The sequence below is a fragment of the Meles meles genome, chromosome 7, assembly GCF_922984935.1.
Source record: "Meles meles chromosome 7, mMelMel3.1 paternal haplotype, whole genome shotgun sequence".
Taxonomy (NCBI): domain Eukaryota; kingdom Metazoa; phylum Chordata; class Mammalia; order Carnivora; family Mustelidae; genus Meles; species Meles meles.
Genome location: NC_060072.1, coordinates 103,544,774 through 103,833,131, shown reverse-complemented (window position 1 = coordinate 103,833,131; position 288,358 = coordinate 103,544,774). Strand labels below are relative to the sequence as shown.

General features: G+C 41.5%; 3 protein-coding genes, 1 long non-coding RNA gene and 2 pseudogenes across 7 annotated transcripts in view; 3 read left to right on the top strand and 3 right to left on the bottom strand.

Moving 5' to 3' along the window:
• The first annotated feature begins 52,343 nt into the window (after positions 1 to 52,343).
• C7H12orf56 (chromosome 7 C12orf56 homolog) lies at positions 52,344 to 148,170 on the top strand. The gene is made up of 13 exons (XM_046013227.1): positions 52,344 to 52,900; positions 86,189 to 86,351; positions 97,041 to 97,113; positions 109,692 to 110,097; positions 114,626 to 114,699; positions 120,861 to 121,005; positions 128,399 to 128,505; positions 130,133 to 130,222; positions 138,618 to 138,741; positions 141,130 to 141,204; positions 141,756 to 141,830; positions 145,665 to 145,843; positions 148,044 to 148,170. The coding sequence occupies exons 1-13, from the start codon at positions 52,649 to 52,651 to the stop codon at positions 148,168 to 148,170; spliced, it is 1,890 nt and encodes a 629-aa protein (XP_045869183.1). The 5' UTR covers positions 52,344 to 52,648.
• LOC123947186 lies at positions 58,054 to 178,108 on the bottom strand. 2 transcript variants are annotated; one of them, XR_006819716.1, is made up of 5 exons: positions 177,986 to 178,108; positions 153,249 to 153,309; positions 120,782 to 120,862; positions 100,716 to 100,867; positions 58,054 to 60,077 (listed from the first exon to the last, which is right to left on the bottom strand). It is a non-coding gene; the product is annotated as an uncharacterized LOC123947186 (long non-coding RNA). The 2 variants fall into 2 exon arrangements; XR_006819717.1 differs by lacking the exon at positions 58,054 to 60,077 and adding an exon at positions 94,489 to 94,544.
• A 155-nt stretch (positions 178,109 to 178,263) lies between these two features.
• Positions 178,264 to 199,306, top strand: KICS2 (KICSTOR subunit 2). Its single transcript, XM_046013228.1, has 3 exons — positions 178,264 to 178,530; positions 184,248 to 184,533; positions 196,559 to 199,306. Exons 1-3 carry the CDS (start codon positions 178,296 to 178,298, stop codon positions 197,373 to 197,375), a joined length of 1,338 nt encoding a protein of 445 aa, XP_045869184.1. The 5' UTR covers positions 178,264 to 178,295; the 3' UTR covers positions 197,376 to 199,306.
• A 35,695-nt stretch (positions 199,307 to 235,001) lies between these two features.
• SRGAP1 (SLIT-ROBO Rho GTPase activating protein 1) overlaps positions 235,002 to 288,358 on the bottom strand; it is a 275,341-nt gene continuing 221,984 nt past the window's right edge. Inside the window, exons 11-22 of one of the 3 annotated variants that reach the window (XM_046012397.1) lie at positions 281,644 to 281,671; positions 277,024 to 277,126; positions 273,271 to 273,331; positions 272,898 to 272,975; positions 270,943 to 271,077; positions 258,245 to 258,350; positions 254,262 to 254,486; positions 251,545 to 251,624; positions 241,126 to 241,306; positions 239,915 to 240,049; positions 239,438 to 239,777; positions 235,002 to 235,557 (exon numbers count right to left, since the gene is read on the bottom strand). In XM_046012397.1, the coding sequence (XP_045868353.1) occupies positions 235,180 to 235,557; positions 239,438 to 239,777; positions 239,915 to 240,049; positions 241,126 to 241,306; positions 251,545 to 251,624; positions 254,262 to 254,486; positions 258,245 to 258,350; positions 270,943 to 271,077; positions 272,898 to 272,975; positions 273,271 to 273,331; positions 277,024 to 277,126; positions 281,644 to 281,671 (1,850 nt within the window). In that variant the 3' untranslated portion in view covers positions 235,002 to 235,179. Of the gene's footprint in view, positions 235,558 to 239,437; positions 239,778 to 239,914; positions 240,050 to 241,125; positions 241,307 to 251,544; positions 251,625 to 254,261; positions 254,487 to 258,244; positions 258,351 to 270,942; positions 271,078 to 272,897; positions 272,976 to 273,270; positions 273,332 to 276,472; positions 276,507 to 277,023; positions 277,127 to 281,643; positions 281,672 to 288,358 lie in introns of those variants that run through there. The other 2 variants (XM_046012398.1, XR_006819647.1) reach the window with 2 other exon arrangements.
• LOC123945904 lies at positions 243,819 to 245,353 on the bottom strand (annotated as a pseudogene).
• Positions 248,029 to 248,652, top strand: LOC123945902 (annotated as a pseudogene).

Below are 288,358 nucleotides of genomic sequence, written 5' to 3'. Positions count from 1 at the left end.
GGTAGGAACGCAAAGTGGTGCAGCCACTGTGGAAAACAGTATGATATTTCCTTACAAAGTTAAAGACAGAACTACCTTATGATCCAGCAATCACACTATTGGGTATTTACCCCAAAATACAAAAACACTAATTCAAAGGGATATGTGCGCTCCTATGTTTACTGTAGCATTATTTACAATAGCCAAGTTACGGAAGCAGCCAGTGTCCATAGATAGATGAATGGATAAAGATGTGTATGTGTGTGTGTGTGTGTGTGTCTCCACATATTACACACAATGGATTATTACTCAGCCACAAAAAGATGGAAATCTTGCCATGTGCACAGCATGGATGGAGCTAGAGAGTATAATGCTAAGTGAAAGAAGCTGGAGAAAGATAAATACCATAGAACTCCCAATGGGTAGAATTTATTATTTTAATTATTTTTTAGAGATTTTATTTATTTGTCAGGGAGAGAGAGAGAGAGAGAGTACGTGCACAAGCAAGGGTGGGGAGGCAGCAGGCAGAGGGAAAAGCAGGCTCTCTGCTGAGCAAGGAGCCTGATACAGGACTCCATCCCAGGACCCAGGCAACACGAGCCGAGCCAAAGGCAGATGCTTAACTCACTGAGCCACCCAGATGTCCCCCAGGTAGAATTTAAAAAACAAAATGAACAAGGGGGAAAAAAGAGAGAGACAAACCAAGAAACAAACTATACAGAGCCAACTGGTGGTCACCAGAGTGGAGGTGGGTGGGGGAAAAGGGGGGAAGAGGCAATGGAATTAAAGAGTGCACTTACCACTATGAGCACTGAGTGATGTATGGAATTGTTGAACTGCTCACTGTATTGTACACCTGAAACTGATTTAACACCCTGTGCTAACTATGCTGGAAAAAAAAAACTTAAAAAAAAATAAGTGGTGCATAAACAATGAATCTTGGAACACTGAAAAAAAAAAAAGTAACGGAAAGTCTGAAAAGACTACAATGACTTAGCTTACAAACCTAAAAAAGAAAATATATTAAAAAGTTAGACACCAGGGAAACTGGCAAAGAGATGGGTAATATAACGATTAGAATTTCTGCAAGTTAAAATTCAGCTCTTGTAAGTTGAAAGTTCAGAATACTGGGGTGCCTCTGTGGCTCAGTGGGTTAAAGCCTCTGCCTTCGGCTCAGGTCATGATCTCAGAGTCCTGGGATCGAGCCCTGAATCAGGCTCTCTGCTAAGCGGTGAGCCTGCCTCCTCCTAGCTCTCTGCCTGCCTCTCTGCCTACTTGTGATCTCTGTCAAATAAATAAACAAAATCTTAAAAAAAAATTCAGAACACTTAGAAAAATGGGCAAAACTGAAGAATATCTTGATAACCTCTGGAAAGTAAATAAATAACACTGGATCAACAGACCTCAGCACAGCCCACAGGGATTCCCCCAGAGTCATTTACATTTATCCAATATACAACATTGCACAAGTTTAAGGTGTATATATATTGATTTTATCCATTTATATATTGCAACGCAGTTACCAATGTATTAGTTGGTGGTTCCATCATATCTAATAACTATCATTTCTAAAAGAATATAAAAAATAGGAAAAAAGGGATAAGAGACACCAAAATAGAATGGAAAATCACAGTATAAATTCAACAAAATGAAATAAGAACTTTTCGAGAGACAGTATTAAAACAAATAATTAGGGGCGCCTGGGCGGCTCAGTGGGTTAAGCCTCTGCCTTCAGCTCAGGTCATGGTCTCGGGGTCCTGGGATCAAGCCCCCCATTAGGCTATCTGCTCGTCGGGAAGCCTGCTTCCCCTTTTCTCTCTGCCTGCCTCTCTGCCTGCTTAGGTCTCTCTGTCAAATAAATAAATAAATAAAATCTTTAAAAAATATATCTAATTGAAAGCTACTGTGCTATTTCTAAATAAGCAGTTGCTTCAAAATAATAAAGTTCATCAAAAAGTGGAAATTGAAAATTCCAAAAAGGAATGGATAAAATAGGAACAACGATAACTGTTGAAGAGGAATCTGAGCACATGTATCGACATGTATCCATCTTTAGACCCACTTAAAAATGAGGGTCATTAAGCATACTTGTCACAGCCAAGAAATCTGGGGATGTATGAGTGAGCTGGGGATGGGGAGCACAGTGGGTAACAGAATTAAATCTATTTATGGGAGAATTAGAGATGGTGGACACTTCTTTACTGATGAAGCACAGGAGGAAGTTGCCAGGCAGGTCATCTGGAAAGGCTCCTGAATCCGGCTCTGGAAAAAAGCAAGACAGGCAGAAATCTTGGGGGCAGGGGGGAGCAGGGATTGAGACTGGTTTTTAGGAAGTTCATATATGGAACAAGTGGAATTGGTAACACCTCTCTTCTTGTTCCTGTATCCTGTGTCTGGCCATGTTAGATTCCACAGAGGACAGAGATGACCCAGAGGACAGACTTTACTCATCTCAGTGGAGAACTACATGCTTCAGCAGAAATTTATCACAATTCCTGAAAGAATGAGAGATCCTATGGTAGATGCTGCTTCCAGAATCCAAATTATCTTCCTATTGCTACATGCGTGATGCGAATCAGCAGCAGAGTAAGGAAAGACCAAGAAGAACCAATAGCGTGAAAGCAATGAAAACAATTAGAATTGCAGACTTCAAGAGAAAATTTAAACATTTCAAATTCCCATTTTCAGAATGACTCAAGAATGTATTGGTTAGGGGCACCTGGGTGACTCAGTAGGTTAAAGCCTCTGCCTTCAGCTCAGGTCATGATCTCAGGGTCCTGGGATTGAGCCCCGCATTGGGCTCTCTGCTCGTGGGGAGCCTGCTTCCTCCTCTCTCTCTGTCTACCTCTCTGCCTGCTTGTGATCTCTGTCAAATAAATAAATACAATCTTAAAAAAAAAAAAAAGAATGTATTGGTTACATAACACCTTAATATTATACAAAATGAACTACAAAAAAAGTAGGATGGGGTGGGAAAGAGAGTTTTAAAATTGTATACTCATTATGTAAATTAAAAAGTTTAAAACATTAAAAAAATGCCTGTCAAAAAGGAAATGGTATTCAGAGTTTAAAAAAAAAACTAGGAGAGATTGATTTTGAGAGAAATGCAGCCTAATGCAGCATTCCAATAGTGTCTATATACAAATGGCATGAATTTGAGCTGTGGAGTGTTAGGGCCAATTTAATGTTAACACAGTTTAACTATTAGGGCCTGCTTAGCCAGAGCAACTCCATATTGCCTAGGTAGCCATATTGTTATTTACATCCACGGACTTTATTCCGGGAATAAACGCCCCCATAGTTCCTAGTATGGTTCTGGATATCGATTCTGGGAGTAAACGCCTTAACAATAGAAGTCATGTACCTTGGGTCTGCGGTTATGCCCTATAAAACCAGCTTGTGAGATCGGGAGGGGGTCACTCTCTTTGGAGGCAGCCCTGGTTGGTGAGTCTGACTTCTAATGCTTGGCATAGAATAAAGCTCTACATAACTTGTCTCAGTCTTGTTCCTCTGGCTGGTCAGTCTAACTTTTAATGCTTGGCATAGAATAAGGCTTTGCATAACTTTCACTTTGTCTCAGTCTCGTTCATTTGATAACGGACCCCAACATTCTGGGGGCTCGTCCGTGATTAAAGGACAAGAACTGAGTCAGTATCAGAATTTCTGGGAAAAGCCTCCGGAGGTAAGATCCCGAGATTTTATCCTGCAGGATCTGGTCTGTCTGGTTGCAAAGCTCCAGGGTATAGGCCACTGAGGAGAAGCTGGATGCAGCATTGTTCCCCAGGGCTGGAGTGGATGCGGGGATGCCCCATCCCTCCACTGGGAGATTGCCAGGGGGTTCAAGCCCCCCAGGCAGACGGGGGACATGCCAGGGTGTTCGCGTCCCCCTAGGCGGTCAGAGGATCGAAAAAAAAAAAAAATCCCCACCACCGGCAGGTTATGTTTTTGAGTTGGGATTTTATTTTGCACACCCTAAGACTTGATATCTGGTTGAGGAAGGGCTGCTGGGTCTGGTCTGTGGTTGTCTTTGTCTTGTCTTTTGTTATCTGTTGTGTTGTGTTGTTTGTTGTGTTTGAAGAAATGGGGCAAGCAGAGAGTAAGGGACCTATGACACCCCTAAATCTTGTTCTCCAGCATTTCAAGGATTTTTAAGGTAAAACCACCCAGTTGGGTGACAAGGTTTACCCAGGAAAACTCTCTAAAACTGGGAATCCTTTCTCTGCCTTCTGGCAGCACTCCCCCTTCTGTTTCTGCACCAACTTGGGTGCGGCCTGCTTAACTGGCCTCTAGACTGTCCTTGGTGCTTCCTGCACCAGGGCTCCTTCCCTCTTCACTATCAAGGAGAAAGAAGAACAGCCCCTGGACCTAACACCCCCGACTCCAGATCTTCCCACCCGTGTCTCAGGTAAACATTAAAAGTGGAGTGGGTCCAGGTGAAATGTAAATCAGTATTTGAACTAAGTTAAGTTTGTTGGTTTAATTAAGATAGACATGTCTTTAAAGTTACAGCAATAAATGTGAAACTTCAATTAAAGTTCACTGAAGGTCAAATAAGCTCATGCTATTTGTTAAAATCTGTTAGCAAAGAAATAACTGAACTGATGGTTAATTGTCTGTCTCAAAGTTTTAACGGGTAATTGTTAAAGTAACTTTCAAAGTCTTTGGTAACCTGAAACTTTAAAGTTTTGGTTGGATGACAAATGGAATTAAATTATGGACATCTAGGTCTTAACCAAATGGGATAAAATGCTAAAGCATTGGTTGCTGGAACTAGGTTTGTGCTTTTGGAATCTGTTGGTAAACATGTTTTGTGCTTAACTGATTCATAAATTTGCCTTCTAAGAATTCTGTTGTAACTATTCACAATTGGTTAATACTTAACTATCACTAGAAACTGAAATGTTTCTAAGAATAGAAAATTCTGCTAACTGTAACTAAAACTGATGAAAGTAAGGGAAATAACCCTATATGGAAAAAAGCAGGAGATACATAAGAAAGATAAGGAATGGGAATACATTTTGTTAAAGAAAAAGGTAATTTTGTCCTAAATGAGATGGTTGTTTAAAAGAAAATGGCTTGGGACAAAACCTGGATACAAAAGAAAATTGTAAAAGGTTTGTAAAGGGAAATTTTCAGAAAGTTTAGGTATGGTCAGGACGGACTACCAAAAGAAAAACGCCATAAGGTTTTTATTAAAAGTTTTAATGTTGTCTGAAAAACCACAGGAAAGGCAGTTGACTGATAGTAAGTTTAAAAAAACTGTACACACAAAAAAGAGGGCTTAAGAGAGTAAATAGTTTTGTCTTAAAGTAAAAATATCTGGTTGCACCAGAACATGAAAGGAGATAATAAAACTAAACTTGAGGATAAATAGTAAGTCGTAGAAGTCTTGGGGAAAGTGACCTATTTGCCTTGGTTTATAGGTTTGAAAGGAAACAATGAAATATGTTAAAAATTTGACCATATTAGATCAGTTTTGATGGGTTTATTCACAAGAAGGGAAAAAAAGACCAATAAATCTTTTCCTGTAAAATGTTTCTGTTCAAACGAGGCATAGTATTTAAGGAGGGAAGACTAAAGCCCTGTGTCAGGGCAAATCTGTATTGGTGATCCATTCAAGTAAATGTTAAAATCAGAGGGCAGTAAATCTTGCCTTTGCCAGTCAGTCAGCCCCAGATATAAGGAAGAAACTTCAGAAAATTGAAGGATTTGAAGGGAAGAATCTGACTGAGTTAGTGGGAATAGCAGAAAAGGTGTTTAACAACAGGGATACACAAGAAGATGAAACTTTTCACTTTGTCTCAGTCTCGTTCATTTGATAACAGACCCCAACACAGAGTAGAGAGGGGAAAAAATGGAGAAGGAGAAGTACCTACAGCATGAAGAGAAGGCATTTAGAAAAGCTGCGGGGGGAAAAAACCCACAAATTTCACAATAAAAGGGACTGCTCAGTGCCCTTGAGAATAGGTGGAAAATATAACTAAATAAATCTTCCCCTTGACACATAACTTTGAAATGCAGAGCATTACGTTTCTAGAGAGAAAGTACAGGAGAACTGCATCAGATTTTCATCAGAGTGGAATCTACAAATACAATTATGGTGTATCTTAAACATTTTGATTGTAAAATACGATTTGGAACCCAAAATTCTCTGTCTACCAAGACCACCAGACAGAAATTTTACCTCCTATGTTTTCTGTCCTCCTGTGTCTTCCACACTCTGTGTATCTTCCTGCCTGCCTCTTTCCCTATCCTTATTTCTTTCTAAGGATGTAGTCTGACCATATTAATAAGAGAAATATAAGTGAAAAGTAAAATAAAGGAAGGCCGTACCCACAACAGTGAAGTTCACCTAGAGTTCCAGCAAAATGGAAATGGTAACTTGGTATGTGCACTAAGAGACCTTGAAATACAACATTAAAATAAGAACACAAGTTGAGGGGCGCCTGGGTGGCTCAGTGGATTACGCCCTGCCTTCGGCTCAGGTCATGATCTCAGGGTCCTGGGATCGAGCCCCACATCGGGCTCTCTGCTCCGCAGGGAGCCTGCTTCCTCCTCTCTCTCTGCCTGCCTCTCTGCCTACTTGTGATCTCTCTCTCTGTGTCAAATAAATAAATAATAAATTTAAAAAAAAAAAAAAAAGAACACAAGTTGAGTGACATCTAAAGGAAAAGTTGTCTTGAAGAAAAGGAACTGATTAGATACCAAAAAATATGTATGGAATAAACTGTCCATGCTAAAGAAGGCTCACTTGACTTCAATCGATGAGGACAGCATAAAGATGAAATAGAAATTCTGGAAAAAGACAAACAAGACAAACCTTATTCAAATATAAAACAACTGTAACAAATCACACTTTTGAGACCTTGATGACGAGTAAGAAGACAGTCCATTTCAACAAGATGTGAGTTCCATTCTTGAGCAGCTCAGAGCTAGGACTCTGACCCACACAGAAACAAGTTTGCCATCAGTCTACTACTGCTGTGCAAGTAGCATGGTTCTAAGTCATAGAATTTTAACATTTATTGTTTTTCATCTTGTCAGGAAACTTCAATATTCAGCAGGGTAAATTTTAATCAACCTAGACAACATGCAAGCAAAGATTGTAACCGCCAGAAAAGGATGGGAAGGAGAAAGAACTGTAGACAGAGAACTTTCTTCATCTGAGAGGCAAGTCAAGAGGCAGCATGTAAACCAGTTAGGACAAAAAATAGAAGTTACAATGTATGTTTTAAATATCCCAGAAGCAAAAAATTTTAAATGATACTAGTAGTGACAGGATGGTGCATTTGATCTGCACTCTTAGCCATCACAGCAATAAGTCATGAGAAAATTTCTAAAGACAAATAAAGAACACAGACTGTGTTACTGTGATACGGAGGTGACAGTCAGATCGGTGAGAAGTAGCACTGGACTGGGCTAGGACTCTGGCTTTCAATTATGATCCCTCATTTTTTTTTTTGTGCCATGCATATACCCGTTGTATATTAAATATGAAAAAACAAATCAATGCACTGTATACATGTGTGTTTTTGAAGTTTTAATTATGAAATTAATAATTTATTACAGATATACTTCAAATATAGGCAAAATTTATTTTTATGGGCCGTAAAGGGATAATTTTCTTATGTTAATTTAAAATAAATCTATCATTTTCAGTAGTGACCTTTACTCACTCTCAATTTACTCACATGTTCTGCCTGTACTCAAATTTAACAGTTTGCATATAAATATTATGGTGTGCATTTCTTTATTACATATAATTGGTCTCAATTTGTCAGTGGGTACATAACAAAACTTAGTCCACATTGCAGTGGTCTTAGATAAAATACTGTCTTAAGTGCAATAGACAAGGGCTAAATGATTTTATCTAAATAAATCAATTACAGAGCAACTGACATCAATTCAACTAGGAAGATCATCATTAGCTTTACTTCAGCCAGTTTTTATAATGAATTAACCAAGGATAATTATTGAATATATCTGCCAACCAATAAACTCACCAAATAGATTATAACATTATTCTTCTTTCACATCAAAAATTAAGAACATGTTTGTGTTTTTAATCAATATTCATCTACTTTCTAATAAGAGCTAGTGTGGTTGTAAAATGGAAGAAGGCAAAGAATTGACAAGCCATTTTACCATCAGAAACAATGACATGGAAAATACCTAAGTAGGATGTTTCATAGGTATGTGACTTAGAAGCTGAGGAGAACCTCTCACTCGGTTTCATGCTCTGCAGTGGTTGTCTTGTATGTGTTAGACATTTAACACAAGGCCCCACATTTTCATTTTCTATCGGGTCCTGCAAATTATGCAGTTGGGCCTTCAACAAGTGGTGTGCTTAGAGAAAGAACACAAACATGCTTTTCTGGAAGAAAAATCTGAATTACTCTATTTTTATTCTCCTGAAGTCTTGACTTTTTCCTCTTAAATTTTTTTCCTATAGTTTTTAATTTCTTGGGTCCCTAGAGACCAAGAGCAAAATTAATACGAATAATGACTGAGTTTAATATTTAAAATACATAGTTTAGAAAATGGAAGGTTATATAGGGGTGAATTTTTTTCTAGAGTTTTAAATATTTTTTCTATTTTAATAAGTCATTATTCAACATTTTCTTTAGCCCAGATATGGGTGTGAGGTCTAGAAGATATACACATAATAGTTTCCTCTGATGCTAAAAATGGAGACATTTTTTTGTGTCTGTCATGTTTTAGCTCCATTAAAAAGGCTTTTGAAAACCAATTTAAAGGGGTGCTTGGGTGACTCAGTGGGTTAAGCCTCTGCCTTCACCTCAGGTAATGATCTTCAGGGTCCTGGGATCGAGACCCACATTGGGCTTTCTGCTCAGCAGGGAGCCTGCTTCCTCCTCTCTCTCTACCCGTCTCTCTGCCTACTTGTGATCTCTCTCTCTCTCTCTCTGACAAATAAATAAATAAAATCTTTTTTAAAATTTTAAAATTTAAACATAGATTATCTCATACCTCTGGCCATGTAGGCTTTAGAAATAATATATTAAAATTAATTTGCTTTATTATTCCTTTGCTCTTAGGAAACAAGAATCTTAGCTTTATCTAGATTATAATTATTTTTCTAAACTAATTTAGTTCTAGTGTTCCAAGATCAAAGGCCAAGTATGTACATGAGGTAATTTGCTATCTCCCACAATGGGTAGGAGAGAGAAAATTATCCACCTGTGGCCTCAGTCTTTCAAGAAAGCTGGTAAAAGGGGCACCTGGGTGGTTCAGTGGGTTGAGCCTCTGCCTTCGGCTCAGGTCATGGTCTCAGGGTCCTGGGATTGGGCCCCGCATCGGTCTCTCTGCTCAGTGGGGAGCCTGCTTCCTCCTCTCTGCCTTCCTCTCTGTCTACTTGTGATCTCTCTTTCTGTGTCAAACAAATAAAGAAATCTTAAAAAAAAGAATGCTGGTAAAAACATAAAGAAGCAGATTAGTTCATCTAAAGTAGTTGATTAGTTGATCATGATATCCACTGAAAAATTACCAATACCAAAGCTTATGTTTTAATTATATTCAATAATTAGAATCTGAGGACTTTAAGGTTATCTCACCTAAGTTTCTCTGAAGATCAGAACTCTGATTACTACTGAAACACATACAGGGAACATAAGTTTCAAATATGGTGTGCTATATATGGGCTATCTTATTTTACCTAAGAGTAAGAATTTTTTCCCTTAAATTGGACAGCTACAAATAGAAGAAGGAAACGTGACCATTCTCTTACACCATATACAAAGATAAATTTGAAATAGATAAAAGACCTCAACCTGAGGCAGGAATCTATAAAAATCCTAGAGGAGAACATAGGCAGTAACCTCTTTGACATTGGCCATGGCAACTTCTTTCAAGATATGTCCCCAAAGGCAAAGGAAACAAAAGTGAAAATTAACTTTTGGGACTTCATCAAGATCAAAAGCTTCTGCACAAAAAAAAAAAAAAAAAAAAAAAAAGCTTCCGCACAGCAGAGGAAACAGTCAACAAAACAAACATTCCCAAAGAATGTGAGAAGATATTTGCAAATGACACTACAGACAAAGAGCTGATATCCAAGATCTGTAAAGAACTCCTCAAACTCAACACTCAAAAAACAGATAATCACATCAAAAAATCGGCAGAGGACATGAGCAGACACTTCTCCAAAGAAGACATACAAATGACTATCAGACACATGAAAAAATGTTCATCATCATTAGCCATCAGGGAGATTTAGATCAAAACCCCAATGAGATACCACCTTACACCAGTCAGAATGGCCAAAATCAACAAGACAGTAAACAACAAGTGCTGGAGAGGATGTGGAGAAAGGCGAACAACCCTCTTACACTGTTGGTGGGAATGCAAATTGGTGCAGCCACTTTGGAAAACTGTGGAGATTCCTTAAAAAATTAAAAACAGAGCTACCCTATGACCTTGCAATTGCACTACTGGGTATTTACCCCAAAGATACTGATGTAGTGAAAAGAAGGGCCGTGTGTACGCCAATGTTCACAGCAGCAATGGCCACAGTAGCTAAACTGTGGAAAGAGCCAAGATGCCCTTCAATGGACAAATGGATAAAGATGTGGTCCATATATACTATGGAGTATTATGTCTCCATCAGAAAGTGGTTTTATTTTTTATGTTGACATTTAGTGACCATAAAATTATTTGAGTTCAGATGTTAAGAGACTAGATGTATATATTGATAAATACGTACAAAAGTATATCCCCTATTGAATTTAACTGGCGTATATGTTATTCATTTGTATAGAATTTTAGATGATTTTAAGAAATCAAAAGTATGTGTACACACACATAAGTACATGCGTGAACACAGACATGCACATGTGTGTGTAGTTCAGGCAGAAGGTATACCCTAGTGTGTTCATCCTGTTTCTCAAAACAAAGCTTGGGTATAAATCTCAGCTCCTGACAGACACTTCTTTGCAATCCTATTTTCTTTTTTTTTTTTAATTTTTTAATTTATTTATTTTTTTATAAACATATAATGTATTTTTATTCCCAGGGGTACAGGTCTGTGAATTGCCAGGTTTACACACTTCACAGCACTCACCATAGCACATACCCTCCCCAGTGTCCATAACCCCCCTCCCCCTCTCCCAACCCTCCCTCCCCCCAGAAACCCTCAGTTTCTTTTGTGAGATTAAGAGTCACTTATGGTTTGTCTCCCTCCCAATCCCATCTTGTTTCATTTATTCTTCTCCTATCCCCCAACCCCCCATGTTGCATCTCCACATGATATCAGGGAGATCATATGATAGTTGTCTTTCTCCGACAATCCTTTTTTTCTTATCAATACAGCATTTGTTCTGTCACTATGACCTTGGCACATTTATCAGATACTGTTTCTTATAGTTACCATTCACTCAAGCACGTACTAAATAAAACTAGATTAAAATATATTAATAAATAATGAAAATTACCATGGATTAATGTATCACTATGTTGGGGGAGGCTGGGTAACAGAGTAAATTGGTTTTGGTGAAAGTTTTGGAAAATGCACTTTAACCCAAATGAAAAATATTTTACTGCTGAAATTTCAAATCTGTGGCCTGTCGCTCAACAAGTATTTTAAATATAGGAGCCTTCTCCTTTTTTTATCTCCCAGTAAAGTTAACCATAATATTTAGGTATCATGCATATTGTGTAAAAATAATTTTACATACATATTATGTAATAGCAGGTATTTTTGTATTATTTTAATTTGCATCACACACACATTGCACACACATGAAGTAACAGCACTAAAAATGTAAGAACTAGCTTTCAGGTTTTCCTCACCTGAGATTTATATCCTTGCATTTTTAGGGATCATGAGACTGCCTCAGAGAAGGTATTGGCTTGTGTGTGTGTGTGTGTGTGTGTGTGTGTGTGTGTTTAAGATTTATTTATGCATTTGAGAGACAGAGAGCAAGCAAGCAAGCACACAGAGGGAGAGGGGAAGGAGAAGCACTGAGCAGGGAGCCCGATGCTGGGCTGGATCCCAGGATCTGGAGATCATGACCTGAGTGGAAGGCAGTTGCTTTACCGACTGATCTTGAGTTCAACCAGATTTGTGTTTACAAGTAAAAGTCTAAACGCCGCTACAAGCAGATAATAATTCAAATAAACCTAACAACAGTAATTTTTTTAAGTGTCATGATCATTGGGCCAAACAGACTAAAGTGTAGGTTTCGAGGAATATTTCTACCAAAAATATAATGCTACAAAGATGGGTAGAAAATATTTAATAGAATTGCTCTGAGTAATACTTTATGAAAAAAACACATGAAGGTCACTTCTCTAGTACCACATTATTTCACTAATTTAGAGAAAATACTGTGTGCCCTGCTACATTTTAAACAAAATTTTAGATGGTGCGTATACTCAGAAAATAGCCCAAATCATTCTTTGTTTGACAGAGGAAAGTTTTAAGTTACTACCTACTATTGAACTAGGTTTTAATTTAAAACACCAGTACATTACTTCTTTCTCCATGAGCACCCTATGAGACTTATCATACATGTGTATGTCTTATATAGGTTAAATACTTCTTTCCAAATTCAGCTATAAACAATATTGAAATTGATGCTTATAATTCTCATTCAAGTGGTTTATACTTTTCCATGTTTCTTCATTAAAATATCTAAACAGTGAATTCTGGAACACTGAAAAGAAATTAAAAAAAAATAAAATTAAAAAAATCTATTGTTCTGTGCACGCTCCAAATCTTTATTAACAGAACTTGATACTTTCCCACCTGGGTCTTTTCATTCACTCTCTTACTGTAGAGACGCACAAAGAAAGATACATGTTGGTGTTGACTGTATTCTAGTAAATTCATCAATTCAGCCACCTCAGATGAAATAAATCCACACTGAGATAAATTACATATGAAACCATTCCAGTACTTCTTGCAGCAAATTTCCATCATTGAGAGACAATGTGCTGAGAAAAGAGCTGAAATGATCACCACTTCATTTTACCTCCTGCTTTGATTCACACTTCAATAAGAAACATTTCTTACCACTACCAGTATGGCTATTTTTTTTTATTTTTTTTTAAAGATTTTATTTATTTATTTGACACAGAGAGAGATCACAAGTAGGCAGAGAGGCAGGCAGAGAGAGGAGGAAGCAGGCTCCCTGCAGAGCAGAGAGCCCGATGCGGGGCTCGATCCCAGGACCCTGAGATCTTGACCTGAGCCGAAGGCAGCGGCTTAATCCACTGAGCCACCCAGGCGCCCCCCAGTATGGCTATTTTTGTTTAAGCAGAATTAAGATATGAATCCTCGGGACGCCTAGGTGGCTCAGTGGGTTAAAGCTTCTGCCTTTGGCTCAGGTCATGATCCCAGAATCCTGGGATCGAGCCCAGCATCGGGCTCCCACTCAGCGGGAAGCCTGCTCCCCCCACCCCACCCCCGCCTACCTCTCTGTCTACTTGTGATCTCTCTCTGTCAAAATAAATAAATTTTAAAAAAACTCTTAAAAAAAGATATGAATCCTCTAACTATAAAATGTACATCGGTAAATCAAGGATTTAATATGTCTACTGGCCGCAGATTGCAATGCCGTTCGTAGTGCACCTGTGAGAGAGGCCGTTCGTAGTGCACCTGTGAGAGATGCACACTGTGTTGGATCATAACGCTGTGATTCACATCAGATTAACTCAGGCACTATGTTATCATCGATGTTTTACACATTGTGTGGTTTGGGAGCTTAAGAATCATTTTTTAGCATAAAGAATATTTAGTATAACATTTTAGGAATGCTACACAGATCATTTCACTGAGAGAGCAGTAAAACAGGTCTGTGCTTGATGAAGCTGTGTATGCCATATTTTATGGAGAATCATAGAAGGATTCTTTCTTGGAACTGTTAATCATTATTCTAAAATGAACTACATTCTAATGTATTTTCAAATAGGGCATTTTACCATATTCTTCTACATCTTTCTAAGATAGGTAAGGTGAATATTGTTATCCAAAAAAATGAGTTTTCTTTTTTTTAATTTTTAAAGATTTTTTAGTTATTTATTTAACAGAGAGATAGGTCACAAGCAGGCAGAGAGGCAGGCAGAGAGAGAGAGGAGAAGCAGGCTCCCCGTTGAGCAGAGAGTGCAATGTGGGGCTCGGTCCCAGGATGCTGAGATCATGATCTGAGCCACCCGGGCACCCCAAAAGTGAGTTTTCTTATGACACCAAATAGGCTAAATAGAAAGTAAACCATTTTTCAAAGAAATAAACTGAAAGAAAGCAAGAGAAAGAAAGTAAAGAAAAGAAACTTTTTCAAAAGATTATTTATTTGACACACAGAGAGAGATCACAAGTAGGCAGAGAGGCAAGCAGAGAGAGAGGAGGAAGCAGCCTCCCAGCCAAGCAGAGAGCCCAATGCAGGGCTCGATCCCAGGACCTTAAGATCATGACCTGAGCTGAAGGCAGAGGCTTAACTCACTGAGCCACCCAGGTGCCCCTTAATTACCTTTTCTAAAGTATGGCCTGGCTCCCTCTTCTCAGATTGACAGGTCTTTTTACTGGTCAAGCAGATACACCCCAATGTCCTTTATATGTTTGTTGCTGTTTTTTGGTGATTGTCCCTTTTTCTTGATTTGCATAGTATATAATCAGAGTAATTTGATTAATACATATTTGGCAAGATATAGGAATTGTCCACTCGATGACCTCCTATAAGATGACTCGTTCTCATTTTTACTCTAATAGCAGGAATGAATGTTTATATGGAGTGGCCCCAAACTTATCAACTCTATTTTTTTCAGTGTCTATTAGACTCTGTTGGGAAGCCTTATTCCTTAGAAAACATAAGCCTGTATTTCCCAGTATACATGTTACACAGTCTTTCCTTTTTCTTCTTTCATTCCCAACAGTTTGTTCAAGGAAACTATATTTTGGGGGATGCAGTTAGGAGTGACTAAAATACCCACAGTGGGTATTTTAGCACAAGTACTGATATACTGATTTTCACAGTAGTTTCAAGTACAACTAATTTAAGACCAGATCTCCAAGTGCCATTTTAAAATAGTACCAGGCTAGTAAAGAATCACTAAAGAATGCCACTTAAGACCCAGTAATTATTATTTCAAGACAAATAATACTTAAAGTCATAGTTATTTTACACCATTAGAAAATAGACATGGGAATATGAACCCTGTGAATACAGAAAAGTAACAGTCCCCTGCTAGATGAGACCCATGGTGGATTTAACCTCTAACAGAGAAGTGAGAGGAGGAAGAAACTTCCCTAAATGCTGTTAAGAGGAAAAGAGCTGAAATTTAAACATGGGAAATGACTGTCCCTGGAGTTGAGGCAGGAGAAGTAAGGGTCACTTGTTGTCAAGGGACAGCAAGGGGGCCTGGTAGAGTAAGGAAGTATGCAGAGGAACAGGAGAAAATTAACAGGTGTGAAATTTACACAATGCAACAGGCACTCTACCCTTCAATCCCAGATGAGTAACTTGGCAGCTGAAAAAGTCCCTTTTTTTTTTTTTAAGATTTTATTTATTTATTTGACAGACAGAGATTACAAGTGGGCAGAGAGGCAGGCAGGGAGAGAGGAGGAAGCAGGCTCCCTTGCTGAGCGGCTCGATCCCAGGACCCTAAGATCATGACCTGAGCTGAAGGTAGAGGCTTAACCCACTGAGGCATCCAGGTGCCCCAAAATAGTCTCATTCTTATGGGAAATAATTTTTATCAGTTTTTTTATACAAAGCCCCCTCACATGTAATGAAATATTAAGAAATGTGAAAACATATTACTATCATAATAATGCTATCCAACCCAGAAATGTCCAGATGTTGGAATTATCAGAAATGTATTAAGGTAATTACAATTAACATGTTAAATAATTTAGAGAAGTAAGTAACATGAGGGAATAAATAATGTTTTTCAATAAAGAGATGGAAATTTCAAAAACACTAAATGGAAATGCTATGATAAAAAAAATCACGTGAGGCATTAAGATTTATTTTTTGGGGATTTCAAGAGAACTGTAAATAGCAGATAAAGATCAATGAATACATACATTTCAGGCAAAATGTGGAAGAATTTATCTCCAGCAGACCTGTTAAATAAAGTCTGTTAAAAGAATTTCTTTAGACTGAAAAGAAAAGATGCCATATAGAAAAAGAGTTCTGAATAGGTAGCAATACCTATTCTGCTGAATAGGTAGCAATGCCTGGTAGAATAAATACATGGTAAATACAACAATCTCAAAAAAAAAAAAACCACAAAACTAAAAAACCTCCTCAAAAATTAGTAGTTGGCCTGATTAATATCCTTCCACCAGTCTTTAATTAGGCAAAGGAAGTCAGTAAATATATAGCAGATTGGAAGAGCTGTACCATTTTGACTCAACTGATGTTATATAACATCACACTGAATACTGGTAAAATACACATTTCTCTCAAATGTACTGGAAATACTCAGTGATAAAAAGCCATATGCTAAGCCACAAAACAGTCACATTTTGTTAGAAGAGAATTTGTACGCATTTGTTCTGTACTACAGTAGTATCCAATTCTAAGCCACTAAGTAGTATAAATCTAGAAAATCTCCATACGCTTGAAGATTATACAACCTATTTCTAATGGATCATGGGTCTGAAAATAAAAAACCTCAAAAATAATTGAGGAAAACACAAATTATTAAAAGTTGTCTCATAAGGGGCGCCTAGGTGGCTCAGTGAGTTAAACCTCTGCTTTCAGCTCAGGTCATGGTCTCAGGGTCCTGGGATCAAGCCCTGCATTGGGCTCTCTGCTCAGCGGGGAGCCTGCTTCCTCCTCTCTCTGCCTACTTGTGATCTCTGTCAAATAAATAAATAAAATCTTAAAAAAAAAAAAAGTTGTGTCATAAGCTAATTAGTGCTTAGCACTAAATGCAATAAAGAAAAAGGAAAAAAAAAGAGTCCAATCTAGGATATAAACTTCCACTTAGTGGAGGGATGCCTAGCTGGCTCAGTGGGTAGATCATGTGACTCATGATTTGAGTTCAAACCTCATATTGGGTATTTGAGACTATTTAGCAAAAAAAAAAAAAAAAAAAAAATCTTAAAGAAGCTAGTTGAACAAAATAATCCCAGAGTAAGTCAAAGTTGTCCACATAAAAAAAACTTCTACATATTTAATTTATTCCATTAAATTTAAAAGAGAAATATTATGCTAATTGCAAAACATGTGGCAAATGCACTTGAGAAAATGCAGCATACATTCATGATAAAATTGCTCAGTAATTAAGAATACTAGTAAATTTTCTCTGCCTCCTAAATTAAATCTCAAAACCAAAATTGAAACCAAAAGCTATGGCTGACACTCTAATGCTGAAATACAGACCATCTTACCCATGATCAGAAACAGAACAACATATTTCAGTCTTACCAGGGATATGAAACAGTGTATCCAAGACCATATAGCTAGTTCAGTAAGTCAATAGTCCTAAAGTCAAATAATACCAAAAAATAATATTTTAATAGCTAAGAAAATAAGAACCAGAATGGCATTTTGAAAATAAGGTATTATGAAGACCAAACAACAAGCACCACAATAAACCATATAAGAAATAATCGACTAAGGCTCTCATTCTCATGTTTTCCATATATATAGATAAACACACACACACACACACACACACACACGTATCTCCAACTCTTGTCAATATCAATTATCTGAGGTTTTCCAAAATTAAATGCAGCAGCTGAGCTGTTTTCAGTGTGATGTCTCTACTGTCAGGAAACTATGTCACATGTGTGGGGTTTCTAATTCATCTGTAATGCCTTCTCAGAACTTTCAGAGTCGCTGAAGAGAGGTGACTTCACAGTCTTGGCTTCAAGGAGGACCACAAAAATAGCTCTTGACCCATTTATCAAAGTATGTGGTGCTCTTAGGAGTCAGTTAAGAAATTAAGTGATATATTTCAAGCTGTAGTACTTGGAGAAAAATAAGGAAACAATTAACTCCTAATGAAATTAAGTTTGGGAATATATAGATTTATAGATTATGGCTTTATATAAGATAATCAGACGGTTATTAGTAGCACATAAACATGACACCTTTCTTATGTAGAGTAGTAGCAATGTCATCTTTTAGTCACATAAAGCAAATATTTTCCTGTTACATCTCTAACTTATAATAATTATTTGTTTCCATGCCTCCTTTCATATTCTTTTGTCCACTCCCAAGGGAAACTCATAGGGCACTGTTATCCTACTTGGCCTCAGACTGAACACAGTTCCTAACTCAATATAGTAGTTTTGAATTTAATTTAATTGGATTTTAAGGATAAAGCAGACATCCCTAAATTCTAGAGAGAGAATAAGACTCGTAGGATCAAAGGTAAAAGCATGGACCAACTAGAAAAGCCAACACACAAGGAGGATTTGGACATGATAGTATTTAGAAAAAAATCTGAAAAACATTGTAGTAGCCAATTACAGAAAAGAAAAAACAAAACAAAAACAATTTGTTCAGCACAATGGAATATTTTGATAGTTGAAACATAAGGTTAACCTTTCATGGGACAACTATTTATAGACCCATAAGTCCATTATGCATTCTGAAGAAAAATTTGGGGAAAAAACGGACTTGAGTATCTATATAGATGTCTCCTTCTGCTGTTGAAAGCATGATCATTTTGAGATTGCATGGAGTAAACCCTCAGGGGTCCCTCAACAATCTTCAGGTGAACAGCTACATTTTGGATTATAGGGAATAGGGACAAATTACCTCCTCTTAGAATGGAGCAATGGGATAGTCACTTGGAAATGGATTTAAGTAGCAGTGGTGCACCACTGAAGACTTACATAAAAGTTTCAAGTATGGGTCAATGTTTTTTTTTTTAAATATTTTATTTATTTATTTGAGAGACAGAGATCACAAGTAGGCAGGGAGGCAGGCAGCGAGAGGGAGAAACAGGCTCCTCACCGAGCAGAGAGCCCAATGCGGGGCTCGATCCCAGGACCCCGAGACCATGACCTGAGCCGAAGGCAGAGGCCCAAACCACTGAGCCACCCAGGCGTCCCTGGGTCAACGTTTTTTGAAACTAAAAGGTAATACATTGCCTCCTAAATTCTACCAAGTCTTACTTTTGTTATTCTTAACCAGAAAAGTCAGTAGTCAAAGCATAGACTGTACATTTCCAAAATTTGACATTAATTAGGCTGAAGACATTTTTTCACTGACAGGTTTGACCTTTTCAGATAATCATGAAATTAAATTTCATGAATATAAAGCAGAATGAAATTATTTCCTTTTTGGAAAATTAATTTTATCAAATTCCTTTAAAAGTTTTTATTAATAATACCAACTATCCACATACCCACTTTTTACTAAAATCATTCTATAATGTAAGAACTCTGAGGTCAGAACTGTGTTTTTGTTTTTATCTGATAGATACATATTACAGTAATAGGTAATCTCCAAAAAAGTCAATATAGAACACAAGAAGGGCTATTCATTTAGTACTCCTTAATCAGAAGCAAAATTCTCATGCATAGAAATAAATACAATTTAAGTTTAGGCTCTGCATATACTACTACCATTTTAACAAAACTAAACACAAATTTTGGTAGGAAAAGTGTAAGTTACATTTATATGGTCACTTAAGGAATTAAAAATTTTACATATCTACCATTTGTTCTTAAAGTCATGGTGAATGTGTTGAAAGAAAAAAAAAAGTTTTGTCCTCTAAAAGGTTTTAATCTATATAGACATCAGAGGATATGTAAATCTTGGAGATGAAAACAAATGAAAATAAAGTCAAGTGTCACAATGTGTGGTGCAGAGCAGAAGGAAACGCTAGTATTTCCTTTGTATCTTAAATGTCATTTACAACACAGATCAGGAAACCAGATGCAGTGATATTTTCTAAAAATCAAGGTGATCTATGTGCTTTTTATGACCACACATAGTCTGGTTTCTTAATGATTTAAGGTCTTCTCAAACCAATGAAGAAGTTAATAACAGGGTTTCTTTGAAGAAGTTTTTCATTTCTTGTATTGCTATCTGAGTGACTAATATAAGTATAAACCAGGTAAAATTACATAGTTAGTGCACAGCACATTTCAAAAAAGTTAGTGTAATTAAAAATACTAACTGTATTATCAAAAGACCTAGGTCTTTCCTCATCTTTCCTAGGAGCTAGAAAATTACCTCTGTTAAGTTTTCTAGACTCAAAAATTTTGAGTCTAGAAATGTGGTCTGATTCACAACATGATGAAGATCACATGTGCCTGTGATAGCATTTTTTAATGACAAAAAATGCACAGTATACCTAAAATATTGGGAAAGTTAGAATTTCTGTAAAGAAATAATAGTTTTAATGGTTCTTTGTCCCTTATCCTGAACTACACAACTTCTTTTCTGTTGCAGAAATCAACCAAATTCTCCATGAATTACAAAAATAACATTTATTTTTAACCCATGTTATGTGAAGTCTGCTGGAAGGCTGTAGCTCAGATAGTTGGTTCAATTTTTCTAGGCTCTGTCAATTTGACCAGTTTATACGAAATCTGAAATGGGATGTCCAAATGAAAATACTCCTTAAGAACTAAATTAATGCACATAATGTTAGGAATGAATTTTATAAACATGCTTCCTTTTATGTTCTCTTTGCCTAAGACTGCACTGTTAAGTAGCAAAATGTTATTCATTGCCCTTCTCAAACTGATCTGATATGATTTTATAAGAAACAGTCCCAAATTTCCATGCTGATTCTTCTAGAAAATCTGTTTTTTTTTTCAAGATTTTATTTATTTATTTATTTATTTATTTGACAGACAGAGATCACAAGTAGGCAGAGAAGCAGGGCAGAGAGAGGAGGAAGCGGGCTCCCTGCCTCCCAGGCGGGGCTCAATCCCATCACCCTGGGATCATGACCTGAGCCGAAGGCAGAGGCTTTAACCCAGTGACCCACCCAGGTGCCCCATGTGTTTTATTTCTTTCAGTGAGTCCCGGATTGCCAACAGCTAGACTCCTTTTTGAATTCAACTTCTTAGAGTCATTAGTAAAATGAAATTAGTAACATCTCGCTTGCACTATTAACATTCTGTCTCAAACTTGTTCTCCTAAAGCAGCTTCACTAGGTATATTTTCTGCCTCCTGCTTTAGCCAGTCTAACACTTGTAACTTCACCAAAACAAACGATGGTCCACTACTTTTTCAGTTTTCTTTAACAGTAAACTTTATAAGCCCCTAGTCAGGTTACCAAAGAAAAAAATTACAAAAGAGACAAATTACAAATACCAGAATTTGGAAAGGGTCCATCACTACTGATGCCATGAACATTGCAACATTAGTAAATGAGTATTACTAACAACTCTATGCCCACCAATTTGATAACTTGATGAAACAGAACATTCCCTCAAAGTCATCATCTAAAGAAACTCCCACAAGAAGATGTATAATCTGGGGGCGCCTGGGTGGCTCAGTGGGTTAAGCCGCTGCCTTCAGCTCAGGTCATGATCTCGGGGTCCTGGGATCGAGTCCCACATCGGGCTCTCTGCTCAGCGGAGAGCCTGCTTCCCTTCCTCTCTCTCTGCCTGCCTCTCTTGTGAGTTCTCTCTGTCAAATAAATAAATCTTTAAAAAAAAAAAAAAGAAGATGTATAATCTGAACAGATCTCTATTAAAACAACCAATTCAGTGATTAACAACCTTCCTAAAGGAAATTACCTGCGGCAGGTGGTTTCACTAGTGAATTCTGACAAACATTTCAATAATAATACCAGTTCTCTACAATCTACCCCAAAAATAGCTAGCAAACACTTTCTAAGTCATTCTGTGAGGTCAGTATTACTCCAACAGCAAAACTGGAAGGCAACATGAAAAAAAGAAAAAAAGAAAAACTACAAGCCAAGATGTTTCATGAAAACAGCTATAAAAACCTACAACAAAACATGAGTAAATAAAATTCATGAAAACAGCTATGCACCACGAACAAGTGGAATGGATTCCAGGTATATAAGGATGTATCAACATTTCAAAATTAATTATTATAATCCATCACAACATGTTAGACACCAAAAATTGTATCGATACAGAATTATTTGAAAAAAATGCAATACCATTAATTATTGATAAAAGAAATAACTTCCAACTAGACATAGCGGGGAAAGTAATCAAGTTGATTTAAATGAAAACTACTGTCCTATTTAGTGGCGAGAAACCAGATACTTTCCCCCTAAGATCACCAACAAGGCAAGGCGATCTCCTTTCACTGCCCTTACTAAGCGCTCTACTGGAAGTCCTTGCTAACATAGTAAGAAAAAAAAAGTACATAAAAGGGACGCAAGTTCAGAAGAGAAAATAAAGGGCAAATGAAAGCACAAGAGAAGTTGCTCAATATCTTAGGGCATCAGGGAACTGCAAATTAAAACAAGATACCACTGCGCATCTAGAATGATTAAAACCCAAAATACTGACAACACCAAAATACTGATGAGAATGTGGAGTGACAGAAACTCTCAGTCATTGTTTGCACGAAAGAGAAATGGTCTGACCGCTTACATGTAGAACACAGTTTGGAAGTCTTTTTTACGACGTTCGTCACAGTCTTATCACAATATCCATCAGTTACTCTTCTAAATACCCACATGAGTTGAAAACTTATGTTCACACAAAAAGCTGCACATAAAGGTTCTATCACTTCCTTCCTAATTGTAAAATACGGAAAACAATCAAATGTCATATAATAGGTGAACAGATAAATTGGTACATCCTAACAACGGAAAATTATCCAGCAATAAAAAGAAACAAACTATCAAGTTTTGGAAAAAAAAAAAAAAAAAACAACCCAGGGCGAAACCCTGAAAGTTTATTACGGAAAAGCCTGTCCACAAAGATTACATACAGTATCCTTCCAACTAAATAACATTCTGAAAAGACATATATATGGAGATAGTAAAAAATAAGTGGTTGCTGGGGATTAGGGGTAAGAGTGAAAGGTAAGTAGAGCACAGGAAAATACAGGGCGGTGAAGATATTCTGTAGCACATTGTAATGAAATATATACAAGATACTGTACATTTACCAAAACTTCCAGAATATACAACACGAAGAGTGAACTCATAAACTAGGTACCTTAGGAAATGATAGCATATCAGTAATGATTTAATTTTAACAAAGGTATCACACGAATGCAGGAAATTACTAACATGGGAAACTCTATGTGGAGGAAAAGGATACATACCAAACTTGCGGTTTCTGCTTCATTTTTCTATAACCCCAGACTAGTCTAAATTATAATCTATTAATGTAAAAAAAAAAAACAAACCCAAACACCCTCATTTCCAGTCCCAGCTCCGCAAGTAAAGAACTTGGAATTTCTTGCTAAGTTACAACAAATGAAAACACTAAACAGATTGAAAAATCAGTAACTCTTCAAGGCTCTCTAACAGAAGGCAGGACACAGGCAAGCAAATCACTGCCCCCAGCACTGGAGAGAGGAACACAGGAAGACACGGGGGTTACGACTCACCGCAGTAGAGACTCCAGCATAAACCACCACTGAAGGAGAACCAGGGTAGGAAAACCCGAGGTGCAGTTGCTGAGTTCCCAGAGGCTGAACACAAACAACTCTGAGAGCTGAAAACTCCCGCGGAGAAGAGTCATAAAATGGCCACCAACAGATAGACCTCCAGGAGCTTGACCAGGTTTCCTCAATAAGTAATGGAGAAAACTTCCCCCACTTGTGTTTTGGGCAGGGGCTGGGCGAAATTTGAAGTTGGTAAATGTATATAATTATTGGGGATGAAATGCTCAGTATTTTGGAAGTCATTATACTATTCCTTTTACTTTAGTGAATGTTTGAAATCTTCCACAGCAATAAAAACAATGATAGCCCCCCCCCAAAAAAAAAATTGAAAAGGAAAAGAACTAACCAGAGAAAACTGCTTTCCCCTTAACAAAGTCTGCCCTCAAGGGAAACTATTTAACCAGAGTCGAACCTTCTGGGGTGTTGGGAGACCCAGCTCACCTGCTGAAGGAAAAATAACCAAGTCCAGCCAGTCTAATTTTCCACAGGAAAGAAGGGAAATAGCCAAGTATAGACCATCTAGCCATCCTGTACCACCTAAAGGAAAGGAAAAAAGCAAAGCAAACAAAGTAAAACTGAGAAATGCTTATTAAGTTCATAGTTCAGAAAAGACATCCATTAACTAAAAGACTCACTAAAATATCATGAGCCTTAATCATGGGACTATAGAAGGCTTCCTCTTTCCTCATACCTCATACTGCAACACCAAAGGTCTATTTATTTTTTTAAAGATTTTATTTATTTAGTTGACACACACACACACACACACACAGAGAATACAAGCAGGTAGAGCAGCAAGCAGAAAGAGAGGGAGAAGCGGGTTCCTCACGGAGCTGGGAGCCCCATGTGGGGCTCGATCCCAGCACCCTGGCATCATGACCTGAGCCGAAGGAAGCTGCTTAACCAACTGAGCCACTCAGGCGCCCTGCAAAAATCAATTTACAGACACTCAAATTTGGCCTCTTTTTTTTTTTTAAAAGATTTTATTTATTTATTTGATAGAGAGATAGAGAGCACAAGTAGGCAGAGTGGCAGGCAGAGGTAGAGGGAAAAGAAGGCTCTCTTGCTGAGCAGTGAGCCCGATGTGGAACTCGATCCCAGGACCCTGGGATCATGACCTGAGCTGAAGGCAGCCGCTTAACTGACTCAGCCACCCAGGCACCCGGCCGCTTTTGTTTTTAAGCCCTTATATGGGAGTAAATAAATGACTGAGAGTTTTCCTGATTTTAAGTTAGAGCAGAAGCAATCAGGCCACGGCTACCAGCATCTAGTATTTAAGGGAAGGATTCGACTCCAGCATTATGTTCTTTCACTTTCCTATCACCTAGCATAGATTTGGCTGCAAGTGGCTGCAGCAATGTGCATGTGACCCAATCTGAAATACGCCTGTCAAGCAACGTTGACTTCCTCAGCACTCTTGTGTTCCCAATGACCCGATGATAATGCTTTCCAACATGTTAGTGGTCTCACATATTAACAAAATCCCTCATCTAATTCCAATACATGTTTACCATCTTTTTGAGGTTACAATCTCATTTTCCAAATAAAAGGAAGTAAATTACAGTTTGAAATGTATCTCTCAAGATGAAATTCTGCCAAGATAGAATGTTCCGTAATTCATATGATCAGTATGCTTTTGCCATTTCTTTTCTGTGTGGCTCATTTTACAGATGATAGCGTGAGGCCCAGGCCAGCTAATTGATCTCAGGGCACAGAGATTATGTAGCATCCTGTCCTACCAGGAAAAGGCAGCATGACCAAAAAATGCCATGGGACATGAGGTCTCCTAAATAACCCCACTGTAATTTTTCAAATTGCTGCCAAATGCCTTCTTCAGAACAGCAGCAAATGTCAATGAGGACTCAGGTGTCTGTTCAGGGTAGAATCACTGTTGGTCAAACAGCAAGAGAAAACCAGGCCAGATCCTTTCTGCTTCTAAAGAGAGGAAGAAAGAAGGGCCACTGACTCTACCTATTATTTTGTAGACTATATATCTCTTCTCTGAATTAGAAGATCAGTGTGGCATTGGCTTTGCCTAAACTAGGCTATTAGTGTGATGACCGAATTTAACATTATGTGAGATTCTTAACTATTACCATAAAAGTGGCAGCGAATACTACCTTGCTACCATCTGAGCAAAACAGCCTGTACCATCAGACTTCACTGGCAGTGACAGCCTCTTTACCCTGGCAATGTTTAAATGCTTCACAGAATTCAAAATAGGAGACTAGAGCTTGGACGTCTCGTTGACTTATCTGCATGCTTGTCTAGACATCATCGCATAGAAATAGTAAAACCCATGTGTTTGGAGAAAACTTTGATTTTATGGTAGGTGCTCTGACATAAGGATCAAAATGAAGTTTAGATCATTTCTGTTTTTATCATCTTTATCATTTGTATAAAAAAGTTCAAGATAGTGATGCCAGGGTTGGGGTTAATATATAAGCAGCAGACTCAGGGCCGGTCCAAAAAAAAGAATTAGGTTCTTTTCTCTGATCTCTTCAAATGTTTCCTGGACCCAAAAAGGATGGAAGCTTATGTTTCACCATGAATGAAAATCACAAATACTACTATCCCTTAGTAATCTTTTTCAACCTACGCAAACTGAGATGAAAACTGTTCCTTTTAAAACCACGGTTTAACAGAGAGGAGAGGAGAATACAATAAAACCACACCTCCCCGCCAGCTCCTGCCACCTCGTCCCACTAACATCACTTGAGTTTTTCCAGAGCAGCAATCACTGCCCGGTACTTCACGTGATTGTTTCTCTACTGTCTCTCTCTCTCTTTCCAAGAATGGAAGTGCCAAATGGGCACAAATTTTGTTTTGTTCACTTTTGTGTCTCCAGTAAAACTAGCATGTGATATACCCTCAGTGAACATCAGCTGAGTGAACGAATAAAGGCAGAAAAGGTTATTGAGTGCCAAGAAATGGTGGAGAGAAACGCCAAACAATGAAGGTAGAATTTATAAAGAGAAAAATGGACGCTGGTGATTTTGTTTTACCCCTTAGACTTTTCTCAGTTTGGTGGAGGATACTGATATGGCTGTGTATATAAGATATATACATATCTGTCAAATATAATCTTGGAAAGGTTTATATTGTGAGAATAAATATACCTCGAAGGAGAGGAAAAGGAAGATACACAAATACAAGACAAGTGATATGAAAAGAAAAGAAAAAGCTATCTGCATTCAAATCCATTTTCTGCCCAACTCTTTTGCTTTCCAAGACGCTCTGTTTTACTAACCATCTCCTTAACTTTCTGGGGGTGGAGACCCTGGCTTATCTTTCTGATATGCAGGTCACTATAGTAATTGTGGTCCCTTGGCTTCTAGAAGTTATAAACTCCCACCTCTTCACTGTTGCTTTGGTATTCCATCTTTTCTATTGCTCTCAAGGCAAACTCTATGATTGTCTTTCTTACCATCAGCCCTGGCCTACAGAAGAAACTCTCCACAGTACGAAATGGTACCAGTGCCCCTTTCACCAGTGGTGTTCCTGATGCCTTTGGTAAATGGATGTGCCTCTGGGCATTCTTACAGAATATAATCCTCCACTGAGTGGTCTGGTCTCACAGAATATATCCCCTCCTGCAAAGTCACTTTTCTGAGCCATTTTGACCCCTTCTAGAACTGTATCCCAGGGAAACTCAGGCATTCCCATCCCACTTTGTGTGGTGTGGACAATCATTCTCTCCAGGCTTTTAAGGGTCACTCTAGCAGTGAACTTGTCCTATTTTCTGGGCCTTCAGGTTGCTAAACTCTATATTGGGAATGTGCCCCCGAGTCTATGAACTCTTGTTTACGCAGCCTCAAGTTCTGTCCCTCTCTGCCCTGACAGACACCCTTAAGCAAGCACCGTCGTACTCCGGCTGGTAATATTAGCTCATTCCTGCACCTCCTTTGGAATGCTCATGACCAGTTACTGAGGTTCTTGATGAGTTTCAAAACGTGCTTATTCTTGTTCATGCCATCCTTGTCTCCCACTTATCTGTACACTGTTTCTACTTCTGATCTGGTCTGACTCTAAAAGCATGGTAAAGTAGAACAGCGAGGTGGAAGAAAATCATGCTCTATTTTTAATAACCAGTTGACAAAGAAGACTCACTGAGACGTTTTCAGACTTACAAAGAGAAACATAACACATGCATTAATAATAGGGAGATAGCTTGCTTAAAATGGATAGAGTTACTATTTGTTTTATTTTAAAAGGGAAGCTTCATCAAGTGAAAAGATAGAAAGCTGATGTAGTTTTTTTTTTTTTAAGATTTTATTTATTTATTTGACAGAGAGCGATCACAAGTAGGCAGAGAGCGATCACAAGTAGGCAGAGAGGCAGAGAGAGTGAGAGGGGGAAGCAGGCTTGCCGCTGAGCAGAGAGCCCAGTGTGGCGCTTGATCCCAGGACTCTGGGATCACGACCTGAGCCGAAGGCAGAGGCTTTAACCCTCTGAGCCACCCAGGTGCCCCTCTTTAAATATATTCACTTTAATTACATTCATTTATCAGGGAGGAAAATCCTTACCCTTTTAGATAGAAGGTGAAATGAAATATCATCTTTAGGAGGAAATACAATGTTTAGAGGTAACATAGCTATGAACTAGAGGAGTCTAACAAATGGAGATTTTCTATTGATAGTATTTCAACAAAAATACTACTGAATGTTGACCTTTAACTTTTCTCTTCAGTATTGCTTTGAATTTGAGTTGCTAGCACTCTTTACTTGCAATATTAATAGAAATGTACATAAATTTTGGAAAGTTAAAAGAGAACCTTGACCATGATGAAACACTCATGCTTTGCTTTCTCACTTGGAAACAGTAAATTGCAAAACGCATTTAGGCAGCTAGTTTCCTGCTTGAAAATACTAAATCGCTTCTTCTGATTTCCTCTTTGTGCTTTGCTAAGAGGGAACTTTTATCTTGTGCCCTAGTAATGACAAGGTGGATACTTTCTGCATTTCTGTTAGGTGCTCGCATTAACACCATTTATAACCTTATATAACAAAGACCATCACCCACAAGACAAAGCAGATTGGAAACATGAAAAACAACATGAGATTTACAAAATACACACATGCATACATACAAAAACTTATTGTCAGGCAGCCCCGAGTGATGGTACCAATTACCCAATGCAAACTGCATACATTCATGCTTAGTTTTTAGAGCAATCTTGTCAAAATTCTGTTATTGTTTCATAAAAAAATCTTTTTTTTTTCCTATGTGTGCTACTTGTTTTATGCAGCCTACGGGTTTTATATAATCAGGTTTAAGTACCAAAAATATTTAATATTAATATTAAATATTTTTGGTCTATATATAAATACTTGAATATATTGATGAGCAAATTCCTCCCCCCCCCCGGTTGCATTGTTTTTTTTGTTTGTTTGTTTGTTTTTTATTTTTTTAATTTATTTTCAGCATAACAGTGTTCATTGTTTTGGCATCACACCCAGTGCTCCATGCAGTACGTGCCCTCCCTATTACCCACCACCTGGTTCCTCAACCTCCCACCCCCCTGCCCCTTCAAAACCATCTGGTTGTTTTTCAGAGTCCACAGTCTCTCATGGTTCATCTCCCCTTCCAGTTTCCCTCAACTCCCTCTCCTCTCCACTCCCCGTGTCCTCCATGTTATTTGTTATGCTCCACAAGTAAGTGAAACCATATGATACTTGACTCTCTCTGCTTGACTTATTTCGCTCAGCATAATCTCTTCCAGTCCCGTCCATGTTGCTACAGAAGTTGGGTATTCGTCCTTTCTGATGGAGGCATAATACTCCATCGTGTATATGGACCACATCTTCCTTATCCATTGATGAGCAAATTTTAAAAAGATATAATTTATTCCAGTCGCCATGTTCTATGAATGAGAGATTTATTTTATTATTTAATTCTTGCCCCATAAGATAGAGGATAAGATGGAGAGGGGAGGGGTTGATAAGGTTGTTCAGTTGATATAACAATAGATTTATGGCAGCTATAATCCATTTAAATAATGTCATAATTTCTCCTTACCAAAAGGCATCTGAGGTTTTCAATGTCATGTCTCTAATTAAGGGTCCTAGAGTTGGGAGTTTTGGGGAATAATGATGGTGAACTTAAAAATATTTTAAATGAGGGCCGCCTGGGTGGCTCAGTGGGTTAAGTCTCTGCCTTCAGCTCAGGTCATGATCCCAGGGTCCTGGGATGGAGGCCCACACTGGGCTCTCTGCTCAGCGGGGAGCCTGCTTCCCGCCCCCCTCTGCCTGCTTCCCTGCCTACTTGTGATCTCTGTCAAATAAATAAATAATAAAAAATATTTTAAATGAATGCAATGTATTTTTCTCAAGCTGGAAGCTCAATCTGTTCTTTTAGCTTTAGGTATCTTTCATAGCTCATCAATATGAGATAAGATTGAAAACCACAGTGGACAAACTGAAATGCATCGCTAAATAAAAAACAGGAAGTAAGTCAATGATTACCTTCCCTGTCGTATAAATATGTGAAGAAACATATTGAGCACACATCAGTTCCATCAACAATATCATTGAGTAATCTCTACCTGTATGTTTACCCCAAATAGTTTTTATATTTAACTTATCATACCTTGATTTAATTTGAAATACAACGTCTGACTCACCCCCAAAGAATAAAAGAGAGTCTGTGATAACCTTAAATTCAACAAGTCAAGTCCTGTTTATTGATAACCTTGAAATGTTAGCTTATGTTCTAATAGCACAAATGCATTATTTATAAGATGAATTTGTAATGAATTTCCCAAAAAGGAAAATTTGAGAATAAAAGAATAAAAGAGGCACTATTAATTGTAATAAAAGAAGAGAGGGATAACCCAGGACGATCCTGGCCATAATGACTTCAATTATTAAACATTGTTGACATTAACCAATATACCCATTTCTAAATCCCACAATCCAATTTGCCTTCTTTTTGCATTCATGATCCCTACTGTAGAGTCTAATTTAGAGAAAAAGAATGAAGAGGAACAGCAAAGAGTCTGTACCCAGACGGCATTGGTTCAAACCTCAGTCCTTCCACTTACTATTTGTGATGTCTTGGGAAATTTACCTAAACTCTCAATTACATATTTCCTTTATCTTTAAGTGGGACTGAAGAGTTTGGTAAATATTTCATGTATTTGTGAGGATTGATTAGGATATAAGATATTTAAAACTGTGCTTAGCACATAGTAAATGATTAATAAATACAAATTATTATTATTGGCTGAAATATACTACAGTCAGTTCAATATATAAAAATCAGAGGGGAGGAAGGCCAAATTGTATTTTCTTATTATATTGTCTTACTTTTTCATAAACAGAAGAATTAATGGTAAATTAAGTCTATACAATGAAGAATGAAGTTTTGGTGACTAGATATGAGGAAGAATCTCAATTTTGCTCCAGCTTACGTCCCTACAGATTGGTGTGTGCACATTGTAAGAGAAGTTTATTTATTTCCAAAGATTTTTTATTCCTTTAAAAAAAATTAACATATAATGTATTATTTGTCCCAGGGAAATCAGTCTGTGAATCGCCAGGTTTACACATTTCACAGCACTCACCATAGCACATACTCTCCCCAATGTCCATAACCCAACCACACTATTCCTACCCACCCCCACCCCCCAGCAACCCTCAGTTTGTTTTGTGAGATTAGGAGTCTTATGGTTTGTCTTCCTCCTGATCCCATCTTGTTTCATTTTTTCCTCCCTAAACCCCATGACTCCCTGCCCTGCCTCCCAAATTCCTCATATCAGAGAGGTCATATGATAATTGTCTTTCTCTGACTGACTTTTTTCGCTTAGCATAATACCCTCTAGTTCCATCCACATCTTTACAAATGGCAAGATTTCAGGGGTTTTGATGGTTGCATAGTATTCCATTATATATATATATATATATATATATATATATATATATATATATATATACACCACCTCTTCTTTATCCATTCGTTTATGGACATCAAGGCTCTTCCATAGTTTGGCTATTGTGGGCATTGCTACTATAGACATTGGGGGTGCAGGTGACCCTTCAGATCACTCCATTTGTATCTTTGGGGTAAATACCCAGCAGTGCAATTGCAGGGTCGTAGGGTAGCTCTATTTTCACTTTCTTGAGGAAACTCCACACTGTTTTCCAGAGTGGCTTCACCAGCTTGCATTCCCACCAACAGTATGAAAGGGTTCCCCTTTCTCCACATCCTTGCCAACATCTGTCATTTCTTGACTTGTTCATTTTAGCCATTCTGACTGGTGTAAGGTGGTATCTCATTATGGATTTGATTTGTATTTTCCTAATATTGAGGGATGTTGAGCACTTTTTAAAGTGTCTGTTGGCCATTTGGATGTCTTCTTCAGAGAAATGTCTGTTCATTTCTTTGGTCTATCTCTTGATTGGATTATTTGTTCTGTGGGTATTGAGTTTGGTAAGTTCTTTCTAGATTTTGGATATGAGCCCTTTATCTGATATGTCATTTGAAAATATCTTCTCTTGTTGTTTTTTGTCTTTTGGTTTTGTTGACTGTTTCCTTTGTTGTGTAAAAGCTTGCTATCTTGATGAAATCCCAACAGTTCATTTTTGTTTTTGTTTCCCTCACCTTCAGAGACCTGTGTAGCGAGAAGTTGCTATGGCTGAGGTCAAAGAGGTTGCTGCCTCTGTTCTCCTCAAGGATTTGGATGAATTCCTGTCTCACATTGAGGTCTTTCATCCACTTGGGGTCTATTTTTTGTGTATAATATAAGGAAATGGTCCAATTTCATTATTCTGCATATGGCTATCCAGTGTTCCTAGCACCATTTATTGAAGACACTTTTTCCCCTGCATTGGATATTCTTTCCTGCTGTGAGGAAGATAAGTTGACCCTAGAGTTGAGGGTCCATTTCTGGTTTCCCTATTCTGTTCCACTGATCTATGTGTCTGTTTTTGTGCCAGAACCTTACTGTCTTGATATTACAGCTTTGTAATAGAGCTTAAAGTCTGCAATTGCATTGCCATCAGCATTGGTTTTCTTTTTCAACATCCCTTTGGCTATTTGGGGTCTTTTCTGCTTCCACATAAATTTGGGGATGATTCATTCCAGCTCTGTGAAAAATGTGGATGGTATTTTGATAGGGATTGCATTGAATCTGTGGATTGTTCTGGGTAGCATAGACATTTTCACAATATTTGTTCTTCCAATCCATGACTATGGAACATTTTTCCATTTGTGTCTTCCTCCATTTCATTCATGACTATGGTATGGTTTTCTGAGTACAGATCCTTTGCTTTTTTGGTTAGATGGAGTCCTAAGTATCTAATGGTTTGGGGTGTGATTACACATGGGACGGACTCCTTAATTTCTTTTTCTTCTGTCACATTGTTGCTGCAGGCAAATGCAAGTGATTTCTGTGTATTGATTTTATATCCTGCCACTCTACGGAATTCCTGGATGATTTATAGCAATTTTGGGGTGGAGTCTTTTGCGTTTTCCACAGAAAGTATCCTATTGTCTGCAATGGGTGAGAGATTGACTTCCTCTTTGCTGATTCAGACACCTTTTATTTCTTTTTGTTGTCTGATGGCTGAGGCGAAGAATTCTAATACTATGTTGAACAATAGTGATGAGAATGGGCATCCCTGTCGTGTTCCTGGCCTGAAGGGAAAAGCTCTCAGTTTTTCCCCACTGGGAATTCTCTGTGCACTTCCCATAGATGTCCTTTATGATGTGGAGGTATCCACCCTCTATCCCTCCACAGTGAAGAGAATGCATCAAGAAGGGATGCATTAATTTGTCGAATGCTTTTTCTGCATCTTTTGAGAGCATCCTATGGTTCTTGTTCTTTCTTCTATTAAGGTAGTGAATTCCATTGATAGATTTGTGGTTGTCGAACCACCCTTGCAGCCCAGGAATAAATGTGATTTGGTTGTGGTGAATCATCCTTTTAATGGGCTGTTGGATCCTATTGGCTAGTATGTTGGTGAGAACTTTTGCATCCATATTCATCAGGGATAGTGTGGTCCGTAATCCTCCTTTTGGGTGGGGTCTTTGTCTGGTTTTGGGATCAAGGTAATTCTGGCCTTATCAAAAGGGTTTGGAAGTCTTCCTTCCAGTTCTGTTTTTTTGGAAAAGTTTCGGAAGAAGAGATACTAAATCTTTAAATGTTTGGTAGATGGGGTGCCTGGGTTGCTCAGTGGGTTAAATAAAGCCTCTGCCTTCAGCTCAGGTCATGATCCCAGGGTCCTGGGTTCAAGCCCCGCATCAGGCTCTCTGCTCAGCAGACAGCCTGCTTCCTCCTCTCTCTCTGCCTGCCTCTCTGCCTACTTGTGATCTCTGTCTGTCAAATAAATAAATAAATAAATCTTTAAAAAAAAAGTTTTGTAGAATTCCCCCGGGAAGCCCTCTGTTGTTGCACTCTTGTTTCCTGGAGGATTTTTGACGACTGCTTCAATTTTGTTGCTGATTATGAGTCTCTTCAGGTTTCCTTTTGTTCCTGGTTCAGTTTTGTTCATTTCTATGTTTCTGGGAATGCTTCCATTTTTTCAAGACTGTCTGATTGGTTGACATAGATTTGACATTCTATGTTCTTATACTTGTTTGTATTTCCTTGGTGTTGGGTGTGATCTCCTTCTTGATTCATGATTTTATTTATTTGGATCCTTTCTGTGTTCTTTTCGAGAAACCTGACCTACGGTGTATCAATCCTATTAATTCTTTCTAAGAAGCATCTCCTAGATTCCTTGAATTGTTCTATTCTTTTGGTTTCTACTTCATTGATTTCTGCTCTAACTTTATTATTTCTCTTCTCCTTCTGGGTTTAGGCTTTCTGTGCTCCTCTTTCTCCAGCTCCTTTAGGTTAGGGTTATGTTGTGTATTTGAGACCTTTCTTGGTTCTTGAGAAATGCTTGTAGTACTATATACTTCCCTCCTAGAACCGCCTTCATTGCATCCCAAAGATACTGAGCGGTTGTGTTTTCATTCTCCTGTGTTTCGATGAATTTTTAAAATTCATCTTGAATTGACTGGTTAACCCATACATTCATTAGTAGGATGCTCCCTAGCTTCCATGCATTTGAATTCTTTCCACCTTTCCTCTTGTGATTGAGATTCATTTTCAAAGCATTGTGGTTTGAAAATATGCAAGGAATGACCCCAATCTTTTGGGATGAGAATGAACATGACCATCTCCCTATCTCTGTCCCCGGAGCTGAGAGCTCAGGCCCCACTCCTCAGTGAGCCCTCACAGAAAAGCAGTCAATCTTTCGTGTCTCCCTGGTGTCTGTCTGCACTCTGCTCACTGGACCTGTGACCAAGCATTTCTGTCTCTGGCACATGACCCAGTTTGGAGTCTCCAAACCCAGCAGACTCCTGCAGCATGCTCAGAAACCACTCCTCCTGGGAGAGGAAGGGGACTTTCCCCAGTTGTGCCGCTTCTCGGGCCCCTTCTCAAAGAGCATTGGCTAGACTGTGCTGTGGATCACAGTTTATGGCAACCTCCAGCTTAGAGCCCACTCCTGGTCTCACTCTTTGCAGCTGGCTTCCCTCTCCAATACCTGGGAGCTCTGCTGCCCTCAAGTGACCTTGGTCTTCCTGGGACCCCGGGAATCCCGAAACCACACTGCCCCATTGAGGGTTCCACCCCCTGCCCAGCTGCTAGAGCAACACTCCTCACTAGAGAAGACTTCCAAAAGTTCCGATTTTGTGCTCTGCTGCCCTTAACACTTGGCAGTAGCCAGCTGACAGAGGACCCCTCCCCACAGAGTTTATCTTCCCACCTATCAGCTTAGACTCACTTTTCCCTACTTCCTACCTTGTGGAAAGTGGTTGCTTTTCTGTTTGTAGAGTTGCTGCTATTCTTTTCTTGGATCTACGGTTGATTTTGCAGGTGTTCAGAATGGTTTGATAGCTCTCTAGCCAAATTCCTTGTGCCAGATGAAATGAAGGCATCCTAGTCCTCTGCCGTCTTGGACTTTGTCTCTCTTCTTCTTTCTCCAGATTGCTTTGGGTACGGTGGACATGTTAAGATGATTAACGCTTCCAGTTAATGCACATGGCATATGCTTCCATTTATTTGTGTCATCTTCCAAATCTTTGCCCATACATTTACCCACCAACATGCACATATTTTTCCTTCCTTTCCCACCATGTGTTCAGTATACCAGGTCTTCCTCATTCTTGGTTATTTTTATCCCTAGAGATATATATATATATTTTATTTTTTATTTTTATTTTTTATTTTTTTGCTTGACGCAATTGTCAATGGCATTGCTTTTCTTAATCTCTTTGTGAAAGTTGGTCATCAGAATATAGAAATAAGTTGGGGCGCCTGGGTGGCTCATTCGGTTAAGTGTCTGCCTTCAGGTCAGTTCGTGATCCTGGGGTTATGGGAATGAGTCCAGCACTGGGCTCGCTGCTCAGCAGGGAATCTGCTTTCCCTGACTCTCTGCTGCTCCCCCTGCTTATGCTCTCTCTCTCTGTCTCTTTCTGTGTCAAATAAATACATTCTTTAAAAAAAGAAATGCAACATGTCTCTGTATATTGACTTTGTATCCTGCAGCTTTACTGAATTTATTTATTCTAATTTATTCTAATTTATTTTTAATAAAAAATTTATTTTTTATGGACTCCTTAGGAATTTCTGCATATAGTATCATGTCATCTGTAAATAGTGACCATTTTCTTTTCCTATTTATATTTCATATCTTGTTTTGTTTTGTTTTGTTTTTTCGTCTAAATGGTTTGGCTACAGCTTTCAATACAATGATGAACGAAAGTGGTAAGAGTTGGGCATCTTTATCTTGTTCTTGCTGGTCGTGGGAAAGTTTTCAGCATTTCACCCTCGAGTATAACGTCAGCTGTGGGCTTTTCATATAGGGCCTCTGTTTGGTTGAGGTATGTTCCCTCAGTACCCAGGTGGTTTAGAGTCTTTATCATAAATGCATATCGAATCTTGTCAAGTGTTCTTTCTGCATCTGTTGTAACAATCCTAGGATTTTTATCTTTTATTTTGTCCAGGTGGTGTGTGCTATTGGTGGATGTGCAGACGTGGAATCATCCTTGCATCCCTGGAATAAATCCCACTGGATCATGTTGTGTGATTCTCCTGATGGATTGTTGAATTGATGTTGCCAATAATTTGTTGAGGATATTTTGCATCTCTGTTCATGAGGGATATTGGCCTTTCCTTTTCTTGTAGTATCCTTGTCTTGTTTTGGTAGCAGGGTACTGCTGCCTTCATGAAATGAATTTGGATGTATGCCCTTCTCTCCTTTTTAAAAAACAGTTTGGGAAGGGTTGGTATTAATTCTTCTTCTACTGCCTGATTAGAACTCCTCAGTGAAACTGTCTGGTCTTGGGCATTTGTTTCCTGGGAGGATTTGATTATCAAATCCTAGTGATCAGTCTGTTCAGATTTTTTTTTCCTTCACCGTTCATTCTAGGTTGTTGTTAGGAATTTATCCATTTCTTCTAGGTTGTCCAGGGTGTTGGCCTCTACTTGCTCATAGTACTCTCTAATGATCCTTTGTATTTTTGTGATAGTCATTGTAACAGCTCATGTTTCTTTCTTTTTTTTTTTTTTAAGTTTTTCACATTTTTAATTTAAATTCAGTTAGCCAAGGTGTAGTTTTTGATGTAATGGTCAATGATTCATTAGTTGCACGTAACACCCAGGGCTCATCACCACATGTCCCCTCCTTAACACCCATCACACAACTACCCCGCCCCCCACCTACCCTCCTCCAGTTTGTTTCCTATGATTAAGTCTCTCATGGTTTGTCTCCCTTTCTGAGTTCTTCCCTTTCAGTTTTCCCTCCTTTCCCCTGTGGTCTTCCACTCTATTCCTTGTGTTCCACATATGAGTGACACCATATGATTATTCTCATTCTCTGTTTGATTTATTTCATTTAGCATAACCCCCTCCAGTTCCATCCATGTTGATGCAAATGGTGGGCATTCATCCCTTCTGATGGCTGAATACTATTCTATGCTATGTATGTACCACATCTTCTTTATCCACTCCTCTGTTGAAGGACATCTCAACTCCCTTCAGTTTGGCTCTTGCAGACATTGCTGCTATGAACATTGGGAAGCATGTGCCCCTTCTTTGCACTGCATCTGTATCTTTGGGATAAATACCCAGGAGTGCAATTGCTGGATGGTAGGGCTGCTCTACTTTTAACTTGAGGAACCTTCATGCTGTTTTCAAGAGTAACAGCACCAGCTTGCATTCCCACCAACAGTGTCAGAGAGTTCCCCTTTCTCCACATCCTTGCCAACAGTTGTTGTTTCCTGTCCTGTTAATTTTAGCCATCTTAAATGCTGGAAGGTGGTCTCTCATTGTGGTTTTGAATTCTCTGACGACAATTGATGGGAAGCATTTTTTCACGGACTGTTGCCATTTTGTGTGTCTTCTTTGGAGGAGTGTTTCTTCCTGTCTTCTGCCCATTTCTTGAGTTGTTTCATTGTTTCTGGGCTGTTTGAGCAGCTCTTTGTAGACCTTGGATGCCAAACCTTTATCTGTCAGGTCATTTGCAAATATCTTCTCCCATTCTGTAGGTTGCCTTTTAGGGTTTTTTTTTTTTTTTAATTTATTTATTTTTTTAAAGTTTCTTTTCAGTTTTCCAGAATTCATTGTTTATGCACCACACCCAGGTGTTAATTGTTTCCTTTGCTGTGCAGAAGATTTTTACCTTGATGAAGTCCCAATAGTTCATTTTTGCTTTTGTTCCCTGGCCTTTAGAGACATGTCTTGCAACAAGTTGCAGTGTGCAAGGCTGAAGAGGTTGTTGTCTGTATTCTCCTCTAGGATTTTGATGTGAGACAGGAATCAATTATCTTTCCTCATTGTATTTGAGCCCTCTCTCTTTCTAGCTAAAAGTTTGTCGGTTTGGTTTAACTTTCCAAAAAAGGCAGCTCATATTTTCATTGATCTTTTGTCTTTTTAGTTTCCATTAGATTTATTTCCACTTTCCTTTTTGTTATTTCCTTCTACTTACTGATTTGGGGCTTTGCTTGTCCCCCCCCCCCCTTCTTTCCCATGTATATTAGGTTGGTTATTGGAGAGCTTTCAGATGGATTGATGAGGACCTGAATTTCTATGAACTTCCCTCTTAGAGCTACTTTGGCTGCATCCCATAACTTTTCATAGGTTCTCTTTTTCATTTGTCTCAAGGTGCTTTTAAATTTTCTTTTGATTTCTTATTTGACTATTGGTTGTTTACTAGCATGTTGTTGAATTTCCACATATTTGTGACAGTCCCATTTTCTTCTTGTGACTGATTTCTACTTTCATACTATTGTGGTTGGAAAAGATTTGAACCAGAGCATGAAGGGAGCATTCAGTTTAAAGGTTAGTTCCCTGGGGTATTTTCTGAGGGCAGACCATAACTTCCATGGAGACAGAGGAAGATTTCATGCGATTGGGTAGGAGGAGGTGGTCAACCCTTGTTAGAATTATTGGTTACTACCATGTAAGCTGTGTACCACTATTCACACTATAGCCCTGAGGCACATGTACTTCCTTAGAAACATTTTCCAGGAGGTGCAGGGTGGCCTCTAACAGAAAGGTGCCATGTGGGTTCATGGCATGGTCACAAGTCATAAACCAGCACATATGGTAAATTGGGGCATCAGAATCTGACTTTCTGTTGGAAGCAACAGGAACAGGGCATGGTGAGTTTCATGACAATAGCTGAGGTCCCAAGTGACCCACTGGGTCTTGGTGGTGGGTGGGGTAGTGGGGTCTGTGGTCTGTCTCATCAGAACCTGTGGAATTCAGGGAAACCCTCCTGTCTGTTGAGTTGTGTGGAAACAGGTAGACAGCAGTCTTTGGCCAGGCAGGAGGGTCACATCAGAGGGGTAGTGTGTGGTGGGAGCCAGTGTTCCGTTTCCATGAAAACTGATTGGGATCTGGTGACTGTGATCCTGAGCAGCAGCATGGGAGGGGAGGGTGATGGTGGTGCACACTTCCTAGGGTTGTGGTCAGCACTAAACTGGAGTCCAGTGAAGTGAACTGTGCCTGGCACAGAAGGCACCAGTCACCTTAGCTGTGGGCACTGTGCCAGTGGCACTTTCATGCCAGGGGCTCCCATGCTGCCGCCTCCTATTTTTCATCATCTTCATGGTCATGAGCCTCTGCTCTTGCCCCATGGCCCCCTGGGGTACTGCTCTCCCTCCATCTGGCCCTCATCCTCTGCCTTGTGCAAGCCGATGCCACGGTAGCCTTCTCAAGAGGCAGCTCTGTCAGTCCCCGATGGAACGCTTCCATCAGTCCCCTGTGAGGTGAGGACGATGCCCTGCCCTGGAAGGAGGCTGCAGGTCCCCAATCAGGAGGGCCACACCTTCCTTTTCAGCCTGGCCGGCCCTCCCCTCAGTCCTCCTCAGGGAAGCTGTCATCCTTCCTCAGGTGACAGCTGTGACCTTAAATACCAATATTGTTTTGTGTTTCTCCATGCCTGAGTTCATCCATGGCATGTCTTTTGAACATCTCAGTGGCTTTTTAGCAGTCCTGCAGGGCTGTCTGCTCAAAGAGGGGATGAGCTCAGAGGGCCAGCCTTCCCTGCCACTGCCCTCTGCATGTCCCTAGCCCTAGAGCCAGCTGTCTCACTGAGTGCTGAGGGACCCGAGCCCACCCATCCTGAGCCCAGACTGTGTCAGCAGTGTAGGCTGATGTGTGCCAGGAGTGGTGGGCAGGTGGCATGGGCCAGAGGCATGCAGTTTCTCTTCCTTATTCATTCCCTCCTCTCCCTCCCAGAGGTAGCTCAGAGCAGGCTCCACACCCCACATCACAAGATCCCTTGACCTGTGCCTCCAGCATTCAGCTGGTGAACTTGGTGGCTTCCCATTTCTTCTGTCTCCCATACCCTCACCCATGGCAGTTCCTGGATCAGGCAAGGGATCGTACCCTTGTCTGTACTTGACCCTCTTCCTATCCAGCACTGAGCCCATCCACCTTTGTGTCTTCCATGGATGTGCTTGGAAGCAAGCTCGTCCACAGGAAATCTAGCAGCCAAATGGATCCAAGTCATGACCACTGAATTAGTGATCCAGGATAGAGAACAAACCAGCTCTGAAACCTGTCCCACACTCTGTGACCATCTCATACTAAAACAGAAACAGTGGTAGCTTTCTGGATTATGACATGGCATCTTTCTCTACTTACACTCTTTGGAATGCATAGGTGCTGATCCTGGACGAAAAGGGACCATGGCTCCTGTGGGCTAGGATTAACAGGTAAAATATAAGAGTTTAGTGAAATTTGAATTTGAGGCATAGAATGAATAAATATTGATGACGAAATACTCCCAAGTAGGACATATGAACATTGTGTATCAAATTTTTTTCTAATAGATCACTGAAAGAAAAATCTTTATTGTTTATTTTCATTTCGGTCAGGTTAGCATACAGTGTTATATTAGTTTCAGTAGTACAGTAGCGTGAGTCAGTAATTCTATATATCACTCACTGCTCATCAAGAAAAGTGCACTTTTAGTCCCCTTCATCAATTTCACCCATCCTTCCATTCACCCCCCCTTTGGTAACTGTCAATTTGTTCTTTACTGTTAAGAATCCGTATTTTGGGGTGCCTGAGTGGCTCAATGGGTTAAGCCTCTGCCTCGGCTCAGGTCATGATCTCAAGGTCCTGGGATTGAGTCCTGCATCGGGCTCTCTGCTCAGCAGGGAGCCTGCTTCCCCCCCACTCTCTGTCTGCCTCTCTGCCTACTTGTGATCTCTCTCTGTTAAATAAATAAATGGAATCTTTAAAAAAAAAAAGAATCTGTATTTGGCTAGTTTTTTTTTCCCTTTATTTATGTATGTTGGTTTCTTCAATTCTACACAAGAGTGACATCATATGGTATTGTCTTTCTCTGACTGACTGATTTCACTTAGGATAATCCTCTGTCGATCCATCCATGTGGCTGCATATGGCAAGATTTCATTCTTTTTATGGCTGAGTAATATTCCACTGTGTTTGTGTGTGTGTGTGTACACATCTCTCAGCTCATTTAGCACTTTATCAGTGGACACTTGGGTTACTTCCATATTGTGGTCTTGTAAATAATGCTGCAAGAAACATGGGGGTGCATGTATGCTTTTGAGTTATTGTTTTCATATGCTTTGGGTAAATACCCAGTAGTGTGGTTGCTGGATCCCAGGGTAGCATTATTTGTTTGTAACGCCTTGGGGGCCCTCCATACTGTTTTCCAGAGTGGCTGCTGCAGGTTGCTTTTCCACCAACAGTGGACGAGGGTTCCCCTTTGTCCACACCCTCCCAGCACCTGCTGTTCCTCGTGCTGTTGATGGGAGCCATTCTGACAGTACGTACTAATATCGCATTATACTTTTGATTTGCATTTCCCTGAGCTTGGGTGATGGTGAACATCTTTTCATGGGACTGTTGGCCATCTGTATTTCTTCTTTGGAGAAAGTCTGTTCATGTCTTCAGGCTATTTTTTAACTGGATTATTTCTTTTTTGGGTGTTGAGTTTTATCCACTCCACATATTTTGGACACCATCCCTTTACTGCATAGGATATTTACAAATATCTTCTCCCTTTCAGTAGGTTGTCTTATTATTATTACTTCTTCTAGTTCTTCTGCTGTGGCAAAATTTTTATTTGGATACAGTTCCAGTAGTTTATTTTTGCTTTTACTTCCTTTGCCTCAGGAGACAGTCTAGAAAAATGTTGCTTTGGTCCATGTCAAGAAGTTACTGTCTGTGCCCTCTGGTAGGATTTTTATGGTTTCAGGTCTTCCACTGAGGTCTTGAAATTGTTTTGAGCTTCTGTGTCTGTATGGTGTGAGGAAGCAGAGTGATTGCATTCTTCTGTGCGCAGCTGTCCAGTTTTCCCAGCACTGTTTGTTGTAGAGACTGTCCTTTTCCTTTGCTTTGGGGAATATTGTTTGGCCACATAATTGTGGGTTAATATCTGAGCTTCTGCCCTGTTCCCTTGGTCACTGTGTGTATTTCTGTACCAGTGCCATGCTGTTAGGATGACCACAGCTTTGTAGTCTAACTTGAAATCTGGAATTGTGACTCCTCCAGCTTTGTTTCTCTTCTCAATATTATATTGGCTGTTCGGTATATTTGGTGGTTTCATACAAATTTTTAGGAGTGTTTTCTTGAGTTCTTTTTGTTTATTTCAATGAGCCAATTTATAGTACATCAATCGTTTCAGATGTAGTGTTCGATAATGGATCAGGTGTGTATAACACCCAGTGCTCGTTGCATCACACGCCCTCCTTAATGTCCATCACCCAGTTACCCCATCTCCCATCCATGTCCCCTCCAGCAACGCTCAGTTTGTTTCTGTTTCTGTAATGAAGAGTCTCTCGTGGTTTTCCCCCCTCTCTGATGACTTCCCATTCAGTTTTCCCTCCCTTGCCCTGTGATGTTCTGTGGTGTTTGCTAGGATTGGCTAGAGTTAATTCATCGGCCTTTTAATACAGGATGTCCATGCTTAAATAAGACATTGTCTTAAGAGTATTTTTTTTAAAGATTTTATTTATTTATTTGACAGAGAGAAATCACAAGAGAGGCAGGCAGAGAGAGGAAGGGAAGCAGGCTCTCCACTAAGCAGAGAGCCTGATGTGGGACTCGATCCCAGGACCCTGAGATCATGACCTGAGCTGAAGGCAGCAGCTTAACCCACTGAGCCACCCAGGCGCCCCTTAAGAGTATTTTACAGTGAGTAAGGGTTAGCATGTAAGCCAAATGGTTACAGAGAGGAACCAAATGTTCCAAAGCATCACTTAAGACAATATTTCTTGACATTTATGTTTTGTGGTCAAAATAAGTATAAATCGAGTTGCTCTGTGACTCTTCTTCCAGATGAATTCGCTGGCCCTGTCTTTCTGGTCTTGGTTAAAAGCATCTTCTCAGGGGCTTCCTTAATCAGCCTCTCTGAATAGAGTGGCTCTTTTCGCCTTTAGCCTGCATTCCTTCCTATCTTTGATCCATTGATTATATCCCACGCTCTTTGTAAGCCCCAAGGTGGGACTAGAGGCATACATTCGCACTAAGTACACACTCCATAAATATTTGTTAATTGAACAAGTACGGCTTTCTTTTTAATCAAAAATATCCATGTTTTATCCGTGAATTTTTTACTATATCAGAATATATGTGGAGAAAGCTATTGCTCCATGAATACACATCTGTCAAGGCTGTGGCTCGATTATATCCTGTGCCATGCTTCCCTGAACTAGCTGGAGCACTCATGACCCATGGATGAAGCTCAACTTTAAACCTTAGGGGTGAATTCTGTGAAGGCGCTGGGGGGCATATTGGGGGCAAGTCCTGCTGGATACCACTGTGTCATCTGGGGCCAGATGTGACAGGAGCACCCCCTCTTTCCCTAGCTTTTTCCATCTTCCTCTACCCTCTGTCAGCATGTGGGTTTCCCACCAACCCTATCTTTGCAGACAAAGTCTGAGAGGGCCCATGGCTTGAGACTCCACTGACATCCCAGAGTCTCGTTGTAACCAGTGTCAGAGGTTTCTGGGGCCCTGACATGACCTTTTTTCCCAGAATATGCCCCGCGAGGAGTCCCAGGAGAGTCTGGGGATCTGGGAAAGATCAAGAGGTGGTTGTGACTGTAGCTCAAGCCACTCTGGGGGATCCTGCTGGAGGTCATCTCCCATCCCAGTCTGGCTCTTTCGCCGATTGCCAATGTGACCTAGGAGAGTCACTTCCTCAGAGCTTCAGGCTCATCTTTTCTAAAATGAGGAATGTTTTTAGATTAATTGGTTCATGCAAGACTGTGGAATGAACACCTGGGAAGTTCTGGGCAGTCTCCAAGATGGATTCTACCTCAGGAGTTCTGACTCCCATCATCGCTGCTCCTATGGAGTTCCCCCATTGGACACAACGGCTGTTCCACGGAGATTCCCCAGGGCAACACTGCACTAGCACGCATCTCCAGGGTGTGCCCCCAGGCCATCTGATGTGGCTAAGGGGCCATGAGCAATTCTGAACCCAAAGCAATGTTTTGGCTGTGGTGCCTTGCACAAAAATAGCAGTGCCCGGGTCAGGCCTTCACTGCAACAGCTGAGCCGACTTTAGTGAGGACCTTGCCCAGGACACTAGCCCCATGACACCGAGAGGGCACTCGGAGTCCACAGTTAAGTCAGGCAATGCGACAAGGGATTCTACATCACGGTAGATGATGCAAGGTATCATTTCCCAGCAAACATGACAAAAAACACTTAAATGACAGAATAGTAAATAGTTACAGGTAGTCTATACTATGGCAGTGATGGGAAAAGTGAAGGATGGAGTCAGAAAGGGGAATGGGAGTTCCAAGAAGCAGGCTGGAGTTGTCACAGGTTGGGGGTGTCTCGTGAAGGAAGGGATCAGGAGGCTTGTTCATGGGTTCTGACAATGTAGCATCAGGATGTGAGCTGGGCGTGACCCAGGACTCCCGGGGCACTGGGGGGATTCTAGCTCCAGAGGATCCACAGAAATGCAAATTGGCTTGAGCAGAGCCTTCGTGGTCTGTCTTCTTGGTTCCTGGGTATGGCTCTTTCTCTGCTTCTGGAGTCTGTTGATTCTCCTTTGTTTTCCTTGGAGCTGCACTATGTTGTGTGGATTCAGGGCTGATAGTTGACACAAATTCTTCCTGAAAAGAAGCGGAATAGAAGCCATCCTTGTTTCCTAAGTAGACCTGAATAGATTCCATAGGTAATAGCCCTTTCCCAGGCCCCTGGGCCTTCATGTGCTCGCCAAGTCTGAGATTTTAGAAAACATCTTCTGTTCTTAACAGGTTGAATTAGTTTGGTTTTTAAAAAGTTCAGCAAAGTCTCACTTTTCATCACTTCTACCATTTTCTGCAAACGTTGAATGAACAAGTTTGGACAGGATGAAGGAGGAATGGGCTTTGCAGTGGGGCTTGCGGCAATGTTTAGTCACTGTTGCCCCCGTGTGGCCAAATGTGTTCCCATTTACCAGATTTGAGGGAGAATACAGAAGGTTGGTCCCTGAATTCCTTAGCTCCTAAAAACCATCCTCTAATTTATGGGCAATATTCTAAGTCGAGTATATCTTAACTAGGTATTAGGGTTAGGGTCAGGGTCAAGTTACATACATTAACTATGGACAGCTTTTTGTAGGTCAGTCTCACCTGCCTAAAGTTTGTTTTGTTTTGTTTTGTTATTTTTGTTTTTTTTTAATACAATGGGAGAGGATATAGTTACACAAGCACTGAGCACATGACCTGTCCCCAGAAATAAGTCACTACTGATTGTTTCATTTACCTGAGGACCAGGAGCTGGTCCTCAGGAGCTACTTGGCAGCTAGCATCTGTGGCCAGCTGGCCATCTCCCCCCCACAGCCACACTCAGCTCAGCCCATCCTCTGCTCTGCTCAAGGGCAGCAAACAGATGGACCAGGTGCAGGTGGGGCTTCCTCCTGTCAGGCATGGCTCGCTTCCGACAGGTATTCAAGTGGGCCAGCTCACATGCACGTGACCTGTTCTTTTGGTTCCTTGCTGTCTGCCTCCCCTTTCTGTCAGCCTGGTCCTGAACCTTAAACTCCTGGGAGAACTTGGGTTTGCAGATTTCTGTTGACATTTCGATGTCTAGGTCTGTGTTGCCTTTGTTCCCTGTCCTTAGGTCAGAGATTAAGGCAGGAAAAGTCATCCTACTCTGAAAGCAGCAAAAGAAATATCAAGTGTGCTCTGCCCCCAGGACCTCGGGCTTGAAAGCAATGGCCAACTACGTACTTCATGTTCTACACAATCAGCTTTAGGAACTCATAGGCACATGTGATGTGTAATCATACTGAAAGAAATCTCGTTACTGAACTTTTGCCTTGCAGAAGACAGTTTAGGGACACCACCCCTCGCCCGCACTGTCATTTCCAGTCTGGCCAATGCCCAGTCACACTGACACGTGTAGCCACCCGAGGGCACAGCTGTGACATCCTCCTGGAGCATCCCTGGTTCCCCTGCCCCCCGATCTGGCCAATACTGCACACCCCCAGTCTTCCCGAGCATCCCCCGTTGTGACACAGCTGTGATCACCCTCCTGGAGTATTCCCCGTCCACCTACCCCCATTTGTGGCCAACCCTGCACATCCCCTATCCTCCTGAGTGTCCCCTGTAGTGGCACTTGTCACACAAGGTTGTCATTTGTTGTCTCTCGCTCTGTCCTTTCTGCTTGGAGTAAATCTTTCTCACAGATTCCTGGCTGGATGACCGGTGAATGAATGGTTTCAGGATCTTTTGTCCTGGAACAGCCGGCATCCTTCAAAACCCTGATGGGCAGGGGGAGTCTCTGTCCCTCTCTGTGCCCCCAGGCTCGGTGGATCATAATGTCTAGGATTTGAAAGTCCTCCCAGAGGAAGTTTGTTCTATGAAGGTGGCTTCCTTCTGAGATCATTATGAAAGCACATTGCATGGACATTCCTGTGGGACAGAAATCATGCTATTGTATTGTATTCTCCTTGCACACTGTGGCTAACAAAGAGGAAACACACACTCACACTCACAAGCTCACACTTACACCTCCATTTCTGAGCATCACTGCCATGTAATCGACAGTGAATTCTCATTGGGCTGCAGACCTGTAGATGTCATTCGAGGTGTCAATAGAGGAGGCATGACATGGTGTTCTGGCTAAGAGGATGGAAGTCCTTGCCTCCGGGGGTGAAGAAATTAGATTTTACCCGGAAGGTGCTATGTTCTACTCAAGGAGGGGACATGATCCTGAAACCAGAGATCGGCACAGACTTCTCTGTAAAGTCCTCTGTAAAGCTTTCTATTAGGTGTTGCAGTACACGAGGTCTCTCTGACAATGACTCCACCCTTGCATTGTGGCTTGAAAGCAGCCACAGACCATCCATAACTAACGCCACACTTGATTGACAGAATACACTGGGAGGTCTCATTTCGTCCATGGGTGGTAGTTTCCCACATCCCAGATTTGCAGCATGATGGAGGATGGGGGAGAGGGCTTTTTTTTTTCCAATGGCAGAGTGAGACTACACTTTTCCAGTGGCTGGGTGGGAGTACACTAGGATCTGTCTTGCCTGACCCCTGACCTCTCCTCTCGAAAGGAAAAAAAGATGAGAGTGAGATTGGCCAACAACTAAGGCCTTGGGAATTCTCCCATTTTTCCCTGTAGGCCTCAAACTTCCCACAATACGTTTGTCTATGGTTGAATTCCATGTGGGTACTGTTTGGCTGAGTCAGTCCCAATTGCCTGGTGGGTACATCTTGTGGGTTATGTACCACCCAGATGGTCATCTTGGTCAGCCCAAGACCATGAGCACATTTAGGGCTCTCCCGAGTTAGTGGAGGCTCTAGCATGTGTGGGCGTCAGGACGAGCCTGATTGTGCTCTCAGCAATGTTATGGAGCACCTGGCTTCCTGGCCATCTGTGACACTGCCTCAGGCCGGCCTAGGCCACTTCTGCAGTTGTGATAGAAAAGCCCCTGGCCTGGGTGGTCCACCCCATGTTTCGCTCTGGAGGCTGAGACCCCAGGTCCCTCCCACCTCATTGGCTGAGACCAAGTCACATGCTCATGGATGAGCCAATTCCTGGAGCTGGGGAGTGGAGCTGTGGAAACAGGCTGTTAGGACCTCTGTGGTAATGACTTTTCTTTTTTTTTTTTTTTTTTTTTTTGTCATTTTATTTATTTGGTAATGACTTTTCTAATGGCCATGGTGGCAAGATCTTCTGGGATACATCTTCTAATAAAATGAATATTAATTTCTGATAGTAAGTGGGTCCAAGGTGCTGGCTTAGCACCTAGCACCTCAGTCCCAGAACCTCAGGACAACTGTACTACTCTGCAGAGCCAATGGCTGAGAATGAAAAAGGTGGATGGAAACTGGTCTGGAGTGCACAAGGGAAGGGTGGGGGGCGGTGAGGGGTTTGGGTTAATAGCTCTGGCCAAGATGTATCTCCAACTTATCTAGGTTCAAGAAGGTGTGGGGAATCCTTGGCATTTCACCATCCATCATTTTGCAGATGGAGAATATGCCTTTTGCATGGAGTATGGCAAGACTTGTTCCAAGTATTTTCTAGTTGGTACAGAAGTCGGGGAGACAGCACCCTCCACCTGCTAGGACAAGCGTGTGAGGCTGAGTGCTCTCAAGGTGTCTGGCTTTTGCAGGGCTGTCAGCCTGCACACAGGACTGTCAGCCTGCACACAGGACTGTCAGCCTGCACACAGGACTGACGAGGACAGTCACAGTTTTGTTCTGAGGATGGAATATTGGAAGAATGCGGTGCTCTGTGTAATCCGTGTGGCTCTGGGATCCCCAGTCTGGAGAGCTTGGGAGCCAGGACTCTGGGACAGAAGTATGTGGTTAGGGCCTAGGGCATGGCAGGCCTAATGTGCAGACACTGATTCAAGCTCCCTGGGATCTGAGTTTAGGGCGGCTATCAGGCTGTGGCTCAGGCTTGAGTTTGTATCCTTGGAGGACCTCCAAGTGGGGGTGCCCTTGGGGGGCAGTGCAGGTTTCTCCTAATCTAGGGGTTTTGTGCAGCTCCATAGGGCACAGTCTCCTTCTGGAGGGCAGGTGGAGTCCTGTGGTGTGGCTCCCGCGTCCCCAGTCTGGAGGGCTTGTGGGCCAGGACTCTGGGACCGAAGTCTGAAAACACAAGCTAGGGTTAGGGATAGGTCCTAGGGCATGGCAGACCCATTTTGCAGACCCTGAGGTGAGTGCCCTGGGATCTGAAGTTAGGGCAGGTGTTGGGTGGTCACTCAGTCTGGAGTTTGTGACCATGAGGGCTGCCGAATGTGCGGGAGAACTCAGGGGGCCATGGGGGTTTTCCCCACTCTGGCGGTTTGGTGCAGTTTCAAATAGCACGGTTGCATTCTGGGGGACGGGAGGAGTACTGTTTTGTAGCTCAGAATCTCCCAGATGGAGGGATTCGACACAAGGCATCTGAGGACAGATGCTTGGAAAACCCAAGCTAGGGTTATGGTTAGGGCCTACAGGCATGGCAGGCCCGATCTGCTGGCTATGGGATGAGCTACATGGGTGGCTGAGAGGAGGGCGGGGCTTAGGCTGAGTGTCAGAATGTTTGTTAGTGTCCATGGGGGGCATCTGAAAGTGGGGGTGTCCTCAGGGGCCGAGCAGGTTTCTCCCAATTTGGGGTTTTGTGCAGCTCCATAGGGCATGGTTTCCTTTTAGAGGGTAGGCAGAATCCTGTGGTGTGGCTCCGGAGTCCCCAGTCTGGAGGGCTTGTGGGCCAGGACTCTGGGGACTGAAGTCTGAAAACACAAGCTAGGGTTGGGGATAGGGCCTAAGGCATGGGAAGCCCGATCTGCAGATGCTGAGGTGAGCTCCTTGGGATCTGAAGTTAGGGTGGGTGTCAGGCAGTCATTCAGGCTGGAGTTTGTGTCCATGAGGACCGCCAAATACGGTGCTGGCCTCAGGGGGCGAAGAAGGTTTATCCCGCTCTGGGGTTTTTGCACAGCTCCAAATAGCAAGGTTTCATTCTGGGGGACAGGAGGAGTACTGTTTTGTATTCAGGGGTCCCCCACACGGAGGGATTCAAGACCAGGCCCTAATCTGGGGTTTTGTGCACCTCCATAGGGCACGGTTTCCTTCTGGATCACAGGCAGTGTCTTGTGGTATGTTTCTGGAGTCCCCAGTCTGGAGGGTTTGTGGGCCAGGACTCTGGGGACTGAAGTCTGAAAACCCAGGCTAGGGTTAGGGATAGGTTCTAGGGCATGGCAGGCCCGATCTGCAGATGCTGAGGGGAGCTCCGTGGGATCTGAAGTTAGGGTAGTGTCAGTCTGTGGCTCAGGCTGAAGTTTATGTCCGTGAGGGCTGCCGAATTAGGAGGTGGGCTCAGGGAGGCCATGAAGTTTTTTCCTGCTCTGGGTGTTCTGCACAGCTCCAAATAGCAAGGTTTCATTCTGGGGGACCAAAGGAGTCCTGTTTTGTGGCTCAGGGGTCCCCCATATGGAAGGACTTGAGACAAGGTCTCTGGGGACGGATGCCTGAAAACCCAAGCTAGGGTTAGGGATATGGACTAAGGCATGGCATGTCCGATCTACAGACGCTGAGGCGAGTTCCCTGGGATCTGAAGTTAGGGCGGGTGTCAGACGGTCACTCAGTTTGTGTCCATGAGGGTCGCCGAACGTGTGGGTGATTTCAGGTGGGCCATGAAGGTTAAACCTGCTCTGGATCTATCCCCTCCATTAACGCCCTTTCCTGCGATCTGAACTTTATTGTTACCTTGACAACAGCAGAGAACACTAAGTGCCTGGAAACCATGACGCTGCCTTTTCTGTCTGCCACAAAACTGAAAGTTTAACTGAGGTCACCTGAGCCACCAATCCTTTTGTCAAATCCCCTTCTGCATGCGCTTCCTCTTAATGTTTGTCAAGTCTAGTGGCCTCGTCACCAAGCAGGTAGGTCAGGAGTACTGTCTCTTCTAGTTCTGCTGCAGTTATTTTGTATCTGTTAGTCCTGTGGACAGAGCAAAAGCCTGATGGACACTAAAGAGCAACTTAGAGTGAGGTCTTTCCCCTTCCGTGGGCTTCATGTTTCACTTCTGACCTAGCCATTCGCCTCTGAATGGCTCTTGGGAGGCGGCTTTTCGGCAAAGGTAAAAGGGGCTTTGTCTTCTGTTGGTTTGAGGCAACAAACTGTTTCGAGGGGTTTAGACAGGGGATAGTCTTTATTTTAGAGGAAACAGTCCATGCCTCTGGGGCCCCCTTCTTATCCACCTTTGAAGTTACGAAGAGTCAGACGGATATCAGGAAAACTTGGAATGCTAGTCATTTAAGATTTTGTCAGCAGGTGGCACTTCTCTCCTTAGTCACCAAATACAATCTCTCCAATAAAAGAAATACTGCTTTTCTTGGCTTCTACTGAGTTCCTCGAATTGGTTAGCCACCCCAACATTTCTCCCCGGTTCCTTTTTGCAGTGATTTAGTCTACATTATCTTCTTATGTATTTTAATTTTATACTTTTCCCACGAGATTTGAAGTTGTTTATAGCATACAGTGTACAATGGTAAAACATGAGGAGGAGAATAGGAACTGCGGTAAAGAATACACAATTTGGTTCCGAGCTGAGGGTAGCTGGAGCAAAAATACACACAAATGTGTACCATTCCTCTGGATGAATGGGCAGCGAGAATGACTTTTCTAGAATTTGAAGTTAAAATGAAAGTTGTTACCTGGGGTTCTTAGAGGCAATTTTCTGCTATGCCCTTCTCATCACGCTAACCTCATTTACAGTAACTCCTGATCTGTAAAAAAGGAAGCAGTACTTTTAAGGGTGCACAATTAGCATTCCTCCACCTCTGGTCTTCAACTTTTCAAGATGCCGGCCTCACCCATTCATTCACCCTACACAGATCAAGCTCTGAGGGTCTACGGGGCTTTTTCCTGGACCTTGGGAAGACAAGCATTACCCCTTAGGCTTGGGCGTGCCAAATCAATTTATAAGATTTCCTTCAGAGAAAGCGCTTTCTAGTTGGAGAAAAGATCCAGGCTTTTCTCCACACCCATGTATACAGAGGGCTGTATCAGGCAGTTACAATCAAGTGCTAAATCTGTGATTGGTCTTCATAGGATTCTAGGATTGTTCTGCCTATTTAAAAGAAATCGGTAAATTTCATCGCGTTTCTTTTTTTTAAATATTTTATTTATTTATTTGACAAAGAGAGAGAGAGATCACAAGCAGGTAGAGAGACAGAGAGAGGAGGAAGCAGGCTCCTCGCTGAGCAGAGAGCCTGATGCAGGGCTCGATCCCAGGACCCTGGGACCACGACCGGAAGGCAGATGCTTCAACCCACTGAGCCACCCAGGCGCCCCTTTCATCGCGTTTCTAACAGAAACCCAGTTCGAAATTGTGAGTTCCTTATCAATACCGGCTGTTAGAAACGGCGTGGTGCTCGGCGGGTGCTGGCGCTGCTGTGAGCAGAGGGCGAAGAGAGCCCCTCAATACCCGCCCCTCAGCCCCCGGGGTGGCTCGATGACGATTCACCCGAAGCGCCTCGCCCCGCCCCCTGTTGGACCGGCACCCAAGTTGGGGGCCCTGCGTCCGGGGGAGGTGGCGGCGGCGGTGGGGCGGGCGGCTTTGTGGCGCGCGCGGGTTCCACCGCAGGCGGCGCGGAGGCGGGGCCGGGCCGCGGCGTCCACCGCCCCCGGCACCGTGCAGGGCTTCGGGCGCAGCGCATGGCCGGCCCCGCAAGGTCTGGCTTCCCCTCGCACACGAATAGCCGACTGGACGCGTTCCTGCGGAGGCAGCTGCCACCCGAGGTCTACGACGCCATCCGCGCCTACGAGCCGTGCATCGTAGTGTCCGAGTCGGAGAAGCACACCTTAAAGTACGTGGTGCTCAGCGATCGGCTCATCTACCTGACCGAGAACCCGCCCAAGTCCATCCGGCGAGCCCTGGCGCTGCGGGACGTCGTGGCCATTGACCTGGTGAGGAGCGCGGGCAGACAGGCGGGCTCGTGAGAACTCCCCTCTTGGGTCCCCCAATTCCAGCCCTCCGTATGCGGGAAGAGGGAGGAGGAGGCAGACCTTCCCCATCCCTCCCTGGATTCCTGTACTTTTTAAAAACATACTTTAGGACTAGAAGTCACAGGAAAACTGCGGATTGCTTTATGTACTCCGAATAAAGATGCCTTGCCCCTTCTCATCATGTGTACTGGTCATCCCTTGTCCCCCCAAATAGGGCCACCTGTGTGAGAACATAGCCCCCTATAAAAAGTATGCTTTAAAGTCATTTTTTTTTTCTTTCATAAAGTGCCTAGCCTGTGCCAGTCACTTGTTCTAGACACTGAGGATGCAAAAATGAAATAGGGCCCCTTCCCAGAAGCTGCTGGGGGAGAGAAAAAAAGCCCCAAACCAATGCAAATAAATGCAGTGTACTAAGTACTATTATGTCTTGTTTACTTTTTTATAAACAGTGCTGAGAGCGTGTTAGGTGCTCAATATGAGTGAGTGAATGAATGAATGAATGGGATGAGCACAGGAAGCCCGGCAATCTCAGGCAGGTCACTTGCTCCAAACTAGGCTTCAAAACTTCTTGAAGAAGATACAGTCTGGCACACACACACGCCTAGTCCCAGTTTTTAGTGTGCTGCTACTGTATTCCTTTCCTCCAGGAATAAATTTACTTTATAAACCAGCAACAGATTGGAAGCAGTCTCTTCTCCAATTACTGGTTTTTTTTTTTCCCCTAGGCTCCCTTTAATCTGAGCTGTTCTCCAGGTGTGTTCCTTTCCACTGGGGACAGGTGTCTAGCCTCATCTCTTAGTCTCCTCCCTCCTCCCCTTAGTCTTTGCATCTCCCAAAGGAGAAGTTGGCAAGACTTGGTGGGGCTGTTTTGCCAAGACAAGCATAACTTGTTTGGAACACATCTGTAAGAAAAGGATACAATTTAGTGAACAAAAAAAAAGCTTTTATTTTTTTCTCCTTAAAATACCTCTGTGGGCTAATATCATTACGTAAATTTACTCGAGGGTTTGTTTTTTTTTTTTTTTGAGTAAATGTTGGAAGCAAAGGTGCTTTTTTCCTCACTATTTTCATTCTCTTGAAATAAAAATTTACAAAATGTATATCCTTTATCAAATGCTTTTCAAACATTAAACGTTTAGCTTTTTCTACTGTCTGCAGTGTAAACATTTATTGTTTTGACAAAATGAAATGATTTTAGGATATTGTTACTTGCCCTGACAAGACAGTTATATGTATTCCAACTGTTATATATCATTCTTTCTGAGCTGTCAGAATCTGAAAATTACAGTAAAGTTTCCTAGGCCTCCAAGCCAAGAATCCTCCCAAGAGGTGTACCAATTCATCTGGTAATCCTTTATGTGCAAAATTTACCTTTCAAAAAAACCCCCAAAACTTACGTTTCAGGCATATAGAGGAATGTGTAAAGGTGTTGGACAAGTCTATGATTTCAGCATTGTTGATAGACTAGCTGTCCATCTTGCACAATAGAGTTGTGTTAGGAAGAATAACGGCCCCCAACGGATATCCCTGGGCCCTGTGAATATGTCACATTACATGGCAAAGAGAAATTAAAGTTGCACATGCAATTAAGGTTGCTTGCTCATCAGCTGACTTTAAAATAGGGAGATTAAAAAAAAAAAAAAGGTGTCCAATAAACAAAAAAACCAAAAAGAAAGAAGAAAAGAAAAGAAAAAGAAAAAAAAGAAGGCAGGCAAAATAAGTAAGCCAAATAAGGAGATTTTGGATTACCTGGGTGGGCCCAGAGTTGTCACAGAATTCTCAAAAGTGGAAAAGGGAGGCAGAGTGCTGCAACGCAAGAGATTTAGTTCTGAAGGTGGAAGGGGCCAGAAGCCAAGGAATCTGGGCAGCCTGTAGAGGCTGGAAAAGGCAGGAAACAGGTTTTCTCCTAGAGCATCCAGAAAGAATGCATTCCTCTTGACACCTTGATTTTAGCCCAGTGAGACCCATTTTGGACTTCTGACCTCCAGAACTATTAGAGAATAAATTTGTGTTGTTTAATGCCACACATTATGTGGTACTATGTAGCAAATGAATACAGAAATGTTTCTTATTAATGTTGTTTGTTTATTGAGGGGGAGAGAGAGCTCCTGTCTGGGGAGTGGGGGTGGGGGTTGGGGGTGGGAGGAGGGCAGAGGGAGAGGGAGAGGGAGAGAGAAAATCTTTTTTTTTTTTTTTTTTAAAGATTTTATTTATTTATTTGACAGAGAGAGATCACAAGTAGGCAGAGAGGCAGGCAGAGAGAGAGAGAGGGAAGCAGGCTCCCCGCCGAGCAGAGAGCCCGATGTGGGACTTGATCCCAGGACCCTGAGATCATGACCTGAGCCGAAGGCAGCGGCTTAATCCACTGAGCCACCCAGGCGCCCGAGAGAGAAAATCTTAAGCAGGGTCCACACCCATTCAGGAGCCCAACTCAGATCTCAGTCTTACAACCCTGAGACCATGACTTGAGCTGAAATCACAAGTCTGACACTTAACTGACTGAGCCGCCCAGGTGCCCCATCCTATTAATGTTGTTTAAAATGGGTTATCATTGGGGCGCCTGGGTGACTCAGTTGGTTAAGCACAAGATTCTTGCTTTCAGCTCAGGTCATGATCTCAGGGTTGTGAGATTGAGACCTGAGTTGGGCTCCCCACTCAGCAGGGAGTCTGCTTGGGACTCTTACTCTCTGCCCCTTCCCCTCCCCTCTCTCTTTCTCCCTCTCTCAAATAATGAAAGAAATCTTTTTAAAAAATTGGTAGTCATTTTTAAAAAATATTGTTTCAGTGAGAAATAAATATAATCAAGTTGAGTACAAATGCCTTAACCATCTCTTTTTCTGAGGCTTTATAAAATAATTCTAGGGTTATAGTTCAGTGGCTTGGACAGCTCTACAAGTGAGTGACATATGGGTATCACAGAATTGCTGGTAAAGGTACTAGGTATAGTACCAATTAGTAGCCACAGATGTAGTTGACTAACTGACCCTCTATGAACATTAAGTCCCATTTAATAGTACAATGGGGAGAATTTTCCTGATTTCTGTGTTATATGTCATATATTTGTCTTTTATCCATGCTAACACAGTCACTTCAATTACATGATTTTTTTTTAATTTAAGATTTTATTTATTTATTGACACAGAGAGATAGCAAGAAAAGGAACACAAGTAGGGAGAGTGGAAGATGGAGGAGGCTTCCCGTGGAGCAGGGAGCCTAATATGGGACTCAATCCCAGGACCCTGGGACCCTGGGACCATAGGACCTGAGCCAAAGGCAGAGGCTTAACAACTGAGCCACGCAGGCGCCCTCAATTACATGATTTCAGTGCCAGGCAGCTTTGTTTTTTAGAACCAGTTCCTCCTTCCTTGAAAGATAAACTGTTTACTCTCCTTTTTTTTTTTTTTTTTTTTTTAGGGCACTGTCCTCTTTCTAAGGCCAACTCTTTAGACATCCTTTTCCATTCTCAAAGGTTTTCTCATCTTACTATACACGTTTGGTTATTTAACTTTCAGCCGGTTCAGGTTCCCATTCTGCCTTTGTTCTAGCTGTCATGGTAATAAAGCCCCTAAGCCAACCCATCCTTTATTACCTCTGTGCCCCAGCCCTCCTGGTTCCATGTTCGACCAGATTCCTTATTTATTTCATGACACGTTTTGCGGTTACAACACTTCACAATATAATTTGCAAATATGCAGATAAAATTCCACTCTCTCCCCTTCCAGAAGAAAAATGGAAGGTAACAGCAACAAAAAAATTAGGCTAGAACTTGGCATTGGATAAAACTGAGATTTCCTTCCCAGCAAAGATGAGCTTAAAGCGCACGGGGAGATCTCCATTGGTGTTTGATATGGTTCATCTCCTAAAACAAAGAGTTTCTAAGGTTGCTGGGGCAGAGCTTTTATTAAAAGGCTGATATTTTCTTTAACAGTTACTTTTGGAAGAATTCTCTAGAGTTCTGCTCTTGTGGGCATCAAAACATTTCTTTAAACTCTTCTAAGATTAAATACATATTTTTTACGTGCGAGAAGCCACTACCCCGAAGTGAATTTTCTATGAATTCACTCACCTTCAATGCCATACCATCACCTACCAAGAAAAACATATCTGTCAAATCCAGCAGCCTTCACCTCTTAACCTCTTACCTGTCTTTCTGCACCTCTTAACCTCTTACCTGTCTTTGTCCTTGTCTTTTCACCACTCCTCCCAGTGAGGATGGGCTCTCCAGCCATCCCAGGCTGCATGTGGCTTCCCGACTGGGCAACAAATGTACATTTTACATCCTGGCCTGTTGCTCGTGGTGAACATGTTCTCTCCCTTCAAGGTCATTCAGATGATCATATTTATAATCCTCCTCTTCCTCTCCTCCTCTCTCTCCTAACAGGGGTGCCTGGCTGGCTCAGTCAGTAGAGCATGTCACTCTTGATCTCGAGGTTGTGAGTTTGAACCCCATGATAGGCACAGGTTTACTTAAAAAACAAAAAAAAAGTAAAAACATCTTGGCTTGAACAGAAAGAGGTCACAGAATGTGAATTAAAAGGGCTCCAAGAGTTTGCCAACTGATCCCCACTTTGTCCACTTCTGTATTCAGAGCTGACATGTTTCTAGGCTAAGCCCATCATTCTTTCTCTGAGTTTTTTCTTGGCTAGACCATGAGGCAGGACTCTCGGCCCATTTTGTTCCCTGCTGTATCTCTGGTTCCTAGAACACTGCCTGGCACAGAGGAGATGGTCAATAACTACTTGTTAAAAACTCAACATGATCTGTTTCTTCATTTATTAACTGCCATACACATTGGGGGACATTTAATAATACATTTTTTTCCCTTTTTATTAATTTTTTCAGCGTAACAGTATTCATTCTTTTTGCACAACACCCAGTGCTCCATGCAAAACGTGCCCTCCCCATCACCCACCACCTGTTCCCCCAACCTCCCACCCCTGACCCTTCAAAACCCTCAGGTTGTTTTTCAGAGTCCATAGTCTCTTATGGTTCGCCTCCCCTCCCCAATGTCCATAGCCCGCTCCCCCTCTCCCAATCCCACCTCCCCCCAGCAACCCCCAGTTTGTTTTGTGAGATTAAGAGTCATTTATGGTTTGTCTAATAATACATTTTTTAATAACACGTTTTCATTCAGCTTTTGCTCTCTACCTGTGTAGACTTGGTCTAGTTATTTACCTGCTAGTCTGCACCTTCATTCCTCATCTGTAAAATGGAGATAACAGCACCTTCCCTAGAGTTTACATCAATAAATGTAACACACTTAAAACAGTACTTGGCACATGGTAAGAGCTACTACATGTTACTACTGATAACCTTTATTCACACATATTAAGTCTATTAAGGTTATCTTCTCTTTTTATCTTAGGGCACTTGAATTTAGGAGATTTAGCAAATTGGAAAGAAAATAACTTTTTTTTTTTTTGAGCACTGATTATATATTCAGGGCTTTAAATACATTATCTCATTTATCCTTCTTGAAAATCTGCCCAGTAGGTTTGTCAGGTTTAATATGTCCAAAAACAGAATTCCTGATCTTCACCCCCCAAATCTGTTCCTTTTCCTTTAGCTATCCTTATTTTAGGAAGTAACATCTTCCATCAGCTTTAATTTTCTCACTCCCCACATCCAACAATCAGTATACCTCCTTGATTTGTGTAGAGGAAAAAGTTTCCCTTGACCCTCTCAAGGTTCCTGGCTGGGTCTGAAAATTAAACTGACAAAGACAGATTAACAGGAGAAAAGCCTACAAATTTATTTAATACAAATTTTACATGATGTGGAAGCCTTTATAAGGAAATGAAGACCTGAAGAAATAAATCTGTGCGTGTTTAATATTAGGTTTGATGAAGAATAGAGAGTCATGGAAAAATGGGATAGTACAGAAAAGGGGGTATGACTAAGAATAATAAACTAGGGAAAACTGGCGAGAGCTGTTTGGATTCCTCTCACTGTCCTGTCTTGGGTACAGGGAGGGCACCTCTCTTAGACCTGCTTCAAGGGAGCAGGGTGGAGAAAGGTCGGAGAGAATTTCCTGCATCTGCTGTTTTCTCAAATTCTTTCAGCTCAAAATATTCAGTATACCAAGGTGCTATATTTTGGGGGACTGTGTTCTGAACCTTGCCACTTCTCATCCAAAATGTATTCAGCCGTGACCTTTCTTATTGCTTCTACTTATGCCACTTATCCAATCCCTTATCTAGACCATTGGAGTTGCCTCTAAACTCATTCCTCCATCTAGCAGTCGGGATGATCTTTTTAAACATAAATTGTAAATTAAATTATATCATTCTTCTGTTTAAAAATCTCCATTAGCTTTCAAATTCTTTATTGCCTATCAGAGCCTCCATGATGACTCCTTTATCTCTGACTTACCTCTCACTCTTCTCTAAACTCTTTATGTTCTTTCCTGCCTCAGGGCCTTTGTACATGCCATCCTAGCCAGAACACTCTTCCTCCAGATCTTCAGAGGATTGATTCCTTCTTATCAGTCATGTTTCCAAATTCAGCATCACCTCCAGAGGGATGCCTCACATGACCACCCAATCTAAAGTACCATTCATAAGAATGGTCACACTTGTCACATCTGTTGGCTTCCAAGCACTTATCACTATCAGTATTGTAAAATTAATCTGTTTAATGACTTAATTGTGTATCTCTCATACAATGTAAGCTCCATGAGGTCATGTCTGTCTTGTTCATCCCTGGGTCGCTGTGCATGCATCATATTACCTGACACACAGTAGATAATCAATAATTATTTGCCAATTAGAAGAATGAATAAATGAATAAACGGATGTTCGGATACATCATATCATTTACTTCTCAGAGGGAGAGATCCTCTTTCCTTATTCCAAGTGTTGAGGGACCCTGGAGACTTGACAAGTCCTCGCATAGGCAGTTAGTGGAAGGGCCAGAGTAAATGCTCCCAGGTCTCTTAATGCTCCTGTTCAGCATTCTTCTTGCCTCCTTTGTGCTTGTATGAGATGATCTCTGTGTTGTTTACCTGAGTCCTGCATTTTGGTAGGGCAAGTTAGGTAAGAGGAGACCGTAGTATGGATGCTTCTTTTCTTCTCTAGCATGTTTGTTGTTGTTGTTGTTTTTCCTATTTTGATTCATTTGCAGCCTTTCAAAACTCTCACTGTGAAAGGAAGAAAGAGGTGGTAATCTCTTATCTATCATTTTGGTTTCTTAATAGGTTGTTTGCATAGAATAGTTTGGATACTGTATTTGAATGCTGAGATATTGGATATTGTATTTGAATGCCCCATGAGGGCAACATTTTGTCAGTTTGATTCACTGATATACCCTCAGCACCCAGAATGATAGTGGACTGGTCAAGATAGCCCAGGTTAAGCTTCACTAACAAACCCCCCAAAGTCTTTAGTGCTTTAACACAACATAGTCTGTCTCACATTATGGATTGGCAAGAGGCTCTATTCTTCTTCGTCACAAGATATGTGATACTTAGTTACACCTCTTAGTTTCGGGGCACCATCTCAGCACATGCTTACTTAATCACCATGGCAGAGGGAAATTAACTTGCCAAATCCTGTACCAATTTTAAGTGAGCTCCACACATAGCAGAGCCCAATGCGGGACTTGAACTCAAGACCCTGAGATCAAGACCTGAGCTGAGATCAAGAGCCAGACACTTAACCACACACTTAACTGATTAAGCCACGCAGGCACCCCAATTATGTACTGATTTTTAAGATTCTACCCACATGTCACTTCTCATATTTCATTGGCCAGCGTCAGACACATGACCCCCACCTAACTTAAAAGGGGGAGGAAAGGGGCACCTGGGTGGCTCAATCAGTTAAGCGTCTGTCTTCCCCTCAGGTCATGATCCCAGGGTCCTGAGATCAAGCCCTGTGTTGGGCTCCCCATTCAGCAGGGAGCCTGCTACACCCTCTCCCCCTGCCCTTCCCTTTCTCTCTTCTGCTCTCTCTCAAAAACAATAAATCTTTAAAAAAAGGCGGGAGGGGGGGATGTGATCCTACTATATATGCATTCCATGTGTCTGCAAGAGAGAATAGGAATATTTGTATATGTGCTGCCGAAGCGAGCACGAGAATAGGAATATTTGTGAACAGCTCTAACATCTACCTCAAATTACTGAGTGCTTACTCTTTGCCACTTAGCCTCTGTTCTAAGTGCTTAACTTGGAACAACTTCTTTATCTTTACAATAATCCCAGGTAATATTATTAGCTTAGCTTTAGCTTAGCTTTACAGATTAAAAAACCTGCCTGAATTATAGAGAACTTAAGCAATTTACCCAAGATCATTCTCTAAGTGGCAGAACCAGAATTTGAACCCTAGTAGTTTGGCTCCAGAACCAATATTTTGACTCTATAGATACAGCTGCCTCAGTCATAGCAGGTCATTAATTAAAATAAAAAAAAAAAGGTTTTTATTGAATATCTAGGAGACCCTAAGCTTTTTGAAAACAGAAACTCCATCTTACATTGTGCGTGTTTCAGTTTTGCACCTTGCGGTAGGAACTCAAAAGTATCCATGATGTACTGAACTGGATGAATTAGAAACTACATAATCAACTGCTAAAAGCCTAGGGTGCTTTTATTCTCTGAAATTAAAGTGGATAGAAAAAAATCTGAACCAAGACTATGAAATCAAGACTAAGGGTAAGATAAATATAGAATTGTTCACAAAGGGCACCTGGGTGGCTCAGTGGGTTAAGCCTCAGGTCATGGTCTGAGAGTCCTGGGATCGAGCCCCGCTTCGGGCTCTCTGCTCAGCAAGGAGCCTGCTTCCCCCTCTCTCTCTGCCTGCCTCTCTGCCTACTTGTGATCTCTCATTCTCTGTCAAATGAATAAATAAAATCTTTAAAAAACAAACAAAAAAATTGTTCACAAAATATAGAAAACAAGGGGTGCCTGGGTGGCTCAGTTGGTTAGGTATCTGACACTTGATTTTGGCTTGGGTCATGATCTCAGGGTCCTGGGATGGAGCCTTGCATCAGGCTCCGTGCTCAGTGGGGAGTCTGCTTCTCACTCTCCCTTGGCCCCTCCCCCACTTTCTCAAATAAATCTTTTTATTTTTATTTATGTATGTATTTATTTGACAAAGAGAGAGAGAGACACAGTGAGAGAGGGAACACAAGCAGGGGGAGTGGGAGAGAGAGAAGCAGGCTTCCTGCTGAGCAGGGAGCCCAATGTCGGGCTCCATTCCAGAACTCTGGGATCATGACCTGAGCCAAAGGCAGACACTTAACGACTAAGCCACCCAGGTACCCCTCAAATAAAAATTCTTTAAAAACTTAGAAAAAAAGAATTAACGAGTGTCAACTATACTTCAATTAAAAAACAAAATGTAAGGGATATCCCTTTGCATTTTAGAAGTAGTGTTTTGATAAAAGTAAGAGAACTCATTACCAGTTGCAAACATAAATGACAACCGATGTAGATCCATTCATGAGTGATATATTATTTCAGAGGTAGCCAAGGAACTTAAAGATATTTTCAGATAAAGCCTTACTCATTTGAGATAACAAAAAAGCACATTCTCTTCTCTCCCAAAATGCCCCTTGTATAGCATCAGAGACAAATACCAGGCCGAGTAGGCCATGAATCTGGCTCAGTCTTGTATTACTGAGGTTCTTATGAACAATCAGTCCTTAATTGTAATAGATATCTATTGGGTACATACTGTGCTGTCCTTGTGTCAAATACTTTAGAGCTCATATAATCTTATTAACTCTATAAGGAAGGTGATACTGTCTTTTTTTTTTTTTAATACATGGCAAAACTGAGGCAGAGAAAGAGGAAATACTTACACAAGGTCATATTCAGAAAACATGAAATGGAATATAAACTCGGGTCTTTTGATCTTACAGCCAGCATTCTTTTTTTTTTTTAATTTAATTTATTTATTTGATAGACAGAGATTGCAACTAGTCAGAGAGGCAGGCAGGGAGAGAGAGGAGGAAGCAGGCTCCCTGCTGAGCAGAGAGCCCGATGTGGGGCTTGATCCCAGGACCCTGGGATCATGACCTGAGCTGAAGGCAGAGGCTTTAACCCACTGAGCCACCCAGGCGCCCCCAGCCAGCATTCTTTATGTACATAGTAACAACTGATCCTCTACAAATTCCTGGTTTCCAAATTCCAAATTTCCGTAGACATTCTTAGGTTTTGCAATAGAGACAACATGGTTACCTCATAAATACAGATTACACGGTTCCTGGGCGTTGGCTATCAGGAAGGACATTTTAAATAAAATACCTTTTTCATTCCGCATACCACCTCCCTGTACTCAAGAGTGTTGTCCTTCAGAATTCAGACTGGTGTCATTGCTGTTTCTGATGATGATCAAGGACAGGTTTGGTTGGAAACGTGCAGGTTGGAAAGATGCATCCTTTTCACAGGGCCAAGCCTTTAAAGCTTTTTTTTCTTTTAGTCTTAGCAGTGCTGCTCATCCCAGAGGCAATGATTTTTCAAGCCTAACGCTGATATCATTTAAGGAGTCTCCAGTATTAGGGGAGGAAAGTGCTCAATTCTCCAAACTGGTAATTGTTTTTGGAATATGTGGGTGGATCATTCTTGCCAGCAATATTCACAGGTTCCCAAAAAGCTCAGCTACTCAGACTTCCTTAGGGATCGGTACCCTAAAGCCCAGGTAGAGTATAATGGGGAAAAAAACCACCTGGTGGAGGCTACAATGAGTTTTTTAATTATAACACTGGAAGGATTTGCCAAATGCTAAATGTAAAAATAGCTTCTACTTAGGAACAAGCTTATGTACAGTGTGACATAGGTCATTGCTAATGTGGTTTAACTGGAGGGAAATCCATTCAAGAGATTTCCTTGTATTGATTCTCATCAGTAGGTTGAATCTTTGGATTTACCCCGGTCCTCCTTCAGGTTTGCTCTGAAAAACTCTTGGAACAGGTAATTCATTACATTGAAATCTGAGTGAATTAATTGAGTACTTGCTTTCCTCTCTTTGTTGGACATGGGAAAGTTTGCTGTCAGAGAAGAAGTTAGGTCCAGAAAGAACCATGAAAGTTGAAAGATATCTCACGATTTAGCTCTTTTGGGGCCTTATTTAATTACTTAATTACTACTTAATGTCCCGTGAAGTAAAGTGATCTCTGAACTGTGGCCCAGTACATGATGTAGGCTTTTAGTTTTTCCCTTTCAATTTTTCCTCTGGTTTATGCGTTTCTTCTTTCTACACAGCACAGTTCTATTGAATGGATGTTAGATTTTTATATGGGGTATTCTACCAGTGTTTTGAATTACCAAATATATAAGGGAACAAAAAGTGGTATGTGCTTTTGAGTAACTCATAATTTAGAGAGGAAGGTAAGCAGACGGGAAAGAAGAAAAACAGTTACACGCAGATACTTATAACAAAATGTGAGATTAGGTAAAATAAACAGAATACTGTGGGAACCCAGAAGAGGAAGTGACATACTCCTTTTTTGGTGAGAGAAGGCGGTGCAGGGGAGGGTGGGATGAACATATAAAGGTTCACCAAAGAAGTAACCCGAGCTTGGTCTTGAAGGACGAACAGAAGTTTCTAAGCTGAATAAAGGGCAAATGTATTCCAAAAGGAGAGATGGCATGTGCTTGATCAGCTTTCTACAACAGGCTGAAATGCCTGCTTGTGATCTCTGTCAAATGAATAAATAAAATCTTAAAAAAAAAAAAAGCATACTTTGCATTTGGTTGCCATCTCTCTTTTGCTTAGTTTTTAGGGAAAATTTCTATCTTTCTTTTTAAAAAAAAATATTTTCTTTTTAAGTCATCTCTACATTCAACATGGGACTTCAACTCACAAACCCCAAGACCAAGAGCTGCATGCTCTACCCACAGAGCCAGCCAGGTGCCCCTCTAGCAAAATTTTTTTTGCACTGTCTTATTTTGTCTCATGGTACTATCACCATTTCAGCTCTCTTTTGGTTACTATTTTCGCGGTATATCTTTTCCATCCCTTACTGTCAACTATTTGTGGTGGTTTTTTTTTTTAAGATGTTATTTATTTTTATTTATTTGACAGAGAGAGAGAGAGAGAGAGAGAGAGAGATCACAGTAGGCAGAGAGGCAGGCAGAGAGAGAGAGGGGAAGCAGGCTCCCCGCTGAGCAGAGAGCCTGATGCGGGGCTCGATCCCAGGACCCTGGGACCATGACCTGAGCCAAAGGAAGAGACCTAACCCTCTGAGCCACCCAGGTGCCCCAGCCTATTCATGTTTTTGAATCTAAAGTGGGTCTCTTATAATGGTAAAAGGGAATCATCAGTTAAATCATGTTTTTAAAACCTGTCCTTTCAATCTCTGACTTTAATTGGAGTGTTTAGTCCATTTACAGTATTATAATTACTGATAAGGTAGAGTTCACATCTGTCATACTGCTATTTATTTTCAGATTTTGCCCCCATTCCCCAGGTACTGACTTCCTTTGTGTCAAATAGGTACCTTCTAGTATACACACTGTTCTCCTGTGATTTCTTTTACCATGTGTTTTGTAGTTTTTAAACTAATGTTTGCCCTGGGGATTACAATTAACATCCTCCTTTGTAACAATCTAGTTCAGATTATTACCAACTTAATTTCAATAGTATACAAAAATATGTCTTTTCCCTCCCTGCTCCTTTGTGCTGTTATTATCATACACATTATAGTTTCTACATTATGTGCCCATCAACACAGATTTATAATTATAGCTTTTTGCAAGTATCTTTTTTTTTAAAAAGATTTTATTTATTTATTTGACGGACAGAGATCACAAGTAGGCAGAGGCAGACAGAGAGAGAGAGAGAGAGAGAGAGAGGAAGCAGGCTCCCTCCTGAGCAGAGAGCCCGATGCGGGGCTTGATCCCAGGACCCTGAGATCATGAACTGAGCCGAAGGCAGAGGCTTAACCCACTGAGCCACCCAGGTGCCCCTCTAAGTATCTTTTTAAACTAAACAGGAGAAAAAAGAGTTATACACAAACATACATTTAACTGTCTTTTATTTTTACCTGTGTAGTTATCTTTATCACTGTTCTTTATTTCTCCATGTGTGTGTAAGTTACTGTCTAGTGTCCTTTCATTTCAACACAAAGAATTCCATTTAGTATTTCTCGTAGGTTTGATAGTAGCAGTACCCTTTACAAAGTATAGATTCTTTGGGATATAGATACTGAATTCTTCATAAGGAATGTTCTTCTTCTTTTTTAAGATTTTATTTATTTATTTGAGGTAGACAGAGAGACAGCACAAGTGGGGAGGAGGATCAGAGGGAGAGGGAGAGGCTGACTGCCTGCTGAGCAGAGAGCCCGACCTGGGGCTCCATCCTAGGACTCTGAGATCATGACCTGAGCATAAGGCAGACGCTTAACCGACAGAGCCACCCAGGCACCCCCTGAGGAATGTTCCTAACAAAATGCATAGGTAGATTCCAGATTTACATAAATATACTCTCTCCCAAACAGGACTCTGCAGATACTCCTTAGCTGAATCTCTGCAGAGCAGCCCATTTGGTTCTTCCTGATCATGTAAATATATTTCCTGAAATATAGTTTTTGGCCAAGTTAAGTTTTACTTTTTTTTCTTTTTAAAGATTTTATTTATTTATTTGACAGAGGGAGAAAGAGGCAGCGAGAGAGAGGGAACACAAGCAGGGGGAGTGGGAAAGGGAGAAGCAGGCTTCCAGCCCAGCAAGAAGCCCAACGCAGAGCTCAATCCCAGGACCCTGGAATCATGACCTAAGCCGAAGGCAGACGTCCAATGACTGAGCCACCCAGGTGCCCCAACTTTTTTTTAATTAAAAATGTTTTTTAGTAATCTCTATACCCAACATGGGGCTTGAACTCAATGGCCGTGAGATCAAGACTTGCATGTTCTTCTGACTGAGCCAGCCAATATTAAGTTTTAATATTGTAAAGTTACAATATAGATTTGTATTTAAAAAAAGATATATATATTGGTGCGCCCAGGTGGCTCAGCCAATTAAGTGTCTGCCTTCGGCCCAGGTCATGATCTCAGGGTCCTGGGAATGAGCCCCATGTTGGGAATCCCTGCTCAGTGGGAGGGACGTCTGCTTCTCCCTGTCCCTCTCCTTCAGCCCCTCCACCCAACTTATGCTTGCTCTCCCTCTTAAATAAATAAATAAATCTTAAAAAATATTTATATATTGCTTAAGCTGAAAGAGACCTTAAACTGATTTCACATTCTACAAATGAGGAAATCAAAGCCAAAAGAACTCAAGTAACTTGATCAAAGTCACACTGCTAGTTAATAGGGAAAGCCACTTTCAAAATCAGATTTCTGGACTGTTAATTCATATTGTTTCCCCACATTCCAAATTTCTGTCAGGATGTTGACTATGATTATCTAGTTTGGTCATGATATACTTAACAATTAGGGCACAAAATAACGAATTGGTCCGTAAGAATTTAATTAGAATAATTTATACTAATTAGGTTGCTGTCTGCCTGATGGCTTTCCTTTAGGACACTTTAGTACCTTTTACTCAGAAATCTGGTATTTAAGTGATTTTAATCCGATCTTTGTACATTATTTTATGATGAGTTCATTGTTTTAGGCTTTCTTAGTCTGAGATTCTTTTTCATGTTCTAATCCCTCTTTGATGTCAGGCTTTTGATTGGTGGACTCTGTAGGAACTCTATAGGTGGGCAATTCACTGGAATGCATGAAAAATAAGAGCCACCTGAGCAAGACGGGTCAGTTCTGGAATTAGGAAATTCAGAATTTTTTGAAGGTTGTGGGACATTTGTGATGACAGGAATCATGTTGGTGTAGCAGAGCCTTCTACTTAATGTCTCACAGTGAAATACAAAAATCCACCTCATGGGAACATTGTCTTATGTCACAATAGAAACAGTTTTATTTTTCGATCCATGGTACAGTTAGTTTCTTGAAGTATGTGTGTTTCACACATACATACACAAAATGTTTGTGTGTCATTTTGTATAGTTAAGAGCACAGACTTCATTTTGAATCTGTTCGGCCACATATTAGCAGCAGAAGTCCCTTAACTCTCTTAGCCTCAAGTTCCTTGAATTCCTTGTAGACAGTGGTAATTTTACCGATATGTGGAGTTGTATGAGGATTCAGTGAGACAGTATGTATAAAGCATTTAAAAGAAGACATAGTAAGTACTCAATAAATGTTAGCTTTTATTTTGTTTCATGTGACACTGTTTGAACATTGAATTCTTCCTCTTCCCCATCTTCGCTCTGGAGAGGCTCTGGCCACAAGGATCAGAATCCTTATGAACCCTTTGAAGAGGAAGTATGGGAAGGTGGGCTGGCCCTCTCTGACTCTTAGCCTTGGGAAAGGGCAAAACCGCAGTGCCCAAAGGAGGCAGAATCGTAGTCTAACCAGTCAACGACCTTATTATGCCAGGGTCAGATTGTCCTACTCTGTAGGGGGTGCCCAAGACAACCCTCATGCTTGATAACTCACTAGAAGGACTCACAGGATTCAAAGGTTGATTATAATGAGACAGTACAGATTATACTCAACAAAGGGAAAAGGTGCATGGATAAAATCCAGAAGAAACTATGTGCACACTTCCAGGCATCCTCTCCCAGTGGAGTATCATTCATGTACTTAATTTCCCCAGCAACGTGTTAAAACATAGGCAAAGTATTACCAAGTTCATCTGAGCCTTGGTGTCCAGAGTTTTTATGGGAGACAGTCATGAATGCATTGGAGCCTACATAGCTGACCTTAGCTACTCAGACTCCAGCCCCCCTTGACCTCCTTGCCCTCACCCCCAGAAAAACAGGTGTTCACCATAGAGGATACTGTCAGATACTGTCAGAATAAGTTTATCTGCTCAAACTGGTACAGCATGGCCCAAGGTCTCAGACATACACACTTGTGTCAGACTGTCAGAATATTCCAAGGCTCACTGGTTATCTCCTAAGATCAGGCAAGGGCTAGTCCTTGAAGATCGGCCCTTTTTTCGAAGGTATAAGCAACCCAGGCCTGTTGAGGCAGTCCTTTATCTGCACGCCTACCTACCTTTGTAACATCACAGATTGAGAAAAGGTGTACAGCGCTGGTGAGCCAATATGGTTTTGGTGGGGTTTTCTTTGTTGTTGGTGGTGGGTTTTTTTTTTTTTTAATTTTATTTATTATTTGACAGAGAGAGAGACACAGTGAGAGAGGGAACACAAGGAGGGGGAGTGGGAAAGGGAGCAGCAGGCTTCCCGAGGAGCAGGGAGCCCTACTTGGGGCTTGATCCAAGTGCCCTGGGATCATGACCTGAGCTGAAGGCAGATGCCCAATGATTGAGCCACCCTCGGGTTTTTTTGTTTGTTTGTTTTTTAAAGATTTTCCCCAAGGCCCCAAATTTACAGTTGGTGTGCCACATGGCTCCAGACTACCAGTAAGGGTGGTTATATAACAGACACCGTTCTCAGAGGCAGAGAAAGTCAGGTCAGGCATTAGAAAGCGCTACAACTTATGAATGGTCTTAGAGTATTTATAATATTGACAGGGAGGAAGAACTTGGGAGGCCGTCTGCCAATAACTAACTTGCCAGCCTCGGTTTCTAATGAGAAAAGACAAGCTAAACATACCATTTATATTAGTATCAAAGTATAAGTACAGCACTGGGTCAATAGTAATCATATTTAAAAGAGGTGATTTATAAAATATATGTAAATAGTTTGTTTAATTGTTATATAAGACTTTGTTATGTCAGCAAATCATAAAAAAATCTGTCCTGGGTACTGATTCGGAGTTCTAAAATTATTTTCGTGTAGATATTCAGATATTATTACCTATGCTAGAAGGTGTCTGGGTAGAAGAACTTCTTTCAACTTATGTTCTAAAAACATAAATTCAATGCTATAGGACCCAATGAACAATTTCCAACTTAAGAAGTTAAATATTCATATACAAAATAAAATTTAACTCATATTATTTAGTTTATTTTAAGATTTTATTTATTTATCTGACAGAGAAAGACACAGTGAGAGAGGGAACACAAGCAGGGGGAGTGGGAGAGGGAGAAGCAGCTTCTCTCTGAGCAGGGAGCCCTATGCGGGGGCTCTATCCCAAAACCCTGGGACCATGACCTGAGCCAAAGGCAGACATTTAACACCTGAGCCACCCAGGCGCCCCTGAAACTTAAGCATATTTAAAAGAAGATATTAAAATTTATGTTAAGACATAAAGTTAGAACATTTTAATTTTTTTTTTTTAAGTAAACTCTACCCCTGCATGTGTGGGTGGCTCAGTTGGTTACCTGTCTAACCCTCTCCCACCTCTGAAATAAAATAAATTAATGGGTAAATTTTTTTTTTAAATAAATGGGTAAATCTTAAAAAAAAAAAAATGTAGGGCGGCTGAGTGGCTCAGTGCGTTATCTGAGTGTGTTATGCCTTCGGTTCTGGTCATGACCTCCAGGTCCTGGAGTTGAGCCTGAACATTCAGGCTCTCTGCTCCGTGGGGAGTCTACTTCTCCCTCTTCCTCTGCCTCGGCCCCCACTCATGTACTTGTGTGCTCTCTCTCACAAATAGAATCTTAAAAAAAAAAAAAAGTAAACTCTACCCCTAACATGGGGCTTGAACTCGCAGACCCCGAGATCAAGATCACATGCTCTACCGACTGAGTCAGCCAGGCACCCCAGTTAGAAAATTTTATGAAAGTAGCTCTGAAGGAGCGTTACATCCATCTATCTGTCTGTCTTCTGTCTGTCTATCTATATATCTATCTACCTACCTACCTACCTACCTATCTTTCCATGCTTTGAGGTTAAATGGAAACTCTGGCTTTTGAATTTCTAATGATGTCTCTGGAGTAAATGCAAAAATTTTCTTTTCAGATAACAACATGCCTAAAATAAATTGCTAGCATAGGATTGAGTTCAGCTGTGTCCCATTTAAGAACTTTCTTTTCTTCCTTCAGGCACTGACAGCATGTTGTTTGGACCAAGTCTCCAGTCTCCTTGCCTGACAGCTGAGAAGCTTCCCAGTCAGAAAACTTTACCTCCCATGGATGTGTAAATTACCCTTGCTTAGCTCCTGGGTGGCCCTCTCATGCTTCACAAACATGCTGTGGTGTTTACAAAAGATTATTTTTATTTTTTAAAAAATTAAAATGCAAAAAAGAGAAAGAGAGAAATCACTGTCCTTAGTCTAACACTTTGTCCTTCTAATTCAAGTCCAAGTTGAATTAAATGTTATTAGAGTTGGTTCTATCTACAATATTGTAGTCAGAGGCTTTGCAACTGAATTATGATTGCTAGATGAACCAATAAGTGAGTGGGAGAAGTGAAAAGTATAGATCATTTTGGCCCTACTGCTGTTCATAGTTACTGTCTGCCCATTTATCTGCCCTCATCCACCCTTTTACAGGCAACAGCTGTGTCCCCTTGGCTGTGTGGCTGGCATCAGTGTAATCACCTGCCATCTCCCTCAGAGTAACAGAGGCCTTGTATGTGTGTGGAAATGCCCTTTTAAAAGTCACACTGCTGGGGTGCCTGGGTGGCTCAGTCGCTAAGAGTCTGCCTTTTGGCTCAGGTCAGGATCCCAGGGTCCTGGGATCGAGCCCCACATTGGGCTCCCTGCTCAGTGGGGAACCTTCTTCTCCCTCTCCCACTCCCCCTGGTTGTGCTCCCTCTCTCACTGTCTCTCTCTGCCAAATAAATAAATAAAATCTTAAAAAAAAAAAGTCACATTGCTTTGGATGCCTGGGTGGCTCAGTTATTTAAGTGTCTGACTCTTGATCTCAGCTCAGGCCTTGATCTCAGGGTCGTAAGATTGAGCATCCAGTAGGGCTCCACGCTCAGCAGACAGTCTGCTTGAGATTCTCTCCCTCTCCCTTTGTCCCTCTCCCCTGCTCTCTCTCTAAATAAATAAATAAATAAAATAATTGTTTAAAAAAAGGAATCTCCTGATCAGCACCACGTAGGTAATCTGCTTGGTAGACCCCTATGATCCCCTAAAGGAAAGTAACTTTGCTATAACTGACCTGCTTTTTTTTTTTTTAATATTTTATTTATTTATTTGACAGAGAGAGAGATCACAAGCAGGCAGAGAGGCAGGCAGAGAGAGAGGGAGAAACAGGCTCCTCACCGAGCAGAGAGCCCGATGTGGGGCTCGATCCCAGGACCCTGAGACCATGACCTGAGCCAAAGGCAGAGGCCTAAACCATTGAGCCACCCAGGCGCCCCCCGACCTGCTTTTTTTTTTGCCAAGTGTAACTTCCTTGTTCCCACTCCCTTCTGCTTAAAAGTTTTTCATGTTGTACATACAGCTCTTTGGAGCTCCTTCCTATCTGCAAGATTGGATGCTGCCTGATTTGAACAGATTTTTGCCCAAATAGACTCTTAAAATTTTTAATATGCCTCAGTTTATCTTTGAACAAATCTCACCACCCAGAGATAACCACAGTCAACCACCCAACAAGAAAATCTGGTGTACGACATTCCAAATTGTGTTCCATGCATTAACACATATGGAATCAGATTGCACATATTGTTCTATAATCTGTTATTTTTACTTTACAGCATGTCATGGATATCTTTCCATGCCAATAAATACAGGAAAAATTTATAGGAATGCTTTATATGAATAAATGTGACCACAGTGTATTTAAAGAAGGTATTATGTTCTTGAATGACAAAGTTAACCAAATTTGGTGATTATAGCAACTAAAAAAAGAGGTCTGGCTCTACTTTGGTCTCAAATAAAGGAATTAGCATAATTTGACTGAAACTCTGACATAATAATGAATCCAGCTGCTTGATTACTGTTTGGATTCCAGCCCTGTTTTTTTTTTGTTGTTGTTGTTTAACTTTATTTTAAGTAGGCTCCATGCCCAATGTGGGGCTCAAATTCATGGCTCCAAGCTCAAGAGTCATATGCTCTACCGACTAAGCCAGCCAGGCACCCCTCCCGCCCTGCTTTAGAAGAGAGACTTGTATTTTTCCTAATTCAAAACTCTGGCTGTGGTCTTAAACCTTAGTTGTTTTTATAAAACTGGCCTTGGGAACCAACTGCCTTGTCTTGTAATTCTAGTTCCACCATTTACTAGTTTTGTAAACTGAACTTCATCTGAACCTTAGTTTTCTCATTGCAAAGTGGGGTTAATGATAACTACCTCATAGATGTGTTACAAGTACTAAATAAAATATTTGCCATGTTCCATAAAGTGTGTTATTATGCAAATTATTATAGGTACTTTGTCTTCTCCCCAAACTGCTTATAAGCAATTTGAGGCAGAAATATTTACATATTTATTTACATTCATTCAGTCTCTACTTGGAGCATAATTTTTTTTAAAGATTTTATTTACTTATTTGAGAGACAGAGTGAACGAGAGAGGGAGAGAGAGCACACACGAGCAGGGGCAGAGGGAGGAGAAGCAGGCTCCCCAGTGAGCAGGGAGCTTGACGTGGGGCTGGATCCCAAGACGCTGGGATCATGACCTGAACCAAAGGGAGAAACTCAAGGGAATGAGCCACTCAGGCATCCCACAAAAGAGTTTTCTAAGAATTACAGCATTGTAAAATGACCACAAAGACAATTAAAGGCATAGATAACCTGCATAGGTGAGCTAAATTGAATACCTACTAATCCCCCCCCACTCCCTATTTCAAAGTCTTTCACAAAGTCTTTCTGTCCCACCTCTACCATCATAATAATCTCAAAGAAAAGATCACTCAATCACAAAATAAAGACACTCTTCAGGCTGACCTGATTATTTACATAGGTGCAGCAAGAGTGTTAATTCACCATATAAGTCTCTTTAAAAATTCTTTGCAGGGGCAACACTGTCAACGCTGTCGGTACCCCTCTCACGCTCAAGAGCTTTTTCTGTATCTTCACTTAATAAACTTCTATGGCTTTACTCACTCTCCATGAATCCAAGAGATTCATTCATTTTTTTAAAAGATTTTATTCATTTATTAGACAGAGATCATAAGTAGGCAGAGAGTCGGGCAGAGAGAGAGGAAGGGAAGCAGGCTCCCTGCTGAGCCAAGAGCCCGATGCGGGGCTCGATCCCAGGACCCTGGATCATGACGTGAGCCCAGGACCCTGGGATCATGATGTGAGCCGAAGGCAGAGGCTTTAACCCACTGAGCCACCCAGGCGCCCCTTGACTGTGAGACAAGAACCTAGCTCTCCTGCTTCACTTAGGTGCCAGACCCAGAATCACTTTCACCCAAGCATGGGAAAAAGCCAACTCTTTTTTTCTTTTCTTTCCTGGGAGATGTCTCTCCCTTTGGGGACATCTTCTCACAAAAGACAAAACCGGGCCCCTGTCGGCCGGTTAAAGGCCACTGGTCTTAAGTCTCAGGTGACAGGCTTCTGGACAAAGGTTTGGTCAATCCCCCTTCCTCAAAAGAAGGGTATGGTGGCCTAACCCTACCCAGTTCTGCTTCCTGTTCATCTGCTTTTCTTAAATGGCTTTCTCCCATCTCAGGGACTTTGCCTATAGTAGGGCCCTTTCAGTCTCTGGTGATCACAATGCCTTTTTAATCAGTGATTCATTTCAGGAAGTGTGTTGCCTATGTAGATACAAGGCTTTTTCATTTAAAGATGTCTTTCGTGAGAACTTAGTTCAGAAGAAGAATCTTTTCCTCATTTTTGCTGCCTACTAAGATCTATGTTTTTCTGATAGGTACAGTTTAGATTCAGTCACCGCCAGGGATCAAAACCCACGTGAGCAGCAAGCAGGATTAGAGCTATCTCTTTTTATGGTTGGAGGGAACCCAATGTTTCCTCCCATTGGACATATACTCCCATTGGAATTCTTTGGGTACTAAGGAGGGAACTACAACCGCCCAGCCAATTCCTTGACTGGTTGCATTAGTGGCTGGGACTTAAATGGGGCATATAGTTGAAGACTCCTTGTTGCAACAACAGAAATATGAAATGATGATGATGCTAAATCTCAGGGTCAGCACCCCTCAACAGGGCCACGCTTGCAAATGGGACCCCAGGTATACGGACAGGAAAAACGCCCAGGGAACATATTTGCTATTAATCATGCTAAGCCTTTATGATTGGGCCAGAATTGGGGGGGGGGGGAATCCAGAGGAGAAAAGGAGGATCAGGTGATAGACAGGTAAGAGTGGCTACTCCCGGCCTAAGCCCCCTTAACCCAAGATGTTAGGCCACTCTGGGTAGGAAACCATGGGACGCCTGGGTTCACAAGAAGAGCCAATATGTAGGGACGCCTTCATAGTTACAGGTACAGGGTAACTTCTACCGGGATGGGAGACAACAGATGGGAAACAAACCATCATCTGCAGAGACTCCTCTGGATTGGGTACTGCAAAATTGGGTAATTTCCCCTTGTAAAACTTTCTAGTGTTTTCCCTGGGTTAAACAGGTTCTTCAAGGCAAGGTAAAATAAGGCGTGACCTTCGTGGCAAGGCATGGTCTCTTCAGTTCTCAAGGACTCTGCCTAAGAGTGCCTTGAATCCACTGGAAGCAATTTGGATTGCAAATTTAGGAAAGGACTGAGCTCCTGTAACATTCCCTGCATGGCCACAGTAGGATCTATGAGGTCTCTTCTGCAGGAAACAGGGTGAATAGACAGAGGTACCCTAGATCCCTCTAGGCTTTCAGGGCTCTAAATCAGGACCCAGCCTGAAGGGCCTCGTGCAGAACATGTTGGGAGGTAACCAGACCAGAAACTCCCTGTCATATTGGAATGGCTTAACTAGGCATCCTCCAAATCGACCCAGGTGGCTAGAGGAAACACAGGCCATCTCTAGCAAAGGGGACGGTGACTCTCTCTCACTGTTCTCCTAACAGATGTGGAGGCTTCTCCCTCACTCATTTCCCAGGATAATGACTGTAACTGGAGCCAACTGTGATTAGTCTGCCTCCCGGTGGGGACTTTAAGGAATATTCCCAAGCAGCTGCCAAAACTCCCTTTGTTTCAGGGAAATTCCCTGTCTTCTCCCCTGACGTGGACTGCCTAATCCCACTTGTGTGTGTATAAACATGGCGTTACTCATTGACCAAGTGGATGAGCTTCAGAACTGGGAACTTTCCCTCCATCTTCCGGCAGCACTTTGCCTCCTCTGCGTGCCCCACCCCTCCTGTTTCTGCACCTTGGGTCAGGCCTGGACATACTCTGATTTCAGATTTCCCCACCAGCGTCTCAGGTAAAAACTGACATTGGGGAACAAGCTGACTGACTTTTAAAAGTGGACCTAGTTAGAACAATAACCTGGTATTGAAACTAAGTTAAGTTTCTTGGTTTAATTAAGATAGATATGTCTTTAAAGTTATCGGCATTAAAGGTGAAACTTTTATTCTGCCAAGGTTTGCTGAAGGTCAGATAAGCTCGTGTTGTTTCTGCTGCAGTTTGTTAGCAAAAAGATGACTAAAATGATGGCTAATTGCCTGTCCCATCAAAGTTTTCATAGAAAATTGTTAAAATAGCTTTCAGAGTCATTGGGACTAAATTCATTGGACATCTAGGTCTGTTCCAAATAGGATAGATAAGGTACTAAATCATTAGTTACTGGACGTAGGTTTGTGGTATTTGACTACTTATTGCAAAGAAAGTAAGGATATTTAAATCTGCTGGTAAACATGCTTTGTGCTTAACCAGTTCATAACTTTGTCATCTAAAGAACTCTGGTGTGACAATTCACTACTGGTTACTACTTAGTCTTCACTGCAAGCTAAGATTTCTAAAAGGGCAAAATTCAGCAACTCTCTGTGTAGAAAAGTAGGAAATATGCAAGAAAGATATTATGATTGGGAATGAGTTTTTTGTGGAAGGTAAAAGAAGGCAATTATGTTCTAAATGAGACTGGTTGTTTGGAAGGAAATGACTTGGGACAAAATCTGAATGTAAAGGAAAATTGTAGAAGGCTTGTGAAGTGAAATCTTTGGAAAGGAATTTTAGGTGTGGTCAGGACAGACTAAGATTAAAATAAGGGGATCATAAAAGTACAGTGGTATATAAGATTGGAATTCTCTCTCTGTTCAAAAGACAAAGTTTTCTTGAATTGTTGATTTGCTCTTGATAAGAAAATGTAAACAGCGGTTTTCTCTTTGGCTGCCCAGAAAATCCATTTCTATGTTTTGCCTCTATCGGGTTTTTGATGATCCCTAATCCCATTTAGGCATGTGCTTTAAAACTTTCTAAGGTTTTAACAAATTTGCCCAAGATTTAAATCATGAAAAAAGTCTCCTTGACTAATTAGTTTGGTATGTTATGTTTGGTATGTTTGGTATGTTACATTCTGGTATAAAGTCATCATCACTCTGGCTATTGAAGTGTTATGTGACACGGAAATAACTAAGTTTCTTTGTCGATTACATCATAATGAACTCTCCTATCAGATCCTTGCCAATGTCCATTTCTGAGTTTTTGTCATTTATAATTGTTCTTATTCTCTTGCAAAATGAGTTTCATCTTTAAGGAGGTTCATAAAAAGGACTTTTAGGACAAATACAGGTATTCAGTATCTTTAAGATCAAAACTAAAATGGGTAAAAACTTCCAAAACTCACTAAAGTTGCATTTTAAACAAGAATAGTAAAATGGGACTAAGTGAATTGGGAAAAAATGACTATAGTTCCTTTCGTGATTTTCGTTCAAAACATTGCTGATTCTCTAATGTTTGCTTTCCCAGATTAAGGAAACTTTCTCTTAAGATAGGATTTACAGAAATGTGATAAAATATATATTTGTAAACAAAAGCATTAAAGCATTTAACATTTCTCTCTACCTAAACCCTCTGAGATTCAAAAGGTCTCAATAAGCTTTCTTTCATGGCAATCATAATCATTTGTATAAGTTCACTAAGAATCTGTTCTCCTTGACACCATTGGAAATACTGGTTATTTTACCAAGGCTTTGACTGGAATGTCATATTTGAGAGACATGCATAGGCTCAGATATGACCAGACAGCTTTAAGAAACTAAGGTTGACTTCATGAAACCTAAAGCCATAAAGCCCCTTGGAATGCTCGCCTGGTACCTTGCTTGCAAAGTTCCCAGCAGCCTTACTGGGTAAGTAAACAATGTCACTTCCTGGCATGGGCAAGGACCTCAGGATACACTGGGGACCTCATGAAGAGGAATCTGCCCACATCTACAGATATTGCAGGCATGTCTGATAGCAAGTACTTGGCTTGCTTTCCAGCCTAGAGGAGCAACTAAAAGTTCAACCCAGAGATTCCATATAAAAGTTCCAGCAAAACAGATTCTAAAAGATCTATATGATCAATCATTCTTGCTGAGCTTATGGAAATAATTATGCCATTTGTTAAAACTGGACCTGTTTTTCAAGCAAATTAGCCTTATTTGGCTATCTTTGCAAATGATGGTTATTATAGAGAGAAAATATGTTTTTTTAAAAGATTTTATTTATTTATTTGACAGACAGAGATCACAAGTAGGCAGAGAGACAGGCAGAGAGAGAGAGGAGGAAGCAGACTTCCTGTCGAGCAGACAGCCCGATGCGGGGCTTGATCCCAGGACCCTGGGATCATGACCTGGGCCAAAGGCAGAGGCTTTAACCTACTGAGCCACTCAGGTGCCTGAGAAATTATGTTTCAATAACACACCTTTGTAGATGCTAAATTTTAGTTCTGATTGTCTTTGAATGTTGTTTGCCTAAGCTAGACCACTTGAGGTGAAATTCAGAGAAGTAGCCACAATAGCTCATGTACAGGCAATCTTGTTTGTTATTCTGTGGGGATAATAACAGGACCCCACGGTCATATGATTACTTGAACAACTGGGAAATGGGGTAGAGTCCCCAGCAATTATATAACTCAGCTATCCCCTTGACCAATTCTATGTGGCTGGGATGACAAAATTGCTCTATAAAAGCCAGAGCGTACCCCATGGAGATAGTGGATGGCCCCACTTTCTTTATGATTAGATTGGATGATGCACTTGGGGATGCCCTTAGCTCCTGAGACAAGTGTTCCATTTGCCAGTGATTCCCTGTAATTAGGATATTGTTAAGGCTGGACCTCAAGCAAAAAGGGCTTCTTGACAGTTTCATCTCCCATAGTCATTTATCTGAGAAGCCACCTCTACTGTCAATACAACTGCAAACAAAGGCTTTCACCAAGCATCCAACAGTCCTCCTGGTAAAAACAGCCTCAAAACTCATTATGGGACTTCCAGGACTTAAGACAGGACTGCAATATAAAATAAGCAAAGCAGTAAGCTTGCTCAGCAGGACTCTAAATGATACGTCCCAGGCACTGGATGCACTCAGCCAAGAATTCAATGAAGTCAGGGCAGGACTTCTTGAGAACCATGCCACTATTGACCTGTCTACTACTGCTACAGCATTTGGGGTATGAAAAATTTCCTCACATGATTACAGTTAACTCCTGCAAGATCCTCAATGAATACCATTTGTGATCAGTTAAATAAGATCAAGATATCCAATAATCTATTTGACAAAATTGGTAATTGGGGATCTTATCTAAGGGATGTGATAATCATTTTGGGCCTAATACTCGTTTTTTGTTGTTTTTTTTTCTTTTTACCTGGCTTCAGGTGATGCCACTCCAGCTGGTCAGTGATTTTTTTTTAAGATTTTATTTATTTATTTATTTGACAGAGAGAGACCACAAGTAGACAGAGAGGCAGGCAGAGAGAGAGAGAGGGAAGCAGGCTCGCCACTGAGCAGAGAGCCCGATGCGGGACCCTGAGATCATGACCTGAGCCGAAGGCAGCGGCTTAACCCACTGAGTCACCCAGGCGCCCCTAATACTCGTTTTATTTTCATCCTTTTGCACGTACTGATGCATGTACCATTTGTTGCCCATCCTGAGCCCCCTGGAGCCATACCACAAACTCCTGGACCAACCGCTTGAAAGATTCTAACTGCCACACAGCCCGCTGCCCCATTTCAGCAGGAAGCAGCCAGACCGGTCATCGCCCCAGTCCCTAGGGGCATTTAGGGTTACTATTCCAGGGGGAGGAATGAGTAAGGGACAGGCGGGGCTAGGTGGGGGATGGGGGGGCGCTAGGTGAGGGGCTCACAGAAATCCCAAAAAACATGGAAGTGTGGGGAAACCAGAGATAAGGGGGCAAATTGGACTGCACTGCCCTAGGCCTATGGTCATGTGGGGTGGGTCTTTATGATAATCACCTGTGACCAACAAAGAATAAGCAGAGCCTAAAAAGAAAGTAGCCATTGAAGGGTCTTACCAAAAGAGATGTTAAAAGAATTCAAGTTCCCTGTTAGCTTTCTATAAAAGACCAACCCTAAAAGGCCTTCAGCCAGCAACCCTGTTGGGACCCTTCTCTTGAGAACTTTTTTGGTATCTTCACTTAATCAACTTCCATCGCTTTACACACTTTAAAAAAAATGCTTTGCAAAAACTTCTGTGAGGAAGTTTTTATGAATGTCAGGTTTGACTTTAAAAAGACTATTATTGGGGCACCTGGGTGGCTCAGTGGGTTAAAGCCTCTGCCTTCGGCTCGGGTCATGATCCCAGGATCCTGGGATCGAGCCCCACATCAGGCTCTCTGCTCCGCAGGGAGCCTGCTTCCTCCTCTCTCTCTGCCTGCCTCTCTGCCTAGTTGTGATTTCTCTCTGTCAAATAAATAAAATAAAAAAAAAAAAAAAAAAGACTATTATTTGCTTTCCCTAGGCTAGGAAATCAGGCCCAATAAAGGCTCTCCACCAGATTCCTCTTGTAGTACCTATTAATTTGAGTGAATTTTTAGATCCTGAAAGTTTCTTTTCTTTTTTTTTTTTTTTTTTTTTTTGAAGATTTTACTTATTTGACACACACAGTACAAGCAGGGAGAGGGAGAAGCAGACTCCCCGCTGAGCAGGGAGCCCGGGGACCCTGAGATCTTGACTTGAGCCTAAGCCTAACTTCTTAACTGACTGAACCACCCAGGTGCCCGAGGTTTCTTAATTTCTTAATTGCCTAGCCTGTCAGAAGTAATCTTCCTGATAACTGTGAGGCTGGGTCTCTGGGCTAGTTTTCCTGGGCTGGCTTTGTAAGCACGGGCTCCTTCAATACACCAAATCTTTGGCCCTTAAAATGGTTTGCCGTTATCTGGTTAAATGAATATCCACTCCCTCCACCCCGCACCCCCTGCCCCAGCCTTTTCAAAAGATTTATTTTGAGAGAGGGAGAGACAGAGAGAGCATGTGGGAGAGTGGTGGAGACGGGCAGAGGAAGAGAAAGAGTCCCAAGCAGACTCCTGCTGAGCATAGAGCCTAATGCTGGGCTCAATCCCATAACCCTGAGATCGTGACTTGAGCTGATTCCAAGAGCCTGACTCTTTGGGACGCCTGGGTGGCTCAGTTGTTAACTGGCTGCCTTGGCTCAAGTCATGATCCCGGGGTCCTGGGACTGAGCCCCACAAGGGGCTCTCCACTCAGCGGGAAGCCCGCTTCTTCCTCTCCAGCTCCCCCTGCTTCTGTTCCCTCTTTCGCTGTGTCAAATAAATAAATAAAATCTTAAAAAAAAAAAAAGAGTATGATGCTTTATCAACTGAGCCACCCAGGCACCCCAAATGAATATCTTTCTTAAATAGGACACTTTTTTTTTTTTTTTTTTAAGATTTTATTTATTTATTTATTTGATAGCGAGAGAGAGAGATCACAGGCAGGCAGAGAGAGAGAGAGAGAGGGAAGCAGGCTCCCTGCCGAGCAGAGAGCCCAACGCGGGACTCGATCCCAGGACCCTGAGATCATGACCTGAGCCGAAGGCAGCGGCTTAACCCACTGAGCCACCCAGGCGCCCCTTAAATAGGACACTTAATAGAAGGCCTTGGATATACAATCAATGTGTACAATTACATCCTGGTAAAAGGAAGTCAGATCTTAACTCAATCTAGTAAGTTTCTGAATTCTGGGGGAGCCAGTGAAAATCAGATATTTAAATATTTTTGGTTTATGAGAGCAGAATTTCTAAATTATTATGGGTTAAACACTAGCTACAATTTAAGAAGGAAGATAAAAAGCTTCCTCATATATTTAGAAAATAGAACATTAGAACAACATCAATAATATTCTAAGCAAATAACCACAATAAAACTTCTATCAGTTTCATTTAGTCCTGTAAAGTTAAGTCTCGTCCTGGGGCATTTTAGGTTAGGAGTCTGATGAAGCCACCGGCTTCTTGACCTAATGGAGTCTTGGAAATCCTAACTCAGTCCGCTGGTGTGGTCTGAGTTGTCTAAGGAATGTTAGATCAGCTCTGAAGTCTTTGAAGAGCCTGTCTCAATCCTTTTCCCAGGAGGTTCTGCTCTGAGACTGTCTTTTGTTGAGGACAAAAAGTCTGTGTTTTTTTTTTTTAATCTTATAAAAGAACCTTCAAGCAAGCATCACAATAAAATAACTATCCGTAGAAGACAGAGATTCAAATGACTGTGGTTGGTTTATTTTTGAGAACCTTTCAAATGTGAAAGGTCCGATGAAGTTGCCCATTAAAAACAGGCAACTAACTAGAAAATTTGGTTTTTCCTATGGCATGCAAAACAAAGGTAATAAAGCCATTGCAATAAATTAGACAAAATGTCTCTAAGGATAGTGACAAAGCCCATTTTTAAGGACATCAATAAAAGTTACATTTCAGGGGCACCTGGGTGGCTGGCTCAGTCAGTTAAACGTCTGTCTTTGGCTCGAGTCATGATTCCGGGGTCCTGGGATCGAGCCCTGCCTGGGGCTTCTGCCCACCTGGGAGCCTGCTTCTCCCTCTCCCTCTGCCTTTGCCTCTCCCCACTGCTTTGCTCTCTCTCTCTCTCTCTCAAATAAATAAATAAAATCTTAAAAAGAAAAAGTTATATCTGATTTGTAAAAATAAATAAACATAATTTTTATATGGAGAAAGTCTTTAATATAATAATACTGAAATATAATATATATAATCACTACATATAATTACATATATATGTATATAAATGTGCCAAGATAGTAACAACTTTTTTTAAAGATTTTATTTATTTATTTGACAGAGGGAGAAAGAGCACAAGTACGAAGAGAGGCAGGCCGAGGGAGAGGGGAAGCAGACTCCCCACTGAGCAGGGAGACCGATTCGGGACTGGATCCCAGGACCTGAGCCGAAGGGAGACGCTTAACCGACTGAGCCACCCAGGTGCCCCTAAAGATTTATTTATATACAGCACGACTGGGTGACTCAGTTGGTTAAGCGTCTGGTTTTGGCTCAGGTCATGATCTCAGGATCCTAGGACTGAGCCCCATTATCGGGTTCTCTACTTATCGGGGAAGCCTGCTTCTCCCTCTCCCTCTGCTGCTCCCCTGCTTGTGCTCTCTTACTCTCTCTTTCAAATAAATAAATAAAATTTTACAAGAAAAAAAGATTTTACTTACTTGAGAGAGAGCGAGCAAGAGAGCACAAGTGCACAGGGGGCAGGGACAGAGAGATTGAGAGAAAGTCTTAAGCGGGCTCCATGCTGAGTGTGGAGCCTGAGGTGGGGCTCGATCTCAGAACCCTGAGATCAGGACCTGAGCCAAAACCAAGAGTGGGATGCTTAACCAATGGTGCCACGAGGTGCTCCAGATTATCACAACATTAAACCAAAACTAGCAGGGCACCTGGGTGGCTCAGTTGGTTGGGCGTCTGCCTTAGGTAATCCTGCTTCTCCCTTTGCCTGTCTCTCTGCCTGCTTCCCCTCTCTCATTCTTTCTTTCTCTCTGACAAATAAATAAAAATTTAAAAAATAAAGTACTGGGGTGCCTGGGTGGCTCAGTGGGTTAAAGCCTCTGCCTTCGGCTCAGGTCATGATCCCAGGGTCCTAGGATTGAGCCCCACATCGGGGTCTCTGCTCCGCGGGAAGCCTACCTCCCCCTCTCTCTCTGCCTGCCTCTCTGCCTGCTTGTGATCTCTGTCTCTCAAATAAATAAATAAAATCTTAAAAAAAAATAAAGTATTAGATGTTAGGGGCATCTGGCTGTTCAGTCAGGGGAGTGTGCAAGTCTTGATCTCAGGGTTATGAGTTTGAGCCCTACATTGGGTGTAGGAATTACTTAAAAATAAAATATTATAAAAAGTAGGGGTGCCTGGGTGGCTCAGTCTTTGGGTATCTGCCTTCAGCTCAGGTTATGATCCCAGGGTCCTGGGATTGAGCCCCACACTGGGGTCCCTATGGGTCAGGAAGGCTGCTTCTCCCTTCCCACCCCCTCTGCTTGTGTTTCCTCTCTCACTGTGTCTCTCTCTGTCAAATAAATAAAATCTTTTTTAAAAAATTTAAAAAGTAAACAAAAATAAAGTATTAGATGTTAAATTTCCTTATTTTGGGGGAATTATAGAAACATTTTTCTTCTGTAAGGGCTTATTTCTCCAAGTCATCAAAACAGAGCCCCTTAAATAGTCTTTATAATTAATTTATTAATACCCTCTGGAAAAGGAAAGTATTACCCACTGCCACAATAAGAGGTAAAGCCTTTTCTAAATTATAGACATCTAAGTAGAGAGCATATATTTTCAGATCAGTAAACACAAAAACACACCATCTCACTGGTTCAGAAATCCAGCAACCGTTCTCTTAATCAAAGGGTGGTAATCAGTTGCATTCCACTGGACACAATTAACTTGTGTCAGTATGAACTGGAATAATTTTCACTATTACCAGTTTTCTACAATTTACAGTGTTTTCTTTTCTTTGTGTATTTTTAAATAATCTCTACACCCAGTGTGGGGCTCCAACTTACAACCCTAAGATCAAGAGTCACAGGCTCTACCCACTAAGCCAGTGACTCAACTGGCTTAAAACACTTAAAGTGTTTTAAAGATTTATTGATTTATTTATTTGAGAGAGAGAGAAGAGAAAGACAGAGAGAGACAGCACACTTGAGTGGGGGGAGGGGCAGAGGGAGAAGGAGAGAATCTCAAGCAGAGGTAGAGCCCATCATAGGGCTCCAGTTCATAGCCTTTCCATCATGACCTGAGCCGAAATCAGGAGTCAGTCGCTTAAACAACTGAGCCACCCAGGCGCCCCCACTTACAGTGTTTTAAAATAGCGCAAAGGCAATAAATGAAGGAAAACACCTAGATCATCTTTTTTGCCCAGTTCAAAGCCTCTTATAGTTTTTCCTGACAACAGCAAGAGAAAAAAATAAAATACAGAGTTACATAAAACAAACAAAAACCTTAGGCATATGTATAATAGGATTCTAATTTTATAAGCATATCCTTGCAGGTATCAAATAGCTTAAGCCGTTTCTGAAGAATCTTGTTCAGAGGAGTAACCTCTACTAACTATAAGCTTTTATAATTAATGAAAACACATCCTTGGAAGACCTGCTATGCTTCATTAGCTTGGTTCAAATTGCTCTATATATTTGAAAATAATTTTAAAAATTAAATTTGAGTAGATTCTGATACCTTTTCATTAGTTTATCTTCCTATCTTTAATTCCCCTGAGTTAGATTTTTTAAAAATTTGATATTTCCTTCATAATATTTGTGAAAAGAGAATGATGAAACCGGATGATCACAGGAAATATTTTTATCCAAATTCTAAGTAACTTTGCAAAAAGCCTATAAAGGTATTCCTCCTGATGCTTGGATTAAAGGTTTTAAATATGCCTCTGGTGATTCTCTGGCTTTACTCTTGGCTTTTCAGTCAGATGCTATTGCTGCCTACCTGTCATAAAAAGGGAAGCAGATTGCTAAAGATCTAAAAATTCTAAGGCTGGGTGGCTCAGTCAGTTAAGCGTATGACTCTTGGTTTCAGCTCAGGTCTTGATCCTGAGGTCGTGAGGTTTGGGGCTCCATGCTAGCTGTGGAGCCTGCCTTAAAAAAAAAAATCCTATGTATTTATTGAGACTTTTTCTCTTTTTAATCAAGAATAGAAAACAGAGCACTTTGGAGAGAAGAGAAAGCTATTTAGGAGCAGGAAACTTCCATAATTCAAACCTGCAAGTTTGTATTCACAGAATCTTTGTATACTGTCCCCCGCAAATGGACATTTTCCACTGCATAGAAAAATCCTAGTTTAAAGCCATTAATTATACATTTTTAAGGCTTAAAAAATCTATTTTCAAAATGAAAGGGTGAAGGATATATTTTCACAAACAAAAACACTATTACTATTTATTTAGCAATCCTGTAGTGTAAATAATGTCTTAGGGTCTGTTGCTAAATGCATTTTTAGTAAAGACTAAAAGAAATAGAGGAACAATTGAGAAACCTGACAAGAGGAAAGATTTCCCAGGAAAAAAATAAGAAAGAATGTGGTTTAAACTTGCCCTGAGCTTTAGGGGATTTATTATCACAGGACAGAGAAACAGTTGTATTTGCCCTCAATTAGCTTAATTACTTATATTTTTTTCAGATTGATGATTACCCACAATTTTTGAGTCCACCAGATAGAGAAACCAATCAACATATTCGTATCATCCATTCTTCAAATGTTTTGAAAAAAGAGCGTGAAAAATCAAAAGGTGTCAAGAAATTCTCGTTTCCATTTCATCATGGTACTTCTGACAACAAAGAAGGTATGCATATATTTCTTAAAGTGACACAAGAAAAGATGCATTACTTTATAAGACAAAAAAGAATGTTCTTTTTTCCTCCCCAGCTTTACTGAGGTACGACTGACAAATAAAAATTATATAAGGTGTTAAATGTGATATTTTAGTCTATGTATACACTGTGAAATGATTACCACAATCAGGCTAATCATTTCACACAGCTATCATTTTGTATAAATGATGAGAACACTTAGGATCTATTTTCTTTGCAAGTTTCAAGCACACCCTATATTATTGTTAACTATAGTCACCATGCTGTGCGTTTTGATCTCCAAAGACAAAACTCCAAAGACAAAACTTATTTGTCTTATAATGAACATCTACCTTTTGACCAACATCTACCTTTCCCCCCACCAAGCCCCCAGCCCCTAGTAAATTACCATTTTACTATCTGTTACTATGAGTTTGTCTTTTTTGGGTTCAACATAAGAGAGATTATGTACTGGTTCTCTTTTTATGTCTGGTTTATTTCACTTAGCATGATGTCCTCCAGGTTCATCCATGTTGTCTCAAATACAAGATTTTTTGTTTTTTAGATTTTATTTTATTTCTTTATATTTTAAAGTAATCCCTACACCCAACGTGGCTCTTGAACTCATGACCCCAAGATCAAGAGTCAGATGCTCGGAATGTTTGGGTGGCTCAGCCGGTTGGGAGGCTGCCTTTGGCTCAGGTTGTGATCCCAAGGTCCTGGGATTGAGTCCCACATTTGGGTCGTTGCTCAGGGGGGAGCCTGCTTCTCCCTCTGTCTGCTGCTCCCCCTGCCGTGCTGTCTCTCTCAGATGATAAAATAAATAAAATATTAAAAAAAAAAAAAAGCCAGATGCTCTGCCAACTGAGCCAGGCAGATGCCCCAGGATTTTTTTTTTTTTTTAAGATTTATTTATCTGAAACAGAGAGAGAACACGAGCAGCGGGGGAGGGTAGGGGCAGAGAAGAGAGAGAATCCACAAGCAGACTCCTCATTGAGCAGGGAGCCAGACTTGGAGCTCGATCCCAGGACCCTGAGATCAGGACCTGAGCCTAAATCAAGAGCTGGACACTCACCTGAGTGTCCCCCAGGCACCCCAGATTTTCCCTTTTTAAAAGGCTAAATAATATTAGATTGTGTGTATATGCATGTGTGTACACCCATACACCCCCTCCCCTGACACCCACACACATTTTATTTATCCATTCATGTATTGCTGGACACTAAAGTTACTGTAAATATGCTGCTATGAATAAGGGAGGGCAGTTATCTGAGATAGTGATTTTATTTCCTTTAGATACAAACCCAGAAATGGGAATGCTGGATCATATGGTAGTCCTATTTTTGTTTTTTGAGGAGCCTCCATACTGTTTTCCACAGTGGTTGTACCAATTTGCAGCCCTACCAACAGTGCATAAGGGTTCCCTTTTCTCCACATCCTCACCAATACTTGCTATCTTTTGGCTTTGTGAGGGTTGCCATCGTAACAGCTATGAGGTCTCATTGTGGTTTTGATTTTTCAATTCCATGATGATTGATGGGCTAATTCATCCATTCTCAGTACAGTATGCCATACATGAGGATATGTGGGAAAAAAGGAAAGAAAGAAAAGAATGGAAAGTAAGAAACGGGGAGAAATGAAGAAAGACAAAAGAGAGAAAGAAGTGTGTTCACTGAATACTGGTTTTAAAAAAAGAATGAGCTAGAATCTGGATTCCATTTGGTCAGTTCTTTTTTTAAGTTATTTTTAAGATTTTATTTATTTATTCATCAGAGAGAGAGACTGAGCACAAGTAGGGGGAGCGACAGGCAGAGGGAGAAGCAGGCTACCGCTGAGCAGTGAGCCCAATTCAGGGCTCCATCCCAGGACCCTGGGATCATAACCTGAACCAAAGGCAGATGCTTAACCCACTGAGCCACCCAGGCACCCTTGGTCAGTTCTTGTTTAATTTTAATAACCTTATTAACAACCACTTTTTTTTTTTTTTTAAGATCTGACAGAGGGAGACACAGCGAGAGAGGGAACGCAAGCAGGGGGAGTGGGAGAGGGAGAAGAAGGCTTCCCGCTGAGCAGGGAGCCCGACGTGGGGCTTGATCTCAGGACCCCAGGATTATGACCTGAGCCAAAGGCAGACGCTTAACAATTGAGCCACCCCGGTGCCCCCAACAACCACATATTTTAATGAAAAACCTGATCAAGAAGTACAGGGGATAACCAGAAACACTGTGAACCTGGCTATAGGAAAACTCCTGATAGTCATCTCTGTGAATCTTGGGCTTCCCCAAGCAAGGGAAGCCACAAGGTCCTGTTCCGATAATTATGGTTTATTGTGGTTATTAACAGCATTAGTGTTGGGAACTTGTTCACCCAAGAACTATGATTCACACCTAGATAAAAAGATGAAAAACCATCTTTAATTTTGTTTAGGGAGCTCAGCATCTGATGCAGATGATTTTCCCACTGGGCACAAGGAGATCTAGAAAATCCACAGTGGGGTGGGGAGAAAGGGGAGGTGAGGAGTCAGGGCTCCCGGTACTCACCCTGCTCAACCAGAGCTCCCGTGCTTTTATGTTTCACATTTTGGGCTGTACAGCTTTCTGGTGAGTAAGTTTTTAAAATCCAAGGACAAATCGATAAAAATAGAATATGTCGTTCAGCATTCTACTGTTTATTTCGAGTCTTATTTTATACATGTACATAAAATGTGATTATATCTAAAGGCGCCCTTTATATGCAATCCATATAACCGGGAGGTAGTCAAAAGCAGAGAAGCATGGGCTTTGGACTCTCTCAGCTGACATCTGAATCCCGGCTCCCACCTTTCCAGCTGTGTGACTGTCTACAAGTCACAGCCTCTGGGAGCCTCAGTTTCCTTGTCTTTCTATTGCTACTTTCACAGGGGTTTTGTGTTACATGAAATAATGTGGGCGAGGCTGGGCACACAGCAGGAAAGCAGTCAGCTGTTGAGATCACATCCTTAGCTTAGAGGAAGGTCAGAATAAAGTCCCCACAGGGCTCCTGGATAGGCCCTTCCACTTCTGGCCTCTAGCCAGTGGAGCTAGACCAGTGCACACCAGTCAACTGGCTCGTCACTAGCCTTCCCTCCAGGTAAGACTCAGAGCTCTTGGAGTACCGGATAACTACAAAGTGTGAGAAAACTATCCAGTGTTTGTACACTCTCGTAGACAAGCACCCTTCCACACTGACACTCCGTGGCATGGCAACTGTTTGTAGAAGTTGTAATTAGACTTACTAAATCCCTGGTTGCTCCCCAGGTCTCTTGCCACCCTAATTAGAGTACCTAACTGGCGTTGGTTGCCTTAAATGCATATTTATCCTTGTCCACAAGCATAATTATTCTTGGGTTTTTTTTCCCCCAAGATGTATAAGAAGATAAAAACACACGTTAAAGAAGCTAATTACAGGCAGAAGTTTTATGAAATTTAAATTCCTAGAAACTTCGCAAATGATGTTAAAAGCAGTGAAGACACTTAAAAAAAAAGCTTATCTTGTATTCGAGCACATGGCTATTCATAAAATTATACCTCTCCTCCACTCCTCCTCCTTCACTTTCATCTCTGAATGTTCCCTCTGACACTTTAGTGTAGGGAGTTTTGAAAACCCAAAACTGCTGCTGTCACAAGGAGTCATACATAGCACACATTACAGAATAAAAAACATCCCCCCTTTCTAGAATGCCACCAGGCCTGCGCTCTGATGCCGGTTCTCCACCAAGCTGCTGCTTCCCTGGGTTAGTGTTGCCATGTACCCTGTGGGACCATGGGGTTCACCTCCTAGATAGTCTGTAATATGCAGACCTGAAGCAAGAGAGAGGCTCAAACCTGTCTGACCATCTTCTTGACAACAGTCATTACCAGAGCCTTTAATGTTAATACTGATGATATCATGCCCAGAGAAGTAGCTCACATTAGCTGCCCAGCATTTAAATAAAGATAATTATTAGAACTTACTCCAAACCTCTTGGGTGAACGCCTAGGGAATATTTGTGTCATGTGGCAAAGCTCACACTCAAACCAACCGGATTATCTTAACAAAGGAAGCTCAAAAGTGAGAATCATTTGTAGTAAAAATACTTAGTTTCATCATCTCATTTTCAATAGTCTTCCTAATTAAGCCCACTTTTCTGGAGATATATAGAAAAAGAGGCTTTTCTCTAGAGTATACATGTGTCCTTATATGGGCTAGAAGTAGCACTTGAAGTTGTACTTTTTATGTGTAGATGAAAGGGGATGGTTATTAAACTCTAAATGAACAATGCGACAGGAGCAGAGCGGCTGTGGTGAACTGTATTAGCTGCTAAAGCTCTAGAATGAATTGACTGATTAGCCCCTTAGTTTCAAGTACATTCTTTTTTTTTTTTTTTTTTAAGATTCTATTTATTTATTCATGAGAAACAGAGAGAGAGGCAGAGGGAGAGGGAGAAGCAGGCACCCTGCAGAGCAGGGAGCCCGATGGGGGACTCAGGACCCTAGGACCATGACCCGAGCTAAAGGCGGACACCCAACGACTGAGCCACCCAGGCACCCTCAAGTACGTTCTTGGACAGCAATGTGCAACAGAACTTTCTGCAATGATGGAGCTGTTCTGTATGTAGTCTAATTATATCTAGTACAGTGGCCAACAGCCACATGTGACGACTGTGTACTTAAGATGTGACTAGTGCTACTAACTGAATTTTAATTTAATGTTAATTTTAATAGCTACAGGTGTCTAGTAGCTATAGAATCAGTCACTGCAGCTCTAGATGCATAGAAAAGACTTTAATGGCCTTGGTGGTATCTTTTGAAACATTGGCATAACATGAAGTAGACTAATCCCCAAAACAGAGTGAAACATCATAATTTGATGACACATACACTGAACCAGGTTTTATACAAATATAAGATTGTCTTTTATACCTAAAAGCTACATATTTTTTTAAATGATTGAGGTGGAAGAAAATGAAAACAAGGGGCTGATGAGTCTCTCAGGTTTAGTGGATCATTTTTACATAGGCTTGGCAATCTTCCCCATAGGAATAGGGTTTTGACAAATATAATCAGACCTCTTGCAATTAAGAAAGCACTGCATCTTTTTGGTAGTGTCCTTTCTAAAAATGTGCCTCAGCTGATCAACACTACTGAACATGTCGCCAGGCATCCACCGTGCTAAATGGGAGAAGGACTTCATATCTAAGCTACTGAGGAAGACCGTGGGTTGCTGTGTGCACCCTAGAGAACATAGTGGCAGAAAACGCTGTCATCTGTTATCTGTAATCAGGCTCTCTTTTCATTACACCTGCCAGACTCTGGCCTCTGGCATGTAGGGGACCAGCCCCTCTAGCCAATGTAGAAACAGAGATCAAGCTGTACTTCATTTCTCGGTGGACAGCACAGATGATCCTAAGATCCTAAGATCATCAATGGTAACACCGTTGTTACCAATGAAACTTAAAGCTAACATAGAGAGGGGCAGGGACGCAGACCCTAAAGTTGTTTTTTGTCTTAACCTATGATGTCCTCACCCACAAAAGAGAAAGTTCAAGGTTGGTGATCCTGCATGAAATCAGGTTGAAGAGACAGTTAAGGCTGACTGTTTAGGTAATATCAGCTTCCTAATAGAAAAGACTCAGTGATTTCTTCTCCCCTCCCAGCAAGCCCACAGTGCTGTGCTCCATTTCCTTCCAGCTCTCCTCCAAAATGCCTGCGGTATAGTTGTATACCCAGGACCCTGTGGTTCACGTTCCTGACAGTCTGTAATATGTGGTCCTGAGGCAAGAGGCTCAGACTTGCTGACTTCTGTGCCACAAATGCTAATACATTCTACTTAATTCCAGCAATGATCAAAGGCATTATTTGTATCACAATTAGTGCCCACATTTGTGAAAAGCCTACTATTAGAAGTGTCTATGATGACCGGGGTCTTAAACTTATGTAGTTAGTAGAGGTTTTTCACTTTCAAGTAGAAAAAACTCATTCTGCCTAACTTAATGCCAAAGAGAATTTATTGAAGGATTTTGAGTCTTTTAGGGAATCAAGAGGGGAACAGAAGAAACCCAATAGTGGAAGACCAGAAACCTGGGGGCCTGTTCCTGGGCCTGAACAGCCTGTGAGGGACTTTCTTCTCAATATGGCCAGTTTCAAAGACTCCCAGCTCTGCCTCTCATGTCCAGATGTCACAATCCTAGAGGGAGACATTGATCAGCCCAGCTTGGGTCAGAGCCCACCCCCAGACCACTCAGCTACAGCTCGGATAGGGATGGATCCAGATTTTGTGGGGACTAAAAACTCATACAATTTGCAGAGCCTTCCTTAAGAAAAAGAGTCAAGACACCAAATACAATTGATCTGGAAATGTTGGGATTCAGAGCAAATGGTCAAGAAAGAATTCTTGAAATGTCTTCAGTGCAAAAAGCTGGTTTTTTTTTTATTTGTTTGTTTGTTTGTTTTTAAACATGGGGACAGGACCTGTGGGCAGAAAGAACTGCACTGGGATTGTGATGGGGGACTGATTACATACTTTCAAGTTGGGAGGGGTTTAGGGATAGTGTAAGTCTCTAAGGAATTTTGGAAACAAGGTTTTCAGGAACTTGAGGGGGCTAGCTGTCGTTAGGAAAAGGTCATTTATTGCTGTCTAGTTAAACCTTAGTCATGAAACCCTTCAGATGTATATCAGTGGGTCACATGCTTGGAGGATGACTGGTGACATATATCTTGGAGGGTAGAAATAAAAGAAGTTTCCAAAGGAATTTTTATATGTTAAAGAAGACTTATAGGATCCTGGGGGCGTTGGGCTAAGATTGCCTTTTGCCCTTAACAACGTGTATTAACATTGAGACAGCTGAATCCCTAGAGGAATGTCACTCTACCTGTTTCAGGGACTTGCCAATGGGCTGTAAATAGTAAGGAAATTTAATTTTTTCTTTTGCCTTTGTTTCCCTCATCGTAACAATTGCAGTACTCCCAAGAAATGCAGGCAGAAGAAATCACAAACATGCTCCTCTATGGACAAGAGAGGAAGTGAGACAGAAGGAAAACTGAAGTGGAAAGGGCCTTTGGTCTTGAATGATTGTGGCTAAAATGTCTTCCCTTTACGTATTTAATAAAAACATTTGGCCAGGGGCACCTGGGTGACTCAGTGGGTTAAGCCTCTGCCTTCAGTTCAGGTCATGATCTCAGGGTCCTGGGATCAAGCCCCGAATCGGGCTCTCTGCTCAGCAAGGAGCCTGCTTCCCTCCCCTCTCTCTGCCTGCCTCTCTGCCTGCTTGTGATCTCTCTCTGTGATTTCCTAAATAAAATCTTAGGAAAAAAAAAAACACATTTGGCCATGCGCACACATTGTTAAGGCCTCTCCTAAGACTCTGGAAGGAACTTGTGCAAGTGAGCGGCACTAGAGCTGAATCATCATTAATTTCATTGGAAAGAGCAGTTTTTGTTTTATTTTGTTTTGACTTTAATAAAGATGGGGCAGCCATACTGTGGAAGAGGCCAGTCCCTTAAAGAAGGGAAGGTACTGGGAAGACAAAAGGTCAGAAGACCACTATAGCTTGGTCCTTCCATTAGTCACCGCATAGCTGTGGTTTCCCACTTTTGTGTGTGTGTGTGTGTGTGTGTTTAAGGATTTTATTTTTAAGTAATCTCTGTACCCAACATGGGGCTCAAACTCACACTTCTGAGATCAAAAGTCACATGCTATACCCCCTGAGCCAGCCAAGCGCCCCTCAGTTTCCCACTTATCAGGTTTTTGGCCTCACATCCCCAGGTGATCTCCAAATCTGATGAACTGTGCCAGAATTCAAGGGGGCTGTGTTGACCTCATCTGTCTCTAGATCACAGCCAGCCAGAAAACCACCCACAGCCTCCAGCTATCTTTTTATAGAACCCCCTCCAACATCACCTTTGGCTCTCTGCGGTAAAAGGGTTCTTTCTTCTAAGCACAGAGGTGCTTTGGGCTCCTCTCAGACCCATGGGAGTGAAAGAGAACTTTGCAGATCAGTTCGAAAGGAAAGGGGTCAAACACAGAGCAAACACACTTACGATTTTTATTTCATTTGAGCCTCTGCCTTCGGCTCGGGTTGTGGTCTCGGGGTCCTGGGATCGAGTCCCGCGTCGGGCTCTCTGCTTGGCAGGGAGCCTGCTTCCTCCTCTCTCTCTCTGCCTGCCTCTCTGCCTACTTGTAATTTCTCTCTGTCAAATAAATAAATAAAATCTTAAAAAAAATAAATGGAAAAAATTAAAAGAGAGGGAGGAGTAAAGGGAAGCAAGCAAGTCAAGAAGGAAGCTGCAATCAGACACATGAAAAAATGTTCATCATCACTAGCCATCAGGGAGATTCAAATTAAAACAACATTGAGATACCACCTGACACCAGTTAGAATGGCCAAAATTAGCAAGACAGGAAACAACGTGTGTTGGAGAGGATGTGGAGAAAGGGGAACCCTCTTACACTGTTGGTGGGAATGCAAGTTAGTGCAGCCTCTTTGGAGAACAGTGTGGAGATTCCTGAAGAAATTAAGAATAGAGCTTCCCTATGACCCTGCAATTGCACTGCTGGGTATTTACCCCAAAGATACAGATGTAGTGAAAAGAAGGGCCATCTGTACCCCAATGTTTATAGCAGCAATGGCTACGGTCGCCAAACTGTGGAAAGAACCAAGATGCCCTTCAACAGACAAATGGATAAGGAAGATGTGGTCCATATACACGATGGAGTATTATGCCTCCATCAGAAAGGATGAATACCCAACTTTTGTAGCAACATGGACGGGACTGGAAGAGATTATGCTGAGTGAAATAAGTCAAGCAGAGAGAGTCAAGAATCATATGGTTTCACTTATTTGTGGAGCATAACAAATAACATGGAGGACATGGAGAGAGGGAGAGGAGAAGGGAGTTGAGGGAAACTGGAAGGGGAGATGAACCATGAGAGACTATGGACTCTGAAAAAAAACCTGAGGGTTTTGAAGGGGGAAGGTTGAGGAACAAGGTGGTGGGTAATAGGGAGGGCACGTACTGCATGGAGCACTGGGTGTGATGCTAAAACGATGAACACTGTTATGCTGTAAATAAACAAATAAAAAAAAAAACCTCAAAAAAAAAAAAAAAAGAAAAAAAAAAAGAAAGGAAGCTGCAGACAGAGCCAGGGAAATCCCCAGAAGGCACTCTCTGTAGGAGCAGGGCTTTATCTCTTTCTCTCCCCGGGTCTCTGTTTGGCCTGTGCATCCCCTAACTCCAACCCTTCCACAGGGATGCAGATTTGGTGACAGGGAACACGGAGTTTCCACTGGAGCTTAGAATGTGAGGACCAGGGGCGCCTGGGTGGCTCAGTGGGTTAAGCCTCTGCCTTCGGCTCAGGTCATGATCTCAGGGTCCTGGGATCAAGCCCCGCATCGGGCTCTCTGCTCAGCAGGGAGCCTGCTTCCCCCTCTCTCTCTGCCTGCCTCTCTGCCTACTTGTGATCTCTCTCTCTCTGTGTCAAATAAATAAAATCTTTAAAAAAAAAAACAACAAAAAAAAACAAACAAAAAAAGAATGTGAGGACCATTACTGACCTCTTGCAGTAGCCTACAGAAATGTAAATTTGGTTCTCATCCAGAACACTTCTCAGATACTATTACTGTTTGTCCCTCCAAATAAACAAACTACACACATAATTGGGAGGAGATGACAGTGTTCTTGATGTTATGATTCGCTCTTTGATTTTCACTTTAAATTAAACTAAGGTATATTGTATAACTACTCTACCAGGCACCACAAAAGTCCTTTTTATGCATATTATCTTACTTTCACTCACATAATTATCATCTTCCTTTTTATAAATTAAGATACTGAGTCCAGTGGGGCACCTGGGTGGCTCAGTGGGTTAAGCCTCCGCCTTCGGCTCAGGTCATAAACTCAGGGTCCTGGGATCAAGCCCCGCATCAGCCTCTCTGCTTGGTGGGGAGCCTGCTTCCCCCTCTCTCTCTGCCTGCCTCTCTGCCTACTTGTGATCTCTGTCTATCAAATAAATAAATAAATAAATCTTTAAAAAAATAAATACTGAGTCGAGTGAAAAGGTAACTGGAAATTCTTGCAAACTGTAAAGTAACTTTTTACAAGAGTCTGAAGTTAAGCACATGTTTTGTTTTTTTTTTTAATTTATTTGACAGAGATCACAAGTAGGCAAAGAGGCAGGCAGAGAGAGAGGGGGAAGCAGGCTCCCCGCTGAGGAGAGAGTCTGACAAGGGGCTCGATCCCAGGACCCTGAGATCATGACCTGAGCTGAAGGCAGAGGCTTAACCCACTGAGCCACCCAGGTGCCCCTTAAGCCATCAAAGTTCCTTTTGTCCCATCATGCTGTCCAGTTCATACTTTGGGACTTGCAAGGTTTTTGTTTTGTTTCGTTTTGTTTTTGAAGGAGGTTGGGGAGGGACAGAGGGAGAGGGAGAGAGAATCTTAACCAGATTCCCCACCTGCACTGACCTGATGTGGGGCTTGATCTTACCACCCTGAGATCACAACCTGAGCTGAAGTCAAGAGTTTGATGCTTAATCAACCGAGCCACCCAGATGCCCCAGGACTTGCAAGTTTTTGCAAGGATTTATGACCAGTCATCAAATCAGTATGTGTAACTATAATTTCTAAACAAACTCAATCAAATTATGTAATGAGTTATCAAATGACTTTTTTTTCCTTTTTTTTTAGTCAAAGAAGAGATTAATGGCTCTGTCTTTTGGAGAAGCAAAGAGCCCAGAAATTTGAATGAATCCTCTCTCAGGTGAGATTTTGTTTGGAGTATGTTTTTAACTTGCTGACCAAAACTTATCTTATACTTCAACTTGCTCATTTTAATGCTTTTTTTTCTACTAATGGTTTTGGACGGAGTTTTGTTTATTTCATATATATAATAATGAAGAAGATATTCTGGGAGTTCTTCTAAATTCAAATCCAGTTAGTTTAAATAGTGAAATATAATATTTCTCATATCAATGGAATATATAGATTTCACAATGTAACTAAATAATTGACTAAAGTTAAGTAAAAAAAAAAAAAAAAATTACTGAGCTCTTGTTCTGTGTAGGGCACTATGTTAGGCCCTGTAGAAAAACAAACAAACAAAAGATGAGTAAGGCATAGTCCCTGTCCTTGGGAAGCTGATTCTAACTAGAATATGTGACATTTGCCCAAATATAGATAATACAGAATACACATGCTAAGTGTCATCAGTGAGTTTGAAGAGGGGAAAGGTTATATTATATTCAGTTTTGGGGGGGAAGTCAAGATGTCAGAGTGACAGTTGAAGAAAAAATAGTGCACGTGGAGTTGGAGATATTGCAGCTGGAAGGGATAATAAAATCTAAGAGGCAGGAAAAAAATGGAGCATGTATCAGGAAAGGGAAGCAGTCCGCAGTGATGTAGAAATACAACAGGGGGGCGCCTGGCTGGCTCCATCAGCAAAGCATGCACTCTGGATTTCAGTTATGAGTTCAAGCCCATTTTGGGCACTGAGCTTATATAAAATAAAATAAAAAGTAAAAAAAATAAAAATAAAAATAAAACATGAATACCATGTATAAGGTTAGAAAGTAAAACTAGGACCATACTTGAGAGAGTCTTAAAGTCCAGGTCAAGACTCTGTATGTCCTTTCTTAGGTTGTAAGGAAACTATTGATACAATAACTAGTTGTGTTTCAAATGGACTGAAGCAAGGAGAAACCAGATTGGTGGGAAGTAATGAGAATCTGCATTGGTCTAGTGGTAAAGGGAGTAAAGAAAAAGGGATGATGGGGCGCCCGCGTGGCTCAGTGGGTTAAGCCTCTGCCTTCGGCTCAGGTTATGATCTCAGGGTCCTGGGATCGAGCCCCGCATCAGGCTCTCCACTCAGCCAGGAGCCTGCTTTCCCCCTCTCCCTCTGCCTGCCTCTCTGCCTACTTGGGATCGATCTCTGTCAAACAAACAAATAAATATTAAAAAAAAAAAAAAAGAAAAAGGGATGGACAGAGAGATATTTCAGAAGCAAACTCTGCAAGACTGGCAACTGAACACGAGAGAGATGGGAGAGAAACCACTGTAGTTTCAAGCTGGGGTTACTGCAAGGGGATGCCTTTCAGAGAAATAAGGAAGGCAGGAGGGGTGCAAACCCAAGGCTGGTTTAGACAGGTTAAGACTGAGGTCCTAAGCTGCCTGGGTGGCTCAGTGGGTTAAGCCTCTGCCTTTGGCTCAGGTCATGATCTCGGGTCCTGGTGTCGGAGCCCACATAGGTCTCCTTGCTGAGCGGGGAGCCCGTTTCTCCCCTGCCTGCCATTGCCCCTGCTTGTGCTTGCTCTCTCCCCTTCTCTCTTAAAAAAAAAAAAAAGAAAAGAAAAAAGACTGAGGTATTAGTAGGCCTCAGCTGGTGCGGTTCAGTTCATTGAACAATTGACCTTTCAGTCTGGTAGGCAGGAGAGAAGTCTGGGTGTAAACTTAAAAAGGAGTTTCCTGGGGTTCCCGGCTGGCTCGGTCAGTAGAACATGCAGCTCTTGATCTTGGGGTCATGACTTCAAGCCCCAGGTGGGGCATAGAGGTTATTTTAAAGAAAAAAAATTAAAAATCAATAAATAAGGGTTGCCTGGGTGGCTCAGCCAGTTAAGCATCTGCCTTCAGCTCAGGTCATGGTCTCAGGCTCCTGGGATTGAGTCCTGCATTGGGCTCTCTGGTCAGCCAGAGCCTGCTTCTCCCTCTCCCTCTGCGGCTCCCCCTGCTTGTGGGTGTGGAGGCCGAGAAAAACTAAGGCCATCCCACCTCAGGTTTAGCCTTAGCATAAGTACAGCCATCTCAGACCCCTGTGCCCAAGGGCTGAACTTTCCCCCACCTGCTTTAGTTCCAGGAAGCCCCATCCTGCTTTGGTTCCAGAGACCCCCACCCTGCTTTAGTAACAGGAACCCATAATTACCCCTGCCTTAACTAAACTCGGGGTCCAAGTCCCTGCTCCGCTGTGTCAGGTATACTTGGGCCCAAGCTTAAGCTTGTCAAATAAACCCTAGTGTGATTGCATTGGTGCTTGGCACCTTGGTGGTCTTGGTGGTTGGACGCGAAAACTCGGGTACAACAGTGGCTCTCTCTCTCTGTTAAATAAATAAATAAAATCTTTAACCACCCCCCCCCAAATGATCTGTGTGTTCCTGTCAGTGTTCACAAGGGTTCAGAGGTTCTGATTATAATTGCAGCTGTAACATCAGGAAACTTAACCGGCTAAAACGGGATTGAGCAGTAAGTGTTCTATTTTGCATTGCAAACTGTAGCTCAGAAAGCACTCTGAGACCCCTTCGTAATGCTAGGCATGGGGGAGGGACCACCAGCCTGCACTACTGAATTCCCTCTGCCAGGGTTTTCAGGAGGGTGCTATTGGCATTCTGTGTGGGACCACTTATTGTCATGCACAACTCCCGCCCATTGTGGGATGAGAGCATCCCTGGCTCTTATCCACTAAATGCCTGCAACACTCCTCATTTTATTAGGCAATGAAAAAGCCACCAGCACACATTTCCACCGAACCACCGGCCCCTGCTAATTCCATCTGTCAACACAAGTTTCCTTGCATTTCCTGGGGCCCATGCCCTCTCTCCTCTCCCTCTGCAATCCTCTCTCATCTTTCCTAGTAGTATCCTTGCTCTCCCTATGAAAGTCTGTGCTTCCATTCTTAGGAACACCATAGTGTGATAATGTAATGATATGAATTTAAAACTGTTCCCGCTTCAGTGGGATTTCCATTTTAATAGGAAACCAAGCCAGAAGCTCAAGGAAAGAAGCTCTTAGTAGAATTTTGTCTTGTTGAGGTAAAACTGACACACAGCAGGGACATCTGGGTGGTTCAGTCGGTGAAGCGTCTGCCTTCGGCTCAGGCCATGATCCCTGGGTCCTCCATCAAGCCCCACGTTGGGCTCCTTGCTCAGCAGGGACCCTGCTCCTCCCTCTTCTTCTGCCCATCCCTGTGTTCTCTCTCTTTCTCAAATAAATAAAATCTTTAAAAAAAAAACAAAAACAGACACACAGTAAATTGCAATAAAACATACAGTTTGATACATTTTCTCCGATGTGTACCCCCATGAAAGCATCACCATTATCAACATCTCTCCCTTCCTGCATTATGTCCCGGAAAATTTTTTTTTTTAAGATTTTATTTATTTATTTGACAGAGAGAGAGATCACAAGTAGGCAGAGAGGCAGGCAGAGAGAGAGGGAAGCAGGCTCCCTGCTCAGCAGAGAGCCCGATGTGGGGCTCGATCCCAGGACCCTGAGATCATGACCTGAGCCGAAGGCAGAGGTTAAACCCACTGAGCCATCCAGGCACCCCTGGAAATTTTTTTAAGGCAGTAAGCTGGGGCGGTTGCTAGGTCTCACCTTGTTTGTTTCCCACCTCTTGGAGATGATTGTCTTACGTTGTCCAATGTCCAGTGTCCTAAAAGCTGTTTTTAATTTTTTATGTACGTTTTCCCAGTTTTTGTTTTTTTCAGGTGAGAATACATATTTAGTCCCTATTACTCCATCCTGGCCTGAAACAGAAAAAAAACAAAATTAGTAGAAATTTAATCTCTGCACTAGTATATATGGAGGAGGATTTGGATTGGTTTCAAATCCTTCCTGGGGCCAGTGATAGTTCCAGAATTTTCATAAAAGAGATTCCATAAAAGAGGGCAGCAAAGGTGGGGTGGTGGTGATTAGGAAACTCTTTTTCCTTTGGTAGGCACAGACCATCTGTTTTATGTGGTATATGCATTTTTTTTTAAGATTTTTAAATTTATTTGACAGACAGAGAGCACCAGTAGGCAGAGAGGCAGGCAGAGAGAGAGAGGGGGGGAAGCAGGCTCCCCGCCCAGGCAGAGAGCCCAAATTGGGACTCGATCCCAGGACCCTGGGATCAGGACCTGAGCCGAAGGCAGCGGCTTAACCTACTGAGCCACCCAGACACCTGGTATATGCATGTCTTTTTGGTGGCTTGCTAAGGGTGTGAAACTACTGAAGACCTGACAGAATGAGGAGCAGAGAGCCCACTCTCCCCTTAGCCTTTGCCTTTGGGAGCCTGCTGTTTGAGGCCAATTTAATTCAGCAGCTCCAGTTCTAGACTACCATAATGAGGGCCCTGTGACGTGCAGAAGGACCCCAACAATGCCTATGCAAAGGACAGCTATTCTGCCTTTTACAAGATGATAGAACCATACATTTTTGGGAAACTTTCTCAACAAAGTTAAATATCCCAAACAAGGTTAGTAAGAGTTAGTTAGTCTGTTCAATAGCAGAGCTCATTTCACCAAGCCATTGGAGGTTAGATTGTCTACAGGGCCTGAACCTGCTTGTCAGGAAGCCAAAATCTGGGACACTCATTGCTGATTCTTAAGGAGTCATTCCTGCTTTGAGATGAGTACACAGGCTTGGCCATGTGAGGATGTGAGGAGACAGCCCAAAGCAGGGTTTGGGGATAAAAGTCAGCTGGAATAAAACCACAAATCCAGACTTTTTCAAGTCTGGCCTCGTGCCAGAATCTCTCAAGGGTACATAAAGTTCAGACTTCTGGACTTCAGACTACTGAATTCTAAGTTTTGGGGCTGGGACTCAACAGTCATTTTTGGTAGCTCCCTAGATGATACTGTTAGCTAGCTACCAAGGTTCAGAAAATCCTGGGTTAAGTAGTCAATCGACTCCCGGATTATTGAGATTCCTGAGTTCTACAACCATAATATATCTATAATCCATCAACTGCTCTCTGTTTTCACAGTCCTCCAGGGTAAGCAACTGTCCTCTCTCACCTGGGTTTGCTTCTCCACTCTTGGTCTCTGCTGTGGTTGAATGTTTGTGTCCCTCCCAAATTCCTATGCTGAAATCCGAACCCCCAAAGGTGACAGTAATGGGAGGTGAGCCTTTGAGTGGTGCTTTAATCTTGAGGGTGGAGGCCTCATGACATGAGATTAGTGCTCTTCGAGAAAAGGCTCCAAAGAGCTAAATAGCTCCTTCCACGGTGAAAGGCACAGCAGGAAGGAACCGATTGGGAACCAGGAAGAGGGTCCTCACCATAAGGCGACCACACCAAGCATCCCGATCTTGGACTTTACAGCCTCCCAAACTGGGGGCAATACATTTTCTGTTTTTTTTTTATAAGCCACCCAGTCTGTGGCCAGACTGCTTTGATAACAGCGCAAACAAGCTACCATCCTGCCTCTCCTGAATCCGTTACTCACCTTAAAGCCAAAGTGATTGGCATTTTCCAAATGACCCACCCCCCCCCCTTTTGTTTTGCTTAAAACCTTTCAGCAGTATCCCATTGCCCCCCAAATAAAACTTTTTACACATTTAGACAGCCCTGCAAGACCTGGTCTTTGCTCCTGTCTCCAGCTTCATCTCCAGTCCTTCTACTCCATGCTTACCACACAGGCTGGGGCACCTCCCTCTTCTTCCACCTCGGGGCCTTTCCACTTCCTTTCTCCTTTTAACACTGCTTTTCACATGGCTCACTCTTTCTCATCCTTCAAATCTTAGCCTGAATGCCCGCATCTCAGACAGGTCTTGCCTGATCACCTGTCCGAAGCATTCGACCCTCCAACAGACGCACACAGGTGCTCTGAGTGCTCTGTTTATGTCATAGCCCCATCATAAATGTAACATAGAGTTATTACATGTCTATAGCTTAATTCCTGTTTCCCACTAGAATGTAAGCCTCGTGAGAGCAGGGACCTGGACATTCTTGCACACGGATATATTTCTAGTGCTTGGCCTAGTGCCTGGCACATCATAGCTGGTTCGTATTTGTTGAATGACTCATCATGTTCTTTACAACCTAGTCTGGCTTGTATTATATAGGCTTGGGGAAGCATGATTTTATCTAAATCCATGAAATAATAAAGCATGTCTTAAAGGGGTTGATGCATTCCATTGTTGACCTAATTGCTGTGACTTCTTAGTTCTGGGAGGAAGGGTCTCTGTTGTCTGTTGTCGCAGGACACTAAGTAAATTGCCAACGTGGACTTCATAACTAGAAGTAGTGAGGGAAAGGAGAGCCCGCTAACAGCCATCCGCATGCTCTCAGACTCGATATCCTTCATTTCACATTTTGGCATATTGATGTCCCAGGTTTTCTAGACCACTCTGATTGATACTCTCCTTGTTTCTTCCAATTTAGAAAAATAAAAGAGGTTTCTAATTAATGTCTGCAGTAGTTGTTTTAGGTTATCGTGGAGGTCAGAACTGTTAGTAGTAGCAAATATCCTGCTTAGGTTAAAAGGGGAATTTACTGGAATAACTGGGACCACTCAGGTAATTCAACAGTCATTCAATAGACATATAGAGGAATAGACATAAATACAGACACAAATGTAGATCTACCTACCTACTCGTTTAATATGGCACACTTCAATTGCTGGGCTCTGTGTTCAATTTTAGATGTTCAATAGTGGGCGAAATCAGCAAAGGACAGAAGCCAAACAATAGAATGCAGGAATGGTAAGAATGAGGCATAGCGGGAACTGGAGACTTGAATGGGCATAGGACTTTGTACCCTCTGATGTTGGTAGATCAGCCTCATTTTGTCTCAGGGAATACCATGTCTTTCATGGGACAACAAACAAAGTTACCACCTGTCTGAAATTCACATTACAGCTTCCACCACCAGACAGAGGCTGCCTCACACACTTTCTTGCATCGAATTTAAAAATCCTGGGAGGGTCTCTGATCCCTAGCTTGAAAAATATCCACCCCAGCCGAGAGGTCAGAGATGTTTTTAAAACACAGCAGCTTCTGGATGTTTCATGTGTGGAGGGAAGGAGTAGTTTCCAAATCAAGGGGATGAGGGGGAGCTAGGTCTACTCTCCATCCCACAGCTTTCTAACGCGATCATCTCCATAATTAAATACATGAGTCAAAAGCGTAGACAAAAGGCTGGCTAGGATAGAAAACAGTAATTAGAAGACTAAAGAATGTTATCATACACAGAGCTTTGAAACACCTCTGAGGTGTAAAGTTTTCGGCCTAATTATGACATGCTGCAGGTCATAAGAAGGATGCAGTTATCTTGGGACATCAGACTTACATAAGTATGATTCCTTTTCAGGGTAATTGTAAACAACAAGTCTTTTAACACCTGAGGGATGGAAAACAGACTAGTGATCTCTGATGATGAGACTCAGTATTTAGGTTTCTCTAGCTTCAACGTACCTCTTCACCAGTGGATGGCTCCAGGTTCTCATATGCATTTTACAGGAGAAAACCCAACTAGATTATTTCAAGTAGAAATAGAATATTGTGACCTACTTAAAAGTTCCCTAGAGCTGTGGAGAAAAAAAGACTGCCTACTGCTTGTGAGTGCAAAGAAACAGACAGGCAGGCTGAGATCAATAGAACGCTTTTACAGCGTCGGTGCAGAGGAAGATTTATATAAATTTAATTGAGTTCACCTTGAATAATCCATGAGGAAAAGAAATAGCGACAATGCCTTGGTCTCAGACCAGGTCTTATCAGGCCCATATCCCCAAGAGTGGATTCTGATCTGAGTTTACATCGATGTGTATAGTCTCTACTGATATTTGGTTAGTGAAAATTTAGAAGTAGATTTTCTAAGCATCATGCATGCAAGGGGAAGGATATGAGCTTTTGGAAACACTGATCTGTTTAATAAATGGAAGTAGGGCTGACAGTCAATGAGAATGTGCTACGGTTAATCGTACACCATTAGCAAACTAGAAGGAGGGGGAGAAACCAAGAACATGAATCTTATTCTCTAAGGAGCCGCACTTCTTGACAGGAAATAGAAAAGGGGAGCTGTGCTATCTCTCTCCACTTAGTATAGAAGCATGAAGGCTCTGCAGTCACACTGACTGACTCTGAAACCTGAGTGCCTTGGGCTTGTCCTTCCCGCACTTTACTCTTCAGGGGGAGGCTAGAGCTCATGACAGCTCCTTTCTCAGAGGGGTGATATGTGAGGGCATGATCATGTACGTGTAAAGTACTTACACTACGTGTGACACTTGGTCCTTATTAAAAGTTAATTTTTCTGTTATTGCTGATTATCAGTAAGTCAGCCACTGAGCAATCATTTATTTGGCATCTTCAGAATTCCCTATCAAGCCTTGGAAATGGAATAATTTTCCTCTTTTCTATTCTAATAACATTACTGTATTTAAAGAATAAAAATGCTGTTGTGCAATAATTTGGCACAAGTTACCATCTGTATTTTTTTTTTAATATTAATTTTCTAAGAATTTCTTCCAAAATAGGTTGCTATTGTTCTCTTAGAAGACCAGTCCTGTGTTTATGTAAATATACCATATGTGTAAGTACAGGGACTTGGAACGTTTAGAAGCTCAAGAGACAGGATTCAAGGCCTCTAAAAACCATTTTTATAATACGTCTTTACGTCTTCGTCATTCTCAAAACCGGCTCTGAAAACATGACACAGCTATATTCTTGTGTACATAATTTGCTCATACTTTATCATTATTAGTATCCTTTGCTCAGTTACATTTATAAAAATATAAAAGTACATTTATTGAGTATCGGGGTAGAATCAATATGGGTTCTTCTCCCACATCACTCTCTTCCTCTTCCCTCCTCCTTTCCTCCCTTCATGGACCTGTCTGAAAATTCCCATGGCATCGATACTCAGAAGTACTTCGTTCATTCTATGAATCTGCTTGTTGGTTTTAGACATTATCTTCTCCCATTTTGTCAGCTATCTATTAGCTTTGTGTCGTATCTTTTGCTGAACAGAATTTTAATATTGATGTAATAAAATTATTAAGGTTTTAATTCTGGTTAAGATGGAGTAAGTGTACTTCACCCCATCTCTCCCCCTGAATGCAAGTAAAAATCTTGAACAGAATGCGTACAGCAGTCGACTGCCTTTAATTTAAAAAAAAATTTCTCCTTAGTACTTAAACAGGATTCAGAGTTAAAAGCAGCTATAGATTTTTCTGTAAACTATATTTTATCTGAGTCACATGTATTTTGACATGTACTGCCATTCAGTTCTTAGTATCTCTGAGTTTCCTTTATTATTTTCGGCAAGTTGATTATGATGTGTCTGGTGATAATTCTTTGAGTTTATCTTTTGGGGATTCACTGAGTTTCTTGAATCTGTAAGTTTATGTCTTTTGCCACATTTGGAGACTTTTTGGCCATGACTTCTCAAATATTTTTTTCTGCACCATGCTTTTCCTCCTTTCTTTCTGGGACTCTGAAGACATGAATTTTAGAACTTTCATCTTGCCAGACAGTCACCCGAAATTCTGTTCCTGTTTTTCTTCAGTCTTTACTCTCTATGTTATTCAGATCGGATAACGTCTATTCATCTATCCTCAAAATCAACTCTTTCTCTGTCATTTCTATACTGTTTACTGAGCCCATTCAGTGAAAATTTTTTTAAGATTTTACTTATTTATTTGTCAGACAGAGGGAGAGTACAAGCAGTGAGGGCAGCAGGCAGAGGGAGAAGCAGGCTCCCTGCTGAGCAAGGAGCCCAATGTGGAACCCCATCCCAGGACCCTGGGATCATGACCTGAGCTTCAGCTTAGGTGCTTAACCACCAACTGGGCCACCCAGGCACCTCTTCATAGGGGAATTTTTTATTCAAGAAATCTTGAGATCTAGGTCTGTGTAGGACTTCTTATAGAAGAATCATTGTTCTCTATTGTTCTTGTTTCTTATTTTTAGCATATTAATCTGACCATCTATTTCAATGTGGTAGGTTTCTAGCTGTGAAAACTAAACTCTCCATTTCATATTCTTTTAACTACTTTCTTATCCTTTTCAAGAATTTCTTAAATCAATTACCCATCTTTTCTAATTTACCATTTTTCTTTATTTCTTCATAGAGTATCAATGTGCTAGCATGTGTGTACTTCCTATTCTTAGCTGAACTTGAGACTAACAGGTTTTTGTGAAGCTGTTCCATTTTGCCTGTTGCTTTTTGGACTGTGACCCAACATTTTCAGTCTCAAGGAGTTTATCTTTGATGCAGAGGGAAAAAGGAAAAAAAAACTGATTTGTGCATACTTTTGATTTTGGAGTTCTCTTTCCTACTTCTCTCATCTTTTCCGTTAATGTGGCTGGGCTCTCCCTGGAGATACACAGTCAGCTCATTAGGAAAACTCTTGACATTTAGCAACTTAGCTCTATAAATATGAAGCTGACGTGTGTGCAAATTCAAGGCTGTAGAACTCTTGCTTGGTAACAAACTGCTCTTTAATCAGACTAGTAAAGATGGGTATTACTGAATTTCAATGAAGAATGCAGTTTAGTTGTATGAGTTGGCTTGCTTAACTGGTGAAGCTATAATTTCCATGGTAGTTTCATTTACGCTGCCAAAAAGGTAATCCTTTTTAGAAATCCATATTTATTTATTTATTTATTTATTTATTTATTTGACAGACAGAGATCACAAGTAGGCAGAGAGGCAGGCGGCAGCCGGTGGGGGGGGGGGGGGGGAAGCAGGCTCCCGCTGAGCAGACAGCCCGATGCGGGGCTCGATCCCATGACCCTGGGACTGTGACCTGAGCTGAAGGCAGAGGCTTTAACCCACTGAGCCACCCAGGTGCCCCTAGAAATCCTTTTTATCTCTCCAAAATAATAGATCTTTCACATAACCGAATAAGTAACAGTCACTTCAAGTGAGATTTTCTGTAACCACCTGAAACCATTTTTGCTGGGCTTTTATTTGAAATATAGATTGTGCCTGAAATGGACATTTTAGCATAATTTTATAACATTTTGTAGCACAATCTACATACTGGTTATTTAATGCTCTTCAATTTCCATAGAGAAAATTTTAGAATATATTATCTGAAGGAATAAAGAAAAATTATCTCTTTAAAAAGAGGACTGGAGTATGTATCATCCATTTCTGAGCTGGACATATTTATTTACCTGAAAATCCTTACTGTGAGCATCTTATATTCTTAGACACTTGGATAATACTGTTACATAATACTGTTGCATAATACTAGAATCCTATGGAAAAATAGGGTAAGGTATGATAATTACTGAGCAGCATTCCGGGGTGGTTGGTTAAATAGGAATTTGTTCAGTTGTGTGTTTAAAATCTGGCCATGCCATGTGCTGATCCACAGGGCAAGAAGGGTGCAGGAAGGAGGCTATGCTCATGCTCTTAGACAGACTGCACGCTGGGACGACAGAGCCAGTGTGCATATCCTTAAGCCTGAGGGTTTGGCAAGGGGTGGCTATTTAAGGGGATGAAATTTGGATGAATAAACTGAGGTGGCTACTTTATAGGTGTGTGTGTGTGCGCGTGCGGGCGGGCGTGCGCATGCACCTGCAATACTGGGGGCAGAGGGAGCTGAGGGCTGGAACTCAACACAGTTCATAAAACTGTATAGAGAATGAATGGATTTTATACATGCTTAAAATGAATTTACGGACTAAGAAAAACAAAGTGGCTTTCTACTTTCAAGAAGGTTCCAATCTTCTAAGAGGACAACATAGTTTACTCTAAAATGATAAACCAGTAATCCAAGGCAATATAGGATAGTATCAATAGCTAGCACCTACAGAGTGCTTCCAGTGTTACAAACACATTGCATATATTTTCTTATTTAATCTTCACAGAAACTTTTTGAGAGTGGTGCTATTATTGGTTCCTGTTTTAAAATTAGGAGATTGAAGCTGAGGTCAACCACAGTCACAAAACCACTGAGTGGCAGAGTCAGGATTGGACCTTGGATCTCATCACGACCCTACAACTTCTTAGCCTCTCCCACTTGCTTCCTCGGGTAGCAGACTTAGAGAAATGGTCATGGTAAGGTGGAGAGCAAGGAAGATGAGGGTAGAACACAGGACTGATTCTGAAAAATGTGCTGATGCTTTTGGAATGACACTGGAAAATCAGAGGACTATTAGCAAGACACAAATTCAAGAAAACACCATTAAAAAAAAAAAATCTCACTTCCTAACTCCATATGAATAGTTTTTTTCTTTACAGGATCCATTTGAAATGCACAATGGAAGAAGAGTCAGGTTTCAAAGACAGAATAAAAAGTGCTTCCAAAAAAAAAAAAAGTGCTTTCATTGGAAATCCTGGGGTTCTGAGAAGGATAGGCACAATCCTTTAGATATAGAAAGTGCTTTAAATGACATTGGGTGCAGTTTTATTTCTGAAAGCAGGAAAGAATAATGAAGAATTGTACTATACCTCCAACCAGGTCAGTAGGTAAGCAACTGAGATTAAATCACTCCCTTCTCTTAATAAGTCTTCTTTTTATTTGAAAACATTTATTTACCTTCAGAGTCTTAAATTGCTGCAGTTGGGCCACTGGTTTCTCTTTGTTCCTTACTGTTAAATTGTGAATATTATGTTTAACACTAAATTCTACCTGACAGGTACCACCAAGAGAGCAGAACACCATCCAAGGACTCTATATTCTGTCCTTCAGACCTCAAGAAGCTGTCTTCTCATGGCCAAAGTGACCTTCGGCCCTTACCGACTCCCTCCAGGAGGAGCTGTCAGTCCACATCAGCCCCTGGAAAGGCTGTCAGCGTGCCATCTTGCACAACCAACACAAAAGAACCCAAGAGACTTCCAGATCACAAAGGTTCTCTAAGTGAAATCCCTTTCAAGTGCAATGGGAACGGAAATGAGTTTCACTTAGGAAATTCCTCCCTGGCCTCCCCTTTACAGAACAACCCAAACCTAGAGAAAAAGGCATCGGAACTTCATTTGTACATTATTTCCACAACCTCATCAATATTTCTGCACTTAAAAAGTTCATGGAACAATTATATTATAGTAAGTGTGCTCATAAGTTAACTTTGGCTGGAGTAGTGGTTTTTGTTGTTTGTTTGTTTTTAAAGATTTATTTATTTATTTTAGAGAGAGAGTGTGTAAGCAAGGGGATGATGGGGTGGGGGGTAGAAGGAAAGAGAGAATTCTGAACAGGCTCCCCACTCAGCTGGGAGCCTGTCCTCAGCAAGATCCCTCATGACCTCAACCAAAACTAATAAGAGTGGCCACTTAATCAATTGTGCCTGCCAGGTGCCCCTGGCTCGAGTATTTTTTAAGCAAACACGCCTTTCCTGCTTCCCAAAATGTCCATTTTGGAAATTTACCCTTGGAAATTAATAATATGAAAGATAAACACACTGGACAATTAAGGATTTGACTGTATTCAGGCTAGCGCAAGAAGGAAAATGCGCATTAATGAGGAGTGTCTTAAAGAAAAGGAGATGGACCAGGGGTTTTACAGGGGTGGGTCGATAATGGTCTCCTGAGAATCCTGAAGAAGGTCTTGAAATATTTGTGGGCAGGGTGGTCTTTTTCAGTTGGCTAGGGTGATTTCTCAGCCATTTCTACTTTCAGAGAGCAAAAAGCCCACAAAAAGTTCAACATTGTCAATGTGTCTCTGTATTTTTTTTTAAATTTTATTCATTTATTTGACAGAGAGAGATCACAAGTAGGCAGAGAGAGAGGAAGGGAAACAGGCTCCCTGCTGAGCAGAGAGCCGATGCAGGGCTCAATCCCAGGATCCTGAAATCATGACCTGAGCCCAAGGCAGAGGCTTAACCCACTGAGCCACCCAGGCGCCCTATCTCTGTATTTCTTAGCTGCACTATTGAAAAAGTAGGTTAATGGGAGTCACTGTTATAGGACCAGGTAATTTTATAGAGATTATCTGTCTAAGTACCTTATTTTATAAATGAGGAAACTGAGTATTTTAGGTGACTTACTCAAGATTATAGAGTGGGTTTAATGAGAGCCAGAACTCTCATTTAGGGAACTTTTTCTTATATAACAGGATCAGTTTAAAAATAAGTAATTTATTACACCTGAATAACGTGATCCTTTTCAATTATCTTCAAAGATACATAATTTTTATCATTGATCTGCCAACATAACAATATTAAGGAAATACGAAAGGCTCTTTTCCTTCAGAAGAAGCTAGGGAAGCAGGAGGTGTTAGGAATGACTAAAAACTGAAAGATTTCAAGGCAACTCTTAAGTTTTTTCTCATAGCACAGTTCAGAATGGTTCATGTTTAAATGTCAAATGTTCAAAATTCCTCCTTAAATTTTTATTTTTAAAGATTTTATTTTTTATTATATATATATATTTAATTGACAGTGAGGGAGACAGTGAGAGAAGGAACACAAGCAGGGGGCATAGGAGAGGGAGAAACAGGCTTCCCACCAAGCAGGGAACCTGATGCGGGGCGCAATCCCAGGACTCTGGACCACAACCTGAGCCGAAGGCAGACACTTAATGACTGAGCCACCCAGGCGCCCCTATTATTAGTTTTTAGTAGTAGTAGTTTTTAAGATTTTACTTATTTATTTGATAGAGAGACAGAGACCACAAGTAAGCAGAGCAGCAGGCAGAGGGAGAGGGAGAGGCAGGCTCTCCGCTGAGCAGGGAGCCCAGTGCGGAACTCAGTCCCGGGACCCTGGGATCATGACCTGAGCTGAAGGCAGATGCTCAACTGACTGAGCCACCCAGGCGCCCCTAAAGATTTTATTTTTAAGTAATCTCCACACCCAACGTGGAGCTTGAATTTACAACGTCAAGATCAAGAGCCACATGTTCTACCAACTGAGCCAGCCAGGCGCTCCTAAATTTTTAAACAGTGCTTTCCAAATTAAGAATGTAAACAAATTACAGATAGAGGGGAAATCCTGGCCTATTAAAAGGAGGCCACATATGTTCTAATAGGAAAACCAAAACTTGATCTATCTAAATATTTCAAAATGACTGTTTTATGTTTCCCTGACTTGACTAACTCCTGGTCTTAGTACTACTTTTTACTTTTTATTTATTTTATTATTACTATTATTATTTTTTAATAAGATGGCTAAGGTTTATTAGTGTAATGATAGTGAATCAAAAGATTAACTGTAACATTTATTTTCATTTATTTAAAAAATTATTTTTTTTAATTTAAATTTTAGGTAGTTAACATATTGGTTTCTGGAGTAGAATTCAGTGATTCATCCCTTACATACAACACTCAGGGCTCAATTACTTTTTAACTCTGCTGCAGAGGCATGGCTGGGGCAAGTAAGATCTAAGAAAGTAAGATACTCCTAGCTTTTTGATAATAAAAGCAGTAACAATAACTGACATGTATTAACAAGTAGGATCTGCTTTGATGCTTTCTGTATATTAACTCATTTAATCTGCACAACAACCCTGGGAGTAGGACTGTTACTCTCGTTTTGTAGATGAAATTAAGGCACTGAGAAATTAAATAATATATGCAAGTTTGCACAACTTGCATGGAGCTAAGATTTGAACTTAAGTAATCTGATTTTTTCCACTGAAACAAATGTGGGTGGAAGGGGCTTATCTTTGAATTGTAGATACTATCATTAAAAAACAAAGTTCTGGGCCGCCCTGGTGGCTCAGAGTTGGTTAAGCATCCGACTCTTGATTTTGGCTCAGGTCATGATCTCAGGGTTGTGAGATTAAGCTCCGCCTCTGGCTCTGCATTGGGCGTTATGTCTGCTTAACATTCTCTCTCTCCCTTTCCCTCTGCCATTTCCCCCTTTCAAAAATAATAATGTTCTATCCCTTGAAAGATGGAAAATGATATATCATCCCCTAAATCAGTCAGAATTATCTTGGCTGACTGATCTCTTGTGCTTTGAGATCCAGAATGACCATTCACGTTAGGTAGGGGAATGCTACTGGGGAAAAAAAAATGGGCATTTTAACTGTCTTATTGGTAAACCTAAACCATCCAGTGAGAAATTAGCACTCATTCTGATTTTAAGGGTTTCCAAAGAGCTGAGTCTCCCTCAGTAACCCATTTTATCTGTAGCTTTCACCAACAATAATTACATCGGAGTTCTTTAGCATCTCTAATCCTACAAAAACAATATAGAGCAATTCTTTGCCCTTCATATGTTGTGGAGACAGGTGCTAGAAAGCTAAATAGCTAAGGAGTATCCCCAAATTAAAATTCTAGATTTAAAGTAAATGTAAACATTTTTTTAAAAGTAGGCTCATGTGGGGCTTGACCTCACAACCTTGAGATCCAGACCAGAGCTGAGAGCAAGAGTTGGTTGCTTAATTGACTGAGCCACCCAGGCACCCCCATAAACACAAACATTTAGAGAAGAAAAATAAGATGGATTTTGTTTTAACTTAAAGCAATGATAAAAGTAGGGGGAACAGGGGCACCTGGCTGGTTCAGTTAGTAGAGCACGCAACTCTTGATCTTGGGTCATTTGAGACTCATGCTGGGTGTAGAGCTTACTTTAAAAAACAAAAATGGGGTGACTGCGTGGCTCGGTTGGTTAAGCGTCCAACTCTTGATCTCAGGGTTGTGAGGTCAAGCCCTGGGCTGGGCTCCATAATGGGTGTGGAGCCTACTTTAAAAAAAAAACACAACAGATTGTAAAAAAACAAAAGTAGTGAGAAAAAGCACTTACTTCCCCCCTGCCCATCCACCCACCATCCTACTCTGATATTAAGGAATAAGATAGGGGTAAGTTTGTTCGGAGTTATAAATCAGCAACATTTCAGAAATTCTGATCCATCTGTTAGGCCTCAACATAAAATAAAAGATTATTTAGAGAACTTGCTGAACACTACTGACCCATTTTTTGGGGGGACCCAAAATGAATGGAAAATGGCAACACTAAAAATTTAAGGGAAAAATAACCCTATTGATAGGGGAGTAGTTAACAAAACTATAATCTATACCATGGAATACTAGGTAATCATTAAAAAGAGAGAAGTAAACCTATATACACAGATATGGAAAAAAAAAACATACAGTAAGTGGTAAAAAAAAGTTCCAGATTAATATATGTGATATAAATTAACTAGTATTAAGTGTATGTTATACAATGTATCATCTAATATGTATATATTCTAGGTGTATGTTATAATTAATATATTTTATATGCCTAAAAGGATATAAGCCAAGCTGAAAATAATATAGTAAGGTACTCTGTTGTTACTGTTATTTTTAATCCCAGTATAATTAATGTATGGTATTCTATGGTTCCAGGTGTATAGTAAGGTACTTTGATTAGTGGGATGGGAGGGGTAGGGAGAGACAGGGAAATTTTATCTTTTAGTTTATGCATTTTTGGACTATTTGATTTGATAGATTATTTTATAATGAGCAAATGTCATGTTTAAAACTTTTTAAAAACTATAAGGAAAAACAATGTCCTGTGGCATTATTTACATAAACAAATCATGTATTATAGCAGGAATTAAGGAACAGATATATGATACTGACTAAAAGCAGGAGAAATTGATTTTCAATAAACAAAAATTCTAACTATTCCCATATTTTTTTCTCTTTTAGAAAGCTACTCTTTTACAAGATCCCTTATATGTTAGTGAGCTCAGTCCTGCTATTGGAACTCAAAAGCCATATAGGTAAGGAGTGATGATATGCCAAAGCCGCATGGGGGACTGTTCTCTTTTCGCCTCTCCTAACTCCATGTGTTTCTGCCCATCACATTTATACCTCTACTTCAATGTCTGCCCGGAATTTTAGGTCTGCATACACAATTACCCCCTGGACATCACCTCTATAGGTCTTCCAAGAACCTATTCAAAATGGAGCTTGGCATCTTCCTTCTGGGACCTGACCTTCCTCTTGTGTCTCCTAACACAGGGCCTGCTGTCCTTATCCCTGTATCACCCAAGCCAGTGTCCTGAATGTCATTTTTACCTTCTCTCTCCCTGCTTCACCACTCCTCTGACCCCTGCAGCCAGTCAATTCTCACAGGACTCACTGTTCTTCTCTACTGTATTTGGATAATATCTACTTCTTTCCACTGTCACATGCTCAGCCCAATTAACTTTGTTCTGAGCTCCTACAGTATTTTCCTGGCTGACCTCTGCCTTCACTCTTGACCCTCTCTAAACCATTCTCTGTAACGAAAGAAATCTTTTGGAAGCACAAATCTGAGGATGTAATCCCCTGCCTTAAAGCCTTTGAATGGCTCTCCATTGCCCTTAGGAGAAGGTCTAAACTCTACAAAAGCTTATAAAGATCTTCCTGATGTCTCTTCATTTTTTCATTTTCAACTATTGTGTCCCCTTAACTCCTGCCCTGAGCCCCTGATCCAGACTCAGAAACTGATCCAGTTCTCAGAAAGCTTCCTGGTTTTTTGTTTTTTTTCCTCCTTTCTGGAATCCTACTCTCTACTCTTCTCCTTCATGAATGACTTCAACCCATCAAATCTTAGCTCTCTAAGTAAATATAATCTATTAAGAATTAAAAAAAAAAAAAAAAGACAGGCTCCTCCGTAACATCCTGTGCTTAACGATCTTATAGCATTTAACAGTCTCTCTTACGATTGCTTATTTGATTGTGTGCTGCCCTATTATAACGATGCTCCTTAAGGGCCGGGACTGTACCTTGGTCACTGGCACATAGTAGGCTGCCTTTATAGAATGGATGAATAAATTGTTAAAACAAACATGAATCTGACTTAAAAGTGTGGGCCTTGGGCGCCTGGGTGGCTCAGTGGGTTAAGCCACTGCCTTCGGCTCAGGTCATGATCTCAGGGTCCTGGGATCGAGTCCCACATCGGGCTCTCTGCTCGGCAGGGAGCCTGCTTCCCTCTCTCTCTCTCTCTGCCTGCCTCTCTATCTACTTGTGATCTCTCTCTATCAAATAAATAAATAAAATCTTTAATTAAAAAAAAAAGTGTGGGCCTGTTAGCCTTGAAGAGGAATGAAGTTTTGACACGTGTGACAATACGGATGAACCTTGGAGAAATTATGCTAAGTGAAATAAGCCAGACCAAAAGGACAATTATTGTATGACTCCACTTATTTGAGGCATTGAGAACAGGCAAATTCATAGAAACAAAAAATAAAATAGAGGGTACTGGGGCTGAAGGGAGAGGGGAATGGGGACCTACAGTTAATCAGTATAGAGTTTCTGTTTGGGAAGATGAAAAAGTTCTGGAAATGGAGAGTATAGTAGTGATGGTTGCACAACATTGTGAATGCACTTAATACCACTGAATTGTACACCTAAAAATGGTTACAATGGTAAATCTTATTTATGTATATTTTATTTCAATTTTAAAACAGGTGTGTGTGTGCATATGTGTGTGTATAAGTAAGGGAATAGATAAAACAAGATTGGAAAAATGTTGAAGATTATTGGATCTAGGAGACAGATACATAGTGTTTCTTTTCAGTTTTCTCCATTTTTGTGTATGTTTAAAAATTTCCATAAGAAAAGTTTTTAAAGGGCTTAATTAAGAAACATGATAAACAATAACAAATATCTTATTTATATCTTGATTTTAACAAACCCAAAAGTAAAAAGACATTTCTAAGGCAATAGAGGACATTTGAGTATGGACTGGGTATTAGCCAATAGCAAAAAATTAGATAATTTTGTTGGATGTGATAATGATGATCTTGTAAGAAATGTTTGTCTTGTGATATGTTCTGAGGTCTGTAGGTGTTAAATAACAATGTTTGTGATTTCTTTTTTTTAAAGATGGTAATTGGATAGCTTAGAATTTCTACATTTTTTAAAAAGATTTTTTTATTTATTTGTCAGAGAGAGAGAGCACAAGCAGGGGGAGAGGCAAGTGGAGGGAGAAGCAGGCTTACCACTGAGCAAGGAGCCCGATGCAGGACTCCATCCCAGGACTCTGAAATCATGACTTGAGCGGAAGGCAGATGCTTAACCAACTGAACTACCCAGACGTCCCTCTACATGTTTTACAAAAAGAATTCCTATATGTTTACTTTAAAAAAGTATCAGTTTTAATTTCAGTGCTTATTTAAAGTGATTTTAAAACTAACTGGATAATAAAATAGGCGTTAACTTTGTATACGCATGACTTGAAATTTGTCATTGAAGGTGAGAAGGAGAGTTCTACCACTAGCTTGACTCAGGGAAAGCAATTTCTTGCAAAGTTAATTCCTGAAGGCAACAAATTAAAATGCAGTAATTTAAATGCACTGTAAGGAATGTGGTAATATGTATAAGATATACAAGAGAGTTCTCTGCCTGCAAGGTACTTCAGTTTAAGGGGACTAAATAAATACTCTTTGGGTTTTCAAATTAGAACTGTTAGAAATGTGAGTTCTATAACCTCACATGGATGTATAGGACCCCCTGTGAACATACACACAGTGCTTTGGAGATAATCTATGATAAACCCTTTCCAGCTGTAAAGCATTATACAGATGTATTATTTATATAAAATACCACAAAAATGAAAAAAATACAGGAAAAACAGCTTATCATTAGATGAAGATGAAGAATCCTTCTTGCCACACTATTTGGGTGAATTTATGTTTTCTAGCTGATGAAAATATAAAATATATGTTAAAATTAATGAAAAATCTCTGAAATTAAATAAGGGAGTCTTCTGGCACTAGACTTTTTGTTATTTAAATTAGTCAAAGTTTATCATCTACATAAAGACAAATGTTCTCTGAACGGTCAAAAAAACTGTGACTCTATAGAAATACAGATTGCTGAATCTAACTTGTATTTATGATGTATATGAGTCCTCGATTCATTTATGAATTGATTTTTAGTATAAGGAGATGTGCTTTTTCTTATAAAATTCCATTTATTTATTTATTTATAAAGATTTTATTTATTTACTTGGGGAGGGGAGGGACAGGGGGACAAGCAGACTCCTTGATGAATACAGAGCCCACTGCAGGCTCCATCCCTGGATCCTGAGACCTTGACCTAACCGAAGTCAGATGCTTAACCGACTGAGCCACCCAGGCACCCTTGTTTTGTCTTTTTTGAAAGAAAAGTTTAGTATTACAGTCTGTTATCACAGGTGCCACAAGATAAAAACTGTTTCTATATGGATCATAGCTAATTGCTGACTAATGGGAAGAATAGGAAAGTCAATTTGAAAGAAATTCAGCTGGTATTCTTTCCGAGCTTGTGCTTTTCTAAGCTCATCAGTTTGTGAAAACTACATTGCTGCTATTTTTGCAGTTCTCAGAGAATAGAGGAATTTTATAGTTTTTTTTTAAATGAAATATGATTGTAATTAGAAGTGGATGTATAGGGAAGTAGGATCTCAAAGCTCATTCCTATTTTACTTAGAAACCATTTATTAAATACTTACTGTGCGCTAATTAAGCACAGACTAAAGTATCAAAACAGTGGGACTCCCCATTTTACAGATGAGGAAACTGAGGCACAGAGAGACTGGGTAATTTGCCCTTGTTAATTACTCAGCTGAGTAGAGACAGATCTAGAACTCTGATCCCCATGTTTATAATCATGTTCTTCTGCCTCTGTGACTTTTTAAATAAATGTTTTATTTATTTATTTGAGAGAGCAGAATGAAAGAGAGAGAGAGCACACAAGCTGGGGGAAGGCAGAGAGAGAGGGAGAAGCAGGCTCCTATATGAGCAGAGAGCCCGATGTGGGGCTCGATCCCAGGACCCTGGGATCATGACCTGAGCGAAAGGCAGACAATAAAACCAACTGAGCCACCCAGGCACCCCCTGCCTCTGTGACTTTTGTCACTGAATTCTTGATGATTATTTCTCTTCCGTGGTCTCCACTAGAAAAGAGTCTGTTTTTTGGGAAGTCTTAATGTTTTTGTTAATAAGAGAGGCTCATTGGGATGCCTGGGTGGCTCAGTAAGTGAAGCAACTAACTTTGGCTCAGGTCATGATGTCAGGATTCTGGGATCCAGTCCAGCGCTGGGCTCCTTGCTCAGTGGGGAGCTTGCTTTTTCTTCTGCCTGCCGCTCCCCCTGCTTTTGTTCTCTCTTTCTCTGACAAATAAATAAAATCTTAAAAAAAAAAAAAAAGGAGGCTCATTGATTGAATAGAGAACATCTTAGATTTTTTTTTTTTTAAAACACAGGGGAGGTAGTGGGCAAGAGCTAAGATTCCATGTAGTAGAATTGGGATAAACGGTTGGTATCAAGATTTACGGAGTAGGTGGTAAAAATATTTTTTTAAAATATTTTATTTTATTTATTTGTCAGAGAGACAGAGAGAGAGAGCACACAGGCAGGCAGAGAGGCAGGCAGAGGTGGAGAGAGAAGCAGGCTCCCTGCCGAGCAAGGAGGCCATGTGGGACTCAATCCCAGGACCCTGGGATCATGACCTGAGCTGAAGGCAGCGGCTTAACCCACTGAGCCACCCAGGCATCCCGGTAAAAATATTTTTAAGTCAGAAATTCTAGAAGTTTCCATCACCTACACAGACCATGAAAAGCCTCTCCTAGCATTATTTCACACCCATTCTTTTTCTTTTTTCTTTTTTTTTTTTTTTTCTGAAGTAAGCTCCATGCCCAACATGGGGCTTGAACTCACGACCCTGAAATAAAGGTCATAACTGAGCCAGCCAGTATGAACTTGGACAGGTTACTTAACCTGTCTAACATCCTATAAATGCAACAGTAATTCCCAGCTCTAACTCCCTTAGTGGGACTGAATGAGCTAGTCCATGAAAAGTGCCCAGGACAGGTACATAGATTACAACAATGGGGCAAAACAGAATTAGTGTGATATATAAGAAGCGTGGAAAAAGTGCTATAGGAGGGGTTCCCCATTCACAGTGGAATTAGGGAAAGCTATAAGGGGAAGGTGTTCCTCTTTTCAGCAAAGCCAGCTTTTCCTGAACTGTGGAGCACACACCAGTCAGTGACAAGAGATGAATGCATTTGGTACTCGGACATGGCAGGAAATAACTTTGAATTCCATCGTGGAAAGGTGATTCCTTTTCCAAGTAGTCCAATCTCATTAGGGAGAAGCCCTCGGCTTGGTGCCAGAAATAGCAGCTCTCGAACACATGCTCATCGGCCTTTCTGTCAAAGACAGAGAGCCTCGGGCTTGGAATGCGTGCATCAACTTAGAACTTGTGATGCTTTAATGCTACTTTTACAGTTACTGCTATTAATGCAATTGATACTGGTTCTCCCTGTAAGGCAGTGATATAAAGTTTTCTTTATAAATAAGCTTCTCGGGTCGCCTGGGTGGCTCAGTCGGTTAGGTGTCCGACTCTTGGTTTCAGCTCCAGTCATGATCTCAGGGTCGTGAGATCAGGCCCCTGGTGGGGCTCTGTGCTCAGTGTAGAGTCTGTGAGATTCTCTCCCTCTCTCTGCTCCTCCCTCTGCTCCCATGTATGAGTGCACGTGCTTGTTCTCTTTCTCAAATAAAGAAAATCTTACATAAATAAACTTCTCTACACCACACACACAAAGAAAAATATGAAGCAAATTATATTACATATGGTTCATGCAGTATAGTAAATGGTATGTGAACAAACTGTGGGCTAGGCGATGGAAGAGGGATGACAGTTTCCGAGGGACATTGAGAGTATTCCTGATGAGCGGGATACCGTTTGAGTAAAGGGGCATGGGGGAAAGTATGTCCGGCGGGAGTAATAAATATTTCAATCTGGGGAAAGCAAGGTTCATTACTAAAGAGTGATAAAGGCAGAAGCACAAGACTAATTAAAATTCCATTAGTAACAAAGTTTTACAGACCTGTCAATAATTGCTGATATTCCTCAACTGCTGTTCTTATCATTTTTTACACGGAAATATTTTTCTTGTGTTTCTGTAGATCTGAGGAGAAAATAAAGCACTTCAGTCAACTGAAATCTGAACTTTTTCTTAAAGACAATACTTTAAGGAAGATACTTTGCTTGATTACAGAACTTAAAGTAGCTGCCCAGAAAAACTTCATTCTGAAACGGCTTTTCTGGAAAGTAGGTGTTTTATTTTTAATCTTTGAAACTTGTTCCGCCTGTTTATCCGATGCAGTATTATCAAGCATAAAGTAAAATACAAATAAATGTCTTGTATTCGGGGCTGTATTTTATTTTATTTTAGAGGGGGTTAGAGAGAGCATGTAGGGGGAGGAGGAGCACAGAGGGAGAGAGAGAATCCTCCAGCAGACTCCCTGCTGAGTACAGAGCCCCAAGTCGAAACCAAGAGTCAGACTCTCAACTGACTGATCCACCCAGTGCCCTGATGGAAGCTGTATTTTAGAATATTGATGCTGTCATGACTCAGTACTTGAAATACTGTGATTTAATCAGTACTGTGTATGTGTGCTGCAGGGAAATGGGGTAAGAGGACAATGGTAGCAAAAGACAGAACCTTAGATCGGTTGGGTTGTCAAGTCAAAGAGAGATAATTAGAGAGGAAGCTTCTGGCATGCAAGATGCATGAGTACGGACTGTGAGATGGAAGAGTAGATTTCAAGAAGTCTTACCTTCAGGTATCTCTACAACAAAAATAAAAATGAAAAAAGGTGACTTTTGAGTGTAGGACTGTTATTTTTAAGAAGGTGATTCTTGGGGAGTCAAAGCGACCTAGCACTCATGCAGCAAGTTACAGACTTACTCTGTAAAGACTTACTTAATTTCATATTCAGTTTCAGGTGAAGGGATTCAGAAGCCCCAGTGAGTACTGCTGTGTTGCTAATGAGGCCTAAGTGGGGCGGGGGGGGGGGGGGTGAGCCCTGCCTTGGGTCGAGCTTATGTTGATGGCTCTATGTTGTATCCTAATTCTGGCCAGTGGTCTCATTACTGAGCAGCTGCAAAGTACACAGCTTCCCCAACATACAAGACAGTCCTGGCCATTTCTTGGATTCTAAGTGCTTCACATGTAGGATGACCAACCATGTGGGTTTGCCCAGATTTGGGTGACCAACTGTTCCAACTGGCCTAGGACTGAGGAAGTTCGTAGGATATGGGACTTTCAGTACAAAATCTAGGACTGTCCCGATACTGGGATGGCTGATCACCCTAATCAGAGGGCATATCAGTTGTATAGAATAGTATGCCGAATGTCCCATAGCACTAAAACAGGTAACGATGATGTTGTGCTACCGAGTCTAAATCTTTTTAGACTTTTACTGGATACAGCCTGTTAGGAATAAAACATTCAGGTTCTGATCCAAAACTTCAGAGGACTGTAGAAAGTTGAGAGACAGGCATTGAAATGACACCCAAAATGATTATGAACATGGAAATGGGAGTCCACGTGGAACGCCTAAGGAAATTGGTATATCCCACCCAAATATTCCTCTCCAGTCCGTCACATACATGGCATCAGTTTAATCCATCACTGATTGTGTGATCCTGCTGGCTCCAAAGCCTCTGGTGGCTCTCCCTACTGAGTACAAACACCTTGGCTTTGGCATTTAAGGCTCCCCACCTATGACCACTGTCACTGATTCCAAGTTTGGACAGGTATGGCCTTTATTTTAGCAAGGTGTATTTTCAGGAAGGGGCCAACATCTATCTGCACAGGGCAGGCACTGGGCAAACTAATCCAGCTATAGATGCTCCCAGGGAAGGCACAGTGCTCAAGGATGAGACTGCTGTCTACATAGTGTACGAAATGAAACATCAGGTCATTCCAGCATGCGGGTGGATTATACCCAAATGTCTGCACAAACATTTGGTACCAGGAAGACCTGATTGTTTAGAGTTTGGCGATAGGGGCTTCGTGGAATGTGGGGTCAGGGAGGTGACAAGGATATAAAGGTTGTCAAGAGTAAACCTACCAGCTGAGAGAGGACTGGCAAGGGACCGAGCAAGGGCCCAGAGATGTCCATTTAGATAAACTTGACACCATCAGGAGACTGGGTTTAAAGCAGATGGCTAGGTAGGAGAACTGAGGTACGTGCTACAGGTTAGACAAGGAAGAGAGGTGTTGATGTTGAACACCAGAGTGTTGGTCTGGAGGCCATTTAAGGGTCTCTCATTTTAAAATGGGCCTGATGCACGGGGCCTCAACTGTGCAGCAAAAGAAAGATGTAGAGAAAGAGAATAAAGCTAGGCCTAACCCACTCAACCCCACACTGCATCGTTTTCACCTCTTTCCTCTAAAAGCTCCATCCAGGGGGATGACTCAAATACCCTGTCCTTTCCGCCCTTCCTTGTTTTCCCCTGCTGTTCACCATCTCTAGGCTAATCCTTCTTCCATCTTCTCCTGTTAAAATCCTACCCATTCAGGGGTGCCTGGGTGGCTCAATGGGTTAAGCCTCTGCCTTCAGCTCAGGTCATGATCTCAGGGTTCTGGGATCGAGCCCCGAATCAAGCCCCACATTAGGCTTTCTGCTCAGCAGGGAGCCTGCTTCTCCCCTCCCTCTACCTGCCTCTCTGTGATCTCTCAAATGCTGTTCTTCCTCCTTTCCTGTTGTCCTCCCTGGGGAGCTTTGGAAACTTCCTCTTCCTGATCTGTTATGGCAGAACTTTCTGCGATGTTCTTTAATCCGTGCTGTTCTAGTAAAGTAGCCACTAGCCACACTGAATGTGGCCAATGACTAAGGAAGTTAAATTTTAATTTTATTCTGTTTAGTCAATTTAAATTTAAATAGCGCCACGTGGCCAGCGGCTATCTATTGGACAATGCCGTCCTATGGCATCTCTCATAGCACCTTCTCTTTAATAAATTCAAAAAATATTTACTGCATGCCTGTTCTGTGCCAGGCATAGGAATAGGCATTAGGAAAGTGAGCATGACACAGTTCCTACCCTCAAGATTAATGCAGATATTCTCCTTTTCACTATAGTTATTGGCATATTCTTCTTATTTACCATTATATGCTATAAGCTTCTTCAGGGCAAGCATGTGTCTTACTCATCTTTGTATTCTCCCTAAGGCCTCACACAATACCATGTTTATACCAGGGCCCAAAATCAATTCATACTGAACTGAAAGTCTATTCTCTTTTGAAAAATTAACCTGATCAGAAATCTAGGAATAGAAAACAAACTCAGGGCTGCTGGTGGGGAGATGGGGTAACTGGGTAATGGACATTGAGGAGGGAACATGACATCACGAGCACTGGGTATTGCATAAGACTGATTAATCACTGACCTCTAACTCTGAAACCAATAATACATTATATGTTAATTAATTGAATTAAAAATATTTAAAGAAAGATGTCTTTTAAAGTTAATTTCTTTAAGTAAAAAAGTTAAAAAAGAAAACGAAGTTTAGGAATAGAACATTCACGTTCTATTGCTTAATTGAAAACACTGCAGGATGTCTGGGTGGCTCAGTCGGTTGGGCCACTGCCTTTGGCTCAGGTCAAGATCCCGGGGTTTCGGGATCGAGTCCTGCATTGGGCTCCTGGATCCACACGGAGTCTGCTTCTTCCTTTGACCTTCTCCCCTCTCATGTTCTCTCTCACTCTCTCTCTTTCAAATAAATAAATAATATCTTTAAAAAAAAGAAAACACTGCAGCTGTTCTTTAAGGTAATGTCCTTAGATGCACTAAAATTGATCTTCTAATTCAGCTGTCAAAAACGAGAGGCCAAGGGGCGCCTGGCTGGCTTAGTTGGAAGAGCATGTGACTCTTGATCTCAGGGTCTTGAATTCAAGACCCACATGGGACATGGAGCCTACTTTAAAAAAAAAAGGATTAAAAAAAATTAGAGGCCAAAATGAATAGAGAGAGGGAAATAAAAGGCATATGGGCAGTCTCCTATTTTTGGTCTTTCCACACACGGTGTGGGCCCCCTGCCCACCACCATGCCACCAAGACCTGGTAGCCTTATGTTCTCTCTCTCTAATCCATAAACACAATCTAGTCTCATATTCGTTTACATAGAGTTAACATATATAATTAACAAAAGTCAACATTTTTATCTTCTTTCAGTGCTTTTTTCTTTTTTTTTATTAAGTGGGCTCTGCACTAGGGTGGGGCTTGAACTCACAGCCCTGAGATCAAGACCTAAGCTAAGATCAAGAGTCAGACACTAAACTGACTGACCCACCCAGGCACCCCTAGGAGCTTTTTTCTTTAAACAGTTATCATGGCTTTATGCTTAAGCAGTGGTTTTCCCACTTTGTACTGGGCTCCCTGGAGAATACGCGGTGGTGTGAAGCTTCCTTGGGAACCTTCACTGGGGTGGGGAGATTAGAGGCACCTCTAAATTTTGGTTCCTGAGCAAGATGATGGAAAATTACACATAGAATAATTTCATATAAATAAAATCTTACAAATATACATAATTATATATTATGTATGTATACATAATTGTATTATAAATGCACACACACACACACGAGTTTCCCCCATTTGAAATCATCTGTATGGGGTACAATTTTCTTTCAGGTTATCTCTCTTTCTCTCTCTCTTTTTTTTACAAGTAAATTTTAAATTATGAGAACATTTTGTGGGAGACTGACTGAAACTATGCTTTAGGAGTACAGATGCCATGTCTGCTTTGCTCAAGGTAGTATCTCATTACCTAGCACAGCACCTGCTACATAGCTGGCAATCAGTAGTTATGTGTTCAATGAATGAATGAATGAGTGAATGAAAGAGTTCTCCATTCATGTTCCTTCCTAACCCTTTATTTTTTCTCCATGAGGTTCTTTCTTAATTCAACATTTTTTTTCATTGTGGTAAAATACACATAACAGAAAATTTACCATTTTAACCATTTTTAAGCATATGGTCCAGTGGTCTTAATTAGGTACACTGTCTCATTGTGCAGTCATCTCCAGAACTCTTTTCATCTTGCAAAACTGAAACTATACTCATTAAACATTAACTCCCTATTCATCCTTTCTCCCAGTCCCTGGCAACACCATTCTTCTTTCTGCATCTGTGAGTTTAGCTTCTCTAAGCATCTCATGTAAGTGGAATCACTCAGTATTTGTCTCTTTATCACTGGCTTATTTCACCCAGCATGTCTTGCAAGTTCATCAGTGTTGGAGCTCGCTTCCTTTTTAACGCTGAATAATATTCCATTGTATGTAAAGACCACATTTTCTTTTCCATTCTCCGTTGATGGATACTTGGGTTGCTTCCACATTTAAGCTATTGTGAACATTACTACTGTGAATATGGGTGTGTCAGTATCTCTGAGACCTTGCCTTCAGTTCTTCTGGGACTATACCTAGAAGTGGGATTGCTGAATCCTCTGGGTAATTCTGTTTCTTATTTTTTGAGAAACCACCATACTGTTTTCCGCAGCATTTGCACCACTGTACATTCCCACCAACAATGTACACAGGTTCTACTTTTCTCACACCCTGTCAACATTTGTTATTTTCTGATTTTTTTGTAGTTTTGATTTGCATTTCCGTAATGATTTGTGACATTGAGTATTTTTTCATGTGATTATTGGCCATATGTACATCTTCTTTGGAGAAACTATTGGGATATAATTTACATATAATAAAAGGCACTCATTTTAAGGGTTTGGTTTAAAGAGTTTTGACAAATGTATACACCCGTATAACCACCCCCCCAATCAAGATTTAGAACACTTCTATCACCCCATAAGGCTATAGCCCCTTCTATAGCCCCATAAGGCTACCTCATACCCTTTGGCAGGCAGTTCCTCCCATCCATGGCCCGGGGCAATCATTGTGCTTTCTGTCACTACAGATCAGTTTTACCTGTCCTCAGATTCCACTTACCCAGAAATGTACACTCTGTACTCTTGTGCTAGCTTCCTTTGGCCTAATAGTTTTGAGATTTCTCCATGTTGTTGCAGGGTGGTGGAAGATACTTTACAAATAAATCTTTGTAAATAAGGGGCGCCTGCGTGGTTCAGTGGGTTAAAGCCTCTGCCTTCGGCTCAGGTCATGATCTCAGGGTCCAGGGATCGAGCCCCACATCGGGCTCTCTGCTCAGTGGGGAGCCTGCTTCCCCATCTCTCTCTCTCTGCCTGCCTCTCTGCCTACTTGTGATCTCTGTCTGTCAAATAAATAAATAAAATCTTAAAAAAAAAAACAACAATACTTTGTAAATAAAATAAAACTTCCTGAACTAGTGAGCAGGTGGGAGATCACAACAGTAACTGATAAATTTATTAAGCACTTACGATGTGCTGAGCACCGTTCAGGCTTTACAGATACTATCTTACTGCAACCCTCACCAGGTGACATTAACTCTATTTTAGACATAAACTGAGTCATAGATCGTGTAAGTCATTTGCCAGATATACAGTTAAGCAGTGGCAGAGCTGGGGTGTGACCTCAGAGTTAGTGTACAAAGCCACCACACTGTGCTCAATTACCAGGCCCTGGTAAATGGCAGCTGTTCTCAGAGGGCCCGGCATACACCCTGCTCCTTCTCCTCCTGTCCCTCTCTCCCCCTGCCATCCTCAGCCTCTTGTCATGCCTTAGCACCTAAATAAAGGTACACGTCATACCTTTCTAAACAGAGTCTAAGTTGTCACTAGTAGACAACAGTCCTGGGGAAAAAATTGAGTAAGAGAGAAAAGAGAGAAAAGGAAAAGAGAAGCAATTACATTATCTTTCTCATTAGTACCAACCTGCCTGATTTCATGGGCCAGTGCTTTTTTCATGCTCAGATTTATCTCATGAGACGGCACAGAAGCACAAAAAAACTGGTTAGCGCACTCTTAAGTCAGTGTTTATTCTGTCAGAGATGACAATCGGTATTTCCACTATAATAACAGAATTATTAGTATCATTCTTCACTGTCTTCATTAGGCTATACCAGTGCTGTGCCTTCACTTCACAACACGTTTAAAAAGTGTTTTTCCAGGGGTGCCCGTGTGTCTCAGTTGTTAAGCATCTGCCTTCTGATCAGGTCATGATCCCAGGGTCCTGGGGCTGAGCCCCGCATCAGGCTTCCTGCCCAGCGGGAAGCCTGCTTCTCTGTCTCCCATCTCCCACTCTTCCTGCTTGTGTTCCCTCTCTCCCTGTCTTTCTCTCTCTGTCAAATAAATAAAGTCTTTAAAAAACTTGTTCTCTAGACATTATTCGTTGTATCCTCACAAAGGTCAAATTACTTTGGAAAGGCAAGAATTATAGGAGTCTCCACTTAATCCAGTATTCGCAGGTAACTGAATGATCTGCCTGAGATTATACACCTATATCTGGAGGGTCTTCAGTATTAACAGTAGAGCCAGGCCTATGGGACATCTCTTAGCCTCACCCCCTAGGCTTTAGCTCGGGCTCTATTCACCAGGACAGTGATCTCCTGGTTTAAGTAAAAAGTGTTTTCACTTTGGTTTACACTATTATTAATGAGAGGAATTATAATTCACTTGGTTCCCAGAGAACAAATAATATCTTCATATTTTTATTATGTAAAGATAGAGTTTTACCAACTGATGCTTAATGACCATCTTCTTTCCTACTTGCTTTCACAGACCAGTGACCTTTTCTATTTCCTGGTGAACAAACTTCATGAGTACTTGCCAGAGTCTAGGGATAAGAGCTCACTTCAAAATAAAAGCCAAAGGGCCGATGAGCTGGTGTAAGTACTAACTGGAGAGTCATAGACTTTTCTCCCCTGAGGGTACTGAAGATAAATGGAAGGCACTGGACAAAATATATACTGTATTAATGATTAATGGTGCTGCAAGTTTTGCTTCACATAGATTTTTTTTTTAAAGATTTATTTATTTATTCGTGAGAGAGATAGAGAGAGAGAGCGCGCACAAGCAGGCAGCGTGTCAGGCAGAGGCGGAGAGAGAAGCAGGCTCCCCACCGAGCAAGGAGCCCAGGACCCTGGGATCATGACCTGAACCAAAGTCAGTGGCTTAACCGACTGAGCCACCCAGGTGTCCCAGTTTTGCCTCACATAGATTTTTAAAAATAGCACTCATTTTGTTCTACTTTTGGTGGGGGAGGGGGAAAGGAAGAGAGAAAGAGAAAATCTTAAGCAAGCTCCACACCCAGCTCAGAGTCTGACACAGGACTAGATCTTACAACCCTGAGACCACGACCTGAGGTGAAATCTGGGGTAAGACATTTAATCAACTGAGCTACCCAGGCGCCCTTGTTCTACCTTTTTTTTTTTTTTTTTAAGATTTTTAAAATTTACTTATTTGACAGACAGAGATCACAAGTAGGCAGAGAGGCAGGCAGAGAGAGAGAGAGAGAGAGAGAGAGGAGGAGGAAGCAGGCTCCCCGCCAAGCAGAGAGCCCAATTCGGTGCTCGATCCCAGAACTCTGGGATCATGACCTAAGCCAAAGGCAGAGTCTTTAACCCACTGAGCCACCCAGGTGCCCCTGTTCTACTTAAAGAAAGGCTATAGGGGCACCTGGGTGGCTCAGTCAGTGAAGCGTTTGGGTCCTGGGATCAAGCCCCACTTCGGACTCCCTGCTCGGTGGGAGTCTGCTTCTCCTTCTCCCCCTCCCCTCACCCCTCCTACTCTACTTGTGTGCTCTCTCTCTCCCTTAAATAAATAAAATCATAAAAATAAAGAAAGAAAGGCTATATAAGAAATTAGTAATATTGGTTGTCCCAAAGGAAAAAGAAAAGGGCATCAGAGAAAACAACTTTCACTGAATTCCCTTTTTTACCTTTGAAATTTTGAGCCAAAAATTACCTACTGGGAAAAGTCAAATTAATTAAGAATAATTTCATTTATTTATTTTTAAGATTTTATTTATTTGATAAAAAGAGAGACAGAGAGAGAGTGCTCACGAGCACATAAGCAGTAAAAGTGGCAGAGGGAGAGGGAGAAGCAAACTCCTCACTGAGCAAGGAGCTCGATCCCAAGACCCTGGGAACATGACCTGAGCTGAAGGCAGATGCTTAACCAACTGAGCCACCCAGGCTCCCCTAAAAATAATTTTAAAATAGTGTGTGATTATCAGAAAAAAATGTTAAGGACCAAAAACACTATGAAAATGAATTGTAATCCTGACATTCAGCTATTAATTAATTCGCTCAACAAATATTGTTGAGTGTTTACTATGTAGCAATCACAGAGTAGGGACTCAACCAATGTTGACAATTAACAAACAGAATTTCCTTCCCGTACGTTTTCTATATAGATATGAGAGCAATTTTATCAAGGGTTACTAATTTTGTGAAATTCTGAACTTGTCATGCAATCATGCCACTTTTGTGCTTTTTTCTCTTTGTTTTCCAGAGCATGCATTGAAATTATACAGACTCTGGGACTGATGTTCAGAGAAACAGAAACTGAGTCATCGCGCTTAAACACATTGGCAGCTAAGAAGTAAGGTCTTTTATATTTTATTTTTTTATTTAAAGATTTTATTTATGTGACAGAGAGAGAAATCACAAGTAGGCAGAGACAGAGGGGGAAGCTTGCTTCCTGCTGAGAGCCAGAGTCCTGCGGGGCTTGCTCCCAGGACCCTGAGATCATGACCTCAGCTGAAGGCAGAGGCTAATCCACTGAGCCACCCAGGCATCCGGAAGTAAGATCTTTTAGAAGGAGACATTGGCACCTTGTAGTTATAACCCATTAACTACCCTATTGAGTGTCTTCCAAAACTCATAGCTCTCTTACTTCTCTGTCCAGTCCCCTTGTAAGTATATTAAAACTCCTTTGTCTTTCCACTTCCTTCTGTGATGAACACGGCACATAGTGAGTTCTCTCAGTCTCTCTGGATTATTAAGGGCACAAAGATTCTCTTAGCATAATTTTATCTTTTGTCATTGTCTGGTGAACTTGAAAAAGCCCAAATGCCCCATCATACCTTAAAAGCCAGGGGTTCTCTACTAGAATTTTACAGAGTACCTGTAAACCCCATAACAGAAAGATCACATTGCAAAGGCAGGAGTTAATAGTAGCTTCATTTAATATATAATTGTGTGACCTTGAAGTGAGCGACAGCAGGAGGGTTTATTAACATATAGAGTAAGCTGCTATGATAAAGATTGCTAAAATATGTGGGCCACAGAAGATAGAAATTCACATCTTTTTCATATACTAGTCCAGAGTACATAGTCAAGCTTTCCTCTAGAAGATCAGCCAGAGACCTAGGTTCCTTCTCTTTTTTTGCTCTGACATATTTTATTATGCTATCTCTGTCTTTACAGTTGAAGTTGGCTGCCTTCACAACTTCATTAAACCCTATGGGATGCAGGAAGAGAAGTAGAAGACAAGCAAATTTCCTTTTTAAGAGAGGCATCTAAGACTTTTCTGCTCACATTCTGCTGATGAGAACTTTAGGGATATGCCCATATCTAGCTGCAAGAGAAGCCAGATGTGTCTGCAGTTGCATGGCTCTGTAGCTAGCTAAACTTTGGATGGTGATAGGGACACCTATTATTAAAAGGAAGAATGAAATAATGTATAGTAGGGGGACAATAGCATTCTTTGCCACAGAAAATATGTGTTCGCATATTTCATATATGTTTGACCTTTTTATATGGTTTATAGACTACGAATTATATCCTGAGCCAGTGTTTGGACCATAATCTTAATTTTTTTCCACTGTCAACAGCTGTTTATTTAAATTTTCTGTATTAGAAAGTGGAAGGAAAATGAGGGCTGTGGGTTCTAAAACATTTGAACCAGGGAGAAGAATTAAAAATTTTAATGTTTGTCCTGGCTATTTATTAGAGAACTTTACAAATGAATTTTGATGATAATATTCATGAACATCTTTCTTTTTAAAGATTCAATTTATGTATTTGACAGAAAGAGACAGCAAGAGAGGGAACACGAGCAGAGGGAGAGGGAGAAGCAGTCTCCCTGCCAATCAGGAAGTCTAATGCCCCAATGGGGCTCGATCCCAGGACCCCAGAATCATGACCTGAGCTGAAGGCAGACGCTTAACAACTGAGCCACCCAGGCAAGCCTCATGAACATTTCTTAAGCAATTTGCTCTGTGCCAGGGACCATGGGCGTACTATGCTATACTCCAGAATGTCCAAACATTTCTATAAAGGGCCATAGCATAAACATTTTTCGCTTTTCAGGCCATAGAGTGTTTGTTGCAGCTATTCAACTTTGCCACTGCAGCAAAAAAAGAGTGACAGACAATATATAAATGAATGGGCACAGCTCTGTTCCAATGACGCTATATTTATAAAGACAGGCTCTGGGCTATTTGGCCTATAGGCCATAGTTTATTAACCCCTGCTTTACAACAAACAGGGAAGACACACTCTATTATTTTCTCTGAATACTTTTTTTTTAAAAGATTTTATTTTTTTAAAGTAATATCTATACCCAGTATGGGGCTTGAACTTATAACCCTGAGATTAAGAGCTGCATGCTCCACCAACTGAGCCAGCCAGGTGCCCCTCTGTATACTTCTTTATGCAGCTGATAGATAGCAGCTGATAATCTCCAGGATAGAAATTCAAGATTACTTCTTATATTTATATCTAGCCACACTGAATTATTGCTCAGTTAGGTTACCCTTTTTGTCCATCTTTTGGTCCGTACCTCTCTCTGAGTTGAAGAACCATCACTCTTACTATCCTCTGCTTTTTCAATTGTTCTGTCTTAAGTTGGTTTGGCCACATCAGTCCTACTATAGTAAGCCTCTTTCTGAGATGACTAATTCTTTTTATGTATTTATTTTTTTTCCATGTATTTCAATGCATATATTATATTGCTATAATAGAGTCTGGCTGTAATACTAACTTTTCAGCCAATTTTGATATGCATAGGGTCAAGTCATGTTACTTGTAGCCTTAACAGTTAATGTCTAATACAACTGCATTAATCTTCTATTATGCTGTAACAACTTACTATAAACACAGTGGCTTAAAATAATATAAACTGTTTATCCACAGTTTTTGTGGATCAGGAAATCTGGGCACAGCGCCGCTGGATCACCTTGCTCTGGTTTTCACAAGGTGGCAGTCAAGGTGACAACAGGCTAGGGCTGCAGTCCCATCTGAGCCTTGGGCTTATCTTCCAGGCTCACTTGGGTCTTTGTGGCGTGAAGCAATTTCCTTATAAACTTGCTTGCTTCTTGGCAAGAAACTATCTCTGCGCTCAGAGAAGCTCTAAGCACTCTTTGAAGGGCTCAAATGGATAATCAGGCTCACCCAGGATAATCTCCCTTTGATTATCTTGGAAGTCAACAAATTAGAACCTAATTATGTATGCAAAATCCCTTTACCTTTCTCATCTAACATAACATAATCACAAGAGTAATAGCTTAATATATTCACAGGTCCTGTCCATATTTAAGAGGAAGGAATTATTTAGGGTGCATATACCAGGGGCAAAAATCTTGGAAGCCATATTAGAATTCTGCCAACCACAAACAACACAGAATGACTTATGAGACCATGAGTTTGCCTTTCAAAGTCTGTATATATATTATAAAATATATTGTAATGCATTCAAAATTCTCACATTGGAAATAATAACAATCTAAACAACGAAAGTATCAAAATTATTGGCACCACTTTTTAAGGATGTGATGTCAATTCTATAATAAGTATTTTGGGGATGAAACTACTATTTAGATTAAGATTTCTTCTATTGTTGACCCCGTGGATTTTAAAGTGTTGGTAGGAAGAATAGATTTCAAACTAAATTCCATTTGAGCAAATAAAAAGCATTTACTCATTTCAGCATTTTCCTCTTTATTTTTTTATAAGTAAAGATTTTATTGGCTCAATTCAGTTCATTGAATTCTTCCAGAAATGTGCCATAAATCCATTCATATTTTAATACTGTTATGGTTAAATTCATATATCACAGAAACTGACTCAGAATTTGAGAGTTCCTTCCTTTAACCCGGGATATATGATACTTTGAAAAGAACTGTTGCTGAAAATAAAAGACATTAAATAAATCAGTAAATGGAATATTATTTCAAACTTAAGATCAGGAAAAGCTTCTAAATGAAATGTTTTGTTGATTTTTTTAAAGAGATTATTTATTTATTTGAGAGAGCAAGTGAGCGAGCATATGCAGGGGGAGGGGCAGAGGGAGAGGGAGAAGCAAACTCCCCACTGAGCAGGAAGCCCCACATGGCTCTTGATCTTGATCCCAGGACCCTGGGATCATGACCTGAGCTGAAGGCAGATGCTTAGCCCATTGAGCCACCCAGGTGCCCTATTTTGTTGATTTTGGAAGCGTCTTCTAAAAGTAAGATTGGCCATTTTAAAGTAGCCTGAGTAAAACATTAACAAATATCCTGTAGGACATACCCTGCTTTTTTGAGAAGTGTGCTGACATGATTCTTCTTTTGTAGATATAAGAACTAACTTGCTTTTTGAGTTGGAGAAAGGAGGGGAATTCTGTTTTTATTAAAATTTTGGTTAATCATGAACTTCATCATGGTGATGATTTAAGTGATTGTAAAAAGATTGGGAAGCCTCAACTATTACTAAACAGGGATTGTTTACAGTCTCGTTTAGTCCATTATGAAAATGCTTACGGTGATAGAGGATTTTTATATAGTCCTATCTATAAATTCTTTTACTGCTCCCATCATCAAAGCTACTCTGATACTGTCTTCAGTTAGGCAACTGATTTTCCTAGTGATCTGCTTTTGCCTCCTTTTCAACTATGCATGAATTATATAACATATATGAAGATGGTACTGCCAAACCTCATCCCCTCAGGAGCCTCAATTTGGATTGTGATTTTTTTCCCTTTTCCTTTTCAAATAACAGGGTACATTATTCAAACACATAGTGACAATTTGAGTTATTAGTGTAGGTTAATGGATAGTACACTGCTTTTGAATGGAAAAGACTTAAAGCAGTATTAGTTTTATTAACTAATATCTAGTACTTCAGTGGAACAGTAAGCCCTGAAATGCCTTGTTTAAAAGAAAAGCTCCATCCTCATTTTTTTTTGTGCTATTGTTGGGAATATAAATTGGTGCACCCACTCTGGAAAACAGGATAGAGGGTCCTCAAAAAACTAAAACTACAAGTACCATATGGTCCAATTCTATTTCTGGGTAGTCATCCAAAGAAAACGAAAACACTAATCCAAAAAGATGTATGCAACCCTATGTTTACTGCAGCATTGTTTACAATAGTCAAGGTACAGAAGCAACCTAAATATCTACCAATAGATGAATGGATAAAGAAGGTGTCGTGTATATATACAGTGGAATATTGCTTTGCTACAAAAAAGAATGAAATCAACATTGCCAAAGGCAAGGGAAGCAAGGGCAAAAATGAATTACTGGGACCATCAAGATCAAAACCTTTTGCACAGCAAAGGAAACAGTCAAAAAAACCAAAGACAACTGACAGAATGGGAGAAGATATTTGCAAATGACATATCAAATAAAGGGCTAGTATCCAAAATCTGTAAAGAGCTTATCAAACTCAAAACCCAAAGAACAAATAATCCAATCAAGAAATGGGCAGAGGACATGAACAGACATTTCTGCAAAGAAGACATCCAGATGGCCCACAGACACATGAAAAAGTGCTCAGCATCACTCCGCATCAGGGAAATACAAATCAAAACCACAATGAGGTACCACCTTGCACCAGTCAGAATGGCTAAAATTAACCAGTCAGGAAACGACAGATATTGGCAAGGACCTGGAGAAAGAGAAGCCCTCCTACACTGTTGGTGGGGATGCAAGCTGGTGCAGCCACTCTGGAAAACAGTATAGAGTTTCCTCAGAAAGTTGAAAATAGAGGTACTCTACGACCCAGCAATTGCACTACTGGGTATTTACCCCAAAGACACAAATGTTCACGTGCACCTGAATGTTTACAGCAGCAATGTCCACAACAGCCAAACTATGGAAAGAACCTAAATGTCCATCAACAGATGAATGGATAAAGAAGAATATATACACACACATATATATATGTGTATATATATATATACATACATATATACACATATACAATGGAATACTATGCAGGCATCAAAAGAAACGAAATCTTGCCATTTGCAATGATGCGGATGGAACTAGAGGGTATTATGCTGAATGAAATAAGTCAGAGAAAGACAATTATCATATGATCTCTCTGATATGAGGAATGTGAGAGGCAGGGCAGGGGTTTTGGGGGGTAGGGAAGGAAAAAATGAAACAAGATGTGATTGGGAGGGAGACAAACCATAAGAGACTCTTAATCTCACAAGACAAACTGAGGGTTGCTGGGGGATGGGGGTTAGGGAGAGGTTGGTTGGTTATGGACATTGGGGAGGGTATGTGCTATGGTGAGTGTTAGGAAATGTATAAGCCTGACGATACACAGACCTGTACCCCTGGGGCAAATAATATATTATATGCTAATAAAAATAATTTTTAAAATGTATTAAAAATGAAAAAAAGAAGATATTTAAAACTTTTAAAAAAAGAATGAAATCTTGCCATTTGTGACAACATGGATGGACCTAGAGGGTATTATTCTAAGTGAAATAAGTCAGACAAATACCATATGATATCACTTATATGTGGAATCTAAAAAACAAAGTAAACCAACCAACAAATAACAACAAAAAAGAGAAACTGACTCATAAATACAGAGAACAAACAAGTGGTTGCCAAATGGGAGGGGAATGGTGGGAATGTGTAAAATAGGTAAAGGGGATTAAGAGGTACAAATTTAAAATAAGCCAGTCACAGGGATGAAAAGTATGGCATAGGGAATATAGTTAATCATATTGTAATAACTTCATTTGGTGAGAGATGGTAACTATGCTTATCATGATAAGAATCTGATAATGTATATAATTGCTGAGTCACTATCTTGTATACCTGAAACTAACATGTCAGCTATTTCAATTAAAAAATTTTAAAAAGAGGGGTGACTGAGACAGGAAACAACGTGTGTTGGAGAGGTTGTGGAGAAAGGGGAACCCTCTTTCACTGTTGGTGGGAATGCAAGTTTGTGCAGCCACTCTGGAGAACAGTGTGGAGATTCCTCAAGAAATTAAAAACAGAGCTTCCCTATGACCCTGCAATTGCACTGCTGGGTATTTACCCCAAAGATACAGATGTAGTGGAAAGAAGAGCCATCTGTACCCCAATGTTTATAGCAGCAATGGCCACGGTCGCCAAACTGTGGAAAGAACCAAGATGCCCTTCAACGGACGAATGGATAAGGAAGATGTGGTACATATACACAATGGAGAATTATGCCTCCATCAGAAAGGATGAATACCCAACTTTTGTAGCAACATGGACAGGGCTGGAAGAAATTATGCTGAGCGAAATAAGTCAAGCAGAGAGAGTCAAGTATCATATGGTTTCACTTATTTATGGAGCATAACAAAGAACATGGAGGACATGGGGAGATGGATCGGAGAAGGGAGTTGTGGGAAACTGGAAGGGGAGATGAACCATGAGAGACTATGGACTCTGAAAAACAACCTAAGGGTTTTGCAGGGGCAGGGGGTGGGAGGTTGGGGAACCAGGTGGAGGGTAATAGAGAGGGCACGTATTGCATGGAGCACTGGGTGTGGTGCAAAAACAATGAGTACTGTTATGCTGAAAATAAATTAATTAATTAAAAAAAAAAAACAGGGGTGCCTGGGTGGCTCAGTGGGTTGAGCTTCTGCCTTCGGCTCAGGTCATGATCTCAGGGTCCTGGGATCGAGCCCCACATCGGGCTTTCTGTTCAGCAGGAAGCCTGCTTCCCCCTCTCTCTGCCTGTCTCTCTGCCTACTTGTGATCTGCCTGTCAAATAAATAAATAAAACCTTTAGAAAAATTTTAAAAAAGAGTTCTAGAGTCAATAAAACCCTATGATTAAATAAGCATTTTAAGAAATGCTTCATAAAGCAGTTTCTTTGTCCTGGAGATAAACAGTGCATGTGAGCATATTAAAGCTTCTGAGAAGTCCAACAGTAAAGATATTCAATGAATTTGGTTTAACCAAGTATCTCCTCTACCTCTTCTATCACAGAATCTATTTTGACTATAATATTGCCTGGGATTAATAGTCCATAAAAGGCCCTTTGTGGGGGTACAGAAAGAGCTCTTTGGAAAATACTTTAATTGAAATCACCCAAATTTCCCTTAAGTCCAGACTTACTAAGTTTTCTAAGCTATGTGAACTTATAGAACTATACTTGCTTTGAGGAGTGCTTGGGTGGTTCAGTCTGTTAAGTGACGGACTCTTGATTTCAGCTCAGGTCATGATCTCAGGGTCATGAGATGGAGCTCCTTGTCAGACTGCTTGCTGGGCGTGGAGCCTGCTGAAGATTCTCTCTCTCTCCCCCTCTACCCCTCCTTCCCGGCTCTTGCACTTGTGCACACTCTCTTTAAAAAAACAAAACACAGGGGCACCTGGGTGGCTCAGTGGGTTAAGCCTCTGCCTTGGGCTCAGGTCATGATCTCAGGGTCCTGGGATCGAGCCCCGCATGGGGCTCTCTGCTCAGCGGGGAGCCTTCTTCCTCCTGTCTCTCTACTTGCCTCTCTGCCTACTTGTGATCTCTCTCTCTCTGTCAACTAAATAAATAAAAATCTTTAAAAAAAAAAACAAAACAAAACACAAAACTTGCTTTGAGTCAAAAGACCAAGAAATTATATATTTTCATTTAAATGTTTTACCACTATTCCATTGTCTGCATGTCCAAGGATCCAAAATTCAGTCAAGAATGGTCTGCAATGCTTTACACTTTTAATTATATTCAATGCCTACAAACTTGGCTTTACTGTTTTTCTTTTCAAACTTTATTCATTAATTGCCTTTTATTTATTTTTTCAGGGGAACACTGTTTAATCTTTTAGTAATTTTAATTAGTGAACCTCGGATTCCGAAATCTTGTCCAGTGTTTGATATCCAGCTGGTGGCTAATTCAACTTTAGTTGAGATGTCCTTTGATGCTAAGGTGAGATGAGAATTTGGGGGTAGACTAAATATAATATGTAGGGGTGCCCTAGCTTCCTGTCTTCTAATGTGGAACGTGACATTGTAGAATATAGAAATATAATTAAATCAAAGAGTAAATATTTTGCATTAACCTCAAAACTTAGATGGCTATTCTGTCAATATTAATATATCTATTTTATATGTTTTAAAGTATGTACACTAAGAAAAAAGTATGTATACTAAGGAAAATAATTAGTATTCAGTATCTATTAGATAAATCTGTTTCTATATAAAATATTTATGTATATGTAATTCCACAGTAGGGATCTAATAGTAAAAAAGCACTGTCTTTTTTTTTTTTAAAGATTTTATTTATTTGAGAGAGAATGAGAGAGAGAGAGAGAGCAGAATCAGGAGGGAGGGAGGGGGAAAAAAAGAGGGAGAAGCAGGGATCCCGATGTAGGACTCGATCCCAGGACTCTGGGATCATGACCTGAGCCAAAGGCAGATGCTTAACTAACTGAGCCACCCAGGAGCCCAAAAGAACAGTCTTTAAGAGATTTTAAGGTGAACTCTTTTGCCTTAGTTTACCATCTCCTTACCTATCTAAGAAGTATAAACTTAGCAAGAATTACTTGTTTTTCCAAGGCTTTACTAAAACATTAGAAATATCAGATTACCTAGAAAGCACATATTCTGAGAGAATAAATCAGATTTTTATTAGTTTATTAGTTTATTTTTATTAGTTCTGAATTTTTTTAAAGGATGGGATATGATTTGATTTTTTTTAAAGGATGGGCTGTGATTTGATAGTTCTTAGACCTATAATTAGAGTTATGTTTTAGAAAACTCTTAAATGTATTCATTCACTCAATAAATATTTATTGAAACTCTGTGATGAGCTAAACAGTATGCTAGGCAGTGGGGTCCAAACAAGAAGCAAAACAGACACAACCTCTGCCCTCACTGGTTTATAGTCTGGTTAGAGACACAGATATTAATTAAATATAGCATGAATATAATATTCATCTGAATGAATATTATAGAACTATTCATATATAAACATTAGAGACTATGCGGAATATCTATGATACCATTTTCACCAGTGGAGTACGTAATATTAGGGTTTAAAGAGTAGGATGGAAGCAAGACTCAGGCAGGACTAAGAAGCTAGTGCAGACGTCCAGATGAGGAATGACAGAGGCCAGAGTGAAGCTATCCTCAACCCCCAAAACGAGACTTAGGCTTTCATTTTAGAGCTCTCCTAACTTCCTATACTCTTGTTTCAGAACTCCTTCTCAGTTAGCAACGATGCATTTATTTATTTGATTGTTAGACTGTTGTTAGACTATCTTCCATGATGGCACGGTCCATGTCTCTGCTGCTCCCCACTGTATCCCCAACACTTAGTACAGTGTTGGACACATATTTGTTGAGTAAATTAATGAAGAAAAGAAAAGGGAATGGTAGTTGTAAAGAGAATAGATTCCAGAAATGTTTAGGAAATTGCATGGATAGGTTGATGTTGAATAAATTGTGAAGATTGGATGACTTTTGGATTCTGGCAGGGTATCAGATAAGAATGAGAGCAAGAAGAGTAGGTTCAAAAGGGAAACAATGAATTTGGTTTTGGATTAGCTGACTTGATTGATTGTATATCCCTATAAAAACATATAGTGGGCAGAATAGATAGGTCTGAGTTTCCTGCTTTTGGACTTGGTAATCTTTTGTGCCTGGGCTATAAGTGCAGCCATGAGCAGATATGTACATTTTGGTTCCAAGGTCTAACACAGTGGGAGATTTCAAGCTAGAGCTCTTTCTTGCAAAGAATACTGTCAGGGAAGATGTGTTGGCCTGTATCAATCTCCATAGGCACAGCTCTCATGCACCAAGTGGTGTATGGGCCAGAAGAGTTACTTGAGGCTAGAAGACAGCCTCACTAACTGGAGTTCTTGCAAGAAAAAGAAGTAAAAAATCTCTAAGCCCTACATTTTCCCATTTCACAGAGGGAGTTGTAGTTCATGCTGGGCTTAAGCCTAAATTACCCAGAGAATCTCCCACCTTAATTCTAGGGAGCATATTTCAATAGTCTTGAAATGAGGTAGGGTTATTGATCTGAATGATTTTGCAAATCAAGTGTGCAGGGTTTTTTTGTGTGGTAGCATTCTATATCTTTTTTCCCTGATCCACTTTCATAGACATTATTCAATGTGTAGTCTTTTTATGAGCCATTTTTGTTTGTTCATTTGTTTTGAGAATATCTGAACCAAACAGAATAGGAAAACTGACCACACTCATTTTATTTTCAGTTAACCAAAAATTCTTTTATAAGTACCTAATGTCAACCAGGAGAAATTACCATTTTTTGGATCTGTTAATTATCTTGTCTTATTATTTAAAATTCCAGTTACAGAAGCTTATTGTGGAATATACAGACACAGCTACGGCACTTTTATACGAGATACTTCTTGTCTTTCAGCAGGTACCATACATACTTTTTATCATACATCTTATTCTATATGATTGTTATATATATCATATGACTATTACATACCTATGATTCTATATCATATGAATAATAATATACCTTTAATATACTTGTATTAGAGATGGTCTCCAAAGTCAGCTAACTTTAATGATACTACTTTTGCTCTCAAGTACTCATCCAGTTTATCTCCCTAAATACTGATTTTACTTTTTTTTTTAAAGATTTTATTTATTTATTTGACAGAGAGAGATCACAAGTAGGCAGAGAGGCAGGCAGAAAGAAAGGGGGAAGCAGGCTCCCTACTGAACAGAGAGCCCGATGAGGGACTCGATCCCAGAACCCTGAGACCATGACCTGGGACGAAGGCAGAGGCTTAATCCACTGAGCCACCCACGTGCCCCCTGATTTTACTTTTTAAATTTTTTGCTAAATACTGATTATAGAGATTTCATTAATCAAGATAAAATGTATTTGAGAATGAATATCCTTTCATGTACAATTTGGACTTCATGAATACAACTTGTTTATTTCCTCGAGTCTTTCAGGGAAATCTTGGATTGGGATCCACCAAGTTTGCTATTAGCTGGATGATGTCCTTCCTCCAGAGTCGTCCTCCCACAGTAAGTACTGGGAAGCAGAAACAAGACCACCACTCACAGCTAATTAAACAGGTGCTCTTGCACTTAGTAATAAAATGCAAATTTTCTCTATAAGTAGTGATATTTATAAAACAGAAGCAAAATGTAAATCTGATTATTTTATTATTTAAGTAAAACAAAGCATTTTTATATTTGGGTCCTGAGTGCTTAAGGTACTGAAATGATATCTTTTTTAAAAAAACAATTCTTTTTTTTAAGAGAGAGAGAGAGAGAGACCATGAGCAGGGAGGGGCAGAGAGAGGGAGAGAGAATCTTAGGCAGGTTCCACTCAGCACAGAGCCAGATGCCAGGCTCAATCTCATGTCCCTGAGATCACAACCTGATCCAAAATCAAGAGTCAGATGCTCAACCAACCGAGTCACCCAGGAACCCCCTGAAATGATCTCTTAAATGTGATCTTCACTTCATGAAAAACCCTAAGATATATTCTGTAGGAAACAGAATGCATTAAAATATTGGCTGCATAAGTAAGTGAAAATATTAACATTTGTCTTTTTTAAAAGATTAATTTATTTATTTGAGAGAGAGAGTGAGAATGAGCAGGAGGGAGGGGCAGAGGAGAGGAAGAGCTTCCTCAAGCAGACTCTCCACTGAGCAGGGCTGGATCCCAGGGTCCTGAAACCATGACCTGAGCTGAAATCGAGAGCAGGCTGCTTAACCGACTGAGCCACCCAGGCACCCCCTGAATGTTTATGTTAAACACCGACTATGAGTTGGCGAGTATGAATTAACACTGGGGATCACTGGGGCTCTCTGTCCTGGTTACTGCCATCCTGGTCCATAGTACCACTGTCTCTGTCTTTGACATTACAATCACATCAATGTGGTCTGTCCCTATCTTCCCACCAGACTCGTCAAAGAGATCTATTCCAAAAAATCTGATTATGTCATGCCTTGCTTTAATCTCTCATAAAAAAGAGCCTACAAGGCTCATCTAGTCCCTCACTCTCCCTTTGTGGGCCTCTTACTGCCCACCTCCAGCACCCCCAACTCCATTACAGGACCTTCACCGTTCCTCCTCTGTCTGAAATGCTTTTCCCTCCTTTTTCCACATCAACTCCTACTCATCCTTTAGGCCTCAGTGTCCCTTCCTGGAACAGGGTGGGGGATTATTTTCTCATCTCTGACTAGATCAGATTCCCCATTATCGGCACACATAGTCATAGCTTGGGAAGACCTCTTCCTTCCCTTCATAGGACTTGTTACTGTTGCAGTTGGCACTTGCTGGCGTTACTCTCTGGTTCTTCCCTGTGTAGACATTAGTGCCCACATACATCCTGGCTCTCTCTCCTTCCACGCACACAGTAGGATTGTACTGCCCTCCCCACCTCCAATTAGGTAGGTCTCTGTCCTTGCTTTTGCCAGTGGAATGTGAGCATACTTAAGTAGCCTGTGCCACTTCTTGCCAGAAGGTTTAAGAGCAAGTGCAAGCTTCTCTGCATTCTCTTTTCCTTCTGGCCTGTTGAGTGGCAGCACTGAGAGTCCTCAGTGACTACAATGAGTACAACCCCCTGCCAACCCATAAGGGACATACAATGTGAGCAAGTAGTAAACCGTTGCTGTTTTTGTTACCACAAAATTTCCCGAAATTTATTACCACAGTATAACCTAGTCTGTCAAGACTGACACAATGTCATTCTCCCCCAACAGACTCCAAGTGCCACGAGGGTGGGAGCTATGTTTGTTGTGGTAGGCACATAATGGATATTCAGTAAAAAACCTTCTGAATTAATTCTATAAAAAAGTTTCATCCCTTAATCTCTTCTCATTTCCCCAAACTTAATTTTCCTTTATTCATTCATATATTCATATATCCAATCAACATACATTAATTGGAGATCTCTTCAAAAAGTAGTAAACCCAACTAAATTTTCACTGCTAATGGAGGATTTGACATGACATAATATGTTCTCTTTTCATATACAAACATGGTGGCCATCAGTGGTTCCCTCCTTTGGGTATTTTCTATAGTTATGCTGAATATGTCCTCGGGAATGCAGATTTTCTTGCCAGATCCCTGTGGCGTATGTTTACAAAAGTCTGGTTAGGGCCAGAGGGTAAGTCTGGTTAAGGCCCTTGAGCTGCCTTATACAGAGACTGAGCCCACAGACTTGGCTCCTTTAGCAGCACACAGATGCTAACTAGTCTCTCCTCACTTCAAGGAGTATCGTCAAGTTCTAGTCATTCATAGCAACAGAAGCTCTTATGTGCAAGATGCAAGACCCTTCCTTTTTCTGTACAGTGGTTGCAGACTCTATCATTTGAACTGACGTGTGAAGTCTGGGGGTACTAAAGACTTCAAGCCACAGGGAAGTTTCTTTATCAACCTCTAGGGTTGGTTCACCAAAGGAATTGAGTTGAGTATGAAGCCAGTCTGTGACCATAAAGTATGCTAGGATAAAAGGTGGCAAAAGGACCACTACACTGTTGAAAGCTTCAATATTAACTCCATTCTAAAGAATATGGGTAGAAACTGGCCATTTGAGAGAAATGTGCAAGCAAGAAAACTGTTGTGATCATTGAAGCTACCTGTATCTCAGTCAGCTCTGGCTGATTGTCTTGCTTGGTAAGAGCAAGATGCAAAAGAAGTTACAGATTTAATCCCCAAATGGTCGTTGCTTTGTTCTACTGCTCCAGACTCCCCAACCTCAATCTGTGTTTCCCTGATGCAGTATTTAGTCAATACAGGTAAACAGATCTGGACTGCAGAGAACCCACTCCAAACCACCTGTCCTACTTCAGAAGGGCCAATAGCAACATCAATAGAAAAGGCAACATATTTATTGATACTAATTTAATGGGCATGCAAAGGGACCTGGATAGAGCTTGAAAGGACACTAGAATGCCTTCCTGTTTTCATAGTGCCTACATTTATGGGTAGTTGTTTAAAAATGTGCCCCCCCCCCAAAAGACTTGTGGAATCCATTATTCTTGGTTTTTGTTATTTGGTTCTGTTTGTGTGTATGTGTGTGTCTGTCTGTTTTCTAAACGAATCTCTACACTCAATGTGGGGGCTTGAACTCATGACCCCAAGATCAAGAGTTAAATGCTCTGACAATGGAGCCAGCCAGATGCCCCTTGGTTCTGTTGTAAATGACATTTTATGGGTGTGTGAGAAGCGGCAACTCAATAACTTCACATTATTGCTACTACTTCCATTTTAATTTCCCCCTCAGAAATGATAGCAGACACGCTCTTGATGAAAACCCCAGCTAACAGGGACATCTACAGCACTTGCTTGTGTCAAGCCTGGTTTTCTTTGCTTTTTCACTTAGTGTTTCTCACCGTGTTGCCTGAGGAACAAAGGCATCAGAATTGTTTATGGTAAACATCTTGAGGTGGGGCTCAGGATTCCGCATGTTTATTGAGCTGCCTAGGTGATTTTTATGCATACTAAATTTTGAGAACAACCACCTTGGGGGAACCCTCTTTCAAAGTCACAGGAAGTTTATCTTGGTGGGCCATGTGTCCTTCACAGTAGAAGAGAAGAGAAACCATCTTCTACCCTGGAGGAGGCCACGAACCTTTCCAAGCTCCCCTTCTATCCAATGTTCTCCTTTTACATTGGAGCCAAAGTTCCTTGACAGTCAGTATTCATTCTGCTTCCACTTAGAGGGGGTGAACGGTAAACCCAACTGGTCTATGGTCTGGTGCCGTTTCCATGAGAAACAGTGCAAGAGTACTGGTGTAGGGGTGGGGAGGACTTTGGCCTAGCTTTAGAGGTGAGGGCCCAGCTGATACAGGTGCCTTATGGGTGGCATGCAGCCTACATGTAACTGCTTTTTTCTCATTTAGATCACTTTCGTGGCCAGTATTGTGAAACAAATGGTAAAGGGGCTTTCAGCTTCATTTCCGCGGCTAAGTCCCAGCCAAGCAGTTCTGCTGTATCAGCAATTTTACATCCTCAGGAGCTGCCTGCAGCACAGCAAGACTTTAGCTGAGTATATTAGGAACGACTACAGAGAAGAATTCAGGTAAGAAAAGTCTGATTCGAATCTGCAGTAGCATCTGCTCATTTCTGATTTTCAGGCAGAATCTTTAGAAGAAGCGAAGATGGGCAATTCTGGTTTTGTGTTTAATAGCATCTCAATTTGACCTGTGGAAAGGCAGGGTTAGGGGGCGCTCTAAGAACCACTGCCATTTGAAGTGTATTTCCAGGCTAGAAAAGATTAAGGAAACCTCACACTCTTCTCTGAAGAACTGTTCCTGTGTCATTGTCTTTGTGGCTTTTCACATGCTGTGAGGATTTTCACATGCTGTGAGGAATCAAGAGGAACAAACCCTACGGGAAGGGATGACGAGTTAGGGATGGCGAATTTAACTGAAGCACTGGGGGTGTGGGGAAGCAAACCACAGCTGATAAAGGAGAAACAGTTAACAAGCGTGGTTATTACTTTGTTTGTCTCCTTCACCCCTCTCTTCCTCAGTCAGCAAACAGTAAGGAAGAGCTACGGTTAACGAGCTTGGGTTTCACCAGCCTGGGGGTTCTACAACTCAGGGCCGCCTCCTCCTATTTCTAGGCGGGCAGCTGCTCAGCTCCGCATCAGCACCTATCAAGAAAAATACCCAGCTTGCCTCGGACTTAAGATGAAGAGGGTACAGCAGGCATAGCTTTGTTCCCAGTATGGGTGCAGACATAAAAGGTTGTAGAGGCATACATTATGGCCCTAGAATGGCTTTTTAAAACATTCTGGCCCAATCTGTGGACCCTGTTTTTCCTCCATGTGGTTTTACACCCTAGGTTCCACTCTGGCTCCTATAAAAGGGATTTGTTTGGCCTGCTCAGAGTTGGTCCATACAACCTAATTTTTTTCCTCATTTTTTTTAAGGTAAAATGTATAGAGCATGACATTCACTATTTTAAAGTGTGCTTTTAATACCTTTCACAAGGTTGTGCAACCATCACCACTGTCTACGTGCAGAACATTTTCATCACCCCTAAAGAAACCCAGTGCCCATTAAGCAGTCACACGCCATGGTCCCCTCCCCCAGCCCCTGGCAACCACGAATCCACCTTCTCTCCTTGTGGATTTGTGTATTCTGGACATTTCATGTAAACAGAATCATACGATACCTGGCCTACTCCTACTGTGTCTGGCTTCTTTCACTTAGCATCATGTCTTCAAGCTACGTCCATGTTGTGGCCCGTATCACACAATCCAATTTTCCAGTGTTAGTTGTGCACATTTAAAAATCCAAACAACTGGCACCTGGGTGGCTCAGAGGGTGGAGCGTCTGCCCTTGGCTCAGGTCATGATCCGGGAGTCCTGGGATCAAGTCCTGCATTGGACTCCCTGTTCCTTGGAGAGCCTGCTTCTCTCTCTGCTTCTCTCTCTGTGTCTCTCATGAATAAATAAATAAAATCCTTAAAAAAATAATATAATAAAATCCAAACAACTACCAAAACAGTGTCACATTCCTGAGTGACAAGAGTTGGCAGGAGCCCACTAGCAGCTGCCCCCTGCACCCCTTAGTGGCCCTGCCTCCTCTCCACACTCACCTGACCTTCCTCCCAATGGGTTACCTTGGGCGTTTAGGTTTGTGATCCTTGTTTTAAACTGATTTATTAACTTGCATGCATTAGAATCACCAGAGAAACTATAAAAAAATACTGATACCCAGTTCTCATGGAGAATCTTCAGTGGTGGGGCCCAGTACTGACATTTTAAAACCCTCCCCTGGTGATTCTAATGCGCAGGCAGCCAGGGGTTGAGAGCCTGTCTTTTAACCCATCACCGGATGGTTTGTGGCTTCCTCCCTGTTGTTTCTTTGCCTGGCCTTTCCCAAACTTTTACTAAGGTCGTGGGGATGAACACTACCCTTCACAACCTGACCCTCTGATTTCAATTTCCTGTGTACTGCCCAAGCAAACAAGAAGCAGGAGCCTCAGCCCACACTGTGGTGAGGACAGTCCTGGCTTCCCTACTCATGCCTTGATAAGGGATACATCGTGAATGAAATTCACTTCTTTGCTGTCGTCAAGTGTCTCAATGGGCTGAAAGGCACACATGTCTGAGATCTTCTAGGTCACCCAACAGCTGAAAATGTTGGCTATATCTTGCAGCTTAGACCCCCATATCCAACAGCCCTACGCCAGTGAGTGTATATGTGCTGACGTAACCAATGTGAAATTCTCGTTTTTAAAGCTATTTTGTTTCTTTTTATGATTTGCAGGTACTTTATTCACATGCCAGCCTTGGAAAAAAGGCTCCCATTGTGGTACCCTCTTACCCAACCTACTATTCAACTTTTTCATGAAGTTCTGAAATTAGTTGAACAGAAACAATGTGTGAAATATTAGTAGAGTATAAAATATTAACAAGGAGTCAACCTAATATTTGTGAGAAAACTTGTTTGATTTGTTTAATATCTGGCTATCCCTGTGTCTCATAAACAGATTTTTTTTAATGTTCCAACAATACCTGTAAGAGAAGTCCTGAAAGTTTTTTATCTGCCACGAAAAAGAAACTTTAAATACACCGATACTTGTAAAGTGATGCTAAAAACAAGTGTTCCTCTAAAAAAGTTTCTAAAAATAAAAAACTACAAAGGGAACAGAAGGCCATGGAGAACAACTGTAGAAAGTACAACCTGATCAGTTGTGTTGGTGTAATAATGGTGAGCGGTAGAAAGTCACTGAAATGTCCAAAGATAAACTGTCATTTACAAAGTGATCATTACAAGAAATGCCGAGCAGCAGGATGACACCCTCCTTCTCCATCTGTAAAAATTCTAGTGAAATAAGTATTCATGGGAGAATGAGCAGAAGAACACAGGCATAACTGTAAGGAAGGTCAGATCCTCATTTATCTTAGGGAAGGAAGCTTGGACTTTCTTAAACACAATTAAGTGCATTCTGGTGCTCAGTTCAGGCACCTGTGGGCTAGTACAAGCGATCTCGTAGAGTCTCCACAGAGGAGAAATCTCTAAGCAGTTATGGCTCTCCCAACCATTGGGAAAAAATGTCTTCACTATACCTTATGGCAATAAAATAATCCAACAAAAACTTCACTTTAAGCTATTGAATTTGGACTTTCAAGAACTTAGAAAGTGGAACCTTTATTTGACCTACCATGACTTGAAGGAGGATCAGAGAAAACCCCAAAGAAAGAGCTCCCAAACCAGATGTGCCCAGGCCGTGCACTGGAGAGAGGATTAAACTCACTCATGACATCTGGTAATGCAATGTGGCTGAGCCATTAATCAGCTACTTGACCCCAAACAAGAAGTCTACTCTGCTGTGTGGAAGGGTGGGATGAGATGTTCTGCAAGCTCTAACATTCCCCCTTCTTAATGCTCTGTGATGGGGCAGTGCCTTCCTCTGCTATCCTGGCCCAGCGGGTGATTTCACGTGGATTCCATATAATCCTGCTTTCTTCAGACTGAACATTTCCCTTTCAGCTGTCCCCAACATCAGCCCACAAAGCGTCCAAGCCCTCTCCACCATCACCCATCAAGGACTACAAGTCTAGTTTCCAGTGTGAGGGCAGTGATGGAGGGCGTGGAATGGTGTCTGTGAGTGTCCTGGGCTGTCAGATGAGGGAATACTCCCAGGAAGATGGTCAGTCAGAAGCATATGAAAAGATTTGGGGGACAAAGGCAACAAGACTTCAAACTGGACTAATGATGGACAGTGGGATGACCACTGGTGAATGGCGGAACCCACAGAATGACAAGAGGGTCAACTCAGCTCTGCCTCAGCTTCTAAACAGTGCCTTGGCTCTGGGCCAGTAGTGGTGCCAGCTCCAGAGAGGGCTTGGGCTTCCCTCCCATGTGTCTGAGGTGCAGGATGCCTTTTCTCTCCCACTGTTCTCTTTCCTTTGAGAGCATGCGTTATCAGATCCGTGGGAGGAAAGCTCCGTCAAAACGCATCTGCGTCCTTCCATGTAGGGCTCCATCAGCAGCACTCTTGAAAGCTAATGGCTGCATTTTTGTCATTTTGATTTTCTTAAGGCATTTGTCTATTTGTTTGCACATTGTGGGAGGGGAACCCCCAAATCAACACTTGAAAGGATTATCCTGCTACAGTTCTTTCCCACTGTTTTTTGCATTGCTGCCAAAGCCAAGAAAGTCATGAAATAATCCGTCTCTCTTAGTGATCAGGCACATTTGATTGACTAAATATTGACTTCAATTACAGAATGCTTTTAGGAAATCTAACTGTAGAAAAATTCTGAATATGAAAATCACATATATAACTTTCTACAAATAAAAAGGGTCATCAAAAATGGAAGCACACATAGCTAGTTTTAAGGCTGGGCTGAAGATTCTAGACTCTTTGACCACTTTCATAATACAGAAGTATTGCCATTTACCACCCACACTAAAAATAAATTCACGGTAGTAAGCTCTACCACTCTGTATATAAATATATGTGTGCACTGTATGTGTAAACACATATCTATAATAGGGGGTAAGAACATGGGTTTTGAGTTTAAATGAGTTTTTTTTGTTTGTTTGTTTGTTTTAAAGATTTATTTATTTGACAGACAGAGATCACAAGTAGGCAGAGAGAGAGAGGAGGAAGCAGGCTCCCCACTGAGCAGAGAGCCTGATGTGGGGCTCGATCCCAGGACCCTGGGATCATGACCTGAGCCAAAGGCAGAGGCTTTAACCCACTGAGCCACCCAGGTGCCCCGAGTTTTGTTTTTTTTTTTTTAAGGATTATTTATTTATTTATTTGACAGAGAGAGAGATCACAAGTAGGCAGAAAGGCAGGCAGAGAGAGGAAGGGTCTTTGCTGAGCAGACAGCCCAGTGTGGGGTTCGATCCCAGGACCCTGAGACCATGACCCGAGCTGAAGGCAGAGGCTTAACCCACTGAGCCACCAGGTGCCCGAGGTTAAATGAGTTTAAGTTTAAATGGTTGAGGTGGTTTTTTTTTAAGATTTTATTTATTTTTTTACTTATTTGAAAGAGAGACAGAGAGAGCAGGCATATAAGCAGGGGGAGGGGCAGAGGGAGACGGACAAGGAGACTCCCCACTGAACATGGAGCCCGAACCAGAACTGGATCCCACAACCCTGAGATCATTACCGGAGCCAAAGGCAGCCACCTAACCGACTGAGTACCCCTCAATGGTTGAGTTGAAATCTCAACTCTGCATTAGGTTTTGGACACTGGGAAATTCCTTAATATCTCTATATTTCAGTCAAAACAAAGATAGTATAACCTATCCCTAGGGTTGTTAAGAGCTTTTATACAAAGATGGTGTTAATGCACTTATCATGGTATGTGGCATGTAATAAGGATTCAGTATGTCATGTTTATTATTATTACCATTATCATTAATATTATTAAAATAATATCAACGCTGGATAAGAACTTATAGATTAATAAGTACTGGCCTTTAAAATAAACAAACAAATAAATAAATGTACTGGCTTTATTGTTTTGGACCAACTGGGGGACTAGCTACTATACTCAGAGAGCCCCTGATCAATATAACATTGAAGAACAGATTCATTTGGTTATTAAATTAAAAAATTCAATTTTCTATTAGCAGGAGTGTGATTTAATGGACAAATGACCATTTCTATGGCTTACCACCATGAAGGACTGTGGGCTCTAACTGATACTATCAGTGCAAGAGCTATGTGGGAAATATTCTTCCAAGGATAGACAGAAAGTGTTTTAATCATGTAAACTTTTTTTTAGCCTTTGACTTACACAGCATGAGCAGGGGGAGGGGCAGAAGGAGAGAGAATCTCACGCAGACTCCCTACTGAGTGCAGAGCCCAAGTCAGGGCTAGATCTCACCCCTGAAATAATGAATGGAGCCGAAATCACAACCCTGAGATAATGACCCGAGCTGAAATCAGGAGTTGGACGCTCAACCGACTGAGCCACCCAGGCGCCCCTTGATGGCAATTTCTAAGCAACTTTTAATGGTGTTAAGTATCTGATTTCTTTTTGTTCATTGTGTTGTCCATTGCATTCTAAAATGCAAAGCCGGCTTATAAGGTCTAATCGGACTTGGGTCTCTGTAGGAGGGAGACAGTCAGCAACTCTCCATCCAGTCAGACCCAGCACTCCTGTATCTGCATATCTGTGATTTGGGGTCTGAAGATTTTTCCATTTGGAAGGCAGCATGACTTCTTGGCTAGAAATCTCAGCAGTATAACTCTGCGGCATAGAGTCCAGATGCTACCTCAGAAAGACCTTGTTTTGATTCCTTCCTGCCGACTTCCTTGTCACCAGACTTTTGGCAAGTTACTCAACCTCTTTCACAACTTCTGCTTTATCAACCATACAATAAGAAAAAGCTCACCTTAAGGCTTTTTGTGAATAGTCCTTCATTTATATATAAACAAATAATTCTATGGCTACTATATACTGGGACAAACCACATGGCATTTTCAATATCCACAATTTCATATAATTCAAACAAATAAAAGCCCCTCAATGAATTGTAGCTATTATCCTAATAGACACACTAACTTGCTTGATGAACTCATACTTTAAACACTAATCATCTAATTTCTCAGATGGTATTACATTTTGTTATAACCTGGCTCATTATTGTATAGTTTCGGTAAACCTTAAACTATCTAGCTCAATTACATATTATTGAGTGGGCATAACATACTTAAGCATGTTCAAATGGAATTTTATATTCTCTTCCTTGCCTCCCCCCAAAATAAAAATCTGTTCTTCCCCCAGTCTTCTCCATGAATGGTACATCATTCATCCCACTGCCCGAAAGAGAAACTTGACAAACCTCTTGGTTTTCTCCTTTCTTTTTATTCTCCAAATACAACTGACAAAACCGTAAGCTATTTACAAATGTCCCATGTGATGATTTCATCAGCCTAGACACGGTGAAAGGATATTCCCCCATCCATCCATTACTTAGTTTGGGTTTTTTGGGGGAGAACATTCAAGTTTTACATTCCTAGCAAGTTCACTTATGTAACATGGTATTACCAACTACAGTCACCACGTCACACACGAGACTCTCAAACCTTCTTCATCTCACTACTGAAAGTTTGTACCCTTGAAAGTTGGGAGAAGTAGCAACCTCTCCCTATTTCCCCTGTGCCCAAGCCCCTGGCAACCACTTTCTACTCTGCTAATATGAACTCAACCTTTTGTTCTGTTTTGTTTTGTTTTTAAATAAAGGGTTGTTTAAAGCATCTAAGTTCTGGATTGGTTTATTTTTATTTTTTCATACCCTAAGTATTTTATTGTTGTTGTTGTTGTACTTTACAGAAACATTATTGTCAAATAGGATACATGATGCAGAGAAAAATTTAAATACAAATATTTAGGTAGTAATAGGAACTCTACCCATTTTCACTAATCTTCAGTTGTTATAATCATGAATTATTCTAACCCTTGCTGCCTTCCCAAAGTTCAACAGATAAATAATGAAGCTCACCTTCACAGGAAAGACTCCATTTATCTTTCCAGTGTTTCCTGTTTTCTTTTCCTTTCTTTACCTACAGGAATGATAGAGAAAAAAAAATCATATCACAATCTCCCATTCTCCCTGGAGAGGTTTATTAAATAACAATAGATAAACAAAAAAATCAAAAACATTTTCATTTATTTTAAAAGGCAGTGTTAGGGTAATTACAAATTAAGTCACTTGCCACAGTCAGGTTCTTTAGCTAAAGCATTTCACTTGTCTATATGTTCTTGCTATTTTCTCCCACTTTGTTAAAATCATATAAATGTTCTCTTTTGTCACTATAAATGGATTCAATAATATTCCAAAGAGTTCTTCTAGTACCTTTAAAACAGAATTTCTGGGGCACCTGGGTGGCTCAGTCATTAAGCGTCTGCCTTTGGCTCAGGTCATGATCCCAGGGTCCTGGGATAGAGTCCCTCATTGGGCTCCCTGCTTGACGGGAAGCCTGCTTCTTCCGCTTCCCCTGCTTGTGTTCCCTCTCTCACTGTGTCTCTCTCTCTCAAATAAGTATATAAAATCTTTAAACAAAATAAAACAGGATTTCTATCTGTGCAGACAAGGCAGGGTCCACATGAGCACTGTCCCTTACCAGGGAGGGGCCCTCGGAATCTCCTGTGAGCGCTAAGGGTATGATAAGCACGAGGCAGACTGAGATTGAGTCTTCCCTCTACCCTCCCTTGTCCAGCCAGTGCTTAGAAGGGCCTGGTGAGAGAAGGTTTTCAAGCATGAAGGAGACGAGGTATTTGAAGGTTAATTGGTCAGATATGAAAGATTTCTGGCTTCTGGGTTTGGGGAAACCTTGAGTCAAAGGATCTTCTTTTCTTTCCATTTCATTCTAATCTGCTTTTCCTTTCCTCTTGCTTTCTACTTGGAAGGTGCTTCTGACCCTGAAGAAGTAAGAGGGACTCTGGATAAAAGAAGGCAAAGGCAAAAAGGCAAAAGAAAAGGAAGCAAGGTTATGTGTCCCCAAGATTCCTGAAAAAGGCAACAAGGACCTAAGTGTCCTTCTAGGTGGCCCATTGCTCTGAAGGCCCCGGGAGAGGTGTGGGGTTTCAGAGCAGAAGTTACGCCTGTAAGTAAAGATGCTGGAATTGACCAAAGCCCTATCTTACTTCGCCCTCTTTCTACTCCGGAAGGCGACGGGGACAGAGCTGTAGTGGTGTTGGCAGTGCTGTGGATACAGTGATCTGTTTGGCCAGCGAGGAAGGCAGTGGAGGAGGGAGAAGGAGGTTGTAGATCAAGTGACACAGAGGAACTGTGGGGTTCCGTGGGCTCTCTTGTAGTAATTGCCATTGTTTATAATGTTTCTACAGGGAAATGATTCTGTCTGCTGCACAGCTGACCTACAAACCAATGTGAAAAGGACACATTTATAAAGGGAATGTTTTACTTCTATTAGCAACTACAACCACCAGAGGGCACAGCTGCATTAGAAAGCAAAACTTTCCTCTACGCAGGAGAATTGACTCCCAAACTTTTAAAATTCCTGGGACTTTCAAAATTAAATTATTTTTTGTAGTCATGCTTCTTAAATATGTACTAACATAAATCTAGGTGTAAGAAAACTCCTTATGCTCTTATTAAACTCCCACAAATTTATGATTGTAAAGTCTATAAAATTTAATAATTAGTATGGTTAATGCAATGCATGCCACTTTGCTGAAACTCCATCTCTGCTTGCAAAATGAATATGGTAGAATGTACGACATAAGCTCTTGAGTTCAGTATCCTGCTACCACGTTTCACTCTCCTCTTTCAGAATTACTACATGTCTTTATTTACAGGCCATGCTGTCCTTTGACTTTGCTTGGCCTGAACATTTCCCTATCTCTAAGTAGAGTTTGCTTCTGTTCTCCTTTGGACCAGGGACAATTAAAGTTTCCCCACTTAGGGAAAGACAATGGATCAGTGTAAACAATGCAAACACCCGCATCTCACTGAAAAGAAAACCAAACATTAAATTCTCTAAGAAACCCCACAGACTTCCAAGTTGAACACTAGTCCCCAATTTGAAAGGGTCTCCTACAGAGGATAAGGAGCTCACAAACTGTTTCAAATATGGTAACTTAAACTCCAGGTTTATGCCTTTTTCTTCCCAGTATCCCCTGTTTCATTTATAAAAGTGTCCTGGCATGGAGTTTTAAGATCAGCAAAGACCTGTGCCTTAGCAGTAGGAATTAGGAAGCAAAGACATTAAAGCCACATACAGAAGTTTCAAAGACTTCTCCCAGAGGCTTATCTAGTCCAATAGGAGTGAAGCTTTGGGGGTTAAACCAAACTTCAGACATGTTCTGATCTCCTTCTGTGACTCAGAGGTCTTAGGGGTTCCCACTATTCCCCACCTCAAAAAGCAGACTACAAGAAAGGAAATAAAGTGAAAGATTTCATCACCATTAGGATCCTCTGCTATCTGAGAGCACATAAGGTCATTTCAGGGTAGGAGGAGTGAAACTTCTCAAAGAGCCACATTTACTCAGAAAAGCTGGAAGATAGGCCAGAAGTTTTGTAACCGTATGACATAATTTGGCTAACATTGTACACTGGGTTATACAAAATGATTCCTCATTGCCAAGTCTCAAGACTAAATTCAGCTGCCAGTGTGACTTCGGATGGTTCAGTGTTAACAATAATGAAAAGATGCCACAAAATAGTGAATTTTAAGGAGACCAAGAAATATTCCTCTAAAACATAAAGTATGCTGAGCATAAGAGAAAGAGTGTGTGTGCGTAGTGGATCATGTCCAAGAACTAAAGCAGTCCACGGGCTGACATTTGTTGAGATTGGGCTGTTGAAGTGATGCTGATGAGAGCATTCTGGCAAGCTGGGGTCCTCGTTCCTTCAGAACAGGACTATCACTAGCATTATTTCAGACTTCATCAAGCCATGACTGGAACAGCGTGTCATAATGGACAGGAACGGGAAAGGCAGAAGAGTACCATCTGTCTCTGGCACATGTGCCGGGGCACTCAATGTGGGCAAAATGTCTGACGTGGTCTGTCAAAGGTTTAGGAGCTTCCATATGGTTTTCAAGGATTTTGTCCCAGAGAGAAATCCATCCAATTCAATAAGCATCTTTTCTGAGTTTGTTGGGTACTTAGGGCATAGGAAAAAATAAAAACTGGGTCCCTGCTCTAATAAGCTAAGTTTTCTAAGCTAAATCTTGAGTACAATCCTCAAAATTTTTGCCATATCGTCTGCATTTTTATTTACTCAATATTTTTCTAACATCATTATTTACTAAATAATTTTCTACTCTGTCTACCTACTCTGGCCATGTCCTAAAGGATATTTGGGAAATCATGGAGTTGATGTTTTAGATATATATTTTAAATACTTATGTGCACATATATTTCAAATGTACATTTTAAAAAAGATTTTATTTATTTGAGAGAGAGAGACTGAGAAAGAGAGAGAGAGAGAGCACGAGAGGGGGTTGGATCAGAGCAGGGAACCCAATATGGGACTCGATCCTGGGACTCCAGGATCACAACCTGAGCCGAAGGCAGTTGCTTAACCAACTGAGCCACCCAGGCACCCTCAAATGTACATTTTTAAATAAACACAAATTTTAAATTTTTATATGTCCTTTTCTTAGACTACCTAAAATAATCTTTGTACCCCACTATGAGAATGACAAAGATACTCAAAGAAAATATTTTATAAGGGCAGAACAGGTCAGATGATAAGAGACACAAAGAAAGTATTACAGGATATCACAGGAAGAAGAGTTTAGTTTTGATTGGGTACATCAAGGAGACCTATTTTTTAAATTTTATTTTTATGTTATTTCATATTTTACCCAATTTTTATTTAAATTCTACTAAGTTAACATACAGTGTAATTTTATTTATTTTTTTAAATTGTTTTATTATGTTATATTAGTCACCATACAGTACATCATTAGTTTTTAATGTAGTGTTCCATGATTCATTGTTTGAGTAAAACACCCAATGCTCCATGCAATCTGTGCTCTCCTTAACACTCATTACCAGGCTCACCCATCCCCTTACTCCCCTCCTTTCTAAAACCCTCAGTTTCTTTCCCGGAGTCCCTAGTCTCTCATGGTTCATCTCCCTCTCCAATTTCCCCCCCTTCATTTTTCTCTTCCTTCTCCTAATGTCCTCCATGCTATTCCTTATGTTCCACAAATAAGTGAAACCATATGATAATTGTCTTTCCCTGCTTGATTTATTTTGCTTAACATAGTCTCAAGGAGGCCTATTTAGAAGATTCTGTATTTGAGGAGATTTTAAAGATATCTAAGTCTGTGATAATTTTTTAACAGTACAGAACATGGAAAATGGTAAGATTTGACAAAGCTCGGTGGTTGGTGAGTGCACAGATATTCCTGTATTATTCTCTTTACTTCTCTGTATACTTGAAACATTTCACAGTAACAATAATAAAGTGTATCTAGGGTTTGGAAAGGAGAAAAGCATTCCATGTAGAAGAGAAACTATGAATGAAAACACAGAATCCTGAGGGAGCCTGGGTAGCTCAGGTCGTTAAGTGTCAGACTTCTGGGTTCAGTTCAGGTCTTGATCTCAGGGTCCTGAGTCCAAGCCCCATGTTGGGCTCCATGTGGAGCCTACTTAAAAAAGAAAGAAAGAAAGAAAGAAAGAAAGAAAGAAAGAAAGAAAGAAAGAAAGAAAGAAAGAAAGAAAGAAAAGCAAACACAGCATCCTGAAATTCTGGCTGGGTGGTTTAGTCAAAGGTCTAGTCAAAGGTGAGTATTGGGGTCCCTGGGTGGCTCAGTTGGTGGAACATCTGACTGCTGGTTTCAGTTCATGAGAAGAAGAAAAAAAAGGAAAGGTGAGTGCTGGAAAATTAGGATGCTGTCAGATCATACAGACCCTGGTTAAATGGTCCTAAGAGCCTGCGGCTGTGGGAAACCCTTAGAGGATTCTGATAAACAATGTATGATCAGAGCAGCAGATTAGGAACAGAATTCTATGAGAAATTTGTAAGAAGGGGAGAGCCCAGATTTGGAAAGATCTTATAATAGTGATCCAGGTGAAAATACGGTGGTCTACCTAAATTCCAAAATATCCTGATTTTTCTCCTTGTTCTGCCAGGTTGCATTCTATTTTCATTAAGGAATAAAACAAATCCAGGGCTCCTGGCTGGTTCAGTTGGTAGAGCATGTGACTCCTGATCTCAGGGTTGTGAGTTTTTCAGCCCAATGCTGGGTGTGGAGCCTACTTGAAAGAAAGAAAGAGAGAAGTTGGGAGAGAGGGAAAGAGAAAAAAAAAATTCATTTCCACAAGGCAGTCACATTTCCTCCTTCTTTCCCCAGATGGTCTTATCCAACTATACTGAATATCAGGGTTTATAAATGTTCTCTGTAAATGGTCAGATGGTAAATATTTTCAGCTTTGTAGGCCATATAGTCGTTGTTGTAACTACTTAACTCCACTGTAGGGAGAAAAGCAGCCACAAACAATACACAATGAGTGGGTGTGGCTATATTCCAATAAAACTCTATTTATAGAAACTGAAATTTAAATTTCAGATAATTTTCAAGTATCATGAAATATTTTTCTCAACACGTAAAAAATGTAAAAACCCTTCTTAGTTTTCAGACTATAAAAAATTGGCTTCAGATTAGAGAAATGCAAAATAAAACCACAATGAGATACCACTTCTCACCCCCTCGTTGGCTTTATAAAAAGATAATAGCGGTTCTTGGCAAAATTGGCACCCTCACACATTACTGGTGAGAATGTAAAACGTCACAGCAGCCTTGGAAAACAGTCTGAAAGGTTAAACATAGAGTTACACTACGATCCCGAAATTCCACTTCTAGGTATATACCCAAGAGAAATGAAAACATGTATCCACACAAAATATCATACAAAAAATTCATGACAGCATTACTCATAACCAAAATGTGGAAACATCCATGCAATAAATTACTTGGTAATAAAAAGAAATGAAGTATTGATGTGCTATATGGCTGAATCCTGAATATATGCCAAGTGAAAGAAATCCGTCCTAAAGGACCACATGTTTCATGATTTCATTTACATGAAATGCCAGAATAGGAAGATCTATAAAGAAAAATATAGGATTAGTGATAATTACAGTTAGAGGGGAACAGGGGAAGTGACTGCGTATGGGTGTGGGATTTTGGGGGTGTATGATGACAATGTTACAAAATTAATTGTGATGATAGCACAACTCAGTAAATATACTAAGCACCAATGAATTGCACTGTATAAGGAGGAATTGTATGGTATGTGAATGTTATCTCAATAAAGCTGTTATAGAATAAATATTAACACACTACAGGCAGGTGGTAGTTGCCAGCCTCTGCTGTAGAGACCAGATAAACTGGTTCCTCCCAGAAGCTTAAAAGGGGATTCGGCTCTTTGAACTTGGAAAATTCAATTTAGAAGAGCTGGAAGATGACTGTAGTCAGGCAGGCCTTTGTTGTTGGGACTTGCTGGTGAGGGGGTCTAGATGTCTTAGAGACGTGTGATGTAAGCAATGAGAAACTACCATCAACCTGGTGGTTTGTAATTAAAGCCAGGAACTCAGCCCACATGCTCAGACACACTCAGACTCACATTCTTTCCAGTACGGGGTTCTTGCATAGACTCAAGGCTGTGAAGACTTTTACTTGGTCCCAGCCAAGCTTCCCAGGGAAACAATCATTTTGTCTATTTCTCTTCTTTTCTTTTTTTTTCTTTTTAAGATTTTATTTATTTATTTGACAGACAGAGATCACAAGTAGGCAGAGAGGCAGGCAGAGAGTGAGGAGGAAGCAGGCTCGCTGCTGAGCAGAGAGCCCAATGCGGGGCTCGATTCCAGGACCCTGGGACCATGACCTGAGCTGAAGGCAGAGGCTTTAACCCACTGAGCCACCCAGGCGCCCCTATTTCTCTTCTTTTAGAAGAGCTGGCTAGCTAGCTGAAATTCCTCAATCTAAATTTTTCTTCTTAAAAAAAATTTTTTTATGGGGTGCCTGGGTGGCTCCGTGGGTTGAGCCTTTGCTTTTGGCTTGGGTCATGATCTCAGGGTCCTGGGATCGAGCCCCACATTGGGCTCTCTGCTTAGAGGGGAACCTGGTTCTCCCTCTCTCTCTGCCTGCCTCTCTGCCTACTTGTGATCTCTCTCTCTGTGTGTCAAATAAATAAATAAAATCTTAAAAAAAATTTTTTTCTTAAATGGGAGCCTGGCTGGCTCCCCCAGGCTCAGTTGGTGGAGCATGTGACTCTTGATCTTGATGTTGGGTGCAGAGATTACTTAAAATAAAATCTTAAAAAAAAAGAGTAAAATAAAATAAAATAAAATGAAAAACTGGTGAAAGCTTGACTGGAGGAGCACTCATTTTAGGAATAATGCTTTTAAGAGCCTAAGAAAGTTGTAATCTAGGACTGCACTGATCAGAATAAAGACTGTCCCAAATTTTGTGAAGGACAATCTTAACCACTTCTTTGTATCTTTTGGCTTAAGTCCTTAGAATCTCCCAAATGAGGTATTACAAACCTTCTTCAGGAAGGCTAAAAATTTTAGGAAATAAAGCACATAGCAGGGTTTCTGCTTTCAAGAGGTTAGGTTCTCAAATAACTTCCAGGCTCAATTCTGAGATAATTTGTGCTCCATTTCCTCTCTCTCTCTGCCTTGCAGGTGGTGATAGTTAATTAAAAAAAAAAAAAAATGGAAGAGAATCTTTGGTTTTACCATTATGTGTCAAGAAGAGGTCATCTGTAGAAAGAAACGTTTAATACTATGCAGACCTCTATGAAGACCTTTGTCTCATTCGCAAATGGATGAATGGACAAACTGCCACCTTTTAGTAATGTAGGCAAGAACGAAGGAATGAATGGAGGAGTTTAGAATTTAACGATCTATATATACGTAAGCAAAAAGAAAAGATTTTCTTTGAGGAGCACAAGATATGAATTTTAATGATGTTAATAGTGTCACTAAAAGAACTAACAAGGGGCACCTGGGTGGCTCAGTGGGTTAAGCCTCTGCCTTCCGCTTGGGTCGTGGTCTCAGGGTCCTGGGATGCAGCCCCGCATCGGGCTCTCTGCTCGGGAGGGAGCCTGCTTCCCCTTCTCTCTCTGCCTGTCTCTCTGCCTACTTGTGATCTCTGTCAAATAAATAAAATCTTTGAAAAAAAAAAAAAGAACCAAACAAGTCCACAATCATTTAAAACACAAAGGAAGAGTCTAAATGAATGCTTCAATCTCCTACAGAATGAACTAGAAAGAAAATGTTGACAAAGATACATTTACAATCTAGTTCTGGAGCTCAAATACTGTTCATATATGAGAACAACATTTTTATTAAAAATGATTAAAAAAAAGTTTGCTGGAGTTCATAGTTCACCATTAGCAAAACTGGTTACTATAATTATTCCAGCAACTAGTCACTGAGCATCAACCATGTGCTAGTCACTGTAAGGAATAAGACAACCCCGTGTCTGCCTTCAAGAAGCTTACTATATAGCAAGGGGAAGAAGCTAGACACAAAAATAATTATAAGGCGGTTGATAATAAATGACCAGGAGGTATGAAGTTTGTGAGTTATCAGGTGAAAAAGGCTTTTCTCTTACTGAAATAATCAGTAAAATTTTTATGAAGGAAGCGGCATTTGAGATGAGAAACAGTAACATTTTCTCATGGTCTGGGATATGAGAGAAGAGCATTTGGTACAGGAACGACAAAGTACAGAAGTGGGAAAGCAGGAGAGGTTTTTGGCAAACTGAACAGCTATTTTGCCAGAGTGTAAACTACTATCTATATATTTTTATTTTATTTTTTTTTTTTAAAGATTTTATTTATTTATTGGCACAGAGACAGAGAGAGTACAAGGAGGGGGAGGGGCAGGCAGAGGAAGAGGGAGAAGCAGACTCCCTGCTGAGCAAGGAGCCCTGTGTGGGACTGGATCCAAGGAACCTGGTCCATAATGAGAACCGAAGGCAGATGCTTTACTGAGCCACCCAGGAGTCCCTATATATGTGTGTATATAAAAAAAAATATATATATATATATACATATATATATATATTTTTTTTTAGAAGGAAGACAGTAAGAAAATACAACTGGAAGAGCAGGTAGGAATCAGACTATGAAGGGCTTTTCATTCATTCGTTCACTCATTCATTCACTCATTCAACAAACATTCACTGAGCACTTGTGTCTAGCATTGTGCTAAACACATTGGCAAAAAAAAATCCGAGAGGAGACTTGGATGCTATAAGCCCATCAACTGTGTATTTGTTGACTTTCACAACTAGAGGCCTAATCATTCCTTTGATAAAATGAAGTCACATTATTAGTCTGCTCCCCAAGTTTCATATGGAATTAGTCCAGTTTATCAACAGTGGTGGTCTGAATCTATGTAAAGAGAAATGCCTTTTTCTCTGTCTCACAGGGGTTCAAAAGTAATTTTGAGGAAGAAAGAAACACATTCGCAACCAATTATATTTTCAAGTTACACTCTAGTTTCAAGGAACTAGGTCAAATTCCTTAGCAGGTTTGGAAGGATTTAACCTGCTCCTTTCTGGGAATAGTGACTGGTCCACATGAGGTTGGGAGGTTGGTTCTGCTCAGTTTATCCCAGAGAGGGTGGTAGCATAATCATGCCTCCATGGTTGACCCACCCAATGGGTCACATTTGGGTTTTATCCACAGGAAGCTACTGCTGAAGAATTCCAAAGACAAATTCTTACAGCTGATTTCAGTCTCAAACACGAGTAGAATATCAATCTGTAAACTGAAGACAGGCACACACTGAAGATCTGCTGAAACTGTAGGAACTCAGAATTTAAAGCCGCCAACATGGATATGCTGGCTATTAAAATAAAGAGGGTGTGCCTACATTTAAGTACTTTTATAAGAAAATGTGAAATAATGAAATGTTAAGAATAGAAATGGAAGTAACCGAAATGCAGAGCAATTATGCAGATGACAATGAAAATGAAATGTAAGAACGCATCAGAGAAAAGGCTATAGTAAAAGATTATCATTAATTCAAGGGGCTGTAATGAGACTTCCCAGGGTGAGTGTGAATTGGGTGTAAGGTGGGGTTAGGGGCTTAAAAAGCTTTCTCAGTTTGAAGCCAGAATGGTGGAATCCTTGTCCTCCGGATATTCTCCCAGGCCTGATGTTAAACACTGCAGGAACCGCTGCCGAAGTTATGTTTGTACTCGGGAAGCAGCGCTGCATGGAAGTCCTACACAACGCTTCCCGGCCTTGAACTGCCTCATGTTTCTACCTTCACTTTCCTATTTAGCACTCCCGTGTTAGTCTTCCAATAATTCAGTAGTGAGAACACCTAATCACTGTCCTTTCACCCCCTCAACCTGAAATCCATGTCGGGCCAGCGCAGTCAAGAAAACGGCCTAGTTTTGATCCCCCAGACAAAATCAAATTCCTGGCCAGTTGACATTCTTGGAAAGGAAGACACAGCAGAAACACCTTTCCTTTAATTCAGCCAATCAGTGCATATGTCGGTGTGCCTACTAGATTCCTAGCATTGTGCTTGATGCTATTAGGGAGAGACGTGTCAGAGGCTAATAGTCAGGAATACATGGTCTGCACAGTTAAATAAAAAGTGTACAAGACCATACATGATTAGCTGTTATCTCTCCCTTTCATATGGCCTGTGTGCTAAGAAGGCGCCCTTGTCAAACTGCCTCGCTACCATGGTGACAGTTACTAAGAAATGCACAGATCCACATCTGAACTGGTTAGAGAGTTCTACTAGTTGTTGTTATTATTTTTAAATATGTAGTTTCTCTACTTGAATGAATGGTTTTAATGGTGGTCTCCAATTTTCTCTATGGATTCTCTCTGAGTCTTTCTTTCCTTTCTAGTCTATATTCTTTCCTTGAAGACAACCAAACCAAAAGCACGTGGACCCATCTGTGCTGACCCTGCCCAGTTTGGGGGCTGTCCCCCTGCTCTGGATCAGGCTTCAATTCTTCCTGCATTGTTTGCAAGGACCTCAAGTGTCCTAGGTTTCTAAATTCATCCAATCTGCTAATATCAGGAATATTCCCCAAGGTTAAGGAAAAAATCCTTGATCATAGTTCCTTTTTTCTCTGTGTCCCACTTCATCCTAGCTGTGCCATTGTCCCCTCCTCTCATTTATTCCCCAAGCACCATTATACATATGGGATTGTTTATTACAGACTTTTTTTTTTTAATATTTTATTTATTTGACAGAGAGAAATCACAACTAGGCAGAGAAGCAGGCAGACAGAGAGGAGGAAGCAGGCTCCCTGCAGAGCAGAGCGCCCGATGTGGGGCTGGATCCCAGGACCCTGGGATCATGACCTGAGCCGAAGGCAGAGGCTTTAACCCACTGAGCCACCCAGGCACCCCTTATTACAGACTTTTAATGAAAGCTGAGGAGTAACAGAGGAGGTAGTATAATACAGCATAGGACAGGAAATGTAAGTACCTGAAAGTTCTTTGGCCATTTTCAACACAAGGAATTTCTGTTTTTTTTTCTTCTCAGGGCCTGCTTGCTGCCATTTTGCTCAGACTTTCTTCTCCATCGCTTTCCTGAGCTCTTCAGGTCCAACCTCTGAAATTCTATTATTCTGAGCAATGTAATTCTCATTGTCACATCTCCTTCTATATGAATCAACCACACCAAAAGGCCAACCTTTTATATTCTTTCTCAAGCAAAAGCTCCATTTACCTAAGAAGTGAATTTTGCCCTTCCCCGAGAATGTAAAATAACAGCTAAAAAGAACTATTTTAAAAGTCACTTATTATTTTTCCCTGTTCACATGCTTTTTGGCTTAACTTTCCCATTTGATCTATATTTAAGGTACTGTTTTTCTTAAGACTATCTGAAGGACAGATGTAAAGTCAAAGTTTCAGAATCATTTTTGCATTGTGCATAAGTCATCCATAGGTTTGGGGGAGAATTCTAGTTCTTTTTTCTTTCTTTCCTATTTTTTTTTTTTTACTTCATTTTCTAATAAGTAAAAGAAAAGCTATGGAATGACTTGTGAGTTTCTGATAGTCCTATAAGAGATAGGATAAAGAATAAAAATGGCCTCCCTGTTGAAAACACCCTACCATATCTGGCATTATCCACAGACCGGGAATGAGGCACCCAGCACAATTTTCATAAAAGAAACCTTTCTATATTCGGTCACAGGAGGAGATGCTTAGGCAGTGACCACAACTTTACTTCAAGGATAAGAATCTTATCTCTGACTACAGAAAAGTTTCCAAAGGTGCTGACTACAGGTATCTCTGAGATAGCCCCAAGTTATAGCTGAATGGCATCTCCAAAGGAAGGTAACATATGACAATAAGTTCAACTTCTTGTGAAGATAGATAGTTCCCTCTGGACAGATCTCAATTTATATATCTCCATATACACCTCCATGAGGCTGTTGTGTTTTATGCTGAGCACTGGACTAGCTAGGTACCTTGAAGATGTGAGAAAACAATAAAACAAAATCAAGATCCTATAGGAACTTAGAATTCAGAGAGTGAGAAAAGTCTTACTATACAGAAGTAAAAATTATGGGATGAAAAACAAAGTAGAATTGATTCAGAGTTTTAGAATTTTAGAACTAGAAGTGTTTTAAAAATCATTCACTGATTTGCAGAAAAGAAAACTGGAGCTCAGAAGGGCTTGTAGCTTGCCTGAAGTCACACAATGAATTAGTGGCAGAGCCCACAGATATTAAGAGGTTTTTCTACCTCACCACATGCAACAACTAGTAAGCATCAATTTGATGCAAGGAAATATAGTGCTTAAGATAACACATGTAAATGCCTAACACAGAGGTGCCAGTGGCTCATTCAGGAGTGTCCGACTCCTGATTTCAGCTCAGGTCACGATCTCAGGGTTGTGGGACTAAACCTTGCATCAAGCTCTGGGCTTGGTGGAGTCTGCTTGAGATTCTTTCCTTCTGCCCCCCGCCCCAACTCACGCTTGTGTGCTCTCTCTCGCTCTCTCTCTAAAAACAAATAAATAAAAATTTTAAATGCCTACCACAACATCTGGGACCATCAACTGTCACTGGTAAAATAATCATCATCTCATCATCACCATCATGGCTAAGAGCACAGTTTCTGGTATTAGCCAGACCATGATGTGAGTCCCAGTTCTGTCACTTGGTGTAAATGTAAATAACCTACTAACCTTACCTAAGCCACAGTTTCTTAATCTATAAAATGCGGATAAAAGTAGTGTCTACCTAATAGGACACATACTTCAGTGTATATACTTAAACACATATGCTGTAACTGGTCAAATATTAGCTGTTCCATAGTATTCATTAACGTATATAAGTACACTGAGTCAATTAAGAATATAGACAGGGGTGCCTGGGTGGCTCAGCGGGTTAAACCTCTGCCTTCCGCTCAGGTCATGATCTCAGGGTCCTGGGATGGAGTCCTGCCTTGGGCTCTCTGCTCATCAGGGAGCCTGCTTCCCTCTTTCTCTCTGCCTGCCTCTCTGCCTACTTGTGATCTCTCTCTGTGTCAAATAAATTTTTAAAAATCTTTAAAAAAAAAGAATACAGACATATAGAGCATTAGTGAAATTTCTCTTTGCTTAGCCTAAATGAAAGCCAGAAAGTTAACAAGTACTGAGCTTTCACTGTATACAGATATCAGCACACAGGAAGATGGAACGACAAAAACAGAAGAGATGCTATTTGCAATGTTATAACACAGACACTATTACTCTCAACAAGTATGCACCAATTACTTACACAATAATGAGTAAGGCTGAGTTTGGGCTTTCAAGGAGCTTGCAATCCAGTAGACAAAGAAAGCAGGCTGTTCCAACATGGAGCGGCACAGATGGAGCAGAGCCAGAGCTTAGAGCTACGGCGGCATCCTGTCTGGTAATGGCGGAGGTAGGGAAGGGAGTGTCAGAGAAGGTTTCTCAAATAAAAGAATAAGAAGTTGGCTAAAGATGAGAAGAGTCGGAATGAGCCTGAAGCCACCAACCATCTGTGGTGGGTGCTCTGAACTGGTTCTCAGCATCCACTCTAAACCTCTATGTGTGTCTTTGGATCCTGCAGGGGTTAAAGAAGGGAAAAGCACATTTCCCCCATCTCCCTGCAGCGAGGGTTCTGCTTTAGCCAATGAGAAGCACTCGAAAGATGGACCCAAGGCTGGAGCCATGCGCTTTGTTTCTGCTGCAAACTCACCTGTGGATCCATCGGGTTTTCCCATAGCCATTATTTTTCAGTGTCCAGGTACTAACTCCCTAGGCATTGAGAGGTCGTCCCAGGGCCAGCGGGGCTTCCTGACCTTGGATCACAGCTACAGGGGCATGTCTTTGAACTCCACAGCACCATCGGAGTCCACTGATCACCACCTTTTCGCTTACTTCTGAGGTAGCAGGCCACCCCTCCCCCCCGGAGGCCAGAACAGCAGTCTTGTCCTGGGAATCATTCCTGGAGACCCCATAAGGGACCCAACCACCCTATCCAATGATTTGCTAAGCTCCTGATTTCTGTATTAAATCCCTTTTTGCTTAAAAGGGTGTGAGTGGTTCCCACTTCTTGTCCTAACGTATCAATAAAACATGAAAATGTACAACTAGCCACGAATAATAGAGCTTGCGGGGGTTAGTAAACTTCTGTAGTGGGCCAAGATAGTAAATACGTTAAGCGTTGTGGGCCACTCATGATCTCCGCCTCCCCTCCCTTCCCCTCCTCCGTGCTCAGTGTATTCACATGCTGTGCAGCCACCTCCAGACATTCCCATTTTGCAAAACTGAAACTCTACGCTTTTTAGTCAGTCCCCATTCTTCTCCCCTTCCCCTCCTCTCCTGGCCCCTGGCAACCACCATTCTATTCTCTGTCCCTATAAATCTGACTACTCTGGATACCCCATGTAAGTGGAATCACACGGGATTTGATTTTTTGTGACTAGCTCATGTCACCTAACATAACGTCCTCAAAATCCACGCTGTTGCATGTGACAGGATTTCCTTCCTTCCTTCCTTTCTAAGGCTGAATAATATTCCATTGTATGGATATGACACATTTTGTTTATCCATTCCTGTTTATGGATATCTGGGTTGCTCCCACCTCTTGGCTATTGTGAATAGTGCTGTTATAAACATGGGTACATAAACATCTCTTCAAGATCTTGCTTTCAATTTTTGGATGTATACCCAGAAGTGGGATTCCTCGGTCATATGGTAATTCTAATTCTTAACTTTCTGAAGAACCACCACACTGTTTTCCATAGGGGATGCACTACTTTATATTCCTACCAGCAGTGCAAAAGGATTCTAGTTTCTCCACATCCTTTATAACACTTGTCATTTTCTAGCTTTTTGTTTGGAGCTATCCTAATGAGTACAAGGTGACATTTCACTGTGGTTTTTATCGGTGACACTGAACATTGTTTCATACGCTTATTGCCCATTCGTTTATGTTCGTTGCCCATTGTGAAACTGGGATATATGTGGTGCCTGGCTGGCTCAGTTGGTAGAATATATCATTCTTGATCTCAAGGTCATGGGTTCAAGCCCCACGCTGGGTGTGGAGCCTACCTAAAACTAAAAAAAGGAAAAAATAAAATCAGGATATATGTTCTTTGTTGCTGTGTTGTAAGACTTCTTTGTATAATGTGGATATTACAACCTTATTCGATATATGATATCCTTGCGTTGCTTTTTCACTCTGCTGCTTATGCAAGTTCAGTTTTAGTCTATGCTCACAAATGGCAGTGCAGTCTGGAACAACTGCAAGAAGTCTGGCCAGACCTGGAGCTCTCTTCCATCCTAAGCACACTAATAGGAATGAGCCAGGACATCTTTAACTTGGTACACTTCAGGTCTTAGATACTCTGATTCACTACGATACCAAAAAATCATCCCCATGCCTTTACTTTGAACCAGAACCAGCCTCAACTTGAGCTTTCTGGGCTGCAGAATTAGAAACAGCCTCAGGACTGCATGAGTAAGTGGGAAATAGATTCACCAGATTCAGGTTTTGCATTGTCTAGTGCCTGCCACTAGAAAACAGAAATCAAACACAATTTCAGTATCTATTTTGCAATCAACACTGCTCTTTTCCACTTCAAACGGTAGTTCAGTTCAGCTTCTTTGAATCTCCATGTTTATTCTGAGAGGATAAAATATCCCAACTCTAGGGATAGTAATGATTTCCAGTCAAATGTGTGGAGAGTTAATTCATGACTTAGTCTAAAATGCACACAATACTTGCTCCGAAAACCCTTGCTGATTCTGTATTAGTGGATGTGAACACCATGGTTCAGTGTATTTGCTAAAAACATCCTATTTGAAGAGATAACTTTCTGATGTATAGAAGGTCTATTTCCTCTCCCAAATATTACTGTCTTTTGGAAAAATTTAGGAAGCCTATGTATGCTATTTTTCTGGTCTTCACAAAAAGAAAGTGGGCAAGTTAAGGACAGAGCTGCGTCTGGTCAAGGAGAAGAAACGTTGTAAATGCAAGATCCTAATTCTCTTCCTGATTTTTACATTAAGTTGTTGCTATTCAAGTATTTACCCACAATGTTCATCACTGCATTACTTCTAATCATGAATGTCAGGAACAGTGATGTTTATAAATGATTTCAGCTGTAAGTAACAGGAAATCCAAACACAAGTAGGTTAAAAAAAATGTTCTTTCTCATCATAACAAGAAATCCAAAGATAGGTCATTGCTGGCATTGGTTTAAATGTTCAATTTTCTCAAGGTCAAAAGCCTTGAATTTTCTTGACTTTTCCTTCATGGATGAAAGCTGGCTACTACAGCTCTAGACATCTCACTGCTCACAAAGCAGAAAGAACAGGCAAGAAATGGTACCAGTTTGGGCTATCCCATTTTATCTAGAAGGCAATATATGTACGCCTCCCTTTCCTGGAACTTCCCCTCAACCTCAGTAATCTACACCTTACTTCCTGATGACTAGAACTGATACTAGCCCTAGTTGTAAGAAAGATGAGGAAAACAAACTATATGGGAATATTTAGTTTTCCTATCCTACAGGCAGTGGAGTAGGAGGAAAATTGGGAATGGGTGTTGGCCTGCTGAGATCCAGGGTCTGCCACGGTAAAAACCAGGAAACACCAATATATCTGAGAAAATACAAGATTAACCGACTATGATGTGCCAAATGAATTCCAGGTGGCTGTTAAAAATTGTGGTACAGGGGTGCCTGGATGGCTCATTCGGAAGAGCCTGTGACTCTTGATCTTGGGGTTGTGAGTTTGAGCCCCACTTTGTACAGAGATTAAATAAATAAAACTTAAGAAAAATTGTAGTACAGAAAAATACTTAGGTGTGTGCAAAATTATTCATAAAACCTTATGAACCAGAAATTTAACATATAAAACAATAAATAAGAAAACATCAAATTTGTTGGGGTAAAATTTAGACAGATATTAAAAACTTAAACAGAGGGCGCCTGGGTGGCTCAGTTGGTTAAGCATCTGTCTTCGGCTCGGGTCATGGTTCCAGGGTCCTGGGATGGAGCCCCATATCCAGCTTCCTGCTCAGCAGAGAGCCTGCTTCTCTCTCCGTCTGCCTGCTGCTCTGCTTACTTGTGATCTCTATCTCTCTGTCAAATAAATAAATAAAATCTTTTTTTTTTTTTTAGATTTTATTTATTTATTTGACAGACAGAGATCACAAGTAGGCAGAGAGGCAGGCAGAGAGAGAAAGTGGAGGAAGCAGGCTGTCCGCAGAGCAGAGAGCCCAATGCGGGGCTCGATCCCAGGACCCTGGGATCATGACCTGAGCTGAAGGCAGAGGCTTTAACTCACTGAGCCACCCAGGTGCCCCAACAAATAAAATCTTTAAAAAAAAAAAAAAAACCAGAAAACCTTAAAACAGAGATCCGCAGAAAGAAAAAAAAAAAAACTAGAACTCACCTTCTGAAAATATTGACTGAGGCCAGGATTTGCACATAGGTGGTTTACTCAAGACCACTCTCAGGAGCAGGGCCTGTGAGGGAAGCAGGACTGGGCAGGGGAAGGTGAACTGCAGGGCACTTGCCACAGCGGCTTTAACTGGTCCCATGGGAAATTCCAAGGCTGAATGTGCCAGATTGTTACAGTTGAGGGCCTGTGCCTTGCACCAACACAACTGACCAGTCATTGGATTTCAGCTTCCCCAAGGGAGTGAACATGACATAGGATGAGGCAGTTTCCTTCACAGAAGGCAGTTTTGGAGAGAAATGCAAGTGTGAGTCGTCAGCAGCCAAGACTCCAGGCCGCTGTATCTTGGGATCTGGGCAGCTCACTACAGCATCCACTAAAAATGTCAACAATGATTATCTCTGGGTTTGGGGATTAAGGTTGGTTTTCTCTTTCTCTTTTTTATGTTTTCTAAATTTCCCACAACAAACACAGTATTGTCCTAAGGATTAAACGAGTTAATTCAGATGAAGCACTTAGCACAATTCCTGGAATACATTAAGTACTGAAATTTAGTTATAATTATTTTTTTTAATGTAGAAATACATACACATAAAACATGTAAATGTGAATATTGTCAAGAAGAAAGTATGAAATAGGATCAAAATAATTATAGACCTTGCCGTTCGTTCTGGCTTATTTTGTTTCATCCATGAAATTCTTTCTTATGCTACTGCTTCCTTCCAGCACTGTCCCACTGAACTTCTTATTTTTTAAGATTTTATTTATTTATTCAACAGACAGAAAGAGATCACGAGTAGGCAGAGAGGCAGGCAGAGAGAAAGGGGGAAGCAGGCTCCCTGCTGAGCAGAGAGCCCGATGCGGGGCTTGATCCCAGGACCCTGAGATCATGACCTAAGCCAAAGGCAGAGGCTTAACCCACTGAGCCACCCAGGCGCCCCACCCACTGAACTTTTTATAATGCTGGAAATTCTGGTACAGGGCCATCCAGGATAGCAGCCACTAGCCATGGGTGGCTACTGAGCATTTGAAATGTGGTTAATGCAAATGAAGAACTGAGTTCCAAATTTTATTTACTTTTAACTCATTTAAATGTAAATAGCCACATATTGCTAGTGGCTACCAAATATTGGACAATGCAGCTCCGTACCAGTATTAGTCAATGGTTATTTACAGAACAGATCCGAAATATTCTTTCTCTAAGCTTGGATTAGTTTCTTAACTCATCACCCTAATATATATATTATATATACATACATATGTATAAATAATTATATATGTATAAATGTATTATACATATACATATATACATTTACACACACACGTACATATATACATACATATTATATATTTATACATTTATATATTTATATATATCATACACATATACATTTATATATATATAAATATATATAATATATATATATAATCTCCTAATCTTTATTTCAAAGTCATGTTATATTAATATGTGCAGAAAAACAAAATGGGAAGTTAATTAATTGTAACAAAAAGTGGCATGTTTTTTGTGTGTGTGGGGGGGAATGGCTTGCTTTTTTTTTTTGTCAGACTTTTTGTTTTTTTAAGTAATCTCTCCACCCAACATGGGGCTCGAACTTACAACCCTGAGATCAAGAATAACTCTTCCAAATGAGACAGCCAGGGGTCCCTGGTCAGACTAGTTTTTATTTTATTTTTTTACATACAACAAGGAAGGTAATTTAGCTGAAAGTTAGGTGCTGAAGAGCTATATAATGTATCACTACTTGTCTGGTATTTTTTAGTAAATAATCTGAAAAGAAAATGAAGGAGGTTGTCCCATATCAGATATCTGGTTCCTCTTGTTAAGCCGAAAAAGACTTCTCCCTGAAGTCATAACTTTCAACCATTCTGTCAACATAGGAAGGGAGATACCTACAGAAAAAATTTGAAAATGTCTGAATAACAATGTGGACGTCTCTGACCTCTCAGGTGGGAGGCATTCGTATGGGGGATAAGTCACTAACAGCATCCATGCTCAAGGCAGGAAAGAGACCCAGATCTTGGTTTGCATCCCAGCCCTGTCAGTTACTGCGTGTATTTTGGACACATTACTTAATTACTACACAAAGGGTGATAACCACACCTCTGAAGGTTTGTTGGAAGATCACTGAGATGTGCAGCACCTGGCACATAGTAACTGCTAAATCAATGAGATTTATTATGTCAATATTATGTCGAGAAAATAGAACAGCAAAAGGGAAATGAGCCCAAATAATATAAAATCTGTGCAATAATTAACTGGCATAATCATTAAGGTGTAAAATTATTGCTGGTGTATGTTACTGTATATGTCTATCGACCACACATAAAATTTAGTCCACTCTTTATCAGATAAATGACAAGAACAGATGCTTGAATAAAGGAATGAATCATCACCTTGCCCTCTTGCTAATGTTCTTTTGCCCCCAAAATGCATTATTACCACTAAAATGGTTTTGTCACTGGTACTGTCACTAGGGAAATTTTCAAAGAAGCTATAAAGAGCAGTATCAAATCAATAGTCTTGAACAGAATTGTTTTTCTAGACGTAAGAAGAGAGATCATGGCTGAAACTAAGATACTTTTTTTTAAAGATTTTATTTTTTTAAAAGATTTTACTTATTTATTTGAGAGGGAGAGAAAGGGCCAGCATGCACAAGCAAGAGAGCACAAGGGGCAGGGAGAGGAAGAGGAAGAGGGAGAGGGAGAAGCAGACTCCCTGCTGAGCAGGGAGCCTGATGCAGGGATTCATCCCAGGGCTATGGGATCATGGCCAGAGGTGAGGGCAGACACTTAACTGAGCCACCCAGGCAATCCTTAAGATTTTATTTTTTAAGTAATCGCTACACCCAATGAGGGACTCAAACTTACAACCCTGAGATCAAGAGTCACACGCTTTTCCAAATGAACCAGACAGGGGCCCCAAGAAACAACTTCTTGAGCAATATTATAAAGGAACACATAAGGGCTTCCAGTCTCAGACACTTTTAAGCAGACAATGCTCCAGCTAAAAACATCATCCTCATCTGTGGTAGCCAGCTCCCAGGATAGCCTCTACTGACCCTTACTCCCCAGCACATGCCCTTCATTACTCTCCTGCCCAAACTCAATCAAGGCTGGCCGTGAACATGGCTGACGTGATGTTTGAGTCCCAAGGTTGTGTCATAAAAGGCACTTCAGCTTGTGCTTCAGTCTTTCAGATCGATCACTTGCTCCAGAAGAAGGCAGCTGCCGTGCTGTGGGAACACTCAAGTTGTCTGTGGGAAAGCCCATGTGGCCAACAGACTAAGCCAACTTGACAGACATGTGAGAGAACCGCCTTGGAAGTGGGTTCTCCACTCCAGATAAGTCTTCAGACAACCACAGCCCTAGCCTACATCTGACTGCAATCTCATGAGACTGAAACAGAAATGCCCAGTTGAAACCCACCTGAATTCCTGACTCCAAAATTGAGTGAGAAATAATGCATGACTTCCATTCTTCCATTGTTTTAAGCCACTAAGTTTGTTGTTGTTGTTGTTATTGTTTTTAATATTCTCCAAGCCCAATGTGGGGCTCAAACTCATGATGCTGATATGAAGAGCTGCAGGCTCTACTGACTGAGCCAGTCAGGTTCCCCAAATACATTTTTTTTTTAAGATCTTATTTATTTGAGAGAGACAGAGCATGAGCAGAGGGAGGGGGGAAAGGAGAGGGAAAGACTTCTCTCTGAGCTTGGAGCCAGACGTGGGCTCAGTTCTAGGACCCTGAGATCATGACCTGAGCCAAAGGTAGAGGCTTAACCCACTGAGCTACCCAGGACCCCTTCCTATACAATTCTTTAAAAAAATTTTTTGTGGGGGCACCTGGGTGGCTCAGTCAGTTAAGCATCTGCCTTTGGCTCAGGTCATGATCTCAGGGCCCTAGGATTGAGACCCACCTTGGACTCTTTGCTCAGCGGGGAGTCTACTTCTCCCTCTCACTCCCTTTGTGCTCCCCTCCCCCTCTCTCAAAGAACATCTTAAAAGATTTTTTTAAACAAGATTTTATTTATATAGAGAGAGAGAGAGTGTGTGGTGGGAGGAGGGAGGGAGAGAGAGTTTCAAGCAGACTTTGCAGTGAGTACAGGGTCCCTTGCAGGGTTCAGATCCCATTATCCTGAGATCACAACCTGAGCCAAAACCAAGAGTTGGACACTTGAATGACTGTGCCTCCCAGGTGCTTCAGCTTTTATTTATTTATACTGGAGAGAGAGTAAGAGGTATGCATATGAGCAGAGGGAAGGACAGGTCAATGGAAAGGAGGTTTTCCTATAAAATTCTTATGTGACGGGGCGCCTGGGTGGCTCAGTGGCTTAAGCCTCTGCTTTCAGCTCAAGTCATGATCTCAGGATCCTGGGATCGAGTCCCGCAACTGGCTCTCCTCCCAGTGGGGAGCCTGCTTCCCCCTTTCTCTCTCTGCCTGCCTCTCTGCCTACCTGTGATCTCTGTCTGTCAAATAAATAAATAAAATCTTTGAAAAAAAATTCTTATGTGACAAGGACAATTATCCAATCAAATATTTAATGAACATCCACTAAGTTAAGGTATTATTCTAGGCACTGTGCTGATTAAAAGATATTATAATGTTATTGATAATAAAAACAATAGTAAAAATAATGACAGACATGAAAACTAAACTTAGTGTTTAGTTTCTTAGTGTTCTAGACACTGTACATATATACTCTCACTTAAATGTATATTGCCAAAAGTTTTGCAATTTTTTATGCAATGTTTTTATGACCAAAAAGGTCATACTAAGTTACACTCCATCTGCAATGTTTAAGAACAAACTCACTGCAGATGTTTATCTACTAGCACTTAAAAGTTTTCAAAAAAAACCTGATAGGTGAAAAATAGAAGTTTAATCTGCATTTCTATGATTACCAGGTCTTAAAATGTTAAGCACCTTAAAGTTCTGTCTGACATATGTTACAATGTTGGCATTGTGTTTTCATGACATTTTTATAGTCAGGTCAATCTCTTCCTTTGTACTTTCTTCTAACCCTTTCATAATTAAAAGGCTCTTTCCTATCCCTGGATCAATTAAATTTTCACTTGCATTTGTTTTCTAGTTTATGGTTTTATTTTTTACACATGTAGTTGTTTTTTGTGGCAGGACATAGGAATTTTTCCCCCCATAATCACATCTCCTTCACTACTGAGTTTTTCTTTGCCCACTGATTTATGATGCCACCTTTATTATCTCAGTAATTCTTATATTACTTGGGTATGGTTGTGAACTTTATAATCCTTTCTCATTGTCTGTTGGTTTCAATGTTAGTAATATGCTTAAAAAATTATTTATTTATGAGAGAGACAGCGAGGAGAGAGGCAGAGAGACAGAGAGAGATAGAGAGAATCCAGTAGACTCCCTCCTAAGCACAGAGCCCACTATGGGGCTTGTCTCACAACCCTGAGATCATGACCTGAGCCGAAATCAAGTATGGCTTAACTGACTGAGTCACCCAAGTGCCCCCATACTACATTTTTTTTTTATTACTAACTTCTACTCATTCATTAAAAACTATCACATTCTCCTTCTGGAAGCCTCCCTGATTCCTCCAAAAAGATATGAACGCTGCTTCCTTTTTCACCTTCATAACATAAAATTTTCTCTTGTATCACAGGTAACAGGGTTGATTTTATCCAATTATATTTTTGAGAGCACGGAACAGGTGTATTATACATTCATTAAAATTTGATTATTGGATTTGCATTAAAAGGTAGTGATGGCAAAAAAAAAAAAGGTAGTGACGGCAAAACAGGTCTAGCTTGGCAAAAAAAATTGAAAACACACAGTTCCTTCATTTCAACAAACATCATTGTGCTATCCCTTATGAAAAGATTATAAAGGTGAATGAACCCTAGATTCTGCCTTAGGGAGTTCACCATTAGGGTAAAGAGACATGCGAATATCCATGATTAAATAGCATGACTAGTGTGGGACGCCTGGGTGGCTCAGTGGGTTAAGCCGCTGACTTCGGCTCAGGTCGTGATCTCAGGGTCCTGCGATCGAGTCCCGCATCGGGCTCTCTGCTCAGCGGGGAGCCTGCTTCCCTCTCTCTCTCTCTCTCTCTCTCTCTCTGCCTGCCTCTCTATCTACTTGTGATCTCTCTCTGTCAAATAAAGAAAATCTTTAAAAAAAAATAGTGTGACTAGTGTAAAATAATCACACACAAAGACGGAGAAAAGAAAAAACTGAGCAGGTAGTGTGCAGAATTTCAGAATAGTAGACACAACTATGAGCTGGGTTTATGGTGCTTCTTAAATGTCAAAGGAATTTGTAATTAATTTGAACGACAGTGCATCAGTTCAGAGCCTTTAACAGAATTTACATTAATTTAACATTCTTCGGTGCTCACTTTGGCAGCACATATACTAAAATTTATCCTTCTCTGTAGAACTTTTTAAGGAACCCTAACGTAGTTTGGGTAGTATGGCCAAGTTGAAGAGCTCTGCTTGGAAGCTGTTTCCTTAGCGCCAACGTGAGATGCTTTGCACAGGATACAGGTGCGAAAAAATGCAAAGTGTGTGACTGTGTGAAAATCAGATATGGGGATAAGATATAAACCTTTACCAGTATCAGGTACTATAATCCACTCACCTGCGTTAGTTTAAAAGCTATCAGAACTGATTCCTTGTGAAAGGGCACAGTTCCAGCCACTAGCTTCACCGCTCAGCGGAGGCCCAAGGCAGGTTTAAGGCAAGCCCAGGCCAGAGGTCAGAGCAAGAACTACTGACGTCATGTAAGCGTGACGTCACCAGCACTGACGCAGTCTCACAGGGAGGGGCCTCTCAGCTCACCTCAGAACGCAGTCAGGTCCGAGGAGCAGCGAGTTGACTGTCTTGCGTTCTGCCCCAAAGGTCCGAATGCTCAGCGCTGCGGGAACCGAAGAGACGAAGCCGCTCCGGAGCTGAAAACGGGCCACTTCCCTCCTTCCTCAGCCCTTACGGGCCTCCTCTCTAAGGCCCGGGCGCGGTCCAGGGAGCAGCGCGCTCACGAGCCCGTCGCTTGCGGCGGTCACGCGCACGCACGCTGGTGCGCACGTTCCCTGAGAACCCGGAAGTGCGCGGGAGAGGAGAGCCACGTGGGTGGAGCTGGATCGCGGCTCGCATGGGGGAGTCTATCCCGCTGGCCGCCCCGGTCCCGGTGGAACAGGCGGTGCTGGAGACGTTCTTCTCTCACCTGGGTATCTTCTCTTACGACAAGGCCAAGGACAATGTGGACAAGGAACGAGAGGCCAACAAGAGCGCGGGGGGCAGCTGGCTGTCGCTGCTGGCGGCCTTGGCCCACCTGGCCGCGGCCGAGAAGGTCTATCACAGCCTCACCTACCTGGGGCAAAAACTAGGTACCTCCGCCCCGCCCCCCGTGCCCTTTGAGGAGGAAGGAAAGGGGGTATATTCCCCGATCGGCCGTGGCTTGGGTTCCCTGTCTCACTCCTAGCCTCAGGCTCAACTTGGCACTCCCAGATCTCCTCCCACCGTTCCCTTCTTCCCCTCGGCTTCCACAAGCCCCGCCCACCAGCCTCTGCTGCTGATAGATTGGCCGCTGGGTTGGATGCTCTTTTCAGGGCTGTGTCTCAAATCCAAGGGTGTATCCATTTTGCTCAGTGCATGGATTGGTGCCATAAATGAAAAGTTAAGCAGACGGTGTGTCTTCGCTCTTCTGACCAGTGACAACTGTGGCCAGAGGAGCAAAACTTGGCAATACAACCTAGTTAGAATTAATGAACACTTTGGCCTCTTGAAGTTAAGGCCCCTGCGAGTTACAGATAGAGTCCTACCCCTTCTAGGCCGACAATAAATATTTAATGGATGAGGAAATAAATGAATACTGGAGAGGAAAGGCAAGAAATATGCCTAACACTAGCAAGAGGGGACTTAAGGGGAAAATGGTAAACACTCCTATCATTCCATCATAAATGTTGGCCCTGAAAATAAGATGCAAGAGCTGATTCAACCGATTTTCACTAGTAGAAACAATTAGTATGAGTAGATCAGAAGGAAATAAAATAGGTGAAAGCCAAGGGTATGCGTATAAAGTATGACTACTTATAATTACCAACTATCAATATGACTCCCAGAGCTTTCAAAGTTAGTATTTTGGCCCATTTTTAGACCCTTTAATTATCAGAAGCACAGAGTCTGGTATGAATGAAGAACACATATATGCAATAAAGAATAGAAAGGTAAAGTTGAGTGCAAATTCCATTTTGATTTTTGGGACCCCATTTCTTTGTATGGCCTGAAGGTGACCATGTACATACTGCTTTCAGTAAACACCCAAAGGGCAGGGCTTTCTGAGATCTTAATTTCTGCCTTAGCTGTTTAAATAATTTGTTTAGTACGTTGACTTACTGGCAAAGTGCTTAGATAGAATCACCGTGTGTATTTTTTCCACCCCTTTTTACAGTGGCAGTTCTCACAAATTTGCAGTTGCTGTTGAAATGTTATTATTCCCCTTTCTACAGATTAGCAAATTGTGTATGTGCACTTGTGTGGGTAGGTGACAGGTCTCAAACCAGAATACCTGCCTTTGAACTGTCAGATTGTGTTTTTATACGTATTATTTATTCTTAAAAATTGCTGTATTATAATTTAAAAATACTTTGTATATACAGTTGACCCTTGAACGATAGGGGTTTGAATTGCATGGACCCACTAATACACGGTTTTTTTTTTATAAATACAGTACAGTGAATGTATTTTTTCATCCTTCATGATTATCTTTTCTCTAGCTTGCCTTACTATAAGAATATAATATATAATACATATAACATATAGCATATGTGTTAATCTATTGTTTATGTTATCAGTAAGGCCTCAAGTTGACAATAAGCTATTAGTAATTAAGTTTTGGGGGAGTCAAAAGTTGTACTCGGATTTTTGACTGCTGGGGTAAGTCAGCTCCCTAACACCCCCTCCATCATTCCTGGCATTGTTCAGAGGCCAGCTGTATTTGGAAATGGGGGAATTCTGGCTGTAAAATTGAAGGTGGGTAATTTTCTGGCAGTTTTAGTTGTTTTTAGAGTCCGTCCCCTCATGAAGAATGGTGATTGGTCCCAGTCCCATAATTCTTAGTTTGTTTAAGCTCATCTATGAGAATTTGATGAAGCCCATGGATATATATGGAATATAGATGGGTAATACAATTTTGCATTTAATCTGCAAGGGTTCAGTTGGATTTCCTAAAGCCTATTGATGGACCCCAATTTAAAAATCTGCTATGCCTAGGTGCCTCGTTAGCGCAGTAGGTAGCGTGTCAGTCTCATAAAAATCTGCTATGCCAGTTTAAGGTGTATGTGTCTGGTTTCAGGTAAACAGAACTGCCCTGTGTGTAAGAGCACGTGTGAGATCATCACTGTCTCTGCCTTGGGTTCTGTGAAATGGCCTTCATTATGTATATGTGCTGCCGAACCGAGCACTAGCCCTCATTATGTAAAGTCATTAGTTCTGCATAGACCCCCAGCTTGCATGGATGAGCCTGAAGGCTGCACCTTGTAACTGACCCAGGAGCAATTTATGCTATGAAACATGCCCAGGCATGTTTCCGCTCCCAGGTGATCTGTGACTTCTAAGTGAATGTTCCTGAGAATGGCATGTTTAACTTTAATGCCTCATTAACTTATTCACATGTATAGTAAATGTAGGTTCCAGATTTTAAGTTTTAACTTTGCATCTTGCAGTTTTTTGATACTGGAGTGTTTGTGATATTAACATGCTTATGACTTTGTGACTTTTTTCTTGAAAACTTGTGAAAAAATTTTGTGTTGCCACGTAAGACATTACCATGTTCTTCAAATACTTTGCTAATTAGAATGTAATTTTTTTTTAAAGCAAAACAAAACATTTTGTGTGTATTTTTAAACATTTAAAACATGGTCCAAGAAAGTGAGTCTTTCTGACCTCACTCTTGTGACTGGTTGTTTATCAGAGACCTTGGCAGTGAATCCTGATTATAGATACCTGTATGGGCAAACACTTTGGGCAAAGGACAGACCTGACAGGGAGCCTTCTGCTCCTGTATTGGCTCAGTTCTGAAAAACTCTGGGTGGGCCCCTTACCTTAGAGCTTTCTCTTTCCTTTGAGGGGAGAATATGCCTTTTGGGGAAGGATCAGTGATAAAAATATGCCATCTTAATGCTTTTGGAGATTTTTAGGTCATACTTTCTCCCTTTTTGTTTAATTATTGGAGAATTTTCTCAATCTCTGGCTGCTAGAATTTAGCATGGTAGAAAATGACTTGAGAACCGATGTTTATAAATTATCATTAACAATAAGTTGTGGGATAAAATACTCAATTAGACATTTTACATACTCCTTTAGTATAATTATTACTTGAAATTTCATTATATGAGATGGACTCCTGAAATCTTGAGAAATAATGAGAACCTTCTGGAAATAATTCAAAATAATCATACTTTATAAATCCAAAAAATTGTAAAGAGCAAGATGTCTGGTGTCTCTGCTTCCTTGTTTCCCAGTAAAAAGGAAAGCCAGTCTCCATTGGATATTCCTAACCAGGGTAGTCAACAAGTAGGACTGTGCTCCTCAGAGCTTTGAGAAAAGAGACCTGGTTAGAAGAAACTCATTAGTGGTCTATCCCATCCTCGTAGTGTCACGTGGTTTCACTATGAGTGATTGATTGATGTTTACTGATAAGCTTTTCAGGGTATTCTTTGAGTTTCCACTCCCTTAGATAAGCGTTATCTGATGAGGAAAGGTATTCCTTTTTCACCCAGAGTTAAAATTGTCACCAAGGCCACCCTATTAACAGTAGGGGTGAGTACACAGTTGAGATCACCTAGCTAGCTAGCTATCAAGTAGGTAGCTATTCTTTTTTACAGTACATGAAGCTCCCAATTTACCATAGAGTTTTAGAAGTCCAATTAGTAGTATTTAGAATTTTCTTACATCAGTTATAAATGGAAGGAAAAGGGATTAGTGATGGAATACTCACTTTGCTCCAGGCACATTACATACCAAATGGTATTTTATTTTGTCTTCTTGGCTCTATTACTAGTTTCATGTTAAAAAACAACCAGGCTCAGAGTGGCTAAGTCATTGGCACATTACACAGCTTCTAAGTTCAGAAGCTGGAATTTGGAACTAAGTTGGTCAGAATTCCAGAGCTTTTAGGTTTTTTGGTTGTTGTTGTTTTTTAGGATTTTATTTTTTAAGTAATCTGTACACCCAATGTGTGGCTCAAACTCAAAACCCTGTGATCAAGAGTTGCACACTCTGCTGACTGAGCCAGCCAGGCACCCCATAGATTTTGCATGGTACTCTCATCTTGTTACCTACCTAACCTAAGAGAATTTTTTCCTAAACTTGGGCACAGAGGCCTATTTACTCCATACTGTTGCTTCACAAAATCTGTAAGGTTAGACTGAAGATAGGGAGGGAGGGCAAACCCTTCAGGGCACAGTCCTGGGTGGGATGTGACTGCTGGGGTCAATCCAGCTGCACCACGTGGCTTTTGCGGCTCTTAGTAGGAGAAATGATTTGAATGCAGGTTACTTTGTTTAGGCAGTATATTGAAGGAAACATTTTTAAAATAATAATAGTTTGTGGAATAAGTAGTAAGTAGGGTGACCAACCTTCTAGGTTTGCCCGGTGCCAGGGGGGTTCCCAGGACATGGGACTAAATCTGGTTTTCCAAGACGCCAGGTTTTCAGTGCTAAAACCTAGAAAGCCCTGGGTAGACTGGGACAAGGTGGTCACAGTAGTAGGAAAGTTTGAAATACAAAGTGGGCCGTGAATTAGAAAGAACATTGTGAAATGATTCATTTGTTAAGGGGATATTTTACAAATGCCTTGATGTGTTTAGAATAGTAATAAGTTTATTCATGAAAGCATCCTGTGTATATCAAGAGAAAATTTAAACTGTCATCCATCTCTTGGGTTTTTACTTATATATTTCTAATATATAAATATTAGATATTAGATAATATTAGATAAATACATATAACATATATTTCTATATATTTTTATTTATATATTTCTAATTTATATATCTCTAAGAATTACTGTTTTAAACCTGCCCTGTTTCTTTTCATTCTTCTAATGTCTTGCTTGTGACCCTTTCTTTAGGGGATGCAGAATTGCTTAAGAAAACATGTATGAACCTGGCTCTATAATTATTAGAAATAGAGTTGATCATGTATTAATACAGAGCAAGGAAATGATCTGCCACTTGATCCTTTTTAACTGTTGAAAGGGATGTATTTGGTCTTTTTTTTTTTCCTGATTTCCTTTGGAACCCCTGAGTTACAGCAACAGTTACTGTAATTGCTTCTTGCTGTTAATCATTCACAAAGTGGTGCTTGCTTTGTTATAACTTATAGTGTCAACCTTGTCAAGAGTATTAAAGATTTCTGGGTGCCTGGCTGGCTCATTCAGAGGAGCATGCAATTCTTGATCTCAGGGTTGTGAGTTCAAGCCCCATGTTGGGTTTAGAGCTAACTTAAAAACAGAAAGAAAAAAAAAAAGTACTACAGATTTCTTTGTTTCTGCTGGGATCCCAGTAGTCTGTGTTCTGGTTAAGGGAAATACATGTATGTATATTTTCCATTTTCTGGTATGGCTTAAAAGATAAGATTCAAAGGAAAATGCAACTCTAATGCGGAAATAATATTTTCTGATTTATCAGGAGTAACAACAGTATTTTCCAATTAGGTATTCTCTTTTGTTTTAAATACATGTCTGGGGAAGGAGAGCTATTTAGCTCCAGGTAGATGGTACCTGCTAGGTCAATTGATCTCTGAAATAAATATGAATCCTCATTGAAATGGGATAGGGGAGATTTGATACTTGGGTAAGGAAATCATACAGAGGTCTGTTGTTACACTAATGAGTTGCACCAGACATTCATTTCTTATTCCTCTGTGAATTATGAATCACAAAATATTTAAATTCCAATCACAGGAGTCAGAGAATATTGTAGGTGATATTAACTCCCTGAGCTCAACAGACTCCACTCCTTTCCTTTTGGATGCTGGGAGGTGTTTGGTCCTTCTGGGGTCTCTTCCTCACTTGTCATGTGCTAATTTCATTTGCCTCCCAGGGGGCCAGTCCTTCTTCAGCCGGAAGGATTCCATCCGAACCATCTACACGTCCCTGCACAACGAGCTCAAGAAGGTGGTGACTGGCCGGGGCGCCCTGGGTGGGACCGCCCCCCACGTGGAGGAACTACTTTCCCACCTGTCAGAGCAGCTCTGCTTCTTCGTTCAGGCCCGGATGGAGATCGCAGACTTCTATGAGAAGATGTACACCCTCAGCCCGCAGAAGTTCATCAACGCTGAGGAGCTTGTTGGCCTCTTGGACACCATCCTCAAGAAGTACAGCTCCAGGTGAGTGTAGGTGAGGAGGGAGGAAGGGACACACAGAACAGCCTCACACACACACACGTACACACACACACACACGAACTCCCTCCCTGCACTATTATGAAGAAAATCTATGATGAAATGACTGCAGAGGGAAAAAGTAGGCATTTTACATTTTTTTTTTAAAAAGATTTTATTTATTTATTTGACAGATAGAGATCACAAGTAGGCAGAGAGGCAGGCAGAGAGAGAGAGAAAGGGAAGCAGGCTCCCCACTGAGCAGAGAGCCCGATGTGGGGCTCGATCCCAGGACCCCAGGATCATGACCTGAGCCGAAGGTGAGGCTCTAACCCACTGAGCCACCCAGGCGCCCCGTCATTTTACATTTTATACATATTAAATAAGCAACAGGTGAACATTAGGTACCTTCTTTGGGCTTCATTAACACCATGCTGGGTGGATACTTCTTTAAGCAATGGCCCAAGACCAAGAATGAAGTCATCCTTAAAAGATGTATTATAACTGATTTTGCTGCTTATGAAAGAGTTCACGCAAGGGGAGCATTGTATATAAAATAATGTAGGGGGTTTTTTGTTTTTGTTTTTTACTAAACCATTATTCAGATAAATGTCCCTTTCAAAGTAATCACCTTGGTGAGTTACCCACTTAGTCCTTAGATGTAACAATTACTTACCATGGGTTGGAAACTTCTTCATAATTGCTTTCAGCACCTGTGGCATAGTTCTGGTTTTGTTTTAAACTTTCTCAATGGAGACAGGTATCTGTGTTTTTGAGGAGGGCATACTTAAATTTTTTTTAATACTCAAAAGGCGATTTGTAGCCAATTTTGTTTTTTTTTTTAAAAGATGTCAATTAGCTGGAAAATTTGTATTTGAAGGAAATTGCTACTTTTACTTGAAAAAAAGTGAGCCCGGCTCTAATGCATTCCTCAGAGCCTGAGCCAAAAAACAGTACGCAAGGAACTTGAGAAGTACTGCAGGTTATTATTCAGCTGTAGAAAGGAATGAAGTATGGATACAGGCGCAACATGCATGGACCTGTTACAAAAGATATCATGTTCTGTCATTCCAGTTACAGGAAATGTCCAGATAGGCAAAATCATAAACACAGAAAATAGATTATAAATTACAGATTCGGAAAATTTTTGTCAGGAATTAGGGGGGGAGGTGAGAATGGGGAAGTGACTGCTCATGGGTTTAGGGTTCCTTTTTGGGGGGTCATGAGACTGTTCTCAAATTAGATAGTAGTGATGGTTGCACAACTCTGACTATACTAAAACTGTTGAATTCTATACGGTAAAAAGTATACTTTATGTGTATGAGTTAAGTAGTAAAGCTATTATGAAAAAAGTAATAAAGCTGTGCAAGGAACACACAAACATCCTTCCCCTGGACTCATTAAATGTTGCCATGTTTGCTCTCTTTCTCTCTGTATATAATTTTATCCCCCTCTCTCTGAATTGTTTGGAAGTTAGATGCAAACATCATGACACTCTGTGCCCAAATACTTGGATTGTATCTTCTAAGAATTAAACAAAACTGTAGCATAGTTTCGTACTCAGGAAATTTAGCACTAATTTTTTTTTCTACTATCAGCAGTAAATAGTATTTAGATTTTTCCAATTGTCTCCAAAATGTCCTCTGTATTATTTTTTATTGTCATATATTTTCTGTTTTTATGATATATTTTGGATTTTTGTTTTATCTATTTTTACTGGGTAATACATTAATTGGCTCAAAATTTATAAAGTATGAAATAATACATGGTGAAAAGTGCCTCTTTTCTTCATCTACCTAATTCCTTTCCTAAGAGGCAGTGAATGTTGTTGATTTTTAAAGATTTCATTTATTTAACAGAGAGAGAGAGAACACAAAACAGGGGGAATAGCAGGCTGAGCAGGCAGAGGGGGAAGCAGGCTCCCTGCCAAGCGAGGAGCCCAATGCGGGACTCGATCCTAGGACCCTAGGATCATGACCTGAGCTGAACGTGGATGCTTAACCAACTGGGCCACCCAGGCATCCCAGTGAATGTTGTTTTAGCAAGTTCTTCCTATCATTCTTGAGAACTAGTCTATGCCTATGAATATACACGTTTTCTTTTTTTAAAACAAATTTTCCATATTAACAAATTTTCTATGTTTGGAACTATTTTTTTTTTTAAATATTTTATTTATTTGACAGAGAGAATCACAACTAGGCAGAGAGGCAGGCAGGGAGAGAGGAGGAAGCAGGCTCCCTGCGGAGCAGAGAGCCCGATGCGGGGCTCAATCCCAGGACCCTGGGATCATGACCTGAGCCGAAGGCAGAGGCTTTAACCCACTGAGCCACCCAGGTGCCCCTGTTTGGAACTATTTTATTTCTTCCTCAAACCTGATTGGTACATTTTTTTTAATAAAATAATTTTTTGAAATGCAAAAACAAAAATACTATTGGAGATACAATTCTTAAAGGGAATCTCATGTGGTGATTCCCAAATACTAACTTGACAGTAATTTGCCGAATGGTTTGGGAAACTGAACAGAAAGAACCATACTTGCCCCTTGTCCCCGCCCTGCCCTTCTTCCCTGAGGGTTAAGAGTTAGTGATTCTCGATTGGGTGCCCAGAAACCTGTATGTTTTAAAAGTTCCGGGGCACCTGGGTGGCTCAGTTGTTGGGCTTCTGCCTTCAGCTCAGGTCATGATCCTGGGGCCCTGGGATCAAGCCCCACATCGGGCTCCCTGCTCAGCGGGAAGCCTGCTTCTCCCTCTCCCACTCTCCCGGCTTGTGTTCCCTCTCTCGCTGTGTATTTCTCTGTTAAATAAATAAATAAAATCTTTAAGAAATAAATAAAATAAAATAAAAGTTCCCTGTGATACTGAAAATAGTCTCCATGAAAAAAAAATTGTTTTGATAAATAAGAGAAAGATACCAACACTGGGATATACTAGGTATTGAACCTTAACTGTGTGTATGCACATGTGTGTGTATGTCTTATAGGAATGATTATTACTATTTAACTATTTTCATTTTTATTTGATTAGGTTTGTGATCTATCCTTTTTGCACCTTCTTTGAAACATCCTACTTCCCAGGCCTTTGAGAATTTCTTCCATTTTCTGCAAAAGCCCAGTTTTCATTCTTGAAGATTTTAGGGCAGTGCTTGGCTATACCAGGTACTGAGTGGACACTGATGGAATCGATGGAGCTGGGGCAGTATCACCCAAGGTCAAGGTGTTTTCATCTGTCTGTATTCTCCACTCATGCTGCCTTTATCTAATTAAAGGGAATTACTGATTATAGATACATCCAACCCTAAAAATTATCTTAATTAGAAACATGAGGTTAATTTGAACAACCTAAGTTCCTTAGTTAAAAAATTCTGAAAAGTTGAAATTCTGTATAATATGTTGATTTTGGGGGGAGGAGATGGAATTACTTTAGGTATAAATTAACATACTTTGCCTTTTGCCAGGATAATATCCTTTTTTCTGTAGACCTTTCTTCTCCTCCTCCTCCTTCTCCTCTTTCTCCTTCTCCTTTTCTATAGACCTTTTTTTTTTTTTTAAGGATTTTATTTATTTGTCAGAGAGAGAGAGCGCGTGAGAGTGAGCACAGGCAGACAGAGTGGCAGGCAGAGTCAGAGGGAGAAGCAGGCTCCCTGCCGAGCAAGGAGCCCGATGTGGGACTCGATCCAGGACGCTGGGATCATGACCTGAGCCGAAGGCAGCTGCTTAACCAACTGAGCCTCCCTTTTTTTTTTTTTTCCCTCAAAGATCTGTAGACCTTTTGATTTGGCATCTGTGCTATACCAAACATGTTTCTTTCATGGTTCCAGTGTTCTAGAGAAGTAATTCATATTTTGTATTCTCTTGTATTGAAAGAGTAAATCCTTTTCCCAAATGACTCAGTTTATCTTTCAGGAAATATTTATTCACCCCAGTATATGTGATCCATGTCAGAACGCTTCTCTATCTCGTGAATCGTTCCTCTTTCAAATGATGAAATGCTTTTGTAGTAAAGAATTAACAAGCATTATGTATATCATGGAGTGGCCCTGATTTGGGATTCAGATTCTGTGTACGTTACGGCAAAGGCCAGTCTGCTTTCAGAGATGAAATGGGAAACACGTTTTGTTTTTTTCCTTTGGAAGGCAGTTGTAGAGTAGAGCAGAGCAGAGTAGAGCAGTGTTAAAGGTTTCCTCCTTTGGCAGACTTATTACATTATTAAGCAAATGTAAATTATTGCTTATGAACCACAATCATTGAGATCATTTATTTCAAATCGAATAATTAACATTAATCATTTTTATAGTTTCCACTGCATGCCCTTAGAAGGAAAAATATGAATTTAGCTCATACAGGATCAGGATGTCTACTATTCCTTGAATACTTTTGAGGAGAGGTAGAACTTGGTGTGTTGTTTTTGTTTTTGTTTTGTTTTCTTTCCAGAGAAAATATCAATGGAACATTTTTTGATTCTGTAGAATTCATTTTGAATTTACTTACCTCTTTTGTACAGTGAGCATCAAAGAAGATTCTGGTTAATTTTTCTATTTCATAGTTAAACAAGCTGGAAGATGTGTTATAAATGCAAAATATTTACTCTCCTAAGTCGAGAGTAATTCTTAGTAATTCTTTTAAAGAAGTAATTCTTTTAAAGAAGTAAGCAAGTATTTATTCATTCCAGACAGTTTTTAAAAGTCCCTTTGATGGGGGCGCCAGGTGGCACACTAGGTTAAGCACCAGAGTCTTGGTTTCACCTCTAGTCGTGATCTGGCGACTGGGCTGTAAGATTGCCCCTGCCCCTGCATCAGGCTCTGCACTCAGCAGGAGGCTGCTTAGACTCTTCCCCTCCCTCTGCTCCTCCCTGCCCTGTGCCAGCATGTGCGCTCTCTCTCAAATAAATAAATCTTAAAAAAAAAGAATCCCTCTCAGGTGGCAGTAATATACTATTAAGTGACTTATATCCTGTAACCATGACTTTACAGATAGATCTTAAAGAACTTGGTTTTTTTTTTTTTTTTAAAGATTTTATTTATTTATTTGAATGGCAGAGATCAAAAGTAGACAGAGGCAGGCAGAGAGAGAGGAAGGGAAGCAGGCCCCCTGCGGGCTCGATCCCAGGGCCCTGGGATCATGACCTGAGCCAAAGGCAGAGGCTTTAACCCACTGAGCCATCCAGGCGCACCTGAAGAACTTGTTTTTAAAGATTTTACTTTTTTTATTTTAAAAGATTTTACTTATTTATTTGAGAGAGAGCATGCGTGAAATAGAGGGGGAGAGAGAGAGAGAAAGGAGGGAAGACAGGGAGGCAGAGGGAGAGGGAGACTCCCTGCCGAGCAAGAAGCCAGATGTGGGACTTGATCCCAGGACCCTGGGATCATGACCTGAGCTGAAGGCAGCCGCTTAACCCACTGAGCCATGCAGGCATCCTTAAAGATTTTACTTTTAAGTAATCTCTACACCCAGTGTGAGGCTCAGACTTAGAATCCTGAGACCAAGAGTTACACTCTCCACCAACTGAGCCAGCCAGGCATCCCAGAGAACACTTTTAAAAATTGAGTTACATAAAGTTTCTGTTTGCATTTTAGGGAGCACAGTTTTTTGATCTGAATGCTTCAGATGACAGGATTCTCACCAAGGGCAGAACTGTGATTTATTTAGGCCTTGTGCCCTTTTTCGTTCAAGAAAAGATAGTGATGATAAGTGAAATTAACTGTTAGCTGTGTGTGTATAGTTCAACAAGGTGACTTTCTGCCCACTGAAAATTTCCAACCCGAGCGCCATTTCTGTGGGACACAGTCTAACTAGGCGTTCAGCATGTCTGAATCTTAACAGCCTTGCCCCAGCCCATCTTTTCAAATTTATCTAAGGCCCATCAAATGCTTTAAATTGTACCCAAAGTCTTAGTAAAAAGAAAGAAGCTTCAAAGAGAAATTTTTGAGGATTTTAAGCAGGAGCCAAAAAACAATCCATAATCTAATGTGTTTCCCATAAGTATTTGCCATTTCCTACTTTGGTTCATTATTTGTTTTGCCTAGAATGTCCTTGAACTCAGAGGGGAGGAAAAATACCTTTTCTTCTACCCTTCTAAACTCAATGGGGAGGGGGGAGGCTTTAACAAAAGACAAATTACCAAGAGAAGAACATACCAGTGTATTTAAGTTTTACATGTTAAGGAAGCCTTCATAAAATAGTGTTTTTATGGTAGGTTTTATTGAAAAACAAAATTCAGCTGAGTCCATTTGAAGATGTAAGAGTTGTGGGAAAATGTGCCAGGATGAAAAAAGGTCTAAGCTGGGGGAAGCAGCAAGGCCTGTTCTTTCAGATTCCTCTCTATGTCCCTTGTGTTTGGAGATAAGGACGCTTCCTTCCTTAGAGTAGGGGGAAAGGCACATTTCTCTTGAGAGTTTTATGACCTGATTCAGGAAAGGGTCAGGAAATCTTTCCTACACTTATTTCTCAAATTCATTCAACTTAAAACAGTCAGTATACCAAGATGCCATATTTTGGGGTATTATGTTCTGAAGCCTATCACATTATCATATCATGTATCAGTTGCTGTTGCCACAATCATTTTTTTTTTAAAGATTTTATTTATTTATTTGACAGAGATCACAAGTGGGCAGAGAAGCAGGCAGAGACAGAGAATGGGGGAAGCAGGCTCCCCGCTGAGCAGAGAGCCCGATGCAGGGCTCAATCCCAGGACCCTGGGATCATGACCTGAACCGAAGGCAGAGGCTTTAATGTACTGAGCCACCCAGGAGCCCCTGCCACAATCATTCTGTATAACAGACCACCCTAAGGGTCGAGCGTACAGGCTTGCAAGTCTACTGGAAGTTGACCTGACAGGCCTGGCTTAGCTGAGTAGCTCTGCTTAACACTCTTGGTCTCTCTGGGCTTGGCTTAGTACTGTGAGCTCTGGGCTTGGTATGTTCCTTCTGAGCCCAAGATTAGTGGGGAGCCAGCCACCCAGTGGATCTGGCCCAAGTGCAAAAGAACAAGCCCAACCAAGCTCCTTTTCAGCATCATATCTGTTAACACCCTCTTGGCAAGAGCGAGTCACATGACCCAGTCCGTAGTCCAGGCATGGGAAAGTACTCTTCATCTCAGGGGAAGACCTGCAGAGTCACATGGCAGAGGGTCTGGAATCAGAATGCAGCCAGAATGGACATTGGGGAAGGTATGTGCTATGGTGAGTGCTGTGAAGTGTGTAAACCTGGCGATTCACAGACTGTACCCCTGGTGCTAATAATACATTATATGTTAATAAAAATTAAAAAAAAAAAAAAAAGAATGCAGCCAGAAATTTAAGCTCTCCTCTTTACATGGCCAAGTCCTAGCTGCTTTTGAAGTTGTATGGCTCAATTCAAATTCTGTCTCCTTAATGGCCAGCATAATCTTTCAACCAAAACAAATTGCTCCTTTTTCTAAAATCTTATTTTATTTTGCACCTCCCGTAAGAGATGTGTTAACTTCCAACGTGTATCCATCATAAGTACCTCCTCCTACCTTGGGAAGTCTCTGTAAGGCAAACCTTTGGCTAATGCATTTTTATATCTTCTGTGTATTGGTATCTAAAAACTAGTAAAAATTTTAAATGAGAAGAGACTATAGTTTTTTTTTTTTATTGCAGTAAAATATACATAACATAAAATGGACCGTTTTTGGAGCGCCTGGGTGGCTCAGTGGGTTAAAGCCTCTGCCTTCGGTTCAGGTCATGATCCTGGGGTCCTGGGATCGAGCCCCACATCGGGCTCTCTGCTCAGCGGGGAGCCTGCTTCCCCCTCTCTCTCTCTGCCTGCTCTCTGCCTACTTGTGATCTCTGTCTGTCAAATAAATAAAATCCTTTAAAAAAAATACCGTTTTAAGCGTATAGTTCTGTGGCATTTAGAACATTCACGTTGTGCTACATCTTTGGTTTTGCTTTTTTTTAAAGATTCTGTTTATTTATTTGACAGACAGAGACCACAAGTAGGCAGAGAGGCAGGCAGAGAGAGAGGGAAGCAGGCTCCTTGCTGAGCAGAGAGCCCGATGCGGGACTCGATCCCAGAACCCTGCGATCATGACCTGAGCTGAAGGCAGAGGCTTAACCTACTGAGCCACCCATGCGCCCCTACATATTTGTTTTCAGTTGTTTTAATCTGACTTCTCACATGCATGGAACCTGGATACTTCTTTTGGAAGGAACTCCTTGATGTAGATTTGTGAAAGAGAGTTCTCTCTCTCTCTCCAGAACCCTTTCTTTCTTTTGGCTTTTTTTTTTTTTAGAGCAGATGTTCTCTGCAAATAGTTGTCAATTTATTCTGAATTCAGACTCTTACAAGCTTGCTGCCATAGTTGAGGTGTGTATTTTTGGATTACAACAATTTAACAGACCCCCCTATAGTGTGAGTTGTAAATGGGTATGAGGCACAGAGCATAATGGAAATAGGGAAATGATACACCATAATGCTAATCTCAGAGTCTTGGCAGAATAAAATTAACATGAATTTTTAGCTCTTCTTAAGGATGAAAAATAGCCCCGACATTCACATTCATCCTAATAAATGTTGAACATTTAAACACTTTTAGTATATGTTTATGGAAGAGCTTGTTCAGATTTCTTTCTGGAGATTTGTACAGAGAATTCATGTTCTTTCAAGAAGGTTGGATATAAATGATGATTTCCAGTGAAGCAGAAAAATAACTTAGAGTATTGTTATTTGTGGTAGAATTTTCTTCAATCTCATACCGTTTTTTTGTTATTGAAAATCTTACTGTGTTCCAAGTTCCTTGGCAGATTTTCTTGATACCCGTTATTATAGAATCTTGTGATGCTTTATGGTCGTTAAGTGTCAAAGGGTCTAAAGGCCAAGGAGGTAGAAGCATTTCTTACAATTCAAAGACTTTGAAATGTGCTGCTGTAAAGTTGTGTGTGTACATACGTATTATATATGTGTTAGACTTTCTTTTCTCTTTTTAAAAAGATTTTATTTATTTGTCAGAGAGAGAGAGAATGAGCGAGTGAGCATGAGCAGGGGGAGTGACAGAGGGAAAGGCAGAAGCAGGCTCCCTGCCGAGTAAGGAGCCCAGTGTGGGACTGGATCCAAGACCCTGGGATCACGACTTGAGGTGAAGGCAGATGCTTAACCAACTGAGCCACCCCGGTGTCCCCGTATTAGACTTTCTTAATGTTTATTTCAAAGCAGGTAATGTTTGAAGGGTCCAAAGTAGTAAATAACTCAGCACATGAGCTAGAGAGTTTGACATCTTGTTTATCTTTCTGATTTTTTAAAAAGATTTATTTATTTATTTTGGAGAAGCAGAGAGTGTAAGAGACAGAGAGTAGGGGGAGGTAGAAAGGGAGAGAAGCTTTAAGCAGACTCTCTTCTGAGCACAGAGTCTGATGTGGGGCTTGATCTCATGACCCTGAGATTATGACCTGAGCTGAAATCAAGAGTTCAACACTTAAGTGACTGAGCCATAGGGGCACCCCTATCTTTCTGATTCTTTGAATGTATTATTAGACTGAGACCCTCCACCCATGTTTTAGCTTTCCCTCTTAAAGGATATTGAAGGTAAAATGCTGGTAATAAAAAAAAAATAATGGTGTGGTCATGTAACTATATTCTTATCACATGATAATGAGTTTCTGTCTTATAATATCTAACTTTGTATGGGCTCTCTAATTGTTTAATAATTTCTCTAATTATAATGTTTAAATGGATTTTCTTAACTCCAGCTATATTTGTGATGATTTTTTTTTCTTAACTTTTTCATTGATAAACCAGCATTATCCTTTTCCGCTGGGGCCAAAACAGCCACATGAGAAGATTCCGTCTTGTTGACAGTGAAGCAATTAACTTACATGGGTTCAGGCCTGTAAATAATCTCCCATGGTGCCTGGGGCATAAGATAGGCTCAGTAAATGCTAGATCTTGCCCACATATTGAAAACAGGATCCCTTGCAGATGCTTTGGGTCTTTGGGAAGAGTATAAGGGCTTGGGGTTGGCTCCTTGAGAAGGAGGGTGCACCAGGCCAGGCAGACACTAAAACCCCCCCACCCCCACCCCGGCATTTCTCAGAAGCAGCAGCCTAAGCAAGAAAGCTCTAAGTAGTCCATACAAGGACTCTCCTTACCCATTGTTTCAGAATTTCATTTAGATCACAAACAACAGAGGCAGAAAGTAGGATTTAAATCTTAACATAGTTGGTTGCCATGTTTACTGACTCTCTCTGAATCTCTAGTATGTGCCATATGTTCTAAAGATAAAGGAGCGAAGGGAGTAAGCAGCTTTTCCTTCTCCTCAGGGAGGAGCTCAGACCAAAGGAGACCATATGTCCCATATGTGATGAAGCTACTCAAGTGGAAGACAGGTATTAAGAAACTAGAGGATTCGGGGCCCCTGGGTGGCTCAGTGGGTTAAGCCTCTGCCTTCAGCTCAGGTCATGATCTCAGGGTTCTGGGATCGAGCCCCACATCAGGCTCTCTGCTCAGCAGGGAGCCTGCTTCCCCCCTCTCTCTGCCTGCCTCTCTGCCTACTTGTGATCTCTGTCTGTCAAATAAATAAATAAAATCTTGGGGGAAAAAAAAATTAGAGGATATGGTCAGCTGACTCAGTCTGAAAAACAGAGAAGGCATCTCTAAGGAAATGACTTTGAAGAGGAGACCTGAAACACCAGAAAGAATGTGCTCTCACTTGCCTCAGGTTCTCTGCACTTGGCCTTTCCCTTTTCTTCCTGGAAGGGAGATACTCCCACATCCTCTCCCCTCCTGTTACCCGATATTACTGTTAGCAGTGAATTCGAAAAAAATGTTTTACAGATAGCAGGTAGCAATCCATGAGTCATAAAGTTAATTCAGTGAGTAGTAATCCAATTTTAAACATAAATGTTGAAATGTTAGATATTTTTTATTTAGCTCCCATTTTTTTTAAGGTTTTATTTATTTATTTGACAGAGACAGAGCACAAGCTGGGGGGAGCAGCAGACAGAGGGAGAAGCAGGCTCCCTGCTGAGCTAGGAGCTCAAGGTGGGGCTTAATCCCTGGACCCTGGGATCATGACCTCAGGTGAAGGCAGATGCATGACTGCCTGAGCCACACAGGCCCCCCATCCCATTTTTTTTAAGTGCAACTAAATATGAAGAAAATTTGAAAAACTAGGATTGAATAAGGGCTTACCACAATAACGTTAAGTAAGTTTACATGTGTTCCATACACATTTTTTTTTTCTTTTTTTTCCATACACATTTAAGAGAGCTTTTAGTGACTTTTTTTCCCCCCTCTGCCTCTTTAGGACCACATCTTGGAAAAAGGATGCCTTGTTTTTTTGTTGTTGTTGTTTTTGTTGTTGTTGTTGTTTTTAAAAGATTTTATTTATTTATTTGACAGACAGAGATTACAAGTAGGCAGACAAGCAGGCAGAGAGAGAGAGAGAGAGGAGGAAGTAGGCTTCCTGCAGAGCAGAGAGCCTGATGCGGGGCTTGATCCCAGGACCCTGGGATCATGACCTGAGCCGAAGGCAGAGGCTTAACCCACTGAGCCATCCAGGCGCCCCAGGATGCCTTGTTTTGATGATTATGTTAGTTTTACAATTTCCAGAATAAATAAAATAGGTTCAGAAAAAAGTACAGCTAATTTAATTTCTTTGTATTTGAAAGGAAGGTAGTCCCTTCCTTCTCATTTTTTGTTTCAATACCAGGTGATTTCCATAGGAGGATGTGATCCTGACATAATTTTGAGATGGTTAAGTTTTTATTTATTTTTAAATCTGTTGTTTATTTTTTAAGATAAATAAATAAGTAATTTATTAATGAGTATCCACGCAGAGCATGGGGCATACTGTGGGGCTTCAACTCATGACCCTGAGATCAAGAGTTGGATGCTTAACTGACTGGCACCCCAGACCGGCTTTTCAAATGAATCGACATGGAGCCCTTCAGTCATTCCTTTCCCTGCTTCCAAACGTAGTATTATTTGTGTGGCCACAGTGTATTATTTTGAGGGTTGAAAATTCCATGGGAAGTAACATTTCCACTTACTTCTATTAATTTCCCTTCCCCTCTAGATTTCACCACCCCATCCTCAGTCCTTTGGAAAGCAGTTTCCAGCTGGAAGTGGACGTCCTGAGTCATCTCCTGAAGGCCCAGGCTCAGGTCTCGGAGTGGAAGTTCCTCCCATCCCTGGTGAACTTGCACAGTGCTCACACCAAGCTGCAGACTTGGGGCCAGATCTTTGAAAAGCAGCGGGAGACCAAGAAACATCTGTTTGGAGGGCAATCTCAGAAGGCCGTTCAGCCCCCACACCTTTTCCTCTGGCTGATGAAACTCAAAAACATGCTTCTTGCCAAGTTTAGCTTTTACTTTCACGAGGCACTGAGCCGGCAAACGACTGCTTCAGAAATGAAAACGTTGACTGCAAAAGCCAACCCAGACTTTTTTGGAAAGATTTCCAGCTTCATCAGGAAGTATGACGCTGCCAATGTGTCCTTAATCTTTGACAACCGAGGTTCTGAGAGCTTTCAGGGTCACGGCTATCACCACCCCCATTCCTACAGAGAGGCCCCTAAGGGTGTGGACCAGTATCCAGCCGTGGTGTCTCTGCCCAGCGACAGGCCCGTCATGCACTGGCCCAATGTCATCATGATCATGACAGACCGCATGTCCGAACTGAACAGCTTGGAGAAGGTGGTCCACTTCTATGATGACAAAGTTCAGAGCACCTACTTCCTAACCCGCCCGGAACCTCACTTTACCATTGTCGTCATCTTTGAATCAAAGAAATCTGAAAGAGACTCCCACTTTATTTCCTTCCTCAATGAGCTCTCACTGGCCCTCAAGAACCCCAAAGTTTTTGCGAGTCTGAAGCCTGGCTCCAAAGGCTAGCAGGTGGTTTGTGTGAAAGGTTCCCAAGACTGGAAGGTGTGTTCCTAATTGCTCTAATGATCTGCTGTGGTCTGTGATTAGAGTTTCCATCCATTCATGCTTCTTTCAGAGCGAAATTAAAGACAAATCCTCCCTAATTGTGTTGCACACTTTCTAAGCAATTAAGGCCAACTGAATTAAGAATCCAAAGAGTAATCTAGGAAGTGATCATGGCTACTGTGTCTCTCCGTGGTACAGCTGAGGACCTGAAGCATTTTCTCCTATTTTCCTGTGTTTCACGTAGACTGAATATTTATTAGCCTTTGGTTTTTCTTTCCACCTGTTTTACATTGTTCTAAACTTTGTTTTAATGCAATTCCAAACACCTTCTCCTCTGCTGTCCTTGCAGGACCAGTAAATGGGATAAGATATTAAATGGCCTTTTCAGAATCAAGGACTGGATGTTTTCTGTCTCATAAATTAGCAAGTTAACATGAAATTAGTTTTATGTTTCTCATCCACAAATTAATATTTTGGATACCAAAATCAGTGTCTTGGTGAGGCATTTCTGTCGGTTACAGAGATTGAAGGTGAATCAGAATGGTTGCATAGCATCAGTTCTAACAGTTCAGAAGGCTCCCATGACTACTTTAACAGTCATGGGTTCTTTAGGGGTGATCTACACACCTAACTGCAATTGCGTTTACCCTTGTAAATCAGAGCGACTTTTTCACTCTGTTTGAAAGTTAGCATAAGCCATAACATGGGGCTTCTTCACTCCTCCCCATGTCATCTACTTGGCTTTCTGTTTTTCACCTTTCTGCTGAGACGTATGTTCATGTTTGGCTCCACTCCCTGCTTATTCTCAGGCTGAAAAAGCATGTAGTCTTCATTTTTCAGCCACTTTTAGACATTCTTACAACTTAGTCTGCTTTTCTAATATCAGAATGTTGGTATCAATGCCTTGTACTTGCTAAACATCAATTGTGCATTCAAAAGACCTCTTCATAGTTGAGTAATCCAATCAGTACTTAAGTTAAGCATCTCTGAACTTGGGTTTCAAGACTGTCTCCTCCAGATTATCCTTAGAAGCAGTGATACATCTTAACACATGCTGCCTTAACACTTTCCTTCGGTGGGTGTTCATGGGGACGTAGATGGACCCGTGAAGGCCTAACGGGCTATGGGGAACTTCACTTCTAGGTTTTTGATTCAGAATAAAAATAACTACAAAGAGTCACTGAGTTTTTACCATTTGTTGGTTCCTTCAGTGCTTGTATGCGATGTAATGATCGGCTTATCCAGTTTCTCATGATCGCACAGAGCCAAGGTTTCCCCGGGCTGCCCCAGCAGGGGAGCTAGCTTTGGGCAGAGCTGCTCCCAGCCTGGACCAGGAGGCCTGCCCACCTCAGGCTATGTGCAGGGACTATGTGCTGGAAGGACCTACTGGCCTATTTTCTATTTCTTTTTTTTTTTAAATCAGTCATATATATAAAAAGCCAGTTTGCGTTAAATAGAAAGTAGTGATTCTGCATTTTCTTCACTCAGGTTCCATAAAAATCTGAACAACATCAAACTTACATAAAAACTTACATTGAAAACAACTGGAACTAAAAAGTCAAATCATTTTCTTCCCTTTTGTGCTTTGCCAAGAAGCTGAAAAGTATTCCTTGGTGTTCATGTATTATTTTTTGTCCTAGATAAAACCATTAGCCTTAAGGATGTGGTCTCCCATGTACCTAAAAGAAATATGCTTCAGTGGAACATGAAAGAAGAGTGTAAATAAAACTTGTATATAATATTTAAATAACCAATCCTTGTCTAGAACACATTTGAAATGTATATTTATTTTTAAACATATATTGGTTCAAGCCAAGAAAAAGTGATTCTACTCTGAGATTCGTTCTCTAAAATCAGTAAAGAAATGATCCGTAAAGTCTGTATTTTGCTAATTGGAAGAGTAAATCCGCATATTATCTGCAGACTGTTTACTTTGACATTGTTTCTAAACCACAACTTGATGCGTTTTTACGTGTAACCGGAAGCGTGGGCAACACTTACTGAGATTGCCAACATGTCCATCAAGGAGGGTTCTTTTCAGGATGCCCTTTGGATGCAGGGTGAACGTTCACGACTCTGTCCCCTTGGGTCCAACCTGGCATCTGACGAGATCATTTTAGGGTGTGTATGAACTTACAGTTGTCTCCCCTTATCCGCCATTTTGCTTACCTCGGTTTCAGTTATCTGTGGTCACCACAGTCTGGAAGCTGAAAGCTGGGGTTCCGCCTCCAGATGAATTATCGGGAGGTCAGCCAGAGCCTCTCACTACATCACAATGCCTGCATCATTCATGTCCCTTTATCTCGCTGCGTGAGCATGCTGTCATCTCGTGTCGTCCAGAGAAGGGAGAGTACCCTACAGTAAGAGATTTTCAGAGAGAGACAGACCACACTCACATAACTGGAATTATAGTATAGTGTTATAACTGTTGTATTTTATCATTAGTTGCTGTTCACTTCTCACTGTGGCTCATGTACACATTACACTTTATCAAAATATGTGAGTATAGGAAAGATCATAGTATATTTAGAGCTTGGTACTGTGAAGTTTCAGGCAACTGCCTTGAGCATACTCCTTGCGGGTCAGGGGGGACTCCTGTATAGCTGGATTCTTAACTGAGGAGCCGATACCCTTTACATTATTTCTCTGTGCATTGGAACATCTCGTAGAAAATTTACTTACAGGAAAGAAAATAGTTGGTAACTCACTGCACTCCTGCAGAGCCACTCATGGGATCCTTAGAAAACATCCACCCTTTGGTCTAGCAGCAACCTTGCCTTGTGTTTTGGCTTATCAGCCTCTGAGCTCGACTTTCTCATCTGGAAAATGGGAATAAGGAAACGCGGGCTGCTGCTTTCAAAGGCTGTGTAAGAATGGAATGACATCATGCATGTAAAAAAGGCTTTGCAAGCTTATTTGGGTTTGAAAACCATATAAATAAAAGATGGCCCATTCTTTCCTTAAACTCAACACCTCTCCTGTTCTCATCTTTCTCTTCAGATCTGGGGCATACGTGTACTTGCTTCGTCACTGTGTTTGAACAGTACTTAACTAATTTAGAAGAGGAGGCAGATAGATGCCTAAGCCACTCACCCTCCCTTCCCTCTCTCCTTATTTTTTTTTTATTTTATTTATTTGACAGAGAGAAATCACAACTAGGCAGAGAGGCAGGCAGAGAGAGGAGGAAGCAGGCTCCCCGCGGAGCAGAAAGCCTGATGTTGGGATCCCAGGACCCTGGGATCATGACCTGAGCCGAAGGCAGAGGCTTTAACCCACTGAGCCACCCAGGTGCCCCTCCCTCTCTCCTTATTTTAGAATCCTTGCGGTTCTTTGTTCCTAAATTTTTATGGCTGGTTGATAGCATCACTTTAGTTCTATATTCTTACTGATTTTTTTCTTTTTCTTTTTGGGGGGGGGTCCAGTTGCTCTTTTAATTCCCGAGTGAGGTGTGTTAAAATCTCTGTGATGATAGATGTCTTCCTTTATTTCTGTCAGTTTCTTGCATCCTGTATTTTAAAGCCCTTTTCTTAGGCCCAGAGACATCTTTTTCTTTCTCACGTATCAGGCATGTTATTTTGATGAAGTTTCCTGCTTCTTATCTCCATTACTGCTCCTTGCTTTGAAGTGCATTTTGCCTGTTTTTTGTTTTTTTTTTTTTTTTTTTTAGATTTTATTTATTTATTTGACACAGAGAGAGAGATCACAAGTAGGCAGAGAGGCAGGCAGAGAGAGAGGAGGAAGCAGGCTCCCTGCGGAGCAGAGAGCCGGACGCGGGGCTCGATCCCAGGACCCTGAGATCATGACCTGAGCCGAAGGCAGCGGCTTAATCCACTGAGCCACCCAGGCGCCCCATTGCCTGTTTTTTTTTATGACCCAGCTTACTTATACTTACTGTTCACATGGTATGTCTTTTCCTATCCTCTCACTATTTGTATCATTATTTTTAAAGCATCTATGGTAAGAATTAGAGAAGACTGATTAAAAAGAGCAATGGCCACCTCTGTGTGCTGCGTTCTGACCAGCTCTGCCTTCTGATTGAAGTGTTTAGTGCATTTCATTTCAGACCTGTGAAGTTTTTACAATGAGGACTTCGCTGATGGTATCCCTTCAGCCAGCACTGCACATGCTTTATTATCTTTTTTTTCTCCTTTTTAAAAAAAAAGATTTTATTTATTTATTTGACAGAGATCACAAGTAGGCAGAGACAGAGACACAGAAAGGGGGGGAAGCAGGCTTGCCGCTGAGCAGAGAGCCCAATGCAGGGCTCCGTCCCAGGACCCTGAGACCCAGGAGACCTGAGCTGAAGGCAGAGGCTTAAATCACTGAGCCACCCAGAGGACTCTCTTCTTTTTCCTTTTAGGTTGGAAGTTAGATTAAGAGGTTTGATCAGATTTCTCCACCCCCCCCCGCCTTTTTTTTTTTTTTTTCAGAGTGACTATTATGTATTTTATTGGGAGACAGATAATATCTGGCATTATACCGGCCTGGCATCCCTTAACTCATAATTTTAAAAACTGGCAAATGGGGTGCCTGGCTGGCACAGTTGGTAGAGCATTTAACTCTTGATCTCAGGGTTTTGAGTTTGAGCCCCACATTGGAGCTTACTTTAAAAAAATAATCTTAAAAAATAATAAAATAATGAATTGTATCTTCCTGAGATACTGGGGAATTTTTAAAGAAATGTTTAAGAATGGGGTGCCTGGGTGGCTCAGTGGGTTAAAGCCTCTACCTTCAGCTCAGGTTATGATCCCAGGGTCCTGGGATCGATGCCCTGAGTCAGGCTCTCTGCCAGGAGGGGAGCCTGCTTCCTCCCCTCTCTCTCTGCCTGTCTCTCTGCCTACTTGTGACCTCTGTCTGTCAAATAAATAAAATCTTAAAAAAAAAAAAAAGAAATGTTTAAGAATATATGAGGAGGGGCGCCTGGGTGGCTCAGTGGGCTGAGGCCTCTGCCTTTCGCTCAGGTCATGGTCCTAGGGTCCTGGGATCAGGTCCCGCATCGGGCTCTCTGCTTGGCAGGGGGCCTGCTTCCTCCTCTCTCTCTCTCTCTCTCTCTCTCTCTCTCTCTGTGCCCACCTCTCTCCCTACTTGTGATCTCTATCTGTCAAATAAAAAAAAAAAAGAATATATGAGGATTTCTGTCTTCTGCCTCAAGTTTAACCCCAAATTTGAAACAAGGCAGCCGTTTTTTCCCCCTTATCACAAGACACGTCTGTGTAAATGTTATGATCTTCCTTTATTTCTTCCTCCTGGTTCATTTTCTTCTCTCTTAATTACTGTTGATTATTTTCCTCTGCTTTTCTTCCTCCCTTCCTCCTTCCCTTTGTTTCTACCTTCCTCACCAATTCCACTTAGTCACTTTTCCCCATGCCTCAGGGCGCCAGGACATAGCCCAGGGGTCTCTGACCCAGTTTTGGAAAGCCATACTTGAAAGTATGCATCTCGATTGTTTTTACAACTAGTCTTTTTCAGGCAGTGACAAAGGAATACACAGAGGGGAAACAGTACGGACATGAGCCCACAACACATCAGCCAACTACAGCCAACGAGTGTTGTGTGTATCCAGCAGCTTATGTGACATTTTTTCATTTTTGGTGTGACAACATACGGCGGTGCAGGACACCCCTGGACCCCACAACCATCTGGGTCTCAGTCACCCCAGGTTAGGCCAGTGTTAGAGCAGTCCTAAAGCAGCAGCCGACAGAGGATATGCATGGCTGCTTTCTAGTAGCCAACATCGATTCATGTAACAACTATCAAGCATCAGCTATGTGAAGGATGGTGATACAGTTGTCGACCATGACCCACACAGTGCCCGCTTGGCTTGGCTGGGCTGGTAGTGAGGTGAGCTGACTCCATGCACCCTGCAGGCTGGGAGCAGAAAGCTTACAGGGCAAGGCCCTGAATAGCCTTCAAACCTGTTTTTCTTGCATGCCTTCCAAACTGGTTTTGAAAAACCATGATACCTTGCTGGATTTTTTAAAAAAATCTGAAATCATCATCATTCTCTATGTAAATAGTCTCAAAAGATTCATTTTATCATGTATCATAGATATTGACATTTAAAATGAAAATGTTAGGGGCGCCTGGATGGCTCAGTTGTTAAGCATCTGCCTTTGGCTCGGGTCATGATCCCAGGGTTCTGGGATTGAACCCTGCATCGGGCTCCCTGTTCTGCTGGAAGCCTCCTTCTCCCTCACCCACTCCCCCTGCTTGTGTTCTCTCTCTCACTGTGTCTCTCTCTGTTGAATAAATAAAATCTTTAAAAATAAATAAATAAAATGAAAATGTTAAGGTTCTTTTAAATGTATCCAGTGAAATCTTGGTACAATAGAGACTTGATAGCAACCATTTCCATATTTAAAAATCTCTTAGGGGTGCCTGGGTGGCTCAGTGGGTTAAGCCCACTGGGTGGCTCAGGTCATGATCTCAGGGTCCTGGGATCAAGCCCCACATTGGGCTCTCTGCTCAGCAGGGAGCCTGCTTCCTCCTCTCTCTGCCAGTCTGCCTACTTGTGATCTCTCTCTGTCAAATAAATAAATAAAATCTTTAAAAAAATAAAAATCTCTTAACAAGCTTTGTAATATTTTATCACTCTTTCTGTTCCTTGAACTTTGTTCTACCTCTCCCATGGAATTTTATCCTAATATGAATTTTATTTTCTTAAAAGTTTATTGTATATTAAGTACTACTAAATACTAGCTCAGCATATTCCATATATAAATATTCTGTTACCATGGGGCTCTAAGAGTTTAATGAGCAAATAATGTATATATTAGAACCTTTATTTGAACATTGCTCTGAACTATCTCTTTCAATGAAATGAGTACGTGTTTATGATGACCCGGTTAAAGAAACTGATTGTCTAACTGTTCCTTTGCTTGGTGGGCAGAGTTTTACACCGTACCATAATACCCATGTTAGAACTGTGCAAGGTCTGGGATTTTACAAGTTAGCCTGCCACAGTTTCATGGATGATGGCAGGACATGGGTGACAATTACTCACAGCAGCAGCAATAGCCAGAATATGACCATTTTTGTAGGTTCCCTGAGACCCAGTTCCCTCAGGGTCAGCGTGGATGGGCCCAGATGGATGCCTGCTCATGCAATAGGTTGCATTTCAGGAGAAGGATTCTGATCTTAGGAAACCCAAATCTTTTATAGTGGTCAGTAAGCATGCCTTCCATTTGCTCGAGTGAAACATTATTATCCTGGAAGTTAGAGCATTAGTTTCCTAGGCCTGCCATAACAATGGACCACTAATTGGGTGGCATAAAACAGCAGAAACTCACTGTCTCTGTTCTGAAGTCTAAAAGTGTGAAATCAAGGCATTGGAAGAGCTATCTTCCCTCTGAAACCTACAGGGGGGATTCTCTTGCCTTCCTAGTTTTGAGTGGTTTGCTGGCCATTTCGGGGTTCCTTGGCTTACAGCTACACAATTTCAGCCTCTTCTTTGTCATCACAGGGTGGACCCTCTATCTCTGTCTTCACATGGCTGTCTGCTTATAAGGACACCAGTCATATTGGACTAGGGGCCCACCCTATTCCAGTATGACCTTATCTTAACTCATCACATTTGCAACGACAATATTTCCAAATAAAATCACATCCTGAGGGCGCCTGGGTGGCTCAGTGGGTTAAGCTGCTGCCTTCGGCTCAGGTCATGATCTCAGGGTCCTGGGATCGAGTCCCGCATCGGGCTCTCTGCTCAGCAGGGAGCCTGCTTCCCTCTCTCTCTCTCTCTCTCTCTCTCTCTCTCTGCCTGCCTCTCTGCCGACTTGTGATCTCTCTCTGCCAAATAAATAAATAAATAATCTTTAAAAAAAAAATCACATCCTGAGGTACTGGGAGCTAGGACTTGCACATCTTTTGGTGGGGAGGAGACATAATTCAACCTGTAACAGTAACTATGTCTGCACTTTCGTCTCAATAAACGGAGACACTGTGCCCCAAGAATGCTCATAGGGACACAAACATCCCCGAAAGACATTCCGAATTAAGGACAGCCAGTGCCTCACTCCTGAGACCTGCAGAAACATGAAAAACGCATGGAAAACTGACTCTGAATGTCAACTTATGGGTGGGAAGTGAGTTTGTCTTCATGTTGAAGAAGAGCAGGTATTAAAGAAGACAGAAGTAGCTTAACCTTCTCCAGGCTCCTTCAGAGACTCATTTTGGGAAAGAGTTCAAACAGAAGGTGAAGACTTGAAAGGGATTTCCCAATGATGAGCCCTGTTCTTGCATATCTTGAGAGTCACTGCTGCACCCCAGGTAGTCGAATCCCAGTCCAAAGGTCAGTATTAGAAGAGATCTGGAGGACTGCCAGCGTGGCTCAGTCAGTGAAACGCTGACTCTTACTTCAGCTCTGGTGGTGAGCTCAGTGTATTAGGCTCCATGGCTCAGTGGGGAGTCTGCCTGAGATTGTCTCCCTCACCCCACTAGCAGGGGTGCTCGCTGTCTCTAAAATAAACAAATCTTTGAAAAAGAGGGAGAGAAAGATTTGGAGATGTATCTGGGCTGCCAGATCCAGTATAACCTGAAGTTTTCTTTCTTTCTTTCTTTCTCTTTCTTTCTTTCTTTCTCTCTTTCAGTTTGAAGTATTACAACATCACTTCCATTTTCTTTTATCTTTTTATAAAATTTTTTAAAAGATTTTATTTATTTGGAAGAGAGAAAATGAGAGAAGGAGTGTGAGAGGGCAGAGAGTCAGAGGGAGAAGCAGACTTCCCTCTGAGCAGGGAGCCTCATGTGGGACTCGATCCCATGACTCCAGGATCATGACCTGAGCCAAAGGCAATCGCTTAACCAACTGAGCCACCCAAGCCCCTCCCCTTCCATGTTCTTGAATTGTCCGAGAAGTCTTTCCTAAAGGCTGCAGCTGGGCTGAGCAGTGTCATCAGAGAATTAAAAGGGTCTCTGCCTTGGCTTGGGTAGAAGCAGAGCAGGGGTGAGTCCAGGAATGGCAGGCGGGGAGGGAGGGGGCTTGCAGCAGAGAGATGGGTGACAGCCTGTGCCGAGGGAGCACGGACCAACCTGGAGACAGACCGATGCTGAGGCAAGAGACAACTCGGCTGGGTCCTCACAGTTCCAGAAACTGTGAGAAGAATTTGTTGAGATCCCAGAAGTCCTGCAGTTAAGCAGGATGAGGAGTTCAACTTTTCTTAAAATGGGTATTAATAAATTCATATGACTTCATTTTATACCGCCATCGGCAAGGTCTGAACATGCAAGCTAAACTTTTTGACCAAATTGTATATAGTTAAACTGATGCGGAATCCTACAATTCCGCAGGAAATCACTAATGCAGACACAGTGTCTTATCTGCATAATTTCTGAAACTCTGCTTCAATACCAAGGCCACTTTTTTTTTAAGATTTTATTTATTTATTTGACAGACAGAGATCACAAGTAGGCAGAGAGGCAGGCAGAGAGAGAGGAAGGAAAGCAGGCTCCCCGCTGAGCAGAGAGCCCGATGCAGGGCTCAATCCCAGGACCCCAGGATCATGACCCAAGCCGAAGGCAGAGGCTTAACCCATTGAGCCACCCAGGTGCCTCTGTTATGTATTTTTTTAATGTTATTTTTCGTTTTAACACCACCAAGAATCTCTAGGAGAAATACCATTTCATTTTATCAAAAGCTGAGTCTGCGGTCTTGTGTACTTTTTAGGAGGATGATGATATTGAGGAAAAGAAGAGAACTTTCTTGTCTGTGTCCTCAAGGAATTAACTCCAACAAAACGGGACCTACAGCAGCTAAAGAATACCTAGCTTCAACAAATTGTATAGATTTGTCAAACTTCAACTACTGACAAGTGAGAATTGTAACAATATTGGAAAGTTGTCAACCACTTAGACGCCAAAAACATTCTTCTTGGGGAAAAGTATAAATGTTTGTTAGAAATGCTTTGAGAAACTGCTTGGAGTAGAATTGGTCTGGCCACCTACAGGGTTTTCCTGTTGCTTCCCTGGAGGAAGAACTGGGGTGAGTAGGGGAGGGGAGAGAAAGGCTCCCTGGGTGTAATGGAGAGAGAAGACCGGAGGCTGTACCCTGCCCAGTGGAATCAAACAGACCCTCAGATAGACCACTGCAAAGCTGGCCAAAAATGCCTGAGGGGGGTCTTTCAGGGGGCTAGTTGAGAGGCTACAATGTAAACTCTCCCTTCTTCCCTGTGAAATCTTTAGTAACTTCTTGTGTAGATTTTTCTGTGGACATGCGGAAGGACTTCAAAGGAGGGAAAAGGAGAGTTGACATCTAAGTTATATGTTAGCATGGGCAATATTTTCTTTCATCCTCCTTCTGTTCCTGAAGTTATAATAAGAAAGGAATGGTGAGGGGCACCTGGGTGGCTCAGTCAGTTAAGTGTCTGACTCTTGATTTTGGCTCAGGTCACAATCTCAGGGCCGTGAGATCAAGCCCTAGGTTGGGCTCTATGCTTAGTGTGGAGTCTGTTTGGGATTCTCTCTCTCTCCCTTCTCCCCAACCCCCGCTTGCACTCTCTCTCTCAAATAAATAAATCTTAAAAAAAAAAAATAGTGACAAGTCCTTTCATTATCAATAAAGACCTCTTGAATTGTATATCTGGTCAGAGCTTGCAGATTCATCAGCTGCTGATGGTAACTTATATTTACCATCCATATGTACTGATTACATTAGAAGATAATAATGGAAAGGCAAAATATAATCTTATAGTCATATTATTTTTCCAGCTCTGAGGTATATTTGGACAAATAAATATACCTTTGTGAAGCTTACTTGGAAACAACTTTCCACATACTACCTAACAAAGGTAATTAGTTTCAATGAAACAAACAAAAACCCAGCTATTTCCAAGGCCTTTATTTCCTTATTCCAATCTGTGGGCACAACTTTTAAATTTCCTAATATCTTGACCTCTTCTGCTAATTTATTATCACTTTATATATATATATCACACTGAAAGTATTCTTTATCTTAATTATTTGGAGTTAACAAATATTTAGCCAGTGGCAAAAATACACTCTATTAAAGCTGTTTGCAAGCAAAGGGATGGAGCTAGAGAGTGTTGCCCTAAGCAAAATAAGTCATTCGGGGCAAGATACCATGTGATTTCACTCATAGGTAGAATTTAAGGAGCGAAATAGATGAACATGGGAAAAAGAGAGGCAAACAGACTCAACTATAAAGAACAAACTGAGGGTTGCTGGAGGGGAGGCGGGTGGGAGATGAGCTAATTGAGCGATGGGCATTAGGGAGGGCACTCCTTGTGCTGAGAATTGGGTGTTGTATGGAAGTGATGAATCTCTAAATTCTACTCCTAAAACTAAAAACCAAACAAAAACCAACTTTTTTCAGCTTAAAAAAAAAAAAAAAAGCCCTCTATTAGAAAATGCTGTAATCTCCTAGCAATGTTACTGACATTCTGATCTTGCTTTATTTTGGTTTTGGAGCTGGTAGATTGGTATTAAAATGTTTTGGGCCTCGTTGGGGTCTCTCTAGAGAGGCTCTGTCAGAAGCAGTGTAACTGCAGAATCTCCCTCCCATCTGGCCTCGCGAAGTCCGAGAGTGGGAGTAACTGGAACCTGCCAGTAGAGGGCAGGACCGAAGCAAAACAGGACTCCTGAGCGGTGGCTTCCTTTCCCTCTGGGCACAGTCGGTGCAGTTTGGCTGCTTCGGACATAGTGGAGAGCCAAGCAGCGCGGGAGTTGTAAAAATGACCATTTTTAGTCTTAAAAGTTGGGGTTCTCATGACTATTCTTGTAGAGACAGGTATGCAGACAAGATCTGGTTCAAGAGATGAGTCTCTTCTGTCATGTTCATTGAATTTTGACCAAGAAATTCCAAACTCTATCCTCATCCGGTGACTGTGTGGTGAGCTCCCACTGACTCAGAATCATTCACAAATGACTGTGATCTCGCCGCTGCTTCCTCACGGAGACTTCTTGGGCTGGTTCTGAGACTCATGTCTCTTCCCCCAAATTATCAGACAAGAGGGCTTACTTTGCTTGGAGTGTTTAGAATGATAAATGGAGAGTACTTCTTAACATTTTTGGAGGGAAAGAGGGTCACAGCCCCTTTGAGCTTGTGTGGGAAGGACTTACTTCCTCCCACAAAAATGCCCATGACCACAAACAAAATTCGCTTCCAGTATTTCAACGGTTCATGGAAACCCTTGTGTGTCCATGCGCCCCAGGATAAAAATCTCTGTTGGGGAAAAGCTCTTGCTGAAATCCAAATGAGCTCTTCAGGAGCTGCAATAAATCTTGAAGCTTAGGGCCATGCCAAAATAAGTACTGACTGTCTTCACCTAGACATCCTGTAGGCAACACAGCCCTTGCCTTGTCCAGACTTGCTGTGCCTGGCACCTCTGTTTTTTTTTTTTTTTTTTTCTTGGTGTGATTCCCGTTCTAGTGACCCTCACTTAAAACTTTGGGGTCACCTATGATTCCTCTCTCTGTCATGCTCAATGTCACTCTTACTGAACTCCTTCTTTATGTTTTCATTCTCGCCCTCTTCACGCCTGGCTTTTATTAGTCAAGCTGGGATTAGAAATTTCATCTCTCACCTTCCATTTCTTTGTATTCCAGTCCATCCTTCTGACTTATACTGGGATTTTATTTTATTTTGTTTTATTTTATTTTCAAAGATTTTATTTATTCATTGGAGAGAGAGCTTGATCGTAGGGCCCTGGGATCATGACCTGAGCTGAAGGCAGATGCTTAACTGACTGAGCCACCCAGGCGACCCAGCCTACCTTTTTTTTTTAAGGATTTACCCATCTATTTGAGAGAGCAAGAGTGCGCGCACATGGGGGGAGGGCCAAAGGGAGAAAGAAATTCAAGCAGACTCTGCTGCTGAGCCCATTGCAAGATTTGATCTCACAACCCTGAGATCATAGCCTGAGCATGCCCAACCATCTGGGCCACCCAGGCACCAATTACACCAATTACATAAACAGTCAATCAACACATATTTTGTATGCTATAGGTATTATACACTGAATCCTTACAATGAAGTAAGCCAGAGGAAAGAAAATGTTATTACAAAAATCAGAAGGAAGAAAAAAAATACATTTACAGGACTGTCCTGCAAAAAGCCCGCATCTAAGCGCTCCTGTGCAGTCCCAACCTGTGTTGTTCAAGAGCCAACTGTAAGAGATCTAGCACTAGTCCTAATAATTTCCCCAGTAGTTTACTGCTCATATCTGCAATGGAAGAAGATGCTGAGTTTCATTGAGAGACTGGTGAGAATAAAGATGCATTTCTTTCCCCATCCAATTTCATAGACCCCAGCTTGAAAATCTCAGACTCAGATAACTGATTGTCTAAGTAAAGCATGCATTGGGATCACCTGGATGCTGAACACCAACAGCGAGGATTTATTTCTGATTCAGTAGGTCAAGGGTACACCCTAGAATTTGCACTTCTAACAAGCTCCCAGGTGTTGCTGATGTTGCAGGCCTAGAAGCCACACTTGGAAAACCTTTGCTTTAGACTAGATCGTTATGTCCTGCCATCTTGACCTACCCAAATCCTATGCCTTTCTGAACCCAGGAAAAATTCCACCTTCTGAAAGGCTTGAAACAGACCTGCGAGTCCATCCCTGATCTTCACAGAAGCAGGGTGCCAGGTAACTCAGCAGCCACTTTGAACAGCTACCTTCCTGAGAAAGAGCACTGGCTACGGCCGCTGTGTTTGCTGAGTGTTAGGTATTACGCAAAGCACTTCACAGGCTTTATCAGAATCTACCCATCATCCTCTGTGCTAGGAAATGAATAAATCCCATTTTCAGGTGAGGAAACAGGTATGGGGTAGTTATGTAGCTTTCCCAAAGTTAAATAGCTCGTAAGGAGAGCAGGAATTAGAATCTGCCTTTGCCTGCCTCCAGATCCTGAATCCATTTTCATTTTATTTTTATTCCATTTTAAGTAAGCCCCAGTGTGGGGTTTGAACTCACAACCCCAACATAAAGAGTTGCATGCTCCACCGACTGAGCCAGCCAGGTGCCCCCAGAATATGAATTCTTAGCTACCTTATACTGTTCTTATGCTGTTTATATACCTTACACTGTTACACGTCTTTATACTGTTGAGTAGTCCAGCTTGCCTGGATGAAGAAGGCAGGTAATCCGCCTTGGAGAGGTTAACCATCTAAAGTCCTCAGCTCCGCCACATGCAGACGTTCAGCAGGAGGTTGCTCCACGTCTGCACCTCTCTCTTTGGCCACTTTCTGAACATTCGAGATGGGTTTGTAGAATTCTGCAGGTGCGACTAGACGGTCAGGATCACGCGGCTGAGTCCACAGCTCTTTTTGCCTAGTGCCAGGCATAGAGACTGGGCTTGAGACATGTTTGTTGAGTTGAAGTCCTCTTTTTTCTCATCGCCAACCAAACCAAATTCCCATTCTTACAATCCCCGACCCAAACAAAAAGAATTGCTTTCCATGGATAGATTAAAGTCAAATTCTATTAAATTTATTAGGAGCCTAGTCCGACGTACTACATGGTTTCTTGACCTGAAGATTTGTCCGGCCCTCCTACAGTCTGAGTCTGGTCCGGGCTGTGCAGGCCCCCCGGGCCGCACCTCAAGCACTCCTCCTGGAACAGCCCATGCTGTGTCCTGCACTCTAACAGCCTTTCCTCACCCGGCGCCCTCTGCCACCCCCACCCGCTCCCATACCTCTCACCCTCACGCTTGCTCAGTCCTTCCTCTGGAAGCCCCGCCCCTTTCCCTGCTGCGCCTCCCTCAGTCTCCCGCGGCTGTGGGCTCTTCCAGCCCCTTCCTCCGCGCGGCCCTGATCCTTCTTGGAAACCCGTGGCCATCCATTCTAAGCGACCCTCTCCTTTTCTGTTCTTTCAACTTCTTGGGGCCGGAGGCCAAGTGGCGAGTTGCTAACCTTCGTATTTCCAGCACGGTGGCTGGGGTATGACACGTGCCGTGCTGTGGGGGTGCCTGGGAATGCGGGAGTCCCCCCCCCCATAACGTCCATCATCCAGCACAAAAGAATTCTTTCTGGGTGTAGACACTTGCCGTTTCCCAGTCTTTTATATAAAATGTGCAGGCGAGCTCCACGAGGGCAAGCTTTCTTGTCTTCCCACTTGTGTGTCTCCAGCGTCTGGAAGAGGGTCGGCCGGCCGTGGGATGGGGGGGGGGGGTCGCTCTGAATTATCTTTTGCATGGATAGAGGCGTCGTCAGAAAACTGGATAGTCCTCGCTCTGTGCTATTCAGTCCAGCAGGCTCTGCCAACCCATTTGGACAAGTCCCCTCCCTTCCGTCCCCAGCCCCTCACCTTCTAACTCCTTTGCTCTGCCAGCCCTCCCCCCGAGAAACCGGTGTTGCCCCCGGGCGGTCTCGGTAGGTGTGGTGTGAGACCTCGGCGCCGGGACGCACCAGGGAAGGGTCCCGACAGTGCGCGCCCGGCGTCCGCAGGGCCGCGGCGCAGGGAGGAGCGAGGCCGCGAGGGGCCTGGGCTTCCCGGGCGGCTGGCTCCCGAGAGCATGCTGGGGTGGTTTGTGCAGACCCGGCGGCTCGCTTAGAGCGAGGGCCCAGCGAGAGGCACAGCTGGGAGAGGTGTTGCTTTCCAAAGCTCGGCAACCTTTCGAAAGGTCAGCATTTGTTTAAAACCCGTCTTTGCCCGGACGATCCCAGTTCCTGTACAGATAGAAGGAAGGGCGCCGCCACAGGCCCGGCGCGTTCTCTCGCTGTGATTTTTCGGGAGGGCCGCTCCTCACCCTCGGAGTGTCCCCCGGCTCCGCGGTCAGCGGCCTCATCGGGGAGGGCAGCTTGTGGTCGTCGGCGACCGACATCTGGTTTTCCCGGTGGCTAGCGTGCCTTGTGATTGGAAGGGAGGCGAGGGCGGGCTGAAGCGGCGGGGCCTGGTGAAGGGTGTGGCTGTCGGCATTACCACACCGGTGGAGAATTAGAAACTGAATGGCCCCCAGTTCGGCACTGACGCGGGGGAGGATAACTGTTAACGCGCGTCTTGAAATCGTCTCATTCCAAAAACAGTATCTGGTTTAGGGGAAACACAGCGGAGAACTGAAACCTACTGGGAGGCTTAGAAGTAGGTCAGTGTGATCCCAGAGCAGCGTTTCCAGCATTGTTGTGCGGTTCCTCAGGCTGCCGTTGGTCACCCAATCAGGGAGCTCGTCTTTAGACGAATGCTATTCAGATGGTTACTATGGTAATGATGGAGTACCGGTTGTCATGGCGATGAAATGGCAATTTGGGGGACCAGTTTCTTGAGAGGAGGGGGATTCATGAAGCCCTGTCTTTCCTTAAAACTTCGTCAGATTGTATATTACTTTAAAAAGGGGTACAGTTTCAAACTCTGCATACATTTCAGGATTTGTATTATTTTTTCTCATTCTTAGATCGCATGGCTTAAATCTTGTCAACTCTGTGATGAGAATAGCCACCCTTCCCGCACCCACCCCTAGTCTTTGATGGCTCATATTAAAGAATGACATTGCAAAGCTGTGTTTCTTTTTATCACTCTAAAAGGGTTTCTGCCAGACTCCACTGAATTCCTCCAAAGTTAATCTGTTATGAAATGGTATAAGGTCAAAACAAATTTAATGGATCATAAATGATAAAAGGTACTTCTTTCCCCCTAGCCTCACTGAGGTATAATTGACATAAAAATGTATATATTTAAGGTGTACAGTAAATATATGACATATATAAATATATGTACATAAATATATGATGATTTGTTATGTGTGTCCATTGTGAAATGAGTACCACAATCAAGCTAATTAACACATCCATCACCTCACATAGTTGTTTTGTGTGTGTGTGTGTGGTGAGAACACTCAAGATCTACTCTTCTAGCAAATTTCAAGTATGTGATACATTATTAGTAACTATAATCACCATTCTGTACATTAGATGCCCAGAACTTACTCCTTATGATTGAAAAATGTATATCCTTCAACCAACATCTCCCCAGTTCCCTACAGACAACGATGATTCTAGCCTCTGTTTCTGAGTTTGACTTTTTTAGATCGCGTATAATATGAAGGAGACTTACAGTTCAATCCAATCACCTTTTCCTCAGTGATGTGTTTATTAGAATCACACATTGAAGTGAATCCTTTTGAGAAGCAGCCAAAAGCCTAGTTCTTTTTTCTTTCCTGGTTCTGATAGAGGTTTTATTCTTCTTTGCTTTGAATCCACTGTATGGGATCATCAATTGGAAATATGTGTTGTTCTTATGTTATGTAGATGTGACTGGCCTTTTTCTTGAATGCTCCCAAGGAACCAATTTAGATGCTCATTTTGGATTTCTGGAAAAGGTAGAGTAGTAATATTAATGGCTTTGGCTCAGTCTGGGGCTCATTAAAGAATTTAGAGAAAATATATTGGAACAAATATGAATTCACAGACTTTTCCATTTTTCTGAGAACATTGGTGTATGAACATGAACTCGGTGGAAAAGGCTTTTTGGTGCATTTTTGGAGTGTATTTTTATTTGAGTTTGCTACTGTAAAAATTTTACATTGTTTATGACAGTGATTCTTAAACTCAGTGGCAGGAAAATCCCCCTGTGAGTGTGTAAAATGCAGGTTGCTGGACTCTATTTGAGTTGACATAGAACATTACATCAGTTTCAGATGTGGAACATAATAATTCAATATTTGTGTACATTGCAAAATGATCACCACAATAAGCATTCCAGACCTATTGATTCAGATTTTTTTGAATGGACCCAAGGAATTTGTATTTACACAAATATCCCAGATGATTTTGAGGCATTCTGTGGCCCAAATGACCATTAGCTAACTGCAGTGGGAAGAAACTCCTCTCTCAGGGGAAGAATGTGGAGGGAATCCTCCTTACCTTTTTGTTGCCTCCATCACTCCACCCAAGAAGGTGAGAGGACTGGTTCATCTAGCCTGAGGACAGTACTTGAGCTTTTGTCAACACTCGTAGGGCTCCTTCCTCCAGATGATGGATTGAAGTGGTGTCTTTATGGACATTGCTGGTGATACTTTTTCCCCTGATAGATTTGTTTCTTATCAGTTGATTGGAAGCCTGAAACACATCAAGTCTTCCCAACAAAGATAAGTGGTTTTTCACCCCTTTAGTGCCTCCTTATTTCCTGGTGGAACCTTCCAGCATGGCATCATACAGCCACCAATGACTTCACTTCTTTTGTCCAAAGCCATCTGCCATAGATTTTGAAGTCAAAGGAGGCTAGATTGATAAAACCCAAGGCCATTACTTAGGATAGAGATTCATCCTATAACAGAGGCCAAAAATAACAGTACTCTCACCACATAGGCATGGCTCTTTCCACCCTGTTGCCCTGCTATCCTCAAGACATAGCTTCCATATTACGATGTAAGATCCATAGTCCTTCTTTCCTCCCTCCCTTCCTTCCTCAAGTGTCCTTTCTTCCTCAAGTGACAGTTTTGCTGGGGGAGTCACAGGAATGGCCTGTGAGGTCTGGGCTCAGGGACAGGAGCGAGGCATGTGTCCTCACGTAGTCTTTCCTGTGGCATTACCTGGAGTGGATTCCTAGCTAGATAGCCATCAAGCCTCATTCTCTGGCCTTCTGGAGGTCCTCCAAGCTAACTATTTAATCTTTAAGAAAATCCCACTTTTGCTTAAGTTACCCAGAGTCGTTTTCTTTACTAGTGATCATGAACTTCAGTACTCTTTATGCTTTGCACAGACTTATTGATCACTGGCAAGAAAACCTCAAGGGGCGGGGGCGAGGGGGTGTCAAGGCCCAGGCAAATTGATATCCAGATTTCCAGGGAGACTCAGAGCCTATTTTAGGGAAACCCAGAGGAGTCAGTCTCAAGATTCATTCCACCACTCCCCTTCGTAACAGCATAAGCTGGAGTTTTTCCTTCAGGTGAACGACTCCCTCCAGCAGCAGATTCAGCCCTTTGCCTTTTGTTCTTTAGAAGTGGAATATGCTCCCATGTTTAAGCTAACTTTAATGGACTTTCCAGATATCGGCATCCAAAGTCTTACCCATAGTATCTTTTCTTCTTCTGTAAGTAAGTATGGAAGTGTTTACTGGAAAGAAAAGAACTTCTCATGTTCTGTCCTTTTTTCCTGCAAAGAAAAATACAGCACCAACATTAGCTTTCATTAGAGTAGAATTATGGCCCATGTAGGGATAGAGGTCATTCTGAAAATCACAGGCTTGGCAGAGACTTTCAGAAATCATTAATGCCATTTCTCTATTCCTTGTTTTTTAAGTGGACTATGTAGGGGTGCCTGGGTGGCTCAGTCGGTTAAGCATCTGCTTTCTGCTTAAGTCATGATCTCAGGGTCCTGGAATCAAGCCCTTGCGTAGGTCTCCCTGCTCAGCAAGGAGTCTGCTTCTCCCTCCCTCTGACCTTCCCCACTCTCACGCCACTTTTTGCTCTCTCTCTTTCAAGTAAAGCAATAAAATATTTCTTTAAAAAGTGGATTATGTAAGTAACATGAGGGAGGGGGGCACAAGAGAAACCTAGAAAGGAAGTAGAAATTGGAGATTGCTAAGAAGGGTCCAAAACCCTTTCTTAGATTGATCAAGCATCTGCCAGTTTTCTAACCTCAATGACATTCTCTCTCTCCCCTCCATATTTTAAAATAATACTTCAATTTCTCTTTTGTTGTAAAATGAGTAAATTTGTTGTCACTACTAAGAACATAGAAAGGGTGAACAAACAACCACCTGTAACCTCACTACTGAAGATAATCACTGTTAATAATTTGGTATCTGTATGAATCCAAAATCTTGCTAGTGACAAACTCAGTTCAAACTACCTTGAGTTAAAACAAGGAAATGGGGGCACCTGGGTGGCTCAGTGTGCTGAGCCTGCTTTCCTCACTCTCTCTCTGCCTGCCTCTTTGCCTACTTGTGATCTCTGTCAAATAAAAATCTAAAAAAAAAAACAACAACAAAAAAAACACAAAAAAAAACCCAAACAAGCAAACAAACAAAAACAAGGAAATGTATCGTCTCACAAAGCTGAGAAATCCAGGGCTGTGTTTCGTTGTAGCTCCGTCTGCATTCAAAGGCTCACAGCGTCATCAAAATTTGGTTCTTCTGTCACTTTGCATTTCTCTCCTGGTGCCTGTTTTCTCTGTGTTGGCATCATTCTCAGGCAGGCTACATGATGGGGATAGCCCCCACATTTCCAGGCCTACAGCCTATTGATTTTGCCTCCTTAGGGTAAAGAGACAAATGATTTTCCAAAAGTAAAACAGAAGTCCTAGATCCGAATGTGGCCCAGTGTGGGCCCTATACCTACCCTCAAGTCGTTTAATCTTGTGAGAGGGGCAGGATTGAGTCCCGTACCATTTTCCCTTTTAACTTGTCACATGGACTCCCTATCCCCTCTACAAATCTTCTGTCCCCCTTAGAAGAACATCCAAACTCCCCAGTGTGCTCTGAAGGCCTCCATCAGCTAGGCCTTGGCTCACTTTTCTGCTTCATGTTTTACCCTCTTGTCTTTCTTTCTCTCTCTCTCCCTCCCTTCCTCCTTTCGTTCCTCCTACCTTCCCTCCCTCCCTCTCTTCCTCTCTCTCTCTCTCTTTCTTTCTCTTATTTATCAGAGACAGACCGAGACAGCAAAAGCAGGACAAGGAGGGGGGCGGCAGGCAGAGGGAGAAGCAGGCTCCTGCAAGAAACCCACCATGGGACTTGATCATAGGACCCTGGGATCACGGCCTGAGCTGGAAGAAGATGCTTAACTGACTGAGCCACCCTCTTTTCTTTCTCACGCTGCTCACTCAAGCTGGGTTCTTGCTGGATCTCCAACATTTCATCTGTAGGTCTGCAAATCTCCCTCTTTCAGTCTCATCTCACAGAAGTACCAAGTGCAATCAATTTCTGAGCCTTTGAGCAGTTTCTTTAGCACATGTGTGTTTCCCAGCTTAGAGAGTCAACCTTCTCCAGGTGCTAAATGATTTGCTCTTTGTCTTTTTTCTGTCTTCCAGAACTGTGCTAGCGTGTTACCTCTCTTACTCTTTTTAACCCTTGAATTTGTCTTTTTTTTTTTTTTTAATAAAAATGCCCTAGGGGCACGTGGCTGGCTCAGTCATTAAAACGTGCAGCTCTTGATCTTAGGGTCATGAGTTCGAGCTCCACATTAGGTGTGGAGCCTAATTTTTAAAAAAAAAAATGCCCTTCAATAGAGAGGTGTTAGGAGGCAGCAGCGGTAAATGTCTGTCTTCAGATCGCCACCTTGAAACAGAAGGTTCTTCTTTAGTCTCTTAAAATCCTTTCTGTTTAAATTAACCAGAGTTGGCTTCTGTTGCTTGCAACTTAAAGATCTGATACATGTATTCAGAAAGAATATTCGTCCTAATAAAGGTAAAAGAATTGTTCTTGAGGTGAAACAGTACCCTGAAAAATTTTTTTAAGTTTATTTATTTATAATGTCTACACCCAATGTGGGGCTTGAACTCACAACCTTGAGATCAAGAGTCAAAAACACTCTACTGACTGAGCCAGCCTGGCGTCCCAAACCCTGAATGTCACAGAGGTGAGGAAGAGTCTAGACCCAGTTACTATTTAACTGAGGAGAATTTCCCAAATTCTGCAGCCACAACAATTGCAAAATGGTGCCTATTTACACAAAAGGGACATGAACATCATATTGGCCACCTCAAGAGAGGATGGTGTGGAAAAGACACAGCCAGAACTTACCTGTGCTGGTTTAATCACTCCAGTCGTTAGAAGCAAAATAGTGAAAGTGTTTCATTTTTTTCTTTGAGGTATTTTAGCTTTTCTTATTTTAACAACAATAAAATGTTGAAGGAAAAAAATTAAGATGCTCAGAAACGAGTAAAACTTGCTTACCATGGTGTGAAGCAAAGAACACAACCACAAATTCTGACTGAAGAGGTAAACACCTGACCCAAATAAGTAAAATTACCACTCATAATAGCTCATACATTTGCACTTAGAAAAAGAAAAGTTATATAGCTTGTTTAGAATGGGAGTGTATTAAGAAAAAATAGTAAGCTTAATGGCCAGAGAACCAAGTGTCTCAGTGATATAAGTGGGCAAGAGGAGGTTCAGATATGTCTGATTATATGAAAAATGTCACCATAGGCTCTGGCAATAATTTACCTTAAATAGAGACAATTTCAAAATAGGAATTCTTATGTAGGTCAAGTGCAGGTCACAAGTTTTAAAAGTATATGGAATTGAGAAATATATTGAGAATGAAGATACTGTCATCGAGTCTTGATAAGGCAGGACCAGGGGGAAATTTTCTAGAAGACAATCACCAGGAACTTCTGATACAGAAATATTGGTCACAGTAAAGAGAGAAGACTACTGTTAAGCCACCCAGTTGGAAGGTGGAATTCATCCTTAATTTATCCATCCGTATAACAGACAGCCAAGCACAAGCAGGGGGAGGGGCATGGCAGGCAGAAGGAGCGGGAAAAGCAGGCCTCCCGTTGAGCAGGGAGTCCAGTGCGGGGCTGGATCCCAGGATCCTGGGATCATGACCTTAGCCCCAAAGGCAGACGCTTAAGTGACTGAGCCACCCAGGTGCCCCCTCCTTACTCCATTCTTACAGTTCCGTTGCTTGAGGTCCAACCCTCAACTGCCAGACCCTGTAGAATTTCCAAAAGTTTATCTATTCCTTTTCAGGCTCTCATCCCTCCCCCTGGACAGAATTCCTTCTTGCTTCCAAGGACCTGAGGGGATGCGGAAGTTGTCTCGCTGCTTCCAGGGTCCATACGCTGAGTGTGGCAGACGGGCCCCCATAGCTGAGCAGTTGCTGGACTATGAGAGCCGGGTGCTGGACAAAGTCCCTGCTGTCAGAGCAGGCATGGGTGCTAAGGCACCGGAGTCCTTTCAAGGAGCAAATCTAAAATGGGCAATGCCAACACAAGCAAACCAAGGTACACGTTGGCAGATGACTAAGGTGTCCAAACAGTGTCACTGAAGGAGTAGAGACGCGCTTCAATAAAAACAGACGCTGAAGGCAATGCATTGCAATGCGTACCCCATAATGGGGCCTTGTGGGGGAAGGAAGCACCTTTCCCCTCAGCCTGCATTTGGGGAGACTATCTGCCAATGGTCCAACTGTCAGGACGGATGAAATGATTGTCTCATTTCCAGCTCTTCTAAGGAAAGTCCTAGAGAGTTGACTTGATATTGAGGGTCATTTTAGCCATGCAAGATGCGTGAACGTGTTCACATGTAACTTTTCTGTTTGTTCTTTGGTCATTATATCACAGAGATGGAAAACAAAAGGCAGAACAATGTATGCTCACGTCAGGATCACTGTTCTCATGGACTAGAGAGTCCTTGTCTTCGTCCTGAGTTAAGGAATCTAGTACCAGGAAATGAATAACAAAAACATTCATATTGAGTGCCTGCATGCAGCTGGAGGCAAGACTGAGTTCATTCTGGTTCTAGACCTTCATAGTTGACACGGGTCTCCTTTCTCTTCTGTTGTTTTTAAACTTACAGCATAGGGATCTGTAGTGTGACTTAGGTCTTCAGGCCTCACCGAAGTTGGCTTATCTTTAATTCCCTGTGTATCTGCAGTTTTCTTAGATCTTTGCTGAGAAGAGGCTTTTAGGATGGAAGTTTACACCGCACCTAAGAATGTGGTCTGCTCTGGTGAGCAAGACAGACAGTTAAAGACATTTTAAAGAAGCAGTCAGTAATCTTCTAAAATGGACCACTCCAGCCCCCTATGATGACTACCCTTGCCACTTGGAATAAAATCCCAACTCCCAGCCTGGGTCTCCATGACCTGGCTCCTGCTAGGTCCCTCAGCCTACCTCATGCCAGGTCCCCCTCATTGACTGACAGTTTCCACCACCACGCTGAACTTGGTTCTGACTCAGACTTTGACCCTAGCTCCCGCTACCTGGAATGATCTTCCCATAAGGGTTTCCCATGGGTGGCTCCTTGTTGAGATTCAGTTCGCTGCTCAAATGTGAACTCTGCAGAGAACCCATCCCAGCAACCCACTAAGCGCACACCCTGGATACAGGCTGATGGAAATATAAATTTGTTCTGTCCCTTTGCAGGACAATCTGGCAATAGTGATCCAAATCACAACCATGCATGCCCTTCGGCACAGGGATTCCACCTCTGGAAAGTTATCCTACAGACACACTCCCATGTGTGGGAAATGACAGAAGGATAAAGTCATCCATTGCAACATTACCTGAAATAACAAAAGATTGCAAACTCCCTAAGTGTTCCTCAGCAGGGGACAGGTTAAGTAAATTACAGAATGTTCATACAATGGACTACTTTCTTAAGTTTGCAGCTAGCTATAAAGGAGAATAAGGAAGATCTCCAAGTCCTGATATGGGAAACTCTCCAAGATACACAGTCAGGTAAAAGGCAAAGTGCAAAACAGCGTGGGTGGCATGCTACCATCTGTGTAAGGAGGGGCTAAAATAAGAAGAGTACGTGCTCGTATTTGCTTGTTTATGTTAAAACAAAACGAAACAGTAGGGACGCACACAAAAGCCTTTAGACAGGTTACCTAGGCAGAATGAATGGGGAGATACAGATGAATGGGGGCCCTGGGGTGGGAAGGAGACTTTCCCTGAATACCTTTTAATATGTTTTTGTGTCTGATTCATGTCACCGTATTACCTTTTCTAAATTAAATACATTTTATTTTATTTTTTTTTTTTTTAAATTTTTTTTTTTTTTTTTTTTTTTTTTTTTTTTATTTCTTTGACAGAGAGAAATCACAACTAGGCAGAGAGGCAGGCAGAGAGAGAGGAGGAAGCAGGCTCCCCGCCAAGCAGAGAGCCTGATGCGGGGCTCGATCCCAGGACCCTGGGACCATGACCTGAGCTGAAGGCAGAGGCTTTAACCCACCGAGTAGCACTGCCTAATCCCCCTTGATTCTATTATCTTGCTTTATTTTCTTCGGGTAGCATTTACTACTATGTAACAGGATATAAAAAAATGGAAGCTCCACTGAGGGACAAAAACCTCATATTCTCATGTATAAGACCAAATCAACATGTGCATTTTCAAAGGATTTCATTAAAAGCTTGTGAATGCCTCACTTTCCTCTAGTGGCATACAGAAGCTGGATATTGGGGCGCCTGGGCGGCTCATTGGGTTAAGCCTCTGCCTTTGGCTCAGGTTATGGTTTCAGGGTCCTGGGATCGAGCCCCACATTGGGCTCTCTGCTCAGCAGGGAGCGTGCTTTCCCCTCTCCCTCTGCCTGCCCTCTGCCTACTTGTGATCTCTCTCTGTCAAATAAATGAATAACATCTTAAAAAAAAAAAAAGAAGCTGGATATTTGGAGAATGATTTTTGAAGAGGCGTTTAGAGAGAAGTGTGGGTGTGCTGGGAGTACCCCTCAAAGGAGGAGATTGGGGTGGCTGGTGCTCACTTCCAGCTTAGTGAGAAGGGCATCCACGGGCACCCCTCCACTCTCCAAATTTTGACTTACATGCCCCACAGTGGAGAGACACTGTGGAGCGGAGTCTGACTTCCCTGTGAGCTCTTTAGGTAAGGTGCTGATGGAGGGGGTGACCGAGAGGTGGGGGTGTGGGCTAGCTGCCCTTCCGGAGTCTGCAGGGCGTGGGGGGCATGACGTGGGCTGAGCTCTCTGTAAGAGAAGGCGGCGTTAGTGGCACCTTTGATCTTGGTGGAAGGATCGGCTGGAGTGGGGGACAGAACCGTGCAAGCAGACTGAGCAGGCTTCCTGCCTGCTGAGGACAGGGAGAGATCCCGCAGAGACCGGTGCAGTCAGGGGTCTCTGAAACTCACCAAAGCACTTCTCTAAGGAAAGAGTCCTGGTTCCTTGTCTTCTAGGTCTTGGCTTCTCTGTGGCTGACCCCAGCTGGAGGTGGGGAGGAGAATGTTCATTCCAGTGAAATGTGAAGTTTGCATTATTTACATGGGACCGGACATTGCAAATGACCGAATGAAGATGATGTTAATAACTTAAAGCGATCATAAGGATTTGTATCGCCTGCTAGCAGGCAGAGTCAGAGTCCTGACAGAGAGCAGGGCAGGAGGCCAGGTGCACTTCTTTAGGTCGGGGGATGCGGGAGAGCCTCTTCAAAGAAGTGACCTTAGCGAGGTGAGAAGACAAACCACTCTGACATCTCAGGAAATTCTAGGACTCTCCTAAGCAGAGAGAACAAATGCTTCTGGGCCCGAGAACTTCACTCAAGGTATTACACTCTCCCGGTCTTCCTCTTCCTCCCTTGCTGCTCTATCTCCCCAGCTCACCCCTCATTCCGCCAAAGCTCTGCACGTTCCCTTAGCAGGAGGTCCTGGTTCTGGGCTCTCTTCCTTCCTCTCTCTCTGTGTGTCTAGGCGAGCTCCTCCAGTCTCATACCTTTCAATACCAAACTGACATACCCGCCCTGAGTCAGATCCCGTCACCTCCCAGACGTCTCCACTTGGAAGTCTAACAGCTGTCTTCAGTAAGTCCAAACCTGAATTCTTGGTTGGTCCCTCTTGCTGACCTCTTTCTCCCCCTGGGTTTTTCCTAAGTAAATGTCAACATTGTCTACCCTGTTGCTTGAAAACACAAACCTGGGAGTCAGTCTTGCTTCTTCCTTTTTCTCTATCCCCATATCCAACGTATCTGCCAATCTTGTTGCTCGAACTTGAAAATTGACTCCCAGTCCGTCCCTTCTTCTCCGTCTACAATGGTCCACTCCACCCTCATCTCTCACTGTCGCTTCTTAACTGTGGTCTCCCACTTCACTCTTGCCATTCCCTCCCTACATCTCCACAGCCAGCTGATTCTCACAGCATCTAGAGTGATCATCTTTCTTATTATTGTAAAAAAACATTAAAAATTCACCATCGTACTATTTTCACATGTACACGACAGTAGCATTAAACATATGCTCGCTGTTGTGCAACGGCTCTCTATCTGTGTTTCATCTGGCAAAGCCGAAGCCCTCAACCCACTGAACGCCTCCCCCTGCCCCTCTCCCCGCCACCCCCCCCAGCCCCTGGCCACCACCACTCTACTTTCCAAGAGTCTGACCACTCTAGATACCTCACCTAAGTGGACTTGTACAGTATCTGTCTTTTTGTAACTGGCTTATTTCACTTGACCTGATGGCCTCAAGATCCATGCTGGAGTGTGTGACAGGCCTTCCTCCTTCCTTTGTAAGGCCGAACGTGTGTGTCACATCTTCCTTATCCACCGGCTTGCTGATGGACATTTCCACAGCTTTCGTGGCTATTGAGGATAACGCTGTGGTAACAGGAGTACACGAAGATCTCTTCACAGTTCTGTGGATAAATACCCAAAAGTGGGATTGCCAGATCATATAGTAGTTCTGTGTTTAGTTTTTTGAGGAAACTCCACACTGTTTTCCACAGCAGCTGCGTCATTCTATAATCCTACCAATGTGGATAGAGATTCCAGCTTCTCCATATCCTTGCCAACGCTCGTTTTTCCCCCTCTCCTCCCTTCCCTCTTTCCCTTCTGGAGAAGAGGTAGAAGGAGTCCTTCCTGCCTCCCTTCCTCCCTTTCTTTCTCTCTGTGGCCATTCTAACAGGTGCGAGGTGACACATCCTTATGGTTTTATAAGCGTAGCGGACGTCTCATTCCTGCTTAGATCCTTCCAGGGGCTTTCCTTGGACTTGGAATGACATCCAGCTGCCTTACTTGCTTTGGCTTCCAAGGTCCTCCAAAACCTGGTCTCTATCCACTCTCCATCTTCCTCTTTTTCCCCAGCTCTCCTTGGAGCCCTCCAGCCACGACAGCCATCTTTAACTCCCTAAGCACGCTGCGTGTGGCCATGGCCAATGCGCAGGGCGCTTGCATGAGCACGTCCCTCTTCCTGCCCAATCTTTCTCTTCCTTTTCACATGCTGGTTTCTTCCCATCATTCAGATCTTAGGTCAGAACTGATCACCTCAGAGGTGACTTCCAAGCTGTCCCCCCTGGAGTTCCCCTCCCAGGCACTCTACATATTTCACCCCTTTCTGTTTCTCCTTTGCTTTCCGCAGCAGTTAACAGCACCTGGAATTGTTTTGCCGAAATAGTTGTCTGTTGGTTGGTCTGGTGCTTGTTACCAAACAGGGAATACCGTTCGTGAGACTGGAAGCCTGCACGCCTCGTTCACAGTCATGCCCTGAGCAGAGGCCTGAGCAGAGGAAAGTGAACCACATGGAATCAGATGCAGGAGAAAGTGAGGGACACCCGCTACCAGATCTGGGGAACGCTTCATGGACCATGTGACCTTTTAGTTGGGTTTTCAAGGACAACCCTGACTTCGATGGGCAGATACCTGAGTGGGGTACGGGACACCTGAGGCTGAGGGATGGCCCAAGTGCGCTGAGGGGGCATGCTGCCAGGCGTGTTCAGGGAAAAGGAACCGGACTTGGGGGAAAATGGAGTTTCTTGAGAGGAAGTGGGGGGCAGTGGGGTTGAAACGGCAGGTGGCAGAGGATGGCAGAGAGTGAGTTTATTTCAGTTTCACTGATTTGCCAGTTGGTTAGCAGTGTGTGGGGTGAGAAGACGCAAAGATGGAGAAGACAGAGTTCCGGGCCTGCAGCGGGGAGTCCCATGTGGCTTTGAGCAGCGGAAGGACGGGGAGCATCTTACAGGGCCAGCAGCAGCCCCAGGACCAGGCAGCGTGGAGTGCAATCCCCGCCTTGCCAGTGCCTAGCTCTATGGCCACAGCAAGGGGTTCTGTTTCTTTCTTTCTTTTTATAAAAAGAATGTTATCTATCTGCCTATCTATCTACCTACCATCTATCTATCTAGAGCATAAGCAGTGCGGACGGGCAGAGAAAGGGAGAGAGCATCTCAAGCAGATGTGAGCCGAGCATGGAGCCCAGAGCGGGGTTTGATCTCATCAACCTGAGATCATGACTTGAGCCGAAACCAAGAGTCAGACCCTCAACCACCAGAGCCACTCAGGCAGCCTCCATAGCAAGTTCTTAGCTGCTCTGTGGCTTAATTTTCTTTTCTGTAAGGATGCTAATCATTATAGCTCTTTCTCTTGGCTTTTTTGTGAGGAATAAATTAATTCTTACTTGTAGAATGGTGTCTGGGACTTAATACATGTTAGTTATTACTAATATGTTTGAAACAAGGCCTGATGAGAGGCTGGCTGGCTCAGTCAGTGGAGCAAACCAGTCTTGAATCTTGGGGTCTTGAGTTTGAGCCCCACATTGGGGGTTAGATTGTATTTAAAATGAAAATATATATGAAAAAAACAAAATAATGCCTGGTACAAAGTGAAGTTTTGTTTGTCCAGTGATCGTTAGGGTTTTTTTTGTTTGTTTGTTTTTGTTTTTAAGAATTTTTTATTAGCGAGAGAGTGTGAGCAGGGTAAAGGGGCAGAGGGAGAAGCAGACTCCCCGCTGAGCAGGGAGCCTGACCTGGGGTTCGATCCCAGGACCTGAGCTGAAGGCAGATGCTTAACCGACTGAGCCACCCGGGGTCCCTAATGATTGTTAGTTTTATGTTTAGTTTTATAGTGAAGAAAGCTGATTAGCAAGAGTATAGGTCATTGTTGCAAAAAGGAGACAAGGGACCCAAGAAAAGGCTGCAGGGGGCTACTGCATAGTTGAGGCAGGAATGAGTGGGGCACAGAATGGGGTTAAAGTGGAGATAAAGGTCTGTAAAACAGGGGTGCCTTGGTGGCTCAGTGGGTTAAGCCTCTGCCTTTGGCTCGGGTCATGGTCTCAGGGTTCTGGGATCGAGCCCCGCCTCGGCTCTCTGCTCAGCGGGGAGCCTGCTTCCTCCCGCTCTCTCTGCCTGCCTCTTTGCCCACTTGTGATCTTTCTCTGTCAAATAAATGAATAAAATCTTTAAAAAAAAAGTCAGTAAAACAGATTGGAAGTCAAGGTTGCCAAATACATTTTGGAATTAAAGAAAGTGTTGTTTTTTAGGTCTGCTGAATGTAAGGTGCCTGAGGAAAGTCTGTGATGATGTTCAGATGAAACCACAGTGAGACATCTGACGCTTAGGACGAAGACGGGGAGATTTCCACTCTGGAAGTGTGGGTGTGCATGTAACAAAGACTGCCAAGAATGTAGATCGAACCTGTCATTTACCTATTACATCGGCAAAGGCAAAAGATGACAGGATTTTAAACTTGTATTGTGTGTGCTTTCACGTTGCTGGCAGTAGTGTAAATGTGTGCCATCTCTCTGGCAGCATTTATCACAAGTCTTAGAGATGCTGATACCCCCGAATCAATTTTTTCACCTTTTGGAGTCAATGCCAAATTAACATCCCAAAATGCAGACAGTGACTGTGTATGGAGCTGCTCACTACAACATATTATTCAACTGAAAAAACAAAACCTGCGAACAGGGTCACTCAATGATAAAGAAAATGATTAAATAAATGACAGTATGTTCATATGCTAGAATATTATATAGCCATTAACAAAAATCACATTCATTGATGCTTCCAGTGTGAACTGATGTGAGGGAGAAAAACCCAAGAAGGACACACAGTTATATACAGAGTATGAATTTAACTGTGCTAAAAATAAGAGCATCTTAAGATTAGAAGACAATATATTAAAATCTCACTGTGGATTATTTCTGTTTGGGAAACTGAGGTATGGCTGATGATTTGATGAAGTCCAGTAACTGAGTTTGAATTAGGACCAGGTAATCAATTTTGTCATTTAAAATTTCTTTCCTTCTTCTGGGGTGCCTGGGTGGCTCCGTCGGTTAAGCGTCTGCCTTTGGCTTGAGTCATGATCCCCGGGTCCTGGGATTGAGTCCTGCATCTGGCTCCTGGCTCTGTGGGGAACCTGTTTCTCCCTCTACCTGCCACTCCCCTTGGCACTCCCCTTGTGCTCTGTGACAGATAAATAAATAAAGTCTTTATAAAAAATAAAATTTCTTTCCCTCTTTCCCTCTGCTAATATTCAGTTACTAATATGATAATGATCTTTGGCTCACGGACGGTAGCTTCTATTATTCATCCTGGTCATATTGCCCTTTTTTTTTTAAATGGATGTTTTCCATCAAAGACCTAGAACCCCAAGTCTCATTTTCAAGTTCGTTAATATCACATCAGTGTATGATTATCCACTTTCATTTAGAGGGACATGATGGTTACACAAGAGAGTCCCTGGGTATGTCAAAGACAATATATTAGGAAGCATTATCCCTGAGAAGGGAATTCAACACTAGTCCTCACTTGAGCTGCCCACCCAAACAGCAAAAAGAGAGCCATTTACCCCCAGGAGCATAGCTGATAGAGAGCTTATGGATATGAAGAGTGTACCCACCAGTCACTGGAGTGGGTTGCAAATATCCTAGAGCTGGAGACATCCTGGCTTACTTTGTCCCTTCCTTCAAGATACGAATGCTGAACCAAGCATGTTGTTTCACGACTCTAGGAGGAGAGCTCGCTTTCTCTCTTTCTTTCACACACACACACACACACACACACACACACACACACACACACACACAGACAATTTGTTATCTCTCCAATTAGCCCAGTCCTAGCTCTCCAGCTTCTTTTGCTGAGGACTAATATTGATAAAATTATGGTTTCCTTTTTAATTATAGAAGGCAAGTTTTCTACTATGCAGACACAGATGAGAGGCCACTGGAGAATAAAGAACCTCACCAGGATTATTTAAAAGGCATATTGACCATATTTTCCCAAATCGCAATCGAGACATATGGCCCGTACAATGGAACTTGCCATTGATTTTGGCTTTCCAGGACCGTTTTGGCACTTTAGATCAAGCGTGGTGAGTTTTCCATGTTAGGAATCCCAGCTACCCAAAGGAGAAGCCAGGCAAGCCCCCGGAGGACTCTCATTCTGGAAGGAGGGATGTGAGGAAGTAGGCGCACTCAGAGAGAGTTGAGGCAGGCTGGGGCCTTTAGACCTGGGGTGGCACAGGACAATGAGGTCTTTCCCAGAGCAATCCCATAGTCTGATTTGCTCATTCATTCCTGTGGGAGAGCCTCTAAATCTAACTCTGGTCCTAAAATGGTTCATCCGCTTTCAGGTAGGCCTTCCTGTTAATGGCTTTGTTCAATATCATTCCATCTGTTTTAGGAAAATATTTCCTTTCACAGGTGGCTTTTCCCCATTCACTTGTCCATGTTTAAAGATTTCTGTATACAATACCCCACATTTAATCAGGAAATATAAAATAAACACCGAGCATATCCATGTAATAGAATTCTATACTCCAGTCACAATGAAGGAAACTAGTTACATGTAACAACATGTTTGTATCGCAAACATACATTTCAACAGAAGGAGCCAGACACAAGATCTACATACCAGGAGGCCATTTCTGGAAAGTTAAAACTACAGGCCAAACAAAACCATGGTATTGTTCCTGAGGATATTAACTTTGGAGAGGCCCAAGGCTAGCCTTTGGGATGCTGACAGTGTTGTTTCTTGATCTGGGCAGTGGATATGATAGAGTGTTACTTTGTGAAAATTCTTACATTAATGATTTGTGCACTTTCCTGTTTGTACTTTACACTCCAGTAAAAAGTGTTTTCCCTTGATTTATGCATCATTTAAAAAAATTCCGCAACTCTTATCAATACTCAATCCAGCACATTGTTGATAATTTTTATAAACTATCTATTTGGTATTGATAGACCTCAAGAGTTTGTTTTTGTTTTTGCTTAATGTTTGAAGGAAAACATATCAATACATGCAGAATTCTAAACATAGTCTATACCTAAGGATTGCATTTCAGTGTATTCAAATGAAACCAAAGATCAGCTTGACAAGGTTTACTATGCCAAAGACTCTTTTTCAGGAAAGATTTCAATATGGATAGTGTTTAGGAAGCTTGCTTGCCCTCTCCCAATCCCCTTTCCTTACCACACAGGAATCTCCAAATCATCCTCTGAAAAACTCTGGCTTCATGATCAAGGCTCTGTGCATAAGGTCTCATTTTCAAGTTCACAAATAAAAACATTAAAAAAAAAAAGGTAGTTTCCCACCATCTAATTGCAACTCAGCTCTCTGGGGGAGGGGTTTAACAGTAATTAGAAAAAGAAAGGAAAGGAATGAAAACACCACAGAGAATCACACCAACTCGGAAGAAGACAAGGCAGCCAGAACTATCTTATTTATTATAAAGATACACCGTGAAGAGCAGACCCGACTGTATACTGAAGCCTGGAGTGGTACATGCCAGAATGTACAGTACTATACATAAAAGTGCATTGTCACAACAGATTAACAAAACATTTCTTTTCTTCCAGAACTGTAACAGCATCCCCCCTATTTCCGCCTCAGAGCCCAGGGACTGTAACAGGCGGACAGAACACAGGCGACGCACGTGGGCGGCAGCAGCTCAGAGAGGGAGGGGGAATGCGGGGACACTGCGGGCGGGAAAGGCACAGTCACGGCTACCAGCAAAACGAGACAGTCTGATGACCGACAAGGATGCAAGACGGACGATACTGAGCACCGAGGCACAGGAAAGGGCACGGAGAAGCAGGGAGAAGGCAGAGGAAGTTTCCACTCATGTGGGCGGTAGGAATTGGGGCGGGAAGCGGGAGGTGGGGGCGGGGGTGTCAGGGAGCAGAAGCGGGGTGGGGTGGATGGACGGGGCGGGGGGGCAGTAAAAAGCAAGGCTAAAACTCCTCTAAAATAGAAAGGCACTTCACATGTACATACTACAGATGTACATCGACACGATTCAGGTAACAGTCACAAGCAGGAAAAGCTACCAGTACTGTAATTGATCAAACCAACAGAAAAGGACAATACTGATTTAATTAAGTGGGCAGGAGTTACCCTCCAGTCCATAGGTAAATAGCAGTCTCTCCTGTTACACAGCCACTCACTTTACTTTAAACATCGAGAATAACCATCACACTACACATTGAACTTGGATGAATGCTCTAAAGGGGGCATTCACAAATGCACGGCTTATATATTTTACTAAACAGTTTCTAAGATAAGCATTATGGAACCCAGTACAATTATTTAAACATACAAAAGTCCCTATGTAATTTAAAGATACAGGTACCCATTCGATTATACCACAGAGACTATTTATTTTTTTTAAAGAAAGTATACTAGGGTAAGTGAAAGCTTGATTTCCAGTTTGTTTTACTGATCTGAACCAGGGGTAGTGGGGGGCAGTGAGTGTGCCAAACACAGCCTGACACCCCAGGCCAGCTGGAGGATGGGTTTTCGTCTAGGGTGAGGGAGGGGTCTGGAGTGGGGAGCTCTATTGCATACATGGGTGAGCCTTTACCTCTAAGTCGCTCCCCTTCTGCAGCGTCAGTGGTGGGTAACCCCGGGCAAGACTCAGTCCCAAGTGCTTTTCCTGCATTCGTGGCCTCTCACTATTGTGGAATAAAATGAATGTGATCCCAAATCTGAAGTCTTCTAAACCCTCAACAGACCTCTGGGCTCTTTATTTTCTGAAAGTTTATTTAAATTCCAGTTACCTAATGTATAGTGTGGGCTCTTTAAATTTTAGAGGCTGTAATTATCATATTAAAGTTTCTTCATTTTATAGACCCCATGTCATTCCCAAAGCTAAAAAGACCACTACCCTTCCCACTTGTATCTTTTCCTTAATTAAATTACAAGCCCATTTTGGGAATGGCAAAAGTACCAAGAAAACTCTTGACTGATACAACGTGACCTGCTCTATCCAATGAGGGCTGTTCACACTCACCGCGGCAGAGTAAGTGGGACCCTGCTGTAAATTTTTCTGTGGATGGCTCAAGGAGCACCAAAGTCAAATTACATCGTGTGAAAATGTGCGAAACCGTTGAGCGATAGTGTTGACCCTGAACATGAATGTAGAGCTCTGCATAGGGCCATTTGACTGGTTCAAATAATTTATAGGACACTCATCAGAAAATCTGTACTAAGTACTTTTCTCTCTCTCCTAATGATCCTCTCCCAACAACCCTGACCCTGACCAAAACGTCAACTTGGTAAGCCTACTTCAGTGAGTTCTGTGGATGGGACAAGAACAGCTGTATCAGCTGTGAGTATATATTCTTGTGTAAGTGGAGTCCGCTCAGCTCTGCAGAGTCATCAGAATGATCCTTCCCGAACTGCGTGAAGAAGGATCCGATCCTTGAAACTGGGGACGTAACATCTCCAGATTCTTTTCTTTCTGCCCATCCCTTGCACCTTCCCTCCTCCCCACTGCTACACCTGAGTGAAGCCTCCTGCTGCAGTAACTTTTAATGAGCTTACTGGTTGTTATTCTGGATGCTTTGTGAAGTGGCCCTGGAATCTGAAGACTCCTTAGTAAAACAAAGTAAGAAAAGGTGAGTCCTTACTCACTGTGAGGTCACATCCATGGGAATCAGGGAGGGGAGATAGGAAAAAAAAAAAAAAAGAAAAAGAAAGGCTTCGGACGTCACTGGGAGTAGAGGGAGAGGAGAGAGAGATGTTAAGGGAGTGATGGGAGAGCATGAGATGTTTCCTGCAGGAAGGCACAGCCTCTGAGGTCCTGAGGCTTTAGAGCAGCATGTCTTCTGCTACCCAAGGGAGCAGAACCCGAATTTGGTGCTTGGAGAGGCAACCCTCATTTCATCAGAGATATAAACACTGAAGAGAGGAGACACTGTGCGGGATTACCAGGGAAAAGTCTGAAGACATAAACTTGCAGGAGTAAGATCTAAGTTATAATTTGTAAAAGATACCTCCTCTCCCCGTAATAAATTCAATATGCCTCTGCCCTTTTGATGACCTCTGTTCACATCTTACTCTTCCATCAAAGATGGAAAAATGCTTTAAAGAAATACCTTTTCTTTCAATGTCTGAAAAATATCTAAAGTCTCCTCCCCACTTCATTATTTTCATTTTTGTTCTCTGCTTCTGTTTCCCCGTATAGTAGCAGAGAATTAGAGACCAAAGTGGAATCTGAAAAGAACTGAGAGGTTATTCAGGAAAGTTTCAATTTCCTAGGAATTTGGGAAGATGGTTTAAAAGGGTTAGTGCTACTCAGAGCTTAATCCTAGCTGAGTGCCCATGGTGTCTCAAGTTGCCGAGGGACCACTGAGGCTCAAAAGAAATGGTGAGGGGTCAGAGAAGATGCCGATGGGGCATCATTTTCAAAGTGGGCAAAGAGGATGCTTCAGAAAACTCAGATCTGAAGGTTTACCATACCTGGAAATACTTGAAAAAAATTCTCCATTCAATCCATTTGTGAAATTAGGCCACGGGCTAAGCAACCAGAAGAGTGACTTTGAAAGGTAACCCTATCTCATTAATTTAATCTCTCTGCATTAGAATGATTACACTGGCAAATAGAGGGAGAGATCACAGTAACAATCTTGAGTTTTAGTACAGATCCTTATTCTTTCCTACAGGAGGCATTCGCCAGTGGGTTAACAGATTCAAGTCCATACTCTGTCATTCTTGGATGGGCAGCCCAGTGGCTGCCAGTTTGAATCCAAACCAGAAGGAAATAATGTGGTCGAGAGGGGTTAGTCTGGGCCATCCATTTTTCTTAAAAAAAAAAAAAAAAAAAAAAAAAAAAAAAAAGTCTCTTCATCAGTAAGTTCAGTGACAGAGTAGATAGGATGACATAAGCTGCTGTTGGTAGGAGTGGTGATTTGTACCTTAGCAAAAACAACTGAATTCAAAACAACTTTTTAAGACAGAGGAAAAACACAGAGAAAACTGTTTTTGGGGCTCAGATGTCAGAGGAAGAGGGTCCCTCATGGAGCTCACCTGACTATCTGAGTTCTCTTGAGACCATGTGAAAAAAAAAAAAAGGAAAAAGTCAATGGATCCAGGGTGCTAGGCTGGAAGGAAGTCACCCCGGAACCATGAGGTGCTCCTCCCACCTGGGCCAGCATGGCCCATCCTTGGGTACCATAGCTAGTTCTTGGCTGGCTCAGAAAGACACACGGAGAGCAGAGCTGGGGATTCCACTTAGGTTCCTCAGGCCTCTGTAGCATGTTTAAAGGAACCGAGGTCATTTAGCCGGAAGGGAAGGCTGAGTGAGGCAAGGACTTGTGTGCCATGTGTGTGCTCCGTTTCCAGGGGGAGAACACAGCGGTTTAGGGGAACTAGAACTATTCCCTAGGCAGTTAGCAACAACAGATCTCTGAAGGAGTCTGGGGAGTAGCGTAACCACGAGTCTTTGAAATAGGACTGTTCTGGTCCTTTGTAAATGCAGGGGATGGACTTGGAAATCTTCGGGGGCCTGAGCAGGCTTGTGGAAGGAATCACGCTGAGAGCTCTGGAGGATTCTCTCTCGCTCCTTTCTTAGGTTCAGCTCAAGCAATAACTGCAGGGGTTATGACCCCATTCTTTTGAGCTTTTAACCTGGACCCGAGGGAAATGGCTCTTATGAAAGAGGCAACCATCCAACTCATTCAGGCAGTGGGCTGCAAGTTCGCCCGGGGAACGTCCCACTGCACAGGGCAGAGGGGCTCACGGTCAGCTACCTAATAATGCCGCTGGCGACCTTTCAGCTACTACCCCAAGTGCCATGCAGACCAACAGTGGTTTCACACCGGGGCCTGAAACTCAGATTCTCGTGCCTTCGGATTCAGACGTTTCTGACTCACCCACACTATGCTAAGCCCAAAACACTATACCACGCGGAGGCCGGTGTTGCCTTCATTACAAACGGTGCAGCATTGGAGTTTCAAGTAAATCTAAGTGTTTCTATTGTCTTTAAAATGACATAGATATGTCCAGTTATTTAAAAAAAAAAAAAAAGGAAAAAATTACAAAATACAAATGCCCGTGTTAATTTAGCTAGTCTCAGACATTACATTCGAGAACATAGAAAAGCCAAAAATCTCCAGTTATAAGCACAAAACTAAGGAAAGTTATGGATCAGCTTTTGTCAGTGATCCGTTTCCTTTAAAACCACCAGCCCAGATGACCTTGCCCGCTTGGTCTTCACATTGTGCAAGACTTGTCTGCTGGACCTTGGGAAGGTGGGGCAGGTCCTATGGTAGGGTTTGTTTTTGGAAGAACAGCAGGTTTTGGCCGGAGAGCTGGCGGCTTCAGCTGCACACCCATTCTGGGCGCTACCATGGGCTTGAAAGTACTCATTGTGTCACTGGAGGAGCTGGTGCTCCGTCGGATCTGCGGCTCCGAGCTGCGGAGGGCCACGTTGTGCAAAGGGCTGAGAGATTCCGTGGACGTGGCCGGGGTGGGAGCATTCTTCACTTGTTCTAAGGTGTCCAGCACCACGTCGGGGGCGTGCTTTGCTGTACTCTGTCTCTCCAGTTCTCGCAGTTCATTCAGAGCAGTGTTCATCGTCTCCTCGATATCCTGTTGAAAGATAACCAGAGAGAGAGAGAGATGGAATAGACCTGTAATTAGTACTCACGTACGGAAACCCTTACGCTTCGTTTCACAGCAGATGGGCTGCCAAGAGCAATGCTGTTTCAGCTTCGCTGCCTGTAGAATGTTTACACGTAGTGCCCACAATTATTTTGTCTCTGCATGTTCAGGAGACCAGGATGCAAGGGTGCACAGAGCTGTCTACCCAACACCGGTTGTACTAAGGTGCCAGGCACCTTTCTCGCGATTTCTACCTTCCATGCTGACTTACAATTCAGAATTCCATCTCAGCTTATGGTTAAAAGATAGCTTCCAGTTTAGACACCGCAACAATTTCTCAAGAAATAGATAGGAACGGGAATGAAAAGCAGCCTTCTTTCATTCATTTAACAAATAATTTTGAGCACTCACTAGTTTGTGCCTAACTCCTAGCAGTTGTTTAATATTCAGTTTAAGCCTTTCTCTGATGGTCTTGTCCAGAGGATCTCAGTGGAAGGGTACTGACCCAGAGAGGGCATTTTTGTAGTATGCTGTGTATTTTATTTTATTTTATTTTTATTTTTTTAAAGATTTTATTTATTTATTTGACAGAGAGAGAGAGAGATCACAAGTAGGCAGAGAAGCAGGTAGAGAGAGAGAGGGGGAAGCAGGTTCCCCACCAAGCGGAGATCCCGATGCGGGGCTCGATCCCAGGACCCTGAGATCATGACATGAGCCAAAGGCAGAGGCTTTAACCCACTGAGCCACCCAGGTGCCCCTGTGTATTTTATTTTTTTAAGAGATTTCTTTATTTATTTGAGAGAGAGAGAGAGAGTTGTCAGCATGAGTCAGGGGCAGGGCAGAGGGAGTCTCAAGTAGATTCCCCACTGAGTGCAGAGCCTGGAGTGGCCATGAGATCATGACCTGAGCCGAAATCAAGTTGGTCACTCAACCCACTGAGCCACTTGTCTGTGTGTGTGTGTGTGTGTTTATTTTTAAACGGCACAAGAACAAGATGGCGTTAGTGGCATTTGGTGTGCTGGGTTATACGTACTAGATCTGTTGCAATATTCCAGGTAATTTACATGCAATGAATTATCCTGCATCTTGTTCAACTTCTGAATGTCCTTCGGACGTTGATGGAGGTGAAAATCCTATTTATAATAACCTGAGCCCTAACTCTATCTTATATTCATATGCATTTTTTACTTGTTGTAGGTATGGTAATTATATACATAGGTGAAAGCATCTTACTAATTTGTCTTTTAGCCTATTCAAGCATTAACTGAAGTACACTTGTTTTAATATTTAATTCCTTGTATTTTTGCATATTATATTTAGAGCTTTATATGTTGTTTCAAATTAGGTATCTCCTCTGTCAATTTATTTCAGACAGTAAAGGGGGAATGAGAAAATGCCTATTTCAATTTCAAAAAGGTACAGTATGTTCCATTGATGGGTGAATAGATGAGCAAAGCATGGTCTATACATCAACGGAATATTATTCACCTTAGAGAGGAAGAAAATCTTGCCACATGCTACAGTATGGATAAACCTTGAGGACATTAAGTGAAATAAGAGGCCAGTCACGAGAAGACAAACACTGTCTGTTTGTGTTTCTGTGAGGTAGTCACACTCACAGCAGCAGAAAGCAGCACGGTGGTGGCCAGGGGCTGCGGGTGGGAGGGGAGAAAGGGAAGTTGTTCTTCAGTGGGTATAGGGTTTCAGTTTTGCAAGAAGAAAAAGTTCCAGAGATCTGTTTCATAAAACGTGAATATACTTCACTGAACTGTGTGGTGAAAAATGGTTAAGGTGGTAAATTTTACATTATGTGTTTTACCACACACACACACACACACACACACACACATACACACAGAAAAGGTGGGAGCATTGTGTGGGACAGGACAGGTGAAGAACCACCACCCCGGGCTGACTGGCATGCCTCTTCTTTACACGCCCAGGGCTCCTTTCACTCACCTGGAACATAACCCTCCCATGGGCGCTACACGATGGGAACGGATTTCCATATCCCGCTCCCTCCCAGGGTCGTAAGCACCTTCAGAAGGCAGCTGGCTGATGATTTAATGGTGCTTTTCTAAAGCCTAGCACAGGACCTGGCACACAGTAAGTGCTCAGTAAAGGTTTGCTAAATGAATACACCAAGCTACAGTGATCGCATATGGATACTGTCGTTTTTAGAAAAGCCCCGTTGGGGATGCCACTGATTTGTTTAATAAGAGAATCTGCGTGTTTTTTGTATGAACACCATGATGGCAGGCTTTCTTGTCCTCAAGGGAAAATCTGAAGAGGAGAGATGGAAAGATAAAAAAAGGACACAGCTGGAAGCCATTCTGGGAGGATGACATCACTTTTCAAGTGATTATTTTCGTATGTGATTTCTATTTGATGCTACACATATGGATTTTTTTTTGTAAGTATTTGCCCCAGAGAGATTGTGCAGAGCCTGATTTATCTGTTGAGTTTTTGTTTTATGATTTACAATTAAAGGATTTCCTGGGGTGGCTCAGTGGGTTAAGCATCGACTCTTGATCTCAGCTCAGGTCTTGATCTCAGGTTATGAGCTCGAGTCCTGTATTGGGCTCCATGCTAAGCATGGAGGCCACTTAAAAACAAAAGCAAAGGAACAAACAAAAAGGATTTCCTGGTTCTAGAAGCAAAAGGGTTAAATAGGCATTGTTATAACTTCCCACTCCTAAGCTCCTAATTCCCTGTCTTTCTAACCTAAATCCTGTTTCACCAGCTTATTACAAGCAGGGACACCTTATGGATTTCTCAAACCATTAAATTCAGCTGTAATTAAATCTCACTGGTTCTATATATGTCTCCAAGGACCCTGTATTTCAAACAAAGAAAACCAAAAGGTCAAGTCTTTTTGATTTTTGCTGAAAAATTGTTATACGTTTAAAATTGGTTTTATTTTTAAAAAACACATTAAACCCCCTCACAATCTAATTTACATCCAAAATTTTCTTTAGTTAGGATATTGGAAATAGCTTGGAAGTCTGTCACATCCAGAGAGGTCTCCTTGGACACTCTTTATTAAAAATAATCCATCTTTAATAGTTCTTCATGTTTGTTTTATTTATTTCTCATTCACTCCCTTTTTTGATTGATTTAGTTCATTTTTAAGCTTCAGACAGCTGGAAGATGCTTTAGATTAAACCTCTTTCGTCATTGGTGATACCCATTATTTGTTGATGGCCTATGCTGGGGGGACAAAAAACTAGAGGAAAAATTGCAGAATGATAGAAAATCCATTAATCAATCTTGTCTTACCTTTACTTTGTCAATTTTAATCATTAAAAAAAAACCAAACCTATGAAGTCCTCTGCACTAACTGTTGGGAAGAGAAGAGTGACGAGGACCCAGACCTGGTGTTCTTCAGCTAGCCATTATTTCTCCTACTATTTACAGACTAATCCAGCATTTCTCCTAAGCTGAAAGGGGCATATTTCTCCTACACTAATATTTATCTGTTTGTGGGCTCTCCATTCTTTCTATCAATTTGTCTATTTTATTATCTTTAGCATGCTTTAGGGATCTGGTAGGGCTAGTTCTTCCTCATTATTATTCTTTTTCAGCCTTTTCCTGGCTATTTAGCAATGATGTGTTTGAATGCCCTGGGGCCTACACTTCTGCCATGTCTCTGTTTAAATCAATATGAACCTAATCACTTGGGCCCTTCCAGTAACAAATGGTTCTTCTAAAGGGACCTTAGTCGGGCCTTAAAGAATGGACTGATTTCTTTTCTGTTTTCTCTAGTTGGCTCTCTACAAAAAGCAGGACTACAGACAGGGAGCCCTGCATCCCTCCTTCATCACACCCCAGGTACAAAGCAGGTGCCAGGCCATTCCACGCATCCTACCTGAGCGATTGTCTCTGGGTCCAATGGCTTATGGTCATTGAAGCCTGTGTATTGCCCCGACGACGTGGACCTTCTAATAGGAGGACTGTCGATCTTCTTGAGGGAGTCGTGCCGGCTGATATTGGTCAGGCTGCCGTGGCCTGGCCGGCGTCTCCTCTCAGGACTGTCATTGTTGAGGCCACGGTTCTGCAGCAGGCCCCGGGGGTGACCACCCAGGCTTGGGGACCCCAGGTCAACCGAGGAGTTGGAAAGAGCATGTGGCGGGTGCAAGGGGCAATGGCCATCACTGGTCCTGCCAGGACGCCTTACTGGAGGGGGTGGTTCTCCTCTTTTTCTTTGTCTAGAAATACACAAAAAGAGAGAGAAAATAGGAGAGCTTATCACACCAGCTGATACTGAGAAGCTGTGGGTTCTGTGGCTCCTCAAAGCACTTGGGAAAGCTGAGGTTCAGGGGCATGATGGTCAGACTCCACCCACCTGGCTAGATAGCCGTCAGGGTGCCGGTCTGTTGGGGAGTTCATGTCCTTGGATGAAGACTTGTCCTCAGTGACTGGCCCACTGCTGGCCTCGCTGTCAGCTTTTTGGCTCAGAGTGTCTGAAAACGTATCGTCCCTACAATGAGGAGAATCCAGGGTGAGGGTCTTTCACAAGATGAATGGGAACAAAAAAAAAAGAAATGATGGCATTTACATAGTCAAGTCTTTCTCTTATCAACACGACTTTCCTTATAATAAAAATATACAATTTCACTGCAGGTAAAGTGCAAGATTCGGATACAGAAAAGAGCAAAATGACAGTCATGATATAACAGCCAGACACCACTGCTGCTAGAATTGGAGAAAATGGCCTTTTCTACTTTTTAGCCATGCCCAGGTAAACATGTATGATGCCTGCGTATATAGGTATGAACTTATACTTAAGACATCGATATGTTTATGTAGTGTAGATATCTATGACTGTATGTCTGTATCTACACACACATAATCCTTCTTGGGCTCTGAGGCACATTTTAACATTTCTTTTTTTTTTTCTAAAATTAGGCTGAGTCATTTAATCGCTGTATACATTTTATGCCATATATTTCTCTTTTCCTTGAAAATTCGTTTGTAAACTAGTGCTATACTGTGAAATATTCACAGAATAGGGATTATACTTCACATACGATTTTGCAAACTATTTATTTCATTTAATATATTATGACCATCTTCTCATCTCTTTAAATATTTTTAAATTACAGCAATATTATTAAAAAACAGAAAAAAGAAGGCTGATGATGATTCTCTCGAGATGTTAGGTCAGTGTCTTCCCTCTGGGGAATCTGGAATTGAAATGGTAGCCAGACAGCAAGAGAGGAGTACGGCTGGCTTGGAACTAACGGTGTTATTACACCTCCTGAAGCTGCTCTCCACATGTGTGATTTTTCTAGGAGCCTGAAAGCTTCACAGGGCATCTCTCACTAGCCCTTGCTCCGAATCTGCTGGTGGAGTTTGGGAAATGAAAACCTGCTGGCCCCGAAGTACCATTAGCAAAGACCCAACAGCGAGGTGAAGCACGGTGCCCAGCTCAGAGGTTTGGGCTCTGCAATCCCATCTGCTCTTTTCTCAAAAGACCAAGGTCAGTTTAGGACTAGTGACTGGAGTCTTCCAGCCGGAGCAGCCCCGAGGGCGGGGGGAGCCCACGCTACTCACATATCCTGCACCACAATATACTGGTGCGGCACGAGCCCATCGATGCCGTTGTGCCTGCCTTCCCACCAGTCCTCAGACGCCCGGTGATACAGCAGCAGGGAGGCCCCCTTCTTGAAGGACAGTTCTCTGGCAGATCGCCCCATGTAGTCAAACTTGGCTATTGCTTCTATTGGCTCACATTCTACAAAGAACACACCAGAAGACAGTGAGCGACAGAGGCGTGAGGTAAGCATGAAACGTTGTGTGAAAGTTCTCTATGAGGCCTTAGAAATAAACCAGGCCATTTCAATATCCAGAGTGAACACAGTAATAAGTCCTCAATGGGGGATAAACTCAGGCTGTTCAGAGAGTTACAGAAAAACATTCTCTTGCTGTCATCAGTTTTTCACACAAAGAAAAATGGAACATTGGATCTTAATTTCCACAGCCTTTTACCAGAGATAGAATGACAGAGTAATAAAAAATATTTTAAACTTTGCAACATGATATATGAGATCTTTCTTTGGGTTGTAATGTCCTTCATAACAGCTCCAATATTATTTTGACAATGATGGAGTTCCCTCGTAACATGTTAATAACCATGGATAACATGGAAAAATCACCATCCCAGAATATTAGGAAGTAAAGAAAAATCAAGTTTACAAAAACCAGCACATTAAGTACTATTTGAGTACATTTAATTTCTTTATGTACTTATCTGGCACTATCAAATCTTCCAACTACCACCGACAGTAGAGATAAATTTGTTTTCTCTAGGATCAGTAATAAATTCTAGTTGTCTATGAAACCAGCATAACTTAGATTGTCTTGTACCCAAATTAAAAGACCAGATTCAAAAATTATATTATCCAGAGGTCAAAAGATATTCAAGGGGATTACAGTGAGTGGAAAAAACCAATCTCAAAAGATTACATACTATGTGATACCATTTATACAGCCTGTTTGAAATGACATAATAATCAAGATGGAGAATAGATTAGTGGTTGCCAGAAGTTGGGAAGAAATGGCCACGGATATAAAAGGGGGAGCACGAAGGACTCTGGTGATGAAACTGTATGTGACTAAATGTTTGCACACACAACTGAGTGCACCTGAAACTAGTGAAATGTGAACATGGCGGAAGGAGGGTTTCAATGTCGATTTCCTGGCTGTGATATTATGCTGAAGTTATATAAGATTTTTACCATGGAGGGAAGCTGGGATCTCTCTGTAGGAACCCTGTAGGGTTCGCTTCATGTGAACCCCAAAAGATCTCAAAATAAAAAAGAAAAGAAAAGAAAAAATGTTGAACTCTGGGCCTAGAATTGGAATTTTAGCCCTGATCTAATTCTGATCACAAAGGTTGAAATCAAATAAGAGGACAAACTATACAAAACAACTATAAGAGATGCATTTTGTGATTCAGCTTACTGCAAAAAGCCCTTCAGTTCTGGGCCTTAAGATCTTTCCTCCTGTCTCTCACCATCCCTGCCATCTTCATCCCTGCTATCCACAACAGATGAGCAAACTTCTAATCAATAAAACACAGAAAGGGCCAATACAAGTGCTAAATGTTCAGAGAAACGTATCTATGCAACGAGCAATGTCTTATTTGCTAACAACTGAGCATGTATTAGTTTCCGAGTACCCTAGCATATATGCACACATAATAGATTAAAACTTGTCTATCTGTCAAATATTTTCTCAGGAAGTTGTCTTTGATTTTGCTTAGTAATGAACCTTTCCATTTAAAACAGTTGATTTTTCTGCAAAGATTCCTGAAATATGTTTAATATCTTATATGGAATAACTGCATAAGAAATCACTGGATAGTCAGTTAGGCTTCCTTCTCACTTGAAAATTCAAACATTTTCTGGGCCATGTAAGGCACAAACATAAAAAATGAACCAACACATTGAAAAAGCTTAGGGTTTACCTTATATGAAGGGCCTGCATGAATTTCAGCTATACATTTAAATACTATAATCTACATGTAGTATACTACTTAGCAAAGTAAGTGTAAAAATAAAACAACAGTTTAAGTTCTTTAACAATTGACTATAACTAAACAACAACAAAAAAACCTGACTATAACTTTCAGATCATGTTAGCACTCTAGTATTCCCTCCTAAAATTATATATACATATTTTCTTTTGAAGATTTTATTTATTTGAGAGTGAATGAGCATGCACAAGATGGGAGAGAGGAGCAAAGGGAGAGGAAGAGAGAATCTCAAGCGGATTCCGTACTGAGCATGGAGCCCACGTGGGGCTCAATCCCAACACCCTGAAATCATGACCTTAACTGAAACCAAGAGTCAGGTGCTTAACCACTGTGCCACCCAGGTGCCGCTAAAATTATATATATATATATATAATATTATATAATATATATTTAAAGATTTTATTTATTTACTTGACAGACGGAGATCAAAAGTAGGCAGAGAGGCAGGCGGTGGGGGTGGGGAACAGGCTCCCTGCTGAGCAGAGAGCCCGATGCGGGGCTCCATCCCAGGACACTGAGATCATGACCTGAGCCGAAGGCAGACACCTAACAAACTGAGTCACCCAAGCGCCCCCAAATTATATATATATTTTTTACACTGAATATTTTATTGTATGCTGCTGCTACTGTACATAAAATAATTACCCTTGTGAAATAGAAATTTGTGAAAATTCAGAGAGGCAGATGTTAAGGACTAACAAAAGTAGAAGTTTATATAGTTTGGCACATGTCACAGGGATATGCTTTTGTACAGGTTTCAAATTTAGTTCTCCTTTGAATATTTACTGGTTCATGAAAAGTGGTTTAGAAAACCATCCAAAGATTCATTTTACTACAAAAAGGAACAGACTTTCTGGGGTCTGAAGGGATTCATACTTAAAGATACACCAGTTAGCAGGGGGTCGGTTGGGCATTCTGCAGACAGAACTGTTTCAAATCTGCAGCTGCCTGGGAAACCTTCACCAGGTTGAGCCTGGCTTCTAGCCGGAGCTGCTGAACCACTTTCTTCATAGTGGTGATGCTGGAGGAACCAGACGTGGCGCTTGTAAGAGACGGGCAGATTTGTCTCTGTGGATCTGTCAGTTCATGGGTCCGCGGGGCCAGACCTCTTTTTTTTTTTTTTTAAAGATTTTATTTATTTATTTGAGAGACACAGCGAGAGAGGAATAAGCAGGGGGGAGTGGAAGAGGGAGAAGAAGGCTTCCTGCCGTTGAGCAGGGAGACCTATGCCAGGCTCGACCCCAGGACCCTGGGATCATGACCTGAGCTGAAGGCAGACACTTAATGACTGAGCCACCCACGCACCCCTAAAATTATATTCCTTATTAAAACAGTATGAATAGCAGCTTTATTAAATATCTACAAATATGCTTTATAGAGGAGGAACTAGAAATTTATATTCAAAGAGACTGACTTTATGGTTTGTTTTTAAAACTGCAGATAAAGAATAAATCCTGGTTGATCAGAGATGTCAGATGCCAATTTTTTTTAACCCTAGTTCTCCTTGGGGAACAGAAATAAACACGTCCATGGTACGAGGGACATGAATAAACATATCCATGGGGAGGATTTGTTAAAAAAAACTTCATGACATGTAATTCGCAAATTCCTATGTCAACATGCCTGTGTACTTTGAATTTCATTTTACTGAAAAAAGTGGAAAGATTCCAGCCCATAACATAGTGTGCAGTCTAGGTCTTGTCAAAGGGAAATGAAGAAAGAACCATTAACGTTCTTTAGACATTAATTAGACATTCAGTCACAGACTGTCAGTGCTGGCCAAGGGCTATTTAAGGCTACTTAACAGATATACATATGTATTTTATCATAATTTCATAATCATGCACTTTATGCTTATCTCTGTTTATTTGTTGAAACAACTAGCAACAGGATTATCAGGCTCTGCTTATTTAATTCAACTGTGGGGAGATTATGAAAGAGTGACCCAATGAATCAGAAGTACATTTTTATTGGTAATTCTCTGTCAACTACTAACTCTGAGCAATTTCATTATTTTGACTCTTTCCACTCCCATGGGAGTAATTTCGCAGTCAAGTGTCAATCAATAAGCTGGTTATGCACATCTTAGTCTACTTATTGCAGAGCAAATCAATCTTAGGGCATGGCAATGCACCATTCCCTTTCCTATGGAGCCACATGGTCCTTTAAGCTCGTCAGACTTTGTAGAATGTCGCCACTGCTGGTAACAGTAGGAGTGAACATGGTAACTTCATTTCGTTTCATGGCTATTACAGCTCTGTGCAAAAGGGGAAAAAATTCAGTACAGCTGATTTTCTGACTGCCTGGTGCTATCCAGGCTATTTTCATTTCTTGTCAAATGCTAGTACACTGCGTTTTCTCTTTGGGACTTTGCTGTCCCTGACACTTTCCCGCCTAGATCTGTAACTCACAGTCCTTGCAGGTGACCGTTCTGTTCTAGAATAGCTTGTCTTTCAGAAACAAAAGCTACCCTTCTCCAATGATACTACCACAGAGAAAAGACAAGACAATACCTGGGAATCACAAAGATAATCAATCCTCTGGTTAACTTAGTTACCGAAAATTTAGAGGTTGCCTGTGGGCAAGGGTATCTGCCCTTTGTACGCAATGCTTTTCTATCCAGCAAAACCAGGTGAATGTGGTTAACACTTGACAGAAAACACAGAGCCCTCAGCGAAGCTTCTCTTTTGTAGTCAAGAGGCAGGAACAACTAACAGATGGCAGGGGAGGCTGATGTTTGGGAAGAGAGATGGTTGGGCTTTGTCTTAGCTTTCCCGGCCACTAGGGAAAGCAAGGAGACAGAGAAGTCGTCAGTAAGAAAGGAAGAAATCATACAGAGAAACAAAGAAAGTCAAGACAAAAGAAGGGATGGTGGCAGCAGTAGGGCCCAGAGACTTTCAAAAGCAACATCATGGAAGTACAAGTTTTCATTGTAAAGAATTTCTTCTAAATGAACTTCTGAAAATGTCAATTCATATTACTTTTAAAAACATAAAGAAAAAAGTTTTTTGGTCAGATGTAACTTTTTAATATACAAACAAACAAGGAATCTAAAATGCAATGCATGTTGAAGTGAAACATTTAAACCTTTTATTTTAAGGCCGCGGGTGGACATCAGACATCCTGATTACTGTTACCTTCCTGCTGAAATCAATGAAAAAGCCCGTTTTTTTTTTTTTTTAAGATTTTATTTATTTATTTGTCAGCAAGAGAAAGAGAGGGCGCAAGCACAAGCAATGGGAAAGGCAGGCAGATGGAGAAGCAGACTCCCTAGCAGGGAGCCTGTTGTGGGACTTGATCCCAGGACCCTTGGAAGGCAGACGCTTAACCAACTGAGCCACTCAGGCGTCCCACCTGGATTTCTTTAAAGAAAGTTTTTATTTATCCATTTATTTGACAGAGGAAGAGAGTATAAGCAGGGGGAGAGGCAGAGAGAGAGGGAGAAGCAGGCTCCCCACTGAGCAGGAAGCCTGATGAGGGGCTCCATCCCAGAACCCTGGGATCATGACTTGAGTCGAAGGCAGACGCCCAATCGAGCCACCCAGGTGGCCTGAAAAACCCTGGATTTAAAAAAATCTTTGTAATTTCATTAATAATTTGCCATGACAGTAGGAATATTAAAGACAAAAAACAAAAGTAGGAACCTGGTGAGGTAAACAGAACATGAGAAAATGTGAGTCAGAATTTGCCTTGAGGGTATTTTCCCTGCCTGGTTAACTTAAGGTTTCATTTTGGACAAAAAACCAAGTCTAGGGTCTGCTCAGTGTGAAGGTAAACCCCCATAGAGAATCACACTCTCAGTGTCACAGTGAGCTTCTAGTTCTAGAAATCTTCCTCCCTCCTAACCCTCCATACTTCTCCAGATGTATACCAGTGATGGTATACATCACTCCTGTCCCCTCCTGGACTTAAAAATAGAATCTATCTCAATTCTTGGAACAAATCATCTCCAAGAATCCTGACCACATTCCAGTCCTCACGTAGGTTTGCAGTTTAAAATCACACTACCTGGGTGGCCTGGAAAACCTCAAGCTAAAAATTCAATATGGTCCTAAGGTGGTTACGCCCCAGGCAGAAGTAAATGAGAAGCCTTTCTGGAGGAACTTACCTACAACTGAGCCTAAAGGAACTCCACACAGTTCCAAGGAATACATAAAAAATTTACAGGGGCGCCTGGGTGGCTCAGTGGGTTAAGCCGCTGCCTTCGGCTCAGGTCATGATCTCAGGGTCCTGGGATCGAGTCCCGCATCGGGCTCTCTGCTCAGCAGGGGGCCTGCTTCCCTCTCTCTCTCTGCCTGCCTCTCTGCCTACTTGTGATCTCTTTCTGTCAAGTAAATAAATAAAATCTTAAAAAAAAAAATTTACAGAACACTCTGGAAAATAAGACTCAATGAACAAGGACCAACAAAAACAAATCCAGGAAGACTGCAGATGTTAGAATGATCACAATCATAATTTAAAACAATGGAAAGGATTAATATGAGTAAAGAGCCAAAGACTGTAAAAAATGATTAAGCAGCCAATGCGGAAGTGAACCAAACAAATTGTAGAAAAAAAATTACAAATATAAACTCAGCGGTTGGGTTTAACGCAGATTAGTCATAACTAAAGAGAGAATAAAAGGATCATGTATACAGCTAAAGAGGTACTAAGAGAAATCTGACAGCTTTATATGTTCATATGTAAAAAGTGTTGGGGTGCCTGGGTGGCACAGTTGGTTGGGTATCCCACTCTTGGTTTCGGCTCAGGCTGTGATCTCAAGGTTGTGTGATCAAGCCCTCACATGGGGCTCTGTGCTCAGTGCAGAGTCTGCTTAAGACTCCCTCTGCCCCTCCCCCAGCTCTCTATTTCTCTGAAATAAATAAATAAATCTTAAAAAAAGGTGTCGAGCAGCCATCCCTGAAGCACCAGTGACCAAAATGACTTCTGACCAGAGCAAGTACCAGAAAAGGCATTTGACTGCACCTTCCCGTATTCCCAGGAAGATTATGTCGTTCCCTCTTTCCAAAGAGCAGAGACAGAAGTACAACGTTTGATCCACACACATCCACAAGGGTGATGAAGTACAAGTTGTGTGAGGACCCACAAAGGTCAGCAAATGGGCAAAGCGGTCCTGGTTACAAGAAGAAATGGGGCACCTGGGTGGCTCAGTGGGTTAAAGCCTCTGCCTTTGGCTCAGGTCATGATCCCAGGGTCCTGGGATCGAGCCCTGCATTGGGTGCTCTGCTCAGCAGGGAGCCTGCTTCTCCCTCTCTCTCTGCCTGCCTCTCTGCCTACTTGTGATCTCTGCTTGTCAAATAAATAAATAAAATTTTAAAAAAAAGAAGAAATATGTCATCTTCATTGAGCGAGTACAGGAAGAGCAGGCCAATGGCACAACTGTCCACCTGGGCATTTACCCTGGCAAGGGGGCTATTAGTAGATTCAAACTGGACAAAGACTACAAAAAGATCCTTGAACATAAAGTTAAATCTTGCCAGATAGGAAAGGAAAAGAGCAAATATAAGGAAGCAACAACTGAGAAGATCAAGATGTGGGAATAAAGCAATCTGATATATGACTTTTTCCTTTTTGAAGATTTTATTTATTTCTTTGACAGAGAGAGACACAGTGAGAGGGAACACAAGCAGGGGGAGTGGGAGAGGGAGAAGCACGCTTCCCACGGAGCAAGGAGCCCGATGCAGGGCTTGATATGGGGCTCAACCCCAGGACCCTGGGATCATGACCTGAGATGAAGGCAGATGCTTAATGACTGAGCTACTCAGGCGCCCCTGATGTACAATTTTAAATAAAAACTGTTAAAATGACAAAAAAAAAGTGTTGAAAAGTAAGTTAAAGATTAAACTTATTAGAAAGAGAAAAAAATGGTCTCTAAAGAGAAAAGTATAAAAGTTTGTTGAGAGACATTAAATAACTAGAAATATGTTTCTGGACTGGAGGACTGAATATTATAAAATGTCACTTCTCTCCATGTTAATATACATAGAATAGTGCAACTGCAATCAAAACCCCAACAGCTTTTTAGTTTTTGTTTTTGTTTGTTTTAAGAACTTGAAAAACTGAGTCTAAAATTTAACTGAAGTTGCAAAAGATCAAGAATTGTTAAGGAGAGCAAAGTCAGAGATCTTGGTTTGCCAAAGATCAGCAAAACAAGCTGATGGCTTGGTGGAAAAGCAGAGAGCCCAGAAGCAGACTTGTGCAAACAGGACACATCATTTATGCAGAGCTGTGAAAAAAGGACAATTACTGCTGGGCCAACTGTGCATCCATATGGAGAAAAAGGAATGGATCCCAACCTCACGCCATACCTCCAAAGAAATTCCTGGTAGAATAAAGACCTATATGTGAAAAATAAAACCTGGAAACATTTATTTATTATTATTATTATTTAAAAATTTTATTTATTGAGAGAGAGACAGAAAGAGCACAAGCATGGGGAGAGGGAGAGGTTTAGAAGCAGACTCCCCTCTGAGGTGGGAACTCAACATGGGGCTCAATCCCAGGACCCTGAGATCATGACCTGAGCCAAAGGCAGAGGCTTAACCATCAGAGCCCCTCAGGTGCCCCCTGAAAGCATTTAAAAGAGAATAGAATATGGTAGGGGGGTTGCACCATGGGTGGCTCAGGTCATGAGCCCTGTTCATCAAGGAGTCTACGTCTCTCCCTCCCTCTACCCCTGCCCTAACTCATGCTCACATGCTCTTTCTCTCTCCAAAATAAATAAATAAATCTTTAAAAAAAAAAAGTAAAAGAGAATATGGGGGCATTATCTTCACTACCTGCACTCAGCACAGAAAGATTTCTTAAAGGAGATCCAAAGTGAAACAACCATGAAGGAAAAGATTGGGTAACTTCAACTCCTTTAAAATTCCTTTGTTTAGCAAAAGACATAATAAGCACATGAAAGACAAATTACAGAGCACAAGATATTTGCAAAACGTAACACAATAAGGCCTGATCCAGACCCACAAAGAACTCTTATAAATTAGTAAAAAACCAAAGTCAAATCAAATTAAACCAAGCAAAAAAAGCCTAGAGAAATGAAGAGCGGGCAAGTGAACCTTAAATGGGCAAAACACTTGATAGAAATTTCACACAAAAAAATAAATTGAAGCACACAAAGGTCAGTGTATCTATATGAACCATATTTTTTATTTTCTGTATTCCGACATATTTTTTATTTTCTGCATTCTGACCTTGCTGCTACCAGAGGGACTGGCCCTCCCAAGGATCACCAATTCCTGGATAGTGTAAACAACTCTCTTGTTGTGTCTTTCAAAGACAAACCAGCCAATCCAGAGCCCATCCCAACCACCTCCTCTGGGTCACTATGCCCCTGCCCTAATCACTTGCAGCAGGTACCAGACAACCAGAGACCACCCCTATTCCCCAGAGCCCGCTGGAATTATTCTCACTAGCCCATCTGAAACCTGTTTACCCTGCCCCGCCTGTTCCTTTCTGCAGAAACCCCAGCAAAGACTCTTGCCCAGTTGCTCCTTTCTCCTCTGCCTCCTGACCAACCTTGGTGCTTTTCTGCGCGGCCACCTGTGGCAATGATGTACCCTTTCCTCTCACGTACTGTGAGTAACAAAGTATCTTTTCAATGGCAATCACCTCCTGATCTGATGTTCTTACTATATGCCAAGTTTTCTGTTAATACTCTATATTGTAAAATAACATCTTTATCAGTGATCAGAGAAATGCAAACTAAAATCACGACAATATTGGTAAAGATAATAATATTTGGTAAAATTCATCACGTGGTGATGAATATGTCTGATTGGAAGGCTGATACACTACTGGTGGGGTGTGTAAATCATTACGGCTATTTTCAAAAACAGTTTGGCTCTATATCTAGTAAAGTTGGAAACATGGTTACTCCTAGAAGCGTATATCCTGGAGACAGTTCTGTACATTTGTGGTACTGTAGTGGCATACCTGTTCAAAATATTCCTAACAGCATACTTTTTCATGGCAAAAAATGGAAAATACCTCCCATATTCATCAATTAAAAAAATAAATACAATGGAATATCATACAGTGGTCAAATAAATGATTATAATTGCATTAACAATGTGGGTGCATCTCAGGAACATAATATAATACTGAGTAGAAAAAAATCATGAGAAGTATGTACGGTATGATTCTATTTATAGAAAGTTCAAGAAAACAGAAAATGAAACAACAAACATTGAAAAACAAACATACAGTGGTTACCGCTGACAGAGTAAGGAAGGCAGTCATAACAGGGGAGGCAAAGGTGATGATATCTTCAAATTGGTGGTAGTCTGTGGTGTTCACTGTAATATTATTCTTCATACTTTACACATATTTTATAAATTTTCTTTTGTATCCTACTGAATTCTTAATATAAGCAATTCTAAGAAAATGGGTAGTAAGGTTAGTTTTATAATAGTATGGGCACAAGGGCATACCGTCTTCACTGGTGTGGGGCTCTGTACCAGCGTCCTGATCCACTTCCTCCAACGTACCGTGCTCACTGTATGGGCTGTCACTGCGAAGTGGAAATGGATATTCTTATAAAGTCAAAGAAAGAATTTAACAAATGAACAACTGCTACTACATAAAACTTGAATGGCAAAAGAGTGGCTGGATAGTCTTTCAGTGAAATTCTGGAGGCTCCAAGGATCATCTGGTCCTAGGGGAGCCCAGATCCCTTCATCTTTGACACAGATAATTCGTATCCACAGAAATTAAAATTGGTTGAAGTCTAGTAGAATATGATTATTGCCCTATGGATACACCAGTTTTTGCAAATTCATTCTAGCACACCTTACTGCATATCAACTGATGGCTCTTTGAGTTCGGCTCTGAATTGGCTATAGTATCTTCCCCATCTTTTCTTGGCATATGTTCATTGCAGATTTGAGCCAGTCATGATTTTTATTCTTTTTTTTTTAAAAAGATTTTATTTATTTACTTGACATATAGAGATCACAAGTAGGCAGAGAGGCAGGCAGAGAGAGAGAGAGATGAGGAAGCAGGCTCCCCGCTGAGCAGAGAGCCCGATGCGGGGCTCGATCCCAGAACCCTGGGATCACGACCTGAGCCGAAGGCAGAGGCTGAACCCACTGAGCCACCCAGGTGGCCCTTGATTTTTATTCTTTTAAAAAACTTACCCTTTAACACAACCACACTCCTCAAATGTATGCTCGTAAATGGAATGCATCTGTCACACATACAAACCTGACATTCTGTAAAAGTCCATTTATATTGCTGGTTGGGGAGAAGGTTAACTACTTTATCACTGACTTCCTGTTACAATGAGTGACGCCCATAGAGCACACTATGCATGGATGAAGGACACAGTCAAGCACATGTTACTGACTCTAGGACCCTTTATTATGGGGCCTGTGTGTAAAGAAGTAGTGACCACAAAAACCCTAGGAGCCAATGTATCAGATACTATGGACCAGACCGCCAGAGATCGCTCTTTGAGAAAAGGAACGAGACAGCACAACTTACTGATGTTTCAAGTATGTGACACTGGCCTCGCAGTCAATGTGACTATGAAGATCAAGTTATGCGTCTCACCAGGGCTGAGTTTTATTCATTTATCTTCCCAGAGCCAAGCTCAGCAGTCAGTATCTTGCACAATGTACATGCTCAAATAAATATTTTTGAATTCAATTTCATGTGCGAAATTGCCAGATACACCACAGAACTGGAATCTATCATGCTTTGTTGTTTAAATTTAGAAAGGAATGCTTCTGGAAATAGTCAACCTTCAGCCTCCTTAAGGCATACACTGGATCATACGGTGGTATAAGACCCCTGGTATAGTTCAAGTGCACTTTCAGGTGCTTATGGTCCTTCAGTTACTCACTCTACTTCTGCCCAGTCCTTGGTGAGGCAATGGGAAACAAACTGTCCTCAGGGGGCTGCAGAATGGGCTTAGATAGGTCTGTTCCAGCTGCTCCTGAATCTCAGCTGCCCAGAACAGTTTCCGAAGTGGGCCGGGAGGCAGCTGTTGAGTGGGAAGAGTCACGTGGGCTTTGGAATCTGACAGACCTTGGGCTGCCTCCAGTTACGAGTAGTCCTTGGAGAGGCTCCTTGGCGTCGCTTCACTTGGTAGGGTGGTCAGTGCATAAACCAATCACACGTAGCTGGCACACAGCAGGGGCTCAAGGAACCAAAGCCACTTTTATTGTTTTATTTATTTATTTATTTTTTTTCTTTATTTGACAGAGAGAAATCACAACTAGGCAGAGAGGCAGGCAGAGAGAGAGGAGGAAGCAGGCTCCCTGCAGAGCAGAGAGCCCGATGTGGGGCTCGATCCCAGGACTCTGGGATCATGACCTGAGCTGAAGGCAGAGGCTTTAACCCACTGAGCCACCCAGGCGCCCCAAGCCACTTTTATTGTATATGACTTCTTAGAAGCAGGAATTCACAGATCACACAGTGACCACAGACATTTGGGATTATTCCACTGACCACACCTCCCCCATCTTCACACTTCACTAGTGACTATGATGCCATATTATTAATATGTAATATTGATGGTATAATAATAGTAATAGTAGTATCAGTAGTACTTCTAAATAGTACTACTAAATACTAAATAGTAATACTAAATAATAGTAATAGGGACTATTACTGCCATTTTTTATCCTAGTGATATATTAATAATAAATTAGATAAATTAAAATAAATTTGCTTAAAATGGCCATTACTACTGTAATTGGATAGGATGCTATTTATTAGTAAGAATATAAATAATTAAGAATGAAAACATATTTGGTTGACCGGGCTCCTTTAAAATGATACCTTTAAAATACTTTATATAGAGCCAAAACTATTTCACAATGAAACTGAAATCTGTCAGTTCAATCAGTTATCTTTGCCTGATATAATAATAAAATGAATTCAGTTCTATGTAATATGTTTCAAAACTGTGACTCTCTACCCAAGTTGCAGTAGGGTGGATATATCTAAAAAGATGCCATCTTTGGGGAAAAGGGGGAAACGAATGGGAGTTTTCATAGTAAGAGGCCAATGCTGTCATGGGTCTTAGTCTAACTTATCTCAAGTGTTCCTGCTTCTTCTTTTTCTAGAAATTGGCGACTTTGGCAACCTATGGTCACTTCTTTTTTTTTTCCAGGGGGAGAAAGACTAAAATTCCTGGACTTACCAGTAGTCGTCTCCAGCCATACACTTCTCATAAACAGGGCCATCCAGCTCTTTAGCATCCGGGAAAATAGTTTCATGGTGGATGATGATGGTTTTGACAATTTCATTCACATGAGCCTGACAAGACACTTGATCCTGTATGTCTGGGACAGGCATTAATGTGGGGCCAAAACAAATGGCCAGGTTATATGGGTCCATCATATTCTCATCGCTGTACTGTGAAAGGCTATGAGAGAAAGACAAGAGTTATAAAAGCACCAGAGAGAAAAAAGAAAATTGGTGTTTAATAAGATACTTTATATTCTCAATATAGGGATCCAAAGCATTTTATTTAGTTTTTATTATTAGAATAAGATAATGTTCCATCTACTTTAAGTTGCCTTGGCAAATTCCAAAGAGAAAGTAAAACAACTTATAACCTTTCAACTAGGAAGAACCTGAAAGGGGAATATAAATCCTCCTTAACTAAGTGGCATTTTTCAGAGCCATAAGAGCATTTAAGATAATTTCTTTTTCAGTGGAGACCAAGATCAAGTGAGTGAGTTTCACTTGTAAACACCACGGTGTAAATGTTGTAAATGTTACTCAAGTAAATCCAGGAAGGGCAGTAGTGAGCTCCATAAAGCTTTATGGATATCTCTAAAATGCCCTCCCACTCATCAAACACATCTCAGATTTCAGTTTTTCCCTGTAAATCTTGAGGAAAGCCTAGAGGAAAACAAAGCACCTTTTCTTTGTAGCCACTGAAAGAAAGCAAACAACTGGGTACGATGACCAAAACTATCTACCAATCAATGTCACAAAAGACGTTGTAAGTGTAAGAGAAGGGGAAAAGAATCCCCAATTCTCTCATTCCTTTTAAAGTTGGCTAACTACAAACTTTGGGGCAATTTCTGGTTGTCTAGTACTAATTTCTAAATTCAATCCAATGGATATTTGTGAGATATTGTCCAGAGGCAACTCAAAATAAGCCAGCAGTTGATTGTTCTGCCTCTAACACATGCAGAGGGTACTGTTTTAGGGAGAAGCTAGAGACATTATCTTTCCATGAGTAAAATGTCAATCTTGAAAGGAAATGTAAAATCCAGGTGAACAGATGACAGATGGAAGAAGAAAAAAAGGGACTTGGCCACATTTGTGAGATGGTGACAGACACAAAGAAACGGAAATGCCACATGACCTGATACTTTACCCTTTTTCGGAAATAAGATAGCCTAGAAAGCAGAAAATACAAAAGCATAATTTCCTCAGCTAACATAGGTTTCTCCCGCCTGCCATTTCTCAAGCATACAGTCTTATAAAAAGTTCACAATAAAGGCAACGATCATGTTACAGATTGTCTGGAAAATGGATGCACGGAGAAGTGAGATGCAGAGTAAGAATGGTCTAATTCTCGCAAGACACATGTAAGCCTGGTGGGGAGAGTCGCGGCGAATCTTTCTGGGTCTTTACCTTAGTGCTGACTTGAAGAGCAAAATCTTGTTATGAAAGTGTTATACCCACGTTTCGATTTTACAATTAAGGGAGAATAATTTCCTTTTCTTTTCATAATTCCTGTCCCAAGCAACCCGCCCTATAGGTTGGGGCTTGTTTCTGCATGAACGCAGGTGCAGTGAGTCAGGGGGCATCTTTGGGCAGACATGCTGGAAGCAAGGCCAGCTGGCTGACTCATGCACATTTGCTATTCTGCTGAGTTAGATTCAGGTCTTGTGAACTTTCTTGATTCACTGCTTTGCCAGTCTCTTGTGGTTTACAGGTTCACAGTGGGTTTTGCTCAGGTGTGCCAGGAAAATTCACGTAGAGGGCCGGCAGGAAGGAAGGCCCTCCAGACGGGAAGGGGAGGCACTTGAAATTACAGGTGAAGATGGCAAGCCTCCGGATTGTTTTTTTTTTAAATTTGAGGCTTTACTATTGATGAGGAAATAAGATTAAAAGAAAAAAAAAGAACTGGGGCACCTGGGTGGCTCAGTGGGTTAAGCCTCTGCCTTCAGTTCAGGTCATGATCTCAGGATCCTAGGATCGAGCCCTGCATCAGGCTCTCTCCTCAGTGGGGAGCCTGCTTCCCCCAACTCTCTCTGCCTGCCTCTCTGCCTACTTGTGATCTTGTGATCTCTCTGTCAAATAAATTAAAAAAAAAAAAAAAAAAAAAAAAAAAGGACCCGCAAAACCAACCCAGGTCACTTCAATTGCTTCAGTAACTCCATCTTTAGCTAGGCAGGTCAAATGCCAAACAAAGAGATTCAGATTCCTGTCCACTTTGCCCCCTTTCCAGACCCATTATGGCAAGCGGGGTGTGTATTTGAGTTGAGAGCCTTGACTGGGATCTGCCATCCACTCTCCAGCTCAGGTCGCGAAGCCCACTGTCCTAACAGCTCTGGTTCACGAGGCTGTCTTGAATTTTTGTCTTATGCCTCTTCCAGAATTCGGAAATGATGGCAGCTCGGTCAGTAGTGATCCCTCCCATATTGCTTTTTGGTTTGAGCAGCCAAGAATGACTCTGTTGTTTGAAATCCATGTCGGCAGATGCAACAGACTTAAGAAACCCCCTCCTGTTTGCCAGAAAGGGGCAGGACTCCTCAGCTGACACCCCTGGGAAGAGCTGGCCCCAAAGCAGCTCCTCTGTGATGGCTGGGTGCTCATGCCCAGGCCACATGGCAGCCTGCTCAGAGGCTTGGAGCCCTCATGCTTGCCCGCCAAGGTCAGCAAGCCTTCAGATTTTTAAAACCACCGTAGGTAACAAGGCTTATTTAAAGGTAAGATTTAGGGGCACCTGGGTGGCTCAGTCATTGTCTGCCAGCAGCTCAGGTCATGATCCCAGAGTCCTGGGATCGAGCCTCTCATCCGGCTCCCTGTTCAGCGGGAAGCCTGCTTCTCCCTTTCCTACTCCTCCTGCTTGTGCTCCCACTCCCACTCTCTGCCAAATAAACAAACAAAATCTTAAAAAAAAGGTACAATTTATATTTATGGCCATCTATTTAACCTAAACATAGTTTGTATCCATGTCTCTAGATCCTGCTTATTTCTAGTGGTGATTTCTGTACAAATGGGTTTCCACTGTCATTTGTGCATATGTTAGTTCCCTGCACACATTTCCCCATTGGATGCTACTTGGTTTCTGGGGTCAGCCTGAGTGGGTATGATTTCAGGAACAGTCAGCAGTACTTAAGTCCTTAAGTCCCCATGGCGTGTGAGAACTCTAAACCTCCAAAGAAATAGAGAAGAGAAAAAAATCCTAATTTTGGGAAGGATGAACTCATGCCAGAAGGAAAAGGCATTGCCCTGAGTTTACTCCTCCCATATTCTTTAATTTCCAATTACTTAACTAGATCCTTGAATAGGAAGGGGGCTCTCAGATAGGGCTTGGAGAAGATATTCTTATAGTGGGGCCCAATTTTATTACCCAAAAAAATAAGACAAATGAAAATCAAGGTGCTTAAATTAAAACAGTAAGGTTCCTTTGAAAATAATGCTATGATTTTTTAAGGTTTCTGTTACATTGCTGCAGAGACTTTTATAAAATTTTTTCTTGACAAGGTCTCATTATATTGAGTTTACAGAAGTTCTTTTTTGGATCTGTGTGTAATTCGCATCTATAGTTCCCCTCCTTCCTTGACTACAACATAAAAAATCCCAGCAATTTTCTGCAGTGAGTGGGTGGTTTACATCATTTTGACAAAAACGTTCATGACATTAGCTTTGGATGGAAGTTGGAAAAACACATATTTCACTGACAAGTGTTCTTTTTGGTAATATTTGTATATTTTTTCATGTACGGCCACAGTTTCTGCATCTTTCAGCTGTTATACAATGACCTTGATCTGTTTAAGAGAAACATACCTTTAGTCTATATTCAATCATCTTCTCTTTGACTCTGCTGTTAAGTGGGACCCAGTGTGCACGTTACAGAATCCAAGAACAAAGAATTCAGATCAGTGCAAACAGAAGAGGAAGATGCGCATTCTGGCGGAGTATTAGGGTACTTACTGATTGAGGAAGGCAAAGAGGTACCTCATCACTATAAGGACGGACCTAGGCAAGGTCAGGAGGAGTTTGCGGATGTGAAGCGCCCTCTCACAGAGATTATCTATTCCTATGGACAGAGGAGAACATGGTCAGGATCCTTTTGCTTGCCACATTTAAAGCAGAACACTGAGTGTTGGTTAGGTGTCCGACGTTTGATCTCACCTCAGGTCTTGATCTCAGGGTCATGAGTTCAGGCCCCACATTCCTACAAAACACTGAGAACCAAATTTCGTATCCGACCATACGTAAGCTCTTGCCCCTGGGTGAGATGCAGTTGTACACCAAACAGTGAATCAGTGATCAATTTGGGGGTAACACCATTTCTGAGAGCATCTTCTCTGACCTATCTCTGTTTTTTCAGATGGCCATGGTCTTGAGCAACCTAGCGTCTTCTAGGTTTAAAAACCATCTTTCACTTGCTGCTATTTCTGGATTGTGCATCTGATATGGTTTCAATTCCTTTCAAAAGCTGCAATGGTGGGGCGCCTGGGTGGCTCAGTGGGTTAGGTCTCTGCCTTCGGCTCAGGTTGTGATCTCAGGGTCCTGGGATCGAGTACTGCATCGGGCTCTCTGCTCAGCAGGGAGCCTGCTCCCCCCACCGCCCGGCCTGCCTCTCTGCCTACTTGTGATCTCTGTCAAATAAATCAATAAAATCTTAAAAAAAAAAAAAAGCTGCAATGGTAACTAAAGTAGTTTTGGGGGACTCCTCCCCTATGATTCATTAATTCATCCTGTATTTATTTGTATATTACTATGATTCCAGCAATGTACCAGGCTTTGAATCTCTCCTTCCTCAAAACTTATCATAGTATTTTACTGATATGAATTTTTACTTTGTATTATATAATTTCATCAATTTTTCTAAGCATCTATTTTAGGACAGCCTAGTAGTTTTCAAGTACCAAGTTAGGCAACAGTAATGCATTAGTGATTTGAATCCTGCTCTCAGAGAACTTATACCCTTATGTTTACAGTTACTTACTTTCTTATCCCTGTAGGAGAGTGAGCTCCCTAAAGACGGGTACTTGGGACTTCCTAGTATTATTTTATCCCTTTTCCTAGCAATACAAATTGTCCAAAGGTTCTTAACACAAAAATGCCTGTGAACAGGGGCACCTGGGTGGCTCGGTGGGTTAAGCCACTGCCTTCGGCTCAGGTCATGATCTCAGGGTCCTGGGATCGAGCCCCACATTGGGTTCTCTACTCAGCAGGGAGCCTGCATCCCCCTCTCTCTCTGCCTGCCTCTCTACTTGTGATCTCTCTCTCTCTCTCTCTCTCTGTCAAATAAATAAATAAAAATCCTTTAAAAAAAATGCCTGTGAACAGCAGCAAAAAAGTTAGTTCCAATAATGCATTATTTGCATAATGGTCTACATTTTACAAATCATTCTCACATTTGTTATCCAATTTAACACAGATAATAATTCCATGGAGTAGGCAGGCCATGGAATGTCATCCCCATTCAATGGATTAGGAAAAAGAGAACTGGGTAAGTGGCTGGAGGGGTGGAGTTGGGACTAAAACCTATTTTCTGTTCAAGTCAGGCTGTCTTTCTTGGATTTCAAAGTACTTTATAAAGTACAATATTTTTTTTAAAAAAGATTTTATTTTTAAGCGATCTCTGCACCCAGTGTAAGGCTTGAACTCACAACCCCAAGCTCAAAAGCTTCATGCTTCACTGACTGAGCCAGCCAGTTGCCCCCTTTATAAAGTACAACTTTGAAGACATTCAATAAAGATACATTTGAGAAAAAGATTTCTTTTTTAACTTTTTTTTTTTTTCTAATTAAGTAGGCTCTATGCCCAAGGTGGGGCTTGAACTCATGACCCCAAGATCAAGTGATGCATTCCCTACCAACTGAGCCAGCCAGGTACCCCTGGGAAAAATATTTCAAAGACTATTTCAGAAATATTTTTGAAGTTTACTCTGATTTTGTATTACTATATTTGCTCTTAATTGTTCTTGAGATATTCATATATCCTACTTGAAAATCTCAGGCCGCCCTTTTTTTTTTTTTTTTTTTTAGGACTTCATTTCTGACACAATAGCCAATTGATTTTCCCTCTATTTCTCAGGTTTTCTGATCTCCTCCCACACATAAATGCAACTGGCCCTCATGGATTTCTACTTGTTCTCTTCAATGGTAAACTCATTTGGTCTTGATGTTAGGACCATCCCTTCTAGGAAGGTAGTATTTTTGCTTCATTTTTCAATTTTGTATGGGACATAAGTTCTGTTGTTTCTACTACTGGATATCTCAGTATTAATTTCCTAATTGAAGTCTTTATTATTTCTAGCTTGGACTAGGGTAATACTTTGCTAATTCAGTTTCCCATTCCAATTCCTCTTACACCTCTTACAAACTTGAAATGACTTATGGCCCATTCTTAAAAGTAAATATTGAGATTTACTAGCATTTATTCTCTGGTCCTTAAAAAACTGTATGCATAAATAACTTTCCGTTCATGCCCTAAACCAAACAGTTACAAAGTTTAATATGTTTATGCAAATTATAAATTGTAATGATGAAGGGTCCCATTAATGGTCTCTGGACTGGCAATACCTTCTATTCTTTTCTAGCCTCATATAGATCCATAGAAGGTCTATGATTAAAAACAAAACAACAGCAAAACTTCTGCCATTGTTTAAACTTTTGTTTAACATTTGTTCATTTGAACATGTAACATTGTTCAAAACTTCTGGATTGTTTCATAAGTCTACTGATTCTCCAGGCTGATCCTCAGTATAAGGTTAAGGTCAAATATCAGGGAGAGGGTTTTAGCAACTTCAGGCTAGTTTTGAGGTCTTAGAGAAAAAAAGAAAAGGAAAGAATGTGACAGGAACTACTCTTAATGTACTGTTGATCTTTAATCTTTGTCAAATCCCAGAAGGGGCAAGTCATTTTCAGGCTAGAAGAGGACACAGGCATTATTCCTAAAAGGCTTAATTTTAATTCAAGATCCTCCTGTTTCTATCTCTCAGTTCTAAAGTGAGTTCCCCTACCCCTTAAAGGTAGTTTCAAACTTTTATTTAAAAAGAACTGGGGGTGGGCACTTGGGTGGCTCAGTGGGTTAAGCCTCTGCCTTCGGCTCAGGTCATGATCTCAGGGTCCTGGGATCGAGCCCCACATCAGGGTCTCTGCTCAATGGGGAGCCTGCTTCTCCCTCTCTCTCTCTGCCTGCCTCTGCCTATTTGTGATCACTCTCTCAGTGTCAAATAAATAAAATCTTAAGAAAAAATAAAAAGAACTTGGGGAACAGGTACAGATAGAGCTGGGGGAAATTTGTTTGTTTATTTAGAATATTTTCTTTTAACTCACTGATTTTAAAAAAGTTTTTATTTAAATTCCAGCTAGTTAACATACAGTGTAGTATTAGTTTCAGGCGTACAATACAGCGACTCAACACTTCCACAGAACAGGGATCAATATGCCAATTTCACAGCAGCATTATTTGTGACGGCCAAGTGTTCACTGACAGATGAGTGGATGAACCAAGGTGGTATAAAGACACAAGGAACTGTTATTCAGCCTTAAAAGAGAAGTGAAATTCTCCTACAATCTGGATGAATCTTGAAAACCTAAGTGAAATAAGCCAGACAGAAGAAGACAAATACTATAGGATTCCACTTATACCAGGTATCCAGAGTAGTCAAGTTCACAGAGACAGAAAGTAGCATGGGGGGGGGGTTGTCAGGGGCTTGGGGAGAGTTACTGCTTTGTGGGTACAGAGCTTTGGTTTGGGAGAGGGAAGGAGTTCTGGAGATGGACGGTGGTGATGGTTGCATACTGGGAATGTATTTAATGCCGCTGAATTATACACTTAACAATGGATAAGTCAGTAATTTTTTTTTCCTTTTTTAATATTTTATTTATTTGACAGAGAGAAATCACAACTAGGCAGAGAGGCAGGCAGAGAGAGAGGAGGAAGCAGGCTCCCTGCGGAGCAGAGAGCCCGATCTGGGGCTCGATCCCAGGACCCTGGGATCATGACCCGAGCCGAAGGCAGAGGCTTTAACCCACTGAGCCACCCAGGCGCCCCAAGCAGTAAGTTTTATGTTCTGTATATTTCACCAAAATTTGGAAAAAAAAAAATTGGGGGAGGGCACCATGAGATGCAAATGAAAGGTTTTAGGAGAGAAAGGCAACAGGAATGTAAAACAGTGACACCAAAAAGACCAGATGAAATTGTGGGAGGCGGGCATGTATTCTCTGCAACTATAGTAAACCTCAATCAAAGCAGAACAGAACTGCTCGCATTCTTGAAGTCAGAGCAAATCTATCTGTCCCAGAGGCCTCAGAGCATGACGGCTGGGAGCAGGACTCAGATATTACCTGGCTGGTCGCTCAACAGGCCTGCGGCGTACATCCTTCAGGAGCCTTGCTCTGGTACAAATGACTCATTTACTCTCCTGAGTCCAGTTAGCGGGTCAAAATTTATGGTTTCTTCGGACACTGACTAATGTGCATTCCCAGCGGCTCTCAGTATGGCAATTCATAGTCTCCCACAATTCTATGCTGCTTGAAAAGATGGATCTTTCCTTCCCCTCAGAAAAGTTGTCAGGAAGGAAAACCAGTATTTCATTTGAATTTCTTTTAAGCTGGCCTTTGTTTCCACAATTCAGGATCTCATGTAATTAGGTAAAAGTGGCATTCATCCAGTCTTGGTCATGTGCTCAAAGCTCCCCAGGCTTATTTCTGTTCTTTTCCTAGCATTGCAAAGTTCCCGTGTCGGCATCCTAACCTCACAGCATGGGGCTTTGACAGCTCCATGTAAATGTGTGTGAAAAATTCACCACGAAACACAAGTTGCTTCAGAAAATGGCAAAAACTCAAATGGCCATTACTCTGAAAATTACTCTGCATCAGTTCTTCTGAGGCACTATTTGCAAAGTATTTGTCAGAAAACAAACAATAAGTCACAAGATGCAAATGTATCCTCAAGTATGACAACAGGGAAGGAAATGAATGGCCACATTTAGAAAAGGTTTATAACTGAGCAGGAACACAAATATTTCTGAGCTCCAGAGATCAACCGGCAGTATTCAAGGTGAGTTTCCCAGTTCCAGGCCAATTTTAGGTTCATTGATAGGTTCTATCGATGTCAAGGTATTAATCAACTGTGTGCATGTGACAGTGTATGTGTGTGAATGAAAGGAAAAGAGAAAAACAGAGAGATATTCTAGTACATTTAGATGAATCTTAGCTGAGCCTTGACGGGAGAGTTACCAGCTGTTCTCCTAAGTAAGAAATGAAATGCTCGCAAATCTTTCTAATAATCATTAATAGATTGAATTCTGTGAATTAAACCATAATGTTCTTTCCCTAGCTAAATAGAACACTGTAGAAATACACAGTGTTTCTCCTCCTGCTGAATTACTGAGGTTAGTAAAGAAACACTCTTAGCTTAGGAAGCTTTACTTATTCAGTTCAGATACTAAGCCTGTTCCATATTTTTAAGGGTAAAATAATCCCTAGTATAAGACATCAAAGAGAAATTTAGAATCCAGACAGAAACCATCATGTATGCAACAAAGCTTAAAGAATTTTTAGCAACGAAAACATACATGGGAGAACCAAAAAGAGAATTTGAAAGCTTTTTTCTTTTCTCATGAAACAGTTAGAAATGGGCAAATAGATTTATGTACTAAAAGGCTCATTGTAATATTTTGTTTAACTGTAAAATCACTGGAAACAACCTAAATTTCTAAAACTAGGGGATCGTTAAGTGAAATAAAAGCCATTTAGATCTGTATTTTGAAAATTGTTGATATGGGAAAATGTTAACAACATCACTAAATTAAAAAAAAAAAATGGCTTACAGGGGTGCCTGGAGGCTCAGCAGGTGAAATGTCTGACTCTTGATCTCAGCTCAGGTCTTGATCTCGAGACTGTAAATTCAAACCTCATGCTGGGCTCCACACTGGACATGGAGCCTATTTTTAAAAAAAGGCTTATAAAGAACCAATAGGAAATGATACAATTTCTAATGAGATCTACTGAGATATGATTCATATATAATTCACACATATAAAGTATACAGTTTTATGGCTTTAAAGTATATTCACAGTTGACCAATCACTACCTCAATCAGTTTTAGAACATTCTTATTACCTCAAAAAGAAATCTCACATCCATTAGCAGTCACGTGGTCTGATACCCCTTTTATTAAAAGCACGTGGTTGTCGTATATCCATTCAATGGACAATTATTTGGCAATAAAATAAAGTTCTGATACATGCTACAACATGGATGGACCTTGAAAACATACTAAGGAAATGAAACCAGTTGCCAAAGACCACATTTTGTATAATTCCATTTATATATGAAATGGCCAGAATAGGTAAGTTTATAGAAAGTAGATTAGTGGTTGTCTAGTGGGATGGGATGAGTAAATAGTGTATGTTTTTGCTAATTGGGTTTTTTTTTTGAGTCGTAAATATGTTCTAATATTGATTGTGGTGATGACTGCATAGTCCTGTGAATATATTAAAAGCCACTGAATTGTATACCTTAATAATTGAATTATATGGCACAAGAATTGTATCTCAATAAACTGCTTTATTTTTTAGATTTATTTACTTATTTCAGAGAGAGAAAGCTAGCATGAGTTGGGGGGAGGAGTAGAGGGAGAGAATCTTCAAGCAGACTCCCTACTGAGAGTGGAGCCAACCAGGGATCAGTGCCATGACCCATGAGATCATGACTTGAGCCAAAACCAAGAGTCAGATGCTTAATCAACTGAGCCACGCAGGTACCCCACAATAAGCTGTTTTAAAAAGTTTGGGGCTCCTGGGTGGCTCAGTCGTTAAGTATCTGCTTTCAGCTCAGGTCATGATCCTGAGGTCCTGGAATCGAGCCCCGCATCGGGCTCCCTGCTCGGCAAGAAGCCTGTCTCCCTCTGTACTCCCCCTGCTTGTGTTCCCTCTCTTGCTGCGTCTCTCTGTCAAAAAAATAAAGAAAATATTTTTTTTAAAGATTTTATTTATTTATTTGACAGAGAGAGAGAGAGATCACAGGTAGGCAGAGAGGAAGGGGGGAAGCAGGCTCCTTGCTGAGCAGAGAGCCCGATGCGGGGCTTGATCCCAGGACCCTGAGACCATGACCTGAGCCAAAGGCAGAAGCTTAACCCACTGAGCCACCCAAGCACGCCAAAAATAAAGAAAATCTAAAAAAAAAAAAAAAAGTACATAGGGGTGGGGGCATCTGGGTGGCTCAGTGGTTAAGCATCTGACTCCTGATTTTGGTTCAGGTCATGATCTCAGGGTTGAGACATTGAGTCTCCCAATGGGTTCTGTGCTGGGCATGGAGCCTGCTTAAGATTCTCTCTCTCCTCCTCCCTTTGTCCTTCCTCCCCACTCTCTCCCTCTAAAAAAAAATACATAGGTATAAAAAACTTAAAAGTACATAGGTATATGTATAGAAAAAACCTGGGAACATACTAAAAACGTTCATATTATCTTTGAATAAGGAATTATAGATGGTTTGTTTTCTATTTTATTTTCTAATTTTTCTACAGTGACCACACATTAATTGCATAATAAACAATTATTTTAAAAAGGTACTGATGGGTTTTTTATGATTTTAAGAAATTATTGTTATTTTTAAGGTATGCTAATGGCATTATGGCTATGTTGTACAAAAAAAGAAAAGAATTCTCTTCTCCCAGAGATTCATATATACAAAGGAAGTGATGTGTCAGGGAGACAATGGAAGTGATAGAGGTAGGATAATTTTGTCCAAGAAATGAATATTGTTAAAGTTAGGTGATTATTTATAATGGGATTTATTATAATTTTCTGTATCTTTTTATAGAAGTTTGAAAATATATATAATAAAAGAGTCAAAAAGAAGGTTGATGATGAGCAGAATGGACAGTACAGTTCCACTTTGGTTTTAGAAAAAGTTGTGTGATCACATGAATACAAAAGGAGCAGAAGGAAATGCAACAAAATGGTGGTGTACACACACCATTGTCTTTGAGCAGCGGCATTACATGGACAGCCTTTTGTTCTACGTGCTTCCGTGTATTTTTCAAGTATCCTACAAGACTACAAGTTGATATCATGATGAGTAAAAGAAAAGACCCTCCTAAAAAAGCTTCCTGGTGCTCAGGCAGTCACCTAGATAGTAACACATGAGGTAACGTGAAGGGCAAATGTGCCATCTGGGTTCCCGGCCCTGAGGCAGTCAGGAAAGACCACACATCACTTGAATAGCTGATCTAGGGTAGCTCCTTTGGACTTCTGCCCTAGGGAATCTTGAAGCCATTGTATATGTACATTCTGGAAGCTGACCAGAATGTGTGGACCTAACCTTGAGCATTTACAAAACCATTACAAAGTAGATGGTTTAAAAAAACCTACTTGCATGAGAAACTGAGACACTACCGAGTTTGTCATTTCACATTTAGATTGCACTGGAGTCCACTGGGTCTTTATCCATATTTGCAAGTTTCCAAAGAATGTAATATTTTGAAACATAAAAATGGCACAATAACAACTCATCACTCAAAAAAAAAAAAAAATCTTTCCCCCAAAGCTCCAAAAATAAGTAAACAAAAAGTAGTAGGTAATCAGAAACCTATGTAAACTTCTTTTATTTTTTTAAGATTTATCTATTAATTTTAGAGAAAGGGAGAAGCAGACTCCTTGCAGAGCCCACAGTGGGGCTCGATCTCACAACCTGAGATCATGATCTGAGCTGAAATCAAAAGTTGGACACGGTTAACCTTAACTCACTGAGCCACCCAGGAGCCCCAGAGATGTATCCAAACTCTCAAAAAAGATGAAAGGGAAGATTTTTCTATACAAAGTAAATATCACATGAAATTATCTTAATAGGGAAAATCAATCCAATTATGGCAATGCTAAGAGAAGATGACATGGATAAAAACAATCAATGTGCATAGACCTCTCTCTTTCCACTAGAATTTCTAAATCTTTGTGCTCCTATTACATATTAACTTAGACTGCATTTATTTGTAAATATCTTCACTCTCTTACTATTTTTTAAACCTTCCGAAGGCAAAAATCAAGTGTTTCAATCCCTAGGAAGTTTTGCATATGGCAGGCAATTAATCAATGGTTCAAATGATCAAATAGTATAATATTGATAAGAGGACATAATGATGAATGACGTACTATACCATATACAAAGAATTTAATGAAAATCCAGAAAAAATATGGTACGTCAGGGTCACAATGGCATGAGAAAATGCTTGCCTAGAGATAAATGAATAATAGCTAGAAATCCCCTCCTTTTTGAGAAGTTAGATGTTGGAAGAGAAGGGGTCGTATATACAGTGTCATTCATTATGTGTTCTTGAAAAACATCCTATTCTGCAAAATGCACTAAAAATAACAGGACTTATGGGGGAAAAGTAGGGCTGGGACAGACAGCTCAACATCTGTTTGACTTTATCACTACAGTATCAACAAAAACACTGACAATACTATTTAAATTACTAGCATGGTTCAATCACTCCTGACTAGTGTCCTTAGCAGCCTTAAACCCTGGGACTCCTGCTTCTTTGAGATGTAGGTCATGGAGGGCATTCATTGCCGAGAGAGACTATTTTCCTAAAAATTAACCTGAGGATTATTAATCCACTGTTTTAATACAGTGGGGGTGTCTTTGCGACTTCTTCATTTGCACTGGTAGCAGTTCACTGCATGAAAAGAAAGATATTGCTGTAGATTTTCCATTGTTTTCCCCATGGTCTTCACATTTCAGTAAGCCTGACTCTTCCTTCCACTGTGAGACAGCTTCATATTGATTGTTAAGAAACATTTCATGTGCTGGGAAAAATCATTCTGGAAGCACCACAACTTCTAGGTTCTACTAGCATCATTTCTAAATGCACGTGAGATAATTAGGTCAAAGAACAGACTGGTAAGTGGCTAACGCAGGTGCTGGTATATATGATCTCAGATTATAGCGGGAGTAGTTCTAACTGTTGTAATGATGATAGCTAGCAACGTTGACTGGGGTTTACTGTGTGCCAGGCATGATGCTAAATACTTTATATGAATTATTTCATTTATTTTTCACACAGACTTTATGAAATAGATAAAGCAACAGATATTCAGTAAGACTCAGTATTAATCTCTGCCCAAAGTGACAAAGCTGTTAAGTGGAGAAGCTAGAATTTACATCTTGATCTTTCTGCCTCTATGGTTCAGATTTTAATAACCACAATGGAGCAGTATTTCTCATCCAGTGAAAGTCTGAAGTGATTCTACAATACTCACAGACAAGGTAGTCCGATGCGCTTTATCCTACTGGTACATGTGAACATAAATGTTGATATATGTACCTAGAAAACCACGAAGCATTGTAGAGTGCTTATTATTTTTCCAGATTTAAGCTTTCTGGCTAGGATGTAAGGAAAAATCTCTGGACAAGCCCAAAGGAGAATTCCAGAAGCATGACACCTCCTTTTCAGTTCTTTCCAGCTGGGTCACAGGCCTGCTGTGATGACTCAGGCTATGTAAGGGCCTTGGAATGGACACACAGGCACACTTCTGAATCCCACACAAGACATCAGGCTGTATAGGGTGGGGGTGGAGGGAATCATGACTGGGGAACTCATACCCAGCGAGAGTCAGGATTTTAGGCATGAATGCCAACAAAAGAATTCTGGTAAAATTTTGGTGACCTTTAACAACTGTGAATTCTGTACTTACTAATGGACCTGGAATTAACTATGGCAAGTAGTAGGGCAACAAAACTGAGTAATCTATTAACACCTCACAGGCCTGTGGAGTTACCTGTGGGCATTTCATTGAACATACTCTTTGCCACGCACTCTTCTTGGCACTTTACAGGTATTAACTCATTTAATTCTCACAGCCCTGTGATATATATAATAGTCTGTTGTTTTCCCTTTTTTTTTTTTTAAGATTTTATTTATTTCTTTGACAGACAGAGATCACAAGTAGGCAGAGAGGCAGGCAGAGAGAGAGAGGGGGAAGCAGGCTTCATGCAAAGAGACCAATGTGGGGCTCGATCCCAGGACCCTGGGATCATGACCTGAGCCGAAGGCAGAGGCTTTAACCCGCTGAGCCACCCAGGCGCCCCTATTCTCCCTTTTTTAATAGCTGATGAAACTCACAAGCAGAGAGGTTAAGGAACTTGCCTAAGGTCACATAGCTGGTGAGCAATTTGGACTTAGGCTATTTAAGTTCAAAGCCTGCCTTCTTAACCCCTTCCCTGAATTCTCTCTTCAGCGCATGGAGAAGAAGGGGTTAAACATTGTAATGTGGGGTGTTTAGAAAAAATTATAGACCTCCATACACAGTGGAATGTTAGTGGAGGAGTGACTAATTTTGCTAGGGGTGGCGGGGGTGGGGAGGGCCTGCTGGGAGGAGTGCCAGGTCAGCAAAGCCTTCACAGCAGATGTCAAATAGCTCTCCAGGACTGCAGACCAAACAGCGTGGGCAAAGGCACGGGGTGGGCGATGGCCTGGCACACTTGCTGCTTGCTACTGTTGGTACATAAAGTAAAAAGGGGATGGGTGGCAGGAGATGAGTGTGCATGGAAGCAGGGAGAGATCCGACAGAGGAAGAATTTGGTTCTGTGATTTGGTCATCCCCAGGAGTCTGTGTTCAGGTGGGGCATACTGCAGTAGGTTTTACAAGGGGGGGTGATGGGAGTCGTACGACCAGATCTGTGCCGTCGGATCTCGCCACAGTGTGAAGAATGGAATGACATGGAGGGTGGGGTTGCTGGGAAGAGAGGGCAGAACCTAGAAGGAGGGGCTGACTCCACCTAGGAGACTGTTACTAGCAGGCCCAGCGAGAAGCTGGTGATGGCGATGGCGAGGAGGCATGAGCTGGGAGAGTTCTGAGGATTGGGGGGCGAACTGGCTGGGGAAGCAGGGTGGGAAGGTTCTTAGGGGCAAGCTTGATCCATATTCTTGTTCTCCTTGCTGTGTGATTTGGGTCAGCTCCAGACCCCTGCCTGGGAAGTGGGGCTTAAAAAGGCACTGCATTTTCAGGTGTATGGAACTCAATGTGGTTAATAACTAATTCCGGTTATTACGACTTTCACCTTCTTTCCTATAGTGTGAAAAGCCTCCCTGAGTAAAACAGCAATGCTTTATTTGCTGCTGTTGATCGGTTTCATGATGTGTCCTACGTAGTCCCATAGCATCTCTGCCTATTCGCGGGGGATGCCCAGCGACAGATAATTACCTCCTGCTTCCCTGCACTGCACTAATGATCATGGATCTCATTTTACCTCAGCTCTGGAAGGGACTGACCGTCAAAGATGGGAAAATTACTCCACTCCTAAGATTGGTGGAGAAAACCAAGGACCAAAAGCCAAACAGAAGTTAGTTCTATGCTTGCAACTTCCTGTTCCCCCTAAGCTGGTTGGCACCTGCCTTTCTGCTTTATTCCAACCACTAAGTGGGAAACTCTTGGGCTCTAAGGAGCTGCTGACGTTCAGGAGTGAAGCCCACTCAGCAGAGGGCGAGGCCACAGCTGGGAGGATGACTCATGTTGGATCCAGAAAGAAAACAAATGGTCTCGAAGATTTGGTGGTAATGGGGTAATAGTTAGGGGGAGGATATGTGGTGAGGGCTCCCTGCCTTTTCCAGGAAATTGGTTAGTGAGACAATTCTGGTCCAAAAAGACTTAAAAAAAATCCACTTACTGATACACGAAATCAGATCATTAAATCTTTCCTTAGGAAAGAGGGGGTTTTCCAGCCCACGGAAATAGAGCTTCAGAACGCCAGCCACTGAGTTAATATCATGGTTACTCTGGTCATCAGCTAAAGGATTTTCACCTACAAAAAAAAAAAAAAATTAGTTACATGCACAGTGCTTTTCTTTTTTTTTCTGAACAAAAATGTTTCTATACTCACGTTTCTATATATACACATGTATCTTTTAATTACACTTTATGAAAGATTATATAGTACTAAAATTAAAAGTAATTGGTTTAGATATCCCAACCCATGATTAACCTAAAAATAGTTGGCCAAAGTAAAGCTTTTAAAAATCTTAATGCTACCAATAATCCCTTACGAGTTACCCAAATCTTAAAATAAAGTATTGTGGGGCATCAAGTTAAAAATCTAATCTTAGCTTGACAGGAATTCAAATAGGACATTCTCTGTTTTTTATCCTACTGGGAAGAAGATACCATATAGACACAATATCAGAAATAGTATAGGATGCACCTAATTGTGAATGCCTACAATTGAACACCACCTGAAGTGGCCTGGTGGTGTTCATGGCGCATTGGAAAGCTGCATTCGGCAGTGGGAGATTGGGAAATCAGACAGAGGGATCAGAAAATGTACCCTTAATAGTACCAAGGGACTTGTATAAAAAATAAAAACTTAAAAAAAGTATCACAAATATGAAATTATGTTATTCTTTATGGCAAGCAGTTTTAAGATGTACATAATTGACATGGCTATTCCACGCCCCTGAGATTTAAATTGAGATAAAATCCTTGAGAAATTCAACACAATATGCAGCCTTAAATCAAACTCTATTTTTTATTCACAGGTCTGTTCTAAAGCTCAACAAAAATTGTATATTTTAACTATTTTTTTTGCCTCTTGGGCAGGAAACTGATGCTTTATACATTTCAACTTATGCTGAATATGGTTCCTGTAAGAGACTTGGATTACTTTGCTGCTGAGAGGGGAGGCTGCTCTGCTCTACACATCCTATCAGTCAGAGAACTTGGAACAGGGAAAACAATCTGGATCCAAGTTTACCTCTTCTTCCAACAAGCTTTGAAACTTTCAAGGGCTCCCTGCCAAGGGAAAAGGGACAGAGAGAGAGAGAAGGTTGCCCTATCTCCATGCCATGATGCCCCTTACTCTGTGGCCAAGCAGAGGAAGGATGGTACAGATGTATCTCAGAGTAGACATGATAGAAATCATTATAATTGAGGCACATTATTAAATAAGAGCCATCCCTACAGAGTTACCCATTTTCACTGATGATACCTAATCCTCACCCTGATCCTGGAATTCTGCAGGTAATGAAACCAAGGCCATAATAGGAGACGATTAACTTGGCCGAAATCAAACGATTAGTCACTGGAAGAGTGATCTGATTCTGGCTCTGCCTAACACTACAGTGTATGGTTTTGCTAATTATAAGGTGCGAAGTAACAGTTCAGTAGGATTTATTTGACAGCCAATGATCAACAAGAGTACGCTACCCGCTAAGGTCCCAGGGAAGGAGTCTGGGGATGGTAATAAGAGGAAGGAGAGCATTCCCAACATGCAGTAGGGATGAGTCACCTCCAACACCTGCTAGGTAGGCTTGGGGCTATCCTGCTGCTCTTCCAGAACCTTCTCATGGGTTCTCTCATGCCACCTTTCATACACATGCTGAGAATGATCAATGCCCATCCTAAACCAGGATACCAAGCTCTTATGCCGTTCTATACTTGATAACAAGGTCTTATGGTTTTGGCTTCATTTCTCAGCTATGCTAAAATAGATTCTTACCTCAACATCTAAAATGAAGTGAATGCAAAGAGAAAGATTTTGAGAATCTACAGAACAAGTATGCCACTTCACTCGAGAGCAGCTGATGGCTTTTTAACATGGCTTGTGTGTGGGTACAAACATATAATTACCTCTCTCAAATGAATTTTTAATATCATTGACCTCCACCTGGGAACCAGACACTCTGAAAATCCCCTGATGCTGAAGACCTAAAAAGAACAGAAGAGGAAGAGGATGAAAAACCCCATTACAACAGTTAGGTCCCTCTTTCCCCAATAATCAAATGTTAAATGAAAAGACACATTTACTACAATACTTCTAGTGATTGTTACTTTTTAAGTAAGAATTTCAGGGGCACCTGGCTGGCTCAGTTGGTGGAACATGTAACTCTTAATCTCAGGGTTGTGAGCCCCATCTTGGGTGGAGAGATTTCTTAAATAAATAAATCTTAAAAAAAAAAAACACCCAAAAAACAAAATAAGAATTCCATAGTTTATGGCTTACCATAGAGGTTGATGAACCGAATACAGCTTTCCACAATGAGAGGGATAATCTGTCCTGAGTCCTGGGTAAAGAGATGGAAACCAGTTAACCACAGAGAGGCATAAATCACACATTAAAATAAAGTTCACAGTTTAGCCCTAATTCAGGAGGGGTTTTTTACTCTTTTAGATGATCATTTCCAACTGCCCCCTCGGAAATCTTCCACTAAGGCCAAAAATAAAATCATATTTAACCAAAGGTATATCTCGTTCTGGAGCAAACCACATTCAATACATTTATTGCAATCCTGTTTCAGTGTCCTCTGTTGTGCCTTGAGATGTCAGAGCAAATTCATCTCTTTTACTTATATGGAGGCTCATGTATCAAAGTGAATACATGAATCACTCCTTTTTTTAAGGGTTATTTATATAAGTAATTAATCTAATGGACCTAAAGAGAACTCTGTGTATTCTAACCACGGCATCTTAGGACTGACTGGCCGTACCGGTCACTACACACAGCCTTTCAGACATGCCGGGACCTTCTTGGTGACATCCCGAGATACGCCGTCGGGATGACAACATGCTTCCAGATGCATGACGGGAGGACTGTCTTCTAGATGATCATAATGTGTTTCATATTTGTTTGGTTTGCATCAGAACTTACTCATCTTCATAGATTTTTCATCGTTATTTTTACATGTTTTAAGGATTATGAAAAAAATGGCCCAAATGCATGTCCCGTTAGACCCCGTTTTCTAAGGAAGGGGCAGTTTTGTGGCCCCTTGCCCTATATCTTGTAATAGAGTCAGTGAACTCTGCTGAACAAGTGTGAACTCTGGAAAGGTTTTAAAACACGTGTAGGATGACAGATGAGATGAAGGAGCTGCTGGGGTCACAGTTAACTATGCACCAATGCCATGCATCCAAGTGGTTAAAGACGGGTACCGACTGTGGAATTAATGCTCACATACCTTCAAAGACTCTGCTCTTTCAGGAATGAGAGCTTTACAGGAAACGTGGAGGTTCAGAATGATTAGCAGACACCGGGTACTAATGCATGAGGAATTTTATTCTGAACCACACGGAGAATTGGGATGTCTTAATATATGAAGACAATTCAGAATCCACTAACTTTTCCAAATAAGCAACAGGGGAAGGATTGGGGATAATGCAGCGGAGCCATTTAAAACTCTTAACTATTCCTAGGATGGCTCATACAGTTCTTGAGGAAGAGTTTTAGTTTAGGTTTTAAGACCATCTAATCAGTGTGTGAATCAGTTAGTGCTTCAATCACTTCTAGAGACTGTATCAAGTTTCTCTAATTAGTTTTTTTTGTTTTAGGGATGTACACTTTATTAATTTCTTAGAGAAGTTCCTTAAGAATAAAAATTCTTTAGTGTGGACTAGTTGGCTCAAAAATAGCGATGTAATTACACCAACACTTACTGTGAGAGGATATTTCTTTAAAATACAAGTGTGTTTTAGGGGAGGTAACCTTTGTATGACCATTTCACTTAACACTGTAATCTAAAGAGCAACAAATATTTAAATGTAAGTGATAAAAGGAGAATATTAGTTTGCACCTCTGATGAACTTAGTATTAAAACAAAAAGAAAGAATAAAATGTTATTAAAAGAAAAATGTTTGCACTAAGAAAGTTCTAAATAAAAATGCCTTAAGTTCTCATATTATTTAAAAAACATTTTCGTCTTTACATTTCCTCAAGATAATCACTAATCTTTTGCTTAATGTCAGTATTTTATTTGGATACAATGAATTCTGTGGTCAAAAAGTATTAAGTGTGAGTGTGTGTTTTAATTTGATTTCATGGATGCCATGTCCTTTGGTAGAAAATAGTTTACAAGAAGTGAAACAATGGGCTGTGCTCCACCCACCATTCAAACAAACAACAATTTAAAAAAAAAAAAACCTTTGTGCCTCAGTTTCCCCATGGGAAAAAGGAAAAATTGTTTGCTCTTGCTTCCTCACAGTGATATTGTGGGGACCTCAAGCAATGGAGCACTTTCCAAAAGGGCAGAGATCTCTGTCTCCACTGTTTTACTGCTATGATCGAAGATTCTTTAATATGCCATCTGGGACCTGGAAGAGCTCACCTAAGTGCATTTCCCAGGATAACTGGTTTACTCCTTCTTTAGTCCCTAAATTTGGTTTCCATTAACTGTTCTTAATGAAAAATCTTTTAAAACTATGATATGAGCTGTCCTGTTATCTTCAGCAGTCATTCTTGTACTGTGTTATCAAATATAATGGAATCATACCCTTGTTTCTTTGAGCTTTTCTCTATGTTTTCTCTGCCAGACCATCAGCTGCATATCTTGGTGCTTTCATCTAATCTTTATCTTCCCTTCTCTCCAGCTAATTTGCCCCTGCTTATAAGCCTTGGGCTGGGAAGCTAGCTAATCAAGTCTGACAATAATTTTATATTAAATTAGAGCCAAGAAGGCTCTTTGGAGGCTGATGGCAGTGGGTTTGTGATGGCAATTTAGGTTATCCAGTGGCTTTTCACTTAATACCAAGGTTAGGGCTCGTTTTCAAGGCTGCCAGAGATCCTCAGTCTCTGTGTGTGTATGCAGGTACGTGTGTATGTGTCTGTCCATGTGAATATGACACACACACACACACACACACACACACACACACACACTTTTTAACCATTAGTGCCCGTATTCAAAAGAAGATCTGTCTTTAAAGAAACTAAGACATCTATAACATATTATTAAGGGAATCACGAATGATGTGGTTTTCTACATAAATGTCGTCTCCAGGAACACTGGAATCCATGACATAAAATGTTAGGCATGAAAGAGAAAGAAAGCTCTTCTCTTTTTTTGTGTAATTTATCTGAGGGTCCATAATCCAGTATTAATGCGCATTTGGCATTTAACACTGACTTCCCTTAACAAAAGCCCTTGACTCAAATTTGGTACAGCTGTCAAACATGTAATGTAAAAACTGTTTATCTGCTTTTACTAGAAGAGGCAACTCCTCTTAAATCAGTGTTTGAATTTCTGTACCTCCTTTCTATAGCAGATAGGTAGGAATCCATAAATAGTAAAGCTTATTTTTCAACCTGATTTCCAACTGCAAACATTTTTCTTTCAAAGACCTTAAAAATCCAATTAAAGCCAAGCATGATTATGATTTGAAAATGATATCAAGAGCAAAAGAGGCTGTGGCCTCGCCTCCCTGTAGCACTATACCTGATGTCTCGCGTGTGAGTTCCTTCGTCCTCGGCTAGAAGCATTATCAGAAGTACAGGGTGAAAAAGAAGACAGAGTAAACACAGCAGAGATCCAAGATACAGACCGCAGGGTCTTACCATTTCTCCAATATAATGAATTCCTCAAGTCACGGGAAATCCAAACTCTAGCCGTGCTTCAGAGATCCCCTAACAATGTACTTTAAATAGATTCTGTGCCATCTAATTTGCACGAGTAAAAATAAAATATTTTATCAGGTAAGCTCTTTTCCTTTTTGTCCAAATTATGGCTTTTTTTTTTTTTTTTTTTTAAGAAAGAAAGAGGGCTTACTTTTTTGCCAACATAATACCCACATGTATTTCCTCCTCTGAAGGCACTCAAACCAAATATTCTTTCCTCTCTGACTTCAGGAAATATTATATTGATTTTCTGGGAAAGCAAAGAGCCCCAGGACAGACTTGGACATAATGACCTGCCTCCTTTTACGAGAGGCTGAGACCATTATAGGAAGAAGCGTGGAGATCAGCCACCCAGATGGCTGGTGCCAGTACCTTGACGAATGTTTCCAAATCCCCATTAAACAACTTAGCATTATACTGTGAGCGGGGTCTGGACTTCCTGTGTTTCTGGGGCTTAGGGGGAACATTTGGAGGCCTGAGGGAAGGGAATATAATTACTGAGCATGGCAGAAATCAAACAATAAATGAAATACCCATAGGTCACAGCAAAATCACAAAACAGGATTTCTTGTGTGCCCCCTCCACCCACCCTCCCATGGGGGAAAGAGTCCTTCTCCTTTCCCATTTATTTACTTTTACTTATGTCATCAAAAATGATACAAACTATTTCTCAGACGACCCTTTTCGTGTACACTGCATATGACATTTGTTTGCTAGTTTGTTTAAAAATGGAATTGTGAGCTATCTGGCCAAGTGTTACAAACTTGACCGGCTTATGAGTCACACGGAAGACACAATGAGTCATAAAAATCCAGGCTCTCGATAAATCCCAATAAAAGAAATTAAATATAATATTTTTAGTTACAACATAATTCGTCAATGCAAGTAACGTCACATCTGTTCAATAGCCCTCAGATATTAATGGGGTTTTAGTTTATGCAAAAGTAAGTATTAATGAGGACGCAAGTGAAAAATGAGTTTAGTTCTAATGCTTTCTTGGGGAGGAGGTAGATACAGGCTCATATGAATGATTATTTCTTTATAACAAACTATCTCCTCGCTTCAATAGAGCATTGGCACACGTCCTTTATTCTGCTCTGGACTCTCCATCTCCAGTCTGTTTGCTCTGGTGGCTGCACCAGTCATGCTAACACACACACAACCAGTGCCCCACGCTCTCCCCTTAGACCCTACAGCTTCTAGCTCTGTCGTGAGAGCCGGGGCCTCTTCTGTCCTCTTCCTTTAGAGCAAAGATGCCACAACTACCTGACTCAACTTCTCCAACTGTACTGAATGGGACACAGGGAGAGGGAGTCCCAGGACCGCTCTCCAGACATTCCAATTTTAACTCCTTCTTCATGGGAAGGCTTATAGGAGGGCGTGCATCCCACTTGGAAATTGGGTAAGTCCTTCGTTATGCTGCAAACTGTCTAGAAAGAATTACCTTTTCAGTTCATTGACGTTCAGAAAGGCCAGGTTAGAAACAAAATCCCAAGGACATGAGGAAGCCTGACTAGATTCATAAGAGATTACAATAATCTGGTGCTATCAAGAGGGGTAGGGGAGCAAACCTGACAGGCTTCCACAGTCGGATTCTAGGACTCAGATAGTAGGTGTGCTCCTAGGATTAACGGGGTGTACGGTGAGCAGCACCCAAAGTCCCATGTGCTTGAGAGGTCAAGAGGAGTTTTTTCAAGAGTCCAGAGGTGAATGTGGAAACTTCCACTAGGCAGTATGCCATGGCCTGCTGAAATTTCTGAAATCTCTTTTAAATACTGATTCTGGGATATTCACAGAGGAAAGGATCTGGTGGGCATAAACACCCGAACAACTACCCACCAAGGAGTTTAACCTTATGTGCTTGATTTCATCCAATCTTTTCATTACTTTATAAGTATTTTAAAAAGATTTTTAAAAATAATTAATTTGTTTTAGGGGGTGGAGGGGAGGGTCAGAGGGAGAGGGAAGAAAGAGAGCCTCGAGCAGACTCTACAGTTGGCACAGAACCCAACTCTGGGCTCGATCTTGCCACCCTGAGATCATGCCCTGAGCCGAAACCAAGCATCAGTGCCCAACCAAATGCACCTCCCAGGTGCCCCTCATTATTTTACAAGTGTTTTAAAATGTAGACTTTATTTTTATTCAGGTATGGTGAGGCCAACAGATCAGAAGCAAAGGCCACTGAAAGGACAGTTTACTACCCACACTGCCCAAGAGGAGGGGGCAGGCTACTCCATGGGGGAGGGGTACATGGGGAAGCACCAGGGTCAATCGGGACGCAGGGGAAGTACGGGCAGGCAGTGCTGTGGTCTCCATGGGAAGGAAGGGGAGAGGGAGGGTAAGCAGGTTTAGGACTGGCTAGGTCGAACGTTTGGTGGGCTCTGGGGAATAGGGGTTGTCTGGTACTTGGCTTTGTGGTGATCAGGGAAGGGGGAGAGTGACCTTGAACATGAAGGCCACAAAAAGGATGGTAAAGGATGCAGCTGACGGTATAGGTCTGGACTGGTGGGTCTGCACACAAAAGGCATACTTGTGAGCATGACCTTTACTATTTCCTGGAGAGAGTGGCAGTCTCCCCAAGGTCAGAAGGGCCCCAAGGTAGCAAAGCATCTGACAGAAAAACCAGAAAACACGGTTATTACAAGGTCCAGCAGAGCTGCACACTTGGTGACGTCCGGAGCCACTGACGAAGCTAAGGGGATAAGAACAAAGGCTCATTTTGGGTGGTCACCAATTTGTAGGACAAGCAACTCTTGTAGCTGGAGCCAAAGCTCCCTAAGTAGAGCTAGATCACTGTTCCCGCAAGACAGAGAGAAGCAGCATAGCTCCTGTCTGGGGCAAATGAGGACATGTCTTTTGAGTTGTCTACCAGAGGCCTGAAAGTTGCCTCTCCTGATGGTTCTAAAGTATGAGGCAAATGCGACAAGACAACCATATTGAGAAAAACGTCACAGGAAAACAAAGTGCCCGGGTGCTTATCAAAGTCCTTTTGGAGGCAGAGGCCGAAAGCCATCAGGCCCCCGATGGCTCTGGCTTTACTAGGCACACATCTGGTGGACAGAATCAGGGCTGTGCCACCCCACACTTGAACGGTATGATGCGCGCTGGTTTGCTGGCTACCACACAGCCTGCCCACGTGGATGAGAGGAAGTCTGAGTCAGGTTGATGTGTGTATCTAGTCTGTTGGGCAGTGACGGTTCTCACTGCAAATTCATGTATTTGCATTTCCTTTTAAAAGGAAATTTTTTTCTTGAAGCGCTTTATGTTCATTATAATATAGAGACAAAGTAAAGCAGTTGACAGCCCAAAGAGATGATACATATGAAAAAAGCTCCATCAACGACATCTCACTATGCAGAAGTAATACTCCTCTTTGTCACTGACGCAGGGAAGAAAGAAACCTTGGTGTTTTCCATGAGGTTTAGGCAAATCAGTAGCTGTATCTTTCTAGTTGGTTCACCAAGAAGAGAGGCTTCCTGAATAAACTGCCCAGTACAGACAATACAGAGCTTTGAAAGTCAACTTGCCAATTACCACAACACACACACACACACACACAGACACACAGACACACAGACACACCCCAGTGTTCTAAATGCCTCTCACCTCAAAGAGAGCTCAACTTCAAGAGTACAAAGTCTAGCTATGTCAATCAGAACAATTTCTAGCTCTCACACAAAGGCTGGCAAAGAAAAATAAAAGTTGCAAACCTTCCCCAACCCAAATCAGAATCTGCTCCCTAAAAGGCTTTTCTTTCTCAGTAGTGGCTTCAAAATCCCTTTATGAATGAAAAAAAGGGGGGGGGTGGGAGAAAGAAAAAGTGCAATATGGTTGTAATATTAAAACTTAAATCTGGGGGCGCCTGGGTGGCTCAGTGGTTTAGGCCTTCGGCTCGGGTCGTGATCTCAGGGTCCTGGGATCGAGTCCTGCATCGGGCTCTCTGCTCGGCGGGGAGCCTGCTTCCCTCTCACTCTCTCTGCTTGCCTCTCTGCCTACTTGTGATCTCTCTCTGTCAAATAAATAAATAAAATCTTTAAAAAAAAAACCAGGGGCGCCTGGGTGGCTCAGTGGGTTAAGCCGCTGCCTTCGGCTCAGGTCATGGTCTCGGGGTCCTGGGATCGAGCCCCACATCGGGCTCTCTGCTCCGCAGGGAGCCTGCTTCCCCCTCTCTCTCTGCCTGCTGCTCTACTTGTGATCTCTCTCTCTACGTGTCAAATAAGTAAATAAAAATATAAAAAAAAAAAAATAAAAAAAATAAAAAAAAACCCAAAACTTAAATCTGTAGGGGCACCTGGGTGGCTGAGTGGGTTGAGCCTCTGCCTTCGGCTTGGGTCATGATCCTGGGGTCCTGGGATCAAGACCCAAGTCGGGCTCTCTGCTTGGTGGAGAGCCTCCTCCCGTCCCCCACCCCCACCTGCCTCTCTGCCTACTTGTGATCTCTGTCTGTCAAATAAATAAATAAATAAATCCTAAAAACAAACAAACAAAAAAAAACAACAACAAAAAACTTAAATCTTTAAAGTGAACCAAAAAGGGGTAAGCAGCTAAAATCCCAAGTATTCGGTACAGTTCTAAGTTTTATATGACATAAGGAAAAGTAGGAACAGAAAATAACTGATCATGCTTTCTATTTGCTAATATAGTAGATATGCACATATCATTGCTTGTTAAATTAAATGATCAAATAGACTATTTCTAGAAACTGAAAGTGTTTTGGATTAGATAAACCAAGCCCATTCGATTTAGGTCTTTCTGAAGCAGTCTACCATTGAAGAGCTTTATAATTACACTGGGAAACCCTCAGATCTGCTGGAGCAAATCTGGTTTTGTGAGAACCCCAAAGATTTCATGTTACTATGGTCTGTTGAGTCAAAACGATCTTCCATGTTCATTAACAAAATTGGTTCATTCTTGCAGCACTGAATGGTTTCTTGTTGTTAAGGGGAAAGAAAAAAGGATGAGAAATAGAGTTATGATAAAATATTTTCCTACCTTGTAGTCATATACTCAGCTCTATGACCTGCAGGGAAAAAAAATAAGTAAATGGAATAGAATCAGTGGAATGCACTTGGCAACCTGTCCCTTACTTTAAGATGCTGAGTTTGTAATAACTTACACATTTTATGGTGGAAAGCATGATTTCCATGGTGGAAGATGATTGTCTCTCGTGATAGACAAATAATTCGAAGTAAACATTTCATAAAACCCATACTTAAAATTTAATAAATCCTATAGATTGGAGAAAAATGTTTCACTTGGCAATTTGAGGCAGGGATATTTATTTGTTACTCAGGAAACATGAAAGAGCTGCTTGATCTTAACTGTAAGGTTAACAAAGAAATACAGATAAAACACATCCAAAGTTCGAATGTTAGTTGTTTCCTCTGTCTTGACTGATACTTGGGTTAGAAGGTGGTCAAATTAGGGTGGGAAAACTCAATTTCCTTTACATTAAGTTGGTGACTAATACATAGTCAGGTGAGAAGTTGCATTTTATAATCAGAAATCACACTGGCAGATATTAAGGACATTAAATTATGCTACATTCTACAACCTGTGAGCTAATAGCCTTTCGAAGTTCCCTGCCACCTAAAACAAGAGTTTCTTATATATTTGGGCTTCTTGGCTTATTTTAAACACCGGCTCTGCATTTCTGTTGTGCTCCTACAATCTGTGCTAATTCCAAGTGTGAAGGGGTCCGTGGTTGCTGTCTGCTCTTTCTCACATTTCCGGTGGAGCTGTGGGAGGGGTGTGCAAGAGGGAACCATTGGTTTGTTTGCAAAATGACTACCTGTGTCTGAAACAGCCTGAAGCTACAGCTACCAGAGAAAGGTCACATTGCAGCACAAACAGGTACGCCCATCCCATCCCATCCCATCATAATGCAGCGATTCCGATTTGCAGGAGGAGGCCAGGATAACATTTGTAGAGAGAGCCGTGTTGCTGAAAACGGTGAATGCACCCTCCCAGGCAACAGAGTCTTTTACTCTATTATCTGCTTTTGAAGAGCAAGTAACGAAGGATTTGATTAATGCTCTATTTGTAAAAGGGGTGGGGGTGACAGTTAATATCAGAGAATACTTTCCTTAGCCCAGACTCAGGCCACTGTAGGTCTACTAGAAGCCGTGCTGGGCCCTGACTCGGAGTGGGGTGTGGGAAAAATATAAGAAATATAAAAAATATATAAAATATTATATAAAATATAAAAAAAAAGAACCCAGTTCTATCTATTTTTTAACTCAAACTCTCTTCCCTCTTTTGGCCTTTTGCTATTTTGAAAGACAAGAAAAAGTAGAAGGTGGACAGAGAACCCCAGAATAATTTCTAGCTGTTCTTAAGTAGGAGAGAGGGTCTGCTAGAAAGTGGTGTCTTCTGGGATATCCTTCGGCAGAAAGCTGGCTGGACAGGGTTAAAGCACAGAGACAAGACAGGGCTGGAGATTGAGATTTGACGGTCACCACCATTTAGGTTGTTCTGGGGCCACGGGACCTAGCTAAGATCACGCACAGGGAGTCAGGAAAATGCGAAAGGTTGAGGGCAGAGAAACTAGCAGGTTTGTGCTGTACTGTATTCTGTCATGCTACGAACTTTATTATCACAAAAGTATGACGTCAAATATACTACTAACAACAAAAACAGCAATGATGCCCAATACTTATTAGACACTGTTCTAGGCACCTTCTATACATTAACTCACAATGTTCACAAAACCTTGGGAACCAGGAAATGTTATTTTGATTTTATGGAAGAGACCAAGCATTTAGGAGGCAAGTGACTGTGACTTGCTCAAGGTCACACTGTTAGTATGGGATGCATCTGGCGCTAGGATCCAGGTTTGTTCCCCCTCCTCCCACACATTTACAAATCTTTTTTTTTTTTAATTTAAATTCAAGTTAGTTAACATATGGTAAAATACTGGCTTCAGGAGTAGAATTTAGTGATTCATCACTTACAATTAACACCCAGGAGTCACCCCAGCATGTCCTCCTTAATGCCCATCACCCATTTAGCCCATCACCCTAATCACCTTCCCTCCAGCAACCCTCAGTTTGTTCTCTATAGTTAAGAGTCTCCTATAGTTTGCCTTCCTCTCTGTTTTTATCTTATTTTATTTTTCCTTTCCTTCCCCTATGGTCATCTGCTTTGTTTCTTAAATTCCATATATGAGTGAAATCAGATGATATTTGTACTTTGACTGACTTTATTTTGCTTAGCATAATACCCTTTAGGTCCATCCGCGTTGTTGCAAATGGCAGGTGTTCATTCTTTTTGATGGCTGGGTAATATTCTATTGCATATATATAAGCCACACCTTCTTTATCCATTCATCGGTTGATGGGCATTTGGGTTCTTTCTCAATAAAATAACTGGGCTATTGTTGATAATGCTGCTATAAACACTGGGGTGCATGTGCCCCTTCGAATCAACATTTTTGTATCCTTTGGATAAATAAATAATAGTGCAATTTCTGAGTCACTGGGTAGCTTTCTTCTTAACTTTTTGAGGAATCTCCATACTGTTTTCCAGAGTGGATGCACCAGTATGCATTCCCACCAACAGTGCAAAAGTGCTCCCCTTTCTCTGCATCCTTATTAACATCTGCTGTTTCCTGACTTGTTAATTTTATCCATTCTGACTGGTGTGAGGTGGTATCTCACTGTGGCTTTGATTTGTATTTTCCTGATGCCGAGTGACGTGGAGCACTTTTTCATGTGTCTGTTTGGCCCTTTGCATGTCTTCTTTGGAGAGATGTCTGGTTATGTCTTCTGCCCATTTCTTAACTGGATTATTTATTTTTGGGGTATTGATTTTGATGGGTTCTTTATAGATTCCGGATACTAGCCCTTTATCTGATATGTCATTTGCGAGTATCTTCTCCTATTCCGTAGGTTGCCTTGTAGTTTTGTTGATTGTTTCCTTTGCTGTGCAGAAGCATTTTATCCTGAATAAGTCCCAACAATTCATTTTTGGTTTTGTTTCCCTTGCCTCCAGAGACGTCTAGCAAGAAGTTGCTGCAGTCAAGGTCAAAGAGGTTGCTGCTTGTGTTGTTCTTAAGGATTTTGATGGTCTCCTGGTCTCACATTGAGGTCTTTCATCGACTTTGAATTTATTTTTGTGCCTGGTGTGAGAAGGTGGTCCAGTTTCATTCTTCTGCACGTTGCTATCCAGTTTTCCCAACACCATTTGTTGAAGAGACTTTTTCCATTGGACATTCTTTCCTGCTTTGTTGAAGATGAGTTCACCATATAGTTGTGGGTCCATTTCTGGGCTCTCTATTCTGTTCCAATGATCTATGTGTCTGTTTTTGTGCCAGTACCACACTGTCTTCATGATGACAGCTTTGGAATAGAGCCTGAAGTCTGGGATTGTGATGCCACCAGCTTTGCTTTTCTTTTTCAACATTACTTTGGCTATTTGGGGTCTTCTGTGGTTCCACACAAATTTTAGGTTTCATTGTTCTAGTTCTGTGAAAAATGTTGATGCTATTTTGGTCAGGTTTAATTCTAGACCTGAGCTCCCTGATAATATATCATAAAAATATGTCTTATTCCCCAGAAAATACCTTGAAAATCCTAAAAGAAAGGTAGGGATTTTGTCTTATGCTTCTATCTCCCCCCATATGGCTAAAGTCAAACACAAAATGCTAAGATATACTAAATTATATAACACATATTAAGTTAAAATTTTAAAGTCCTGGGGGGCCTGGCTGGCTTGGTCAGAGTGTGCGCCACTCTTGATCTTGGGGTTGGAAGTTTGAGCCCCATGTTGGGTATAGAGACTACTTCAAAATAAAATCTTTAAAAAATAAATAAAATAAAAATTTAAAGTATCTACAAAATTAAACTGGATAATGGGTTAATCACTTTCAAGGAATTCAATGATAAAGACACTAATAACTTCTTCAAAATGAAGTGTTTTCTGTAACTTTGAATTTTGCTACTCTGGTTAAAATATCCCAAGCAAAGATTCTCTAGATTTAGAAAGAGATCATATATTAAATGGCTTAAAATCATTTTGCTCCATCCATCCATGGTTAACAGTATGAGATAAAAAATTAAAAACCTATCAAAGATACATTTTGATTAATGAGCCAAGAGCAAGCTTCTCGAGAACTATCATTCATGGTATAACCGCTACCACCACATCCATTGTTTTGTTCAGCTAATAGTACAGAGTGCGCCTCAACTGATGAATGAGGTTTTATTTTTTAATCAGTATCATCATTAATAGATCAATAACACACAAGCTTAGAAGAATCTGCTTTCCAGAGAAATGTGAAAGCTTCCAGTGGTTTGAGGATTAGATTTCAATCACTTTCTCTGGAAGGCTATTTAATTATTAAAACCAACAATTTCTTCCCTCATTCCCCTCCCCATCCCACAATATAAGCCATTTGGAGGCAAAAAATGACCCATGACCCAGGATTATCTTGTTCTTGCTACAAACACCTACTTTGACTACTCCGATCATTTCACTTGAGAATAAAGAAGTGAATTATTTTTCACACTCCAATGTATTTTACCACCACAGACTAAAAGGGAAAACCAAAATACAGTGTGGTGGCAATCTGAGATTGAAAAAACAAAACAAAAAAACCCAACTAGATGAAATATTTAAAATCTGCCCAGCTCAAACTGGACGGAGGCACTGGGAATCGGGTCCCTAATGAATGACTGATAAGGACTCTGGCATTACTTTTCAGCCTTTTTTTATCCCTTAAGAATGCATTGCTTTTCTAAAAAAACATAATTATTCACAATCAGCTTCTCTTTCGAAAGGGCGTTTGTGCTCCTACTCAAAGACAGAAAATGGATTCAATGAGGATAAGCCATTTAGTTCCTTTGTCGGAAACCGTATGCCCAGGTCTAGAAACAACCTAACATGGAACTCAGCTTCCGGTGTCAGATTGTCTGTGTTTGGCGAAAACTGCACTGATATGTACACCCCTCCTCTTAACTCCAAATGTTGCACATAAAGAAGCCAGTGTGAACACGAAGGCTCCTTCCTAAAAGGAAAAAACACTTTCCATGCCTCAGTTTTACAGATGTAGATCTCATTTACTGTGTTGGTGTAAATTCTCTGGGTGAAAAACAAATGACATCACAGAAGGCTGTAACGGTGCTGCTGAAGGATGACGAAGAAGGTGATGACTTTCTTTTCATTTCGGCAGTTGTCAAAGTCGTGGAATTCTGAATCTTGACAGTGCGCCTTTAAGAGCCCCCATGAGCGGCTTCACAGTGTCGTAAATCAAAGGACTGACCGGGCCTCTGGTCGGCTGCCAAAGGCAAGCAGCAAGACAGGCCAAACACATGTCTGTAGTTACAGTTTCAGCTGTGTACAATCAACTGCTAAATCCCTGGGTTAGGCCCTCTTTGTTTCACTACGAAGGCAGCTTTTGCAGCAGTGAGTCTGGTATAATTCAGAGCTGTGATTTCTATATAAAAAGTCACGACTGTCCCCAAATGCACCATTGAATCCTGTGCTACTAACCTTATTTCACCAAGCCCAGACTTGGGCTCCTTCATAAGGACTCCCCATTGGATTATCTCAGTGTAAGGCAGGGACCATTAACTCTCCTCACCTCCTTTGGTATAAGCCTATTAACTCAAACAGGACTTGCACGGAAAGCCAGGAGGCCCACAATGGTCAAGCTAAAAGATGGGGGCAGGCTCAGGGTTTCTCTGGGCAAAGCTGCCAGCATGTAGCCCAGGCAGTGACCAACGTGTGGTGTGCTGCCAAGCCTGCACGTGGGGCAGGGCCAGGGAGTAGAAGGTCTGCCGCGTGTGGGTAGAGGATAGTGTGTCTGATGGGAACCATCCAGTTTCTGAATAAATGCAACCCGGTGAAGGCCTGGTACCCCGGAACCCAGCTTGTGTTGCTATGATCCAAGAGAAACCCACTGAGAGAAATCCCAAGATAAAGAAATCCCGGCTGAGAGTTCACGAGGTTCAAAACAGCAGCTAACGATGGACTGTGGCTTATGGATTCAGTAAGCTGGCTAAAATACAGCCCTTTCCAATCATGCCACGTAAAATAGTATGAACCGCTGGGGCTTTCACTCCAGGAGACATCAGGGAATCTATGTAGAATGAGTATAATAAAAGTTTCAGAATGTGACCCCAAGCGAATTAACACATGTGTCTGCATGCAGGCCAAGAATGAATTCACCCACCACTTAATTGCCTCCAACTCACGATTTCTAAAGTAGTGTCCAGTCCTGTAGGGAAGGACTCTGTGCCTGTAAGCATTCATCAAAACACTTAACGATAATTTATGCTTTGGTGACTGGAACTGACCTTGGGGGCATCACTGAAATATCAGGTTTTGTGGTAGGTGGAAAAAATGATCTTACATGATACTATGAAAGGAAAAAGAAAAAAAAAAAACTGGGACATGATTGCTGAGGTAACACAACTATTCAAAGAAAAAAAAGGGCTTAAAAAAAAAAAGTTCCAGCCTCCTTTATAGAAGAGCTGAAAGCCTTGTACAGGGCTACCCTTCACTGAGATTTCCCAACTATTAACATTTTGCCACATTGGCCTTATTTCCTTCTCTTTCCTTCTCTCCTTCTGTATTGTTTCTTCTGCACTGATTGAAAATAACTTGCAGATATTACGATACTTAGCAAACATTTCTTTTTCTTTTAAATTCAATTTTGATTTTCATTTTCTTAATATTGCCACTTAAAAAAAAAAAGACTCTTATT

Coding starts and splice junctions, on each gene's coding strand:
- C7H12orf56 (XM_046013227.1), top strand. CDS start 52,649: ATGGCCGGCCCCGCAAGGTCTGGCTTCCCCTCGCACACGAATAGCCGA. Junction 52,901..86,188: donor ACGTCGTGGCCATTGACCTG/GTGAGGAGCGCG, acceptor TATTTTTTTCAG/ATTGATGATTACCCACAATT. Junction 138,742..141,129: donor AGATGTCCTTTGATGCTAAG/GTGAGATGAGAA, acceptor TTAAAATTCCAG/TTACAGAAGCTTATTGTGGA.
- KICS2 (XM_046013228.1), top strand. CDS start 178,296: ATGGGGGAGTCTATCCCGCTGGCCGCCCCGGTCCCGGTGGAACAGGCG. Junction 178,531..184,247: donor CTACCTGGGGCAAAAACTAG/GTACCTCCGCCC, acceptor TTTGCCTCCCAG/GGGGCCAGTCCTTCTTCAGC. Junction 184,534..196,558: donor CTCAAGAAGTACAGCTCCAG/GTGAGTGTAGGT, acceptor CTTCCCCTCTAG/ATTTCACCACCCCATCCTCA.